The 287,432-nt window shown below is 45.6% G+C and overlaps 7 protein-coding genes and 3 pseudogenes across 14 annotated transcripts; 5 read left to right on the top strand and 5 right to left on the bottom strand.

Moving 5' to 3' along the window:
• Positions 1–32,303: 32,303 nt before the first annotated feature.
• On the bottom strand, positions 32,304–35,586 carry Kcna6 (potassium voltage-gated channel subfamily A member 6). The gene has a single exon (XM_021165529.3). The coding sequence runs from the start codon at positions 34,883–34,885 to the stop codon at positions 33,296–33,298; it is 1,590 nt and encodes a 529-aa protein (XP_021021188.1). The 5' UTR covers positions 34,886–35,586; the 3' UTR covers positions 32,304–33,295.
• A 57,381-nt stretch (positions 35,587–92,967) lies between these two features.
• Galnt8 (polypeptide N-acetylgalactosaminyltransferase 8) lies at positions 92,968–102,102 on the bottom strand. Its single transcript, XM_085840859.1, is given in 8 exon segments — positions 92,968–93,087; positions 93,850–94,025; positions 96,157–96,162; positions 96,216–96,245; positions 96,248–96,277; positions 96,280–96,390; positions 100,766–100,969; positions 102,063–102,102. Coding segments are annotated over 8 exon segments (717 nt in total).
• An 8,624-nt stretch (positions 102,103–110,726) lies between these two features.
• Positions 110,727–139,708, bottom strand: Ndufa9 (NADH:ubiquinone oxidoreductase subunit A9). The gene is made up of 11 exons (XM_021164891.3): positions 139,606–139,708; positions 135,407–135,577; positions 134,924–135,021; positions 132,628–132,719; positions 131,071–131,212; positions 126,415–126,517; positions 124,640–124,707; positions 122,693–122,769; positions 118,083–118,178; positions 113,743–113,809; positions 110,727–110,961 (listed from the first exon to the last, which is right to left on the bottom strand). The coding sequence occupies exons 1-11, from the start codon at positions 139,652–139,654 to the stop codon at positions 110,791–110,793; spliced, it is 1,134 nt and encodes a 377-aa protein (XP_021020550.1). The 5' UTR covers positions 139,655–139,708; the 3' UTR covers positions 110,727–110,790.
• Positions 139,709–143,546: 3,838 nt separating this feature from the next.
• On the top strand, positions 143,547–164,744 carry Akap3 (A-kinase anchoring protein 3). 2 transcript variants are annotated; one of them, XM_021165822.2, is made up of 6 exons: positions 143,547–143,685; positions 146,358–146,458; positions 147,622–147,732; positions 150,617–150,712; positions 154,892–157,231; positions 164,401–164,744. In XM_021165822.2, the coding sequence occupies exons 4-6, from the start codon at positions 150,617–150,619 to the stop codon at positions 164,554–164,556; spliced, it is 2,592 nt and encodes an 863-aa protein (XP_021021481.1). In that variant the 5' UTR covers positions 143,547–143,685; positions 146,358–146,458; positions 147,622–147,732; the 3' UTR covers positions 164,557–164,744. The 2 variants fall into 2 exon arrangements, with proteins under 2 accessions (XP_021021481.1, XP_085696001.1); XM_085839875.1 differs by lacking the exon at positions 143,547–143,685 and adding an exon at positions 144,809–144,937.
• Positions 164,745–166,700: 1,956 nt separating this feature from the next.
• Dyrk4 (dual specificity tyrosine phosphorylation regulated kinase 4) lies at positions 166,701–208,998 on the bottom strand. Of its 4 annotated transcripts, none has more exons than XM_021164972.2 (15): positions 208,948–208,998; positions 203,499–203,592; positions 190,949–191,029; positions 190,085–190,201; positions 188,519–188,657; positions 185,760–185,923; positions 183,495–183,631; positions 183,044–183,184; positions 181,445–181,583; positions 178,079–178,160; positions 176,786–176,958; positions 175,594–175,654; positions 171,826–171,955; positions 167,965–168,143; positions 166,701–167,236 (listed from the first exon to the last, which is right to left on the bottom strand). In XM_021164972.2, exons 1-15 carry the CDS (start codon positions 208,983–208,985, stop codon positions 167,004–167,006), a joined length of 1,908 nt encoding a protein of 635 aa, XP_021020631.1. In that variant the 5' UTR covers positions 208,986–208,998; the 3' UTR covers positions 166,701–167,003. The 4 variants fall into 4 exon arrangements, with proteins under 4 accessions (XP_021020631.1, XP_021020632.1, XP_085695999.1 ...); XM_021164973.2 differs by having other exon boundaries at positions 166,701–167,233; XM_085839873.1 differs by lacking the exons at positions 203,499–203,592; positions 208,948–208,998 and adding an exon at positions 194,540–194,770.
• A 365-nt stretch (positions 208,999–209,363) lies between these two features.
• On the top strand, positions 209,364–209,783 carry LOC110296908 (large ribosomal subunit protein eL34 pseudogene; annotated as a pseudogene).
• A 1,342-nt stretch (positions 209,784–211,125) lies between these two features.
• On the bottom strand, positions 211,126–227,148 carry Rad51ap1 (RAD51 associated protein 1). Of its 2 annotated transcripts, none has more exons than XM_021164959.2 (9): positions 227,040–227,148; positions 223,498–223,553; positions 222,271–222,406; positions 217,603–217,712; positions 215,766–215,852; positions 215,177–215,332; positions 213,999–214,157; positions 212,561–212,710; positions 211,126–211,985 (listed from the first exon to the last, which is right to left on the bottom strand). In XM_021164959.2, exons 1-9 carry the CDS (start codon positions 227,054–227,056, stop codon positions 211,840–211,842), a joined length of 1,017 nt encoding a protein of 338 aa, XP_021020618.1. In that variant the 5' UTR covers positions 227,057–227,148; the 3' UTR covers positions 211,126–211,839. The 2 variants fall into 2 exon arrangements, with proteins under 2 accessions (XP_021020618.1, XP_021020619.1); XM_021164960.2 differs by having other exon boundaries at positions 215,177–215,329.
• LOC110296448 (metaxin-1 pseudogene) lies at positions 219,301–220,190 on the top strand (annotated as a pseudogene).
• A 356-nt stretch (positions 227,149–227,504) lies between the features above and the next one.
• Positions 227,505–265,926, top strand: Ferry3 (FERRY endosomal RAB5 effector complex subunit 3). 3 transcript variants are annotated; one of them, XM_021164956.3, is made up of 14 exons: positions 227,505–227,580; positions 229,813–230,007; positions 235,500–235,645; positions 237,196–237,377; positions 240,927–241,026; positions 241,153–241,274; positions 245,612–245,718; positions 246,059–246,256; positions 246,770–246,898; positions 251,138–251,212; positions 256,062–256,264; positions 262,804–262,861; positions 263,729–263,796; positions 264,406–265,923. In XM_021164956.3, the coding sequence occupies exons 2-14, from the start codon at positions 229,830–229,832 to the stop codon at positions 264,496–264,498; spliced, it is 1,659 nt and encodes a 552-aa protein (XP_021020615.1). In that variant the 5' UTR covers positions 227,505–227,580; positions 229,813–229,829; the 3' UTR covers positions 264,499–265,923. The 3 variants fall into 3 exon arrangements, 2 of the variants coding, with proteins under 2 accessions (XP_021020615.1, XP_029334741.2); XR_003836963.2 differs by lacking the exon at positions 262,804–262,861 and having other exon boundaries at positions 264,406–265,926; XM_029478881.2 differs by lacking the exon at positions 227,505–227,580 and having other exon boundaries at positions 229,813–229,889; positions 264,406–265,925.
• Positions 265,927–279,031: 13,105 nt separating this feature from the next.
• Positions 279,032–280,414, top strand: LOC110295808 (small nuclear ribonucleoprotein E pseudogene; annotated as a pseudogene).
• The last annotated feature ends 7,018 nt before the right edge of the window (positions 280,415–287,432 follow it).

The following is a 287,432-nucleotide window of genomic DNA, read 5'->3' as shown; positions in this document are numbered from 1 at the left end:
ACTCATTGTAGAGAGAGGACATGAGGAGGCTTGGTACATGTCACACAGAGTTGGTGCCACGTGTTCAGATGCTCATCCTACAGCTTTTTGCCTCTATCAGACGATAAAGCTACTAGGAACTTGATCGGATGACCAGAACTGAGATCTCACCTCATCCCAGGTGAGACTGTCTTGTTGCATCATTTACCTGCCAACTCACCCTGGAAACAGATAGAAATCACCCCTGCAATGGCGCATGACCCATGCTGTCCTGTGACCACAGACTTGGCATAAGCTCCCTGCACCCACAGTGCTTCTGGGGCTCTCCCGTTACTTCTCTTGGGTGTGTTCCGCCACTTGGCTGAAAAGCAGGCTCACCGGACTCTAAGTCTGATAGAAGAGAGAGAAACGTGAGGAGAGGCGTGAAGAGCTGAGAGGGAGGCTGTGTGGAGGAGGAGAGTGAGAGACAGTGAATGACTCATGAGAACTCAGATGTATCCCATCTCAGGTCTAGGGTCAGGATGACAGATGGGCATGATGACAACAACTGCCCCCCTCCCACTGGCTTTCTGGAGAAAAGGGGGCGGAGCTGTCAAATGCTCAGACTCTAATACACATGCTCTAAACACTGGGGAGGAAACGGGAGCCACTCCGCTGGTAGGAAGTCAATCAGAGCCCGCTCTGTGACTACGTGTGCATGCCTGTCCTTCAGCAGCAGTCCAGACAGTGGGACCCACATGCTGGCATGCTGGCTGGACTGCCTTCCTTCCCTACATCACCTCAAACTCACAGTCTTGGCATCATCCTTGCTGCCCATCCTCGCACATCCTACATCCGACCTCTCGAGTTGGCACTGCTTTCCCTAAGGATGCGATCTGCCCATGTCTCGCTGGCTCCGCTGCAACAGCCCAGATCAAACCATCCGCCCTCTAATGTGTTCAGGCTCATCACTGGTAAGCCTGATAAAAATTAAAATGTAGTCAATCACTTCTCAAAATCCTGCAGGGACAGCTTCCCACTGTCTCAGAGCACAAAAGAAGTCCTATACGTCCCTGACTGGCCTGCCCCATCTTCCTGCCCCACGGCTCTCACTTCCCTGCTGATGGCTTGCCGATCTCCAGGCACTCCTCTCTGTGCCTGCAACACAGCAACCAAGCTCCTACCTCTGCATGTGCACTGAGTGCATTATCTTCTCCTGTTATCGACACGGCTCACCCGATAACCTTTTGCACTTTAGTCCAGCACCACGTGCTCGATCAGCCTTTCCCTGCCTCTCTTTTCTCGATATTCCTATGTGTAGGAGATGAGCTCACCTCCTGTGCAAATATCTATTCGTTCATTTTCCTAAGTGCCTGTCTTCCCTGCCTGCACGGAGCCCAATCTTATTGCTCTTATTCACTAGTGAATCTCTGGCAACTAGAGAAAAGAAATGCCCAACATGTAGCAGGTGCATGGAAAACAGTGAATGGACAAACGGCCAAATGCTAGGTTCAGCTGGAGAGTTAGACCCTTAGAGGCAATGTCAGCCACTGGGATTTTATAGCAGGAAGAGAAGCCTGGTTGTTAAAGGGATGTGTCTGTCTCTGCGGGCATGTGTTGGAGGTGTTTGACAGCCATCTTCACTTGTAATCAACAGTTTATGAGCACTTGATTGTTTGAATGTACGTTCTTTGACTATATTTATCAGCGAGAGCCTACGCTTTTCCACTCAATCTCTCTGACACTGATCCATCTTCCACCTTGGGTGTCCTGCTGAGTACCAGGAAGGCTGTGGTTCAGAATATAGTCCATAGAGTAGGGTGACCATCCCCAATGTGAAAACAAACCTAGGAGGACTTTAACATTAAGGAAGACTACCAAGTGCACTCACCCTGTCCCCCTCCGCACCTGATCAGGAAGTAAATTAATACCAACAGGAATAAATACTTGGGTGTGTGGCTACTGATGAGGATGGCCCTCTCAAGAGACCCCAGAATTGTATAGGAGTGTTTGTTGGGGGACTTCTAGAAGTAACATTACCATTTCTCTCATGAGGAAAAGCAGTTCACTGTGGGCTTCAAGGACAGCAACAAGAGTTGCTAGAAGTTACAGTAGTTACACACACTGTAATTTCGGCATTGAAGGGCCCAATATGGGGAAATCATAAGTTCAAGATCAACTTTGTCTCTATAGAGAGTTCGAGGGCAGCCTGGGCTACATGAGAAAGCCTGTTCCAAATAAGGAAAACAGAGACCACTCTCACTACCCAGAGAACCCTGTGTTTAATCTCAGGAGATCCTGGGAAGCCACTTGAAAGACAATTCTGACCTTGGCATCTGCTCTTCCATGTAGACTCAAGAGGCAGATCATGCTAGGCAATGGGCTCTATCTCTGGTCTCCTTGGGAAACATCCCCTCACTGTGGCAATCTGCAAAAGCTGAAGGAGGCCTTCCCTGGTGTCCCACGGATGGCCAGCACCTGGGGTGATCAATGCTAGGAAACTGACCAAACATTTCAGCATTCCAGTATCTGCCTGCCTCTATCAAGGCCCGTGACTTGAGTGCTGGACTTAGCTGTTGGGGTTGTCACACAGCAGAAGGCAAGGCCTCTGAGACTGTCATTTATTTATTAGTTACTCTTCCTCAGCCAGCGAGTGCCTGGGTGACTCTGCAGAACACTCAGGAATTCTTCCGATCCCAGATCACCCTAACACCTTTTCTCCTTTGATCAGACCAGCAAATCTCCTTCTCCTCCTCTGGCCCCACCCCAACACTCAGAATCCCATCGTTCACTGGCAAGGAACACCCCCCCCATCTCAGCCTTTTCCTTTTCCTTCCGTCTCAGTCACTGCTTGTGGAAGGTCACCAGGGGCTGTCAGGCTGAGTTATTCAGTGGGAAGGCGGGGGCCACATCCTCCAGAGAAGTTCAAGGTCGGGTACTCTTTGGATGCATAGGTTTTCCAGAGTGGCCTCGTGCAGCACAACCCTGCAAAGGAGGAAGGAGAACGAGGGAAGTTCAGTTAGGGTCATGAGGGCAGAAACAGGGGAGATGTCATCATGCAAATTAGAAATTGGCTTCTTGAGGCTGCAGAGATGGCTCAGCTTTTATGAGCACTGCTGCTCTTGCAGAGGACCTGGGTTCAATTCCCAGCACCCACATGGTGGCTCACAATTGTCTGTAATTCCAGTTCCATGGGCTCTGACACACTCCCACAGGCATAAAAACACTGGTGCCCATTAAATAAATAAACTAAACAAGTAAATAAATAAACAAATGACTTCTGGTAGTTATATGGACCACTACCAGACCTCTACTCTCCAGTTTGTCTAAACCATCTCCCATCTTGTCCTTTGACTCCAGAACTGTGCAGTTATAGCTGAGCACAGGCAGCCTGAGGTCATTTCTTCATACCTGATTGAAACCTGAACAGCATAAAAACACTGGTGCCCATTAAATAAATAAACTAAACAAGTAAATAAATAAACAAATGACTTCTGGTAGTTATATGGACCACTACCAGACCTCTACTCTCCAGTTTGTCTAAACCATCTCCCATCTTGTCCTTTGACTCCAGAACTGTGCAGTTATAGCTGAGCACAGGCAGCCTGAGGTCATTTCTTCATACCTGATTGAAACCTGAACAGCAGCTAAACATTCCCTAACCAGGTAACCCAAGCGCCTGGGTACAGCTTCCTCGGGATGGAAACTGGGTTACACGTCATGAACTCAGTCCCTTGCTTCCCTTACAACCCCCACAGGTCAGCAGATCCAGCAAAATTACTATGTCAATCGCCCACCAAGGCACATTTAAAACCATCTGAAAAAGCTAATCATGGCTAGGTTAGCTAGAAAGCACTTTCCATGCAAGGCCGATAACTGGGGTTTGATCAGTGGGATCCATGGTGGAGAGAAAAGAACTGACTCGTGGAAGTGTCCGCTGACCTTAGCACATATCTGTGTGCTCTCTCTCTCTCTCTCTCTCTCTCTCTCTCTCTCTCTCTCTCTTTCTCTCTCTCTCTCTCTCTCTCTCTCTCTCTCTCTCTCTCTCACACACACACACACACACACACACAAACCAATTATTATTACTTTAAAAAGTCCTTCAATAAATAACAGATTGTTTTTGTCGATGAGAAAAGAACAAGTGGCTTCAAACCAAGAACCATTTTTTAAAAACTAGAAATAAGGGAGGCAATTTCCCACGTAAAATGCTACTACTCGTCCAAGGAGAGATGAACCTGGCCTCATAGAGGCGAGGGGAGTCTTTGAAGGGGCCTCAGAACAGGAGTTTTGCCAGAGGCAGAGACCACATTCAACAGGAGGGTAGGGGCCTAAGGAAGTCAAGATGAAGGTTAGGTTCAGCCCAGTGCAGCCACCCATACTAGGAAATTTACACAGCTGGCATGAAGCTTACTGAGCCCCACTCTCCTCTCAGTGACCAAATAATGGCAAATATATAGAAAATAAGTAGAATACAGAAAAGGAGATCCTTAGTAGCTCTAGAGGAAAGTAACTCACATGAATGAGGACTCTACTCAGCCTTCTAGTGGGGCCTCCTTGAGGAACACTATTAACACAGTCACAATACAGAAGAACTGCATGCAGAGATAATAAAACATGTGTCATCTATACTACAGTGGGCAGAGAAGGTATCCAAAGTGCTCCTTGTGTCATGGGCAGGCATGGTGGATGGTATCTTTCATGGTGAATTGTTCTAAGACTTAGAAGACAAAACTTGGAAAGCAATACAAGTGAATCCCAGGGAGAGCCACAGTAGTTCTGGACAGAACAGCTGAAGTGAAGGACGGAATGGGGGAAGGGGGCGTGAGGGCTGGACTGCTTAGTATTGGTTATAGGGCTTCATGGGGTAACTGGTCTCTTTAAACATGAACAATTATTTCATTTCCTCTTAGAGCAGTGGTTCTCAACCTGTGGGTCGCGACCCCTTTGAATGTTGTAGAACTCTTTCAATAGGGGTAGCATACCAGATATTCTGCATATCAGATTTCTACATTACAATTCATAACTGCAGCAGAGTTGCAAAATTATCAAGTAGCAATAAAATAATTTTATGGTAGGGGTCACTACAACATGAGGAACTGTATTAAAGGGCAGTAGCATTGAGAAGGTTGAGAACCGCTCGCTGTTTTAGAGGGACGGGAAAGATACATGACAATTTCACAAACCCCAAAGACACAGTGTCAAGTTCGTAAAAACACAACTTACAAGACTGCCAGATTTAATGAAAGCAAGAAAGAAGAAGAGAGGAGAAAAGAACACCCAGCAAAATGTGAGTTTCACAAGGACAGATCAATGTCTCTTAGCATGATTGTGTCCTAAATATTGCAGACATTACTCAGGGTTTATCTGAAGTTCAGATTTAATGAGCATCCTCCACTTTATCCAGCAACCCGCTGTCCAGAACATCCACACCAAGGCACAGATCCACGACTGCAAAGCCAGGACAAGGAGATCCTTACACATCCATAAAGCAGCAAGTTCACATGGAAGGAAATCAGAAAACGCCTCAGCTTTTCTCATAGCAAGATTGGGGTTTAGGAAATGGGAGTGTGGCGCCTTCAAGATTCTAAGGAAGGTTGATGTCCATGCTGGAGTTTCCTATCCACCTAGTCACAGAAGCTTGAGACTGGTATAAAGGCACCAGGCACAATAAGTTTAAAACTGGACATACAGCAACCCACTCACAAAACCTTCAACCAAAATGTTTCCTGCCAACAAGAACTGCAGGGACAGACAGACAGAGACGGGGGGGGGGGGGGAATGGCCAACCAAGGACTGGCCCAAACTGAGACCCATCTCATGGTCAAGAACCAATCCCTGACACTATTAATGATACTCTGTTATGTTTGCAGACAGGATCCTAGTATAACTGTCCTCAGAGAGGCTCCATCCAGCAGCTGATGGAAACAGATGCCGAGACCCACAGCCAAACATCAGATGGAGCTCAGGGAATCTTGTGGAAGAGTTGGTGAAAAGGAGGGACCAGAAAAGGACAGGGACTCCATAGGAAGTCCATAGGAAGACCAACAGAGTCTACTAACCTGGACCCTACGGGGCTCCCAGAGCCTGAACCACCAATCAAAGAGCTACAATGGACTGGACCTAGCCCCCTGATCACATGTAGATATGCAACACCATCTTCCTGCAGGTCCCCCAACAACTGGAGCCGCGGCTGTCCTTAAATGCGTTGCCTGTCTGTAGATCCTGTCTCCCTAACTGGGCTGCCTTGTCTGCCCTCAGTGGGGGCAGATGTGCCTGGTCCTACAGAGTCTGGAGGTGCCAAGGTTGGGTATTACCCTGGAGAGACCACCCCATTCTCAGAGGATAAGGGGAGAATGGGAGTAGGAGCTGTGGGAGGGGGGACTGGGAGGAGAGGGGGTAGATATTGGGATGTAAAATGAATAAATAAATTGATTAATGAAGAAAAACTGGACATTCAGTCATTTCTTAGATGAGTCTAAGATCCACCCCATCCAAACTAAAGCAAACCAAGACTGAAGCACAGATTCCAGGAAAACAGAAGTCCAACATAGAAAAAAGGAAAATAAACTCTCAGGGGAACAGCCGTGCTTAAGCAGAGAGAAAGCAGGTAAGTTGGACTGGGAGAGGGAAGGCTCCAGAATGGAAGACCCAGGTGGTGGGGGACCAATACAGAGCCCACACGGAAAGTAATAGAGAGGGGTTTTCCAACTGTGTCAGAAAGCTCCCAAAGAACTGTAAATGTGAATACAGAAAATTAATCAGGTGAAGAAAATGAGGCAATTATTAACAAAGTGTTTACAAGAGATTAAACAAACATTATCATAATGCACTGCTCGGCAATGCGGAAAATAATACTTGATCATGATAATGGCATAAACGCCAATGTAAACAAAACATTAAGCAAGAGCAAAAAACACGCTCCAGGCACATGGCTGCAGCCCCAAAGTCAAGAGCTGGCATTCTGTGACTCAGAGACTGGAGGCTAACCCATAAGAACTTCCACGTTCTCACCCCACTTCCGACCCTGGCTTCACTCTTTCCGGCCCCCCACCTCACCCACCTTACTCCACAAAGAAGGCTCCTCACCTCTCTCATCCTCAGTTACACCACATCCTCCTACCTAAGGGTTTCTGCACTGCTGGTGTGACCTTTGCTGATGTGAGTACCCTCTCAAAATATCCACAGAGCTCACTGGCCCAACCCACCACGTCTTTGCTGAGTCACCATCTTCTAGATCAGCCCTTACGTAACAGACTCCTTATGTAACGCTGTTTCTTCTCTGACTCTCCCTATGGTACTCTGGCCTGGCACTTACCTACTCATAGTCATTGGCACTTAGCATGGCATCACTGTATCACGAGATGGCAAAGCAATACATATCAGTTACCTTTCCTGTTACTGTGACCAAATACCTAGAAGAAGCAACTTAAGGGAGGCGCAGCTCCTTTTGGTGTACAGGTTAGCAAGATGCAGGCTGTTGTGACCTGGGAAGTCTGGAGGCAGGAGCTGGTCACATTTCATCCACAGCCAAGAGAACAGACAGGAAGTAAGGCAGGAATAACTTTGATGATATTGATCATGGACTTTGTTACAGTTGAATGTCCCAAAGACCCATGTACTGAAGGCTCAGATGACAAGGTGACACTCACTGGCTGTGGGACCCTTAGGGAGTGGGGTCTAGCAGGAGGCCCTTAGGTCCTTGGGGGCTTTCTCTTGAAAGGGACAGTGAGACTGCAGCCTCATTCACACTCTCCTTTTCATCCTCTCAATGAGGTGAGCAGTTTTGATACACCACACACACACACACACACACACACACACACACACCTTAAGCAGCATGGTTAAGAAATCAGACTAGAACTTCCAAAACTGAACCTTTTTTACTTTATAAGTTCATCATGGTCTCAGATGTTCCTTACAGTGACTGAACTCAGACTTCCAGCCTCCAGAATATTGTTAGAATATTAAACTCTGTTGCTGAAGTCACCAGGCTCTGGTAGTTGGCTATATAGGCCCAGCCTCGTGTGACTTGAGAAACAACTAGGCCATCCGTACATCTGGAAGAAGAAGAAGAAGAAGAAGAAGAAGAAGAAGAAGAAGAAGAAGAAGAAGAAGAAGAAGAAGAAGAAGAAGAAGAAGAAGAAGAAGAAGAAGAAGAAGAAGAAGAAGAAGAAGAGTGAGGGGGAGGGGGGAAGGATGGGGAGGAGGAGGAGGGGGGAGGGGGAGGGGGAAGGGGAGGGGAGGGGGAGGGGGAGGAGGGGGAGGGGGAGGAGGGGGAGGGGGAGGAGGAGGGGGAGGGGGAAGGACGGGGAGGGGGAGGAGGAGGGGGAGGGGGAAGGACGGGGAGGGGGAGGAGGAGGAAGATGAGGAGGAGGAGGTACAAAGGTCATCACCATCTCCAGATGTTCTCAGGAGTCAGAAGGCCTCCTGACGAATGGGAGCTCTTTGTAATGACCATGGTAGCTAAGCTGCACTGCTGAGGGCTACCTTTACCCACTGAGCCATCTTAGTCTTCTTGTGTGAGTCAGGTGGGGTGTCTACAGGAGAATCCAGCAGTGAATTATCTACAATCCTGAGCATGCCCCTCATCCTGTATAGGTATGGAGGTATCTAGGCTCTGACATTTCTCACACTAGAAGAGCCATGGAGGAGCCTGGCTGCAGCAGATACTGCTTGGTATATTTGTCTGTTTGGGGAAAGAGCATTACAACTTTGGCTAGGCAATGTCCCTTTGTCCTTTCTTTTTGTAACAGAGCAAGAACTTCCTCAAGAGAAGTCACCTCTGTGTTTCTTCATCTCAGCCTGAGTTCTTCGGGTCTCATGGGCTACACCTTCCCTCTGAGGTGTGAGTGTGTACTGGATATACCCAGCTGAGCATGCCATTGGTCTAATCATTTGTCCAGGTGAATGCAGACTATTGAAGATCATACTATGTATAGACTTTTTTATACTGGGTAAGCACATGGATGAACAGAACTGGACAGAACCATAGAAATAGTCCCATAAAGCTGGATGTGGTGGTTCAAACCTATACTCCCAGCTCTCAAGAGGCTGAGGCAGAAGAATTCCTGGGAATTGAAGATCAGCTTGTGCTACATAGTGAAGTCCAGGCAGGAGTACATAGTGGAAGTTGGGAGAAGAGGGATACAGAAAAAGAAAGAGAAAGAAAAAGTATGGACAACTCATTTTTCAAGAGTTTTTAAAAGAATGGTTGAATAGTGGAGAACGGTTCGGATGGTGGAGGCAGAGCAGGTGTGTAACCACTGCATTAAAAATGAATTCTCACATGTTTCTCACCTACATAAAAAAGAGTTCAAGTAGAGCATAGATTTCAATCACAACATTTAAAACCATGAAACTCTTAGACTGCAAGAGAAGACCCACTGCTGTATGAAGGGTTCCTGAACATCACATCAAAGATATGGGTCGACTGTACGGTGGTGGCAGAAACCTTCAGTTCCAGTTACTCGGGAGGCAGAAGGAGGTGGATCTCTGCATGTCCACCGCCAACCTGGTCTACACAGTGAGATCCAGTGCAATTGGGACTATATAGTGAGACCCTGCCTCAAAATAAATAAATAGGTAAGATTAAATAAGTAGATGAATCCTTTTAAAAATTATTTCAAAAAGAATCACAATTCCTCAAGAGTGTGTTGATGAATTTGACTTCATCAAAATTTAAAATTATCCAATTATCCAATCCTCTTAAAGAGTTGAAAACAAAAGCCACTGACTGTAAGAAAATATTTGCAAACCACATGGTTGATAAAATATTCATTTCCAGACTATCTGAAGAACTATAAAAACTCAGTAGTTTAAACAAAAACATTTAAGAATTGGAAAAAAGATCATTATCACTGGAGGGACTACACAGACAGCCAATCAACATGTGAGGATGTTCACTGAATCAAAGAAATGCAAATTAAAGACCAGAAGAGCCATCATTACATTCCTAGCAGAATAGCTACAATTGCTTACATATGTTAATTATATGTACAGTTTATATGCATATACATTTTACATACTGACACATGACACTATGTTTCATGTAGGCTGCACCTGAAGAGCAATCACAGATCAACATGGCTCTCCCAAGTCTCTGGTGACCTCTAGTGTAGGCTACTGTTTCCCAGATGTCAACTGCAGGATGCAAAGCCAAGAGGAATGCAGACAGGCAGGCCAACCTTTCCCTTTGTTTCCGAATAAACCTATTCGCTGAGCCTCTCCCTTTGAGGACTTCCTGGCCACAATGAATATTTTATGAAGGATGTTCCAGGAATGAGATACCGCTTTATACACACAGAAAGATACAAGCACACACACACACATATGCGCACAGACCCCTTCACTCTCTCTCTCACAACACACACGTACACACACACACACACACATACACACTGCTCCAAGTCATCTGAGAGAGAGCTTCTGGAACTGGCCAAGAGAATTTTAGCTTGACCCAAGGAAATGAGGCAAAGACTTCGTGTCCATGGATTCTGTCACATGATAAGCAGCTCCCCTCCTCTCCTCTCCCCTGCATGCCCCTTGCCTATCTTCCAGAGTATCATGGATGCTGTCCACTCTAGAGAACTCTTGGAGAAAGCGTCTTCAGCTCAGTAGAGTAAAACCCCAAATACAAAGGTTCGTTTCCATTCCAGACTACAGAGCCCACATATTGCCTTTCTATCCATGGTGCCCTGGTACCTGCTTGGCATGGAGCTGTAGCCCCTGAATTACTGCAACAGTCCCCTGTCTGCTGGGTGTCAGGGGAGTGTGCCAAGAAAGGGGACCCCAGCTTAGCCAATTCAGGGATGCATCATCCAAAGTAGATTCATGAACAATTCTAAAACCAACCCTAAGTCAGACTGCTATTTTCACCAGCATTGGTGGTAAAATGTATCCCCTGACCCATGGATCATGAAACCACCTCTCTACAAAGCTGGCCACACACAGCTACCACCTCCACAGGCAGCTAGCCTTTCTCATTGCTATCTTACTTCAGCCGGAGGCTTCACTCCCAGAGAGAAGCTCCCCTGAACCAGAAGCTAAAAATCCACAGCTGCTGTTTTAATGCCCTTAGCTTGGATGTGTGAGTTACTCAGCATAAGCTAACAGATGCATTGTCAGTCTGGGAGCTGCCTTTCCTGGAGAGTTATCATTGCATATGAGTTGTTTTTTTTTTGTTGCTGTTGTTTGTTTGTTTTGTTTTTTTTTTAATGTCCTCCTGTTGGTTGTTTTTAAAAGCCATTATCAAGGCTTCAAGGCTGAGGAGAGAGCTCAGTCAGTAAAGTGATTGCCTTGCAAGTACAAAGACCTAAATTCAATCCTCAGAACTCACGTTTAAAAAAGCAAAGCCACGTAAAATGGTGTGGGACTATAACCCCAGCCCTGGAAAGACAGAGACAAGAGACAGGAGATGGCTGGGTTCACTAGCCTAGCTGTCTAGACTACTTGGCAAGCTCCAGCCAGTGAGAAATCTTATCTCAAAACACAAAATGGACAACCTTCCTAAGGAATGGCATGGGGTTGTCTGCTGGCTTCCACATGTACTCACACACAGATACAGAGAGAGAGAGAGAGACAGAGACAGAAAAACAGAGAATCAGAGAGAGAGAGAGAGACAGAGAGAGACAGAGAAAGAGAGAGCTACACATATACATATGCAAAGCCATAGTCAGAAGCAGCCAACAGCTCCCCTAGGGATGAAGGACAGAGTGACCACAAGCAACTTCACACATGCCACTATGGGGGCATTATATGATTTTAAAGCCACACCCATTTCAGAATGGAGCAGTGGGACAGAGAGGACTATGTTGCCTTGAGTGAGAAGCCTTTCTACTGTGGAGCCCAGATTATGTGCTAACCCCACTGATCTGCATTACAACACCCCAGGAAGGCCTGTGGTGTGAGATACAGCAAAATAAGGGTCTCTTGTTTTATCGGGGGATGTCGTAAGGCTAGAAATGGAATCCAGAGGCTTACCTAGTTACAGTCTACCTCTGAGCCTTATAGTTCCCCATTTTTAAGTTCAAAATAGACTAAAAGGTGTAGGAAATTACCCAAGGTCCCAATGTCATCAAAGGAGGTTGAGGGACAGGCACAGAACTAGGCCAGCAGATACAAAGGACTTGCGCAGTCCCCACTCAGCCTCACACAGCACCTAGCTAGGGTCATTTCTTCCAAGTCTAAGCTGGTACATTGCCTCTTAGTCAAGAAAAAAAAAATGTGTAAATTAACCCTTTGGGCTCCAAGGCCCACCTCTGCTACCTAACAGGTGTCCCTAAGCAGCCATGGAGCCCTGGGGCAGTCAAGACATCTCTCAGTCCCTCAGGTCTTCTTCTCACTGGTACACAGAAATAAGGCAGAGTCAGATCAGATCCCTCCCAGCACCTGTGGCTTGGATGAAGTCTATCTCTCCCACAGACTGACCAGCCTGGACCTTCCACACCCACTAATGGTCTTAGACTGACTCAAGTTCAGTGGTAACAGAACCATTATGGGGGTGAGTCCAGGAATACCAACCTGCCTGCCCGGGGCTCACCCTTGTGGGTGACAGGTAGGGAGGGTCTTGCTGTGAAGTTCTCCAGGCCACTCTGACAGGTAAAGAGTTACCAAGCCAGCTTTTCTAGCTTGGTAAAGAGTTGCCAAACAGCTGCAGGAACCACTCTGCCTGTCTGTCTGCCCCTTCCTTCCTTCCTTCGCTCAAGAAAGGAGAGTTAGCCTTTTCCCTCCTCCTCTCCCCTCTCTCCAAATCTTCCTACCCAGCAGAAGTCGCAGCCACACAAGGGACTGTTGTGTAAGAGGAGAGAGACAGAGACAGGGCTGCATTGCTAGCTGAGAGTGAGCTTTTCCCGAAAGCTGGAACTGGGGAGCAGAAGTCACCGAGGACACAACTGTCCTCCGTGCCAACCCACAGTGCGCAAGCCCCGGTGCAGGAATCTGCTGACAGTGGCTTCTGCTTGGGGACAAAGCTGCATTTCACAGGTACAGGGGATGGTAGTCGCAGTCTTGGTCCTCTGCCCTGTGCAGCAGAGGTACTGCAAGGCCCACCTGCACTGCCAAGAAGCAAAGCTCCACCCCCTCTCTCCTCCTGAGCATCCCAGGATAGAGGCTGCAGGAGCCCCACGCAGAAGCCTGCAGCAGCTAGGAGCTTCTCCAGGACACTGCCTAGTCTGGGCAAGGGAAGAAAAGGTTTGGAGGAGAAAAGAGAGAGGAAGATAGCCCTTGGTTGTAGTTGGGGAGGGAGGCGGAACCCATAGTTGGCAGCCAGCTGGGGGTGGAGGGGTAGGGGGAAGTCATGGTTTCTGTGTATGCCTTGGTTCTCTGTTGGGATTCACATCAAACAGGGAACTCCCAGTTCCAGTGATGCTAACCCTGTGCAGTAGCCTCACATGAAGGACTTGGATGAACTATGGGGCTTTTGAAGAGGTGGGTAGTGGACACAGGGATGAGGGACACTCTCGAGGTGGATACAAGCTGGTGATGGGTGGCTGTGGGGGAGACAGGACACAATAGTGGGGCTGTTCCAGTTTAGATGGGACTCTCCCGGAACTCTCGAGGTGTTGGAGTTTCTACAGAGTATCATCAGAGGAAGGGGCTTAGCCTGAGAGCTGAGAGTCCAAGGACCATTGTCAGAACACTGGGGTTGACATGCTGTGGGCTGCCGGGCTGCCCATCAGAACACTGGGATTAACATGCTGTGGGCTGCCAGGCTGCACGTCAGTGCCATTCCCTAACTGTGCTGTGGGAGAGCAGGCAGGAGGTGGCACAGATGCTGGCTCACAGGGAGGCTCTCTGAGGACCAGGGGTGGTGGCAAAGGCAGGAGAGGCAGTGATGGAGGCTGTGACTGTCTCACCTTGGACGACTCTCAGGGGTAGGAGACCACCCCTTTCACAAGGGCTTGGGTTGTAGCTCAACAGCACATTATGGATCGCTGAGTTTGAGTTTCATCACTGCCAATAACTATATACCCGATCAGGCAAGTGAATGAATGAGTAATACCAGGCAGGGTGCTGCTAATGAACGGTAATGCTGTGTCATCTTGGGCAACTGGGTCTGCCTCTTCCAGCCAAGGACAATCATGATATTGCCTACTGCTCTGCTGGTTCTCACAGATTGTTATGGTAGTCCACAGTTAAAAAATTATATACAAGAAGTGTCATTCAATGTAAAGGTGTGACATTGTCACCACCAAAATTTCTCTGGCTGATGGTACTGGATTCTAGAGTCTCCTACCAGTCTCTTGAGAAGATTTTTAAATCCCGTACCTAGACACCAATTTGGGTCAATTATGTAAATTAAGCTTGATAGACCACAAAAGGGCAGGATGTGAGAGCCTGGTGCTCAACGAGGGTGGAGATCTATTTTATGGGGCCTTCCCAATCTTCTGATGCCTTGATGCTTCCACTGGCCTTGCCTGTGAGGCAGGCACATGCATCCAGCTGGCAATATTTCAGATCTCTCCCAGAGCTGCTGTGTCCCGTTTCTGCCATCTATAGATTCACCCAAATTCCCATCACAAATACTTAAAGGTATGTACAGTTATCATAGACTGTTTGTTTGTTTGTTTGTTTGTTTGTTTGTTTGTTTGTTTTTCGAGACAGGGTTTCTCTGTATACCTTGGCTGTCCTGGAACTCACGTTGTAGACCAGGCTGGCCTCAAACTCAGAAATCCGCCTGCCTCTGCCTCCTAAGTGCTGGGATAAAAGGTGTGCGCCACCACTGCCTGGTTTATCATAGACTTTTTCTTGTCATCATTCTCTAAACAATACCAAACACAGAGCTGTACATAAAATTACAAGGGATGATTTAAATTTGGGGAAAAAAATGGAGGAGTTGTCTGAGTATCCATGTTGGCATCTGTGAAGGTCTAAAAACAAATGCCTCTGCGATTCCAAGAGCTGAACACATTCAGCAAGTAATAGAAGCAGTAGAGCTGTATCTCAGGGAAGGTCGCCAGGTCAGAACCTTGTCTGCTGGGGGAAGAATCTCACCTCCAATGCCACCCACAGCTGTGTACTCTGGAGGTGGAGTTACTCCTGTTCCTCCTCCACCACCAGAGTGACAGACTGCCCAGGCAAAGAACGAGGGGAGATGAAGAGAGAAGGGAATCCAAATGAGCTGTGGTAGCCAAGAGCATCCCCATGCCTTCATTTGCTGTCTGTCTGCCTCAGTTTCCCAGGTAGTTCTAGCATTCTGTCAATAGCTTGTTTGGGGATGCTCACATCATGCTCTACCTGATGCTCTGCTCCATTCACTGGAATGCTCCATTCACACACACGCACACACGCACGCACACACACACACACCTCATCAAACACCGAAATGGGAAAATGGAGAAGATGGCAAGAGCCTATGAACTCCTATTGGCAACTGTGTTCCTGAGAAGTACAGATGATATGATCCTACCAGGCACCCCTGAAGCTGTTCAGTTCAGTTCTTTCATCTCACAGGGGTGACATTAGCTTAGTAATTGAATGAGGGAGTCCATTGGTTGACTATCTAGGTCAAAATGCTACCACCTTACCTCCTGTGTGAACGGTGAACAACTGGGCAGATAAGACAGGGTATGCAAGGCACACAGCATTTGTTTGTTTCAGGTGGGGAGACCAGGGTCCTAGAAAATGACTTCATCTGCCCAACTACTTGATCCTGGAGAGCCTAAGGAGAGAGTTCTCTGTGGGAGCAAATATCCATATTGAGTGTTCCAAGTCAGTGGTTTGTCTCCCTGTCACTGAGAGCTTTGATAAGATGAGTTGCTCTTATTTTATTTGCACTGTAGTTTTAAAAGATGTTTTAAAACAGTATTTAATTATGGGTGGATGCATAGGTCTGCATGTGGGTATATGCAGGTGCCTGCTGAGACTAAAGGTCTCAGATTCCCTGGAGCTGGAGTTACAGAGGCTTGTGAGTAGCCCAGTGAGGGTACTTAAAACCAAATGTGGGTCCTCTAGAAGAGAAACAAGTGCTTTTAACTGCTGAGCCATCTCTCCAGCCCCTCTAATTATTCCTTGATAAAATATCTTTTTTTTTATTTGCCCATTTGTTTACAATGTCTCTTGATTCACCTGGGCTAGTCCAGAGTTCACTATGTAGTCAAGGACAACTTTGGACTCCTGGTCCTCCTACCTCTACCTCCTAGGTGCTGAGATTGCAGGTTCTGTGCCCACCATATCTAGATTAAGATGCCTTTTAAATGATATGATGTATGACTTCTGCAGTGCAACAGATGCAGGGGCAGCTGGACTAGATGAAAATCTCCGCCTCGATGTCTTGGATGTGGGACTCTGGAGCTATTTACTGCTTGAATTGGATTGCTTTTCATAATGAGTAGAGCTGTGACTTTTAGAGTTAGAACTCAAAATGTTTGGTTTTGGCAACGTGTTCCAAGGAAATCAGCAATTTAGAAGCCTACTGTGCTGGTTACTCTTAATCGTCAACTCGATACACTCTGAAACCACCCTGGAAGAGAGTCTTAATCAGAAATTATCTGGATCAGATTGGCCTGAAGGCATGTGTATGGAGAATGTCTGAGGAATTATCTGGATGAGATTAGCCAGTAGACACTTCTGTGGGAGAATTTCTTAGAATGTCTTGGTTGTTAATGGATACAAAAAGACTCAGCCCATTATGGGCAGAATCATTCCCTAGACAAGGGATTCCTGAAGAGGAAAGGGCTAGCTGAGCACTAGGCATGCATCCATTCATTTCTCTCTGCTCTTGACTGGGCAAGTGATGTGACCAGCTGTCTTAAGCCATTGTTGCCTTGATTTCCCTGCAAGAATTGACTATAACATGGAATTGTGAGCTAAAATAACACTTTTCTCCACTACATTGTTTTTGTTGAGGCATTTTACTATAGTACCAGAAATGAAATTAGGACATCCATGCAAGTTTTCTACATATCAGGTCCTACCCCTGCATGCTGAAAGGGCAACAGGAGCCAAGGATGATGACTGATCTATCAAAGAGGGTTAGGATACAGTAGAATGAGGTCCAACCTGAAACTTCCTGAGCAAAGTTGTGTTCTACCCTAAAGCTACTGTGTGGCACACAATGCAACGCCTGCCTCACATGTGGGGTACTCTCCCAGGAATAGAGAACCAGTTCTGACTTTAAGGATACCAGAGTGTTGTACCGATCTTTCTCCCTGCTGCGGTGGGCTCCTTTCCAAAAGTCTGAGATGCTGCTTAGCATCTGGCTGGTTTGCATCCCCTGCTTCTCCTTAATATAGAAAAGCCTTTCCATGCCCAACATTTTTCCAATCACAATGCCAAGGTGTGTGGCACAGCCAAAAAGCAATGAATGTTTATTTTGCAGCATAGGAATAGAAAGAATGGTCTGGGAACTCTTAATAACTAAGATAGACCTCATCTAAGAAAAACAAAAAGAAAATAAAAAAGAGATACAGGAAAGATGAGAAGAAAGAGAGGGATGGAGGGACAGAGGGATGGAGGGGAGTGAGAGGAAAGGGAAGGAGAGGAAGAAGGTGGGAAATAGAAAAGCAGATTTGTCACACCTTATAGTGGATAAAGTTATTACGTCCTCCTCCATCTGCCGTATATAACCTGCTCAACATATTTTTCCAATAGTATATTCTGCTCTTTGTCTATAAAGTAGGAATCTGACACAGGGTATATAAGCTGTGAAATACAAATCATACTCTCTGAAGTTGTAATTGCAGCAAGCTCATCTCTCTTTCTCAAAGAGCACTCCAGTGACAAATGCTTAGCAACCAAGCCCGCTGGGTGTGCAGGGAGGCAGATGTGCCTTCAGGGAAGGTGCTAGAGCAGTCACAGAACGTTCAAACAGAAACTTAATCATCTGCTCCAACCATTTCACATCACAGGTCAAGACCACGGGCCAGGGAATAAGGCTCATGTCCATGGCTGGTACTTTCTAGATGAACAGCAAGTGACTTCCTGAAGGTAACACAGCAGGAAGATACAAGGTGACATTTGATTCCCATCTGCTCTGACTAATTCTGGATTGAAGGATCAGAGTAACAAAATACCAGAAACTCTTTCAAGGTTCAGGGGATTCAGAAAAGGAGCAATTACCACAGCACCAACAGGCGAGAGCAGCTAGTCCTCTCTCCTTTTGCCTTAGCATGGAAGGGGAAACTACACCAGACACCTTTAAGAGGATTGACCAGCAGCCACAAAATGAGCCATGTGGGAAACTAATGGCTAGTATCTCCATGGACTCAAATGCAATAGAGTGACGGGGCTTCCATTCTCCATAAGTTTCTTGATAGACTGCTTGGGGTACACTTTTGTATAAGTTGCAAACAAAATTTCCTCCAAAGACAAAAAGAGGGTGGAGACAGGGCAGTACAAACTAACTGGAAAAACACCAGATGAAAGAATCAAGAAGTGTTGAATTGCTACAGGGCTTCTCAGATCACTTCATGTGTGTTTATGTGCAGTGTGGGCATCCGTGAGGCACTGTCTCTGAAAGCAGCGCCTGGAGGTGCTATCCACACAGAATGTCATGGAAGATGACATGTTCTGCACAGCCAGGTAACTCGTAGAGGAATTGCTCTGGCTAAGTTGGTTGCTGAGCATTCATCCAAGGAAAGGACCAGACAGGAGGGAAGAAATTTAAGGTGCAACAGGTGGGGTGTGAGTGGGACATGAGGGAAAGAGCAAAGACCAGGAATCTCAGACAAAAGCTACATCAAGGAGTTAACACTTGAGTAATGTCTCCTGTGAGTCTTCAGAAAGTGCCTGGCACCATTAGGATATTTGTAATGCAGAGCAGAGCAGAGCACTTTTAGATTCACAGTCTCCTCTCCTCTTCTCTCTTCCCCTCTCTTCCCATCCCTTCCTTTCTCCCTCTTCCTCCTGTCCCTCCCCATTTTTGCCCTCTTACAGCACCTGTATTGAACCTAGAGCCTCTTTCATGAGATTCAAGTGGTTTAAAACTGAGCTACAACCCCAGCCCTCATAATACCTTTGACACAGGTCCTTTAAGGAGCCCAGGTTGGCCTTAAACACTCTCTGTAGCCCAGGTGGGCCTCAAATTTTTATTCTTTCTATCTCAGCCTCTTGAGTACCTGTGGTTGTTTGCATGTGCCTCATGTGTGGCTGGGAGTCTCTTCCTGCCTTCCTGTTCCATGTAGGCTAGCCTGACTCTGTGTGCCACTCAGGTCAGCCCACTTACTTGCAAATTAAAGACAGTCCTGGCCGCTGTATATAGAGCAGATGCTCTATCTGAAAACCAAGTCGTAGTTTCCACTGACTTGTAATCCCAGTGAAGAATGCTCACCTCACACACATGATTAAAGGCACATTCATAACTCTGCTACTGAGGCAGGAAGCACCTCACCTGTGCGCTCAAGCAACCCAGTCACTCTGCCCAGCAAGAGCAGCCCAGATGTCAGGCAAGGGGTGCGCTGACCACGTGACCTGTCCACACTCGGCTAGTTCCCAGTCCTGTAGGTGGTGTACTCTGACCTCAGCAGCTTATCATTCATAGTGATCGCTCAGGAACTTATCTTAGTCTGTGGCATTTTCAGCATGGAATCGGGTTTCTCTATAAAAAGGATGTTAAAGCCTCCTCACATAAGGCATCTTTGTTAGAACCAAGTGTTCAATGACTGCAAATGAAAGCATGAAAAATATATGATATGTGTGTGTATGCATATGTGTGTATATATATATATATATATATATATGTATATATACATATATGGAGAGAGAGAGAGAGAGAGAGAGAGAGAGAGAGAGAGAGAGAGAGAGAGAGAATAACTAACTACATGCTACTGAATGTTTATTGGATGCCAGGCTTCCTGTGTGCCAGACCAGAGTTAACGAGATCTCTCACACTTCTACCCGAGACTCCATTGGTCATGCTTGTTTCACAGAAGAGTTAAAACGCAGAGCCTCCTAACTCTCCCAATGTCACACACTCCACAGAATGGGGGTGGCAGTGTCCAGCACTGACTCGCTTCAAGGCATGTGCACTTCATCTTCTGCCTGCACTATTGTCAGGATGGCATCCTCATCCAGCATGGCCCTGTGGGGTGGGACATGTCATGCTGCACGCCTGCAAAAGTGTCACCTTGGGGTCTAAATACAGTTGGGACTCCTTCTCAGAGTCCCCACTCTGAAGCATATACTTCAATGCATGCCCCCTTGTTTCTCCACTGGGAGAAAAGACTCAGATCTATTTGGCTACAGCTGCCATTTCCTTTGGTTGCAGTGGAGGGAGGCATTAGAATTGTGAATATAGCAGCCAGGTCTACTTCCTAGGTCTATTGACTGAATGTTGTTCTGCAAGTTTGCCTACCCTCGCAAATTTTTAAATTTTTCTATGGCCCACTTTCAGTAAAACTTAGTTCCAATAAGAAAATAATTATCTTCTGCACCAACAACCTTTCACACACACACAGACACACACCACATGCACAGGCGTGCACACACCTTGTCCTAGTCCATTTTCTGTTGCCATGGTAAACACCACAACCAAAAGCAACTTGGGGAAGTGAGAATTTATTTTGGCTTACCGCTTACAGTCCATTATGAAGGGAATCAGGGCAGGAACTGAAGGCAGGAACTGGAGCACAAAGCATGAAGGGGTGTTGCTTACAGGCCCACACTCATTGCTCACTCAGCCTGCATTCTTACACAATCACTTGCCCAGGGATGGTACTGCCCCTGGTGAGCTGGGCCCTCCCACATCAACTGTCAATCAAGGCTTGCCTACAGGTCAATCTCATAGAAGCATTTTCTCAGTTGAAGTTCCATCTTCCCAGAGTCTGGCTTCTGTCGAGTTGACAAAAATTAGCCAACACATACCTACTGGGGAAACTGAGGCAGACACATGCTGAATGAAGGCTCATGGTGGATTTTCTTGTATACCAGCCTGGTCTAACTTCTTCTGCCCTACTGCAGGAGGTAGATATTTTTCTGGCTTTCAGGAACGAAAGATGTCCCTGAGGAAATATGACTAACATGTCGGTTCCTCTCAGAATTCTAAGGCTTTATCACCGACTGACTCTGGCCTCAACTGACCTTTTGAATTCCAGGCCTGAATCATTTTAATAAAATTATAGGTAAAGCAAGAAAATGGGGAGAGCCTTTACTCCCCCCACTTGAGGTCCTTATGCTGGGACAGTTACAACCCTGCAGCCATTTAACTTCTGAGCAACAAAGTTCAAGCCGGGAGGTTTCACCGGAAAGCTTGTATTTGTCACATTTGTAAGAATCATCCAAAGGAGGAAAGAGTCATTTTTGGCTCATGGTTTCAGAAGGCTCAGACGTTGGGTGCTGGGCCTCATGCACTTGAACAGAAAGAATTGTGTGGCCCAGACATTGTTTTACCTTGTGATAGATAGGAAGCAGACAGAGAGAACAGGATTGGGGCTGGGACATATCTTGCAACACAGAACATCAAACACCCTAACATCACAGCCAGACACCCTTTCAAACACATCCCCTGAGTGACTTACTTCCTACTGCCTTCCTGAGCCCTACCTCCTCAAGTTCACACCACTTATTGAGGACCAAACATGCACTATAGAAGCCTTTAGGGACGTATCATATTCAAAATATGACATAGTGAGAGCCAATTGCAAACATCCTAGGCAAAGAGGCAAGCGAGAAGCCAGGGATGAGCATGACGTCACACAGAACGTGACAGGTGGGTACCAAGTGCCAACCCTCATCTCGGAAATCCACTCACTCTCACTTCTGAGTCCATGTTCTAAATCCGTGTCTGTCCTGGGCAGCAGGAATGGAACAGTGGGTTCTTATTCCTTGACTTCATGCAAGTAGAAGGTAACTCTCAAAGATGAAATGACCAAGCACTGCCTTGTTTTGTCTTGGCCTGTGCTATAGTTTGCAGATTGAATCTTTGGTGTGTGTGTGTGTGTGTGTGTGTGTGTGTGTAGATCAGATGTCAGTGCCAAGTATCTTTCATGGACCTGGAGCTCATTAATTCACCCAAGATAGTGTGCCTGCTCGCCCAGGGATCACCTTGTCTCTGCCCCTAGCTCTGGGATTACGGCATCCACTCCTCCTGTATTGAATATCTTCTAATGTGGGTGCTGGGGACTAAATTCAGATTCTCGTACTTGAATAACAGACACTTCACCCACTGAATCATCTCCCCAGACAGCCCCTGGGGTTTTGTTTGTTCCTTTGTCCTCTTTTAGTTGGTTGGTTGGTTTGGTTTGGTTTTTGAGACAGGGTCTTACATAGTGAAGGCTGAACCTAAATTCATATGTGGCTGAGGACCGCTTTGTATCTCTGCTCCTCCTCTGCCTCTACTTCCCAAGGGCTGGGACTGCAGGTACACATGACATCCAGCTCTTACAGCTTGTATCTTTAATGTTCTCCAAAAGCCTCCCACTACTGGAAAGTAACAAAAACTTTTAAGATGACATTGGGAGTCTCGGCTCCTCCCGGGTAGTTAGCAAGCTGAACATAGGACCTATGAGGCCGGACATCTTGTCTTTCAAAAGAAAGACACCCAAACTCCAGACCTGTGTATAAAGTGCTGTTTCTTGAAGTTACATCTGGCCCATGAACCAAAAGTGACACTTTAGGACCACTCATAAGAAGTAGACACCCTGTAGTGGCAATGTAGGACAACTCCTAAGGGATAGACACCCCGCAGTGGCTCTTTGGAATGTTTGCAGTCCTGTTACATCAAGTACCAGAAGGATACCTGTGAAAAGTGAATGAATGAATGAATGAATGAATGAATGAATGAATGAATTCAACAGACACCCACATTCAGGGCAATGTGCTGGGCTCCTACTGGTTCACACAGGTGGGCTCATAGGTAAACACACTCTGCCATGAAGCACAGACAACAGGCTTCAGTAGACAGCACAAACTATCTTCTCTGTCTTTCCAGACTTTTCCTTTTCTTTTCAGCAAAGCTGGATTACCTGAAAGCAGCCCAGAGCCGTTCTGAGTTATGGTTCAGCCACCATGGCTCCTTTAAGCTTTATTTTCCTGACCCCCAGTCCTGTGATTTATGAAGGAGATCTTTAACTCAATGGAAACACCCCCCTCCTTCTTCCCGAGTTCAGAGCAAAGGGGCACAGGGAAGCAACAAGAAGCCGGTTTCGGCCTCCCAGGGCTTCAGGAGATAGTCGAGCTCCTGGATAAGATGCTAGTAGTATTTTTCATCCCTTCCCTCGTCTCCCAAACAGGCATCTCTAAAGAGCTCTCCTTTTCTGCATTTTCCATCTCTGACTATTTCCTCCACTTTAGACGCTAAATTTAACAGAAAACCCCAACCTTGAAAGTTGAAGAAACTCTTAACAGGGCAGAATAGAAGCCGGCGTGTGGCTGCCGGGGCCATCACTCTCATGCCTCCCTGCTCAGTGCTGAATAAGGCTGTTCCTCCCAAGGCAGCACTACCTAACCCTTCCATAGCATAGAAGGCAGCTGCCAGATGCTGGTTCTCCAGCCAGGCCTGCCAGGAAGGGAGAGGGGAAAGATCAAATTCAAAATCACGTCGCTATACTTCCCATGGGCCACTCTGCCAAACAGTGTGGCTGGGTGGGAAATGAACAAAGTTACTCACTTCTGTTTCAGTTCACACAGTCCTTTGGTTTCCCGTTGTCTTTAGGAAGGTGCTGGGATCAGATAATAATCAGGGGTCCTGGAATCCACTCTGCCCCAGTGTCTTGCGGTGTTGAATTTAGCCCTTTCGATTCTCTGCCTCTGTTTCCTCTTTCTTACGTGAGACATTTACCACCCACTTTCAGCTCTCACACCCCATCCATCTGCAACCCTTTGGAACTGTTCCTTGTGCAGCTTGGGAAGGGAAAGGAAGAGGCCCCCGTCTGGGTTTAGTTAGAAACAAGTTTGCTTTTTTAAAAGACTTCTATTTTACCCACCCCAGTCTTCCAAGATACATCCGCACATTTCTGTATATGAGATCACATCCTAGGGAAAATTATTTTAGGAAATTCTACTGTGACTCCTCTAGGCAAACAGCCTTCTGGTACAACCAAGAACTATCCAGATTATATGCATATATACGTATATGAGTATATGCATATCATAGTCTATTGAAATAATTGCAGTCAACAGGGACACTGTCTTCGTTTGAGGATGCAGGTGGCCTGCCTGGCTCCAATTCAGCCTCTCACTCAGTGTCACTGAGGGCCCCTCAACTAGTCAGAGCTGGCCACTCCCTTTAACTGGCAGGATCATCTGGGCCTCATCATGCTACCTTGAGAGGCTACTGGTATTAGCGCCCTTGTTTTGCAGATGTTAAAACTGAAGCTTGAGCCGAGTGGTGGTGGCGCACGCCCTTAATCCCAGCACTTGGGAGGCAGAGGCAGGCAGATTTCTGAGTTCGAGGCCACCCTGGTCTACAGAGTGAGTTCCAGGACAGCCAGGGCTACACAGAGAAACCCTGTCTCGAAAAACCAAACAAAAACAAAAACAAAAAACCTGAAGCTTGGTGAGGTTAAATGAGGTGCAGACTCAAGTTCAACTTTAAAGGCAAACAAGTTATGCATCTCTTAATCCAAAAACAATAGGGCAGGCATGCACCCTTGCTCCAGGCTGGTTCCCTCATGAAAAGCATCAAGGAGCTGGCAGTAGGCAGAACATCCTGGGTTGTGTGTAACCCCCAGGAGAGCTAAAGCTCCCAAATAGAGACAAACAAGTTGGGAAGCTAGCTTGTTCCAGCGGCGGAATCCCCTGTGCACCCATCTTAAAGGAGCGCAAAGAAGCTGGAGCAAATCTTAGAGATGGACGCTAAAAGCTGCTGCTCAGCAAAGCAGAGAAGGGTCAGGGCAGCCTGAGGGTGGCTGGGGAACAAATGAGTGGTACGGATGAGGCAATGGTGACCGCAGTAACAAGGGGCTCAAAGGGAAGAAGTTCCATATCTAAGGTGAATGGACAGGGAGATGTGGGCATATAAACAGGTGCAGATACTGATCTCACAGATGCAGGTGCAGCTGTGGGTGTAGATGCAGACACAGACACAGGTGAAGATGGATGCAGACAGAGATGCAGTATCTGATGCAGACAGACACAGAGGCATACAGATACAAACAGAGGTGAAGTGGCAGATGCACATGAAGATGCAGATATAGATGCAGATAGTTACAAACAGAGGTGCAGTCAGTGCAAACAGACATGGATGCAGACATAGATGCAGATCCAGGGGCAGATAGAAATGAAGATGCAGATGCAGGTGCAGACAGAGTGCAGTAGCAAATGCAGCCAGAGATGTGGATGCAGAGAGAGATTCAGATGCAGGTGCAGATATAGATGCAGATAGATGCAGAGGTGCAGCAATGCAGACAGAACCAGATGCAGACATAGATGCAGACAGATACAAATGGAGATGCAGGTGCAGAGTGCAGTCGCAAATGCAGACAGAGATGAAGATACAAGTGCAGATATGCATGACAGACAGATAGAGATGAACACACATGTGCAGATGCAGATGCGGATGGATACAGACAAAGATGCAGGGACAAATGCAGACATAGATGCACATACCGGTGCACCGACAGACAGGAACAGATGGAGACACAGGTGCAGATGCAGACAGACACACAGAGAGACGGAGATGCAGGTGCATAAGGATACAGATGTAGACTCAGGTGGAGACACAGAAGACGACGCAGATACATATACAGAGCTCACGTGCTTTCCAAGCCTGTAGAAAAACGCATTAATACCTGCAGCTTTCCTATCAGAGATACACTGATAGGCAAATAATAACCTACACATAGTCAGGAAACACAGCCATGGTTTTCTCACTCAGTACCAGAAACACCCAGACATGCATTCTGCCCATAACACTGGCAGTGGATCACACATATCTGCGAGCCCTTGAATATGTCATAACCCCTCTTACCTCAGTCTCTCTTGCCAACCAAAGAGGACAACTCAACTGCCTGCCTGCCTGCCTACCTACCTACCTATCTTGTTTCAGTATGCAAAAATATGATAATCAATATTATCCATATTTAATTTTTTATTACTTTATGGCTATGGGATGATTTACCTGCATGTGTGTGCATCATGTGCATTTTCGGTTCCTGCAGAGACCAGAAAAGGGGGTTGGATCCCCTGGAACTGGAGTTAGAGCTGTGTATTACTATACAGGTTCTGGGAATTGAACCTTGGTCTTGTGGAAGAACAACCAGTCCTCTTAAATGCTGAACCATCTCTCCAGACCCAAAATATTCAATCTTAAAATAGAGATTGCTCTTTTAAACACTTTGCATATATTAATTCATTCAGCCCTAAGAACAGCCCTATCAGATCAATGTTGATATTATCCCCCATGTAACAGAAAGGGAAACTGAGTTGCAGGACAGCTTCATACTTGCCTGGGGTCACACAGCAGGAAAGGATTTAAACCTGAACCCCTCCCTGGCTCATCACCACTTTATTCTAAAGCAGTGACCCTCAACCTGTGAGTCATGACCCCTTTCGGGGAAGTGGAGTGTCAAAAGGACCTTTACACAGAGGTCACCTAAGGCCAATCGAAAACACAGATGTTTACATTACAATTTATAACAGCAGCAACATTGCAGTAATGAAGTAGTAGCAGAAATGAATTTATGGTTGGAGGGTGGGGGGTCATCACAACCTGAGGAACTGTATTAAAGGGTCACAGCATTGGGAAGGTTGAGAACCACTGCTCTGAAACCTAATACCAAAGAGCCCCACCCAGGTTTCAGAAGATCGTAAAGGGCAAGAACCCTTGGGGTTCCTTACCCATGGGAGGCTGTAGAGTACCTTCAGCTTCCTCAGCAAGGGTATAAGAGCTCAGCCAGAGTGCTGCAGACGCTTACAGCTGCATGACAGTCACATCCCTGCTGCCGGGAGCAGGTTCGTCTCCAGGAGACAGCGGTTGTCAAGCCCCCCAGAGAACAGCAAGCTTGTCAAAAATAGCAGCTCGTAGACTGCATAGCTGCAACTTCCTTTCCAAATGTCGGCTTTGCTTTCACTGAAGGGCCCGGGTCTGAATGCACTCTGTGCATCCAGCAGCAGACTGCCCTAAGGTTCCAGGATAGTTTCTAACGGCAGACCTCTGCATGGAGGAGTCTAAAAGGATTTGGAAAGCAAATCTTACCGCTTAACCCATGGGTCTGTGGACTCGACTCAGGGAAATTTCCTCTTTAATCTCAGTGATGAGGTTAGAGTTAATTTTTTTAAAAAATTGTCATAAACCTGAGCTGGGTAGGCTCCGAAGAGGTGGAGGTTAGACCAGCATTAGCACTGAGTTTCTGACTAGTGGGTCTCTTTCCCTCTTTTATACTGGGAATGAGTCAATATCTTTTAGGAATAACCCTTCAAAACCTGTAAATGGCAGCTCCTCCCCCTCTGTAGGAGCTGTGTAAACAAGTGCATGAGGACAAAGAGAGAGCAGAGAGACCAGAGGAGCCACTCAGAGTAAAAAAAAAAACACCACAGTCTGCAGTCCCATGAGGCCCTAGAACCCAGAGCAGGAAGATAGCAGCAGGAGAAGCAGGCGCCCATCTGTCCCCATCCCAGTGGCCTGTGTCTGGCAATATGTGTCCTCCCTCCAAAGCCCTGGGCTCCAGGCCTCATTCTGCCATGAGGTGTCTGTGCAGAGGAGTCTAAAAGGGACATGGGCAGTGACTCCTACAGCTGAACTCATGAATTCCTCTTCCTCCCGTAAGTGACCATGACACATCAGAAGGAGAACACACTTCCCTTCCTCAGGCAATAACACACCGTCAAGACCAAGCAGAGCTAAGGCAGCAGTTCCAGCAGACGGCTCAGGGAGCCTGGCATCTCCTGGGAATGGGATCTTTCTTGGCATTTACATGGAGATGCAAGGTGAGAGAAATAGCACTGCCAGCCAAGCCTGCGTCACAGAAGCGAGGGATTGAGGGCAGAAGACAAGCTGTAGAATGAGAGGTGTCACGTGGAGGGAAAGACCCAGAGGAAGGACAAGGCTCTGCGGGCATCAGGAATCCAAAGGGACACCAGGCTGAGCTCTTGTAGGCAATATGAAATGCATGATTAACTCCGACCGCCTTAGTTTAAGCAAAGCCTGGAGGACTGCAGGCTCCTGTCTACAGAGCTAAAAAGAGTTAATGATGACCTTGGGGAAGAGTGGAAGAGGGTGAAGAAGAACTACATTTAGTTGTCGATGCTTACAGATGCAAGGATTTGGCGGTTTGGGGAGCATTAAGGGGTTGTTTTGTTCAGAAAGAAAAAACGAAGTCCTTGAGCAAGCCCTTGACCCTACTCCTGTGTACTATGACACACGCCATACCTACTCACCAAAGAGTGGCCTGATGGGTCTTCAGAGAAATACTAAGCATGTAAACCTCATGAAAGCTTGACGGTCAAAATCAAACACCACAACAGACTCACATACACCACCCCCACACATGCCACATACGTACCACAAACATACCTATACCACACACACCACACATACCCCACAGACACCCCACACACATATACCACACACAAAAAAACACACATACATATACCATACCCCATATTCATACCTCCCACAGACACACCCCACACCCCATAGAGACCCCACAGATACTACACACACACACACACACACACACACTAACACAGATACACATACACACATACCACCCCACCACACACACACATATCACAAACACACATATACACACATCACAGAGACCCCACACACACACCACAAACACCACCGACACACAGACACACACCCCAAGAGACCTCACAGACACAAACACACCTACCTCACACACCACACATACTACACACATACCTTACAGAGACAACACACACACTACACATGTCACATACTACAGACAACACATACACATACTACACACCACAGACATCCTCATAACCACTTCACACCACAGACATACACACATATACTTCACAGAGCCCTCACAGACACCATACACACACATACACTGGGACACATGGACACACACACACACCACTTCTTGGTATTTTGTGACAGCTGCAAGGAGCAGCTACAGGATAAATCTGAAGGTGCCCACATGTCAGAAGAAAAAGAACTGCCACTCTGATCCACATAGCATGCATATGGACCACCCTCTTTAATTTATAAAACCAGACCTTTGTCCCAGGTCAAAAGAAGACTTGGGTTATTAGACTCCTGTCTCCCTCACCCAAGCCATATGACTATCACTACATCTGTTTTCGAGCAGTTATGTCACCCTCAAAAGTTCTCTGGTACTCCTTTAACACCCTGTGTTGATCCTGGCATGTCCTGATGGCCACCAGAACATACTGAGGTAGAGAGGACTTCACCCTATGCTTCGGGGCAGGGACGGTCCACACTCTCCCTATGGACTAGCCAGTGAACCCTGGCTTTCCACATCAAGAAGTGCCCCCTGTACTTTACACCTCCAGGAATGCCTTTTCTTCCTGCCCTTCCTTGAGCACACAAGCGACCAGCCAGAGGCTAAGGAAGCCTTCATGTGCGTGCAGAGAAGTTATGGGGTCTGCCTCGAGTTAAGGCTTCCTCCTGGCTAGTCCAATTTTCTGTTTTACCCTTTTACAATTTCTTTTATTTCAACCTCTCTGCAAAACTCCTAAGGTGGAAGGACCCTGAGATGGACCTACTCCAGGACTAAATCACTGAGTATCTGAGATTCAAATTCACTGTCTGTATTTCTGTCTTTATGTATGCCTCTCTGTCTGTCTCTCACCACATTCTTTCCTCCTGTCATCTTTTTTCTTTTATCCTAGCATTTTCATGCTCAAGAAATCTCCAGAAGACATTTTACTAACAGAGTAGAATCTCCTAGGATTGTGTATGTGCTGCCCCCCCTCCCAGGAACAGAGAGTGGGCAAGGGAAATATGGGGCCCAGGGAAACAGGGAACCCTCTTGACATAATCCCAGGTCACAGCTATCCTGTAGTTCAAGATATGCCCTCCCCCAGCAATGCTGAAGAGGCTCCCCAAAGCCAAAAGATGTGGAGAGGAAGAGAAAGGAGATAGAAATATACATGCAGGGCAGATGCCATTTAAATGGGGGGGGGAGAGAAGAGAATCAGGGGAGGAAAAAAAGACAGAGTGGGAAGGAGAGGAAGACTGGGAGAAAAGATAGAGAAAAATCAAGGGGAGAGAGAATCAGAAAATAGGAGACAGAATCAGATGAAGGTAGACAGAGCCGCACAGCAGGAAAGATGGACAACAACACTGTGCTTTCCCCAGACACTGAGCCCAACCCCCCTCCCCATTCTGTCAAGGATGAAATACCTCTACTGGGGGACCTACCTCAGAGGCAAGAAAGGCCAGCTGTCCCTTGCTCCTCTGGGATGCTAGGCAGGAGGGGTGTCCTCATCCCAAGCAGAAATTGGCAGTCCCAGAGAATCCTCTGGGAGCCCCCACTGGCTTACGTCAGTCATTGAGATGGCTTGAACCCCACCTTCTCGAGCAGCTGTGATCCTATTCCAGCTGCTGAGGCAGCACACGGTGGTGCAGGGTCTCTTGATGACACAGTTACATCGTCCACATGGAGGCTCAGAAGCAGGGAGAGCTCACTGGACAAAATTCTCCACAAAAACTTGATAGAGTCACAGCCTCTCAGTTTCTGTCTGACATCTTAAGAATCACTTCTGTAATTTTGCCAGGAGCAGTGCTGCTCCCTGGGAGGGAGGAGTTTCATCTTTCTTGATCTCTCTTAGGGCTGGGAAGAACCTGCGCCTGAGATGACAATACCATGACATCCCAGATTGGTGTCATCTGTGTCCTCAAGGCCCAGTCTGGCTGCGATGAAGGGGACATTTCATATCCCTCTCTGAGGTCTTCTTTTGAAAACCTTAACCTTGCTTTTGGCTGAATTGGGCAGGTTTTAAGCATTCAAGTTTCTGAAGACTCAGAGTAAGATGTGGCAGCTTCCATGACCATACAGGGAACCAGGAAGAAAGGTCTAGGCAGGAAGTGTTGGGAATCTACTCCCTCCACATTGTCAAAGGTCCTGAGTCCTTATTTTAGTTCTGCCAATGCCTAAGCCAATAGATTGGAGGTGTTCCCGTGTGAGAAGCTGGGATATGTAGTCAGTTCTCCCTTGATACCCAAATCAGTAGAGAGAACAGTCTGGAAGGTTGCTACAGCAACCAGAGTCCCTGGAGAGCCTGGCTCTCCACAAACCTTTTACTTTCAGGCATGCTCTGACTTGAAAAGGCAATGTTTGCATAAGGACAGGAACAGTGATGAGGGTGACAATCTATACATACACAGAGGTCCATGCACACATGTCCCCCCATCCACCCTCAGCTGGGGGCATCCCTTTGGCCACTGGGGTGGGCATGGAGTAACTAAAATCATTGGAAACAGAAATTACTTTCTTACTGGCCTTAGAGTAGATCTCTGAGTCTCAGCCATCTCAGTCTTTTACTATGTTGCAGGCTTGGAGAAGTTAAGCTCCCAGAAAAGGTGACTTCTGGCCACCAAGTCTAATGCAAGAATACACTCTTTTTCTGAAGGGTGAGAGAAAGGATGGAGAGACCCAGGCCAAGATGCCAGGGAGCGACTTAGAGAGCTGATGTCCTACAATGGCCTAGTCTTAGGCTTTGGATCCATGGTAGAAAGTTCTGGGGAAAGGCCTTGCCTTTGAGAGATAGGCAGGCAGTATAGTGAACTAAAACTCAAGGCCATTACTATAACTCACACATTTGCATAGCATCCTCCCCACCCTCCTGGGTGAGTTTATTGATAATTCCCCATGAGGTAAGGAGGCGAAGACATTAATGTTCTCATTTAATGGGTGGGGGAAACTGAGGCACAAAGAGGGACCATGACACCAGGGTTACCCTGTAAAGCTGTGGCAAAACTGTGGAGCCACAGTGGTCTCTCAAGCCAACCATCAAGGTCACTCCTTCCTAAGTTGTTCTTCAGGAAAAAAAAAATCTTTTGAAAAACCATTCCCTTCAAAGAGTCTTAAAGCATCAATAGAAAATTAAAAACACATTAACAGTCCTTTGAGTTTCAGAGCTGTACCCATGAGAACTGAGGACAGTGTATCACAGTTTATCAAAGGCAAAACTGAATGGCAATGTTACTGGGGAGGGGGCAGTGGGCAGCTGGGAGGGTGGCAGTGATTTCACAATGGGAGAAGATGGCTTGGTCCAAGTAGGAATGACCGAGTTACCTTAGCAGGCCCAATGCAGCTCCAAAGGAAGAGCTGAGCAGACAAACGTTTGCTTGACTCAGCAAAATCCTCTAAGAAAGCGGCTGCCAACAAAATGACCGTGCCCTTTCCTGGCTCCCAACCAAAGACTGTTGCCTGTGGCATAAGAGGAAAGCTATGCTGGCATTCAATGTGTGAACTCACCTGTCTGTAGGTTACAGCTGAGATTTCTTTATAAAAACAAATCCATCTGCAATCCTAGGTCAGATTCCCAGGAAGGAGGGTGGAGGATATCTTAAAGAGGTCTGAGCTAATCTGGAGGAATTGGCTGCTGTCTGCAGCAGAGTCCCTCTGTTCTAAGTGACAGTCTCTGCTAAGTGGCACCTTGCTTCAGATATGTGGTCCAACCAGTCCTTTGGCTCTGGTCAGCCTTTTCTCCTGTCTCTGTGGTTCTATTTTCCAGTTCCTCTGCACACGAAGGTGCTTGCACAGAAAAAGAACTTGGCTCTGAGAAAGTGCCAAGTTTCTTCCTGGAAGCGCAAAGAAGGCATGGAATCAGAGTGGTGAGGATTAATGTAGACCCCTGCCAGCATCTCCTGTGACAGATCACAACTAGCGAAATCCACTGGCCCCCCATTGGTCTAAAACTGACCTTCATGTCCTTCAAATAATCCAGTTGGGTAGTATTTTCTCTAATTCCATCCAAATTTAGCCATATCTTTCAAAGCCGTGCAGCTAGTAGCTCTACCAGTCAGAGGATGGCTTGGGCACTAAAATGCCAAGCTGAAATCTTTTCCATTCTCCAGATTCTGCCAGTGACCAAATGACCAGAAGCTGAGTAAGGAAGGTGCATGACCCAAAGCAAAGGACACTAAAGAAGGGACCTGAGTGTAGCTGCTTCCTATTCTATTGGTGTCACCATTCCTAGAGATATTACAAGACCCAGGCATGAAAACTCAGTCTTGAGGGAAGATCAGTCAGAAATGTGCATCTCATCCACGTGACTGATGGGCATGATTGGGTGGCACCGTTGAAATTTCCAAAATGTCACTAAGATGGAGGAACCTCGAATGCTGCGAGGATCGAGCAACAGTCTAGAGTCCAGATATTTGGTCCAGGATGCCATGTAAGGGGGGAGGGGGGATCGAGGTCCTCTGGAGCTAAGGCGGAAGTAGTGAGCATGAGAAGGAAGCCTGAGAGATGACTTGCTCAGAGCTCCTGTTTTCCTGCAGGCCTGCCCGCATCCATCAAACCTCGGTGAGCATCCTTTTCTCCGCATAAGCTCGATGTGGAGTTGGAAGGTAGCTGGGCCGGCGTTCCCGTGAAGCCTCGGCAAAGTCAGGTTTGCCAAGCCCATTGTCCGTTGCCTTCAAGTCCGGAGTGGGCTGCCCACAAGTGACGTGGGTATACTGGCCTTGCTCCTCCTGCTCCGTCTCTCGGTGGTAGAAGTAGTTGAAATTGGAGACAATGACCGGTACCGGTAATGCAATGGTGAGGACCCCAGCAATGGCGCACAGTGAGCCCACAATCTTGCCCCCTACCGTCATGGGGTACATGTCCCCATAACCTACCGTGGTCATTGTAACCACAGCCCACCAGAAGGCATCTGGGATGCTAGGGAAGAGCGAGTCAACATCATCAGCCTCTGCGAAGTAGACAGCGCTGGAGAAGAGGATGACTCCGATGAAGAGGAAGAAGATGAGCAGCCCGAGCTCCCGCATGGACGCCTGTAAGGTCTTACCCAGGATCTGCAGCCCCTTGGAATGGCGGGAGAGCTTGAAGATTCGGAACACCCGGACCAGGCGGATCACCCTGAGGATGGCTAGGGACATGGCCTGCTGCCCATTCTGACCACTGCCACCACTCACAGACTGCTGCTCGTGACGTTGCACTAGCTCGGTGCCCAAGGTGATAAAGTAAGGGAAAATGGCCACCAAGTCAATGATGTTCATGATATTGCGAAAGAAGGCCGCCTTGCTGGGACAGGCAGAGAAGCGCACCAGGAGCTCAAATGTGAACCAGACGATACACAGAGTTTCCACCAAGAAGAAGGGGTCTGTGAAGAAAGAACCCCCGAGAGTACTAAGTGAAGATGTTCCTCCAGTCCCCAACCCCCCAGAGGGAATGCTACCAGGAAATGCATAGGAATCTTCATCCTCATCTTCTTCCTCGTGGCTCCTGGAGGCCGGAGACAAGCGGGTCCCACTACCCTCGTTGCTTCCACCGCGCCCATCTGCACGGAACTGAGGCAAGGTCTCCAGGCAAAAGATGACGATGGAGATGAGGATGACCAATACTGAGACGATGGCGATGCCTCGGGCGGGCCCGGAACTCTCCGGGTACTCAAAGAGAAGCCAGACCTGTCGCTGGAAAGGCTGGGAGGGGAGTGGTTTCTCATCCTCGCCACCTTCGGGCAGGCAACCCTCATCCTCCCGGAAGGCCGCCAGGGCTTCCTCTCCCAACTGATAGAAGCGGATCTCTTCCATAAAAATGTCCAGGGGCACATTAACCGGCCTGCGCAGGCGACCCCCAGATTGATAGTAATAAAGGATAGCGTCGAAGCTGGGTCGGTTGCGGTCAAAGAAGTACTCGTTCCTCAAAGGGTCAAAGAAACGGACTCTGCGGCCAGGGTCTCCTAGCAGCGTGTCAGGGAACAGCGACAGGGTGCGCAGCTGCGTCTCGAAGCGCAGCCCAGAGATGTTGATCACCAACCTCTCACTACTACAGCAGCCACCGCCGCCCTCGGCCTCCTGGAACTCACCCGCATCCTGTTGCTCCCCCTCCGGCCCACGGACCTCCCCCGGCGCCGCCAGCGTCAGGGATTTCTCCGATCTCATGTCACCTCGGCGGTGCGCTCCCCGCCACTAGGACGGCGCCCACGACACGAGCTCCGGAGAGCGGCACCCGCTTCCCAGCTTTGGCTGTGCCCTCCTTTAGGGTGGGGCCCGTGCTCTGACCTGGCGGTTAGGTCGGTGAGCCCTGCAGCTGGTCCCTCTGCCAGGCTAGGTCTGGGAAGTGGTTCAGGCTCTCAATAGCCGCGCCTCCGTGCTCAGGATTTCTGAGATGCCTGGAACCCGCAAACTGTCGCGCGCGTGAAACTGGCTGCCCGAAAAGACGCGTGGCTTAGCTCTCGATGGTGCCTAAAACTGGGCTCAGGACCCACAGGTCCGCCCTCCAGACCTGCTGGCTCTCACCAGGTCCTGCTGCGCTTCTCCAGCTGCACAAGACTCTGGGTTGCCGCTGGTACCGAAGCGCCAGATGCGCCTCCCTCTGGCACACCAAAGACTCCTGCCCGGGCTCGGCCTCCGCCTCCGCCCTACGTCCACCACCGAACTAGGTCTGGCCAAGGTCGCGATTGCAGCCGCCACTTTCTTCCCCAGGAGCTAGCTGTTCTAGAGGCCTTGGAATCGCCCTGGGCCTGCCCGGGCGCCGAAGCGCGGAGACCCACCTCCCCACCGCTTCAAGCCTTGCCTGCACCCGCAGCAGCCCCAGCAGCAGCAGCAACAGCAGCAACAGCAGCAACAGCAGCAACAGCAGCAGCAGCAGACTCAGCTCTCAGCTCTGCCCTTCCTCCTTAACACACTCTCCAAGTGACGTGGCAGGCCCCGCCTGCTGCCCCCTCCCACCCCACTCTCACATCACACCCCTTACCCAGCCAGGGGCTGCAGCAAGCCTGGATGCTGGGGAGAGATGTATATACTTGCCTCCCCAGTAATCTTTCCCGCGCTCTCCTGGCATGCCTCTTGCTTTCTCACATTCACACACACGCCCCCACCCCCACCCCAACCAAGCCGCAGTATCCTAATAACACACCCACTCCATCCCTCCACAGTCATCTCTTCACGTTTCTGTTCACCGAGCTGACCTGCTCAGTGTATTTCAGCAAAAAGAAATCACATACGCTGGCCCACAACACACCCCTGCCCAATAAGCTATACACAGCACCTGACCCCTCCACAGCTATTTACTGGGGGTGGGGGGGAGAGGGAAAATCCATGTTTTTTATATCCATGAAGACATTTTCAACCTCTCCTGGGGGGGGGGGAATGAAGTATTTTTAAATGTCTTGAGAGCTGTCCATTTAGGCTGTGTCCCAATGTTAATTCCCCATCAGACTCTCACTTTTGCAACCTGGAAAGGCAAGGCTGCAGCTCTCCTTCAAGGCGTAGTGATAGTAAGAGGGGAGGAAAAGCCTGCCCGTGCCCAGTGCTCTCATCGAGTCCTGAGGACGTCCACCATCATCTCCATGAAAAAGCACCAGAAGACTATGGTATTGAAGAAACACTATATACAAGGAATTGCAGCCAAGAATCTTTGCTCCACGCCTCCTTTGGAGAAAAAAAGAAGAAAAGAAAAAAGTAAATAAAAAGATTCTGCAATTTATACTTATCTGTGTCAGGAAAAGGGAGGAAAGGAAAAACAAAAAGGAGGTAGTCAAAGTGTCAGTAAACAATGTAGCTATGTGTGATGAGCATCTAATAAACTCATTTTAGTTGCTTTAGCAGAAAGATGGCCTCCCTTTCTAGGCCATAGAGTCTCATTTGGTAGGATTTGGATGGGACAAACTACTCTACCTCTCTTAGAAGGCCAAAAAGGTTTCCCATCCATTCTCCCAAAGGCTTCCTCCCTAGATCGTGTGGATGAAGTCGCTGGACGGTGCACCTGGTTTCAGACTACCAGATAGCTTGCTCTTGACTTGCTGTGGCCACAGTTGATTGGCTGGCAACGGCCAGTGTTTCTTCATAAGAAAGAGCGTCCGTAGGATAAGGACAGGAATGGCACATAAGATTCTCTCAAGCCATGGGATGCATGTGTGGGTTTTTAGCCATACGATATAGACAGACTGTTTTTAAACCACAGCAGTTTTCACAACAGGTGCTTCCAGAGGGATGAGGCAGGAGAGGAAACCAGAGTTCCTGGACCTGTAGGGAAGAAATCGAGTGGAGATGATGCTGACTTCATCACACATGGAAGCTTGGGCTCCCGCCTGTCCCTCCCCAGGTCTCCTAGCCTCAACCTCTGCCTCTCTTATGTTTGACTTGGTTTCCACTCCTTCCCCTCGCTTGCACAGTTCAGTGAAGGGTGAGAGAGCAAGTCTGCTGCATTTACCCAGTCGATAGTTTTCCCATTTGCAGGCTATGTAATTAAGCAATTTAGACATCACACAAAAGTTACTCCACTCAAAGGAAAAAATAAAATAAAGCAGCAACAAGCACAGTATAGAAAACACACTCTCATCCTGTCCTGTGCTCCACAAGGATTTCCTGGGTTGCAAATTGACTTGCTCCTGATTCTTTGAGGTTTGTTTTTTGAGGTTTATCGTGACTTATTCATTTGCATGTCTGTTGTCTTCATAGCCCCTTTTCCAGAAATGGGATGTTGATGAGATCAGTAACAATGAAGCAAAATATGAGAAGAAATTGCATTCTTCTAGAAGATGGACCAGGCTTTAGCATGACTGCAGATACCCATTTGAATACTCCTGTTAAACTGGCTGTCACTGTCTGCCATCCCACAGGCAGATTTGTGGTTACCTTCAAGTCAGACGGAAGGCTGAGCCCCTAGAAAGGTTTCATTTTACGCTGGGAGGTTCCCTTGGGAGGTAGAAGCCATTAGCGAATTCATGAATCAGACTTCTGTTTTTAGTTCTTTTGTGAGACAGACTCATTCCCTGTGCCTAGATAGTTCCTCCTAAGTATATATTAAGGATGAATTTTAAAAGAATCACACCTTCAGAAGTGCCAGCTCCCTGAAGAGGAAAGGCACAAGCCTTACCTCCTTCTGCAGACACTTTGTTACTCCTCCCAGTGACAGGTGACTCCTGGGCTCTAATTTCATTTCAGCACAGACCATTTGTTTATTGTCTCTAAAATTAGACATTTGCAATGACCACCAAGGTCGGTCATTTCTTTAATTAGTCATTAACTGAGCAGCTACTTGGTGGCCACCATAGTGTCGGGGCTAAACAGGTAATAGGGAATACATTCCATTCTAGGTAGGAATTCTTACCAGCAGACAAAGAAGATATTTACACACACACACAATGTATAATAAAGAGAATAAAGATGCTATTTCCAGGACAAACATAAAAAATAAAACTTTAAGAAGTGTGCTTGATGGGGAAAGATCCTGTAATGGTTCATTTTAATTGATAATTTAACTGGACTCAGAGTTAATGATGAGACAGGATTCTGGCCATGCGTGTGAGAGGCATTTGCAGAATTTAACAGAGGAAAAAAGACCTTCCTGTAGTGTGGGTGGCACTATTCTATTGGTTGGGATCTTGGACAGCAAGACAAGCTAAGCAATAGCATTCCTTCCCCCCACCCCCCTCTTGCCTGAGTGCAAACACAGTGTGACCAGCCTATATTCCTGCCTACCCTGCCATCATGTGAGACAAACAGGTAAGACAAAAACACACACCCTTCCTCTCTTTTGTCCGGTGTTTTGTCCCAGTGATAACAAGGTTCAGTGATCCAGTTGCCCTGGCTGAAGGAATGTTTCAAGTAAGAATTCAAAGTAGGGAATGGGTCCCTAGTGTGCCACGTTAATCATCAGGGAGAGAACTTCCTGGGCAGACAACTGCCAAAGACTAGCCAATTTGCAGGCATTGAAGACTCATGAAGACCGTGCAAGAACAACAGTAAGGGTTGTTAAACGAGAGACAAGGGGGAAGATCTTGCAGAATGAGATATTTAGGTTCTGTGACGCTGGTGACGGTTCCCATATGGAAGAGATCGAGTTTACACAGAGGATTAAATGAGAAAGAATCCAAGGGACTGTCTTAGTTACTGTTCTACTAAACAGCAATGAAATGCCATGACCAAGACAACTTATAAACAAAGGCATTTAATTAGGGGCTTGCTTACAGTTTCACAGAATGAGTCCATGATCATCGTCTTGGGGGGCATGGAGACAGATATGCAGGCATGGCAATGGAGCAATAGCTGAGAACTCACATCTAAACCTCGGGAAGGAGAGAGGGCTTGACATGGGCTTTGGGCACCTCAAAGCCCATCGATCCCCTGTGATACCTTCTCCAACAAGGTCACACCTCCTAATCCTTCCCAAACAGTTTCATCAGCTGGGGACCAAACACTCAAACATATGAGCCTATGGGGTCATTGCCACTCAAACCATCACAGGGACAAAGGAAGAAATGAAAAGACTAGGAAATAAGTGAGTGGTATTCTGAAGAAAAGATGGTGGCAAATTGTACTAAGGTAAGTAATTTGTATAAGTGCAGTGGGCAGATATTCTGGGAGGGATGACTTTAGGAAATGGCCCATCAGAAACTGGTCATCTGTGAAAAGCAAGCAAGGAACATGCCAGGCTTGGTTGGAGGATCAAGGCAGGCCATCATTGCAGCCAGTTGAGACATGGAAGGTGATGGATTAAGCCAGTTGAGCCAAGACCTTGTATTTAGACATATTAAATTGGAGAGGCCAGGTAAGCAAACAAAGACACCATGGAGCTAGGAGCAGCAGCACCAGCAGCACCAGCAGCAGCTGGGGCCTGTTAGTACTGACCATCTTGGGTCAGAACAACTTCCATACAGTTCATGGTGCATAGCTGAAATGCAGGCATGAATCTTGCCTAGAGATGAGACAGAGGGATGGGGATACAGTGCCTGACGTTGACTCATCACCCCTGTTTCTAGCCAGCTGTGATCTGTCTGCACTCTACGATAGGAAGCCCAGGCGTGGAATATACATTCGAGGGTGGGCATGTCTTCACACACACAGGTGAGGCTCAGAAGGAACAGGACAGGGCAGAGAGAAGCAGCATCCAAGAGATCACTCAGAACAGCCTCCTCCTTCCCTATGAAGAACTGCAGGGACCTTATGGCTGGGATGAAGTCAAAGCTTCTGGAGAAGTTGCCAGAGAGAATTCAACAGCTCATACACATACAGAGAGAGAGAGAGAGAGAGAGAGAGAGAGAGAGACAGAGACAGATACAGAGACAGAGACAGAGACAGAGACAGAGAGACAGAGAGAAACAGAGACAGAGAGACAGAGGGAGACAGAGACAGAGAGACAGAGAGAGACAGAGACAAGAGAGACAGAGTGATAGAGGCAGAGACAGACAGAGACAGAGAGGTAAAAAGCTCAGGCCATTTCTACTTTCTCTCACCTTTTCCATAGTTTCTCTGTTGCCATGGTGAGGGAGAAAGCTATAGATCCTAGAAAACCTGGGGGGAAGAATGGACAGTAGGATGATTCTACACTTTACAGACTTTTGCTGTTTCATTTTTACCTTCCCTCTACACACACACACACACACACACACACACACACACACACACTCCAGAGCAGGGGGAATGGCACTAAAGATAAACCAGATATTCTAAACCTAAAGGGTGAATTTCCTGTTAGTAGTATTCACTGGTCCTACAAGTTTGAAGACAACTGGGCAATGTGAATCTGAGCCCCAATGTCCCTTCCTCATTCAGTAAGGGGCTGGAATTGATATGACTATATCCTTTCTCCTAAGTTTTCCCCCTGAGCAATGCACCAAGGAAAAACAAATGCAAAGACCTATCCTGTGGGTGAGTACTATTTATAATAAACTGTAAGGTTGAGGTTTTTAATGAGGAGGAGGAGGAGGGTGTCAATAGCCAGACGGCGGTGTTGATCTTAGGGCTGGAGAAGCTGCCAGAGAGAATTCAACAGCTCTCACTTGAGTGAAGATATATATTGGGAAAGGAATGCATTAGACATCTGTGCCCTGCAAATCAACAGCCTTCAGAAAGGGCTCTCTGTGCCAAGAAACTCATCCATAAGAAACCCTTATCTTTCAGAGAAGGTCCCAAAGGAACTTGCTAGCATCATAAGTTGGCAATCAGCTTCTTCCTCCCATTTTCTTGTTGGGACTGGCCAGGGATGCTACTTTCTGCATCCCTCCAGTTTTTAGGAACATGGGATCTTGTACTTTCTGGCTTGCTTGGGACTATACCAGACAAATGGATCTAGCCTGTAGGATGGTTGTGGCTTCTGAACCAAAACATTTAATAATAATTAAATCGATGGAAGCACCCCACCACCACCACCAGAGCTTTCTTTCCTCCATCCACAATGACAAGCATTGCAAGAAACAGTGGGGGCGGGGGGGGGGTGCTGCTCTGACGGATGCATTCCATATAGAGGGACACCAAGCTAGAACTCCTCAAGCCTCTAGACAAACCAAGTGTAGCCTGAGGGAGAAAGAACCCCTCCCAAGTTCAGGGCCACTTGGTTACCATTGCATAATGAGTCTATCCAAGTTGATTCAAAGTTAGTACCCAGCAGTGGAAAGCTGCTATAGCCAAACATTAACAATTAGCCACTATGTATCACAGGCCGGCCAGTGGATGGTGAGAAAAAAAAAAATAAACATTACATGATGTTTCTGGAAATACATGTCACAAGAGACAAAATATTTGAAAAAAAAACTGTAGCAGTGTAGAAGGCAGATAAAATGTGCATATCTAGGAAGAGGTTCAAAAACAAACTGTTAATAGCATATGGTGGCTACTGTTGGCTCGGAGTAAGAATGTAGCGAGCCAAAAGGATGAGCTAAGTAAAGAGCTGGCCAGTAGAGCTGGCCAGTTAGAAAGACGAGTGAGATGAAGTGGACAAGAGAGAGTCCAGAAGCGTGTGTGAGACACTGCGAGAGACACTGGTTACATTGTATTCACAGACAGGAAGCTGTGAGAGATAAGGAGTGGGGCAGCTCAAGGCTGGCAGAAGTATCTACTTCTTGTTACATTCTCAAAGAAGTGAGCAAATACTTAAAGGCCTTTGTATGGGAAAGGCGAGTTAGGCTCAGACTAGCTTCTCAAATGCTCTGGATAAAACAAGCTAGGTTAAAGCAAACAGTTATAAAGTTTAGGCTTACAAGTGACTTGATTGAATTGGATACAATGACATAGTGGGGGGTGTCAGAAGGAAGGGAAGAAAATGAGAAAGACAGAGACAGATGGGAGAGACAGAGAGAGTCAGAGAGAGGTAGAGACAGAGACCAAGAGACAGAAAGAGAGACAGAGAGCCTCCTACAGCAAACTTACAGTATCACAGTATGCACTGTGAGGTTTACATTGAGAAGAACCAAACCTGGACCATACATGCAGTTATTGTCACTGGGATGTCTGTAAGATAAGGGAGGACAGCCTAAGAAGGCATTCAGATGGTCCGTGTTGGTCAGTTTTCCGCCATTTGGACAAGAGAGTGAGATAATGGACATATAAGGAAGACATGCTCATTGGGGTTACATTCTCCGAGTCACGTAGTCCCAGTTCTTGGGGCCTGGAATGGTACAGTACATCATGGTGGGAGCATGTGGACAAGTCTTTCATCCCAACACCAAGAAGGCAAGAAAGACAAAGGCCATTAAAGACCCAGCATTCTTTTCAGTTACTTTTTGCTATTTCACTATTGTCTGTGACATAATTCCCCACAAAGGCCACTTAGAGAAGGAAGAGTTTCCATGGCTTGCTGTTAAATGTACAGCCCATCAAGGTGAGGACAGCATGGGGCAGGAGTGTGAGGCATTGTATTCACAGGCAGAAGGCTACAAAAGAGGAATTCTGCTAGTCTTCTTGCTGACTCCTTTCTATTCAGCCTGGAACTCCCCCACCCCCACCCATGAACTGGTGCAGCTCTTATTCAGGGTGGCTCGCCCCCATAGACACACCCAGAGGTTTGTTCCCCCAGTGATTCTAAATCCCACCAAACTAAAAATCAAGACTATCCACCACATCCCCAATGACCTAACTTCCTCCCAGGCTCTGCCTCTTAAAGGTTCTGCCTCCTCCTGATGGCAACCAAATGTTGGGAGTCTTTTATGATTCAAACTATAACACAGTCATTCTACCAGAGGAACCATCACCTGAGACTTTTCAGGACTGTTCAGAACCTGCAGAACCCTAAATGTAAATGGGCAATAAAGAACCTGAAGGTGCTGTTCAGTCCCCAAGGAAGATGTCACTTGCCTTGCCTATCAGCCATGGTCAGGAGGTTAGCAGAAAGGAGAGTCTTTGGAGAGAGTAGTCAAGGGCCGGAGAACAATAGTTTGGGAGGGTGGGGGGAGCATTAGACATTGTCTTAGGGTTTACTGCTGTGAAGAGATACCATGACCAAGGCAAGTCTTATAAGGGACAGCATTTAATTAGGGCTGGCTTACAGGTTCAGAGGTTTAGTCAAAGTGGGGAACATGGCAGCATCTAGGCAGGCATAGTGCAGGCAGATCTTAGAGTTCTACATCTTCATCAGAAGGTTGCTAGTGGAAGTCTGACTTCCAGGCAGCTAGGGTAAGGGTCTTAAATCCATGCCCACAGTGACACACCTACTCCAACAAGGCCACCCCTCCTAATAGAGCCACTTCCTGGGCTGGGCATATTCAAACCATCACAGGCATCTACATGAAGCCTCATGATAAGCTAGCTCATCCTCTCCTTTTCTCCCCTCCAAGTAAGAATATGAACTGCAGTTTCTTGTTGTGTGTGAACAAATAGCAGGCATTTGGGGGTCCTAAAGATGAATCCAGAGGCCATAACAGAGCTTAGGATGTGTTACTCTTTAAGGAAGAAACTACTGTTAACCCATAAGTTGATGCTGGAGCTGCATAGGTCCTTAGGAGTTACAATATTTCCTGTGTGTGACCCAAGTACTTCATGACCTTAGTGGTCATTTCTGCTGGTTTTGAAAGATTTCTAGCTCTCTGTCTCATGGGCATACAATACGATATGCTCTCCCTTTATCTTGGAAAGACCAAGTTATACCATGAATCAGATCTGATTCACATCCCTCTAATGGTCAGAGCCCTCCCCATTCACAACCCAATAACCTAGCACTTGAAGAGCTAACAACTTTGTGATCCTATGACTTAGACCAAAAGACTACAAGAATACCCAGGATGGACATATTCCTTTATAGTGTAACCCACCAACACGTCCAAGCTGTGTGTTACTGAAGCACAGCCTAGTCTTTGCTGACCAATCTGCTGCTTTCTTCTCTGTAAGATGCAGCCACAGAGATGATTAACGTTCTCTATTCTATCAATAGAGATGAACTGCAATTCTTTTCATGAGATCGTGAACTCCATTTCAAAAGCTTAACAATGCGAGCATGCGTGTTCATTCGAGTTGTTGCTTCCTTCCTCTCCTATCACACTGTTCTGTAAAGAACCCCGTGTGTATTTATGTGGGGCTGGCCTGCAATTCTTTCTTCTCCTTGTCAGTTCTCTGACCTAACTATATTACTGAGGTAGCAGCAGCTGGGCATCTCATTCTGATGTCCCATCTGATATCTCCAATGGGGTCACGGGTCTAGCTAAATCTCTATGATGGCATGGAATAAGTTCCTTTGCTCCATTAACATTTCCATAAAAATGTAATGGCGGTGATCATCACTACTTGCAGGCGTTTCAAAATCTTGCTGTGTTCTGAACACTTTGCTAAAAACTTGGAGGTAGGAATCTTTCCTGGCCTCCTTTTTAAATGAGAAAACAGAAGAACAAAGAAGATAATTTCTCAGGGCACGGGGCATCACCAAATATGATCAGCAATGTAAAGCCCATGTCAGAAGTGCTGTTCATCATCTCTCAAACCCTATTGTATACAATTCTTGTATACATTGTGTTGGTACATATTCTTACACACACACACACACACACACACAACCAGCAACAACAGCTAAATGAGTTTGAAACTCCCGTTTACCAAAGAAAGGCCACAATAGACATTAAAATTGTAAAAGAAATTCCTACTATACCCCAACATTTTGTTTTGTTGTTCTGTTTTTTAAATAGTAGCCCAGGCTTGCCTCAAACTCACTATGTAGCCTAGGCTGGCCTCAGAGTCACAGTAATCCTCCTGTTTCAGTCTCCTAAATGCTAAGATTTCAGCCTGAGCCACCATTTCCTTCTGTACCTGAACATTACTTAAACCAATAGTTTTCAAATGGATTCAATCATGGAAACCTGTTTTCCATTACCTTACATTTTAAGAAAGGCTCTAGAAAACATAATCTAAGAATGAGATCGCAGAGCCCAATCTCTAGAGGAGGTCATGGCCATTGCCTTATACAAATGTTCTGTTTTGATGATGCCAAGGAAGGGATTTGAAATGAGAACACAGATTCACAGAGTTTGGAGGTACATATTCCTTTATTCTCTCTACTTCAAAATGATGACACCTATCAGGTTAAAAATAGCAAGTGCTTCCGGGGCAAGACGGCAGATCAGAGAGAAGCACCCCTCACCTAGCAGGTACTCAATGAACTGTAGCTGATTCATAGCAGCAAGGCATAGAAAATGGATGCAGCATCCAAGAGACAGAGGAGCCAGGCAGCTTCAGCAGGGAGGGCAAGGATGCTAAGCACTGATACAAAGCCTGCCACGGGCATAGAAGAACAAATTCTGCTAGGATGTGAGTGTGTGCTTGCATGTGTGTGCTCCTGTGTGTGTGTCTGTCTGTCTGTCTGTCTGTGTGTATCTGTATGTGCCTGTCTGTCTCTGTCTGTCTGTCTGTCTGTCTGTGTCTGTCTGTATGTATGTGTGTGTCTGTCTGGTCTGTCTGTGTCTGTCTGTGTGTGTCTGTATGTGCCTGGGGGGGGGGTGTCTGTGTATGTGTGTGTGTGTATTTGTGTGTCTGTCTGTCTGTGTATCTGTCTGTCTGTGTCTGTCTGTCTGTGTGTCTGTCTGTCTGTCTGTGTGTCTGTCTGTCTGTGTCTGTCTGTCTGTGCCTGTGTGTCTGTGTGGGTGTCTGTGTGTGTGTGTGTGTGTGTATGTGTCTGTGTGTGTCTGTGTGTGTATGGGTCTGTGTATGTGTGTCTGTGTGTGTCTATATATATGTCTGTATATGTGTATCTGTGTCTATGTGTGTCTCTCTGTGTATGTGTATGTATGTTTATGTGTGTGTCTATGTTTGTGTGTCCATGTCTGTCTGTGTGTGTCTGTATATGTGTTCCTGTATGCGTTTGTATGTGTGTGTGTGTGTGTGTGTGTGTGTGTGTGTGTGTGCATATGTAGGGAAGGGTATATGGTAAAGAGAAAACAAACTGGACAAGACATAAACATGCAATCATAAATATTGTCCTAACTATCAGACATGGGTGGGAGGAGTATCAGGGGCCTGTCCAGTCACTGATTTCTGGAAGAGTCAAGATCACATTTTCCTGCCTTTTTTCCTTTACCCTGTTGTCATGAAGTGTAAGTTCTTTTTAACATGATCAGGAAGAGATGCTGCTGAACCTTTGACACAGTTAAATTATGCTTCCTATCTATTGTGGCTCCTGTTTAGTTTGCTAGATGGAATAGACAGTTCTTTTAGTTCTGACAACAAGCTAAGGGGCTTTATGATTCGGGGTAGAGAAGCCTGAGGTGTGCTGTGATGGACAGCCAAAGGCAGAAGTCATATTGCTTTGCACCAAAACAAAGAAAACTGATTTTCTCCCTGTCAGGAACTCAGGGAAGCCTATTCTTTGTACGAGAGAAGAAATCTGAGGACAAGTCTGCTGATAAAGACAGATGGTCCCCAAAATAGAGTGGGAAGGGCAGGGTCTCAGATACATTACCTGTAGGACAGGATCTCAGCAGGGATGTGGGATTAGACAGTGATGACTGAGGGCCACTTTCAGACTGTTCTATTCTCGGCTTGATTCCTTGCTGAGTCTCGGGGATTGGAAGAGCTGCTTCCACAGAGGAGAAAGTGTGAGTTTTGACAGCATCCAACAGAAAAGACCCCACCAGGATCTCTCTACCATTCCAGACCTGCACTGTTTGCGTCTGACTCCCCCCGTGTCTGGTCATGTCTTATACAAAACATGTCTATGCCGCTTTGGGAAGAGAGGTCCGAATCCCGCACCCAGTGAGTCATGGTGTGTGTTGAGGGGGCTCTGTGCTGCTGTTTTCCTACCTCGGAGGCACGGGGTGTGATTTTAGTGTTCCGAACCTCCTGCATTAGGGTTATAATGAAATAGCTGGGGTTAAATAATGCAAAGCTCCTGGCCGATGGATGGTAACTTCTCTCTTTTTTTAACTACAGTTTCTAATTCACTCAGAGGAACAAATTATGTTTTATGGCCATTTATAAAATATTCATGCCCTCCTCCCCCAGCACTCTCGGTGGTTCAGGAAGCCAGCAAATGGCCTGCTAGAAGGGGAATCGCATTTCCTCCCAGACACAATTTACAGAGGCAGCCAGGCTCCGGACAAAGGAAAAGGAGGGGCCCTGATGCTAGAACAGGCTGAAGGAAAGACCCCTGTGCCCTCTGCCTCTCCTGCAACCACATCTCAGGACACCAGGGGCTTTGAACTAGGATAGTAACGAGGTCAGAGTGCAGAGGTGCTGGTTGACACTTCTCTGCGGTGCTTACCTTTTACCCACTTCTCCTGGCAGGTTCAAGTCTCTGCCAATCACCCATACTGCACAAGCCCACTGGGTTTTCTGCATCCTCTTTATGTTGTGTCGTTTCCAGGGCAACGGCAAACCGGTCAGTACATGGGGAGATGGAAGACAGGTTTGTGAATTGGATGTAGCGAGACTGACAGCTCTGTCTTGTCCATTCCCTTTCCATTTGCCACAATCTGTGCTGCAGGAGGAGACCGGTGGAGTCTGACCTTCCTCCAGAAACTCTTTACAGTTCATGGGAATATTTCACCCTGAGACAGCAGTGCTAATGGTGGAGCGGGAGCCTAAGGTATCACCACCTCCCCCTGGGCCTGGTTTTTCTGCATAGGAAGGATCTTGGGTTAGAGAAGGAAAACCGGCACAAGATAAACCCTAGTTCTATGGCCCAATGAGTAGCCTGGCTTTCTGCCCCTGACTTGAGGCTGGCACTGTCTCAGAGGGTCCCTGGGCATCTGCGCAGTGACTGACAGAACGAGATACATTTCTCCCACAAACACAAGCAGAAGCAACTCCACCGCCCCACAAACCAACCAGAATAAAGAAGGAGTCTCATGCCCTGCTGCCCACAGAGCCCAACTGTGATTCTCAGAGGGGGTTCCCAGAAAGACACTGGCTGCAGCTGTGCTGTGACCAGCATACAAGCAGGGAGGGGATGCAAACACTGGTCACCCCAGGGCTTCTCTCCTCTTCCCCTTCCATTCCAGAGTATTCCTGTATTGCCCCATACTGTCTTTGAAGGTCCAAGGAAGGGAAAGGGGGGAGGGGGAGGTCTTACAATAGGAATTATCTAATTCACTCATCATTAAAACTCTCAAAGTATGTTGAGTTTCCTGTCTATTTCCAGAGTAAGTTCATCAGAAGGAAGAAAAAAAAAACAGTCCCATTAATGAATGTGGGATTGTATTGTGCTAGTGAAGGCAAGAATCTGAGTCCTCAGCTTCAGGCATTGCAAAGCATACAGAATTCTTTGCCAGTTCCCAGGACAACTTGAGCTGCCTTTAGGGTGTGAAAAGAATAAAGGGCTCACGAGAAGAAGTCTGTCTGTCCCCTCCACAACCATATGAATCAAATTAAGCCAGTCTCAGAAAGATCAATATAAGTTTTCGTTTGTTACCCCTAGATTTTATATATAGATGCATAGTCATGTGTGTATACATGAGATGAAAGTGGAAATGAAACTATATATGGGAAAGGAAGGTGGGAACAATATATTAGGAAAGGGGAGGTGGGGGCACAGGAAAATATGTTCAACTGGTGGGGGTAGGCCCAGTGCTCCTTTGTATTCAAATACTAAATACTGGCCCCCAAGATCTGGTTGCCCCCACCCCAGAAAAGCAGATCCTCACATATACCAAGTGATGTTATGTAATTTTGCTCCCCAATTTAAAACCGTTGGTTAGATAAAAATGGCTACAGCCAATTACTGGGAAGAATAGAAAGAGGCAGAATTTCAGTTACCAGGCTGGGGGTTGCAGGTAGAGACCATGAGGAGAAGGAGAGGAAAGGAGGAAGGAAGAAGAAGACAAAGAGAAGAGGTCTCCATTAGATGTGATGGACCAGAGCATGTGCCCAAAGTGAAATGCCCCCAGGACAGGCTGCTTGGGGAGAAGTAACCAGGGCAAGATTCAAACAGCAAGTGCTTGGGCAACACAACTAGGAACTAGACAGTGTAGTGAATGGGAATAGAGATTAGGAGTGATCCCCCAGTAATTGTGCAAAATCTGATTAAACAGTCCATAGGATTCTGCCTCCTATTGGATGGGGAGCCTGGCCGGGTCATATTAATAACTAATAGAATTTATTAAAATCCATTTATGCTCAACATATACTCAACATACTTATACAGAAATTTTAAAAAGAAATTGATTAGAATAAAATTTTTAAATTTTTAAATAAATTTTTAATAAATTTTTAAATGGAGAACAAGAGAGCCGTTGCTTGTGTCACTCAGACTTCTTGTTGCTATTACAAACACCTGAGAGAGTATGTCCATAGTCTCCCGGATTCACCACTTTTAGAACTGTGGTGGGAGACACATCTTGAAGGGATCATGTGGCAGAAGAAAGCTGCTTGCCTAGTGGTAGCCAGGAAGCACAGAGGAAGGGGAGGACCAGCAACATGATATCCTTCAAAAGCATACGCCATTACTGCTTCCTCCAACCAGGCCTCACTTCCTACCACCTCCCCCAAACTTGTCAGGTTATGAGTCCACCAAAGGGCGAGCCTACTACTGAAAGTAGTCCATTGCCTGCATGATCCAGCACCCTCTCAGGGCTTGCATTCACCAGCTGAGGACCAATAGTCAGTGCTTGAGCCTTGGCAAGTGAACTTGGCATAAGATCATAACATGGACTCTGCCTCCCAAGATGGCCTAAATTATGAGTATATATAATATATATTCTCGTGTGTGTGTGTGTGTGTGTGTATATATACACACTATACCATCCCATCACAAGCAGGGAGTTCTTGCACAGAAAGGATGTATCTCCAGTCCCTCTTTCGGGGAAAAAATAAAGCCAAGCTGAGGGAGAGTCAGCAAGGCTCCACATACAGAGCTGGCTACTGACGACCATGCTCTAGCCTTCCTCTGTAGATCAGAGAAACTAGACATATGGATCCAATTTGAATTCCACTTCCTTGGGAAAACAAAAAAACAAAAAAACCTTCCAACCTAATCCCCTGACCTTTCCCAAAGCCAGGAGAGGGTCTTGCTCTTGGGAAGTCCTACAGATTCTCACTCCTTTGTCAAAAATAGGAAGAGCATAAATAAAGAAGTGTGGGTGTAAGTGGAGAGCCAACTCAATGCTGTCCAGGAATGAGGCCCTCCTCACACTGTTGTTCCTGGGAACCAGCAAGGGAAGGGGCAGGGCCTTATTAGGGGCACAGAAAAGGGAAGTATGAACCTGATCCTCTCTATGTATCCAGATTCTGTTTCCCCCTCGCTACTTAGGGAATCATCAAGCCGTGGCTGCATCATGGTTTTCCTGAGAGACTGGGTCTCAGCTAGAAAGACAGGGGAAGGAGTGCTGAATGAGTCATAAATCCACATCACCAGAATCCTGCTGCCTCGCTGGGGTGTCTAATGAACAGGAGCACTCGGTGTTTGTTGAATGAATGGATGAGAAAATTGTCTCCATATGACTGGCTAGATGCCATTTCTTCAAGTACTTCAGGAAGTGGCCTAGCTTCCTCTAATCCAGAATCTCACGACCATGATCTCTAGGAGAGTGGGCTCATTAACCAGATGGATTGGACCATTGGCGGAGCTGACACTGCAGAGGGAATTCAGATCCTAGAATCCACATAATGCCAAAGGCTGTAGCACACATCTACGATCCCCGAAGCTCAAAGGTCAGCTAGCCAGCAAAAAAGAGACTGTCTCAGGCATGGTGGAAAAAGAAGGATGACCACCATGTGTGACATGGACAATTATGCATTTCAATGGCGCAATCCATGGAGTACATGTAACCAAACTCACATATACAGACATGTGTACACACACAACAGAGAGAGAGAGAGAGAGAGAGAGAGAGAGAGAGAGAGAGAGAGAGAGAGAGAGAGAGAGAGATTTTTAAAAAGAAACTGGAAAATAATTCCCCCAGTCTGATGCTGTTTTCTCTCCTCTACAACAGTCCTAGTCGCACAGACCTCACCTTCCACTGCAGCCCCCTTGGCAGTGACTCACAGTGGATCCCCAGAGCTCACTGCTTCCACTTCCAGAAGTTTTTTAGAGCTGGTTGTCAAACTGTTGGTAGTTTGAAATTGGCCAGGGTGGGACCATCTAGGCTCCAAACATTACAGCCCAGAGCCTCCCCAAGCCAGAGCTGTTAAAACAGCACAGCACTCACACCAAGCCCCCGTGGACAGTTCTCCACCTGCAACCAGAGAGATGCTTTCAACCCCTAAGTGCACATGTGTTGTCTGCTTCCTTCAGACTCCCGGAGCTGCTCATCCCCCAGGCAAGACATCTAAACTCACCCACCCATGTCTCCTGGTGCCTACCTGAGAGCCCACAGCCCCCACTCCTCCCCTGCTCACTCTCCTCAGTTGGCCACATCCACCTTCAGGAAAGCTTTGTGCCACCCCAGGACCTTCACATCTGGTTTTCCAGGCTAGATCATTCTTTGCTCCACCCTTGTATGCAAATCACACAGTGCTCTAAGGTAAACCACTCAGGGCTTAAGATGGACATTTAAAGATGCATTCTGATATGTGTCGTTATGTGACATTGCTGTGTGAGCAGACTCACACCAAGAGTCTTCCTACTTCACACGTCAGCAATGCAGTGTGTGTCCAGATTGCACATGTGATGAAGTCTTTTGTTCCTAGGGCCCTGAGAACAAAGCACCGGGAGATGGGATGAGACACTAGAGCAAACGAAGCCATCATGAGACATGGTAAACACAAGCTGTCTGGGATGCTGCCTGCAAAACCACATGTTGTTTATTGTTTAGTGTTGCATGTGATCTATGTGTGTATGTTGGTATTTATTTTTGGTTGCAGGTACACATGTATGTGGAGGCCAGAGAACAACCTTGGGTGTAGTTCCTCACAAGTCATTTGCTGGTGTTGTTGTTGTTGATATTGTTGAAAAGTGGGAGTGGGTGGATAGGGGAGTGGGGGGAGAGTATGGGGGACTTTTGGGATAGCATTGGAAATGTAAATGAGGAAAATACCTAATAAAAAATATTTAAAAAGAAAAAAAAAGTTTGTTTTGTTCTGATTTGTGTGTGTACAATATATATGTGCATATGTGCATATGTGTGTGCATATATACATTTATCTGTGTGAATGTAAGCATGCACATATATGGCTGTCACAGGACACCCTTGGCTGTTGGTCCTCATCTTCTATCTGATTTAGGGTCTGTGTGGTTTTTCTGCTGTGTGTGCCAGGCTAGCTGGTCACAGAACTTCCTGGGCTTTTCCTGTCTTAACCTCAAGTCTTTCTACAGGAGCACCTGTTTACAGGTGTTCACACTACATGTCGGGCTTCTATATTAGTTCTGCTGATTAGAACATAGGGCCCCCAAACTGCACAAAAAGAATTTTACCCGGTGAACTATGTCCCTAAGCCCCCACCCTGGGTTTTTGTTTTTTGGATATGTTTGGTTGGTTGGTTGGTTGGTTGGTTGGTTGGTTGGTTGGTTGGTTGGCTGGTTAGTTAGTTGGTTGGTTGGTTGGTTGGTTGGTTGGTTGGTGGGTGGGTGGGTTGTTTGGTTGGTTGGCTGGCTGGCTGGTTAATTGGTTGGTTGGCTGGCTGGCTGGCTGGCTGGCTGGCTGGCTGGCTGGCTGGCTGGCTGGCTGGCTAGCTGGCTGGCTGGTTGGTTGGTGTTGGTTTTGCTTTTGCTTTTACTTTGAGACTGGATCTTTTGATGGGACCTGGAGCTAGACTATTAGGACAGGCTGATTGGCCATCCAGCCCCAGGGACCTGCCTGTCTCCACCTCCCCAGTGCTGGAACCACATGGGTTCTGGGCATCCAACTGAGGTCCTCACAGTTGTGTGGCAAGCACTTTACCTACTACACCATCTCCCCACCCTAGCAAACTATTTTTTTTTAACCAGTAGAATGATCCTATTCTTCAGTAAATGTCAAAGTGTAGTACGTGAAAACGGGTGCCAGAGAGCTGGCTTGTGTGACTCAAGGCAACAGCATCATATCTGAAAGGAGTTTCAGTGGGGGTCCAATACTGATGGTGTGGCAGAAGCCAGAGACTCAGAGCAGACCAATGACTCACTGCAAGTAAGAATGTGTGGACAAAAGGGTATACTGTGAGACACAACAAAGCTTCCATAGTGAGATTTGGGGGGGGGGGAGGAAGGGGGTGACTACAAGGGTAGAGGTTGGACATGGAAGGACTGGGAAATGAGTCGGATTGGGGTGCATGATATGAAGTTCACAAAGACTCAATAACAAATTACGTCTAAAAAAGACCCAGTCACGTGACCCCATTTAACATCATCATGTATTATGCCCTAGGCACAACAGGCCGTACTTTGCTCTCGCACTGTTAAGAGCTCCGGAGGTTTCACACCAGTATCCCTATGGACACATGAGTAATGTATCATGGTCTCGCCTGGCAGCAAGCATCTAGCAACAGGGCAGTCTCAGCTCCGCATAGTCTTATGGGACTTGTGCTCTGTACAGTGTGTTGTTACCCGAGGTGTCACTGCCCGGCGTGTAACCATTCTGATCACTCACACCCTCCCTTCTTCCTGGTCTCCACCTAAGTGCCATCTCTGTGGAGAGACACTCTAAATAGCCCTGTCTATTAATTCTTCATCTCACCACCGCCTGGCATAAACGTATCTACAATTCATGACACTCCTCCTGTCTCAGCCTCCCAGATGTCGGTATTACATGCACAAGCGACCATGCCTGTCTAATTTTTAATAGCTTTGTTGATATGTAAGTCACATGCTGCACAATCTTCCCACTTCAAGTGTGTTGTGGATTCAGTGGGTTTTGGTATATGCCTGGGGATATTCAACCAGTACTGTCAAGCCAAGATTATCTTCATCACCACCAAAACACACACCTTCCGCTGTCACTCCTAAGGCTCCCAAAAGCACTTGCCACTCCCCACCAGTCCCAAGCAACTCCTTCTCCACCTTTGTGTAGTTGCTCTTTCTAGATATTTTATACAAATGGAGACATGTGATATGTGATATGATTTATGTGGTATAGGAGAGACTGGGAGTAACAAGCTGACATCATGAAGGATATACTAAAGTTACTTACAAAATGTTAAGTCACACCAAGTAGAATTTAGCTAAAGAGGCACCACTGGGATCTCTTATCAGGAAGAGCACAATTCTGCCTCATAGGTAGGATGGCCCTAGTTAACCACAGCCTGTAAAAAAAAAAAAAGCAGCTTGGACCATCCATGAAGCATTGTACCTGGAGAACTGTGATGTAGGTTTGAGTCTGCACCCGAGTCTACCTTGCCACTGAGCACCGCCTCCTAGGGAGGCAGAACAAGGGGAGCTTGGCTGAGCTTATTGCTGGGCTGTAAGGAAGCAACAAGACACCACTTCAAGAGTGGGAAAGCACAGTCTGAGATGTGGGGAAGCCAGAGCTGGTTGGGGGTCCCAGGGCCAATAACAAGTCTGGGGCCAAGTGGGTTCTTTGATTCTTGGATATCCAGGTGCCACTTGGAGTTGTGGAAGAGCCAAGAACAGCGTTAGGGGTGCTGAGGGCTGGAGACAGCATCTAGCCTGGGGCCTGGGAGAAGGGGAGTTCCCTGTCTTGTACCAGCAGTGATTGTCCTTAGCTTGTGTGGCTGGGAGTACAGAGAGGCCTCCTACAGGAGAATTAAGCTGTGGCTCTATAGTCGAATGCTTTTTCTGTGGCTCTCCATGACAAATCCTGATGAAAGAGACAGTCCGTAGTTCTAAAATGTTTATTGTCTGTTCATGGTGGAAAATGGATGCATACTGTACCGTACTCAATTCTCAGGGTGGACCTGAGATTAAATACCTTTTGCAGGGAGCGATGTCTGAGAAGGGAAGCTTATTAGCTAAGCCCTCTGGTCCTCTAGGTACTTCACTAGCATGGTGAACTCTGTTCTGGGCCTGCATGATCACAGGTCATGTTTCCTTATGTGAGGAGTGTTGGCACGTGTTCCATGCCAGGAATCTGGCTGGGAATGGGGAGTCACCTAAGCCTCAGGTGTGTGCCCAAGTCTCCCAGTCTCAACCTGCTTGCTCTACCTTACCAAGCTTCCTGGCATGGTTTTACTGCCCAACACTGTGACAAAGTTTTTACACAGTCAAAAGGGAAAGCTGGTTCAATTTTGTGCATTAACCAGAACCAAATGTGTGCTGTGGTGCTTTGAAAGAAATCGTCCCCTTAAGCCCATAGGGAATGGCACTGTTAGGAGGTGTGGCTTTGTTGGAGGAGGTGTATCACTAGGGGGTAGGCTTTGAGGTCTCAGACTCTCCAGGCTTGCCACTGTGTCACTGTCTCCTCCTGCTGCATACATATCCAGATGTAGAACTCTCAGCTTCCTCTCTGTGCCACCATACTTCCACCATGACGATAATGGACTAAACCTCTAAAACTGTAAGCCAGCCCCAGTTAAATGTTTTCCTTTATAAGAGTTGCCATGGTTATGGTGTCTTTTCACAGCAATGAAACCCTAATTTAAAAGTGCGCTGTTTATCCTTTGTTAATCTCTAAATTCTTGGAGTTATTTCTCACTGGGAAGACACATTAATACTATAACATTATAACTGGTTTCCCTCAAGATCCACTGATTCTGTAATGTGTATCAGAACTTCATTCCTCTTAATGAACAAAAAAAAATTCCATCTCTTTTTGTGTATCCACTCACCCCTTGATGGGAAATGAAGTTGTTTGCACAGCTTGCCATTGTGAATAACTCTGTTTGCATTCTATCATGCAGTGTTCACATGCACACTCCTCTGATGACATGTTTTCATTTCTCACTGGCGTCACACCTAAGACTAGAATTGCTGGGTTAGGTGGTAAGCCCCGACATGACTTTTTAGGAACTTGCCGGGAGCCTCCCAGCCTGGAATGGGTTGAACTGAGACACAGAGTAGGCCTCTGGTGTGGCTTTAAAGACTGATGGTCTCCGGATGTTCTAGCTCTCTACCTGTACTGAATGCTGATGATAACTTCTAAAAAAGCCCTACAAAGTTTCTTGCTAATTCGGAGGGTTAGCACCTGTAGCTTAGCAGCAGGGGAGGATTAAGAAGTGTGGCCTTTGTTCTATCTCAGCAGGAACTGCATGACTCTCACCTTCAGCCTGCTAGTGGAAGTTCCTGGAAGAAAAGGGGACACTTTGAAAAGTGAATTTAGCATTCATTTCTAAGTTATAAAAAGTTTCCTATGAAAGCTCTCTAAGAAAAAAAGGGGAAAAGCGGAAAGATCACCATCTCTTCAAGCCTGAATCAGATATGTAATTTGCAGAATTTTTTATATGTTGTAGAAGGTCTTTTTAATTAATATACTTTTATAGCAATTCTAGATATACAGGAAAAAGTGGTGTGGCTTTCCACTTTCTTGGTAACACGTAAGAAGCATGAATGCTTTCGCCTTGATGTAGACAAATGGCTCTCTCCAGTTTTTCATCTTCTATTGGGGCTTCTAGTGTCATAGCTGTGAGTCCATTGCCAAGCCTGATGGACAAAGCCTGTGTGTTCTTCTAAGGGTTTTGCTTTCTTTGTTGTCAGTTGCCTTTTTGAGCTAGAACCTCACTGTGCAGCCCAGGCTAGCTTTGAACCTGTGATCCTTCTGCCTCTCCCCACTGAGCCAAGCAATTATCAGTGTGAACCATCAGGCTCAATGTTCCTAAGACTTCCATAATGGCTCTTACACTTAGATTCTGGTTCGCGTAGAATCAACGTTTGAATACAGTCTAAGGTGTGACCCAGCTGTAGGTATCTACCTCTTCATAAATACATTCATTATAGCAACTCTTTCTCTGTGCTGGGGAATGGCTCTGTGGGCAATACACTCACTGTCCTAACAAAAGGACCTGAGTTAGAATCCTCACAACTCATCTTAAAAAACAAAAAAGTAGGTTCAGTAGCAGGCATCTATAATCCCAGCACTCCAGCTGTGAGGTGGAAGGTTAGCAAGGAAAATCCCTGGAAGCTCAAGGGCCAGCCCTCCCCATAGACACAGCAACACAACAGAGAGGCACCATCTCAAGTAAGGTAGGAGGCGGGGACGGATGCCCCAGGTTACCCTCTGACCCCCACATGCTTGGAGTGGCATGTGTGCATCTGGGCTCACAAATACGAACCTACACACACAGAATTATTTTTTAAAATCTCTTTTCTGCTTAGCTGTAAGCTCCACTGGGGAGGGGAATTCTTCTCTGCTTTGTTCACTGGCGCATCCGTCTGATAAATGCCTGCCTGGCATTTATCAGGCCCACAGAATTTACTGAATAGATGAATGATAATTAGCTCCACAAATGTTATTTACCCTCGTCATTACTTTACACCTTCAACTCATATGCTCGTCAGACTTCGTAGCTTGACTTTCCTAGGACTGAGCAGTCTCTCAGAGGCTTCCTCGCCTTCACTCTCCCTGGCACCATCATCCTCAGTGCTCCTGGGGGTTGCTCAGCCATTGGTCTCCTACTCATTGCCTCTTCTCCACCTCCCCTTCTCTTTCTGGAAGTTTCCTGGCTCCTGGGTTACTCTAGGGATCTCCCACCCTTGAGAGGAAACAGCCACCCCCACCTAGGGGTCTGAAATGTCTCCTAGATGCTGCCCTTTCTTGGGGAATTCCCCTCAAGTTTGCTTCCAGGCCTCCCTGGAGAACTCCATACAGCAGATCAGCCTGGTGGGATGATAAGGCTTTTAAAATGGAACCTGAGCAGGCAGAGGTGCTAGTTCAGCTGGTAAGGCACTGGCCTTGCAAGCTTGAAGACCTGAGTTCCATTCCCAGAATCCACATCAATAACAAATAATTATAATAATAATAATAATAATAATAACCAAGTTGGATGTGGAGGTTATCTAATGGTAATCTCAGCCCTGGGGAGGTGAAGCCAAGACATCCCTGGGATTTGTTGGCTAGACAATCTAGCCTACTGATCTAGCTTCACACCAATGAGAGAAATTGCCTCCAAAAACAAGGGGGTTCGCACACAAAGAGCAAAAATTGAAGCTGTCCTTTCATCATCACATGCACAAATACTCATGTGGACATGTATCTACATGTACATGTGCACCCTTATACACATGTGTAAGCAAGTACACATACAGGCATGCACGCACACATGTGCACGCACACACACACAGCAGGACTGGGGAGGTTACCTAGCAGGGAAGAGCGTTTGCCATGCAAGCTTTGAGGACTTGAGTTCAAATCTCCAGAAATAATGTAAAAGGTCAGGTATGGTTTCGAGTGTACCTTTCATTCTCTGGTGCTGGTGGGAAGTAGGAGACAGGAGGATCACATTGGAGTTTGCTGGCTGCCAGCCTTGCTCCAGGTTCAGTGAGAGACTCTCTAAGGAGATTAAGGTAGAGGGCAATGGAGCTGGACACTGGGTATGCTCCTCTGGCATCTGCCCATGCAAACCAGTACCCACCACCACACACACACACACACTGTTGATATACATGCACACACGTGTAGAAGTCAGAAAACAACTTTGTAATCTCAGTTCACTCCTTCCATCTTTACATGGGTTCAAGGGACTGAATTTAGTCTACCTGGCTTATGTGGCAAGAATTTTACCTACAGAGTTATCTCCATCCACACTCTCCAAAAATTCTCTAACTGGTATTTGAGTCCCAAAAGTCATATTCAAACTACCCAAGGGACTGAAACTTGTGACTGCACAATGACCAGAGCCCAGCTCTTTACAATGCTAGGTTGCCAGTTAAATCTTAGCAGGCTTGAGGGACCCAGCCTGGACCCCACCCTCATAATCAACAGCCTGTAAATCCTGGAGTCATGTGACTTGAATTACTGGTCAAAGGAATGGGCCAAGGGCCAGATCCCTGGTCCTGGATGGAGACATGACAACCTGAAGAGCCGAGGTCATTATTATCTAGAACTCCTAACTAAATCTTACAAGATTACTGGCTAATGGGGAGAGGTGGAAGGGGGGATGTGGGAGGGGGCATGGACAGACAGAAGGACTTTACATCTTTACATACCATCACTTCACATGTCCAGATAGGCCTGTCAGTCACCTGAACACAAAGCCCTTCAGCTAAAGCTGCTTGTTCTAGAGACTACAGAAACAGTGTGGGGGTGGGGGCTCAAATGTAGAGTGGTTCCCTGATCCCTTTGCCTCTGCCTACCCTCACCCATGACAGTGTGCTCAGCTCTGTTCTAGAATAAGCTCCACCCACCTTCAATGACTGACAATCTCTGGAATAAGTTCCACCCACCTTCAGTGACACTGCTCTCTTTGTGTCCAGTCTGATTTTTTTCAGTGGTGAGGCTAAAGTGAAACCCAGTGACAAATGTTTTGTTTGCACAAGGACTCTACTGTCCCCTTTGGGAAGCCTTCCCACCTCTCCAGTCTACTCCCTACCAAACCAGGCATAACTTTCACATCAGTTATGTATGATGATGTGCCAGGCCCATGCAGTTTCCCCTAATCTTCACTAGTTTCCAGGCTTGGGGGCAGGGGCACAGTGAAGTTCCTCCAGGTTCCCCCAACAGTCAGAATTCAAGCCTCAGGTTTCTAACAGTGATGCCTTGCAACTCCTTCGTGTGAGATTTCTGTTGGGAATTTTCCGTATGGGAAAGCACAGTTAGTCAAAGCCAAGATTCCCCCTCATCCCAACAGTGACAGTTTTTACACAGGGACCTCTGCACCTCTTTCTGATGAAACTCAGACCTGAGTGAATCTAGTACTGGGATACCAACTTCTGAGTTTCTGTCCTCACTAGCCTCACCTTTTCTTCCACTTCTCCCAAGCAATTGCACCCCACCCCACCACCCCCACCCACCCCCACTCTGCATTTCTTCTATCACCCAAGCCAAGCCCCAGCCTCAGTCCTTCCTTCCTTCCTATCCACCTCTTCATGTCCAAGTTAGCACTCACATCAAAGGACTCTCGCGACTTCCCTCCCTGGGCAGAGCAGAAATAACTCCTGGCAACTTTAAAGCTCAGAACCCGAAGCCACAGTTCATTATTTCAAACTAGCATGTCCTGAATGTCCTTTCAAATGGCTCTCATTTCTCACTTCTGCATCTTTCCTTGAGCCCGTGTGTGTGTGTGTGTGTGTGTGTGTGTGTGTGTGTGTGTGTGTGTGTGTGTTTGTGTGTTGGGGGCTCTCTCCTGATAACCCCATTCATGAATATCCTCAGAGCGGAATGTACTTCTGAGGCACCTTGAGAGCCCTCCCCGCCAGCCCCTCCCCACAATCTCAGAGCTCCTCAGAAAGCCTGCTGTGACTCTCAGCAGCTGGCCAAGTAACAGAGACGGATGTGTCCCTCAGGACACACTAAAAGCAGCTCACATCAGTTAATTGTTCCTTCCCACTGCCTTTTCCAAGGTAAAGACTGAGCCGGTGAAAGGGAGAAGACATGATATACTTATTATGTCTTTTTAAAAAGAAAAAGAAATCGGAATTTAAATACAATCAGCAGCAGCAGCCTGAATCAGGCAGGAAGGGAGAGGGAGTGTCCTCCATTGGTTCCTGCTTATGATTCCATCATTGGGGGAAGGGAGGGAGGGACTGTGCAAGGGGATGGCACAGAAGGATCCTCACCCTTGAGGCAGGCAAAGTGTCCATTTTTCTGTTCAGCTTATTTGCATACTCATTTGAATCAGTGTAGATTTTTCTCTTGGTCAGATTGTATTTAGTTCTCCTTCAGCTGGCCTACGGTGCCCTATTTATTCCTCTGAATTATCTTGTCTGGTCTAATCCACCCCATACCCTTTATCACTGTTGATTTGGCTCCCGTTATAATCCTCAATGAGAGGAATTAGCATGTGCGGGAGTCGGTGCTGGGGGGTAGGGAAGCAATTAGTAGCCAAGACTGCAGTGCAAACAGATAAAAAGGAACATGGGCTCTACAGGGCCAGCTCAGGATCCCCGTGACAGACAGAAAGCTCTCTCTGAGGAGTGCCCAGGGCTACTGGATTATGTTTTCTTGTGGAGTGTTTGTTATGGATCATAATGGTCTATTTTTTGCTATTTTTTTCCTCAACACACATGCTCTAAAGGAAAACATGGAGGAAGCCTACACCCACAGCCTTCAATTTACATTTCCTTCCTCAGGGTGTACTATTCTCTTGACAGTGTCAGACAAACACACACACACACATACATACTACACACCACAGACACACACAAACACAAATACACCACACACACAGACACATCACAAACATACACACACCACACTAACACACACACCCCACACCACAGACACACACACACATACACACACCCCACACCACAGACACACACAAACACAAATACACCACACATACCACAGACACACATCACACACACATACACACCACACTGACACACACACCACACACACACATACCCCACACCACAGACACACACAAACACAAATATACCACACATACCACACACACACAAACACACAGGAACACATCACACACACATCACACAGACACACACACCACACTGACACACACCACACACACACACCACACACACACACCACACACACACCACACACTGACACACCACACACACACACCACACACACACACCACACACACACACACCACACACACACACACCACACACACACACACCACACACCACACACACACACACCACACACACACACACACCACACACACACACACACAACCACTGATGTGTTGTTCCAGGCCTGTCTGAGCACTGGTACCTACTTATCTCTCCTAATTCCAGAAACAGGTTTATCCTCACAACTTCACAGTTCCACAGACCATTTCCTTTCCCTCTTAGACACACAGCTGGACTACATCTCCCAAATACCCTTGCTCCATGAAGCATGTTCCTAAGTTCTGCCAAGTGAATTGCAGGCCACATTCTGGCCTGGGTCATAAGACTAGAAAAATCTCAATCTTTTCTCTCGTTTTTAGCTAAGTGAGAGGGATTCTGGGGAACCGAGAAGGAGGGATCCTGAGTCTCAGACTGTTATATGGGCAAGATCAAAGCCTAAAACTTGGTTATAGCTCATAATGATGGCTACAGCGCCCCCTTGCATAATTACAATTAAGACTCAGAGAATTGTACTAACTTCCCCCAAGGTCGGTTTAAGTGGCAGAGGTTGGAGTCACAGAGGATCTTTGTATTCAAACCCTTCCTTCTGTCACTACACCACAGCTGCTCCATAACCACTTCTGCCGCTGCCTTCAAAGCAGCCAAGAATCTGCTGAGACAAGTGATTGCTTTACAGAAGTGCCTTTCCAGCTCGTTGGTGCTGTCCTAATTAGGACTTTAATGAAGATAGCTCTGGGGAAAAGAAGCCTAAAGCAGGGAGGTAATCAAGGCCAGACCCTGGTGTGATTTGGGAGTTGATGCTGCAAAGTCACCTTTGAGGACCTCAAATCAGCCTTAGTCAGTGGGAGGCGGCAGTGAGCATAGAGAACAAGCACCATCCATTAGGAAAAAGCCCAACCAACACTTAGAGGCCCTAGAAGGGAGGAAGCCACGCGTGTTGGCTTTCTGACATTATAACAAATACCTCGGGTAATTTGGGTTATAGACAGAAAAGGTATAACTGGGCTCAGTGTTTTAGAATTTCTAGTCTGTGATCAACTGTATCATGCAGGAGTTCATGGCGGAGCCAGACCACTCAGCTCTTCAGAATCCAGGAAGTAGCAAGGAAGCAGAAAAGAAGGGGAGGGGAGCTAAGGGTCCTACACTGTCCTTGGAGGCATGTCTCCAGAGACCCAAAGACTTCCTGATAGGCCAGCTCTTAAAGGGACCACCTTGCCGTGACATCACCTTTGAGGGTTTCCAAGACACTCTCAAAGCTTTTGGGAAGCCGCCATACTGGAGTCAGGTGTCACGTTTCTACGGTCTCAGTTTGACCTGTCTTGTCTGTGCCTCACAACCCCCTCTGTCCCCTATATTACCTTGCTGTCTCATGGCACTGCTGTTGCTCTTGCTTGCTTGCCACCGTGTGTCTTTTACTTCTTTCCAGTGAGCATGTGACAGACACAGCAGGAGCTCCATAGATACTTGAACACGATACTTGAATAAGCAGAATCCTAAAGGGAAATCGCTAGATGCTACAGTGAGCTGAATACCAAAGATGTCCTCATCTTAATCTAGGTTGTAGGGGAAATAAAATTAGAACTGCGACTACGCTGAAGACAGGAGATGATAACGAATAGCCCAGATGGTCCCTGTGGGATCACATGGAGGTTTAGAAGACGGAAGGAGGAGGCCGAATGGTGTCAGAGCGGAGGAACTGGAGAGGCACCTGGCAAGCTATAGGGACAGGAGGCAGACTCTGGGAGCTGTGCTTGTTCTTAAACCTCTCTGCCCCTTCTCCAGCTCCTTGGAAAGCCAGAGTTCAAGATTTGTTCTGACTCAGCTCTGTCTCCCCCAAGACCTGATACAGCTCTCACACATTGATGTGCAGAGAGGGAGCAGCAGATGCTGGCTTTGAAGCCTAGTTGAGGCAAGAGGATCGCCATGAGTTCAAGGCCAGCCTACACTATATAGCAAGGCCAACCTCAGCTATAGCAAAACCTCTATCTCCAGAAACAACACAACCACCCTGGATTGCTTTTCTATTGCTGGTGTTACAAATTCCCTCAGTTAGTGGCCTGAGACAAGTATCTTACTTTACAACTAAATTTACTGATATCATCTTGAAGTTGGGAGGCTCAAAAGCCTAAAATTGGGTCCCTCTATGCTAAATCCAAAGACTTCCTTTCAGAAAACTCTAAGGAAGAATTCACTTTGTCGTTCCTAGCCTTTTCCAGCTTCTAGAGAAGGCACAGTGGGAACACTGAGGCTTCAACAGTCCTGTGCCTCTAGACCGGGAAGTGTCTGTCTATCTGTCCTTATTCAGTTCCACCCAACTCCTGCTGTGTTTGGAAGTCTTCTCACACACTTCCAGCTCCATCCCTGATTCCTGAGGATTAACACCATCATTCAACTCTGCTCTGGCAAGAGTGAGATAAGAGAGGGGGGGAGAGGGGCTGGTGAGATGGCTCAGTGGGTAAGAGCACCCGACTGCTCTTCCGAAGGTCAGGAGTTCAAATCCCAGCAACCACATGGTGGCTCACAACCATCCTTAACGAGATCTGGCTCCCTCTTCTGGAGTGTCTGAGGACAGCTACAGTGTACTTACATATAATAAATAAATAAATAAAATTTAAAAAAAAGAAGTGTTTAAAAAAAAAGAGAGGGGGGAGAGAGGCAGGAGGAAGAGAGAGAAAGGGGAGAGGAAGAGAGGGGAGGGAGGGGAAGAGAGGAGGGGAGGGGAAGAAAAGGAAGGGAAGGGAGGAGAAGGGAAGGGGGAAAGGAAGAAAGGAAGGGGAGGAAGGGAAGGGAAAGGAAGAGAAGTGGGAGGGGAAGGAAAGGTGGAAAGACAGGAAGGAAGGGAGGAAGGGAGGAAGGGAGGAAGGGAGGAAGGGAGGAAGGGAGGAAGGGAGGAAGGGAGGAAGGGAGGAAGGGAGGAAGGGAGGAAGGGAGGAAGGGAGGAAGGGAGGAAGGGAGGAAGGGAGGAAGGGAGGAAGGGAGGAAGGAGTTAGCACCTGAGGTGAGAAAGGAAGACATAAACTTCAGAAGGAATCAGGGCTGCCTTTGCGTAGCCTTGGTGTATCTAGGCCATGTCTCCAGCAACTGTGAAGTCTCAGGTGACAGTAAGTGGTCCTTTTCCTTTTCTCTCTGGCCCCTGCTGTAGGAGGAGAGACAGCGTCTGCTGGCTGGGGATGTGACTCAAGGGAGCAACCCTTGCCTAGCATGTCTGAGGAGGCCATGCCATCCACCCACCTCTCACAAGGAGTCAGAGGACCTCCAAAGAAAGACTGTATTTACAAGGTCCAGACAGGAAGGACAACACCCAGCCTCCCTGACTCCCCCTCCCTGTCCCCAGAGCCACACCTGTGGGCAGTGTATTTGTCTTGGTCCTTAGTTTTCTCTGACTCATGAGTCTAACTGAGCTTTCTCTGTCTTTTAACACATCTTTTCCACAGCTATAGCTTTAGAGGTGACCTGCAAATCCAGCTAGGTCCTGTCCGTAATCCCAACCCGGGAGTGTGTGAACAGACTAAAATCCCTGATGAGGTAACACTGGACGTGAACTCCTCATTCTCCAAAGGTTCCTTTCTAAAATCTGGAAAATTCTCTCTCCGTCCCTTCTCCTTCTCTCAGTCTCTCTCTCTCTGTCTGTCTCTGTCTCTCTGTGTGCCTCTGTCCTTACTTCTCTCTCTCCCCACCCTCGCCTGCTCAGCTGTTTGAGGGAAAGAAACCACACAATGGAGGCTTTCCACACTCTACTCAAAAGAGGCCAGAGGTAGAAGCAGATTCTTGCTGCAGCTCTGGTGCCAACAGCTGGCTTGGCAGAAATGTTCACAGCCAGGTTTTCAGGTTCCAGTAACCACTATGAAAAGGCTCTTGCAAACATCTCTTTCTGAGGCCTCCAGCCAAGAAGAGTGGGGACCTTTGATCCTGTCCGGAGCCAAAAGGACAGGAGGATGGAAAGGAGACAGGCCAGGGTGCTGGCCAGGACTTCAGCCGGCTGTGTTTGTCCAGAGTCTCTGCACTGAGCAACTTGCCAGGCCATCCTGGGCCAGTGCCATGGTGAGCTGGGTTTCAGGGTAGTTGCCTGCACATTGGACCACACTGTTGTCAGGGAAGGGTTGGGCTGCTCGAAGAAGCCCAGCGAGAGGCTGGCACCCTCTTCAGGAGCCCCTGCTCTTCTCATAAGAACGTCTTACCTTGACTTTTGGATGGAAGCTTCCCCAGGTGGATGGGAGTTTGTTTTCCTCTCTCCAAACTCCTCATGCATCAACACGATGTTTGAGGGAAATCAAGACACCAAGAGGTCTGCTGTGGTGGCCACAGAGTCTCACTCAGAGAGCAGTGGATGATGGGTAGCTTTGTCCAAACTGCTTCCCTCACAGGCTCTGGATAGAACCCAGTCGCATTTCTCCCTTTCCCATCCCCCAACTCTCTCCTCTCCTTCCTTGGCCTCAGAGTTCACACTGGTGCAGGTAAGTGGACAAGAGGCCTTCGCTATTTAGGGATGTTTCTCATACAGGGCATTCAGGACCCCTCCCTGTTCACAGAGGGCTGAAGGGAGGCCTGTTTTCTTCACTAAATTGTCTCAAGATGAGGGCCCACACCTGTGGCTCGCTGGAGACGATGCACTGGATGCAAACCCACCCTCCCCCGCCCCCCCCCCCACACACACACATTGCTCCATCCTGACAGATGCAGATGTGGAGTCCGTCTGATCTGATTATCCCACTGACCTGTGTTCAGCAACACCTGCTTCTCAGGAGTGGAGCTAATCCTGTGTACACAGGCCCTGACATCTGGGGATGGACAGAAGCCAGGAAAACCACAGACACACTGATAGAGCCATCGAAGCTCTCCGTCAGGGGAAGCGTGGTGACCACCAAGGACAACAGCCTCTTCCCTGGCTCTTTCACAGCTGACCCTGTCCCAACAGCCAAGCTTGGCTGCAGACATTTGTACCATGAACAGGTCCTGGCCGCTGCCAGAGCTTCCTCAGGGTGTCTCAGGACTGAAGAATCCTACTGCAATGCTAAGTGGTACAGGCAGTCTGCTGTTTCCAGACACACAGACTCTCTCTGGCACCGTTGGGTCCCACATGGCTCCACCTATAGTCACCCACACTTCTGTTCTCAAGCCCACGCCTGCTTGATACTGGTCAGCGTGGTCTTGAAGCCAATGTTTCTTTGTCCCTCTCTGCTAACTTCTTCTGTTGCCTATGTCATACCAGACAGCTCAAGAGCAAAGTGACCTTTTTCAGGCTAGACCTGCCAGTCCCCCATCCTCAGAGCAATAGCCTAGCGAATGGCCAGAATATCACCCTCTTCTCTGGCCCTGAGGGAGTCTCTGCCCCTGACTGTGCAAGAGAGATGAGATTAGGAAGGCAGAGCTAAGAAGAGAGGCGGGCATGAATCAACAGCTTCTGTATCCCCAACTCAGGACCAGCTGCCTGGGACAAGCAGCAGGCAGGGACATGTGACTAGTGTTTACACAAGCGAGGGACACGGGATCAGTGCCTGTACCGCCCTGCACCAGCCTGCTGCATCTGCCCTGTGCTGCACAGCCTGACACCTTCCCTGTGTTTGCACCAGCCAGGGACACCTGTTCTATACCTATGCCAGTCTGAGACATTTGTCCTGTGCCTGCATCAGCTTGTGACACTTGCTCTATTTCTGTGCCAGCCTATGACACTAACCTGCACCCACTCAAGCCTGTGACACCTGCTATGTGCCTATACCAGCTTGTGCCCTGAACCTTGCCAGCCTGTAATACCTGACCTATAACGGCAATAGCCTGTGACAGCTGCTCCATACCTCTTTTAGACTGAGATACCTGCTCTGTCCCCCTGCCACAGCCTGCGGCACTATCCTGCACCAGCCCCAACCTGACATCTGCTCTGTACCTGTGGCAGTCTGTGATACCAGCCCTGTGTCTGCAACACCACGGAACAGTTACCAACAGCGGCAACATCTGCTCTGCACCTGCACAAACCTGTGGAACTTCTGCTGTATGAATGCCAGCAATGACACTTCCTGGGCTCCTGTCCCAGGCTATGATGCCTGCCGTGTGCCTATCATAGCCCGTGACACCTTCAGTTCACCTGCACTCTCCAGGAATTCCTGCCCTGTGCTTTGTCCATACCATAGCACCTGTCCTGTGTGTGTCCCAGCCTGTGACACTGACAGTGTACCTTTGTCTGGATGTGACATCTGCAGCAGCCAGTGTTACCAATGGTGAGATAAACCTGCACCTACCTGGTACTCTGGCCCTCTGGAGGATGCATTCTGGAAGGGAGGGGAGGAATACTATCAAGAAGGCAGGCATGGGGTGTAGGTAGAATCGGATCCCAAAGACTCACTCTGACACTGGAGTGTTTGGGGGCTATATTTTGTTGCCAGTGTCAAAGTAGATTCCTAGACCCACTCCTATACGTGGGTAGCTGGTGTGTCTGTGGTACTCCACTCCACTCCATCTTTAGCAAAGGCTCCCTGCTTGGTGTAAAGGTTTTAAAGATTAAGAAATTTCTAGGCTTTGCTCTAGAGACAGTCTCCGTGTTTAGAACTGCTTAAATCAGCAAGAGCCACCAAACCCTGTTACAGGGTGTGAGACACCCAGACCCACCAGCCACAGCCTATTTACCCTGACAAGAAGAGTGTTAAACATTTTCCAAAAGCACTAAAAAAGCTTGTTTTTAAAAGGAAGGGGGCTGGAGAGATGGTTCATTGAGTAGAGTGATTGACAGACAAGTCTGAAGACCAGAGTTCGCATCCCCAACACCAAGGAAATGCTGGTAATCCCAGCACTTAGGAGGAACTGCAGGGGATTCCTGGAACGAGCCTGACGAGCTACACTAGTCATATCTGTGCATTCCGGCTTCAAGTGAGAGATGCTGCCTCAGTATATAAGGTGAAAAGCAATGAAGGAAGACACCCAGTGCCAGCCTGAGCCCTCTCTCTCTCTCTCTCTCTCTCTCTCTCTCTCTCTCTCACACACACACACACACACACACACACACACACACACATGTGCACATATGCCTACAGACACCGATATGAACATAAACACACACATCACACTTATACAAATACACACCCAATAAAGTATAAAAAGCTACAATATTTTTTTATGCTTGCTCTAAATTAACTTCAGGTTAGCATACAAAGACTGGGTTTCATTGTGGCTTTTTCAGACATGTGTGTCACTATACTTCATTCTTGTTGTGTCTCCTCTTCTGTCTCTGTCCTCTGAGGGTCCCCACCCCCCTTTTGCAGCTGGCTCCTTTCTCACCTAGTTAGTTCTCCCTTCTCTTCCATTCCCTGTCATCCCATTTTCTACCTCCTTGAATCTCTCCTCCTCTCTTCCTCCTCCTCCTCCTCCTCCTCCTTCCTCCTCCTCCTCCTCCTCCTCCTCCTCTCTCCTGATCTATTTTGATTTGTTAAGTGAATGAAGAACCCAGAATAATAAATCAGGGAGTTGGGCTGTAGGTTTACTCGAGGTCAAGGGTGGCTTTCCTACTAGATTCTGAATGATGCTGGAGTGAACTGTCAGGGCTCTGAAAGCTCCTGACATCATCAGTTACTCCTTCAGCATTTCTAATGGTAATTATGACAGTCACTTATGCAGAACTGAATACGCTGTTTATTACATCACAGATATTGAATTTATGCTGGACACGGTAACTCATACCTGTGATTTCAACACTCAGGCAGATGAGACAGGAGGGCTGAGAGTTCAAGGCCAGCCTTGGATACACAGCAAGACCTTATCTCAAAAAATACAATGTTAAAATTAGTAACTTCACAAAACTGTAGTTTATAGCATTTAAAAATCTGGGAAATGTTCACAAACATTGCTGTGTGTGTTCAAATAATGTAGTATTCAGATTTGTTTGAGAAGTCAATAGCTCTAAGCAGAATGAATGACAGGTGGAAAATTCCAATTTGAGCATGTAGTTTGCTTTCAAAAATCTGTTACTTTTGGGAACATCATTCATAAGAATTTGTGTGGTTTTCTATGAAACACTGTAAACTCAAATGTGGAAATTTTCTCTGCCTAAGCCCTACTGAGAAGAATTTTCTTTGCAACAGTCACTATGGTGGGGGGAGGGGGGGAACAGATGACCGACCGCACACATTTACATCATGGGAATGATGCATACACATAAGGAGATCAGCTGACGGCAGCCATCCTGGTTGCTCCTGTCCTGGATTCTGAAAATATCGTCCTTAATTTTGGATTGTGTCTGTTTCCTGCTCCCAGGTGCCATTCTATGCTCGGACTTCCTTCAAAACTTCAATGTATCTTTACACAAGTGAACTATTTTTTTTAAAGAATTATTTATTGTTATATTTAAGTACACTGTTGCTATCTTCAGATGCACCAGAAGAGGGTGTCAGATCTCATGCTGGGTGGTTGTGAGCCACCATGTGGTTGCTGGGATTTGAACTCAGAACCTCTGGGAGAGCAGTCAGTGCTCTTACCCACTGAGCCATCCCGCCAGCCCACAAGTGAACTTTTAACTCTTGAAGAAACAGAACAAATCTTTTTTCCTGTTTTCTCAACTCTTCTCAACGGATTTTTTTCTCTTGGACTTTGAGACTGAGAAAAACAGGAATTTCCTGTGCATTCTGGGAAGGAATTTTCCAATGGGAAGACTACCGAAGACAAGACTAATCAAGCCCAGAGAGGTATACTGGGTAGGCTCTGGAAGGGGAGAAGCAGCCGTGATACCAGCAGAACAGCAGGATTGGGCCCCAGGTCCCAGCTCCTGTGGAAATGAGAAAACTTGAGCCCGACTCCTTCAATCGAACCTTGGACAGAAATGTACCAAAAGCAGGACCAATAACTCATTTAAGAGGTTAATAAAGAACTTTTAAAAGTGGAAGAAAAGCCTGGCATACTGTAATCTTAGCGTTCTGGAAGCAGAGGCAAGAGGATTCATACGAATTTGAAGCCAGCCTCATCTACATACCACGTTCCTGAGGGTCAGGGTTACATAGCATAAAAAAGAAGAAGAAGAAGAAGAAGAAGAAGAAGAAGAAGAAGAAGAAGAAGAAGAAGAAGAAGAAGAAGAAGAAGAAGAAGAAGAAGAAGAAGAAGAGTTGACATGGTGCACCTGTGATCCCACCCCGGCAGCTTAAAAGCCCAAGACAGAATAATCACAAGGTCAAGGTCTGATGGGCTACAAAGCGAATAAGTTTGGACTGTAAAGAGAGGAGCCTGCTACCTGTATCCTGTATCGTTTAAAATTGTTGTTCCTTGGAGATGTTGGGCCGGGCTTCACCGGGGGAACCCAGGAAGGATTCAATCAGGGACAACATCTGAAGACCCAGAGGTGAAACAGGATGAGAAGAAAATGGGCTCAATTAAAATAATTTCAAAATAAAGAAAAAAGAAAAAGAAAATGGGCATTTCAAGACAATTCCGGAATGTCACTGATGCGTTGTCTTGAAGGGCATGACATCGCTACAGTTGCAGAAGCCCAAGGGGAAACCCCAGGATTCTTTCTCTGTTAGGGTTTTGAGACCCTTTTACTTCCAGGTCAGCAAATGGTTAGCCTGTCATGTTTGCTGTTGGTGACAAGGTAGAGCTCCAACATCCCCACAACTCGGGAAGAGAAGAATCTGTAAATGATTGATTCAGGCGGACTGAAGTCAGCCGCTGAGAAGACCTTCTCATCTCCTGACAAATGAGGTTGGAAGTAGACCGCAGCTGCAGAAGTGGGGCCCTCTGAAGAAACTCTGGAGTGCCAAGGGAGAGAAGCAAGTCACCGCCCTGCCCTACAGATCAGAGCTGCAGAGGGAAGCCAGAGCCTATGAAGCCCATTGTCACACTAGCTATGCCCATGGAAGAACTGCACATTTCCTCTTACCAGTAACGGACACCAACAGGTTCAGATGCTGTTTCCATAACACAGCCCATCGGGAAGAAACGTTCGTAGACAGATTCCTAAAAGCTGTGGGTTGTACTGAGCCCTATATGCTGTAGTGGGAGGTGCTGGTTCCCTAACTGGGTCTTGGTTTGGTCAGTAAAGAAGCAGGAAGCCGATTGCTGGGCAAAGGCTAAAGATGGGACTTCTGGGTCCCAAGAAGAGAGGAAATGCAGGAAAAGAGAAAGCTTTTTACAGCCATGCATCAGGAGGAGAAGAAAGCAGTCATGTAAGACCTTGGGGCACCTAGAACCTGTAGCCTCCGCAGCAGAACGCGTGTGCGCATGCGCGGGTGAGGGTTGGGGGGCAGAGAAGAAGTTGGCAGGAGCTATCAGTGAGTGCATGCCCATGAGGGGGCAGGTAGGCTCCAGAGATTATGACATTTTTCTCTATTGCTTTCCACCTTATTTATTGAGACAGATTCTCTCACTGAATCTGGAGCTGTCCATTTTGACTAGGATGGCTTCTCTCTTCCCCGAAGCCCTGGGGTTATAAGCATGCATGCCATTCCGGACTTTTTTACATGAGCTCTGGCGGTCCAAACACAGTTCTTAGGAACCATCTCCTCAGTCCCAACTTATTAATGTTTCTGTTAGTCTTTGTCTTTTGTACTATAGATTTTGATCATGTTTCTGCTTGCCCGGCTCCTACCAGATCCTACCCTATGGCCCTAACCATTCAACTTTGTGTTCTTTCTCTCTCTTAAAAAAACAAACATACAAACAAAATACCTACCAAAAAAAAAAAAAAAACCAACCAAAAAATGACATCTGATTGTGTTGGCCAAATACAATGGAGCCTGCCCTAGAATATACCTACCTCCCCATTGTCAGTCCACGGAAGAGAACTGATGTCCCCATCCCAAAGCTACCAGTTGTGAATAGACGAAGCGGAACTCTGTGCCCACTTCCCCTACTCTGTGCTGGGATGTCATCTGGCTCGAGTTGGTGCAGGTCTTGAACATCTCTGTGGGCTCATGTGTGCGTCTGCTCTGTTATGTCTAGGAAATTCTGTTTCCTTGAAGTCTTCCACCACTGCTCTCTCTTGCAGTCTTTCACCCTCCTCTCTCTGAGCCTTAAAGAGGGATGTGATCCCACTTGGGGCAGAGCACTCCGATGTCTCCTTGTCTCTGCTTGCTCTCTACTTGTGGGTCTCTGTGTTAATTGCCATCTTCTTCGAGAAGAAAGGCATCCTGAGCACATATTGCAGGCAGATCATTATTATGGCTTTCAGGCCAATTTACTTAAAATTGTGAATTATTTCTAAAATTTTCCATCTAATGCTTTTGAACCATTTGACTTGAAGAAACCAAATAGGTTGAACAAAACCACAGAGAAGGAATGGCTACCTACATAGATGGGGTAATTTGTGTTTGAATTTGTTAAAATCTTTTTATTTTGAAACAATTTCGGGCATAGGGAAAAGTCACAAAGAGAGCAAAAAGAATTCTTGTACAGCCTTTACCATCCATCCACGCTGTCTTATTACCTTTGTCTTCCTCACCATCCTTGGCTCTATCTACCTACCAGTCTAGCTATGGTCTGTCCCCACAGATAAAAACCTCAGAGATAATGTACCATCCCCCAGTACAGTCAGGGAATACTTCATAAAATCAAGGATTCTGTCTTTTATAGGCAAGGGCCTCATTCAGACCAGGAAGTATATAGACACCGCACTACCATCTAAACAACAAGCCCCATTCAAAGGCCACCAGTCACCCACTGCTGTTCTAGGCAAAGGGGGAACACCCTTAGTCTAGGGTCTTACCTAGGGCCACGGGGTGCATTATGGTGTCTTTAGTCTATTTTAAGACGGACAGTTCCCCAGTCTTTGTGGGGTTTGGGAGTTCTTGCTTTGTCATGTCTTATCTTGTTTTGTTTTATTTTGTTTTGTTTTGTTTTGTTTTGTTTGTTTTGAGACATGGTCTTATCTTGTCACAACGACATATAGCACCAACTGGCCTCCAACTCAATCCCTCTTCAGCCTCTTGAGTGTGGGATTCAGACCAGACTACCTTAGACAACACCCTCAATTGTGGCTTAATTAATATTTTCTCAAGATTCCAGGATGAGGCTCTGTTTTCTGGGTCCCTGCTGCTGAGAAGGTATAGCATATCCACCTGTCCAACAGCTGGTTGTATGAGCACCAGTTACTTAGTTAAGGTCTACCAGGTTTCTCTGTATTTCTCATCTGATGTTAATGTGTATCTTCTGGGAAGTTACTTTTTCAGCATATGATATCCTGTTTCTTAGCACTCACTAGTTTTTGCCCATTGATAATGATTCTTGCCTGAGACAATTTCAACCTCTGTGAAAGGCGCACTCCCTTCACACCCGTGCATCAATCCAAAACGACTTGTGGGTTTTCACTTTATTCTGTGGTGCCGTCTATTGTGAAATGGACTTTAATGTTTGATTGACTCTAGTGCTCAAATTGTCCCTGACATTGCCAGTGGGGACTCCTTCAGTCTGGCCACTGTGATTTGTGACCTCTCATTCTTCCTCGAGCAACTTGTTACCTGAATCACAGGAATGTGTCCCAGCACCAGCCAGAAGTTAGCAATATCCCCCAAGGAGCACTAACTCCACAGTTAGAAACTATATCTAACCACAGTCCACACCTGTAATTGTAGTACTCGGGAGGCTCAAGCAAGAAGATCAGTAGTTTAAGGCCAACCTTGGCTATATAACAAGTTTAAGGCCAGCCTAGACTACTACATGAGCCTTAGGTTCCATCCCAGAAAGCCACTTAGGGGTGAAGGAGAGAACCATCACCTCAGGGTTGTCTTCTGGCCACCATACACGTCTTGTGGCGTGCATGTGTGCATACATGGCATAAACACACACACACACACACATGCACACAGACACACACAGACACATAAACACTAGTAAAGTTAAACAAACAATACATTAGAAAATTGAGATTCACTTTTTGTTATCCATTTAAGGGTTTTGTCTCTGATTTTATGTAATTTAATTTTGGAAATTTAATTTTGAAGCATTGCTCTAAATGTCAAAGCTACATGACAACGTATAGTTAGAAGAGTGTCGCCTCTGGGCACATATTCCTTCCATCCTCTTTCTCGCCCGAGTCCTTTACACTGTATTTCCGGCCACCATCCATTACCACCATATTGTTGGGGATTAGTTCTAATGATTGGTCTTAATTTGGCTCCCAAAAGCTGTGCTTCCAGATGCTAAGGGTCCCTGCCCCCAGCTGGCTCTGATTGGTAATAAAGAATTGCCATACAGTCAATGGCTAGGCAAGGAGACAGATGGGACTTTTAGATTGCAAGGACAAGGGACCAAGGAGGAAGAACAGACATAATCACCATAATGGAGAGCAAGAACAGACTTAAAGGCCTGCTGACATGTAAGATTCAGAGAAAGTGGCCCTAAGGGCCATCCCCCTGGTTGGGTCTGGGGTAGCAGAGATGAAATATAGAATTTAAAAGATGTTAACTCAGGAATACCAGAGGGGAGTATGTGCCAGCCCAAGGGAGGTTTAGAAGTGCCCAGCCATTGAGAAGGTCAGGACGAAACAGAATTAGCTGGTGTGTCTTTCATTCGTGAATCCAGAGCTCTTGGGTGGGTGCAGCACACACATGACCCACTGGGAACCAAAGCATTTTAACTAATTCACTACTACACTATATTTCATTACTTTCTCCTTTAGCTTTACTTAGTTCAGTTTTTCCCCTCCCTGTTCTTTTATATAAGATCTTGTTGGATAGCTCAAACTGGCTTCAAACTCACAATTCTTCTGCTTCACCCTTTCAGGTGCTGGGATTACAGTTAGGAGAGCCTCCACATCCAGCCTTGGCTTTTGTTTTATTTTGTTTTTCTCGTGTATAAATGAACATTACATGTATACATTCCCTTTATTTATCAAAAGAGAGCTGCAAGACACAACTTCCTCCTCCTCCTCCTCCTCCCCCCTCCTCCTCCCCCTCCCCCTCCTCCTCTTTCTCCTTCTCCTTCTCCTTTTCTCTTCTTCTCCTTCTTCTTCTCTAAACAAAACATACTGCTTCTCCCTTTCTATCAGACACAGATGTCCCTTGCTGGCTTTTACGGCTGTACAGGCCGCCCTGTGTGGATGTCTCTGACTGACTGACCTAATGCTAAGGCACCAAGTTCACCTCCATATTTTTCACTTAGAATCAATACTCAAAGGATTGCTTTGTGCATGGGTGTTTTTACTTTTTTTTTCTTTTCCATTTGTTTGTTTTTATATCTCATGTGTGTCTGCTGTATCTAGTGCAGTGTGCGTGGTGTGCGGGTGTGTGGGAGGGGTGGTATGGTGTGTGTGTGTGTGTGGTGTGTGTGGTGTGTGTGGGTGTGGGGGGTGTGGTGTGTGTGGTGTGTGTGTGTGTGTATGTGGTGTGGTGTGGGGGGGTGTGGTGTGTGTGTATGGTGTGTGTGTGTGTGTGTGTATGTGTGTGTGTGGTGTGTGTGGTGTGTGTGTGTGTGTGTGTGTGTGTGGTGTGTGTGTGTAGTGTGTGTGGTGTGTGTGGGGGGGGTGGTGTGTGTGCTGTGTGTGTGGTGTGGTGTGTGTGTGTGGTGTGTGTGTGTGGTGTGTGTGTGTGTGGTGTGGTGTGTGTGTGTGTGTGTGTGTGTGGTGTGTGTGTGTTTGTGTGTGTGGTGTGTGTGTCTGTGTGTGTGTGGTGTGGTGTGTGTGTCTGTGTGTGTGTGTGTGTGCACGCGCACATGCATATATGGATGGAATCAGTTCTCTCCTTCCAATGTACAGCTTCCTGGGATCACACTCAGGTTGCCAGGCATAACAGTAAATAGCTTTACCCTCTGAACCATCCTGGCAGCCCATTTTCTTAATTTTGGAGGTAAATTCCTAGAGGTGGAATTCCTGGCACATTGAGAAAACACACATAATACTATTTTTAGATAGTGCCAATTAGCCCACCAGGGAGCTGGCATGAGCTTTCGTCCCTGACAGGGATGTGTGAAATGACCTGTTTCCCACCTCCCTGCCCAAGAATGTGCTGAGTACTATTTGTCATTCACCAGGTTGACTGGAAAGTTACCTTTGGGCACCTCCAGTTGGTTCCCCACTGGGAATGAAGTCAAATGTTTTTTCCATGCATCTGAGGATACTATATCAATGGCCATTCTGCAGCAGACCCCAGGAACCTACAGCCCACACACAGGATCCTCCCCACTCTCCCACCCATGTGACCACTCCACCATAGGAGAGGGTGGTCATCCAAAGGCACCTGCAGGAAGAATGAGGTGTTGGGATTTGAGAACGTCACTTGTATGTCTGCTGCCTCTTTCGAGACCGTCCAGACAGGGAGGGAATTGAGGCCACCTGGGTAGCTGTGGAGCTTCTGGGATGAAGAGGATCCAGCCTCTCTCGTGGCCCAGCCCCAGACAGTCTGGAGGAGGTGTGGGGCAGTGGTGATAGTAGCTGTCAGGAATGAAGGCTAAACAACGTCTCCACAGCACAGCCAGATGATGCTGGTTATTTCGAGAAGTTTCCCAGAATGGAGCTTGATGCATATCACGATCTTCCAAGGCAAGCTGGGGACTTTTGAGTTTCCACTGTTCTTCCCAGCAGACACCCTGACACGTGCCCGAGCCTCCCCTCTGTGAGGCATGCTGACGTCACAAACACTCACCTGTCACTCACCCTCTCCCTGTCTGGGCAGCCGCGTGTCTAGTTGCTGTTTCAGCTGTAGGAACTACCTCCTGCACACCCCAAATCCAAGTTCTGTGGGGCTCCCTGGCTATTGGTGGCCCCGTTTTCCCTATGGGCTGTATGGTCCATATTTGTTGGGTACCATTCTCTAACACAACCCTGTAGGGAGCTGAGCAGTCCATCCTCATCTCCAGACACCATTCTGTAGTGCGGATTTTCTCTGGATGGGAGAGACAAAGGCAGGGTGTTGACAAGTCCTCCCTCTAGCACCACAGGAAGGTCAGACTTAAATTGCAGGGTTCCTCAGTGCACACCCAGAGAAGAAAGGGAATCAAAGAGTAGAGTTAGCCCTCCCTGTTGTATGTACAAACTCGTCCTCTGTAGCTACAATGCCTCACAGGGATCAAAGGCCAGCTCTGCACTCAGCTGGAAATCATGGCTGCATACTGCCCCACTTCCCTCTGCCACATGCCTGCCTTTGAACTTCTCCACCCTTGAGTCCACAAACCCTTCAGGGCCATTCTTCCTTGTTGTCCCCTTCAAAAGGTGGAGGTGGGGGATAGATGAGAACCACACAGAAACCTCAGCCCATTTACCTCACCCTTCTGAGCGGTACCCTTCCCCATCACTGTCTGTTGGGCTTTACTGCGGAACTGAGGAGTCCTCTCTTCCCATATACAGACCACGGGACCTTGAGCAACTTTCATAACCTCTCCAAGTCCGTCCTTGAAATGGGTTTAGAAGTAATGTGGCTGGAATTGAGGGCTCTGTTCCTTGAGTGTTCTATGCTAGATACAAGGAAGTTATATGATGGGTCTCAGTCAGCTTGGTGTACCCACTCCGTGTTTTAACTAGGAGAGAGAGGGGAGGGAGGGAGGGAGGGAGGGAGGGAGGGAGGGAGGGAGGGAGGGAGGGAGGGAGGAAAACTGATCCTTCTTTCTCCTGCAGCCTCTCCACCCTGCTCAGTTCCTCCTTCCTTCTTTTGGCCACAGCGAGCAACTAGAAACCTCACAGTCTGGACCATCTGCTCTCTGGACCTGGACACCTTGCAGTCTGTCTGTCCTATCTGTCCTCTGGGCCCTACCTTTGCTGCTGGCCTTCTTTCCTCTCCTCTTTCACACCTAGTACCAAGCCTCTCCCAGCACTAAGCCTGCCTGGGCCAGGTGATTTTTCTCTTTCCCTTCTGCCCATCCCTGATACCAGCGCTCACTCACAACACAACTGTGTGGCCTAGCCAGCAATCCTGGCCACACACTACACACACACACACACACACACACACACACACACACACACGCTGCTGCTACCCTCTTAAGGAATCCATCCAGTGTAGGTCATGGGGAACTACCTCTGGGTTCTAGGATGCCATCCTGCTGCCCCAAGCTCCCTTCTCCCACAGACCATAGTAAGATGCACCTACCGCAGTCAGGCTCAAAGAGCACCTGCAGCAGCCTGGCTTCCAAGAAGCCCGTCCGTCTCTCAGGGTTACCCACTGCACCTGCAGAGCAGAGCACGCTGTCCCAACTTCATCTCCATTCCTAGGCACTTAACTGACTGTCCAGGTCACCCTTCTGTTTCACCTGTATCTTCACAGAATAGCTACCCACCTTCCTCTAGATGCTGCCCCAAGGATACTCTCAAGGGAGCTGCCCTGTCTCTCTTTCACCCATCAGCAGTCCCTCTGTGCTCTGTCCAGCCATAACTGGTACTAAAAATATTCTGTCTAACACTTTGTGTCCCTTTGTATTCTCTGTCTCTCTATCTGTGTCTCTCTGTCTGTCTTTTTCTGTGTCTCTGTCTGTTTCTTTCTGTTTGTCTCTGTCTCTCTGTCTGTTTTTCTCTGTGTCTCTCTTTCTCTCCCATTTCTACTACTTTTAAATATAGCTGTTGAGGAGTTGTATTGCTCTGAAGAGACACTGTCCGTGGCTACTCTTTTATAAAGGAAAACATTTAATTGATCTGGCTTACAGTTTCAGCTGTTTAGGCCATTATCATTGAGGCAGGAAGCATGGCAGTGTGCAAGCAGACATGGTGCTGGAGGAGCTGAGAGTTCTACATCCAATCAGCAGGCAGCGGGAAGAAACTAAGACACACTTCCTCACCAAGGCCACGCCTCCTGATCGTGCCACTCCCTGTGGGCCTATGGGAGATATTTTTATTCAAGCTGCCACAATATCCAAACAAATATCACAATATTTGAAGGTAAAAATATCCCTAACCCAAAGCTTAACTGCAGCATCCCTTTCATCCATCGGTCAGTGGCTCCCCTCCTTCAGAATCCAGCCCCTAACATACATACATGCGGATCTAATTCTCAGAGAACAGGGTGATGCCACACAGTAGTTGGGATCCTGTGCCCTGGTTCCAGACAGTTACTCTGCTGTGAATCTGGGGGAAACTATTTGATTTCCTTGTGCTTCAGTTCCTTCATAAGTGGAGTAGTTGACAGTAAAATCTTCTAGGTCATGCGCAGTCTGATTTCAGTCATGTGGCAGATGCTCAAAAACTCTTGGCTACTATAACTTAGAGAAACTCAATGACTTATTTTCAATATTCCCTCAGCTTCTATATGACATATTGGGCCAGTAAGCCTTACCTCAGCTGGATTCCTTGACATATTTATCTGGAACTTCTCTCTCTCTCTCTCAGTATATGTGTGTGTGTGTGTGTGTGTGTGTGTGTGTGTGTGTGTGTGTGTGTGTTTATTTGGGGGTACTGCCTACTAGTTTTTAAATGTTCTTTGTGTTTCTTTCACCTTTAAGACTGGAATGTATGCTAATTTTTTGACCTAGGGAAACATTTTTTAACTGGAAGGACTCATGATAGGGTAGCACAATTTGTAAGTTGTACCTAAAAAATAGAGTAGTAGGATTGAGCATCTAATCAAATACCATTTCCATATCTGAATGTTTCTGCTTCTAGGGCATAATGTAGATAGGCAAGGGCTAGAGAGAAAGAATCGACTCAGATTAATCTAGCATTAGGCAGTATGCCAGGAGCCACCTAATCGCCTCCTCGTTAATGTGTAGGTTCTTGTCCTAGAGGTAGAAAAACAGACCTGGCTTCAGCCTCAAGGTGGCAGATAGATCGTCATGTTGTCCTGTAGGTCAGTTCACCCACTCAGATAAAAAGCATCTCTTCTTTCATCAACTGAGTAGGTGGCAGGGATGGCTTATCTCTCCATCCACCAGACAGTGATTGGAATCACCTAGAAGACACATCCTTGGGTGTTTTCAGGGAAGTTAACTGAGGCATGGAGACCCATCCTAAATTTAGGTGCCAATATCCTATGAGGTGGGATCTGAGACTGAATAAATAGGAAAAGGGGAAGAAAGCAGAAGTCAGCAGCTCCCCGCCATCACTGTGTCTACCTCAACATTGTGGGTGATATCCCCTCAAATCCTGAGCCCTTCCTCTCTTATGTCTCATCTGTCAAGAATTTTATCACAACACAAAAGTTACTAACATAGCTATTTCCCCAAATTCCCTTGGGAAAACTGATCCCCAGATGTTTGGATAATCATCTCGTTAGGTAAATGGCATCTTTCACTCTAGGAGCTTTGCTCTAAAACACAGCAGTAAGGGGAACAAACACATCTCCCCAAAGATTCCATCTCTACTTGCTACCAGGAGGAATGTGTCCTGCTTAAGAAAAGTCAGTGTCTTACTAAGCAACCTTGGAATGCCAAGCTTAAGCTGTGTCCTTGAACAATTAAATTTGTGACTTCATGTTGAGATTGTACTTTGTAAACACTTAGGAGATTAGAGATCATTAAATTTCAAGTTAAATAGTGGGAGTGATTTATGAGTGTAGTCTTCAGGGGGTAAGGAAATTCAATTTATTAAGCCATAAAAAGACCTGATGGAATTAATGGTTCAGCATTGTTTTGCTTATGCATGAAGTAACAAGTCCACTAAGGATTTTAAAAAACCCATTGGTGCCCCAGTCCTGCCAGATGCTGGCCCTGGTGCCTACCATTAACTAGAGAAGTCAAGGCAGCCTGGTCTTACAGGGCAGCTAAAACCACTGGGCTGTGAGGAAGTCTCTCCCGGCTCCCATGCTTCACCCCCGATCTTAGAACCACTTCTCCAGAAACTCCTTGATATCAGTAAGGTCTGGAATATCCCTAAGGGGCTTATGTGTTAAAGCCTTGTTCTTCAGTATGGCACTCTGGGGAGATGGTGGAACTAGTTAGAGGTCTTCCAGTTACTGGGATGTGACCTCAAAGGGCAATATGATAGCCTAAGCCCCTTCTCTCTCTCTCTCTACTTCACCTTGATTTACAATATGAGTGTTTTCCGGTTTGCCACGTGTTCCCATCATGATAACAGTTGATCAGGAACTAGACTGAACCGAAATACATGTTCTTTTAGGAATCATGTCAGTACTTGGCGTAGTGATGCAGGGTTGCTAAGACTCTTCAGTGCAGGCAAAACAGCATAGTCCTTTTACCTAGTTCACCTCTCCAAGATGATACTCCAAGTGGGCCAATCGTTCATTCACTTGTCAGACCATGACAACAGACAAAACCCAGCCAGGCACTGGTCTTACCGGCTGTGGCTCCATGGTAGAAAGAGGCAGGTAAAGAGGTTAGCTATGGTAGTACATGGCAGTAATCCCAGAATTCTGAAGGCAAAGGATTATAAATTCCAAGTCCACAGAGTAAGATCCTGTCTTTAAAAAGCAAAGTTCGAGTAAACATTGCTCTAAGATAGTGTAAGACAAGGACTAAAGGAACCCTGAGAGTGTTCAGAAGCACCGCCCACTCCCGTGAGTAGCACCGCCCACTCCCGTGAATAGCACCGCCCACTCCCGTGGCTCCTTCCTGGAGCCAAAGGAACACTGTCTGGTCCTGGGGAGGAGGAAGCAGGAAGGACAATGCCTGCATGGGGCATAAGAGAACTTTGTAATTAGAGGTGAGTGTGTTCCTCTGCCACACCCATTCTTTTTCTTTCCAAGTCCCCTCCTTCCCTTCCTTCTCTTCATAATCAATATTCCTATGCTAATCCTATCATATTCCTACCATAATCCTAGTTCAGGGAGACCGTAAAACCTCTGAACCTGTTTTGCATGTATTTTCCCTGAAGGGTTCTCCGTAGCCATCAGAAAATTCTTTAAAATAAAACGAAGCAACGAAAAACAAACAAACAAGAAACCCTTTGGCTTTAGTCTGTCATTGAGAAGCTGGAGGGATGGCTCAGCGTTTAAGAGCACTCGCTGACTTTTGCAGAGATCAAGTTTGGGCAGTTCACAGCCACTTATAACCTCCGTTCCAGACGACCTGACATTTATTCATAAATTAAAATAGAATAAATTTAAATAAACAGTTTTAAAAAGTCATTTGCTGGCTGGGCACGGAGGTTGGTGCACATCGCTCCAGCTCTCAGGACGCTGAGGCAGAAGGATCTTTAGTTCCAAGCTATCCTGAACTACAGAATAAGAATATCTAAGCTAAAAAAAAAAAAAAAAAAGTCAATTGTCTATGTTTCTTGAAATATAACCCCCGAACCTAATGCAGTAGGTAGGTGTTCTGAGACAGGATCACAGGCAGCTTGGCATTTCCACCACAGGGCAATGTGGTCCCACCCAAGTGGCCTAAGACACAAGCCTTTGAAGCAGCCGGGACTAGAGAGAACTCACACAGAAACCCTGGTCAGGGAAGGTCCTCACATTATGGAATTGTCACAGGACTTCCATCAAGTCCTCTCCTCCCTGTTCTGGTCAAAGGGGAAGCTTTCTTTGTTCTTTGAGATGGGGTCTCATTGTGCGGCCCTTGACTGGCATAGAAATCACCCTTCTCTGTTCGAGAGACCCAGCCTTCACTGCCAGTTCCAAGGTGGTAGTTTTCTCCTGATTCACTGCCATAGAAACTCAGGGATTTGAAAGACATGAGGGTGGTGGCCCAGACATCAGAAGAGCATAAACATCTTGGACACAGGTCTCACCCCCTTTCTCACCAGCACTATCACATTCTAACAAGAAGTCCAGGTACAAGAAGGGACACGGCCCCACCCTCCTACTACAAGTGCTCTAAGGTGGCTTGGAAATAGCATGTCTCCCCAAAGGCTCGTAGGTTGGATGGTTGGTAGCCATTGGTGAATTCAGTCACTGAGTTGGTTGGGTCCTGAGTGTACAAACACAGTAGACTCATCTCCACGGTGGATTCATAATTTGATAATATTTTTGGTGGGGGGACTGGGTGGAGGAGGCCACCAGGAACATCTTCTTAGGGGTTGCATCTTGTCCCTGGTCTCTTCTCCATCCCTCCTGTGGCTTGCACCCCAGCTAGCAACTTGGCTATGATCCTCTGCCCCACCGTAAATCCACAACAATGGAAACATGCATCCATGGATTGAAACCTTGAGCTGAAATAAAGCTTTTGGTCCTAAGCTGTTGGTCACAGATGTTCTGCTGCAGCAGTGAATAGCTGATTAAACGCCATCTAGAAGAATCCCCACTTGCACAGATGACAGCTGGAGCTTATCCTTGAAGAATTCTCTCAACAGAAGCTAAGAGACCATCAACAGAAGCCCAAGTGATGCTGATGACAGGGAAGCAGCCTTCCTTCAAATTCCCAACCTGATAGAGACTTAGTCAGGGTTCTCTAGAGTTATGAAATGTCTCTCTATATTGAGGGAATTGGTTATGATGACTTACAGTCTGTAGTCCAGCTCTCCAGCAGTGGTCAGCTGTGAATGGGAAGTCCAAGAATCTAGCAGTTGCTCAGTCCCACGAGGCTAGTTGTTTCAGCTGGTCTTCTGTAGAAGTAAATTTCAACAGATGTGCTGGCAAGTAAATGCAAGCGGCAAAGAAGAATAAATCTTCCTTCTTCCAACGCCCTTATGTAGGTCTTCAGCAGAAGGTATGGCACAGATTAAAGGTATGTACCACCACACCTAGATCTGGGACTTGCTTTGTCCCAGGTTGATCTTAAACTCAGAGATCTCCCTGCCTCACTCTCCTGGGATTGAAGGAGTGTACTGCCTTGCCTGGGCCTAAGCTTTTCATGGACTCTATGCCTCAAGATCTCCATGCCAAGATCCAGGTCAGAAACTCGTGTCTTCCAGCCTCAAGATCTGGATCACAGATGAGCCCTTCAATTCTGGATTGTAGTTCACTCCAGATAGAGTCAAGTTGACAACCAGGAATGGCCATTGCATAGCCCTTCAGTGAATTTGGATGAGTCTTTGTGGCTCAGGTTCCCAATTGTTCTGTGGCTATTACCTCCAGCAGGTACCCCCTAAAACTTCTCTGCAAGAGCAATATATAAAGTAAAAAGATAGCTAGTGGTGTTACTCATGGAGGAAGTGCTTGCCTGGCATGCAGGAAGTTGGAAAAGAAGTGATGGGGGGGATGCGGGGGGGCAGTGACAGCCAATAAAATTGTCACCAGGAGAATGGATGTTGTAAAGCAGAGCCTTCCTGACTGTTCTCCCTCCCCTGTGGGCCTGTCTGTCACTCTTGTAATTTTTAAATGAATGATACGTGCTTACACATCACCCAGAATGCTTGCTTCCTGCCTTCCCCATCCACTAACAGTAAGAAAACTCTAACCTATGGCCCCGGTTCTCAGGGCTTGGAGAAGGATGCTGGTGGAAAGGAGATACCTGTGCACCGAACTCATGGAAAGGAGAATTACCTGGCACAGGTCCTCAGTCCAGGCAAACACTTTCATTTAATGAATTTTTCTACGAAAGGAGAAAACACAACACACTGTTGGAAAGAAGTGTAGAAAGAAGATACCCCGGGGGCCTGTATTTTGGGGGTTTAGTTCTGATTATACCAAGAGAAAACAGAAAACAGAACCAGCAGAGGGCGATCTGATCCTGCCCAGTTCAGAGGCGTGAAGCCAAACCTGGACGCAGGAGCTAAGGGCCTCCAGCAAGGGCAGCAGTTTGCAAAGGGAGCAGAGGTGGAAAGGAAAAAGAACAAGAGGTTGGGAAGCAAGAGAAGAAAGGAACCTCAGGACCAGAGCCGAAGTAAGAGTAGGAGAGAAGCGCGCGGGGGCGGCGGAGGGGGAGAGCTTGGGCAGGAACGGGGCTTGGGCAAGGGCGGGGCTTGGGCAGGATGACTTAGGACAGCCCCTCGGCCGCCTTGGGTCTCTTAGCCCTATCTTTTCACAATGAAGCATCTCAAATTTGAACTGAGGTTTGCCAACGCTTACATAGAGGACAACGTTGAGGACGGTTTCAGGAGTGGATGTATTTTTTAGGTACCAGTCCAAAGTTTTGCATTTCAGTTTCTCCCATCGTTCCTTTCTGGAGGAAATGTCTCCATAGTGAGATCATATTTCAAGGCCAAAAGTAAAATGAGGTCTGAAACTGTAACTCAGTGTAATGACTCCCTAGTACTTAACAAAAGGAAAGAACGAGTGCCTATCACTCTAAGATACGTGGTTGGGCTATTGTCGCCACACAACGATAGACAACTAACTTAGACGGTTCTTTCCCGTTTATCCGTGACGTGTGATCCGTGAATATTCTTCCAACCAACCTGATGGAGCACTAACTCACTCTCTAATATATGTATGTAGTCATATGCATGCATTTTTAAAGATTTTATTTTTTGTTTAAAGCGCGTGTGTGTGTGTGTGTGTGTGTGTGTGTGTGTGTGTATGTGTGTGTGTGTGTGCATGCGCATACATCTTGGAAGGGAGGTGTGCATGCCAGTACAGATGCCCACTGGAGCTAGCAAAAACAATCAGTTCCCCTAGAGATGGACTGAAGGTTGTTGTGAGCCGCCTGTAATGGGTGCTGGGATTCAAACTCTGGCTGTCTATAAATAAGTGCACTACATGCTCTTAACCAGTGAGTGAGTCATTTCTCCAGCACCACAGAAATATGGCTTTGGTGACAAAGAAAATTAAATTAAAAATTCTCACCCTACTGGGCTGGTGTCATATTTCCTGTGTCTCCTCTTCATGGTGACCTCTAGGGATGGCAATTTCTGGGAGTGAGTTGCTCCCATCTAAGTTGGCAACCTCCTATACCCTTCCCAGCAGGAGCCGCTGGCCCACACCCTACTGGTTCAGTTAGCACAGCACAAGTGTATCTACCTAAGGAAGTCGTCTTACTGAGTGACAATTCAACACTGGTGAGAGTCCTCCCCTACTCCTAACTCCTGACCCACTGAGTTTTCTACCCCGCAGACAGGCTTGGAGTCAGAATGGCCTGTGTTCACATCCTGACTCCACTTTTGCCCATCTGGCTGGTTAGACAAAACACTACCTTCCCTGAGTCTCAGCTTACTCATCCACAGAGAGGGCCAGCTACCATCTGGGCGATTGGGAAGACCCAAAAACATAGCAAGTGTGCGGCAGCTGGTGGATGCTGCGTGGTAACAAAACACATCTTTCCTTCCAAGTCCTCGGTCTCCTTTCATGTATCTGTAGATCTTACAGACATTATCTCCTATCTGATTTGTTTCTGGTTTTGCTTCTACCATTCAAGCATTAAAAACTTCAAATTAAAATTCTGTGGCACCTAGAAAGATGGCTCAGAATTCTAGCAAACTGGTCTTATCCCAGATAACCCTGGGTTAGATTCTAGGTATCACAAGAGTTCTTACAACTATCTGTAACTCCAGTTCCGGCGGGAATCTGATGCCCCCTTCTGGCTTCCAGTGGTACTACATATATGTGGTACACACACACACACACACACACACACACACACACACACAGGGAAAACACCCAGATGCACAAAATAATTTTTTAAAAAATTCAAGCACAAGCTAGAGTGTGTTATCTTATGATTATAACCCCAGTGCAAGGGACGCTGAGGTGGATCAGTACGACTTCAAGGCCAGCTTAGACAGAAAAGCAAGACCCTGTTCAAAATCAAATCAAAACAGAAAATTTAGCTTTTATTTCAGTTTTCCCAGTTGGTGGCGTTTTCCAATTCATGTAAGATTAGGGAAGGAAAAAAATATAACATTTGGCATAAGAGCCTTTGCTTTCAAATTAAAAATAAAAATGGCCTATGAAAATAATAAATTTTATCAATTGTTCTTGCTGAACAATTTCCAACTTTGCTATTTCAATTTACTCATTATTTACTTATTTTTTAATTAAAATGTATTTATAAGTGTTGTGTTTGCACAAGTGTTTATATGGATGTATATACACATAGAGATCCAAGGTTGATACTTGGTGTCTTTCCAGGGTCTCTCCGTGAGCCTGACGCTCATGCACTGAGCTAATCTGGCTGACCTTTGAGCCTCAGGAACCCCCTTGGCTCCATCTCACCTGCCTTCCCAAGAGCAGGGTTTCAGGCATGCGCCAACGTGCCAGGATTCTTCCGTGAATTTTAGAGATCCTAACTCAGAGATTCATGCTTGATTATTTGGTTCTGTTATATTATTTCTTATATTAGTTCTATAGCCCAGGCTGGCTGTGAACTTACAGCAATCCTGCCTGAGCATCCTATGTGCTGGAATTACAGGCACGAACCACATCTGGCTTTGACATTCTAATTTGTTCTTGTGTTCCAATCTCTGTCTCGATTTCCTCCCTCCCCCGCCCCTTGAATTTTCTGCTCACAACACCTATCCTAATACTTCTGGTGAATTTAACTTTCACTAAGCAGAACGCACACTTAATAACATGTTCATGCTTGTCGGGGCACATGACAGAGTCAGATTCTGAACCCAGCAGTCCCTGTGCTAATCCTTGACACAGGTTGCCTGTAATGCAGATGCTATGTGAATCCTGGCTTCTTTCCTACCCATCATTCCTACCCACACGCATCCACGAGCACCACTAAAAGACTACCTGTCAGAACAAAACCACCCATACAGTTCTGGTAGGCTTCTGGTTCTCTTATTTAAGAAAAGGCAGATCGGATGGTGGTGGTGTATGCCATTAATCTCAGCATTCATGGCAGAGACAGATGGATCTCTGCAAGTCTGAGGCCAGCCTGGTCTACAGAGCTAGTTCCAGGACAATCAGGGCAACACAAAGAAACCCTGTCTCAATAAATTAAAAACAAACAAACAAATTAAAGTAGCCAGGCCCAGGACTCTAGAGGCAGAGGCAGATGGATCTCTGTGAGTTTGAGGCCAGCCTGGTCTGCAGAGAAAGTTCCAGGACAGCCAAGACTACATTTTAAAAAAAAAAAAAAAACTGTCTCAAAAAAAAAAAAATTAAATTAGCTGAGCAGTGGTGGCACACACCCAGCAATTGGCAGGAAGATCTCTGAGCTCAAGACTAGCCTGGTCTACAGAGTAAGTTCTACCCAGCTAAGGCTACACAGAGAAACCCTGTCTCAAAAACCCAAGGAAGGCAGGCAGGTGGGGTGGGTGGGTGGGCAGGAGGAAGGAAAGGACGAGGGAAAAGAAACAAACAAGCAAGCAAGGATCCTTACAAATGGCTAGAAGGCATGCTGGGCACTGCGCCCATCAGGAAAATGAAAACTCAAAACCACGATGGCATCTCCTCTTCCTGTCAGAATACCTGCTGCTATCAAAAGGACAAAACCGGCAAACAGTGGTGGAGACCTGAGGAAAATTGAATTCTTAGACACCGGGATAGGAAAGTAAGATGATAGAAAACAATATGCAAGCTCCTTGAGAATGAAACCCAGGATGACTACAGGAGCCAGCATCCTCACCCCTTGGTGCAAATCCGAAAGGAAATGAAAGCCCGCCATCAGTGTTCCACCCTCCCACCGCAGCACAGTTCACAACAGCCAGACTTGGGAGCAGTCACGGTGTCCATCAGTAGATGAGAATGTAAAGGAAGTTTATGTATGCACATGCACACACGTGCACACACGTGTACACACACGCACATGGGCATGCACATACAAATGCACACACACACACACAGGAAAACCATTCAGACATTAAAAGGCATGACAGGGATGGGTCTCACATACGAAGGCAAATGCCACGTGATCTCATTCATATGTGAAACCTAACAAGGCTGGTCTCGTAGAGGCTGAGTAGAGCAGTGCTTACAAGAGGCTGAGAGGATTCAGCGGGTGGGCTTAGGAGCTGGTCATGGGTAGATGGTAGAGTTTGGAGGGGGACTAAGTTCCAGCCCAGCAGGATGAACATAATTATCAATATCCACTGTAAATCCCAAAATAGCTAGAAGAAAGGATTTTGGACATTCTCACTATGCAGAGATAGTGAAGTGTGTTGGATTACTAATCATGCTGATTGCCTCAATACACGGTGAATCCACAGAGCACAAGAGCACATTTGCCCGGCACAGATGTAGACAGTCATTATGTATTAACTGAAAGGTAAAAGTAATAGAAAAAATATGACATAAAAAGGAAACAATAGGGGGCTGGAGAGATGGCTCAGCGGGTAAGAGTACTGATTGCTCTTACGAAGGTCCTGAGTTCAAATCCCAGCAACCACATGGTGGCTTACAACCATCTATAATGAGATCTGATGCCCTCTTCTGGTGCGTCTGCAGACAGCTACAGTGTACTTACATATAATAAATAAATCTTTAAAGAAAAAAAGAGGAAACAACAAAACAATAACAACAGCAACAACAGCAAAACCTAAGCAAAGAGCTGTGCCTGCAAACCAGGCCGCGGGCCCATCAGGGAGTGCCATCATCAAAGCAAAGGAAGAGTGAAAAGCTTCCCCAGTGGCTGCTCTACAATCCCACACTCAGGACAGGTGTAGCTCTGGGTGCAGTAGATAGATGCTCAGTGTCAGGCCCAGAACTGCTAAAAACCAACCATCACCCAGCATGCTGACTCACACCTGTAACCCCAGCAGCACTCAAGAGGCAGAGGAAGGAGGAATGCCATGAATTCAAGCCCAGCCTGATCTACATAGTCAGCCTAGAGCATCTAGAAATATACAGTGAGATCCTGACTTTAAAAAAAAAATAGGGGGCTAGAGAGATGGCTCAGTGGTTAAGAGCACTGACTGCTCTTCCAAAGGTCCTGAGTTCAAATCCCAGCATCTACATGGTGGCTCACAATCATCTGTACTGAGATCTGATGCCCTCTTCTGGAGTGTCTGAAGACAGCTACAGTGTACTTACATACAATAAATAAATAAATAAATAAATAAATAAATAAATAAATAAATCTTTAAAAAAAAATAGGGGTTCATACCTGTAATCCTGGCATCTTGGGAGGGAGAGGCAGGAGGATTACCATGAACTTAGGGCTAATGTTATCTGCATAGTGAGTTCTAAGACCCCATTTCCAAAAAAAAAAAAAAAAAGAAAGAAAGAAAAAAGAAATTTTTAATTAAAATACAGGTCCACATGATTAAGTAAATCAGATTTCTTATAGAAACTGAAAGGGCAGAGCTATAGACACAGCATGGGAAAATGGAAACAAAACCAACAAATAGAAAGGTGAGCATGCCACAACAAACTAAGAAACAATGGGGATTTGGGTCCAAAGTTGGGGAATTTGGTTGAGCTGGGCACATGATCATGGCTGAAGTTCACAGTTCTTGGACACCTTTGCTTATAGGTGTGGCCATGTTTGTGACTAGGTAGTGGTAGGAGAACGTAAAAGAAACAGTATCCATGACTTCCAGGCATGGCTCTAAGAGGAAAAGAGCACTTTCTCTTCAGCCTTGCTCTACCTAAGGAAGACACAGATGTGATATTGAATGTGGCAAAGCTACACTACAGAAAGCCATGGTCCCCATCATCCAACTGCTGGCCAGAAATCCTTGTGATATTAACCTCTGCTGTTTCAACCATGGTCACCTGAGGTAAGTGAGCATTCTGAACCATCATCCTTATAGGATGTAGTGGACAAAAATGTTTGGTTTCCTTCCAGAAATAGGAAAAATGACCAAGACCGAGATGCAAAAAGGACTTAGCTTTCTCTCCTCAAGAATGATTGTGGGCTGAGGTACAAACCAGACAAGGCTAATAGAAATGTGGGTGCCTGATTGGAACCTAATTGGGCACGATAGCTGTAGCGTCATTGTTGCAGAATATTTGATCACAATGTGAATCCCAAGATTGTGTTATTTACTGGGGGGAATAAAAACCTGTTTTAAGTTGTGTGGCTCAGCCTAAGTACACACCTGTAATCCAAGAGTTTCCGCTTATTGTAAACAGTATTAACTGAAGTTAACCATAGGTCAAGAGGCAGAGGGAGCAACCAGTTGACAGGAAGTGAACGTAGGATTATTAAGAAAAAAACATAGAGAGTAAGAAGGAGTCAGGAGGATGAACAGAGAGGCACACAGGAAGTAGGGAGGGACACTGAGTCTGAAGGAGGTTTTTTGAGATGGCGTGAGAGAGGAGCATTGTTTGGTGGGATGTCAGCTGAGGAGGAAGGTCAGCTGCCTCTCTGAGGTAGCAGGCTTCCACCTCAGTGTCTGGCTCCCAAGTCTTCACTGTTAAATAGAACAATTGAGATTTTGAAAAAAAAAAAGAGCCGGGTATGGTGGTGCACGCCTTTAATCCCAGCACTAGGGAGGCAGAGCCAGGCGGATTTCTGAGTTCGAGGCCAGCCTGGTCTACAAAGTGAGTTCCAGGACAGCCAGGACTATACAGAGAAACCCTGTCTCGAAAAACCAAAAATAAAAATAAAAAACTGAAGGAACTTGGGCTGTCCCCTAGTAGTAGGGTGCTTGTCCATCAAGTCTCAGGACTTGCCTTCCGCAGAGATGGTGTACTCCAGAAAATGCATTTAAAATGTCCTCTGGAGAGAAAGAAATATTTCACAGACTCAGCTCTGCCGCTGACCACCATAGCTCTCAGATCACACGATTCAGACCTGTGTCAGAGTTCAGCTCCACAGTCTGCCTAAAACTTGGTTCTCACCCTAGGGACTGGAAATGTGACTATCTGTCCATCTCTTGGACAAAACGCTCAGCTGAGTTCTAGGATTCCAGAATTCTTTTTTTTTTTTAATATTCTTTTTTTTTAAAGATTTATTTATTTATTATATGTAAGTACACTGTAGCTGTCTTCAGACACTCCAGAAGAGGGAGCCAGATCTCGTTACGGATGGTTGTGAACCACCATGTGGTTGCTGGGATTTGAACTCTGGACCTTTGGAAGAGCAGTCGGGTGCTCTTACCCATTGAGCCATCTCACCAGCCCGGATTCCAGAATTCTTATGACTTCCCATTACATCCCCCTTGGCTTTGATCCATGGAGAGTGATGGAATGTACCCACCCACAGGCTAAGTTCCACAGCCTGTCCTCCATAGAGCAGCCTCCCACCATCCAGAACCCCCATCTTTTCCAAGATCCTGTTGGTGCCCACAATGTCCATGAAGGAAGGACTCCTGCAGAGTACATGGCAAGAGAGTACTAATTTCTCTCCAAGTCACAAGTCAGTGTGGAGGAGAGGGCAGGGAAGCCCCGCAATGGTCTTGAGAATTCTACCTAAGCCTCCTCTTATCCAGAAGGCTTTGCCCAAATGTTCACTGTGCTGTTACCACCCTTCACAATGATGGTGGAATGTCATCTTTCTTCATAGTGTGATAATGCTAGAAGATCTCAAGCATTTTCTAAAATGCTAAATACCTTTGTTTGTTTGTTTGTTGTCTAAAAACACAGGTAATGCCAAATGTCTATGATTTTTAATCTGGGATAAAGCCTTTAGATTTTTTTACTGCTGTTATCATTGTTATATGTTTTTCTTATCCCATCTCTGCTTCTCCACTCCATTACAGTCATCAAAGACAGGCAAGCCCTACACAATTCATCCTGATTGAGTTCCCTCGGCGTGCCCATATGTACTTCATGGGAACAGTGACATTGCTCAGATCAATCCAGGCTTGTGGCATGGACCACACCGTCCCACAGCTTCAGCCAAACCCGTCTGCTGCCAGTTCATACTTTTCTAGCTCAAATGTATCGAAATTAATCTCGTCAAACACAGGAGACACGACCATGGTGTGGTCTTCCTGAATCTGAGCCAAATGAGCCTAAAAGAAGAGAATACAGTAAGGCCAGCAGTGTGGCACAGCAGTGGGCTGGAGCAGAAACACTCTATGAACCTTGCTGTGATGTGGTTCTTAAGTCAGGCAGGAACTAAAAAGGACTCTCTAGAGTCTGGAGAATTCCTTAGGTTCTAGATATCTGGGACTCCTAGCAGTTGAGTCAGGTCGAGAGCAGATCTGAAATTAGTGTCCAACTGACACACCCAGGCCATTGTGACTGAGGATGGGCAGTTCTCGACCTTGAGCTTACATTATCCATATTTCCAAATGGTGTCTCTCTCTTGTATGACTCTCTACACCGTGCATATATAATCTTTATTCTGTGTCATTTAAGAGCTAAGGAAACTGGAGGAATTACCAGAGGTCACATTTTGCATTTTAAAGAGAAATGTGCAAACGTCTAGCTAAGTAGCTATTCAAAGTCACACAATTAGCAAAGTCAGGGTCTGGCTGCCAATATTCCAAGACCCCACCCACCTCTTTCAAATATGTATGCATTGCAGCCCAGGTTAGCTTTGACTTTATGACTCTTCTGCCTGCCTCTACGTCCTGAGTCATAACATTATGGGCTTATATACCACGTCTGGCTTGTATGATCTCACTTATCCAAGGCCCCTAGAAAGCAAGCTTTACAGTTTCTCTTAGTTCAGGGCCTGGTGTCAGTATTCCCTGTCTTGATGGCATCCTGGCTTGCTATATACAATAGCTTAGTTCTTTCTTTCACTGAAAACACCAGCCTTCCAGAACCTACCATTCAATGCTCACTTCAATGTAAGCATCCAAGATGGTGACCACATCAGCTGCAGAGGCTTCCAGGCTGGTGTTTCGGGCTTGTGCAAGACCTCTTCTCTTTGTGTGCTTTGTAAATTGCAGTAGGACTGGATAGTTCTGGTTGTAAAGCTTAAACTTCTCATCCAGTTCTCCTACCTTCACTCCTACCAACCAGACAGCCACACAACCATAGCAGCACAGAGCACAAAAAATGGATGTGATGCAGAGATTTTACACCATTCTGCAATAGCCTATGGCCAATGCCACTGTATGGTAAGCAACTCCAGAACGTTGTCTAATGCCTTCCCCAAAAAAACATTCAATATCAACCCTTGTTTCTTTTCCCCATCCTTGAATACCTCTGCTTGGGTGAATCACTGGCTATGAGTACATCACCATCACCATCAATTTATTTACACCATCACCATCACCATCAATCTATTTACTTTACATCGTGATCACAGCTTCCCCTCCCTTCTCTCCTCCCAGTCCCTTCCTCTCACCTCCCCTCCCTCATCCACTCCACTCCTCCTCCCCTTCTTCTCAGAGAAGGGGAGGCTTCCCATAAATATCAACCAGCCTCCGCATATTAGGTGCAGTAAGACTAGGCGCATCTTCTTCTATTGAGGCTAGACGCGGTAGCTCAGTTGGAGGAGAGGGATCCAAATGCAAGGCAACTTAGGCAGAGATAGCCCCTGCTCCTGCTTTAGGAGTCCCACATGAAGACCAAGCTACATACATGTTACATCTGTACAGAGGGCCTAGGTCTGTCCCATGTATGCTCGCTGGTTGACAGTTCCGTCTCTATGAGCCTCTCTAGGTCCAGGATAGTTGATTCTGTAGGTTTTCTTGTGGTGTCCTTGGCTCCTCTGACACCTTCAGTTCTTCCTCCACCTCTTCTACAGGATTCCCCAAGCTCCATCTAATGTCTGACTGTGGGTCTCTGCATCAGTTTCCATCAGTTGCTGGGTGAAGCCTCTCAGATGACAGTTATGCTAGGCTCCTGTCTGCAAGTGTAGCAGAGTATCATTGACAGTGTCAGGGGTGGGTTCCCTCTCATGGCCTGGGTCTCAGGCTGGGCCAGATACGAATTGGTCCTTCCCTCAAATTCTGCTCCATCTTTTACCTCTGCACATCTTGCAGGCAGGAAAAATTGTGGATCTAAGGTTTTGTGGCTGGGTTGGTGTCCCCATCCCTCCATTGGAAGTCTTTCCCGGTTACAGGAGATGCTAGTTCGGGATCCCTAACCGCCATTGCTAGGGTCTGAGCTAGGTCACCCTCATAGATTTCTGAGAGCTTCTTATTTATGTACTGAAACTCTAGGTAAAGAAGCAGGGCAGGCCGGGCGTGGTTAGCTGAGGCTGAAGCCCTGATGGATGAGTTTGCAGAGTCAGTCTGGGGACTCTTCCTGGGCTTAACTGCAAGGCTTCCTAGGGAACCAGAATCAGCAGCTTTGCTTTGTTTTACACATCCCTGGCGGCTCCGCTGAAGTCACAATGGAAACAAGCGCTGAGACGGAGCTTCTCTGCCAGCATCTGGCTGAATCTAGCTGAAGAGTGTACGCAATGTTATGCAAGCACGACTCGCTCTTTCCCAGACTGTTGACAAGGGCTTTCCCACCTCCTCCCCTCCCTTTTTGTAAAGCCTGTCTCTGCCTTTGTTAACTCAGGCTACCAGTTGCCTTCTTTGCATATCTGAAGTCAGCTTCAGTTTTCATACAAATGGCTAAGTAGTATGCAAAATAGCTAACCAAATAACTGGTTTCCTTTTATTTGCTACCCAAAATTGGTAGCACTAAGAAATCACGTTGGCTGTCCTTCGTAGCACAGTTATAATAATCAACAGCCACAGTTTGCCTGTAAAAAAAAAAAAAAAAGGTAAATCTTGGAGATCTAACGATACTTAAGGATGGATCTTTTAAGGCAAGAAGCTGGGGTTGTGAATTTAGAAGGCAAACCCTCAGGCCCATCATGACTGTGCACCCCAGTGGCGAAGCTGACAAGCCTGCCTGGGTCTCAACCCTCTGGTCTCTTTCACGGTGCATTTTCAGAGCACAGGTGACTTTGGAGTCCCACGGTTCTGGGCCTGACCCCCAATCCACACTGACCTACCATGCAATTTGGACACACAGTGCTTTTCTGTGTCTTTGTTTCCTTCCTTGCACAACTGAGATGATGAGCTGTCCTCCTGGCTTCATGAAGTTTAAATACGCCCAGCACAGATAGACCCTTACTAAATTATCCTTTATTTTCCCCTCTCGAAAGCACTCCCCGTGTTCCAAACTCCTAAGTACTAACTCCATGACCAATGGAAATCATGCTTTTCCATCCTTCCCTCAGAATGCTCCCCATGGGAGCTGAAGTCCTCCACAGGATGATCTTCTTCAGCAGCTGGGGTGGGGTCGGTTGGTGATGGTGGCGACCGTCCTCTCGATGATGGATAGAGCATCCTTCATGACTATGAGGATGGCCCTGAGTGATGGCAGCCAGACAGCATTTGACTTCTGAAGGCACCTACCTGTAAGACACCATTCTTTGTAACCCATTATTATTCTTTATGATTTAAACACTGCTATCCAGTCTCCCTCTCCTCACTAAACCTCAAACTCTGTAGGTGAGGAAAAAAACCAAAAACTCAGAACTTTATCCAAGAAGCAAAATGGTTTATATCTATTTGTTCAAAAGGTTTCTGCTCAGACCGAGGCCATCCATCACTTTTTCATTCACCTAGAGACATCATGTTGAACAGCAGATGCCTAGGATTTAGTACCTGTGTAACTACGGCCTTAGATCTATTGACCAACCCTTGTTTTTAAAAAAAACACGATTTATTGAGAAATAAGTTACATGCAATAGCCTGTTTAAAAGCAGGTTTGTGAATCAGAGAGTTGAGTAACTATTAGCGTTAGTTTTAGAGGTCACAGGTCAAGTGCCTTCCTCAATTCCTTTCAACCTGGTTTTGTCGATACAGGAATTCTAAATAAACATGAAGCTTTTAAATTAGGCTAAGCTTATTGGCCAGTGGGAATCATTCTGTATCCACCTGCTGCAGACATGCTGGGGCTCCGAGCTCAGGTCCTCAAGCAAGCCCTTTACCCACCAACCATCTCCCCAGCCTCTAATTTTAGAAAATGTCATCACATATAAAGAAAGCCTAGAGCGTTACCAGTTATTTGATACTTTTTCCTGACCCATTCTGTCCATGCCCCACTAGGCCATAGACTAACAATTTTCTGTTTTTAAAGACTTACCTGCTTTTCTGTTTTTACAGACTTACCTGCTCTGGATCTTTCATGTAAACAGAAACAAGTTATATATTCTACAGGCATAAAATTATTATCAGGGTTGCATTAGGTACCAATAGCTTTCCTTGGGTGGTCAAATAACGTTGCATTGAAGAGATCTAACATACACTGTTTATCCACTTGCCAGCTAATGGGTTTCGAGTATATTTAGGGTACCTTTCCTTTGGGGTAATTGTAAACAACAATTAGAGAAACATACTTAAGCAGGCTTCTTTTTAAAAATTATTTATTTTCATTTTATATATATGAGTGTTTGCCTGCAAATATGTATGTGTACCGTATTCACGCAGTACCTGCAGAGGCCAGAAGAGGGTGTCAGATCCCCGGAAATGGAGTTAGAGATGGTTGTGAATGTCAGCATAGATGCTGACAACAAAATCTGGCTCTTAACTGCTGAGCCATCTCTCCACAGCCCTTGAGCAAACTTCTTTACTGGAATGTTCTCATTTCTCATATATAAAGTGTAAAAAGCCACATGAAAGCGCTTCAGTCTATGAGAGACCACATGTACAAACATGGCTCCCATAACATTAGGCCACCCAATGATGTCTCAGCTGTCTTAGTTTATGTAAACACACTTTGCTTTTGTACTATGACAAAAAATGTCTTAATATTACCTTCTCCAGAGCTCAGCCTATCATTAAGTGACATCTGACTTTAATTAGGGTCTCCAAAGCAAACTGGAAATGTGAAGGTTGGAAGGTTGAGTGAAAGATTTTTAAAAGTACAATCTGAAGAAATTATGGCACATGGCTTTGCTCTTTTAAGCCTAGCATTCTAGAAGTTGACCTGGGTCAGAGTGGCTTACTAGTCACACTACTCAGAAGTTAGGGTGATGGCCTGAATGCACGGAGGTTTCTGCTGCCCTTTGATGGGTCTGTGTATAGGCTAAGAAATGGCTCTCAGTCTTTCTCTTGGGGTCATCTGTTTGCTCCTGAGTGGGTCCAAGCCAGTTGCTTGCATACCAACATGGCAGGCATATGATACCATGGGATTCTTTGTGTCTGTGTCTTCCCAGCTTCTGTTAAATGTCTGAATGTTCCACATTGTGCAGGCTACTGTTATATCATGAGCTTTGAGTTTCCTCTGAAATTCTCCACCAAGAATGCATGGTTAGCTGAGAATGACAGCACACACCTTTAATCTTAGCCCTGGGGAGACAGAGACCAATGGATCTCTGTGAGTTCCGAGAAGTCCCAGCCTACACAGAGAATAGACAGCCAGAGAGCTACAGAAAGAGACCCTGATTTTAAAACCGTTCCAAATAAGTCTAGTTCCTTAGAAAGATCAGGGAAGATTTTTGCCTTGAATTACATTCTGGACGGAGCTTCTGCCTCAGTACTCAGGGGCCAGGGGTATAGGGAGCAGCTCATTTTCTTCCTGAGCTAGCATGACACGTGGTTCTATAAGCAGACACAAAGGACAGGAAGGTGGGAGGTAGGAAGTAGAGCCACTGGGCTTCCGGACATTAGCGTTCCAGGATAGAACTTCCTCTGTGTAAGCAATCTGGGCAAGAGACAGCTGCAACCCAGCATTCTGGGTCTGGTGCAGTTGGAGTTGAAACTCTACCCTCAGAGCAGGTGTGAGGTGGAGAGCATCAGGGGATGGAGGAGGAGGAGATGAGGAGAATGGGAATCACAGCTGCTTCTGCTGCCTCCTCAGGTGGAGGACTTGCATCTCAGTGATGGGTGTGGGTGGGGAAGGCGGCTGATTGCTGTTGGCTTGCCCTTCCCAGGGGTGAAACCACAGCCCTATGGGAAATGCAGTGGCAAGAGCCCCCTTGAACATCCTACCCAGAGTAGAGAACTTGGCATAGAATATTCTCTAGAACTAGAATGCGGGGGGGGGGGGGGCGGGGGGGGCAGGGCACACAGAGAAAACAGCCGCTCGATCGCTCTATGCCACAGACTCCCACTGAGCCTTGTTGAGATTGAGATTTAGAAAATGTTCTTGCCAGGCTGAGTCTCCATTTGCTGTGTATCCTTGAGACGACCGCTGAAAATGTTGCCTGGTGTATCATTTTCTCCAGTCCGATGGTTGTTTTGTTTTGGGAGAGAAAGATGCTTCAGCGTTCTGCCACTCTGGAAGGAAATCTCAATCCACGCTTAAAAATTAAAATGGTTGCCGATTTTGTTTTTTTTTTAATATCCACCTTTGTGGAGCCTCTGGTTGTATTACAAACCTTTCTCACTGATATGACAAGGTATCCAGCAGAGGCGACTTAGAGGAAGCAAGGTTCGTCTGTGCTCAGGGTCCAGGAGGGTCCGCTCCATCAGGGCAGGGCACAGCAGAGGTTGTGACAGCAGGGACGAGTGACTGGGACTCCCACATGCCACAGACCAGGAAGCAGAGCAGGGGCTGCTGAACCTACTGCCTTTCTTCTCCCCACCCCCAGGTTTTTACTCAGTTCTGAAAACCAGGTCAAGGAGGGAGGGAGAGGGGAGGGAGGAAGGAGGGAGAAAAGGAAGGAAGGAAGGAAGGAAGGAAGGAAGGAAGGAAGGAAGGAAGGAAGGAAGGAAGGAAGGAAGGAAGGACAGAAGTTGCAATTCAATAATAAAAAATAATATGCCCAAGTAGACACCCCTGGAAAAAGACATGCAAATGAGTAATGAGCACATAAAAAGATGTTCAACATCATTAGGCCTAAAATTTTAGATAATAAAATAAAAAACCACAATGAGATTCATCTCACAACCAATAAGTTAATAGCTCAACACACACACACACAATAACGTGTTGGCAAATATGTGGACAAATCCCAGGAGCCTGGGATTACCCATCATTGGTGGCATGCTTTTGTACATTCACAAGGCCCTGGGTTCAACGCCCAAACCAGACCTGGCTTCTGCCAGGCAGGGTGGTCCGTCCCAGTAATCACCAACTCTTGGAGGCAGAGATCTATGTAGCTCAGAACATAATGCCTTGATTTCCTGGTTCTCCTTCAAAAACAAAAGGCAAGCAACAAGAATCTGCTCAACCCTGCGGGACAGAATATAACTAATTATGTAGCCCCATTTAGGAAACAGGCGGGCAGGCCCTCAAAAGGCTAAAAACAGAGTTACCATGCAACACAGCAACTCTGTTACAAGGGTCTACAAAATGAAGACCTCCATTTGTTCTCATATGGCCTTGCACAGGAAACAACCCTCCTTGAGACCACACCCATGCTTTGGGGTGTGTCTCGTTTGCCTCTTTCCCCCTTAACTTCATGTTTGTGTATTAGTACATGTGTATCAAACCCTAACTCCAATTCATTAAAAAGGCAAAACATAAGGCCAGGCGTGGTGGCGCACACCTTTAATCCCAGCACTTGGGAGACAGAGGCAGGCAGATTTCTGAGTTCAAGGCCAGCCTGGTCTACAGCATGAGTTCCAGGATAGCCAGGGCTACACAGAGAAACCCTGTCTCGAAAAAACAATACATAAATAAATAAATAAATAAATAAATAAATAAATAAAATAAAATAAAGGCAAAACTTGACAGCATTATTCACAGTAGCCCAGACCTGAAAACAAGGAACTGGCCATCAGCTAATGACTAAAGGATAATTGCCACATATCAATATAAAAGGGTATTCCCTGGCATCACGGGTGTCAAGGATGCTGCGGTTACAGGGCAACTAGTTACTGAAGAACACGTTGCAACCCAACTGGAGGAACAAGTCCTGGGCCTCTCTCTGCTGAGCCTCTGAGAGCTCCTTGCCCCATTGCTGGAAGATCTTCGAGTGTGTGTTCTTCCCCCAGCCTTGAGCAGGCTGGCTCAAACCTAGCTTGCCACAGCCCCCTAGCCCATCTAGGGTAGAGTCTTCCGACCTAGGTAAAGTCTATTGTCCTGCCACATCTGTGGTTTCCTCCAAGATGCCACTACTGCTGAGAGACCGAACCTGTCTTCCTGATGTGATCCTAACAAAGCAATGAGATGCTGGCCTGGTGGGGGATGGGTACCCACCCCTTTAAGCTCACACTCATAAGTAAACATTGGCCTTGATCAGAGAATTTTATCTTGGCTCCTTATTTCTCTCAAAGCCTTTCCCATCCAAAAACCCCATCTTTGCTTTCAGGAACTCAGTAACCCGTGGTCGCTGGCAGCTACACGAGTGCACTGCGAATCCCAGAAATTTCTTGAAACCTCAAAGATCAACCCCTGAGACACAGCTCCTCCAACAGCCTCCAATCCCTCCCAAATAGTTCCACCAACTGGTAACAAGATACTCAAAATCCTATTTGAGCCATTATTATTCAAAACGCTATAATCACCACCACCAACATCCCTCTATGTCACAACCATAAGCAAATTAATTAAATAATTTGTAGTGATTGATAGGTTAATTATGGTAACTCTGGTCTATAGATTAGACCACCACAGGCACCCAGAGAGAGCGCTGGAAAGGGTATGGGTTGTTTAAGAAAGTAAGTTCATTACTCACTAGTTAGGGAGACTAAAGCAATTTAGTTTACCTCTCTGAACTTTATTTTTCTTATCTACAAAATGAGTGTTTATAACACCGACTAGAATTCGGGGTATAGCTCAGTGGTTTGTGTTTGCCTAGCATGGGCAAGGGCCTAGGTTGGACCCCTAATGCTACAATAAACAGGCAAACAAGCTAGGCACAGTGAGTTTTTCCCTGAATCCTGGCACTCGAGAGGCTGAAGCAGGATGACTGCCACAAGTTCAGGGTTATCTGGGACTATACAGTGAAACCTTGTTTTCAAAAAGTGAAACAAATCAACCATTTCCTCTGCAGTGTGGTTATGAGGTGCGAGACAACCTTGTAAAAGGCTCGGCACATTCAGGAAACATGAGATATTGTCATCACTGTGGGTTTTTTTTATTTTTTAAAAAAGAAAGACATTCTGAAAGACAAAGTGTTATACAAAGACGTTACTTATAGTGAAATTCTGGCTAGGGCTTGGTACCTCGGTCATGGCTGCTTACTTGTCCTGCACCAGGCCTTGGGTTCCATCCCCACCCCTAAAACAACTGAAAATTAAAAATAGACCAATAATAATGGGAGGTGGGGGAGTTTCAACATGACTTAGGTTCCTGTGCTCTCTACATAGGAGACCTAACTACCGTCACGAGCCACTTACAGCCCAGATAACATGGGCATTTTAAAATACTGTATTAAGGTATCTGTTACAGGAATCCATGCTGTGCAAGATCTCCTTAAGCGTTTCTAAAAGCCCCTAGAGGCATCTCAGAGTTAGCCCATATCCCCATATGAAAAGTCTGTCTACTAAGCACTCTGTCCTCGTAGTGCGGCCTCTTGGTCCTGTAGAAGATCTGGGCCTGATGCTTCTGGAACATCCTCAGTGGAATCTTTGGGAGTTTGCCTTTAGACACAGGGTAGCAGGCAGCCGGGGCTGGCCTTGATCTTGATCTGTAGTAGAAGTTGATCTTGAGACACATCTGCATCTACTCTTCTAGAGCTGGGATTATAGGTGTGAGCCACCACTCCCAGTTCTGAAGGTTTGTATTTTATATTCTGTTTGGGGTTTTCATTTCGTTTAGACTCACAGCTGGCTTGGAACTCACTTTGTAGCCCAAGCGGGCCTCAACCTTCTGACAATCCCCTTGCCTCAGCCTCCCAAGTCCTGAGATTGTTTAAGCATGCTTCTTTGTGCTGTGGTTTCTGGTTTAGTGCAGATAGCCTGCAGACAGTTTTCCTGTATCCCAGAAATAACGTTATTGTTTGTCTGGATTGGTTGCAGGTAAGTATCATAGTGTTGATTTCTGTGTATGGCGCAGACATGAGTGTTTGGATAGCTTCAGCCAGGAGAGGAGACACCAGACAGTACAACCCAAGAAGAAATCCTAAGGTATGTATGATTGCCAGTAAGAGGATTCCTCAGTTTAAGGATGCTCCCTCCCACAAAAGTCAAGGGGCTCATCCATATCCCTCCATCACAGCAACAAAAGAGAAAGAATCTTTGTACAGAACTGGATTGTATCCTAACCAGATGTATTTGTAGACACTGCAAATTAGGAAATGCAACAGAGCACTCAATATGGTTGATAGGCATTTAATCTCGGAAAGAGGCAAAGTCAGAGAACTCTGCAAGCTATGTTCCAGCACTGAGTGACTAGAAGGGAAGAAGCTGGCACAGAGGAAAGCCTTCTCCTGAACATCAGATCAGTATAGACTGCGGAATACGGTAACAGAGGAGAAGAAAACTAAACGGTGGGTTTTCATCCATTTGTCTTTTCTTCTCGTTGACTATGCTGGTTGGGAGTTTCATGGGGAAACTCCCACCATCTGGGCTGATGCAGCACGGGCGGCTGTGTATGATCATGTGATTCACTTGTGTGAGCCTTCTAACACAGTTCTCAGGCGGGGTGTGATTGGACGGGTGAGGGGTAACTTGAATGATTGCCTTGCCTCCTACCACCTGTCAGTGGACAGCTAAGCTGCCATCTCATTCCAGTAAGGCGTTAAATAATTTAAGGAGAAAGTACTCATCTGTACGAACATTGAATGGTGCACTTAGGACAAGACACTGTAGGCTTTCAGGCAGGTGAAGGCTAGACTGATGGGTTAGAGAGAAGGCTAGACTGATGGGTTAGAGAAAAAGCTATCCCTGTACTAGATCAAAGTGAATTGGTGAGCAATTAGGACGAATCAATGCTGTACTTTTTTTTTTCTTCTTCTTTTTTAATGATCTGGAGTCATCTCCTGCTTCAGGCTATAATGGAACACCTGAGATGAGATTGGTCTCCTCTCAAAAGCATCTGCAAAACTACACAAAATAGATAACTGTTTTCAGGGAAAAGGCATATGATCTCTGAGAGGTAGGGAACAGAATACTCTGTCATTGCCCCAGGGAACAATTCTACAGTCATGAAATAGGATGGCAAGCTGGGAGACAGACAGACAGACAGAGAGAGACAGAGAGAAACAGAGAGACAGAGATAGACAGAGAGAAACAGAGACAGAGAGACCCACTGAGCAGAGTCGTCAAGGGATAAAGTTCATGAGCTGTGGAAACATAGCTTGCAGCAGAGGGTACTAAAGTTAAAAGAACTGCATAAAAGGAAGGGGTCCAAGAGTCTGCCTGTATCCTTCCAGATTTCTAGACAACCAAAAGGCTGAGCATGTCCTGGGACAAACCACACAAGTGTAGCTTAGAGCAAGCACTACAGGGTTGAAAGAAAATGGTAACACTAGAGGTCTTAGAGCCCCTGATTGTGATCTCTGGTTAGTCCAGCTCCTCTTGCGGTGCCTTTGCCTCTTGTGTTTCAGTGCTGTGTTATTAGGTACATGCATGCTGAGTTTGCTGTGTCTTCCTGAAGTGGGGACTCTGAGGAATATGGTAATGTCATCTTACAGGACACAGATCTATGACCTCGGATTTCCTGTATTCTAGAAGAAATTAGGAAACAGAAACTAGGGAAAGAAATGGATTTGCAGTTTGATCAAACAAGGGGGAAAAGAATCTAATTTCTCTCTCCTGTGCTGTGTAAGTCTTACAACTACAGGAATCCATGAGCTAAAGGCCAGAAGGTAGGTAGGCTTGGCTGTGAGATGATTTCACTGTCCTTTGTGGGGAAGGTGACTGGCCTTACATTGTCTCCAGTGTCTCTGTTCTCAGCCTGGAGAGTCTGTTATATTTTATAAGTTATGCTATCATAGATAGAGATTTTTATTTAAATCCAGGCCTGATAAAAATGGGGTAGATATTACACCTTAGAGAGACCTCCCTACTCCATCCCTCCCATTTTCAAAGGAGAGAACCAGAGGGACCTTATGGGTCATGAGAGAGGATGGGCCATCTCTTTATCTGCATGCCTAGCAGACCTATCTACCAATCCATCCTTTGATACATGAGTGTAGGGCAGAAACCTTATGAAAAATTTCCTCCAGGCCAGCTTCAAGCTCCAGTTCCTGTCTACCTGTTCAACCTGCTAACTTTTTAAGTGAGCAAGGGCAATAGCCTAGTAGAAATAGGCAGGATGAACACATGTACCTCTTTAGCATCTACAGTAGCTGGCTTCCCTGCCCTGCCCAAGCACCAGCCTATTTTTCCCCAAGACATCAGCTTACAGTAGCAGTGTAAAGTACTGCAGGGCAAAAATCTCCACATGCTGCTGTGGTGGTAAATGTCTGTAATCCAGCTAATTGGGAGGTTGAGGCAGGAGAACAGCAAATTTGAGGTCTCACACACACACATTCAAGCCTAAAGCCTGATTTGTGGCTATTTTAACATTCTTTTCTGAAAATATGTCTCTATCAAAGAACTATCCATCTACTGGTAGCCTTCACAACAAATATACATTGTGCTAGAATTTTTGATTCTTACTTAGCTGGTAAAAGGCTCCCAACAGATTCTAGATGTCTCCTTAATCTGTCTCTCCTGCCTCAAAGTGATGGCAGCAGTAAGAACTTTGGGGCCACCAGGCAGACTCAGAGCCTCAGAGGATTATTGCAGGGTTACGGGGTCTCACATCTGCTCCGACACAGGGCTCAGCCTCAGGATCGGCCTCTGGGAGGCAGGATGCAAAAGTTGACCATGCTAACCCCAGGCTGTCGCTGGGCGGGTGTTGGGCTGTAGGGAAACCCGCAGGGCTCTGGGGACGGGGATGCACAGTCTGAGGTGAGGGAGAACCCGATCAGGCTTGGGGATTCCCGGGCCTGTGACTGCTGCTGTCTGGTTCTCAGGGTCTCCGAACCCAAATGACGCTGCTGGATGTGGGGCAATGGGCTATTCACAGACAGGCTGATCTCCAGTCAAGCTGAGGTGTGGAACCCCGGTACCCAGTGGTGATAACTCACCTACATGAGATGTAGGCGTTCCCTCCTGTCTCCTGGACTCATGGCTCCTGTCGAAGTTACCACTCCCACAGGAGAAGTGTGTGGCTAGTAGTCACACAGACCATGCCCCAAGCTTCTGACCTTCAGGCTACACTCCTCCCAGTTAATTAGTAACAGTAAGATAACAGCCCACCATAAGAGGGGCTGTTTGGCCCCACCTCACTCTTTCATCCTCTCCTCACTCTCTCCTCTTACTCTCTAGCCTCTCTAGTCTTTCTCTCCTTTCTCCCCTTCTCTCCTCTTGGCCATGGCTGGTCTCTCTCTTTCCACTTTCTCTCCTTTACCCCTGCCTTTCTACAATAAAGTTCTAAAACCATAGACTATCTCTGTTCATCAGGGCCTGTGCTTGGACGATGGGATAGGCTTTCTCCTAATGAGCCGTTTCTAATCTCCCGTCAGAAGGCCTTCCTGTGCTCTAGTCAAAGTCCCGGACTAAGGACTCTTGCCTGCGTGGGAACTTCTCTCCCTCTGCCCTCTCTCCTGTATCCCCAGGGCTGAGGGTGTCACCCTGGTATTGGGAGCTACCCCTTGTCCACCCCTCCACCCCCCACCGAGTGGGGTTAGTGGCTGGGGTGGGGTCGGGGGTTGTGGAGTAAAGAAAGGAATCTCTGGCTGGTCCCTCGAAGGGAAGTCTTTGGCTTGATGGTGGTGGCTTGGTCGTGGCTGGGAGCACAGAGGCCTTCTACGGGAGATTAAGGCTCTGTAGGGGAAGGCCTTCTCCACAGCTCCCCGCAATGGATCCTAGTGAAAAAAGGCAGTCGATGGTTTTAAGGCATTGTCCTGACAGAAAGTGGGTGAGTAAAACCGTACCCTCTTTGTCAGGGTTTGCAAGGAGGAGTGTCTGGGAAGGAAAGCTTATAGGCTAAGACCTCCGGGCCTTTAGGTACCTCATTAAAATGGAAATCTGTCTTGAGCCTACATGACCACACATCCTCTACGGGTGGAGAGGCTTTGGGGCATTGCATGAGTGACTGATGGGCACAAATCTATGGGGGGGGGGGGGGCTCTGCTAGTGACAGGAGCCTGGTGCCCAGGAACAAGCAAAAATGCCTACCATCCCTTCACGGTCTCCGGGGTTTCTGAGCCTTAGCTCAACTGGGAACAAGGCTACCTTTCACAGTCCCACAGATTATTATATCAAAAGTACTCCCCATGATACCAACTTTAAATAGCTGTTGCTTAAGGAGACAAGGCACGTGTCACAAAGACCCTTAGTCCTTACCTCTTCTAGCCTCTCCCACCCAGTCCCAGAGAGAGGATGTTTTAGGTTGGCAAGCCAGAATTGTGGGAATGTGTGACCTTAGAGAACATAAGATGACCTCTGAAAGACCTTGCTAGAATAGCATGCTGAGGACCTTCAGCGAGAAGGTCGTGAGGAGCACTCCCTTCCTAGAATGTCCCAGCAAAACAAGCTTTGCAAGAAAGCAAGGCCAGTGCAGGTAATGGCCAAGAATGTTTCAGGTCCCTCTTCTGTTGACTAAGACCTCACCTCGCAGTGGTGGCACACGCCTTTAATACCAGCACTTGGGGGGCAGAGGCAGGAGGATTTCTGAGTTCGAGGCCAGCCTGGTCTACAGAGCGAGTTCCAGGGCAGCCAGAGCTATATAGAGAAACCCTGTCTTGAAAACAAACAAACAAACAAAGACCTCACCTCACCCAGGGCCATCAATACAGCATAAGGAAGGTCAAGAAAAGACACTTGCCTCTCTGGAAGGGAAAGGCTAATTACTATTTCTAAAGCGGGGACGAAAAGGGACCAACAATGGGCTTAAATCCAGTCTTTATTTGGGGTCACCTCTACCCCTATTGCGGGATGTCGGATCAATAACCTCATGCTTACTGCATCGATCTCTGTCTCTGTGTTTCTGTGAATGAGACATCCCGGACATAAGGCTCATCGGGTCTTACAGAATGAAGTGAAAATGCAGGAAGTCAGCCAATCACTCGCTGGAATTCAGAGAGGAGATTCAAGGCTACCAAGCTAGGTGTGATTACAGGAGCCAGGCATCTTAATTATCAAACTGAACCCAATATAAATATGAAGTTTTATTATAGAATTTAAATAATCACACATAATCCTAGCTGAAGGTCTGAGAAGCAATTACAGTTTAAATTCTCAATATACAGAACCAGAAAAATTGGGGGTTAGATGGAGTTTTCATCTGTTAACAGAGAATAAAATTTAACTTGTTTAAGAGAAAATTACATTTATTTGGAGATAACCTAAGGAAGGAGATCTTTGAACACCAGGCCAGCTTATGCAATATACTGACACTATTCCAAACCAACCAACCAATCAAAAAGGCAATGAGCTCTCATGCAAGCAAGGTTTGGGTATAACCTGGGTCTCCTAGTTGGCAGAATATAATTTAACAGTCCAAAACCTCAGGAAACTTCCTTTGTCCTCGTTCGCAGGTCAGTGTGCCTGGGGGTGTGGCCATCTGCAGTCTAGGAAAAAGTGCAGCTGACCCAGGGACCTGTCAGCAATCCAATGCTTCTGTGATTTCTTGGCTCCTCTTGATGTGCCCCAAAGCATTGCTACTCCATTTTTATTTGCTTCCTTGAGCCATTTTGCTTGTTTGTTTGGTTGGTTGGTTTGGTTTGGTTTGGTTTGGTTTTTTGAGACAGGGTTTTTCTGTGTAGCCCTAGCTATCCTGGAACTCACTCTGTAGACAAGGCTGGCCTCAAACTCAGAAATCTGCCTGCCTCTGCCTCCCAAGTGCTGGGATTAAAGGTGTGCACCACCACACCTGGCCCTCCTAGAGCCATTTCAATACGCGGGAAGAATCTTGCCGGTTCTCATACATTTGTTCAACAGGTTCCAGGCATGGATTTTCAACCAAACCAACTGGCAGACCTTGCTCCAATGTACCTTACATTCTGTAAAGAGGTTTTAAAAGAAGGTGGAGTGATAAAAAAATAAAATCAACAGGGTGGGATGTATCTCAGTGGGTAGAGTGCTTGCCTGCCTGGCATGCACAAAGCCCAGGGATTGATAGCCAGAACCATAGTCCATGTGGTGGCACACACCTGTAATCCCAGCACTCAGGAGGCAGAAGCCTCAAGGATCCTAAAATCAAGGTCATTTTGAGTTAAGTACTCAGTGAGTCCAAGGCCAGCCTGGGATACACACGACCCTATCCATAAATGAATGAATGAAGTCATACTTTGTACCTCTGAGGGGTTTTGTCTGACTTGCTTTTCTTCCCTCTGCACACTAGATTCTGTCCCTCCTGCTCTTCCCAGGACCAGATGGCTGGCAGTCCCTTTTCTCTGCCACCACCGGTGCCGGTCACATTGATGGACTTAACGTTTCTCCTCCTCCAATCAAGATGGTCGCAAGCCTTGGAATTCCCCTCAGCCTAAGCCAACTCTAATCACCTCCCAGATCCCCTTTAGAAGATCAGCAATTACAAACTCCCTTTCTGCCCCTTTGAGAAGACGGAATTCTCTTCCCTGCCTCCTGCCAGTTTTACAAGGTAGCAGGACCTGGGAGCCATCTTATAAGTGTCATCCTCTAAGGGCACAGAAGCCCTCCCCCTGGCTTCTGATGGTAGGGAAGGTACTGCCAGATGCATAAACACTCCCCTGCCACACAGGAGCAGATCTATTTGTCCTTTGAATAAACATGGACAGCCCTGCACACAACCCAGGTGGCTTCACACACTTGAAAACTTCCTTGCAGCTCACCCCAACCTTCTACTTTAGTGGTGTCGAGTCCAGTCTTCTTCCCTCTGCCCTCTTTCCGTTCCCAAAGGGTCCCCTTTCCTTCCTTGCAGCATCTTTCTAGGTAAAAGCCTTGACTTACTATGGCTGGACTTGTTTCTCTTAAACACTCCCCACCTTCCTAACCCATAACTCTCATTCTCTCGGACCTCTTCCTTCGTGGGGAAGGATTCCTCAAATACACTTTGTGCTCCACTACACCTCCCATGCACTCCATAACCTTCTAGGATGTAAACCTGACATGGCAGGCTTTGTCCATTCATCCTTCACGATTTCCTGAAACAAACCACAGGTTTTACAGTGAGATTCAGATCAGCTACGTATGGATAAAGTCATTCGACTTCTTAGTCCGTTATTACTCAAAAACCTGGAGTCCCTCCTTCCCTCCCTCTCCCTCTCCCTCCCTTGCTCCCTCCCTCCCTTTCAGCAGCTGCCGGTTTGTTCCAAAGTTCCCATGGATGCTCACTGCCAGCGTGGTAGAAGCCCTGGCTTGGTTTAGGTGACCACATCTTCTGTCATCATGAGTGACCACTGTTGTCACAAAAGAGGTTGAGGGGAAGGGTGTGGCTCACTGGTAGAAGCTTGCCTTAAATATACAAGGCCCTGGGTTCCATGCCCAGCACTGCATAAAAGAAAAAACGAGGTTGCATTCCCCACTCCCTTCTCCCCTCTTCCTCTCTCTACCATGAGATGACACACCATGGGTTCCACCACATGACAACAGGCCACCCTTACAATCAAGTCTAAAGCACTTCAAGTGTGAGTGAATTCAGATCAGCTGTAGGTGTCTATGTGCTCATTTATACCAAATGCTTCTAGATAACCATGCAGCCTGAGATCATAGCAATATTTCCACTTTAAGGATAGGGCCTTGGTGTAAGAATTCCAAACCCTCTACCATTTCAGAGAACAGTTGTGTGTGTCGATATTATATATAGTTATTTAATAGAAAACAGGCCTCAGTTCTGAATGGCTGTGAGTTCTTCTCTGATCAGTCAAGAAAGACACTTGCAATAGACGAATCCTCAGATATTTAATAGAGCGACTCTTTTACTGCACACAGGTGACCTGGGTGACACTAATAGTTGACTGTCTTGGCAGGCTTGGTTTCCTCAATCTCAGAAGACAGCCATCGGTAGGTACGATGCCGCCGTAGCACCTCAATAGACTTGAGCTCCAGTGGTGTGGGCTGAACACCAAGATCTTCCAGGCCAGGCAGGTCGGTCGGCATCACGTCTGAGATATGTATCTGTGACAAAGGGACACAGAGAATGCTGAAACAGAGTGCCACCCCTCAGACCCCCAAGCTGGCCTGAGGCTCATCCCTGAGGCAAGGGTCGTCAGAGACCCCACAACAATCTTTGATTCTGGAACTCACAAAAGCAGAACAAATAGAGATCATTATCAAAGGCCTGAGGCAGGTCTCCCATACCCCAGAACCACAGGACAGAGACCCTGAAAGAGCAGCTCCACAGGCACATGTGCGCAGAGCTGAGCCCAGTGAACGGGGCAGGAGCTATCTCTCCACCTAGAGATTCAGATAAGAGCTAAGGTAGGAGACCTCTGCACCCCCATTTTCTTATGCTGGATCCCTGGGCTATAGCTCTCGATTTCAGTTCTAACTTTTTGGTCTGGTTTAGGGATTCTGACACAGTGTCTCACACTGGAACTCCTAGGAACCCACTATGTAGCCCAGGTTGACTCAAACTTGTAGTACTGCTTCTGTCTCAGCCTCCCAAGTGTTGGGACTGCAGTTATAACATCACGCCTAGACCCATTAGCCTTTTTTGCTCCAATTATACTCAACTATGCTCACTACAAAGCCTGAAGCCAAACCAATCTTGTTAAAGGAAGGATGGACAAGACAGCCCCGTGCATCACAAAGCACCAAAGCAGACTGCTCTGTGCATGGACCTGAAGCAGGTCCCATCCTGTGACCTCCACAAAGAGCAATGCAGAGAGGACCCCAGTGTGTTTACTGCCTGCTCTAGGGCATTCTGCAAACCAAACCCAGAGCCTGTCTGTGTATTATGTTCATACTTTCTCAGTTGTCAAGGTAAGAGCAAGTGTCCGACAACAAGGGCTCACGGCCACAGAAAGGACACCGTGGAGATGTGTCTGCTTTTAAGGCGGTCTGACAGAGGGAGGCTGTTCCCTGGTACTGGTAGCAATTCTTTGCTATGCTTTGGCTCTTAGGGAACAGTTTGGCTGCATCTCATCAACAGAAAGAAAATCTACAGTTCTCAGGCTGAGATGCTGTCATGTGCTTACTTGGCATCTTCCCAGTGAGATCTGAGTATTCAGGAAGCAGATAATCAATGAGACAAGACTTGAGAAGGAAGAGCCAGGGCTTTAGACTCAGCATACTGCAGGCAGACAAGATTGGCAGCAAGAGGCTCACTGAGAGAGGAAAGAGGACTGTTGCCTGGGTAACAGCAGGCAGAGGAGAGATAGTCATGCGCTCTGCCTTTAGTACGTAGCAAAGTTCCAATATTACTAGAAGCATGCTCCTAATGATGGGCAGGAAGGCGGGCATGAGGACTGACCCGACCTGGCATCTGCTGAGGGCTGCTGAGGGTCGGTCCCTTTATCATCTAACACAGAAGCCATTTAGTCAAGCACAATTCAAATCTCACTTTCAGTGAACCAAAATTACATATAGCTCAAATCTGATGTCTGCAGTCATGGTAGCCATATATCAAGTCCTTCCCATCACACACGGCTCCTGGCAATGTGCTGGGACAGACGCAGAGCACCCTGAGCACTGCAGGGTGGGGCAATGATGGCTTAGGAACCAAAACTGCAGGGGATCACTCCATGTCTTACACGCACAGCACAGAAAGGGCCATCACAGAGGCGAGAGTTCAAGGACAGAACGTAAGTTTGCAACAGCAAGAAACAGCACAGGTCTCTGGTCCCTGAACGGGAGAGGTGGAGTAAAGATCAGCACACGTTCCCAGTCAGCCTGGGCTGCACAGTGAACACAGCGAGACCCCATCTCAAAATAAAGCAGAAAGCGCCTGGTAAGATCTAAAGAAAAAAAAGCAGCTTGTAGTTCCATTTACAACATCCCTATGTCTGCGTAGTTCCACATAAAACAATTCACGACGGGAGTGATGGCAGCACGGCCTCCAGCAGCAGCAGCAGGCAACTGGGATGAATGTAATTTATAAACAGAAGTGAGAATGGCTGAGGCTGTGACCCCGGCAGGACAGACAGCAACCAGGAAGAGAGGTCTGCAGGAACAGGGCCTCCAGCACAACCCAGTGTGAGAAGGGAAAGGTAGAGAACAAAGCCTGGGCCAGGCACAGGTGCTAAGACACCATTTCAAAAGGAAGAAATGTGGCCCTTCAACAAACACTGCTCACAGCAGGAGCGAGGTAAGGTCAGAAAACTGAGGGGTGGCAGCGTGGGGTCATGGGTAGCCTTGGAAAGCAGTTTCAGGACAGAGGAGGATACAATTGAGATCGAAATGGATTAAACAAAGAATGACACAAGAATCTACTGGGATCAGGTACAGAGAGCTCTTTGGCAGTCAGCTTATGAAGGGAAAACCAGGCATGGTGGCATACACCTGTAGTCTCAGTACTTAGAAGCAGAGGCAGACAGGTTAGGAATCCAAGGCACCAAACCTATAGAGTGGGTTTGTAGCCAGCCTGGCCTAGAGACCCTGTCTTAAAATAACAACAGAACCCTGAATAGTTGTAAGGGAACGCAACAAATAGCAAAATGGCCAGAGGGACCTGGGAAGGAGAGTGTGGCCTCAGTAAGGAAAGGGCGTGGGGGCTATTATGCATGTTTGAATGCGGACAAGGATGACCTCACAGGGAGAATATACTAAGACGGTGAAACAGTATGAGAATGATGAGTATGTGTGAGCCAAAAGCAGAACAGAAGGGCTAGCCTCAGCCAGGAGGACTTCACCACACATAGAAGCCCTGCAACTGTCCAAGGCAGCCAACCAAACCGATCTGACTCCTCCTCCTCCACAGGGCTCTGCCTGGTGAGACGCTTGCTCTGCCTGACTTACCCGTTCCACCTTGTCCTTCGTCGTCCAGGGCTCAAATGGACTCATCCCAAAGAGTTTGCCAATCCAGCTGCAATGGAAGTACATGCGGCACGTGTGAGAGGCGTCTGGGCTGGGTTTCAGCCTACTGGACCCCCAGGAAAAGAGGGACTGCTGTACTCGAGAACTTGCTAAGCTTGTCACTGTTTTCTGAGAAAATAACAACTTCCTGGCTCTACTACCTGTTGTGGAGACAGAGCTAACTCACCCTCCCCGCCTCCTTTGCCTGGATTTTTAAATCAGAGACTCAAGTATGCCAAGCTGGCATCAAGTCACTAGGTGGCTGACAGTGACTTTGAACTCCTAATCCTTCTGCCTCTCAAAAGCTAGCATGTGCCCCCATGCCTATCAGCTACAGCTTTGGGGAGAGGGGAGGATGCTAGGAAAAACTACAGACCTCACAGAGCTAGGCAAGGACTCAACCACTGTGCAGCACTGTCACAGCCTTCTACCTAAAGCTTTGTAAAAAAGATTGATTTTTTTTTTTTTTTTTTTTTGAGACAGGGTTTCTCTGTGTAGCCCTGGCTGTCCTGGAACTCACTTTGTAGACCAGGCTGGCCTCGAACTCAGAAATCCGCCTGCCTCTGCCTCCCAAGTGCTGAGATTAAATAGGCGTGTGCCACCACGCCCGGCGCTGATTCATTTATTTTATGTAGATAAGTACAAGGTAGCTGTCTTCAGACACACCAGAAGAGGAATCAGATCCTGTTATAGTGATTGCTGGGAATTGAACTTAGGATCTCTGGAAGAGCAGTCAGTGCTCTTTAACTGCTGAGCCATCTCTCCAGCCCTAACCTCCAGTGGAAAGAACATTCTTGTTGCTAAAGTAAATCATGACAAAGGAAGCCTTAAGTGTGCTCCGAATTTCACAATATATAAACTCCTAATTACAGCCAAGCCCTCCTACAAGCCGCTCCACACTAACATCATCTGGACTATGCAACATCCTCATTGGGCCACACCACTGATGTCTGCCAACCCTGGCCTAACTCCCACCTCCATGTGCAGTATCACAGCGCGTCCCTGCCTCCTGGTTTCTAGCCCTCTACACTACTAAAGCTGGTGTCCCAAATGACTCCATGGTTTTTGCTCTTTACATCAGCTGATTTTTCATTAGTGTGCCAGCCCACAAATATTACTGGAGGGGCCTTCTGTGCACCAGGCATGGCAGCAGGCAGACAAGCATGGGAAATAGCTCAGTAACCTCAGACTCGGCTGGATTTGGTTGTGCACACCTGCCTCTCTCTTCTCATCCCGCACGGGGCAGCCTCGCTCCTTCACCTGGGTGTTCTTACTCCACATGCACAAACATCTCCAAACACTGGTCAGAGCACCTTGTACTCCCACCTCCATGTGGCTACCCACATACTCCCCTCTGAATGGAATTAAGTTTCCCCTCAACTTGGAGCAGTGTCTTTTGAAATATATTTCCAATGCACTTGGGTACAAAGATTGAAAACTCTGAGCCAGCCTGAACCGGTTTAGGTGCGCACAGAGTAAGGTCAAGTAAACTTTTAAGAAGAACCTATTTACCATCTTACATCTATGTAAAATTGGGCTTACATGTGACTAAAATCACTTGCATTATGAAAATAAACATATAGAAAAATGATTATATGAACTAATCTGCCAATAAATAAAGAACTTCCCTAGCTAACTCTCCTTAGCAACCAACTCCTCCTTCTCTTGAGCCTCATAAAAGGAATCCCGAAACAATGACTGGCATTCCCAAGGGCCTTCCCTGATGCGGCAGCTATCTATACTAAGTGCATACCCCCCAATCAGTGCTGCTTCGCTTAGAATAGTTTTGTTGCTACTTTTTCAAAGTGAGCCCTTATTTTCAACTCTTTGGATAAGAGGCCAAGAAACACCTAGCCTGGTTGCTCTGTAACAGTTCTAGATACTGGATACAGGGGTATGAACAAGAGAGTAGATTCCCCTCTTCAGAAATGCATGTTTACCTCTCCCCTTCCTAGGCGAGGACTACAGCTCAGCCATGGAATGCCTGTCTAACCTGTAAGAGGCTCGGGGTCTGATCTAGAGCCACAAACAAACAAAATCTGTAAAAAGGCCGGGCGTGGTGGTGCACGCCTATTTAATCTCAGCACTTGGGAGGCAGAGGTAGGCGGATCTCTGAGTTCGAGGCCAGCCTGGTCTACAGAGTGAGCTCCAGGACAGCTGGGCTACACAGAGAAACCCTGTCTCGAAAAACCAAAAAAAAAAAAAAAAAAAAAATCTGTAAAAAGGTCGGGTGCAGTGAGTGGTCCACACCTATGATTTCAGAATGGGCAGAGGCGGGGGCGAGGGTGGGGGTAGGAGCATTGTTTTAAATTCAAAGACAGCTGCGTCTACACAGCAAGTTCCAAGATAGTATACACAGCAAGTTCCAAGATAGCATGGTACATGCAGCCAGTTCCAGGCCAGTCGGGGCTACTCAGAGTAAAACATATATAAAATATATGTTAAACAAAACTACTTTTCCTTTCGACTTCTCTCGGTGTCTTGAAAGCCCTGCACTCAGTAGTCCTAACCTCCGGCACACCCTTGAGTGGGGACAGTCTTCCAGGGCCTTCTCCGCTGTTCCTCTGTCCACACTCCATCCATCCCTGTCTATTACATAAGTCACAGGGAGTGTTAAACGAGTGGAAGAAAGGCCACTGAAGGAGAACGCTATCAATAAACAACCTCCATCACGTCACCATGTTGTGCTGTGGGTTGTGTTAAGGGTTTTTGTTTGTGGTGCTGGGGATTGAAGCTAGGGCTTTGAGTGTACTAAGCACACACAACTGAGCTACATACCGACTGCCTAAAAACCACAAGCTGCAGGAACGTTTGCTCTGGTGTCTTAGGTGCCTAGAGCACTGCTGAAAAATGGGGACTGACTGAGTTCAGGACTTCACACTTCCCAGGCAAGGGTTTTGCCACTGAGCTACTATGCCCAGTAGGTACAAAATTTTAATCCCCAAAGGGAAGAAGTGACAGGAAGGAAGGAAGGAAGGAAGGAAGGAAGGAAGGAAGGAAGGAAGGAGGGAGGGAGGGAGGAAGGAAGGGGGCTGGAGAGATGGCTCAGTGGTTAAGAGTACTTGACTGCTCTTCCAGAGATCCTGAGTTCAAATCCCAGCAACCACATGGTGGCTCACAACCATCTGTAATGGGATCTGACGCCCTCTTCTGGTGCGTCTGAAGACAGCTACAGTGTACTTAGATACAGGGGCCAACCAGTGGGAGCAACCTTCATTCCCAGCAATCACATATTGCCTCACAACCATCAGTACAGCTACAGTGTACTCATATACATAAAATAAATAAAGTAAATCTTAAAAAAAAGAAGGAAGGGGGCTGGTGAGATGGCTCAGTGGGTAAGAGCACCCGACTGCTCTTCCGAAGGTCCGAGGTTCAAATCCCAGCAACCACATGGTGGTTCACAACCATCCGTAACGAGATCTGGCGCCCTCTTCTGGAGTGTCTGAAGACAGCTACAGTGTACTTACATATAATAAAGAAATAAATCTTTAAAAAAAAAAAAAAGAAGGAAGGAAGGAAGGAAGGGAGGAAGGAAGAAAAAGACACAGGGCCAGGTAGAGGTCAGCTTTCTCTTCCCCAGTTACACTGAAGACTGCCTTAACCAAAGAAGGGAACCTTGCCCCATGGTGAGCAGCTGGAAAGAAACAAAAGGAGAGCTGGCTGTTCCTCATACCAGCTTCCAAGCAAGACACTTCTCCAAATCAAAGCCCACGGTATTTACTGTTGCTTATTTCTACAAGATGGTAAAGACCCAACCCAGAGCTTCAGACTGCACAAATGCCCTGCCTCTACACAGACCCCAATCTGAGTCTAGGGTTTTAAATTCAATCTCAGAGTCACCTACCTAAGAGCCGGGCGTGGTGGCACACGTCTATTTAATCCCAGCACTTGGGAGGCAGAAGCAGGCGGATTTCTGAGTTAGAGGCCAGTCTGGTCTACAGAGTGAGCTCCAGGACAGCCAGGGCCATACAGAGAAACCCTGTCTCGAAAAACCAAAAAAACCAAAAAAAAAAACCAAAAACAAAATAAAACAACAACAACAAAAAGAATGACCTAAGGAAGACCTAAGAAGAAGGTTTGTTTAAGGTCATCCTTGCTCGTTAAGGCCACATACAGTTCCTTTCTTGGCCAGCATTATAGCATCAGGAGTAGCGTCAATACAAGTGTGAAGCCTGGCCTTCTCTAAAGGAAGCAGGATCCTGCTAACTGGGAAGGAATTAGAATAGTATCTCCAACCAGCCCTCCCGTGGGTGGGTACGCACGAACAGCACCGTACTTACCTATACACAAAGAGTGGCAAAGGGTAAGGGATGAAGGTCCGATGGGTCATGCCAAAGATGTACTTCACCAAGTGGAAGAGCAGGTACCGATTTGGCCTGGAAGCCCAAACAGAGTTCTTCACATTATTTGCACCCTACATTTTTTTTTAAAAATAATTAACACTTTCCTTATGAAAAAGGAAACCCACTGTAACAAACCCAGATAAACAAAGAAAAGGCACCTGTTAACAAGTGCCACAGAGAACCTGTTTTCCATACCCTCCCCTCCTTCTTCCATGTGCTGATAATGCACCCTGTTCATCGATCTTGTTCCTTTTGGGAAGGGCTCTCACTGTAGTCCCAGCTGGCCTTAACACAGGATCTTCTTGTCTCAGCCTGAGTCACCAGCATTTCTTAAATGGGGTTAGCTTTTCTTCAAGTGTTTTTGGTCATTTACAACTTTCTTTCCTCTGACAGTTTCTGTCCCTTACAATGACAAACACCAACCCCATCTTCTGAACTGTGACCCTTTCTACTTAGACAGCCTCCGTTTATCTGCAACCAGGCTTTAATAATTAATCATCACTTACATGTCAACATCTATCATAACTGAGAGCATAATGAAGATAATTCACTACAAACCTCATCTCACAAACAAAAAACCACAACAAAAGGCTCACCGTTCAAATAGAAATGTTGGTATCAGCTGGGGAAATATCACACAAACCCCTCAAGCCTTTAACTCTCCAAAGGGTTTTAAGGATGTCTGGTTTGTCCTACAGGAACAACACTAGCCTAAGCTCCCCGTGTACAGGCGCCTCCTCAGAAGGCTCCACAGCAACACATCCCAGGAAGAGTGGCCAGACTAAGCGGAGCCCTGGCTCACAGAGAAAGGGCCACTGGAGACTTCATCTTCCCAGCCTGCATCTCATGTGAGAATCATGGTCAACAGATATCCTCAGCGAGCCTGCCTCTGAGACTTTCTCCACTACACTTGTCAGCCAGACCCCTACAGAGGTTAAAGTGAATACCTGCCTTCTCTAGAGAATAAACAAACAAACAAACAAACAAACAACAAAACACACACACCAGCAAGAGAGAAACCCCCTAGTTAAGTGACCTTACCTCCCTTCTCTGGTCAGTGATTTCAAACGATACTCTCAGGTCTGCTTGCCCGTTCTTTTATGCTCTTTGAATTCTCCTCAGGAACTGACTCATCAGTCTTCTCTGACTGCTGTTCTGTGGCAAGCCATCCTTGCTGATGGCTGATACGCTGCTCATGCTCCAGTGAAGAGATACCTTGGTGTCTCATAACTGACTACATCTGGACATACCGTCAACTCGTCCGTTAAGATAGAAGAAACGCTTGTTTGTACGGTGGCTAAGCCCTCTGCTTGCACTTCCTCACAACTCTCCTCCATTCTCAATGACCACTCCTCTGACTACGCTGTCCCTAGAAACATTAACAGTCACCCCTTCACTCATTGCTCAGAACAACACACTGTTATCGTCTAAACCCTGGTGGGACCTCTCCTGCTGTGGAGTCCTCTCCCAGAACCAACCCCCCTAATATGTATCTTATCACAATTCATGTCACAGTGAGCATGGGGGGGGGCAGTTAGGACAAACTACAGGAGTGAAGTTGACTCCTTCCACCACACAGTTTCAGGCCAAACTCCGGCAGTCAGGCTTAGTGCCAAATGCCCTTACCCAGTAAGCCATCCTGCCAGGTCTCCCACCATCTCCTAATCGCCTTTCACTGCTTCTCCTTAGAGCTGGCTGCCCACTGCCTCCATGTCCTATGCTTCCAGTGAGATTCTACCATAAGCCAACACTGGCCCTTGTCTCAGAGGTTACTAAGGTCCAGAGAGAGCAGAGGTCACCACGCTGTCACTCTCCTTTACAGCATCCAGTGTCACTGTCCCTCCCTCTCCTCCAGGCTCTGCTTCACTGGGCCATGCTTTTGGGGAATTTATGCTAAATGGCTTTATTATACACAGGTGTCAAAACTAATCTACCAGCTCCACAAAAACAGAAACCTTGTCTGGATCATTCAGTATCATGGAAGATTTTACACCCTATAAAATCCACCCATTTCAAGTTATAAGTCAGTGTTTTAATTTATAAGGTTGTATACCCATCAGCATAATCTAGCCTTAGGATGTCTTTCTTAACCTCCACCTTCATGCCCATTATGTTAACCTGGTTTTGTAAAGACTGCCCTTGAACTTCTGATTCTCTAGAGTGCTAGCATTTTAAGTACATCACTATGCCTACCTTACATTCGCACCAGCACCAATATGCAAGATTTCCTATTTTTTCCACATTGCCATGATCATTTATTATCTCTCTGTGATATGCTCCCTCTTTGTGACTACAAAAGACTTCAACCATCTTAGTATGTATTTTAACATTCATATTGCTTTCCTCACTGACATTTCTGTTTTTAGTATAATGTGTCCTTGCCGGCATGTATCTCTTCACACCACGTGCATTTCTGCTGCGAAGAGGCCAGAAGAGGATATGGATCCCTAGGACTGGAGGTACAGGTGGCTGGGAGCCATCATGTAAGTGCTAGAAATCAAACTCAGCTCTCCAGGAGGAATGTGCTCTTCACCACTGAGCCATCTAGCCAGGTCTGCTCCTTTCATTTTTAAATGGTATTATTTGAAATGCATAAGTTTCAAATTCAGGTGAGTCAAGCTTAATTTTTTTCCTTTTATGGATTATGCATCTGATGACATAGCTAAAAACATCTTGTTAAACCCTGACCTAGAATTGTTCCACTCCAAGTATTTATAACTCCAAGCTTGCATTTATTTCTTTTCTTCACATAGAACAGGAGGCAGAAATCCAAGTGTAGTTTCCAGAGAGTCATTTGTTGAAAAGATTGCCCTGTCCCCACTCAGGTGCCTCGTTTGTCAACAGTCAATGGTCCAGAATTATGGTTTGGATCTGGGCATAGTGGAGAGTTAGAATCCCAGCAAGAGCACAGGAGCTGGAGTATACTAGCCTTGACTGCACAGTGGGGCCTAGAGCAGCCAGGCTACCTAGGTGGCAAGACCCTGTCACAAGCAAGCAAACAAAGGTTTGTTTCCGGACTGCTGGTTCTGGTTAACTGATCTGCCTATAAGTTCAGCATAAATTGTCTTGTTCCTCAGAGCTTCTGAGCAGGCTTTATAATTGGGAGAGTCAGGAGTTTAGGCTATTACCACTTTATATTGTCTTTGTAATACCATTTAAATTTACAGTTTATCAATTCCTACAAAAGGCTTCTGGGATTTTGACAAGATTCAGTCTACAGACCAATTTAAGGACAACTGCCATTTTAACAATATTGGTATTTCCAATTCATGAATTTGGAAGGTCTTATATGTATTCTTTATTTTCCTTTCACAGTGCTTTTAGGGTGCACGTCTTACTAACTTTCCCTAAGTATTCTATTTTTTATGCTACTGTGAAATGCTTTCCTTTGGTGTGTGTACAGTGTGGGTGGATACACTTGCCTGTGGGTGTACCTGCAGTACATGTGTGGAGGCCAGACCTCCTCTATAACTCGACACCTAATTTTTTGAAGCAGAGTCTGTCACTGAACCTGGAGCTCATAGACTGAGCTGGCTGGCTGGCTAATGAGCCCCGGGATCCTCCTGACTCCCCAGAGCAGGGGTCACAGGCCTGCTTGGCTTTTTGTTTTTCTTTTTACTTGTGTGTCTGGAGATCAACTCAGGTGTTGCTTCTTGCTAGCAAACTCTTAACAGGCTGAGCTATTTCCCCGGCCTGTAACATCTGCTTAATTCTATCTGCATATTGCTTACTTGATAGTACATAAAAATTGATTTTTATATTGATCTACTTTGTGTCTTTACTGAACTTGTTTATTAACTTTCAATCATGTATACTTGAGTGAGTGTGCATGTGTGTGTGTGTTTTATAGGTCCTTAACTGATGGATGACAGAATAAAGCAAGGTGATTAATACTACCCGATATTTGGGAGGAGTGGGGGAGCTGGCTCAGTTGGTAAAGTGTTTGCCACACAAGCATGACCTGAAATCAGATCCCTAGCACCCATGTCAAATAAGAAGCTGGCACAGCACAACACACCTGTGATGCCGGGAGGTAGACGAGCAGATCCTGGGCTTTTCGTGCAGACAGTCTAGCTCAATCAGTGAGCTTAGGAATTAAAAAAGGCACATCTCCAGTGCAGACACCTTCCCCTACCGTGAGCTTTGTTTTATTGTTTTTAAGGCTGGGTCTCACTGCATGCTCAGGGTGCCCTCAAGCTCATTATGTACCTCAGGTTGGTCTTCAACATGTGCTGATCCTTCTGTCTCAGCTTCCCAAGTGCTAGCATTACAGGTGAGAGTCACCATGCCTGGATTCCTTGAACGGTTCATCAAAAAGTGGAATCCCCAGACAGGAGCCCACAGACCAAGTGCTGACTGCTTAGAGTAGTGTAGGGCAGTGGTTCTCAGACTGCTAACAGATTCATGTATACTCAGGCAGGTCCTGGGTTCCCTCAACTGCTGAATGTGAGTGCCAGAAGCTCCACTTCTCTGAATGACCTCCTCAGGAAGAACTGGTGTTATAAGCTACCATCTTCTTTCCACAAAAATCAACTCTAGGCACTTACCCAGTGAAGGCAAAGGTTTTTCCTACGGCATCTGGATCCTTAGTCGCATTAACAATCCCCTTGGAAACATCTGCAACCTATACAAATAATAAGACATGTTTAGGCAGTTCCTGAACTGGGACATCAGACCTGGAGAACATGGCCTGTAACATCAGTTACCTAGGAAGATGAGGTGACAAAATTTAAGAAAAGGCCAGCTGGTTTACACTCTGAGTTCAAGGCTAGCTTGAGTAACTTGGTACAACCTGTCTTGATTTCTTTAAATCGGGGTGGTGTTACTGAGGTGAGAATGTAGCCTAGACATAGAGTGTTTCCCTGACATTCATGTTGTGCTGCGTTCAACCCCAGGACCAAACACAAATAGGCAAACAAACGTATACAGAGAGATGGAAAGGGAGGAAGAGAAAGAGAGGAAGGAAAGCAGGTGCCTGTCGCAGGGGATGCAACAGAAAAACAATGACATCCTCTCTTCTCAGATTCTCTGCTATGCAGGCGTTCGCACAATCAGGTTCAAGGCTCAACCAGGTACTGTCCTAGTCAGAAGTCTCATCTAGTCATCCCAAGGCCTTGACCTGGCCAGGCCATCAGCTTCCCATGCCATCTCTTAGGCTTGTGTCCACTCTGTCCTAAGCCACCAGATCTAGTGACTGAACCATACAGAGCTGCTCATGTTCTGCCATTCTGGCTTTCACAGTAGGAACTGTGCACGGGTTTAGAACAAGAGACACAGAATCCACAACCAGTGTTATTTACAGTTCTAGGGAACATCTAACAACTGTACAGAATTTTAGTTGTCATGGAGGAGCAGGTGTGGCTGTCTCTGGTACCCACTGACTAAAGGACAGAGTGGCTGCTCTATATCCCACAATGAGGAACTGAAGAATTATCTGGTCCCAAACATCAGTGTCACTTCTAGCAAACAGTTAGTTTTTATGTCAGCTTGGCACAGGGTAGCCTCGTCTGCAAAGAAGGAATCGTAATTGAGAAGTGTCTCCATAAACTGGTCTGTAGACAAATCTGTAAGGCATTTTCTTGACTGAAGATGATGTGAGATGACCCAGCCTACTCTGGGTGGTGCCACCAGTGGCCAGGTGCTGAGGTATGTGTAAAAGCAGGCTAAGGCAAGCCATAGAGAGCAAGCCAGTAAGCAGCACACCTCCATGAACTCTGCATCAGCTCCTGACTACAGACTCCTGCCCTCGCTTCCCTGAGCGATGAGCTTACACACTATAAAGTGAAATAAACCCTTTCTTCCCCAACTTTCTTTTGGTCATGGTGTTCTGTCACAGCAATAGAAATCCTAACTAAGCCAGAAACACTGGTCTAACCCAGCCCACCCAGTAGAGAACCAAACTTTCTCCTTCACCTCTGGGCCCCAGTATGTACATCACCTCTATGTGAAACAGAGCCCCATGCCTATCAACTGTGAACCGCCCAAAGCTGGATTTCCTGGCCTCCGATATGATCACTTAAAATTCTCTCCCTCTCCTAGAATTTATCACGTTGAATAATAACTGTCATTTACCTGAAAAGAGCTCGAGGACAAAAATGTATGTCTGGCTGGTTATCCTCTATGTATGCCCAGTAACACAGTGTCAGAACACTGTACACACCCCGAGACGTGCTTAAGCATTTACTGACTTAAGGCATCAGAGCAGTGGAACAGGCCCGCAACCTTGGTTACCTCAGAAGATGAGGCCTGAGGTATCAAGTTGAAGCTCTGGTTGGGACACACATTGAGTTCAAGGCTTGCTTGGGCAACTCAGTAAACCTGCCTCAATTAAGCTTCCATAAGTGGAAGGACAACTGAAGACACTGAGAAAACATCCACCTCTTAGGTAAACTGAGGCAACCAGTTAAAGCAGGTTGACAAAGGAAAGAACGAAGTCTGTGGGTGAGAACGAATCCAGTCACACCCCTTCCTAAGCCTGCATGCAAGGTACTTACATACACCGGCTGCTTCACTGTCTTAAAGCCCAAAGAAACGAGAGGCACAGCAAGAAACCAACGATAATCTGGAAGAAGAAATGAGAACCTGTTCTGAGAATGTCTACAGAATGCTTACAATGAAAATAATGGAACAAATACAGCAGACTCTCGGGGGTCTGGACTCAAGAAATAAGTAAGTAAAAAGGGAGCTGGGTTGAAATGGCTCATAATTCAACAGAAGACAGACAGACAGGCAAAAGGGTTGTGATGCTCTAAATAAACAGATAAATAGGGGGTGGGTTATAATGGTGCACACTTTGATCCCAGCACTTGGGAAGCAGAGACAGAATCTCTGCATTCCAGGCCAGCCTAGTCCACGCAGTGTTACCTCCCTGTTTCAGCAAAGGGTTTGGGGGGGCTTCCTGAGTACGATGCAAAGTGACAACTGCCTCACCTTCCCACCATACCTTCCCCACCACAGTGGACTGTAGTCCCACAAAATGTCAGCCAAACTAACCCCTCCTCACCAAGGTGCTTCCTGCCAGGTACTCAGTCCCAGCAAGGAGAGCAGCGGCAGGTCCAGCTTCTTCCTGTCCACATCTCTCCAGTGCCCTCCAAGCTCCTTTCCCCTGCCCACTGCACAGCCCAGTGCTGCCTCTACCTCCTCCAGTATTGGGTCAGCATTTTACTTCTCCAGACACAGGTCTGCCTTAGTCTGTTCAGTTTGTCACAATAGAATACCAGACTCAATGGCTTAAAATCCCAAATTGTATTTTTCTCGCAGTCCTGGTGGCTGGAAAATCCAAAGCCACGTGTCAGCAGGCCGTGGTGAGCCTCTCTTTATGGCTTGTAATGGCCATCTTCTTCCTGTGTCCACAGGTGCTTACTTCAGTGTGTGCACACAAAGACTCTCTCTCCTTGTAAGGCCACCAACCCAGGTCATCAACTAGTTCCTAGCCCTTACAAGGTCAGGGAGCCTCAATGACCTCCACATCCCCTTGTCCACACATCAGGAGTTAAATTGTCAACATAAAAAGAACTAGCAGGTGAAAAACTCTATATTATATATTGTATATCATAATTTTAAAAACAAAGTGGACAGATTTCTAGATGGCACAATCAAGAGGGAGATACAGGGAAATACCAAAACTGCATGAACACATGGGTACAGCCAAACAAAGGAATACTATTCAGCTACACAAGGAAACAAGTCCCTAAGAGTCGGACAAATCCTGAATGCATACAAGGGAAAGAAGTCAATTTGGAAAATGATACAATTCCCAAGTCAGTAAAGAGACCAGTGGTTTGCAGGTGTCCAGGATGGCGTAGGGAAGGGCGTGTACAACTCAAGGACTTGCTACTACCTTGCCAAGGTCACTGGGTCACTGCGGTTTAAACTTGGAAGTCCATGCTCTGGGACAAGCATGACCATTGCCTGCAGCAGCTGCAGGGAAGTCGAACTGCACAGTCTCCCCCAGCCCCCAAATCCCTGACACACATTTAACTGGACCATCATCGCCCAGAAGCAGAAAGGACTCTTGCTGGTGATGAAAATAAACCCTGAAGTAGAGGCAACCGAACAGGAATTAGACTCTGTCTGGGAGCTCCAGGGCACTGCCCACTGATGCTCAGCTCACACTGGGTTAGGCCGCCAGCAGGCCTCTCTCTCTTCCCAGAAGAAAGATACAGCAGGCCTCTCTCTCTTCCCGGAAGAAAGGTACAGCAGGCCTCCCTCTCTTCCCGGAAGAAAGATACAGCAGGCCTCCCTCTCTTCCCGGAAGAAAGGTACATACTTGCAAAGTGATTGAGGAATCTGTCCTCCCTTCCGAAAATGTCAGATGGCCGTATGATGATGGCTTCAGGAAACACACTTCTCACTTCCTTCTCTCCCACTGCCTAAACCAAAAATAAAGCATTCTCAGTGCACAGGACTCCCTGTCCCCCCTCCCCCATCACACACCGCTCACATCACCCAGGCCCGATGTTCATTAGGTAACCACAATTTCAGAAGATAATCATATTAGTCACAAAACACACACACAAACACACACACAAGAACAAACACACACCCCACCCCAGAACTTCTGCTGAGGTTCTTTGTTGCAGGATATTTGATCACACTATGAACCCGAGATCATATACTGGAAAAACCTGTCTCTAGTTGTGGTGTAGCTCAGCCTTAGCACACACCTTTAATCTCAGAGTGTTGCTGGATATTTGATTACATTATGAGATTCTGTGCTGGAAAAACCTGTTCATTGTAAACAGGATTAAGTAAAGTCAACTATACAAGAGGAGGAGCAAGCGACCAGGTGACAGGAAGTGAAACAAAGCACAGAGACTGACAGGAAGTCAGGACGGCTAGAGAGACACACAGGAAGTATACTTCTGGAGAGACATTCAGTTTGACGGGTTACTAAGACAGTGTGGAGAAGGGGCTTGTTCCTTCTGAGATGACGGCTGAGAAGGATGGTCACTTGGGGGCTTTCTCTGCCTCTCTAAGCTAGCAGGCTTTCACCCCGGCATCTGACTCTCCCGTCTTCAGTTAGTAAAATCACACGCTTGAGATTTTGTTTTAAAAACAATAGTTCTTCCTATTCTTATGCTAGGGAACCCACAATGACGGGGAAACTGGAGTATGGTGTTTCCAGCCTCCACGTTCTTCCTCCTATTTGCAGATTCTCTGCTTTGTGTCAGTAACCTAGCAGCCTACCACAGAAGTCAGTGAGGTGGCAGTGACAGCGGCCTCCTTCACTGCCTACGAAATCTGCCTCCTCCTCTCCACCAATTCCTTCTCTCAATGTAAACAAGGGAGAGCCTCCACCCTATAAAATATAAATTCAGCTTCACTACAAACTCTTTCTGCTCCTACCTCCTCCTGCCCTCCTTTTTTCCCTAGAAAGCTAAAGAAAACTAGGTCCACCTTGCTGCACTACCACCAAGCGCCAGCTCACATTCACTCACTTTGACTCTGGATTCTGTCTCAATAACTACAGTACCTGATCTGAAACTCTTTTTGATAAGATCACTGATATCAACAGATCTGACACTGCGGTTCTCTTGGCTGTTCAAAAACAATACCTTGTCCCGCCCCTGATACTGGTTTCTCTAACACTGATCTCTTCCAGCTTCCTGACAGATACACCACTGCTCAGTCCTGGCCAACTTTGGAATCTGCAAGTATCCCTCCTCTACCACACTGGAAGCATTTGCATGCCTCTGTCCCATTCAGAGCTCTCTTCTCAGTCAACCTGTTTGCTCCCTAGGCCGTCCATACCTTCCTGTTCTTCTGATTAACAGATTCTGTTGACTCTCAACTTCTAGTTCCAGCATAGATCTCTCTTCTGAACTCCAGGGTCATCAACCCTGGACAACTGGGACAATACTGAAACCCAAGTTCAAAACTGGGCCACCTTGCATTCTCTCAAGTAAAACAGTGCCTCTTACTCTGTGCTGAGTTTGGAAAAGCCTAAAGAGAGCAGAGTGAACATAACATTGGCAAATTATCATGTGCGCTTAAGCCTGCTAAGAAGCTGGCTCTAAAGCAGGGCTGACCTCCGCCCATTGAGATACGAGAAGGTTGATGTCAAGTTTTTTTCAAAAACCCCATCCAGTGTCAGGCTGGACCCTTGGTTCTCTAATGGGAGATGCTAAAGGTGTAAAAGCACTGAGTCCCTAAGAACAGCTGGAGGATAAAGCATTTCCCACCTAGATACTTCTGTTCTTCTCATGGTATACAAATGGCCTGCAGTGTGATGAGCAACCGGAAGCTCATCCACAGAGTACTCTCTGCTCTGGTTGGAACTCCAGTGAGAGTTGGCAAGGCCCCCCAGTCATTTCTGCTGGAGACCACGAGAGCTCAACAATGATGCTATCTGCAGCTGTTTGTCCTTGTACTTAAAAGCCTCCATTGAGGGATATGCCACTCCATCCAGGGCTCAGGGGTGATCAGGAATCCCAGCTGTCTCGGCAGGGTGCCCTGGCTTGATGTTCCTCTTGCTTCCCTCTCCTTTGGGCTGTCCCACTCTCCCAGCTGGATTCTGTGTGCACTGATCGGATGACATTGGCCTCTCTCTACCTGCTGCTTCCCTCTGTCCACTAACTGCTATTTACTCTTGTACTTTTGCTTCTGTATGCTTAATAAACTCACTCATTTAAACAAAAAGCACAGCTTCACACATCATTCGCTAAATCATACAAAAAATAATTTGAAAAATACTGACACCCAAATCCCACCTTCAAAGATTCTACTTGATTTGGTCTACGGTACAGACTGGGCTTTGGAGTTCTGAAAGTCTCAGTGATTCTAATGTGCAAGAAAGGCTAAGAATCACTGGCCTAAGGCCTAGCCCCACTCAAGTTTTCCTATCTTACCCAACAGTATCAACACACACACACACTCTCACGACAGCTGGCCAGCATTGCTCTCTCTCCTCCTCAACACAATATGCCTGCTCCCTTACAGCAACCGTGACATCCAGGTGACTCAGTGCATTCTAAAGAAGCCATGCTGGGTTCACTCTGTCTTCTTCTCCAATATAATATCTGGATGTATGGCCGGCTATGCTGGAAGCCAGTCCTGCGACTCTGGGAGGAAGGCAGGCCTGAAAACGGTCCCTGAAACAAGCTATATGCTTGACAAATGATGACATCAATCATAGCGAAGATTCCCTAGTGCTGGTTTTAGATATGTGAGCCTATACATTTCCTATACACTGCCCAGGGAGGTCAGAAGCCGGTATCAAACCCCTTTGGAACTGGAGTTACAGGCAGTGGTGAGCCATCTAATGGGAACTCAGATCCTCTGCAAGTACAGTCCACACTTTTAACTGCCTGGCAATCTCTACAACCCCTTACATTCAGTTCCCTGATGCTGGCAATTAACTGTTACTAGCTACAAGTACTGCTCACCTGCACCACCCCACTATCCCTGCTCCTTTGGGACATTTTGCTCCTCTGCAATGCTTCATGGAGCTGGGATCCTTTTCCTTGGTAGACTAGAAACTTAACGTAGACTAGGGTCAGGTCTGTTTGATAAACAATTGTATGCTCAGTGTCCAATATAATTTGTAACATACAACTGTCGCTTAATAGTTTTCTCAATAAACACATGCAAGGGGTCAGAGACCCAAAGCCATCATCAGGAACTCTGCTGTCCTTATCAGGATGACTCAAGACAACTTCACTGTGGCCGAAGAAATGCTGATGAGTAGACTCTGACACTAATGAGCCTGGACAAGGATACTTTAGGTCCTAGATGTACTCGGAGCCACAGTGGTCAATCCCAGACTCCAGTGGAGTTTACAGGAGGAAAAGATGAACTACGCAAAGAGCATTGTCACTAGCTCTTTCTATCATTCCCAGCCTTCGCATGGCCTAGGTGGGTCTGGCAGAAACCTGTGACTACAGAAGGCTTGGGAAGGAAAGAGGGTCCTGTAATCATGGTGGGTGACACAGACATGTCTCCTCTGGCAGGAATCAAGCTCTGTATTTCCTGGTGTTTCCTGTGCACCTCTTATCACATCTCCCCACAACCTTAAACATCTGGAGGCAGGGGATATGATCTATCCCTATTTGAAACCCTTCAACAGACCACTTAAACACAATGTCCCAACATGTGTGCAGAGGCTGGAGCCTTGGTTCAGGGATAAAGCACTTGTCTATGAAGGCCAAAACCCTATGTTCAGTGCCCAACATCAAAAACAAAACAAATCAAAACCACAATACTAGTACACCTATTCTGGAAGGACAAAGAAAAACTATTTGACTTCTCAACACAAGGTGGAGAAAAAGTCCCCCCCACCCTCCCAACCCCCGGTCAAGTTCTAAAGAGCTTCCCCAGCCCTGTGGAGCACCCATGAGTCTTCACACTAACCTTGCTTCCCGCCCTGTGGAGCACCTGTGAGTCCTCACACTAACCTTGCTTCCCGCCCTGTGGAGCACCTGTGAGTCCTCACACTAACCTTGCTTCCCGTCCTGTGGAGCACCTGTGAGTCCTCACACTAACCTTGCTTCCCGCCCTGTGGAGCACCTGTGAGTCCTCACACTAACCTTGCTTCCCGTCCTGTGGAGCACCTGTGAGTCCTCACACTAACCTTGCTTCCCGTCCTGTGGAGCACCTGTGAGTCCTCACACTAACCTTGCTTCCCGCCCTGTGGAGCACCTGTGAGTCCTCACACTAACCTTGCTTCCCGCCCTGTGGAGCACCTGTGAGTCCTCACACTAACCTTGCTTCCCGCCCTGTGGAGCACCTGTGAGTCCTCACACTAACCTTGCTTCCCGCCCTGTGGAGCACCTGTGAGTCCTCACACTAACCTTGCTTCCCGCCCTGTGGAGCACCTGTGAGTCCTCACACTAACCTTGCTTCCCGCCCTGTGGAGCACCTGTGAGTCCTCACACTAACCTTGCTTCCCGTCCTGTGGAGAACCTGCTGAGTCCCTGGTACTAACCTTGCTCCTCAAGGACTTAGAAGAACTCTTCATACTGGCATTCAGGTGTGAAACATGAATGAATCTCTCAACCCCAGCTTCCTTGGATGCCTGAGCTATTGCTCGAGGAATATTCACAAAAACATCCTCAAAATCAAAGTTTCTGGAAGAAAAAGGGGGTGGGGGAAAAGCAGTAAAGAATTCAGGAAGATTCATGATTTCAGAGTGTTTTGTACTACTTTGGTTTTCATGACAGTACTAGAATTTATAACAGTTAACTTTTTAAATAGTAATGCCTTAACTCTAAGGCAAAAGTAATTTTTCCTAAGGCTTCCGGGCCTACTCATTGTCAATACAGCTAGTTTAAAGCTTACTCCAAGTTATAAAGCCAGCATAAAAAGTCCTTTATGTTCTCAAGGAATCTTGTGACCAAGACACTTCAAGAAAACCTGACTACTCTGCCTAGAGGAAGCAGGGAAGTATTGGGGCAGGAAAGGGTCTCGTGGAACTCTGTTCCCTGAAAGTGGGAAAAAAAAAAATCAGTTACGGCAGGGCCTGGTGGCACAGACCTATAATGCTGCTTACTTGGGAAGCTGAGACAGGGGGCTCACAAGTTCAAAGCCAGGTCTTCAAAGCCAGCCTGGGCTACAGAGTGAGCCTAAGACCAACTGTGCAAACGGGCAACTTAGTGAGACCTTAGCTCAAAATTAAGAAATGTGGGACTAGGGTTATAGCTCAGTGGTAGAACAACACACCTGACATGAATAAGGCCCTAAGTTCAGTCTTCAAAATGGGAAAGAAGAAAGGAAGGAGGAAGGGAGGCAGAGAGGGAGGCAGGGTGCAAGCGAGCTTAACCGCACTTCAAGCCTGACATTAGGTAAATGATTAAGCCATTGTGTTAGTCCCTACAGGGGACAGAAAGCTGAAAAGGACCCTGTAAGTCATCAAAGATTTTAATGAACTAGGGGTACTAAGATAAATCTAAGTCAGACATTTAATAAATGCTAAAGGAGAAAAAGGTGTAAACAAAGGGCTGTGGAAATATAAGCTAAACATTACTTATGTAGGTCAGTGTGGCAGCCATGTCTGTGATTACAGCACTTGCAAGGTGGAGGCAGGAGAACTGTAAGTCTAATAGAACCACCATGGGATACATAAGACCCAATCTCAAAAGATAATAATAAAAACCTTGAAAATAACAACACATCATTATTAATAATCCCCATAAAAACTAAACCACACTCAAATCAGTACTTACACCATCTTCGATGAACTATGTGGAGCGGCAATCCAAAACGCTAGTGAGCAGTGGGGCAAGCAAATCCTACATCCTAGCTCCACCCCACATGACAGGTTCAAGCAGAGCCAACACTGGTCACTGCCAAATCCACAGCCCCAACCACACTGGCATGATGTATCATACCGCTAACATCCTCTACGCTGTGCCAATGAACCTACTTACCCACTCCTGGGGGCTGACCAAAATGACGTTGAAACTTAACCCTGAGCACCAGAAGATCCCTGTAAATGTCGCAGAACGCTAGGGCTCAGCAGCAAAGGCAGGAGCCTGGGACTTACCTGGTCTCCCACTCCCGCCCAATAAGATTGATGACCACGTTGCTGTGCTGCACTGCTTTCCTGATAGAATCTTTGTCTCGTGCATCCCATTCCTACAACAGCAGAGACCAGTCAGAGTCAATCAGACAGCACAGCTCAGCACTTAGGGCACCTTTCACAACAGTCATCTGCTCACACTCCCTGCTCACTCTCCCCTGCTCGCCCGAGACAAGGAAGTCAAAGTGCATGTCACTCATGACACCAAATGCTAGGAAAGAGGCAGGTCATGTTTAACGGCATACATTAAGTGGGTCATCCTTGGTCTTCTGGGGCCCAAGCTCACATCCAGCTCACTAAGTAGCCACTGATGGAGGTGCAGTAATTCTGTCCCCAGGGTATAAAGAAGCAAGTGTGACGTGGGAGGTGGGCAAAGCTTACAGGCAATCAATCACCGGTGGAGACAACCAAAAGGAACAGATCCCACTAGGGAACTCGGGGCTAGCTCCTGAGTTCTCTTCAATTCTTTCCCTTATTTATTTATTTATTTATTTATTTATTTATTATCATTAATTGTAGCGCTAAGAATCGAACCCAGGTCTTCAAGCATGTACGACAAGCATTTTACTAACTGCACTACATCTCCCTAATAATCTACAATGTCAGCTCTGTTTTAAAGACACAAAACCAAGAATTGAAGAAACGCAGAGATGAAAACTTCCAGGTCTTGTTGTTACTGCTGCTTTCCATAGGCTCTCACGTAGCCAGGCTAACCCTGAATGCTTCCACCTGTCCGTGTGTCACCAAGCCTGGCTCCTGTTTGTTAAGGCAGACCCTCACTCCATCCTGAATAGCCTAGTATGCACAGTGTACTCCAAGTTGACCTCAAAAATCACAAGAATCCTCCTGTCTCAGATTCCCAAGTGCTGGGACTGCAGGAATGAGCTATTGCATCTGGGACAATTTTCATTTTAGTACAGAAAATTCTGTTCTTCTCTAGCTGAGATTACTTAATTTATAGTCACACTGCAAAAGTTTATGAGTTGAGCTGAAGTCCTACATGATTTATAATCAGCTCACCATTCACTGGTCAACCAAAGGGCCCATACAATTTAACCACGCCCTTGCAGGCTCTCTTTAGTTCTCTGGGAACCCTTGGCCTGAGAAGCCTAGAGAAGGAAGAAAAACAAGGGGGGTGGGGGGCTGGTGAGATGGCTCAGTGGTTAAGAGCACTGACTGCTCTTCCAAAGGTCCCGAGTTCAAATCCCAGCAACCACATGGTGGCTCGCAATCATCCATAATGAAATCTGATGCTCTCTTCTGGAGTGTCTGAAGATACACTACAGTGTACTTACATATAATAAATAAATAAATAAGAAAAGAAAAGAAAAGAAAAGAAAAGAAAAGAAAAGAAAAGAAAAACAAGAGAGAATGCTGAGAGAGGGCTGTGCACAGCTAAGTTCATACCAACTAAGCCAAGTTCTTAGACTTCTTCCTTGTGATTCTGTCTGTAAAATCACCTTAGAATCCTACCACAAGGCACACATATAATCCTAAATGTACTTTTGGTATCTTCCACTATCCACAATTAAAAGAGTAAACACAAAATCAAGACAAGTTTATGTTCATATTTTATTTCTCCCAGTATATCAAAAATATTTCAATATGTAATAACTATAAACAAAAATATTAGCATACTAATATGATTTTTTTGTTTGTTTGTTTGTTTTGAGACAGGGTTTCTCTGTGTAGCCCTGGCTGTCCTGAAACTCAGAAATCCACCTGCCTCTGCCTCCCAAGTGCTGGGATTAAAGGCGTGTGCCATCACGCCCGGCCTATGATTTTTAATGCAGTCTTTGGAATCTGTATTTTTTTTCTTCTAGTACATCTCAATTCAGACTAGCCACAATTCAAGTGCTCTACAGCTACACATGGCTAATGTCTACCATGCAGATGCACATGTCTAGAGGAGGGGTTAGTAGACTAGAGCAGAGCCTATGGATGGCCATATCTGGCCTATAATCTACAAAGTAATATTGGAGCACTGCCACATCCAGTCCCTCACATACTGTCTACAACTGCTTTAGGGCCATAGGACAGAGCTCGGCAGCTCTGACAAAGATCCTATGATCTGAAAATTGTAAATAATCATTATCTACTGCTTTACAAAAAAGGCTTGCCGACGAGCAGAGTAGGACCTGCAAGGTAAAACAGAGGACACACTTGGCCCACTCTGGAGTTAGACTGCTGCTTCATTACACCTCCTCTCACCCCAACAATGACCTCAGAAATTAAATATAATAACATCAGAAAGTCTTACCAGAAAGGTAAGCTGGCCCAGGTCACCCATTAGACGAAGGTGCATGATGTCATATACATCACACCGATATGGTATGATCACTTGTGACCCCATTCGTCCTAAAAGATGAAGTGAACCAAGATCAACATCAATATGGCTATGTCACACAACAGTGACTTAGACAACATTAAATTCCAATATGATAGATGGATTAACTTAATGCTTAAAACAAAGTATATTCTGACACACTAACGATGCCATGACCTCACATATTATTTCCCATATACTTATTTATTCCCAAAATAAACTTATTCATTCCCATAATAATATTATATAGAGGAAGCATGAATGTCCTCACAATGCCAAGGCGGATAAAATTTATATAAATCTAAGATAGAAGTAACTTGTAATATGCTTAAAACAAAAGCGCATGGCTTGCAGTCTCGAGTCAGACAATCCTAGTCCAAGGCATGAAGCACACTGAACTAAAAGCACTTGACTTACCAAGGTGGTTGACAACATATCGACCCAGGAATCCTGTAGCCCCAAACACAGTGGCCACAACTCCACTGACAGATGAGCGGCCACCTTTCCCGTGAGGTATGACAGCATGGTGAAGCTGGCGATGGGATGAGCCACAGAACACAGATGTGGCTGCTGCAGTAATGGCAGGACCTTCAGGGAAACACCAGAGGCAGCAAACATGGCACATGTTAGCATAAAAGGTTCCTAGGAACTTGTACCTTAGGGATTTAAGTCCCGACAATAGTAAACAAATTACTATAGCATAAAATCCAGAGGAATTATATAAAGTTAGAAAGCAAATACCATGCCCTATCAAGCCACATTATCACAAGAAAGAATTTCTGGGTCAAGTTTCTGGGTAAAGTGTTTTGAGAAAGGTTTTAAAGAGGAATAACCAAGACTAGAATCCCACAAGACACACAGAACATGCACAACTAAATAGAAGTAAGAATGAGTAAGACTGGAGTGGAGTAACAGCAAGACTATCTGGACATGACTGAAGTTTGATGGCAAGTGAGTTGAGGTAATGATGTGGTTGGGGCAGAAGACTATTGGCATCTCAAAAGGAAAACAGGAAGAAAAAATGCTGGAAGCTGGCTCGGCTGGTAGGGGGCCTGCCATGAAAGCAGGAAGATTGAGTGTGAATTCCTGACACTTGCATAAAAAGAGAAAAAAAAAGGGGGGGGAGGAAAAAAAGAAAAAAGAGGAAAGAGAACAAAAAGAAAAGAAAAGGAAAGGGGAGGAAGGAAAAAGAAAAGGAAAAGCCACCCAAGCACAATGGCTGCCATGCCTTTATAACCCCAGTAACTCTCTATCTCCTATAGAGAAGTTGAGAGAAGTGGATTCCTAAAGCTTGCTGTCAAGACAACCTAGCCAACTCAGAGACTTCCAAGTTCAGTGAGAGATTCTGTCTCAAATAGATAAGTAATAGATAGATACAAAGACAGACAGATAGGGTGAAGAGTGATTAAGGAAGAAAGCAGATATTGACCCCTGACCTTCACATGCACACATATTCACATGTGCCCAAACACAAATATGTACACATGCCAGGGACCTTCCCCAGCATAGGGGGTCATTGCTGGCAGGGCTGCCTGCAGAAGAGAGAAGGATGGGCAAGGTGTGTGTGTGTGTGTGTGTGTGTGTGTGTGTGTGTGCGCACTCGGGTGTGGGCTCAAAGCTAGCTGACTGACTGACTGACTGACTGACTGACTGACTAGCAATCAGGCCGTTCCTGCTGCTCTGACTGACTACCAACCGGGTGCTTCTTTATTTATACAAGTCTCACAGAACAAAGACGGACAGTGATTATCTAAGTGGTACAGATTATGTTTGACTTTTCATTACATGTCCAGAGTTACAGTTTAGTTACAATTAGAAAATACTGGGATGGGATAGGAGGGTTCCGAAGGGGAAATGGGGAAAGGGGATAACATTTGAAATGTAAATACACAAAACATCTAATTTTAAAAAAAGAAAAGAAAAGAGAAAGAAAATACAAACAGAAGAGCTTTTATTGTTATCAGCCCTATAACTCTGACTTAACAAATCTAAAGGCTGCTCTTCCAGAGGTCCTGAGTTCAGTTCCCAGCACCCACATGGTGGCTCACAGCCACCGATAAAGGAATCCAATGCCCTCTTCTGGTGTGTCTGAAGGCAGCTACAATGTACTCATATGGAAGGAAGAAAGGAAGGAAGGAAGGAAGGAAGGAAGGAAGGAAGGAAGGAAGGGAGGGAGGGAGAGAGAGAGGGAGAGAGGGAGAGAGGGAGAGAGGGAGAGAGGGAGAGAGGGAGAGAGGGAGAGAGGGAGAGAGAGAGAAGCAAACATGTTTATTATGTGACAACCTGCTTTTAGGCTAGCAATGTTTGTAGTTTTAAAATATGCCAGACAAACAGAAAATACCTGAAACGATCTTTTCGTGAATAGAAAATACTAATACCTAACATCTGTTAGTATATGTTTCATCATCTATGCTATAAAGTAGGAAAAATTTATTTTAGTCTATCTTATTTACTTAGTTTTACTCCTCCGGGGGTGTACCGTGTACAAGCCCCTATCTTTAAACTACATTTTCAGAGAGCTGTAAGAATATAATAAGAAGAGAGCTTGAATCTGTAACCTATTCATCTGGCCAGTCGGAGTTTGTCAACTGTCTCTGTTTGCCCTTCATCAATTACAGTTTGAGTTATCTCAGGGGCAGACACCCCCAAGCAGGTTCCTGGAGTAACTGCCTCATCTAGCTATGTGCTTATCTGTGCTTAATGATCCCCAGGGCATAAAGAAGACTTCCAAATGGTGGCTAGTCTTTTTAGGACTTTCCTAAAAAGACTCAGGAAATGACATAAAACGAATCTCAGGAAAATGAAACATGATGGAGAAAGTCCCCAAGGATACACTATGCAGAGAGCAAAACCCAAAAAGCTAGAGATCGAAGGACAGTGATTGTAGCAATCCGCTCAGCTTTGCTGGAACTGTGTCAAGCAACAATGCTGGCATCACGAGTCTCGCCATTTCCAGTGGATATGGTTGTGCCCTACACATATATACTCTTACCCTAAAGAAATATCCATACAGAAAACAAGAAGATAAACAGAAGGAGTACAGTTTTGATGTCAAAAAACAACAAACAAAAAACACCGAAAATCGATCTTTAGGGAGGGGCTGGTGAGAATGCAAATGATGCACTAAGAAGCAGGGCATCCACACCCTGGGGCAGCCCTGGCCTCATCTAAAACTGTTAGAGTATCTTTATGTAATCGGGTTACTCTAGAACTCCCTATGTAGCCCTAACTGCCTTTGAACCCACAATGATCCTCCTGCCTCTGTGTCTTAAGCACTGAGGTTACAGGTGTGAGCGACCATGTCTTTCTGTCTTATAAAATCCTACTCTAAAGCTCCTTTGATGTTCATTTACAGTAAATAAAAAGACTGGGGCATAGGAACAGCTGACTCCCTAATTAGCAGCTGTTGGACTATCTCTTGCTATTCTGATTATCTGAGCAGAAGACTATCAGTCAGCCCTAATGGCAGCACCAGAAACCCTGAATATCAATCACATGGATGCCTTGGGGAAACTACATGAACCAAGCAGCCTTGACTCCTAAAAGCCCCCTCCTCGGCCAGGTTACCTCAAACAGTTTGTTTCAGATTTTTATGCTGTCACAACCCAATTCTAGATGACCCTGTACCCATTTCCGAGGTTAGAGAACATGCACAGAGGACAACTGTGACTGGTACTGAAGAGGATAGGCTGTGATTGCTCCAAATATCCCTTCTCTGCCTATCTAGCGAGTCTCCCGGGAGACCCTCTTCTGTGCTGTTTTCCCTGTAGTGTGGCAGAAGGCCTAATAAAAAACTTCTTGGGAATGGCCATGTTTTGTCTACTTTCAGTAGTGTGGGCTCAGTTGGGGACATGAAGAAAGAAGCAATGGACATGGCAAAGAAGTGGTGATGGCTTTAGCAATGGCATAAGGACATCTGACCCCAGCTTAGCGGCTGTTGGAATTTCCTGCTCCCACTACCCTAAGAACAAAAGCTCTTCTACGTGGTCTGACATGAAGCGATTTTGAGAATGACTTGACATTCTGTAACGAGTTTTTAAAAACACACTATGGAAAACTGTAAGTGAAGCGGGCATGTTTGTGGAGTGGAGAGTGGAAGGGCCGTGAAGTGTAACGACTGAATGCTTTGCCTCCCTTGATCTGCAGGAGCAAATGCATGGTTTCGATTTGAGGACTATGAACACATTCAATCACGACAGAAGAGTAAATAAACAACGCTGACAAATTCTAAGCGGTCCTTCGCTTTTCTTTCCACCCAGCTCCCGACTCTCCACAACCATCTCTCGCTGCTGCAGACCCTACCGCCTCAACCGTCATGACATCTGTGGCGCGGATTCTGATTTCCAATGCGATCACCGCCATGAAGTCAATCGATGTCCTGCCGTCCAAGCCCCCTTTCCCCTGGATAAGTATTCTCTTGGACCGCAACCTTCCCCACAATCCACGTACTATCTCGAACCTGTCAGTGTCCGGGTTCTCCTCGTCCCTCCAAGCTCCTCCAGCTCTCCGTCCCCTTCCCGAGTGCAGTTTCACACATGAGCCAAGAGTATGAGGAAGAAAAGTCATGTTCCCGTCGCGGAATGCAACCCCAAGACCCGGTCCCCGGTGACACTTACGTGACATTGGAAGCGCTCTAACAACCCGAAAGCGGATGGCGGCCGCCATCTTCTCCCACAATGCCTCACGGCCGGTGCTTCCGCCAACTACGGCAACAACGCGGGGTCAAATGGTATCTCAAGGACCTCTCTGCGCAGACGCCAACTGGGAACGGAAGTGGCAGGTTGATGGTTGATAAGAGAGACTGGGAGTAAAAGCAGAGGCGAGAAAAAGAAAAAGAGGAGGAGAAGGCAGGGGAAAATACAGTCCCGGTTTTGGAATGGGTTGTGAAGACCACCTGATATTTCCGGGGAATCTGCATTTCAGAGTTAACCAGGGACTGACTCAAGGGCATGCAAAATAGCCAGCTTTCAAAGACCCTCTTTCTATGGGCTATTACCAGAAAGAGTCAGACAGCTCTGCAGGGGTAAGAAGGAAGGGTGCCCCTGCACTCAAGGAGTTGCAGGGAGGAAAAAGGTGTAATAGGGTCTGCGTACAGTGTACAAGTGGGGGAGTTAAATAGAAATGCAGAGGCGCCCCCACCCCAAGCCCCTCGCACGCCAACGCCGCCAGGAACATCCTTTTGCAGGGCGTTAGTGTTCACTGTCCCCTTTCATAGAATGCATACTTAGATGTCTGCACCAATTCAATTCCGCTCATAGATGACCTCACCAGGGACTTCTGACCACCTTTTCCAACGCGGTGATCCGTCTCTGTGTCGTGAATTTGATTGGCTGGTGTATATGTGTTTGTTCGGTCTTGAATTTTGTTTATTGAAGCACACTCATCACTAACTGAATTATGAAACGGGAAGTTCTATTTTTGGAATTTTTGAGACAAGGTCTCCCTTTGAAGTCCTAGTTGGCTTCGAACTTGTGGTACAGCTCTGCTTCAGGTAGGAGTCACCGCCCTGGGCTGATCCGGAGATTTAGAAATGGTTTTGAAACGTGAATCTCCTGAAATGTGATATAAAATCGCATGCTATGCTTGACATTCAACATATTTTTCTTATGGAAAAATTGCTGGTGGCTTTACCCAGAGCAGCTATTTTTTAAACTGGGCCTCTTTGAGAATCTGTGTTGTTCTGGAAAGATTCACCTGGAGCCTTGGAATGTTCTGAGAAAATAGAACGATTTGCATTTTAAAATCTTTTTTCAGGCTCTGGTGGTCCATGCCTGTAACCCCAGCTCTTGGGAGACAGAGACAGGAAGATAGGGAGATTCATCAGGCCAGCCTAGGTGACCTTGTCTCATTTTAATAAAATTAAAAAACTTGATTCCAGTCATCCTCTAGATACACCTGAGTAAAAGACATGGACTTGCAAACTGAAGTTCCCAGAAAGAAGCTGCAAGTTCTGAACATTCTAGAAAGGCTGATTAATTGATTAGAAGTGTAATAATAACAATAAAAGAGAAAGGAGTGTTGCAGATCCAAGATTACCCTGGGCTATCCTTAGCCCTCTAAATAGCCATTTATTATCCATACCTTTGTGTGTGCCCTAACGTCTTTGTGACCATCACCTGAAAACGTTTTAATATTCACTTTACATCCCAATGTCTGTCCCCTCCCCTTTCTCCTCCCAGTTCCCCCTCACGAAGATCCTACCCCCATTCTCCCCTTCTCCTTTGAGAAGGGGGAGTTCCCCTCTGAGTATCACCCCCTGCCCCCACACATCTAGTCACTGCAGGCACATCCTTTCTCACCTCACCGAGGCCAGACAAGGCCAAGACAGCCCAGTTAGGGGCATGGGATCTACAGGCAGGCAGCAGATTCAAGGACAGGTCTCTAGTTGGGGAAACCATATGAAGACCAAGCTGCACATCTGCTACATATGTAGGGTTCAGGGTAGTTGACTTTGTTGGTCTTCCTGTGGTACCCCTGTCCTCTTTGGGCTGAAACCCTTTGGGATTTTTAAGGGGATCGATAGCTGCTACTAACCCAGAAGCTGAGACTATCATCAGATAGCCTTTAAGGTCCACACATCTCAGGTGTTTCCTGATTTATTAGAACTTGCCCACCTGATGCTTCTACACATGGATTTGACAAGTGTTTACTTGTAATTCTCTTTGTTCTGTTACTACAAGAACTTTTCACTGTTGGACAATGGAATTTGGGGTAACCTTGAGTTGGCTATCCATATTTGACTCCATTATAAACTACCTCTTGTCCCCTTTGAGGGGAGTAACCCTATGAAACATACCTTAGATTTATCAATAAACTGCCTAGTTTGGCGGAGTCATTCTCAACTTGGTCATTTTCCCATGCTTAGTGGTAGAAGTGTTCATTGTTCATCTCCAGGAGGAAAGTGCATTGCTGAGAAAGGCAGCTATCTAGTAATGAGTAGGAACTGCTTGTGACTAGGATAAGAAGGCCTGTATACCCCCTGCTGTAGTTCCCTTTTTTTTGTTTTTGTTTTTTTGTTTTTGTTTTTGTTTTTTTCGAGATAGGGTTTCTCTGTGTAGCCCTGGCTGTCCTGGAACTCTGTAGACCAGGCTGGCCTTGAACTCAGAAATCCACCTGCCTCTGCCTCCCAAGTGCTGGGATTAAAGGCACCACCACTGCCCGGCCCCTTTTTATTTTGAGACAGTGTTTCCCTAAACTGCTGAGGCTGACCTTGAACTTCAGTTCTCCTGAATAGTTGAGACACTGTGATTGCAGGTCTTCACCTCTGGACCCAGCTGACCCAGTATTGATGCGAATTGCCATTTATCCACTTGAACTAGAAAAGAAGCCCTTTTACTCTGAAGCTCAGTAATGCCCAATTGCCATGCATTTCTTGGCCTTCTTCTTTCTTGACTAGAGCTCAGAATTTGCTAGCCCCTGGTTCTGAGATAGATATAAATATTATGGTACTCTCCAAGTTCTGATAAATTGACAGATCCCATTCCCATTTTGCACATGCCTCCTAACCTATGGAGTAAGTATATCACTTACCGACTCTGAGTCAAGCACTTTTGGTCTCAAGGTGTCATAGTTGAAAGAGCACTAATTTTAATACCTGGAGTATTTTATCCAGTTCAACACCTAACTGGGAAACAGATGCCTGCTGCTTGCCTCAAATGATTATTAATAGGCTCAGGTGACTAAATGATATAAAGGACCTTGGTCACCTGCAAAGGGCTGTCAGCCAGCCAGTGTGCCTGCCTCTTCAAACATCAGGGAAGTACACAGATGCAGAGTGTCTGAGCTGCAAAGGCGCTGCAGAAGCCAACAAGCCTACTTTTTTTCTAAGATGAGAACGATCAACAATAAAAGTTGATAGTTGACAAATGGCTTTATTGAAGGATACCAATATCCAGTTGCTTTTGAATCTGTTCGAGTTTTTGTTGGTTTTGATTTTGTGTTTGGTTTGGTTTGGGTTTTTTGGTTTGGAGTGGGTGTGGTGTGTTGTTTTTCACCTTTGTTGGAACTTTGTTCCTTGGTTAGACTGTTTTTGTGCCAGGCATGGTGGTTTGTGCCAGTGACAAAGCCAGCAGCAACAACGAGAGAGATGCAGCCCCACAGTTAGTTCAGGTCATCAATTTCAGGACGAGCCAGTGTGAATCAGGATCCTCTCCTGTGCTGCCATCTGAATTTGTTGGCAATCCTCTGCTGTTTTAATGGAATCCATTGGCTTGATTTTCTCTCCCATATTCACCCACCTCAAATACTCAAGGAAGTGAATCAATAGGAGAAAGCCAGGTCAGATAAGTGGATATGTTGATAATACTCTGCTGTTTTAAATGAAATCCATTGGGAAAGGCTTCCCCTCCCATACTCCCCCACCTCAGTCTAACACTCAGAAGTAATAGGAGAAAACAAGGCCAGTCCTTCTAACTGGATGTCAGAGCCATAGAGTATATTTATTTCCACCCTTCCTCTTACCCCGCCCCCTTTCTTTGAGCACTCCATCTTAGGCAGCCTCACATGGTTGCTATAGAGACAGTGATGTCACTAGCTGCAATTCTGATGTCACTCCCTAGTGCCAACAAGGAGGAGGTGCATGGAAGGCTGGGGAGGGAAACAAGATCTTCAGCTGAGTAAGAACATCCCAGCATCTTCATTGACTTTAAAAGTATATTCTGGAGTCTTCTGTGGTTCACTATAACAGAGCTTCAGAGGTAGGAAAGCCCATTGGGCTGGGAAAACAGCCCATTTTCTGGTCCCCTGTGGTTAGAAAGGAGAAGTGATGGACAGATTTTTTATTTCAAACTCAGCCTCCTGCTTCTGCCCAGCCAGTTTTAGTTTCTGCTTTGAATCCTGTGGGACTACATGGATTCCCTCAGCAGCATTCCATCCACTGTCCTTTCACATCAAGTTCAAAGTTACTTACAGGTCTGACCTGCTATCCCAGACCAGTCTATTGTGGGCCTGAGGGATTCACTCCTTCCAAGTGTGATGTTGAGAGTAGAATACAGCCCGCCTGTTGGATTTTCCAGCTGTATTGTCTGGCTAATTCCACATGCTCTTTTCTCTCCAGAACTCTGAGTAAATTCATGCTGGTAGATGAGTCTGATTCTCACCCACTTGAAGCCTCAGAGCTCTTTAAACAGAAGCAGTGGTTAGGCAGCAGAGCACTGGGAACAGGTAAGCTAACTGTAGCTGTGCGAAATTCAACTATCAAGTAGCAACAAGACTTGTTGGGTTTCTACAGGGCTTCAGACACAGAGAGAAGAGACGGAGTGGTAGGAGGGGCTAGAGACAACTAGTAATTCATCCATATTAAAATGAATACTAAAATTTGGTTGAATAAACTTCAAAATGTATGAAGGATATGCAGGAACCCCCTCTGAGCCTGGTTTACACTGCCTAAAATTTAGCTTTTTCATGAGTTAAGGCATCTTAAGAAATTAGGAAATGGGGTGGGGGTGGGGCGATTTCTTCAGGTGGTCTTGTGGCCTGGAGTAGAACAGGCCTAACCATCCCTGCCTCGCTCAGCTCTCCACCAGTATTCATGGCTTGCACTTCTCTCTGGTTTGAGGTAATAATCACTTTGACATCCTCCTCCCACCTTTTCACACTGGCATCTTGTGATCTTGTTTGTCCCTCCTAACTGTATCCCAGGCTTTTTTAGAACTCACGGTGCAGTTCAAGCTGATCTCAAACTTGCTGCTGTCTTTCTGCCTCGGCCTCCCAAGTGGTGAGATTATAAACATGACCCATGACACCCAGCTGTCTCATAGGCATCTGTATGATGTATGTTTGTGTGTACACACATGTGCATGAGAGAACATGCATGGAGAGGTCAGAGGCTGATAACAGGTATTTGCATCAGTTGCTCTCCACTCGAGTCAGAGTCTCTACTGACCAGTTTGCCTAGGTAAACCCCAGCAGTGGAGATACAGATGTGAGCCACCATACCCAACTTGTTAGGTGAGTGCTGGGGATGGAATTTGGGTTGTTAAAGGTTGAATAGCAAGCACCATTGGGATTGAGCCACCTCCCCAGCTGCCCTCACATTGGTGTGTGTGTGTGTGTGTGTGTGTGTGTGTGTGTGTGTGTGATATGTGTAGGCACATGAACCCAAGCCTCCATGTTCAGAGGCCAGAGGAATATGCGTTGCTTAATCACTTGCTGCCTTATTCAGAACAGGCAGGGTCTCTCAGCAAACCTACACCTAGGCTGGTAGTTAGCAAGCCAGCAAGCCCTAGGATCCTGTCTCTGCCCACCCCTTAGGGTTGGTGTTACAGGCACAAGTGAACAGCCACATTTAGCTTTTGAATTGGGTGCTGGAGATTCAACCTCAGGCCTCTATGCTTATTCAGCAAGTATTATTGTTCACTGAGCCATCTCCCCAGGCTCACATTAGAATTTTTGAGGAACATATTTCAGTCAGTCCTTTGTGACCACAGAACGTGCCAAATCTCCCAGGCTGAATACCTAAAGAAGCCCATTAGGTTCTAGTCTTCTTCTTCTTCTTTTTCTGGGCTTCAGTTTCCCAGTTTGTAAGATGAGTGTGTGAATTAATTGAAAGGTAAATAGTTACATTTATAATTTGACTTTTTCCCTCTATCAATTTAATAGATAACACTATGACTCCAGGAGGTTATAACTTTCTGATTTTCTTTGTGACAGCATCACACTGTATCATTCAGGGTAGGCTGGGCTAGCTATGTATCTCTGGATGACCTTGAAATCAGGACGGTCTTTCTGCTTCAGCCTCCTAAATACTTGGATCAAATGCATGGGCTATCACACCCAGTTCCATTTATAAAAACATTTATAACTTGATTCCCTTAATCCTTTTGGATCATCCTTTCTTTATTGTAGGAAACGTGTACATTAATTTAAAAATCTGAAAAGCTTCATAGATCATGTCTGTTATAGCAGTGCTTGTGTGGGAAGTGGCAGAATCAGGAATTCAAAACCGTTCTCAGTTATGTTGTGAGTTAAGGTCAACACGAACTCTAATGAGTCCCTCTCTCAATAACAAAAAAAGCAAGAAACTTTGTATATGCTTATGCTATGATCCAGACAACTTGGGGAGTTTTAACAGACTAAAACAAGCTTTGTGTTTGTACACACACACACACACAAAATAGACTAAAAAGCACTAGACTATATGTCAGCTAAGAATTTGCCAGATATACTAAACTAGGGAGAGCAATTTCTATAAAAAGAATACTAAACATTTTGGGATGTTCATTTCTTACCATTACTGGAATAGGAAGATCTAATGATAAAGTAACTTGCTGTGGTAAATTTGTCAAAAAAACATTGGCTATTAAAAGATTAAAATATCATGCCTTATGGTCATGACTCATTTGAGCAAGCCATTTCCTTTTTGTTCCAGGTTCTCCAATTTTAAGAAAGATGAGCTGCCTGGAATTACAAATGGGCAGGACTTTTCTATTCACTCTTTCAACAGAAAATTACTAAGCACCAACGTTAAAGGTACTATCTATTGTGAGGAATACCAAGATGAGTTAGAAAATTGCTTTGTCTTCATAAGACCATGTAATAAAGTAGAGAGAACATGTGCACAGTTGACGTGTTAGGTAGGGTGAGAAGGTGAAATGAATTATGTTGGAGACTTTGAAGGAGGAGTGGGGACATTCAATTAAGAACTTAAGAAATTTGTCATGGCCGAGCAGTGGTGGCCCACTCCTTTAATCCCAGCACTTGGGGGGCAGAGGCAGGCGGGTTTCTGAGTTTGAGGCCAGCCTGGTCTACAGAGTGAGTTCCAGGACAGCCAGGGCTATACAGAGAAACCCTGTCTGGAAAAACCAAAAAAAAAAAAAAAAAAGAAAAAGAAAAAAAAAAGAAAAAAGAAAGAAATTTGTCAGGATAACTGTGGCTCGGGTTCAAGTAAGGATGGGGTTTAGAGGAACATGCTGGGAGCACATGAGCAGTTAATGCTGGGTAGATAACCCAAGAAGAGATTAAAATGCACTAATGTCCTCTATTAATGTTTTGGGAGGGCTGGGCTAAGGAAGTTAGCTGAATTGGATTCATGGCTTATAACTCTTTTTTTGAGGACACATATCTCTCAAGACCCCCCAAAAGGCTTCTAATATGTCCCCAGATCCAACAATCTAAGGCTCTCCCCATTCCACCTGCTTACCTTTCAGCTTTCTAGTGAAGTATGTTTGTGAATAGCCAGTTTTCATCATTCATTAAGCCACTCAAAAGCCGGGCGTGGTGGCGCACACCTTTAATCCCAGCACTCGGGAGGCAGAGGCAGTCGGATTTCTGAGTTCGAGGCCAACCTGGTCTACAAAGTGAGTTCCAGGACAGCCAGAGCTATACAGAGAAACCCTGTCTCAAAAAAAAAAAAAAAAAAAAAAGAGCAGAGAATAACAATTGTCACTTAAGAAATCATTGGCCCTCGAAAAACCAAAAACAAAAAAAAAAACAAAACCAAAAACAAACAAACAAAAAAAACCATTGGCCAAAAGTAGAATGATTTGTTATCTGAGAACTCTCCAGAAGTCTCCATGTCACTTTGTGCCCCTCGCTTGAATGTATACTGAAAATAAGAACTCAAAATCATCATTCAGTGATCAGAGCGAAGTCCATGTGCAAATTCAGTCATTTCTCTCTGTCTTTCTTTGCAGAGTCCTTATATATTACATGGCAGGAGGGGTGGGTAGACTTAGGGATAGTGAAGACACCAATAAGGCTCATTCGGAGTCTTCCTTGTATCTCAAAACCCATCCTCAATAAGGGTAAGTAAGCTCGCCATTCCCTTACTCTCTTATGCTTACTGTGTATCTGTCTTAATTGTAGTATGATGGTAGCCTGAATACAGCAACAGATTCTGTTGATGTAGTTGTTCTCTACCAGAAGCAACTCACTTGGGTGAAATAAATAGATGGAAAGGCCATCACTCACAGATCTTATTCTGGGAACATTCTAGGTCAAGCTGCTACTAAATCTTGCCTTTCGTGGGCCAAATAGCAGTACTACTGTTAATTCTTTTCTTCATCCGCATGACACAAGCATATTCTGTATAGAGGTGTGATTCATGAATATAGAACATGCCTTACAGGTTGGAATCCATCCAAGACGCCTGGAGGAGTGCTGCTTGCAGACTTGCTCACTTTCCTTGCTTATACACCATAGGCCTGGCACCCACACACAGTGAGCTGGGCCATCCAGTGTCAGTTACCAAGCTAGAAAATGTTCTACCAACTTGCCCACAGGCCAATCTGGTGGAAATCACTCCTCAGTTAAGTTCCCCCTTCCTGGTGTGTCATGCAGACAGTCAGCATGGCCATCATACCCTCGCTTCTGGCCCAGGAGTTCTCAATCCATATTGCTCATTAGAATCGCCCAGAACGTAATAAGATACCTTTATAAGGTTTATTGGGGGAGGGGTACCACATGCCATGATGTACATGCATGTGGAACTCAGAAGACAGCTTGGAGGGGTCAATCTCTTTTTACCACATGGGGTCTGGAAATCTAACTCAATGTAAAAACCACATGAAAAAACTTGTTTTAGAAGTGCTATTCAACTTTTTTTTTTTTTTTTTTTGAGACAGGGTCTTGCCATGTGGCCCAGGCTTGCCTTGAGCATGTGGTCTCTCTTAGCACCGGAATCACAGATGTACAGTACTTGCAGCAGGTCCAGCCATATTTCGTCTCCACACCCCCTCATCTCTCTCTTCTGTACTAAGACTCAAACCCAGGGCCTTCCTCAGTCCCAGATTCAGTTTTTCTCCACTCTTAAGTGTATGTCTTTGTGAGAACAGAAAACAGCTCTTGAATGATTTTATATTCTGACTTTCCTTTTAACAATTATCCATAATCTCCAAAGCAATAGTAACATGCCCATATATGTGTAAGCAAATATTAATTATTTCTTGTTACATTTTTATTTATTGTGTGTGTGTGGTGGTGAGGCAGGTGCACACATGCCATGGTATTTGTGTGACAGTCAGAAGACAGCTTGTGGGACTCAGGTTTCCCTACAGCATGTGAGTTCAGGGTCTGAATCCAGGTCATCACTTGGCAGCAGACACCTTTACCCAAATGAACCATCTCAGCAGCCCTTTCTTTTCAACTTTTATTAAGCATGTGTTTGGTGCTCCTTTGACTTATGTTGGTTTTAATTTTGCCATGCCCCCACCTCTGCCAATGTCCTTTAACATAGCCTTTTCAGTTAATCAGATGGCCACCCCAAGAACCTCCATGGCTTTTAATTCGAAGTTTTTCAGCTCTAAGCGAGATGTTGAACTTTACTGTAATGGAATTTTAAACCAGTATTCTGCTGGAACCCAAATGTAAAGATATGGATCTGTTTTGTGAGAATGTCAGGACATTGTATGTGCGGCGGGGGGTAGGAGGTGTGCCTTCATAATTTTTCCCCATTGAGAGGTATAAATGGGAGTAGAGTTTGTAATAAGTCCAGAGACTTTGAGGGTGAAGTCTAGGGGAGGGGGAGATTGGCCATGGGAAAAGAAAGTGAGGGCAAAGAGAGCCTTCCTGCCACTCCAGGTAGACAGTTGCTGTGCTGCTTGGCCAAGCTTTTCAAAGACTACAATGTAGAATGAAGGTTTTGAAAAGTGGATGAGACTCAAGACAAAGGAGGATTTGGATTAAGGATTCTGAGCTGGGGACAATGAAAATGCAAGTATAAACAAGTGTGAGGCTGGTGACTGGCGGCTGAAGGAATAGTTAGAGGTGGTCAGGGCAGGTGCCTTCTGAAGAGGATGCCATCCAGAGGACTGCTACAAAAAGAGAACAGAGCAAAGTTACGAGGGCCGTGAAAGAACACATTAGCCAAGTCATCCCTACATCCTGAACCCTGACCTGTGGAGACTAAAGTCCCCCTAGCATTGGCTTATTGCAGAGAGACTGAGCTTAAGCAAGATCTACCAGTAATGTAAACGAGTGCTCTAGAGATATATGAAAACAAAGGTTTCCCCTATTAAAAATAGCTCATGTAGACAGAACATGCGAGTGCCTACTGGAAATCCGAGATATGGGGGAGGTTGGTAGGGAACAGAGCAGGACACCGCTGAGTGGTTCATGTATTTAAGAAATAATTGAGCATGAACACATATTGGGCATGAGCATCATTGTCTTAGTTAAGGTTTCCATTGCTGTAAACAAACACCATGACCAAGGCAACTCTCATAAAGAACAACATTTCATTGGGGCTGGCTTGTTTAGTCCATTGTCATCATAACAGGAAGGCAGTGTCCAGGCAGGCATGAAGCTAGAGAAGGAACTGAGAGTTCTATATCTTCATCCAAAGAAAGCCAGGAGCAGACTGGCTCCCATGTGTTTAGGAGGAGGAGGAGGAGGGTCTCATTGCCCACCCCTACAGTGACATCAACAAGGCCACACCTCCTAATGGTGCCACTCCTTGGGCCAAGCATATTCAAAACCACAGTAAACTCTAGTGATAAAACCTTGTGAGGATCATGCTGTCGGTGAGAGCTGAGGCTGGAGAGCTGCAGTTGAGTGGGGTTTAAGTCATACTTTGGACAGGTCTCCGGAAAGCATGGCTCTTGCTACCTGTATCTCTTTCTTTCTCGTTATTTCTCCTTCTATTCATGTAACCTTTTGATGACTTTTCTTATTTCTTTTTAATACTACCAGATGGCGGATAGGGTTGACTGGTTACAAAGTCAAAGTGGCGTTTGCAAAGTTGGTGTCTATTCACCTGGAGACAACCAACACCAAGACTGGAAAATGGTAAGGTGACCTTCCTCAGCAGCACTAGTTAGGGACATTTGGACTGTCATCAAATTATTTATTCTTTTATTTGTTTTGAAGATGACTAAAATGAGCTCATGTAGAACAAAAACTTCCCAGTTTACCCTAACAAATTCTGCTGTTCATGATGTCTGATATTTTACTCTTTTTTTCTTTTTTTTTTTTTTTTTTTTGGTTTTTTTGAGACAGGGTTTCTCTGCGTAGCCCTGGCTGTCCTGGAACTCATGTGTAGACCAGGCTGGCCTTGAATTCAGAAATTCGCCTGCCTCTGCCTCCCAAGTGCTAGGATTAAAGGCATGTGCCACCACACCCGGCAATGTTTTACTCTTTGATTATGTGTTCCTGGGGCATGGCTTGTGCATGTGTGTTCAGGTATCCCAGAGACCAGAAAAGGGTATGCAATTCCCTGGAACCTAAGGCTGCAGCCAGTTGTGAGAGACCCTGTGAATGCTGGGAACAGGCTCTGCTCCTTTGTAAGAGTAGTGTGTGCTTCTGACTGTGAGCCTGCATTTGCTAGTTAGTGTGAGAAATATGCTATGATTAATAAAATGTATATGTTACAATGACAGAATTTTAAGCTTTAAACAACTGCAGCTTAGAAATAACTGTCTCTGGGCTGTTGAGATGGCTCAGTGTGTGAAGGGCTCACCATCAAGCCTGATGATTTGAGTTCAATCCATGGAACACACATGGTGGAAGAAGAAAACCAACCAAGGAAACTTGCCCTTTGACCTCCACACAAATGTTGTCAAATAAACTGTGCTTCCAACTAGTCAGTCATTGTAAAAAATATACATAAATGTCTCCAAAGTACATCAGAAAGAATTCCTGAAATTCAGGATAGCTTAAGATGCCAAGAAGTCTAAACACTCAGTGATAGTGCCTCTGCACCTTGGGCATCCAGTAAGCATCTATTAAATGCTTCATATTTAATACCTGGGGTTGGGGAACAATAAGAAATTAAAAGCCACCCTATGGTTTGACACTTTAAAATTGTTTCCTGAGGAAAGGCTGTATACCGTTGAAAGACACAAGGGAAAGGCTGCAGGATTCTAGAAGGGTAGAAAGTAGACATCAAGCTGAACCTCCCAAGAGCCCTCATTCAGGCTGTTTGGGCACAGATGGTCCATGGCATAGCCCTTTTTACCCCCTCACAGTCATGTACTGTTCCCTACTGATGAAGGCCACTGCCCAGAGAGATGCTTAAAGGACCCAGTCCCAGAATCACAAAGGATGAAGAGTTTGCAGTGAATGACCATAACTGACTAGCACAGACAGTAGCATCTAACTCCAGAAACATACACATACATTGGGCAGAATTCTTTATGGAGGTCTTGGGCCAGTGAGATGGCTCAAAGGGAACAGATGCTTGCCACCAGGCCTGATGACCTGTGCCCATGTCCCAGACCCACATGCCGAAAGGGTGAAAGGCGAGAAGTGACTCCCACAGGTTGTCGTCCTCTGCACATCCATGCAGGTGCATACCCATACACACAAGCACACATGCACACTGTAACTCAAAACGAAAAGGCTCCGTAGCGCAGTGCATTCATTACTATATCCTTACTCAGAAGACTAACATGTAATGTTACGTGCCTATCTGAGTTTATACCAACTCTATTTTCTTACCAATAGGAGCCAAAACCCTGAGAAATCTTCCCAAGAAGTACAGACACTCATATCAAATTGCTAAAGAGCCCCAAACTGCCTGCCTCAGATGCTTTATACACCCTTGACCTTTCATGTAGAGAAGCAAAATGCAAACTGAACAAAGAAAACCCCATCACCTTTCACTAAGCAAGAAGTACCCTAGGACATCCAAAAAGATGAGTTCTGCTGTGGTGGACCTTTCCACTTCTTAGAAAACAGTGTAAACCTTAAATATAATTTAAGATGTAAGTATAATTGGTATCAGGCTGGCATTTGAGGTTAAGTAAGTAGCCATTGGACATTAATAAGAAACTGTTTGGGGTCATTTGGCAAATGGATTTTCTGAAGAATAATTGTTATATGTGTTTCATGTCAAGCATTTCGTGCAGGGTCATTTCACACAGGGTCATTTTACCACAGGGTCATTTCCAGCAGGGCATAGTGATATACCTTGTGACTCCTGCACTCTGGAAGTGGAAATGGAAAAGGCTGGATTAAATATGCTTAATGAGCTAGCTATGGAAGAGGGAACCAGGACTGAGTTCACAGTTCCCTAAAGTAAGCTGTGGGACCATAATCTCTGAGCAGAGAAAACTAAACCTATTCATCTCCTAGTGTTCTTCTCCATGGGCGTGAAGCATTGTTTAGTTTTGAAAGGCGAAAAGATGATTTGACGATTGACAGTCTTCCACACAGATCAGGATGCTATTGTGTAAAAAGAGGGAGGCTGTAGGAGCAGTGGACTCTGACAGAAGAGAAATGGGAGTCCTTAGTCTCTGAGGCACTCAGATGATTTTGTGTTTCCATCAATACCCGTAGCCTACAGAGTTGCAACATAGCATCCCAAGAATCAGAATCACATAGTGTGGAAGGCTATAGAGAATACTTTGCGTTTAGACATAGATTATAGACAGTCTATAGTTTTATAGTGACGTACAGGATTTTTTTTTTCAACAAGTCTCTTCCATTCCACTTGGATAAGAATTCTGCTGACTGAGCCATGAGACTTGTCACATCCATGTTAGCCTGGCCGCTTCATTACATCAGCTGGACTGGGAGTCCTTATGAGGAAGCTGACTGCACCCTGAGATAAAGAAATCAAGTGTGAGACACTGTCTGCAGCAGGCCTAAGGACATTTAGATCTAACACCTTTTCTGGCCTCTGCAGGCACCTGTATGCATGTACACACACACACACACACACACACACACACATACACATGCACACAAAGAAAAAATTTTAAATTACTGCTATGGAACAAACAGTAGCCAGAGACATCTTAAGTATTTTTATTTTACATATATGGGTTTTTTTTTTCTGTGCACCTGGCACGTGCCTGATGCCTACAGAGGCATCAGGGTTATAGACAGTTGTGACCATCTTGAGTCTTTAGCACTAGGAATCAAACCCAGGACCTTTGAAAGGACAGGTACTCTTAACTACTGAGTCATCTCTCGTGCCCTATAGCTAGTAACTTTCACTTTCATAAGAAACTAGTAGTTTCCTGACATACTAGCGATTTTATACTAAAACACTATTCTCTTTTAAATGGGCCATATTTGTGGTCATTCCTAGATTTCAGAGTTCTTTACATTTGATAGCAAAGGAAGCATACAGATGTACATGGTGCCATACTTAGGTTTAAAGTTTTTGCCACATATAGATTACAGTAAGTAGACATATAAATATGTATGTGCTTATCAGAGCTCGTGTCCATCAGAGAGTTTGTACCTGCACAAAACTAGTCACTCAAAGTTATTAATCCCCAATTATAAATCAATTCATTAATGTTGGTTAGTCATGGGGAACCACTTAGCATGTCAAGATTTTGCTGTATCAAATAATTAGGTACAATTTTCCCATTTTTCCTGAAAATATAATAATAGACATAAATTTAAAAACAACAGATACCCGCATAAGGGTGACAGGGCCTTTAACCGCAGCTATCAGGAGACAGATACAGGCAGATTACTGTGAGTTTGCAGATAGCTATGGCTACACAGAGAAAACCTACCTTGAAAAAAAGGGAAAAAAACAAAACAAAACAAGGACAACACACACTCCCACACAAACCCCAGCAGACAGAGCTCAGAAACAGTGAGGCACCCCAGTACCAGCGCATTACCGATGTGAACACCCTGTGAGCTTCAGGATGTTGAGGTCAGGAACCATGGGAGTGGCCTAATATAGCATCTGAGAACATGGGCTTCAGAGTAGATGGCTTGGTTGGGATTCTAGCTTCATCCCTAAGTAATCTTAAAATTTCAAACAACTAACTTAACTTAATCTTGTTCTTTGATTCTGGCCTTAGTAAAATGAAGAAAGCAAGAGAAGCAAGCAACACTTAGGATGGTAGCCTTAAAGTGGTGTGTCTGGTCTATAGTAAATGTTCAGTAAATATGAATGGCTTTTATTAAGATGCTGGAGTCAGCTGGCCTCTGCGGTTGTCCTGTGTGTCTTGTATCTTTGCTGTGTTACAACTGGGTGAAACCATGTCTGCTTTTCAGGACACATCAACAGATCCTGTCCGAGTGCTCAGCTGGCTCCGCAAAGACCTGGAGAAAAGTACAGCAGGCTTCCAGGACTCGAGGTTCAAGCCTGGAGAGTCATCATTTGTGGAGGAAGTGGCTTACCCAGTGGACCAACGAAAAGGTTTCTGTGTTGATTATTACAATACCACCAACAAGGGCAGTCCAGGAAGATTGCATTTTGAGATGTCTCACAAGGAGAACCCTTCCCAGGGCCTCATTGCCCATGTTGGTAATGGGGGTTCCATAGACGAAGTTTCCTTCTATGCCAACCGCCTCACAAACCTAGTGATCGCCATGGCCCGAAAGGAGATCAATGAGAAGATCCACGGCACTGAAAACAAATGTGTCCATCAGTCATTGTATATGGGGGATGAGCCCACACCCCACAAAAGCTTGAGTACAGTAGCCTCTGAGCTCGTGAACGAGACAGTCACCGCATGTTCCAAGAACATTGCCGGTGACAAAGCTCCCGGCTCTGGAGACAGGGCCTTGGGGTCATCACAGGCCCCTGGTCTAAGATACACGAGCACTCTGAAGATCAAGGAGAGCACAAAGGAAGGCAAGTGTCCAGACGACAAGCCCGGCACTAAGAAGTCTTTCTTCTATAAGGAAGTGTTTGAGTCTCGGAATGCAGGAGATGCCAAGGAGGGTGGGAGGTCCTTACCCGGAGATCGAAAACTGTTCAGGACCAGCCCCGACAACAGGCCTGATGACTTTTCAAACTCTATCAGTCAAGGGATCATGACCTATGCCAACAGCGTGGTGTCTGACATGATGGTCTCCATCATGAAGACGCTGAAGATCCAGGTGAAGGACACAACCATCGCCACGATTCTGCTGAAGAAGGTGCTGATGAAGCATGCAAAGGAGGTTGTCTCCGACCTCATCGACTCCTTCATGAAGAACCTCCACGGCGTCACGGGAAGCCTCATGACTGACACAGACTTTGTCTCGGCCGTGAAACGAAGTTTTTTTTCTCATGGAAGCCAAAAGGCCACAGATATCATGGATGCCATGCTGGGCAAGCTATACAATGTGATGTTTGCCAAGAAATTCCCTGAGAACATCCGGAGAGCCAGGGACAAGTCGGAGAGTTACTCCCTTATCTCCACGAAATCACGGTCTGGTGACCCAAAGCTCTCAAATTTGAACTTTGCGATGAAGTCAGAATCAAAGCTGAAAGAAAATTTGTTTTCTACATGCAAACTAGAGAAAGAGAAGACATGTGCCGAAACTCTGGGTGAGCATATTATTAAGGAGGGACTGCACATGTGGCACAAGAGTCAGCAAAAATCTCCTGGCTTGGAGCGTGCCGCAAAACAGGGTAATGCTCCACAGGAGGTCTCCTTTGAGTGCCCAGATCCTTGTGAGGCAAACCTTCCTCACCAACCTCAGCCACCAGAGAATTTTGCAAATTTTATGTGTGACTCAGACTCCTGGGCCAAGGACCTGATTGTATCCGCCCTGCTTCTGATTCAGTATCACCTGGCACAGGGAGGAAAGATGGATGCTCAGAGCTTCCTGGAAGCTGCTGCCAGCACCAATTTTCCCACCAACAAGCCACCACCTCCTCCTGTAGTTCACGATGAGTGCAAACTTAAGTCTCCTCCCCACAAGATATGTGACCAAGAACAAACAGAAAAGAAAGATCTGATGAGTGTCATCTTCAATTTTATCCGGAACTTACTCAGCGAGACCATATTCAAGAGTAGCCGTAACTGTGAATCCAATGTGCATGAGCAGAACACTCAGGAAGAAGAGATCAATCCGTGTGAAAGGCCTATGACTCCATGTGAAAGGCCTATTACCCCGCCTGCCCCAAAATTCTGTGAGGATGAGGAGGCCACTGGTGGTGCCTTATCTGGGCTAACCAAGATGGTTGCCAACCAGCTAGACAACTGTATGAATGGGCAGATGGTGGAGCACCTGATGGACTCGGTGATGAAGTTATGCCTCATTATTGCCAAGTCCTGTGACTCTCCCCTGTCAGAGCTGGGAGAGGAAAAGTGTGGGGACGCCAGCCGGCCAAATTCTGCCTTCCCAGATAACTTATATGAGTGCCTACCAGTCAAGGGTACTGGGACAGCTGAAGCCCTCCTGCAGAACGCCTACCTCGCCATCCATAATGAACTGAGAGGTTTGTCAGGACAGCCCCCCGAGGGCTGTGAAATCCCCAAGGTGATCGTCAGCAACCACAATCTGGCTGACACCGTTCAGAACAAGCAGCTGCAAGCTGTCCTTCAGTGGGTGGCTGCCTCAGAGCTCAATGTCCCTATTTTGTACTTTGCTGGTGACGATGAAGGAATCCAGGAGAAGGTGAGAAACTCCAGAAGGCTTTCCCGTGGGTTGGCGTGGTGCTTAGGAACCCCCACCAGAAAGCTTTCCTATGGGTTGGTGTGGGGCTTAGGGTCTGTGTGTTTTTCTGAATGAGAACCCAGCTATAGGGAAGGGAGAACCAGACAGAACTTGAAGACTAGGCCTTTCAGCAGAGGTAAGAGTAAGCTGAGATTAGATCACAAACAACCAGAAACACACCAAGAGAGGGAAGGAGAGATGGTGTCTTCTGCATTTCTGCATTTATTTGTTGTGCCAGAAGCACCAATTAAAATTCTCCAGGAGACTCTATAGGAATCAGACAAAAGGCTGCGCCTGGGGCTGACTTTTTTGTTTGCTTGCTTTTTATCATGATTCTGTGCCTGTGGCTCTCTGCTAACTAGTTGTAGTCACTGAGCTCTTGATCTGGATCAACCTATGTACCGGGCTGTTGGACTTACTGACGTTAACAAATCTGCCACTTTTTAGCTTTCTCCCAGCGCCCCTGTTTTTCCCCAGGGGCACAACAGGGAGTCAAAATTCAGGACTAAAGTTAAGGTCTGAAACTTACTGCTAAATCTGTGTTCCTTCCCAAGCCCCACCTTGCATTTTGGAAGTCTGTGATTGAAAACAGGGTGTAAATGTGGATTATCTCCACAGGGCCAGGCACTTGTCTTGAGGGAGTGGTGTATGTATGAGAGAGGTATGAGATAGGATGTCAGTGGAAGGCCTCACTCTTCCTGCGCTCCTCAGGGCTGGCTTCCTTCTTTCTGGTGACTTGGGGAAAATGTAGGCATAGAGTGGAACTCCGAGGAGGAGTTGGAGGAGGTACATCTTCTGATCCCTTTGTTCTGTTGTTTCTCATTTGAAGAGTAGAGTTTGAATGGAGATGGAGATTATCTAAGACTATGGGTTTTCTTTGGGGCCTTCTCTTTGCCATAACTCTTACCTGATGAAGCCGTGTAGGCTTGCACATAAGGCATTTCGCACCACTTTCCCGTTTGCCTCCAGAACAGACCCCACTGTAGTATGCATTTAACTTAAGCTTCCAGCTTTGGCCAAATTTTCCTATCATCCGTCTTATATTGAGGCCAGACAATATTTCCTTTGGTTCTTAGGATCAGTTTATCCTAATTGATCTACAGTGTTTCAGGGCATCCAAGAAAATCAAGGGCAAACTTCCTGTGACAATCCCCAGAGAGAAAGACCAGTACTAGAATCTCTAGAGTGGAGAATCAGTGACACGGGAAGAAACGTGGGGCCCAGAAGACATGGAGGGCAAGGGCTTTCTCTTTTAATAAATTGGGTTAATAACCCTCAGAACTGGGAAGATAAGGATCACGTGTGCAGACTAGGTTCCATCAGTCCTAAACCAGACTGAGCTTAACTTCCGGCAGGACATCACTCCTGGTCTGGGCAAGGCGACAGTTGTTACTCAAAAGGCATCATAGAGCGTCTTCACTGGCAGCCTCCTTCCTGACCTACTAGGACACAGCCTTCATCTTTAGCAATATACCCAGCTGATATGTCTGCAGATAGTCTTGGTAATGGGTTTACCATGTTTGTCTGACAGTCAGGAAAATGTCAAGTAAGTCAGTTATCTATCATCTTCTAGATCTGACACTGGGACCCTAGCAAACTCCGTGTCTTTCAGTGTTTCCACTTCATATACCACAATTATTTTGGTCCACAGTGGTCAGCAGGAGGAAGGGAGAGTATATTTTAGCAAATATTTTAGATGAATAAATAAGCTAAAAGCAAGCGCAGCCTCCATGTGCAGTGTATGAAAAGCTTCTATTTGTACCCATCTTTCCAACCCACCAAACATAGCATACACAACTCATTCTGCTGATGGATTCTGAACTAAAGTTCTGTAATGTATTTGCAGACAAATAGGACAATAGACTTATAGACCCTTTACACAGCTTCGTTAATTCTGGAGAAAAATATACCCTCCCCTTATTCCACTGAAGGGCCAGGAGGAGGGATGGTCAGCAGCATTTGACTTCTCCATGTTAGAACAGTTAAATAATGCGTACAACAAAGAAACTAGCTGAAACCAACTGTTGTTCTTTTGGAAAGGCACTGATGCATGCGAATAGCATCATGTTAATGCAGCTCACTGAAGCTAAGGCTGAGGTACTTAGGAACCCATCTGCTTTCAACACCATAGAATTTATTTTTAATAGGTCATGTAGATGCAAGATCAAAACCCAAAATTTAAAAAGATTGAACACTGAAAACAGTTGTCTCCTCATCAGATTATTTCTCTATTGCCCTCCCCGCAGAAAAGCCAGACACATCTATTCCTGGGGTGTTCTTCCAGAAATATATATGTATGTACATGTAGAGCTAATGTATACCTATGTCTTTTTTAGTACAAGTGGTTATATGCATTTATAAGTGGCAGAATATACATGCAACAATTTAACATAATTTATATATACAATACATGTGATATAGTTCAAATGTACACACGAGAGAAACACATGCATACATATACATACATGCACACATGTATGTGATATACACATGTCCTCATAGAATATACATGCACACATACTTAAGATAGAATACCCATGCATACATATAACTTACATAGATGCATACACTGTAAATGTACCTATTCTGCAACATAGAGTTTTTATAATGTTGTTCTGTTTTTGCTTTTTAATTTGTTCTTTGAAACAGGGTCTTGCTATGTAGCTTAGGCTAGCCTTAGGTTCTCTGTGTAGTCCAGGCTGGTCTCTAACTGGAGAGACCCTCCTGCTGCAGCCTCTGAGTCTCTGGGGTTTTCTTTTGATTTCACTGTATACAATTTAATCTAATTTAAGACAGTTTTTCCTATTTTCTGGTTTTGCTTTGGGTTTTCTTTTAGTACTTTGAGGTATTTTAGAAGGTAGAGATATGGGTTTTTGTTGACATTCCCCCACCCCTCACTGGCTTCTACCTGATTCTTTCTGATCTTTCTATTCTGTGCCATTGAATTGTCTATCTGTTTATAGGTCAATGGCTGACTCTGTTGTAGTCTTGCGAATTTTAAAACATCCCCTAAGACTGAGCACTCCCTGTCTGTCTGCACCAGTGTTGCAGGTAGTTAGTTGAATTAGTCTTTTTCACAGCTGTGACTAAATACCTGGCAAAAAGCAATGGAAGGAAGGAGTGGGTCACTGTACCTTACAGTGTCCGAGGGGCACAGCCTCTCGCTGCAGAGAAGGCATAGAGGCAGGAGTGAGGAAGCTACTCACATGTGTCTGCAGGCAGGCAGGAAGTGGAGGCAGCCTAGGAAACTGAAGTGCCTTCCCTGTGACTCAGTTCTCTCAGCAATGCTCATCTTCTAAAGGTTCCACAGCCTTCCACAACAACACTACCATCCGATGACCAAGGATCCCACCATGGGCTCCTACGAACACATTCACATTCAAACCACAGCACTGGTCTTCCCTGGTTATATCTATATTACCCCCTCCTACTGAGGGACGATGAGCTACATAGTGAGCTGGAGACTATCCTGGGCCATATTGTGAGACCTTGAATTAAGATGAGGAAGAGGAGGAGGAGGAGGAGGAGATGACTTCCCAAAGTAGCCATTTAGGTGGGTCTCCACTCCCCCCCCCCATTCTCCTCAACATGTTTTTCATTTACTGTAGGAGTCATAGTGATAGATCATTGTGAATTGATTTAATAAGCATAAATTCAAATGACTAAAGATGTTGACAGATCTCTTGCCCACATCCTGATGACAGTGTTTCCTTCCCTTGTTCAGAGATGAGATTGGCTTGCCTGATTTTTAAGACAGAGTCTCATGGAGCCCAGGCTGCCCATTCTCTCTATTGCTGAGGCTAGCCTTGAACCTCTGATCCTCCTGCTGAGTATGTGTTAGGCTCCAGTAGTGCTGGTTTACAGGTGTGTGGCACCATGCCCAGTTATGTGGTGCATGAACTGAATGCAGGGCTTTGTGCATGGTCGACAAACGCTCTACCAGTTGAGCCAAACATCTCCACTCAAGGGTTCTAGGTTCTAGAAACAAGTCCTTTGTCAGACACAACTCTCAAGTGTTTGCTCTGTGTGAATCATCTTTTAAAAGAGCAAACATTATTTATGATGAATTATCTGATTAGCTTTTTTTCCTGTGTGATCCTTGTCTTCATGTTATAGTCTCATTGCATATGTAGCTAAGGTTGACTCTGACTTCTGATCCTCCTGCCTCTACCTCAGGGTACTAAAGTTGTATGCTTTTTATGTCTTATCTAATGATATGAACACTTTCTGTCCAACTAGTGTTGCTTTTCTGTGTCTTTGTTGTGCTCGAATTGAGCCTCATATGCTAGGCAAGGCATTCTACCCCAGTCCTTTCCAGTGATTCTTGACTGCATGCAGTTTTGTCACCAGAGGACACTCGCCAAAGTCTGGAGACCTTTGACTGTCACAGTGGGGAAGACAGTTGCTAGTGTGGCAGAAGGCCAAGGATATAATTCAACACCCTAGAAAGCATAGGGCAACCTTACAGTGAAGAACAGTGACCCTGTGAAGGAAACAGTACTGACAGAGCTGGCCCATGCTAAGGTCACACAAACCTTCCTCCTTGTCTTGTGTCTGTGTGTGCCTTGTGTGTTGATGTTGGTCCTTTGTGTTTGTGTGGTTTTGTTTTCTCAGTGCTGGGAATTAAATCCACAGCTCCACACACACTGGGCAGGTACTCTCCCACTGAGTTACTGCTCCACCTATGGGTGGGTTTTGCATACCTGTTAGGAAGGGAACTAAATATAACCCTTCACCCAAGGATGTGTGGGTGTTTCTGACTTACTCTCGAAAGGCCCGTGGGTACCTGGCCCCTATGAATTTTCCGGCCACTTCACTAAGAGGTCAGCTGGTCATAGTGCTAGAGCCGCTTGCTCTAGCTGTGGTTGTCCTTCTGCTTCTCCCTTTCTGCCTCCTTATGGTTTATCTGAACGTTTTCCAATGTTCCATTTGCATTTCTCTATTGTGATAATTCAGGGGCTGTCTTAATTGGTTTGTTTTCTTTAAGATGTGTTACTCTGTGGTCCAGGCATCTGCGTTAACTCCTGTTTTTAGGAGTAAAAGGACAGTCACCCATTTGTACTGACAGTCACAGCTTCTCTTACTCGGCCTCCAATTGCCTTGGGCTAATGTGGTCCTCTAGTGATTCTTCTAGAACACACATGCTGGAAAGGAGTTCTCTTCTGTTTGTGCTAGAGATCAAACCCAGGGTGCAGCACCCACTTAGGCAAACCCATCTGAAAATGTTTTTTATTTAGCCTTCATTCCTGGGGTGTATTTCTGCTGCATGAGGAATTCTGATTTGGCCTTTCTCTTCTGGTCAGCCGTGGTCTTTCTCCTTTTTTCCCCATGTGTGTACATGAGTTAGGACCTTGAGGATAGGAAGGTTAAACCTTTGAGTCATGTTCATAAGCCCTGACTTCTGCTTATCATGTCTTCTCCATCTGATGCCCTCTTAGTTTATGTATTTAATGGAATTTTTTAGCCCTCAAATTTCTACTTGGCTTTCCTTTATACCTCTTTCTTCTTTACAAAACATTGTCCTGCACCTGAACTGGGGGTGGAACACAGGGCCATGTACCTGTACCACCACCGCAATACTTCACTTGGGTCTGAAGCTCCCTGAGTCACTCAGTTGGCTCTGCACTCCCTGTGTAGCCCAGGTGGCTTTGAACTTGTAGTAGTCCTCCTCGGCCTTCCTGATAACTGAGATGACAAGCCTGCACACGAGGCTGGCTTGTTTCGTTCTTTGTTTTCTGAAAACTGGTTAACTAAGCTGGCCCTCACCTCGTAGAACATGCTGCCACAATCTCAAAGAAATGCTCCTCCCTCTACCTCCTGGAATTCCAAGCAAGCATCGCCACATCCAGCAAAACTTTGTCTTGCTCATTTCAAGAACACTTACTTCAATTTCTGTTGTGGGAATTTTGATTTCTGGAAAAGCTCATGGTTGGGGCCATGACCTATACTTTCTATGCATTTCTTCAGTGAAGACAGGATGTACAAATTATGCCTGGAGGAGGTTTGGTCCCCTCAGGGTATCAGGGGAATGGCAGTGCTCTGTGCACATGGCTGGATGTCTGCTTCAGCCATTCTCATTGTATGCTTGGGAAGAGAACTAAACCTGAGCTTCTGAGTCCAGGATGTGAGTTTGCTCTGTGACTTCCCATGAGCCTCACTCAGGCAGACCCCTTTGCTTTTCCAGGCACCATCTCCTGAGGTGAGATGGAGCCCTGTTGTACCTCCAGCTCTAACACTCTAGGGCTCTGAGGTGTATGGGAACAATCCCCTAAGACCCAGGTTGGTCTTAGGGCAACAGAGGTGTGCTACTGACCTGTCCTCTTGCTGTGAGTGACACAGTAGCTGACAAGTGAGCTTAGGGAGAGAGGGCTTATTTTGGCCCACAGTTCTGGAGTGCGGTCAGTCCTGCATGGTGAGGAACTGATGGCAGCAGCATCCTGTGGTCAGTCACGTGACCTCCATTTGTGCCCAGCTAGCTTCCTTCTTTACTTTCTGTGTGAGACTCTAGCCTCGGGAACACTGCTGCCCACAGTCAGGGGTCTGCACACCTCAGTGACCCTAAGCTTTGATTTCAAAGTGGTTCTAGATCTTGGCTAGTTCCCAATCAATACAAGTCATCACAAATGGAGACTGTTGTATATTGGGGTGAGCACAGAATCTTAGAACTGTTGGGGGACAAGAGCAGTGTTGATAAATGCTCACTTGGAAGCACCATCTTCAAGGGGAAAGTAGGTGGATTGGACTCAGTGAGCGTCACACTCTGCATCACCAACACGGCAATGCTAACATGTTTGTACTGTGGATGATGAGAGCAACTTCCTTAGCTTGAACTCTTCTTGGGCTGGGGCTAAGTGCTAAGCATGCACAAGGTGCTAGCTATAATCTGTGTACCCTAAAAATTAAAATCCATTTGTTTGGAGTGAGAGGTAGCCCTTGGGAGGTAGAGGCAAGAAGATCAACCCTTTGAGACCAGCCTTAGCGACGTGGATCCCTGAAGGTTTGTCTTCACCGAGTCCCGCCTCCTTCAGCTTCCCCGGGTGGGGTGGCTCCTTGGTCCCAGGTCTGCAGGCCTCTCCTGGTCTGGATTGGGCTTCTCTGCTCCTCCATCACCTTCTCTCTGCTCTCCACAGCTACTTCAGCTCTCAGCCACTGCCGTGGAGAAAGGCCGCAGCGTCGGGGAGGTTCTGCAGTCGGTGCTGAGGTATGAGAAGGAGCGACAGCTGGATGAAGCAGTGGGAAATGTCACGCGGCTGCAGCTGCTGGACTGGCTGATGGCAAACCTGTGATTGGGGCCTACCCTGAGTTCCCTCAGCGGGCCGAGTCCCCGCCCCCTCAGCCCCCATCCATGCCCCACAGAGCCCTAAAGTCCCCTCCATACCACCCACACTAGACACGCCATCTAACGCTACTCACTGGATTTTGCAGATTTTCTTGTCCATGCGAGCAAGGACATAAATTAAAAGATTACAGTTAAAGGGCAGCGTAAGTGTGGCTTGTGTTTGTTGGAAAGGTAAGACCGCCGCAATCTCCCTGAGAAAGCGGTCAGACGGAGGAGGGCGAGGACAGAGGCAGAGAAGAGCGGCCAGTCATCCACTGGGTTCCATGTTGTCCCTAACAGTGAGATGACTTAACTGTTCCCTTAAAATAAGCCACAACTGGGCTTATTTTACTTCATTTCCATCCTTTAGAGCCACAACAACCGTGAAACAGTTTTTTTTTTGTTTGTTTGTTTTTGTTTTTTGTTTTTTTTTTTTGGTTTTTCGAGACAGGGTTTCTCTGTATAGCCCTGGCTGTCCTGGAACTCACTCTGTAGACCAGGCTGGCCTCGAACTCAGAAATCCGCCTGCCTCTGCCTCCCGAGTGCTGGGATTAAAGGCGTGCGCCACCACACCCGGCTTGAAACAGTTTTTCACAGCCAGTCAGCATCATTTACTCGTGTTGTGGTGTGACCCAGTGTCCCATCTGCCCAAGCTGCACAACCCCTGCCACAGCCAACTGTACCACAGTTCAAGGTTTAGTTGAAGCAGCCTCGGGGTGGTTGGTGTGGCAGATGGAGCCAGTGAGATCCTAGTTTCATCCCAGTGGCAAAAAAAAAAAAAAAAAGAAAAAAGAAAAAATTGGTTCTACAGTTGAGTTCTCAGCGCTGTGTGTGGGTGCAGGCTCACAATTTTCACACTTGGGCAGTGGAGGCAGGAGGATTACATCTAGTTCAATCTAAACTACATTTAATTATGTATTGATTGGTGGGCAAGGCATGTCTACGACAGCCCAGGTGTGGAGCTCAGAGACCAACCTGTGGGAGTCAGTTCTCTCCTTCCCTGGCAAGGAAGAATGCCAGAACCATTCGTCAGGTTGGCAGCAACCACCTTGCTAGTGCAGATTTTTTTTTTTTTTTACATTTATTTATTGATTCATTTTAGAGGAGGCAGGTGATGTTTCTTCTTGCTAAGTGGTGTCTAAAATAGCCGACCTCACCCAAAGCTGAGTCCTGGCCAGTTGAAACACTGTTGCACCCAGCCTTTCACTTCGGTGCTAGGGGCCTCACTCAAGCCCTCCTGCTTATACAGCAAGCATCTTAGCAACTGAGAGGTATCCCCGCACCATGACTGGTTGTGAGTAATCCCCTCACCTTCCAGGCTGAGCCTGTCATCAGCACAAGCTGGCTGGGGAAGGGGGACAGGCCCGAGATGAACAGAGAAAATCTGAGCTGCCCCCCAACCCCCATGGTACAAACCAATCAAGTGGAATGACGTCAACTGCCATTTTCAAACAAGAATCCCAGGCCAAGAGCACAGATCAGCTGGTGAAATGTTTGCCACATAGTATGAGGACCTGAGTTCTCCAGGACCAAGGGAGGAGACCAGACATGGAGCTACAGAGATGGCTCAGCTGTGGAGAGTATTTGATAGCGTTCAGGAGGACCAGTTCAGTTCCCAGCACCCACAGCAAGCAGTTCACAACCCCTGTGACTCCAGCTAAGGGGATCTGATGCTCTCCCTTCTCCTGGCCTCCTTAGGTACCTGTGCAACATGGCAGGTTTACACACGTGTGTGCATGCACATGCACACATCCACACCCACACTCATACTCTGATTAAAAAAAAAAAGCCTGGCATGATGGGGCACACTTGTAATCCCAGCACCAGGGCAGCAGAAATAGAGCCCTGCCCAGTGGCCATCCAGTCCAACCTACTCGAGTGGCAAGTGTCAGGCCAGTGAGAGATTGTCCCAGGAAACCAGGAGGACAACAAGAATGACACCTGTGGTTATCTTCTAGCCTCTGCGTGCACCTTCGCACATACCTTTCCTAAAACCCACAGAAGGTCTGAAGCCGTATTCCCAGTATATGTGTATAAGCTGATATACACAGAGGTAAACTGTACACAATCAAAGCAAAATAGAATCCTGATTGACGTAGATTGACCGCCACGAACAAGAAAAGATCTGGTTTTATTTAGAATTCCATTAATGAGGCTGTAGCATTCAGCACAACACACACCCCTACATACACACAAACACACCCTAAAAAGGTGAGCTTGGGTAAAGACCACTCCCCCAGCCCCGCCAACCTCCTCTGGAGAAATCATGCTAACTCACCATGGGGGCAGAGTCTGATTTTTCTTACAAACCTTTATGCATTAAAAAAGCAATGTGAAGTATTGTACAATCAAAGTGCCTTCTCTAATACAAATTGGTGGCTGAAGGGAGCGGGACATGCCCGCCCGCCACTAGGGTCACACGATGGGTGGTAAGATGTTTGTGCTCTTGGGGGAGGAGGTGCTCTGCTGGTCTGCGGACATCTCTGACCCAGTAACAGTCTCTGGCTTTCCAGAAGCTTCAGTTAGCTGAGGCAGCTGGATGGTGTCTGCTGTGTGCTCCACAGAGCTCTGCTGTTTGCCCGAATTCTCAAGGTGCTTCTCGGCTTCGTCTTTCAATTTGTCTGTAGTTTCTTTGGTAGCCTCATCTGCTGAAGGAAGGAAGGGACAAGGAGTAACCCTTCAAATGCTAGCCACTGTGTTCTCACCCTGCCATTAGGCTCCACATTGCCTGGGGGAGATTGAACAGTCGGTGACCAGCATTGTTTTAAGCACTTTGTAATCACTAACCCATTTGATGCATTCCTAAACCCCACAGAATAAGCACTGCTCCCAATGTCGTTGGGTGTTTCAGATGATCAAATTGCCTAAAAGCCACACCCGGGGATGTAGAAGCAGAGTTTAATCCCACTTCACTTGAGCCTATTGAACTGTATTTACTAGACCAGAGTGCAATGGAAAGTTGCCTCCTGCCATTCTGTGTCATTACAATCGTGTAAAGGAGGCTGGAGGGGCGGCTCAGAGAGTAAGAGGTCACCCTGTTAAGAGGACAGGAGCTCCACTCCCACACCCACACACAAGTTTACAACCGCTCTAACTCCAGTTCCGGAGCATCAGAAGACGCCCTCTCCTGGGCTCTGCAGGCACACCCATGCACAAATAGTAAAATCTTTTTGTTTTTTAGGAACATAAAAGGTACAAATGGAAAATCCTAATGGCAAGAGGCCAAGAGGAGGAATCTAGCTAAAACCAAGTCTCCTGAAAGAGGAAACAAAAAAAAAAAAACAATGGTGAGCTCAAGGTGGTGTCGTCAGGGCTGAGTTACCCCGTCCTGCACACACACCGGAGCTCATTCATCCAAGCTGGCTCCATAGACTACCTTTTTTGCCTTTGCTGGCCTGTTGCTCTTCAGCCTTTTCTGTGCTTATCTCAGAGGAAATACTGGCCCCAGGCTTCCTTAATATCTGTGGCTTGGGCCGTGGTTTGAATTTCCTTGGCTCGTGAATCCAGGCATGCTTGAGGGCCTGCTCAGGGGTCATGCGCAGAGAAGGCTCCCACCTGGACACCAAGACAACCCAACACACTGGTTACTGTTGACTTTCCCTTTTCTTAGAAAAACACCTTTTAAACCAAATCAAGATGCTTTTCATTTTGGGTGTATTGTATCTCAAAGACAGCAAAGAACAGAGATGAAGACATAACTGTAAAGTGACTGCAAACAACTGTTAATGTTTTTCTTTTAAAAAAAAAAGTTGCATAGTGAACCAGGCACTATATCAATACCAAACTGTCTAGGATCCCTAGAAATTCTCTTACAAGAAATCTTGTTTAGGGCCGGGAATGTAACTCACACACAAGCAAAGACATGGTACTTTCAAGAGTCTTAGCTAATGACATTTAGGATTTAGAAAGTTTAGAAGATAGACAGAGCAAGCTGCAGGGCTGGAGAGATGACTCAGCGGTTAAGAGCACCGGCTGCCCTTCCAGAGATCCCGAGTTCAATTCCCAGCAACCACATGGTGGCTCACGACTATTTGTAATAGGATCTAATGCCTTCTTGTGGTGTGTCTGAAGACAGTGACAGTGTACTTACATACATAAAATACATAAATCATTCTTAAAAAAAAAAAAAACCCATGCATGCTTTTAGTTCTCAAACTGTGGGATCTGGGCCTCTAAAGGTAAGGGGAAGAAAATGATAGAAAATGCAGTTCATAAGGGAGCATGGTGTGATGGCAATGCCTAATTCAGCTCTTGCGCGCTCTGGAGGCAAGGGAATCAGGAGTTTAAGGCCTCAAGAATGTAGTGAATTTGAGGCTAGCCTGTGCTATGTGAAATCCTGTATCCAACAAAAACAAAGCAAAACCAAACAAAAAACCCTAAGGGTTGTAAGTCAAGGAAATTTCTAATACAGTAACAAAACACATCTTATAGAACGTCCAACATAAGTCATTCTATATCCTAAAGTAAGTTCAGGAACTAGGCACTAGCACAGGTTACAAGTGTGACATTTTCTGTCTGTTGATTGTCCTTCCTGATACTGGATGTCAAACCCAGGGCCTCAAGGACTGTCAGGAAGCTACCACTGAGTTATACCTTAAGACCTTTTCAATTTCACTTTGCCCGGGCTGAACTCAATGTTGAAATTGTCCTGCTTCTTTCTCCCAGAGCTGAGTTTATAGACATATTATGCCATCTCTCTGCTGAAAACCTCTGATCGTCAAAGGGTTCTTATGTCCCATGTCAGTAATCCAAGGATGGCTCATTTCCCAGTAACTCTCACCCAGGCCTAAATTCTACCCATTAGCATTATATGGGATAAAACTGACCCTTCTTTTAGGTCCTACTCATTTCAACTATCCGAAAACCCGAAAGTATCTTTCTCCAAATGAACGAGAAAGGCATGCTCTTTGGAAACCACCAAACCTTGGTGATCTCCACTGTTTGCTGGCATCTATAGTTCTGTCATCTGGTCACCTTTCATGGTGGGCACTCCCATTTCTTGTCCATCATGCTAGGAAGAGCTTCCAACTACAGGAAGGCAGTAAGAATCGTCTAGACTCATCAAAGTCATCAACTACCACACACACACACACACTCACACTCACACACACACACTCACACACACACTCACACTCACACACACTCTCACACACACACACACACACACACACTCACACACTCACACTCACACTCAGTTATCACACCGACTGCTGTGGAACTATGTCTTTCCTCTCCCGAACTTCTGCAGTTAGCCTTTAAGACAGATGCAGGGCTTGATGTGTTGTATCTAACCCTGTGGGCTCTGGCTCCGAAGCCACCTCTAGTCTGTCATTCCAAAGCTGTGCTGCTTAGAGATTTCAGGTTGGGTAACAGGCCCTGTCAACATAACTGCATTGTATGAGTTGAAGGCAGTTGATCCTTTGCAATGCATCCATGAATGAAAACCTGAGTTGCTACTGAACTGTGTTCTGAATGAATGGGGTTCCAGGTAGCCCCTACCCCAAACCCAGTGTCAGTGTTGGCTTCTATCATTTTTTTTAAAGATTTATTTATTTTTATATCTAAGTACACTGTAGCTGTCTTCAGACACACTAGAAGAGGGCATCAGATCTTATTAAAGATGGTTGTGAGCCACCATGTGGTTGCTGGGATTTGAACTGGGCAGTCAGTGCTCCTACCCGCTGAGCCATCTCTCCAGCCCGGTTTCTGTCATTTTTAAGAGACATTCATTCTGTAGTCTCAGCAAGAGTCTGGGGTGACTCCACCTGAAGTCAGCTGAGCAGATTCTTCTGATCACCCTCTGGGCTGCGGCTGAGTTGGAGAATGTGTGAATTCAACAGTGCTTTGCTGACATCATTCTGTGCCCCCCTCCAGGAGAGTGAGAGATTAGAACGGCACACTCTTCTGAAAACACTAAACAGTTGTAGGACCAGTGGAACTGAAGGCGCCTTAGTAACACCTCACTTTAGAGCAAAGGAAACAGGCCCAAAGAGAAACAATGGCTCTTTAAAGAGCACATGGCCAATCTGCTTAGACTCAGCAGACACAGGCTGGCAAAGTCCCTGGAAACAGCAGCCACAGCCATGCTTTCCCAAACACGATAGAACAAAAACAGGGGTACAGGCATCATGGCCACTCCATGTTCATGAGGATGTGACTGAAATACAGAACTTTACTCCTCAGATTCTAAGCATTCATGCCAATTGTAAACAGCTGTGCACAATAGTCTATGGCTCCCTTACCCCTAACTGCCCAGTATGTGAAGGTCTGAACACTAAATTGAGGGACTAAACAAAAGTGTCCTGGTGCCCATGTGTATTGCATAGCTTTGCACACAGTACATTAAGCCCACTGAAGAGCTGGCTGTATAGTTCATGAAGTATTAGACATTAGGACCTTAAGTTGGACAACTTGAGATTAAGAAGGTAACAATCTTTACACACACACACGCACACGCACACGTACACGTACACGAAATGACTTGAATACTTGAAAGCTCTTCATGACAGTGAAGACAGTGTCCTGATGGGCTCTTACACCCACCTCCCAGCCTTGACTCTTACCAGCAAACACACAGGAAAGCATGGTACTTAAAAGTTAAGAAACCCACAAACAGGGCTGGAGAGATGGCTCAGTGGTTAAGAGCACCGACTGCTCTTCCGAAGGTCCTGAGTTCAAATCCCAGCAACCACATGGTGGCTCACAACCACCTGTAATGAGATCTGACACCCTCTTCTGGTGCATCTGAAGACAGTGTACTCACATATAATAAAATAAAATAAATAAATCTTAAAAAAAAAAAGAAACCCACTGTCTTAGTCAGGGTTTCTATTCCTGCACAAACATCATGACCAAGAAGCAAGTTGGGGAGGAAAGGGTTTATTCGGCTTACACTTCCATGCTGCTCTTCATCACCAAAGGAAGTCAGGACTGGAACTCAGACAGGTCAGGGAGCAGGAGCTGATACAGAGGCCATGGAGGGATGTTCTTTACTGGCTTGCCTCGCCTGGCTTGCTCAGCCTGCTCTCTTATAAAACCCAAGACTACCAGCCCAGAGATGGTCCCATCCACAAGGGGCCTTTCCCCTTGATCACTAATTGAGAAAATGCCTTACAGTTGGATCTCATGGAGGCATTTCCTCAATTGAAGCTCCTTTCTCTGTGATAACTCCAGCTGTGGCAAGTTGACACAAAACTAGCCAGTACACCCACAAACAAAGACACCCCAACAAACTCACATCAAACACCTTCTGAGAAAGTCCAGGAAGCTGGAATCGTAGGTTTTCACCACCATCGTGAGATCCTTGGAATCTGGGTATCTTTTTCCCCCTCTGTTGTTGTTTATATTTTTGGGAAGACCTTTGGAATCTTCAGAGAAACAGCATTCTGTATTTAGTTCCAGGTATAAATATTGCCCAATCACTTCTAGCTGTCCACTCAAACCTGCTGCTTCCTGAAGGCCTCTCTGCAGCTCTTTTGTCCCCTTCTGATGTGCCTTCCCCATCCCACCCTTCTCCACCCACCCACCTACCCAAACACATCATAGCCTCAACAGGCTGAAATAGTTCACAGTGATCACAATGATGCCAAATACAACTTGTCCTACAAACCTGACTGTTCTGTGTCTCCTCCCCACCACACGCTGTTCAATAGTTTAAATCACTTGCTGCCTCTGACCATTGTTAGGTGATATTAGAGATGCTAATGATAAAAATAAACTTCAAATGTCCAAAGTATCCACCTCTAGGTAGAAGGATGTTGTATCTTCGTGGGTTGTCTTTGCCTTTGCTCAATTCTCACTAGCCCAATAAAGTAAAAATGAGGCCATTCATGGAGCAGAACAAAGCAAGACATTTAAGGAAATGAGCTTTCATTTACCAACCACAGAAGCTCACTTAATTGTTCAAAATTTTGTCAACAATTGGAGTGTTCTGGCTCTAGAAGACCTGGCTAGGAATGGCCTTTCTTTGGCTCTTTCTGCTGAGTAAGACCTTTACCAAATGTGTGAGGTCCAGATGGTTCTAAAGATGGCCTAAGGATGTTTTGTGAAATCCTTTGAAGGAGAAACCATTCAACTGCACACTGAGATGCTTGCATGATGCTCAGAAGAGCTGGCCACGTTGACTTAACACCTTGTAAAGCGATATGAGCTGATGAGTGTGAGCAATAGGGGTATTTACTGTCTGTGTGCTTCACTGTGTTCTCAGAACTCAGTGTTTGTGTGATGGACATTGTGGAGGCCAAATCATGTTCTTCTGTTATTTCCCCCCTGCCCCTGGTCTCACTGTGTGGCCTTGGCATGTCTGGAACTCAAAGATCACACTGTCCTTGAACTCACTGAGATCCACCTGCCTCTGCCTCCTGAGTGCTGGGATTGAAGGTGTAGATCCCCATGCCCAACTCTGTTCCATTCAGTTTGTAACCAGTGTCATTTTCAGAGCCTCCAAAATATCTACTCTGACTAAATTCCTAGAAGAGAGACTTTCAGAAATGTGTGTATGGGAATTTGTGGACATGGGTTATCCTTGTCTTTATAAGGTTATGAATGGACCAGAATTGTATGGGGGCCTGTAAACCCACACTACTCCTGTTTCCTGCTAGAGGTAGCACCTGCACTGGCCTTCTTTCCATGTTACTTTAAGCAAAGTAAAACAAACAAACAAAACAGGAGGATTTAAGCACACATCCCTTTAAGTAACTTAGCGTCATTATGCAATTGTTCTTGTCCAGATTTTTTCTCTTCTCTGGTCCCAGTTCCTATCTAACCCTTCTCCTCCATCTCCTTTGTGCTACCTGGTATACTTCTCACACTACCCTGAGGCAGTATCTCTTTCTTGGTGAGTAGGAGTGTAACCCAAATTAGCTGGGGCTTGAGAAACCACAGAAGTGAAAAAGTGTTTCCCACAGTCACCCTGTTCAAAAGAGTCACAAAAAGCTGCTATTAGAAACACAAGACCCATGGGTCATAGAGGAGACTCATAGGAACCAGCATTTTGGTTAATACCCAAATGACCCTAAAGTTGGGCAACAATGGAATAGATACTACTCACGGTAACATCAAGGAGACCAAGATGTGGGTGTTGCTATGAAAGTCTACTGCAAGACCTAAGCATGACAACGATGGTAGAACATCTACCTTCTCTAGTGTCTAGGATGCTGTGTTCTCCTGTCCTTATTCCCCCATTGGACGTGTCTCATGACATGTCTTGAGGTTTAGGACATGACTCTTCCCTGGTGTGATAGTCTAGCAAAAGGAAGTACCTTCTGTTCCCCACTATTCTTCTATCAAATTCAAAGCCCAGAGGCTCAGTCCTCCACGCAGCTAGCGGGAAGAGCAGGTGTCATCAAAAGTCCAGCTCATCGGTTCACCCGGGAACATGTCAGCCAGACCCTGTACTTGTCCTCAAGGTGAGTGCTGTGCTCAGGAAACAAGGACACTGCCCTGCCCAAAGGTTAAGTCTTCACTTCTCTAGCCAGGAATATGAGGTGACCCTTGAGAGGCTGAAAACCTGGAATGTCATGCATGGGACAGGCCAACCATAATGGAGTACTTCTGCTTTCTGGGCCTTCCACTTTCAGTTTCTAGATCCTGGCGAATCCAAGGAAACTGAGGGAGGGGCCAGGAGGTCAGAAGCTTGTTAGTGACTGGTGCAGAGGAAACCAGTGCATGCTGGACTGAAACAGTTTCGTCCTAGTGGCTCTCTTTGGGAATCATCTTTACTCCCCTGTTGATGGAGAAGGCTGAGAGTAATGTGTGATGACTTATTTGCCTCTGATTTTTGAGGCCATTCCCAAGTCAAGAATCAGAAAGGACTAAGATAATCCAGATTGCATAGCTGGTGCATGTCTGTCAGCTAGCCTGACCACGGTGGCTGCTTAGCAATGCCCTTGTCTCTGCTCCTTCTTGTCTGCTTTCCTTCCCTCTACTTGGGCAACCCTCAGAGGCTGAGTTTGGAATGAAGTGTGGCGAGCTACAGCCAAGCTCATTAGTCCCAGAAGGCCACTCAGAAGCTTCAGGAAGTCCCTGAAGCAGATTACTTCTCTCCCCAAACATAGGAGCTGTAAGAACTGCCTAGAGATAACTTTCTTGCCAGGAAGAAGCAGAGATCAGCTGCGCTACCTAGAAGAGGACCTGCCCGCTTGGGCTGCCTAAAAGAGACACTCTCCAACATCTTGAGCTGCCTGCATCTTCTGCAGTGAGCTTCAGAGTTACAGTTTTCACATGCTATCACCTGTGCTTGGCCTGGAGTGATGTGGCTATGTTCAGGTCCTGCCTGCTCTAAAACCAGTGCATACCCCTGTAGGTAACCCAAGTAAAACACATTGGATCACCAATTGGACTTGGTTGCTATTTATACTTTAGTCTGTCATAAGTTACCTAGCTGGGGTGAATAGACATTTGCTCACACCACCCCAGGAATAATGTCACAACAATAGTACCTGATGATACTGAACTCTGGCATCCCTGTGTATGCGTGAACCCACACACACATAGACCCCACCCCTGCACATGTAAACATGCTATTACTACTACTACTACTAATAATAATTATAATAACAATAACAATAACAATGTATTCTCCATTAATGGCGGAGTATAACAGTAGAAATATCCACTATGCCAGAAGTTTCTGCCCTGATTTCCCCACACAGTACAAAGCAAGAGAGGCCAAGTTGTTTGGGAAGCACCTCTAGAAGAGGCTATGGTTTTACTCTTTCATGGTTACAGTACTAGCTGGCAGATCTGAGGAACTGGGTCTTCCATGCTCGTGGGTATTATATGGTCGAGACCCCTTCCCACTGTGAGACACCATCTGTCACACCAAGGGCACCATTTATCATCTCTTCAACTCCTCACTACACTTTATTATAGGACCAGAAGAAAGAAAAATCTGTCTGCCAGTCTGCTTGCCTGTTTGCCTGCCTAGGGTATGGTAGGTGTCTTCAAGGCCAGTGACACATCACTGAACCCAACTGGACAAAGAGAATAAGACCGTGGGACTTACCAAAGAATACCTGTCTCCTGGAGGCTGTCTGGGTGAAGTGGGCAGGTGGCAGGCCCAGCACCTTCAACAAGTACAGTGTGGCTGTGTCACTATTGCGGAGTCACAAGTTCAAAACCTGTCAAGATCTAGGTGCGACTTTAGCCAGATTTTTGTCTTTCACTTATAAGGACCAAGAGATTTAATTAACAGCATTAAGTGGCAGGTTAAGCCCAGAGACTAGGTTTTATAAATCCTATTCCAGGCTACCTCGGTATCCTAAGAATGAACACTGGCCATGCTAAACAGGTAAGACACTGTGGAAGTGTCCAGACCCCTGTCTGCCCATGGGGACCACAGAGAATGAGGAGTGACTTCTCCCAGCATGGAGCCACTGGGTTGGGGTGGGGGATTGCGGGAGGAGGAGGAGATCAGATCCTTAGAAGACAAAAGAACTTTCTGGAGAGAAGAATTAGTCCTGACTAGTCACTGTTTTCTCTGAAACAGAACAGCTCTCCCTCAGCCCTGGTTGGCAGACATGGGCTTGGCATAGCCCTGCCTTCCAGTTCTGCCACCCTTCAGAGTTTCTAGTAGGGGCACAGCGCACACCCACACCCCCCGTCTCCCAGGTGCTAGAATTGGGCATGGTTCAGGGGCACTTCAGACTCAGCAACATCTCCAGCAGTCCACTGCAAACAATGTGGTACGCCATAAAGATATACCCAAGGCTGGACCCCTGGTTTGCAAACACCAAGACTTGTGTTAACTCCATCATAACTTCCGTTTCCAGCTATTTTGCCTATTTGGCTTTTCAAGGAGAAAGAAGAACAAAGCAAAGGGTGCAGTTGTTTAAAAAGAGCACAGCCCCCTGAGTTTCGGGTAGATTTGGAGAGTAACAGATCACACCAGCTTCAGTATCGTCATCATCATCATCATCATCATGTCTGTGCATTTGAAAGACTATCATTACAATTTTATTTTAAAATGCCAATATTTACAGTGAGAGGAAGAACATCATGGGTAACTATTTTAATCATGATGAAAAAGTTAGCTCTCATCTCAGCAAAATCCAAGAGGTACAACATTTCAAAACTACTTTCAGAAGTGGAGGCATGTGCATGGCACTGCCCTTGCTGGGTCTGATGAACCCCAGAGCCTGAGGATGGATGTTATCCCAGGAAGTCAGCCATGCTGGTGGCCGGCTCTCCCCCCTCACCTCCATGATGCAAGCCAGCTGCTCCACCTCGTTCTCCCCAGGGAACAGTGGATATCCGGTGTACAGCTCCGCCATGATGCAGCCCAGGCTCCACATGTCAATGGCCATGTTATAGGGGTGGCCCAGAATCACCTCTGGGGATCGGTAGAACCGGCTCTGGATGTATGTATACACTGTGGGAGAAGGGGAGGGAAAGCTGATGCCTCTGTGGTAACCAATGCAGAGCTCCACCCTCATAAAGGCCCCTCCCTCTCTGTGGGCTTCTCAGGAAGAAGTGTGGGTCCCATTGCGTCATCTACCCATAGACTAATCCTTCCAGCTGCTGATAGTTATCACCATTCTATGGATAAGGAACTCCAGAGGAGTAAATTCCAAGGAAATACATTTAATTCGACTTTTTAAAGAATAAAACAAAATAATCAAAAGAAAGAAGAAAACAACCCTACCCCCCCCCCAGGGAGGGTGTATTTAATTTTAAATACCTGTTTTAAAATTATAACAGGAATTTAACTGGGTGGTGGTACACACCTGTGAGTCCAGCATCTGAGAGGTAGAGGCAGGAGGAGCAGGGGGATCGCTGGTTCCAGGCCAGCCTGAGATACATGGCCAGATGCGGTCTCACTTTTGTGAGACAATACTGGGGGTTTGGGTTCTTTTTATTTCCCCCAGACTAATGAATGACATATAACCGGGACATATTCTCTAAGTCAGACTTATAAAAGGCAAAGGGGCAGATAACCAAGCAAATTAAGTTCAGTGAAAGTTGATATGAATAGGCTCTAGGGTTTCTTTCTAGGTTCTAGCTGGAAAAAACAAAGTGCAAGGTCCAGAGAATGAATCAAAGGCGGTGAAACCTAAACTGTAGAGTGGTTATTTTCTAAATTGCAAGCTCCTGAGCTGCATGTAAAGGTGAACACCTGAGAACTATAATGTTCCAGAGCCCTGGAGTGATTGATTCTAAACAATCTAGTCTAAGCCTAGTCAGCTTGGGGACCCAGTGTTCAGGGGTCATTCCATAGCTTCGGCCTATGAGAAGTTCAGAGCGTTTACATGCTCTTTGGATATAACCCTTTCCTTTTTCAGATGACTGTCTCAGAGACGTGAAGCACCTAGCTCAAAAGCCATCAGTTGTGATACCTAGGTCCAGATGACTATCTCAGAGACGTGAAACACCCCTAGCTCAAAAGCCATCAGTTGCGATGGCTGAATCGAGGCTAACGACCCAGGTAGCCTGGTGTGCAAAGAGACAGAACTTAAAATAGCAGAACTCAGACAGGGAGGCAGGGGTCCTACCTTTCTGGTGTTCATAACAGCTTGACCCAAAGTCAATAACTTTAACAGTGACTTGGCCCCTCTGGTATAGCACAATATTTTCCTGGAAAGAAGAAGTATGTTGATTTAAGGTTTTATTAAAGTTTATTTAAGTTACCGTTGCCTGGGCTTTCTCCCCAGAGAAACATTTTTTTACCTCTTTGTCACTCCTGGATACAGATGGCCCCGTTCACATACAACCACCTCAAAACTCGTCTTCCCATAGTTTCTCCACAACTCATTGTCCTTCCTCTCTTCCCAATGGGGGGGGGGGCTTCCCATTGACTTGTGGTCTTTATCTGATTTTGACCCAGTATTTACTGGTTTGCATTCCTTCATTTGCATATATTGTGTCTCTTCCCCCATTGGTTGTGTAAAAAAAAAAAAAAAAACCTCCTGATGATTATGGGTTTATTTACATGCTCCTTGGTAACCTGGTCCTATGCTTGGCTTGCACGAGGTCTTACAAGTGCTGTTGGCTGAATATATGTAATGTTTATAAGAAACGCTATTGCACTGGGCGGTGGTGGTGCACGCCTTTAATCCCAGCACTTGGGAGGCAGAGGCAGGCGGATTACTGAGTTCGAGGCCAGCCTGGTCTACAAAGTAAGTTCCAGGACAGCCAGGGCTACACAGAGAAACCCTGTCTCGAAAAACAAAAACAAAAAAAAAAACAAAAAAAGAGAGGAAGAAAGAAAGAAAGAAATGCTATTGCTGGGGTGGGGGTGGGGGGGGAAACACCCTCATAGAAGCAGGGGGAGGAAGGATAGCATAGGGGGTTTCGAGGGGGGTGGGGAGGGACAGACTGGGAGAGGGGATAATATTTGAAATGTAAATAAAGAAAATATCCAATAAAAAAAGAAATGCTACTGCTAATACTCTCTTATGATAGTATAGAACCCGTGAATGAACCAGTAAATAGATAACAGAAATAAAGCTAGGTAGTTAGGTAGATAGACAGACAGACAGACAGACAGAGTTTGAGGGTGCCAGATGTTACATAGTCAAGGCAGAGCTCTGGGCTCTTGTCTCAGTGTGACACTGTGCTGGCAAAGGCTAAAAGAACAATGTCCTAACTGTGTCTCAAGGATCTCCTTTCAGAAGGTTGCTTATGGTGCTCTTAACAAAGGCACAGCAAAGACAAATGCACAGCAAAGCCAATCCGAAGCCTCTAGCACCTCAAACGAAGTACTTTTCAGAACTGCTGTTAACCCAGGGAAGATAGGTAACAGAAACCTTAAAAGAACAAGAATTTCTTGTGTCTCCAGCCCAATGGAGAGACTCCATCACTGGATGGGGCTGGCCATAGGCTATGCCTTGGATCTCACATATCCCCACTAACTGGTGTGCTGCAAGCTTAGTTGCTGGCCTGCATCTAGGGGAGGCAGAGGGAACTTTAGGAGGTGGGGTCTAATTGGAGGAGGTTTGCTCATGGTGGGCAGGGCAGGGGCTGGCAGTGAAGGGGAATTTTGTGAACTAGCACTTTCCTCAATTCTCATCCTTCCTGGCCACCACGAAATGAATAGGTTCACTCTCCAGGGGTCCTCTGTTGTGGTATTCTGCTTTGCCAGAGTTCCAAAAGCGATGGTGCCAACCAACCTTGGGTTGAAGCCATCAGCCCAAACAGACCTTTCCTCCTCCTCCTTAGACGCTGATTTGCATAAGTATTTTGTCACAGCAATGGAAGACTGACAGACACAGCCACCCCCTCTCCACTCTTACTGGGAAATTGTTCTCTTAGAAAGGAGCAAAGCTATGGGAACTCAAGACTTGTGTACCATAAACGTTAAAGGCACAACCCTGCCTTTTAATACATAGTCACGAAACGCCTCTCTGGTCTGTTTAACACTTGACTCATGTCTCAAAGAAATCTGTTATCTGATAATTTGGCTGGGGGAAACCTTGTGAATTCAGTCCCCTAAATCTAAAGACCATAGTTAGTATGGGATCTTTTGGAGCTGGGAAACTGAGGACTTGGACCTCAGTGTGGTAAATAAATCAATCTATTTCCTTTTTTTTTTTTTAAACGAGTCTCCAGTCATGACAGCATCTATCTTGAAAATCTTTGATCACAAAAACGTAATCCCAGAACTTAAGAATTTTCAAGAAGAAATTAGCCACATTTGGGGATGAAGAGGGGAGAGTGAGACCAAAGAGGAATGGTCACCCATCGGTGCGTTAGGCTGGGTTTTGAAGCAGCTCTTTATACTTTGTTCCAAGCCGCTGCTTGAATTGACAGCCATCACCCATTCCACAATCACCTGCTGCTTTCTATTTCTGGTATCAGGTTCTGTGTTATGTCCTGGGGACATAATGGGGAGAAGTGGTACCTGTTCTGGGGAAGAAATTGTAGTCTAGTGAACAATTTATAGCCAGAGGTCTATAGGAACAATTTATAGCCAGGCCCAGTGGTGCATGCGGGTAGTTCCAGCAATTGAGCAAGTAGAAACAAGAGGATCAGGAGTCCAAGGCCAGCCTCAGCTAAGTGTGGTGCTTGAGGACAGCATGAGTTATATGAAACCTTGGCTCAAAAACAAAACAAAACAACACAACAAACCAAAAACCCCAAAGAAGCAATTACTAAATAAAACAACCAGTGCATCTGTAGAGCTATGTGTATAATGCCAGCCAGGCTGAGAATTGAATGGAGACCATCTGGTTGTTTGTGTGCCACGTCCAGGAGTCCATCATATTTTGAATATGCAAATCTGCATATTTTGAACATGCAAATTTGCATATCTCGAATATGCAAATTTGCATAAGGCGATTATGCAAGTTTGCATATTTGAATATGCAAAGTGTGAATTCCTTTGGGATGAGCTTACCTTTACGCATCATGATGGGTCTTTCCAGCATGACTGTGCAGGATTTACTCCAATAAGATTTTACTGGCGTTGTGGAGGCACAGTTAGGAGAGCGAGCTCCAGTTCTTTCATTAGTTACACAGCAATAAATATTGGGGGAAAGGGAATCTAAGGCAGGGTGCCCCGTATCCCAGGCTGGTCTTGAACTCTCTTGTGTAGCTGAGGCTGATTTTTGAACTCCTCATCTACCACCACCCCTAACTAACAAGAACACTGTTAAGGGCTGCCGTGACTGATGATTGGAAGTAACAACTGAGTGAATCTAGACTCCCAGGGTATCTTGTAAGTGTGCCTGGATGCTCAAGACACCAGACATACCACCACTTCTGAAGGAAAGCTCTCAAGCCTTCCTATTCCTAGATACCTCAATATGTCACCTCGGTCCTCACTGCATCTCCACCTATAAATGAACAGTGCCAGGCATCCACCCCTGGAAAACAATGGTGGCAGCCAGCCGCGCCAGGTGGGCAGAGTTTGTACTCACCGGCTTGAGGTCACAGTGGATGATTTTCTCTACATAAAGCATGTGTAAGCATTTCAAAATGGAAAAGGTAAAGCGCCGAACTATGGACAGATTGAAGCCTTGAAAGCTGTTATTCTTCATCAGCTCATACAGGTTGATTCTGGAACACAGAGGGAGAGAAAGAGTAATGTAGATGGCTGTCGAAACATCAGACTCAGCTTGGACACATGGATAACCTGGTCGATTGGTTTCCCTCTAATAGCAAACCAATTGCAAGCCAGGAGGCAAAGCTGCACACACTGCCATAGTTTCTCAAGCTCTTGGATATGACCCAGGGAACCCTCAACAAAGTAGCCACTCTTATAGGCTTTGACAAGTACTTCAGAGTCATGAATGAGGACAGTCCAACAGAAGCTCAGGCAAGCCAGGGAGCCTGCACTCTACCAAAGGTAAATGTGGCTACTTGGTCCCTTCACTGTGCTCTTAAAAGGGTGAAAGCTGCCACTCCCCATACCATCCTCTTGGTTCTCTATAGGAGCAGAAGTCTGCAACGTTCCATAAAGCCATGCTGCATTGTATGAAGTCTGCTGACATAATTACAAGTCTCAAAAATGGATGCTAAGCATTTTAAAAAGAAACACACGTTTGTGAACTGATGGCTTTTATTTTCTGTGCAGCCTTCAAGATGGGGACAGGAAGGAAAGAACATGCGACAATACCGGGCCACTTCCTTCCCCTCTTTCATTTCAGAGGGTATCTGTCTGTGACAACATTTTGGAAACCATTCATTCTTGGCAGTACAGTACAGAGAGGAAAGCTGAGTCTAGAAACCATGGCCTTTGGCCCTCAGCCACTTCCCCAACTTAGCTGGGCTTCTCATAACTCTTTTGAGTACAGTGACATCCTTCCCGGGTACTGTAATAATTGGGTAAGAGAGGCAGTCTGTCCTATCTATCTTACCCCAGAAAAGATAATTCATGTGTGCACAATGGAGAGTAAACTACATTCTATACATTGAAACAGTGGACAGCATGTTCACTTGCCTGGTGAATGGAGCAGGTTTCCTAACAGTGTAAAGAAAACGTCAAGCTACTAATTCAATAACCCAGGAACACATGACCACAGAGAGATCTATTGATTATACTCAGACATTTGCTGCCAATCTACATAAATCAGGTTCCTGTTTTCTTACATTAAAAAAAAAAAATCTGTTCTTGCCTTTACTCAAAATCCAAGTCCTTAGAACATCCTAGGCAGCCTGTGGTTCTGTGTTCAAGCCTCTGCTCTGCAAGACTGGAAAACCAGGACATGGGGACACAAAGCAAAGCAATGTCCTTTTCAGTATGTCTCCATTTCGATCATGAGGGCAAGTGGCTACGCTATGTCACCTACTCCAACACTCAACATCTGGAAAGCCCGACAGATGCATTTAAGCAACCAGGCTTTACTGAGGCATGGGGTAAGATGTCCCCTTTCAGTCTCATACTCCTTTCTATCGGAGTGGCTCCTATGCCCACTTCAGTCATTAACTACCACAGCCAGAAAAGCCTTGCATTTGGACCTCAGTTTCTCTTCTGCCACTTATGCAACCACTTATAATATAACAAAGAAGAGTCTGACCCCAGGAGCTCAAAGGTGATACAGAGGTGATTCCGGAAGTAGAAGAAATCCTTCATGTGGACCACATTGTGGTTGTTGTCTTTGTCCTTCCTTCTGAGGGCTTCCAGGATCTTCAGCTCCACCAGAGCCTGATGGTGAAATCTGAGGTGATTGGGGAGTGACCAAGGTGGTGGGCAATGAGGACAGAAATCACACAAAATGCACATCATGTCACAATGTGGTAGACAGTCCTGAATCCCACCCCAGGGTCCCAAGAATATCTAGGATGTCAGGAGTGCATCCTAAACGCCATTATTGCTTCTCCTTACCCCGTGTGATATCAGACAGGCAGAGAGAGAAACAAGCAGAGCCAAAGAGATTTGAGAAGAGCAGTGGCAGAGAGCTGGCTTCTGGAGAGAGCTGGAGCCACACAGTCCAATTCCCAGGCCCTATGTTGCCTATCAAGTCACACCTCTTTTTGTTCCTGATGATTTTCAGGGCCACCAACTCATTGTTTTTGTGATCCAAGCACTTGGCCACCTGTCCAAAGGACCCTTTCCCGATCATCTCCAGAACCTCATATCGGTAGGCAATGTGGTCATGCAGGACCTGCAGAAGTCAGGCCAGCAGTGAGGGACAGAATGGTGAGCTCTTGGATTCACCCTATCCGAGGGCCCCTAGATCCCACTACCCAGATCCTGGCCCACTCTTGGAAGGACAGTGGTTCTGAACTCCTGCTCTCAACTTACCACCTCATAAATAGTTAGGCTGTTTGGATCCCAGACCACACATATGGTACCAGGAAGTGTCCCACAAGGCTGAATCCCTGTCTCATAGTGTAAGGAGCATGGAGTGTTCTTTGAGGGACACTTGTGTTTCTGTATGATTAGGACCTACAGCAGAAATAGGATTAGCTCCACTCTGACCCTTGCTATATATACCATTAAGTATAGATGAGGAAGTTTGCTGTCTGCTTTGCCATTTCTTGACTAGAAATCTCCTCCTCCATTTATATAGATTTAATTCTGTCCTGAGAAAGTAAAATTTGGGCCTTTTTTGGCTAAGAAGAAAAAGTATCTTCGCAAAGACAGAATCATCCTCCAAGTCTCTATAGGAAAGCAGAAAGCAGGCATTCAGTCAAAGCCAGATGAAGTTGTCGGTTGAAGACTTGAGCTCAAGGGCTTCAGACAAGCCACTTGCTCACTCTGAGATAAAGTACCCTAATCTTTAAAGGCACCGGATGCAGAATAGCTGGTGTCTGAGGTCCTCCAGCTGTGTGAATTTCTCGTTTCTAGTGTGGAACTTACGAGTCTGGGAGGACAGAGGATGAGTGTTGCCATGGATTTCATGACGTGCTTTGTGAATGCGTACACGGTGGTGGTTCTATTCATACAGGAGGAATCAGCACCATGAATTTAAGTATGTACAATTTCATCAACATGGGAGTGTGTGTGTGTGTGTAAATGAAATAAAGATACAGGTTGGAGCCTATAGAGAGCACCCATTAATAACCCCGTCCCTACTACCACATCCAAAAAGAGACTCTAAGACTTGACTGAGATCCAGTGCATTCTCTAAGCTCATGGCTAATTCCTTCACAGGGAGCTTGAAAGATTAGGGAAGAAGTGGGTGATGGTGTCTGGGGAAAGTTGTATCCATGATTTGTAAGCAAGGACCCATTAATCCCTGGACCTTTGTGTATATGCACATTACTTTAGGGCTGGGGGTGAGGAATGAGGACCCATGCTTTTATCAAACTTCCAACAGAAGTCATAAAATGGTTGAGAACCTGGTCTCTCATGGAGTCTGTACCGGAAACTCCATGACTGTTCCTCTAAGTGTGCTCTGGCTGATGGCTCAAGTATGGCGTATAATTGTAAAATCCCTTATCCATCATACCTTGCTGGGTAACAACCTTACTTTAACAAGATCCCCAGTTGGTTTGTGTACACAGTAGCTTGAGAAGCAGGGCTTACATGCCACTAAGAAAATTTACTACTTCTAAGAAGCCATCAAAGACTTATCTTCTAAAACCAAGTTACAATGAGAAGTTAGATAGCCAGAGCATGGCAGATGAAACATCACTTTAACACATTATCAAAAGTAGGGACCACTGCTCTGATTCTATGTTCAGGCTGGGAGAAGCCTTCACCCCTTGGACTGCAGAGGAGCCATAGAGAGATAGAAGAGGTGCTGTTGGGTTCAGTATTTGGAAAACAAAATGAAGTTACATATTTTGTACCTGAGACCACAACGTTTTGTTTTGTTTCTGATGTAAAAATGACTGATACTATAAAATAGGAAGAGAGTCCACAGATGGGGTTTGTATGAGAGAGAATAAGAAAGAAAACACTAGAGTGACATCTTACTCCTTTCTTAATGGGGTCCCCACTACCACATCAAATGGTGGGGTTATTGTGAGGAGCCTCTAGTAGTTCACACCACATACAAATATAAACCTGTTACCCCAGCATTTAAATAATAGAAGGTGTGTACAATGAACCACATATTTTCCTCTGTGTGTGTGTGTGTGTTTTAAATATGGCATCTCTTTTAGGACCCATTAGAATCCTTTTGGGAACCTATCCCACAGTGCATCCGTACAAAGTACTGCAAAATATCCCCTTTCTGCTTTCCTCCTGGTACAATCTTTCCCACCCCCAACTGCCTCCCCCCCGCCCCCATTCCCGAGGCATTCCCATAACCCCATCCCCACGGCGTTCCCATAACCCAGCACCTTCATATAGGAACCGTGCTCATCATCAAAGCTTGTCTTGCTGAACTTCTCTGGAATCACGTTGAGCTTCTTGGCTTCAAGGCCCAGGAACCACAGCTCTGAGTAGCCCAGGATTTCGCTTTGCTCATAAGGGGACAGCTGATTCTTAAAGAACTTTAGGGCCTCTGTAGTGAGAATCATCACCAGCTCAGTTCAGTCTCAGGGGTGTTTGCCCCCCCCCTGCCCGCAAAGATTCCGTCCAGTTCATGGAACATCTTCCCAGCAAGGACCACGCACCGGATGGCTCACCCAAAGAAGCATTAAAAAGGATAAATGCCAAGAAATGTTTAGCAACCAAAGACTATGAGCTGCCACAGCTTGGGTCACACTGAAACAGCAGACAGGTGAAGGTGTTATTTGTTCATGCTACACACAGAGAGGACTTGAAAATGATGTTTCCTGGAGCCAGACTAGTAGTGCAAACACGCCTGATATAGCACTGTCCTGGCAGGTCTTCCCACTCAAATCTGTGCTATCTGTGCTGAGTCAGCCTGCCAGCAGCTCAAGGCACAGGGAAGAACCTGTCTATGCTAGATGGTCAGGTCACAGCAGGGGTGTGTGTGTGTGTGTGTGTGTGTGTGTGTGTGTGTGTGTGTGTTAGGGAAGGGATATTGTTGTCTTAGTTAGGGTTTCTATTCCTGCACAAACATCATGACTAAGAAGCAGTTGGGGAGGAAAGGGTTTATTCGGCTTACACTTCCATACTGCTGTTCATCACCAAGGAAGTCAGAACTGGAACTCAAGCAGGTCAGGAAGCAGGAGCTGATGCAGAGGCCATGGAGGGATGTTCTTTACTGGCTTGCCTCCCCTGGCTTGCTCAACCTGCTCTCTTATAGAACCAAGACTACCAGCCCAGAGATGGTCCCACCCACAAGGGGCCTTTCCCCCTTGATCACTAATTGAGAAAATGCTTTACAGATGGATATCATGAAGGCACTTCCCCAACTGAAGCTCCTTTCTCTGTGATAACTCCAGCTTGTGTCAAGTAGACACAAAACCAACCAGTACAATTGTGGATGATAGTCAACTTTAATAATTTGTAGAAAAAAATGTTATATGGTTATATGTATTTTGCTTGCATATATGTCTGTGTACCACATGTGTGCCTGGGGCCTGAAGAGGTCAGAAGAGGGCATCAGATCCCCTGGAACTGGAGTAAAGGATGGTTGTAAACTGCTATGTCAGCGGGTGCTGGGAATCAAACCTGGGTCCTCTGGGAGATTAGCCAGGCATATAATCTCAGAGCAGTCTGTCCAGCACCAGTGATGTCACCTTTATTATATGGGGGTTTCTCAGGAGAGAAGGTTGGGGAGGGGCACCCAGTTGTTCTGCAAACTGTTTGCTGAAGACTTACAGAAGGAAGTACTGGGAGGGGAAAATGTGGCACGTGAGAACCTCTGCCTTCCTACACGTAACACAAGGCAGTCAGTCACCTAGAGGCTCAGTCAGGATGTTCTCCACCCAGAGGCAGAATCAGGGCTTGGCGTGTTCTCTTGCTTTGAGTCTTAAGAGGGAAGGAAGCCACAAGTCTCTGCACCTTGGGAGGAGTCTGGCTTCTGCTCTTTCTGGCTCCACAAGGCATAACTGCAGAAGCTATAGCTGGCAGGCATCATGGGACAGCATCCCCTCCTTAATCAGAGCACTTCCTGGAAGCAGTCTACTAGCAGTCTTCATATGACAATACAGAACTCTCAGCTCTGCCTGCACCATGCCTGCCTGGATGCTGCCATTTTCCTGCCTTGATGATACTGGACTAAACCTCTGAACCAGTATGCCATCCCCACTTAAATGTAGTCCTTATAGTCGGGCGTGGTAGCACATGCCTTTAATCCCAGCACTCGGGAGGCAGAGGCAGGCGTATTTCTGAGTTTGAGGCCAGCCTGATTTACAGAGTGAGTTCCAGGACAGCCAGGGCTACACAGAGAAACCCTGTCTCGAAAAACCAAATAAATAAATAAATAAATAAATAAATAAATAAATAAAAATAATGTTGTCCTTATAAGAGTTGCCTTGGTCTGGCTGGGCAGTGGTGACACACGCCTTTAATCCCAACATTTGGGAGGCAGAGGTAGGTGGATTTCTGAGTTGGAGGCCAGCCTGGTCTACAGAGTGAGTTCCAGGACAGCCAGGGCTACACAGAGAAACCCTGTCTTGAAAAACAGAAAAGAAAAGAAAAGAAAAGAAAAGAGAAGGGAAGGGAAGGGAAGGGAAGGGAAGGGAAGGGAAGGGAAGGGAAGGGAAGGGAAGGGAAGGGAAGGGAAGGGTCATGGTGTCTGTTCACAGCAATAAAGCCCTAACTAAGACAGCCTCCTTCCCTAAAGCCATCTAGAGTCCTCTACCTGGCCCTGACTGAGGAAGAGGAAGCTTCAAAACCCCTGACTGTGACCGTTCAGTGATTCCACCCTTAATTCTAACTCTCCCTCCCCAACCCCCACTCCAGTCCATACAACATAGTGAGACAGTGCCCTCTGTCTACACTGACACAGCTGACCTTGACCCTGTGCAGTTCTATGGGGGAACAGTGAACCACAGTAGAGCTAGTACTCACTCACTCTTAGCTTAGTGCTTAGCCAGACCAGTGAGAGGCCACAGGATTACCTTCATTCATTTCGTTTCTTTGTCGTAATTGATGACTCCAGCTCAGCTCTCAACGGTTTGGGCATCTATAACCTACCTCCCCACCACCATCACTCTACTTTGCTACTGCTCCCAAATCTTACCTGCCACTGTAAGAGGGACTTTGTGCCTCTTTTGTAGTTCTGGGTGTGGCTTGGTGTCTTGGGCTTTGGCGTTAATGTTGAAAGGTAGTTCTGAAGTCTTGAGTTCAGAGGATAGCACTTGATTATGAATTTGAATTTCCTGTCCAGGGAAATAAGTTATAATAAAGGATTAATTCTCTTGGGGGTCATAGGTCATCGAGTTGACCCAGTAGACCCACCTCTAGGCAGGATCTTATCCTACCACTCCTGGGAGAAAATAGCTATGAGTTAAGAGATAGTAAGATGCTCACCCTTTCACTCAGAGAGAGTATCCAGCTCTCATCTGATGCTCTGGAAGACAGGCCTACTGCATTGCGTGCAGTTGACAACCCAGTGGCATGCCTCCACAAAGAGAGATGCGACAGTTTTTTACTGCTACTCTTGAGGAGGCCATAAGGTGTTTCCTTTTCATTGTCAGCTTGACTGGGTTCACAGTAACCACGGAAACACGTCTCTTGATTTGTCTATGAGAGGTTCCCAGAACTGAAGAATGAAAAGCCACCTCGAATGTGGGAAACACCATTAATGGTGGATTCGGGGTTGTCCCGGACTGAACAGAAAGACTGAGCTGACAAGCAGTGTTTGTCTCTCTTCTTCTTGCCCAAAGACACACTGCGAGCAGCTGCCCCATGCTCCTTCCACCATGGCCTTACCGACCATGAAGACCTTCACTGTGTGAAACTGTGAGTCCAACATAAGCCCCCCTCCTTCCTTTCACACATGTTGCCACAACGATGAGACAACAACAAATGCAGGCCAATTCCAAATAAGCTAAAGAACTTACTAGCTCCCGGAAGCTTCAGCTGTGAGCCTAGCATCCGTTCAGTTTGGTACTAGCCCAGTATCTCATTTGGGCTTTCCACAGGAAAGGTAGTACAGGAGCTGGAGAAGAAGCGTGGAGTACAGACCGCTCTTGCTCTCACAGAGGACCTGTCATTGCCAGCACCCACACCAGGTGACTCACATCTGCCTGGGACCCCAGCTACAGGGGCTCTGACATGCCAGTCTATATTCCGAGAACACCTATGGCTCATCGACACATACCCACACACATTGTCCATAATTGCAGTATTTTTTTTTTTTTAGGAGAGAATATTGGAAGAAAATCTTTTGACTGGCTCTACCATTTATACAGTGTGGACTTCATTTTTTTCCCCTTTCTTTGATGAATGCTCATGATGCCACAAAGAACACATTTTATAGGGAAAAGAAAGCCAAGGCATAGCCGGGTGTCGTGGCGCACGCCTTTAATCCCAGCACTCGGGAGGCAGAGGCAGGCAGATTTCTGAGTTCGAGGCCAGCCTGGTCTACAAAGTGAGTTCCAGGACAGCCAGGGCTATACAGAGAAACCCTGTCTCGAAAAACAAAACCACAACAAAAAAAGAAAGCCAAGGCACATTCATTCAAGTGCTCACTCTTTGTAAGGCATGAGAAGAGAGCTAGAACTCAACCTCCAGAGAGCTGGTACTACAGTGAGCTCAGGCCTTGAGACTGCTTGCCCAAGGGCATGCCCACGGTCTTACTCACCTGGTACTGCATGGGCCCCTTTGATGGGACTTTGTTGCCAATCTGGGGGAAGTTAAATGTGTTCCTCTTCCCCTTTGTGTCCACAAAAGGGAACGCCGTGTTACTGGTACTTGGAATCTACAGAAGGGGAAAGTGAACAGCTTACAGACATCCCAGGAAGGAAGCATATTCTCGGTTATCTCCTCTCTCCTTAACTCCACAGCAACGTGGCACCTAACCTAGGTTCATAAGGACAAGCAGATTCCAGAGATCCAAGTCTTCAGTCTACCAGGTAGGCTGTGGGTTGGAATCCTACTACTATTAGTGGTAATACTAATGAACTGTAAACCTCCGGTAGGTCCCATTGACTTTCTAAGCTTCATTTATTTCACTGCTACCACAGTAACAAAATGAGGCAGGAGCTACCTCTTAAAGCGTTTTATGAGAAAATATATGTAAAATGTTCCAAAAGTGCTAGTCAGTATTAGCACCATTGCAATACTGGAGACCCAAAAACCCCATCTCCTGCCAGAATGTTCCCCTCCAACCCCCCAGTTAAGAAATAGTATGCTTCAATGTGTCTCCCAAATTAAGCGTTTGTCTGACTTTCATACAATGCACTGAAAATGTGGAGAACTTCCTCCACATTCCTGCATGTATGTATGCAACACAAACCCCAATCTTCTCTATGGATACACTATAATTTAATCCCTATTATCTTGCATTGATTGGTTTATGTGTTGATTGGTAGAGAGTTCATCTGTCAATACATAGCCATAATTATAGTGTGGTTGTTGTTAAACAAAATGGCCTGCTAAACTATCCCAACCATCCGATAACCTTCACCCTTTCTTAGAGAAAGGGTACTAGCCATCACCCCCCTACCTTTTGTGGACATCGGTTCACTCTCAGCTTCTTGTTCTTGGAGGATGGCTTCTGGAGGTGACCCAAAGGCTTACTCTCAACCTGGGGTAAGGTGGAAGAGAACTGAAATAAAACTTGGCTGCTTTCATCCCAAGCCATGTGAACTTTTTTTTTTTCCATTATGATAAAGTAGCCTTGAAACTAATTCTCCTAACTTGAAAGTTACAACAAATCCAGAGAAGCTAAGAGAAGTACTCAGTGAATGTATGAATGAAGTACTCAATGAATGTATGAATGAAGTACTCAGTGAATGTATGAGTGAAGTACTCAATGAATGTATGAAGTACTCAGTGAATGTATGATTGAAGTACTCAATGAATGAATGAACTAATTGCAATCCAAACAAACGTTCTTTCCAGAAGGGTGGATCACAGACTGATTTAGCCTATGATTAAAAAAGAAAAAAGAAAAGAAAGAAACTTGTGTAAGACCAAGTGGGGAGATATTTGCTTGTAGTTCCAACATGTGGATAACTGAGACAGGAGTGTTGTGAATTCCGGGACAGCCTAACTATAAAGCAAGATCTTATCTCAAAAACAAAGCCATCAGTATAGCTTTTTCATCAACAAAATATTGTCTAGAATCCCTGGACATGGAAGGAGTAAAATCCAAGCTGTTCTTGCTCATTAGACAATAAAACACTTATAATCTCGCCCAGAACTTTACCATCAATGTGCTGAAAGATACCTTAGTGGAACCTGCTAGGATCTAAGTGACCAGCCTTAATGCCCATGATCTGATAAGAAGAGAGTTCACACTTATAAAGGGATGGGAGAAAAATATCAAATCCTGGCTTAGCATGCATCGAGGGTGGAACATGCCCACCGTGGAAGTACTTGGGACTCACTGCGTGCTACTGTGTAGATAAAGAGTCTGAGCATCCATTCCATGATCCCATTATAAGCAGAACAGTGAACCTGAATTCTGTGGTTGTTATTATTAGAGATAGGATTAAAATTTAAGTAGAAAATAATATAGAGACAGAACCACCTCTCTAAAATTTGGCAATTGGGTACAATACTTGAATTTATTATCCTCTGGCTAGGCCCTCCTCAGAGCTGTACTGATGGGGACTGTTTCAATAGTCAACTGTGATCTCCTAGACTTCAGCAGAGGACTGAAGGAAAGGAGGTATGTGGGGAATGGTGTGGTCTTAGACAACATTGGCTAATTTGCTAATGTGAGAGAAATTCAGGATTTGCCTGTCTGTTGAGTGGGCCATGGTGTCTGGAGAAATATCACAAATTAATTTTAAATCTCAAAGGATCCTCATTAAGTGTGTTTGGGGGAATTAAAACACATAAATGGTCACCAATATCAACAAGCTGGCCTTGATAACGTGACAGAGAGACTGGCAAATTAACAATAATTATATTAACAATATGCATCTTAGACTATTAAAGGGCATGACAATGAGTGTCATCACAAAGGGAGCTGTCAGGGTAAGAACTACAATCCTGGGAGCAGAGAGAGTTGCAAGCCATGGTGGTTGAGAGGGAGGAAAGCGTGCTATCGAATGAAGCCATCATTTCTGGCATGTACCAGGGATCTCTACTGCCATACTGTGTTGTCTGCAGCTTGGGGCTGATTGTGCGAGGCATTGAAAGTTAAGCTAAGAAACCTGGTCGCTATCCTATGGGCAACAATGGCCCACTGCCAGTTTATATTGTATGTGCAGAGTTTCTTTAGTAGTGATATGGAATAAAACAACGCTCATGGACACGAAGACTTGGAAATTACCTCCCTCCCCCACCCTCCCTCGTTTGTATTTTTACACTAGGATTACAGGCAGACACAAGCAGGTCTGGTGACAGTTCTTAATTTGACAACTCCACTTATCACCAAACTTGGACAGTTATCAGTCGTTCCTCACGGAGTATGGAAGGAAACAGTATCAGTAAAATTCTCACAGTGCTGTCGTGAGGACTAAAGAGATGTGTGCAACAGTGTGTAACATGCAGAGACTGGTACCTTGCACACACTGACACTGCCAGCTGGGACTTCTTTCCCTTGGCTGGGAAGAGCCCAGAGTGATCTTGCTCATTTTCCATGAAACTGAAAAAGCTATGAACACAGACCGGATAAAGAAGAGGAGGAGGAAGAGGAGGAGGAGGAGGAGGAAGAGGAAGAGGAAGAGGAAGGAGAAGGAGAAGAAGAAGAAACAGCAGCAGCAGCAGCTGCCAAGGACTTAAAGGATCATAATGTTTAACTCAAGAAAAGAATAAAATAAATCTTCAGAGAAATAAGGTCAGATTCTGCCAAACATATGCACTGTTACTGGAAAGATGGCAGGTTCCTTCCCATTGGGATGGAGACTTACAGACCAGTGAGGCTTCATCAGCACCACCATCACATTATAGTTGACTAGGATTGGATACAGAAGAACTCATGTTTAACTTAACATATGTACAGATGGCTACACAGAAATACTTCAGTACAGGTATTCAGTACAGGTATAGATACATAGATACATAGATTCTCTCTCTCTCTCCCCCTCCCCCCCCCCCACACTTCCTCTGTCCCTGAGAAAACTTAAGAGAAATTAACAGCCCAGTAGAAAGAAGCATGCTTAGAAACCACATACTCATAACACATAAGAGGACAAATGGCAGATTCTATGATGGACCAGGGCAAGAACTAATTTCTAGACAGAGAAAGTAAAGAGTAGTGAATAACACTGCAAGGGAAAAAGCAAGCATTCCTGAGGCCAGACTGATCTAAATACAGCAACGCTTCCAAGCCTCTCTCATGGACAGTGTGCCTTTGTGAAGCAGTCTAGGATAGAGGGAAAAGGCAGCTCATAGCCAAGGTTCGAGCCACCTCAGGTTTGATGAAGCTACTCCTCCAAATGGTTGCTTCTGTGTCTCTGCACACACACACACACACACACACACTCAGAGAAGGGGGGCCTCAGAAAGTGCTGTGTTGGACCAGATTATAGACTTGCAGACCATTTTTTCCAGCGACTTCCTCAAGAGGCTCAATGTCTCCTCACACCTCATTCTGCCTTGCATTCCCAAGGGACAAGAGGAAGCGGTTGTGTTTTCCCACAGCCATGATGGAAAACAAAATTCTCCTCGCAGGCAGTGCACTTTCTAGGGCCCTCATTGCTTTGTTCTCAGTTAGCGAATCTCCACTGAATGTAGTTGAAGGGGCTGAGGGACTAGAAAACAGTGGTCCATGTTAGGAAACCAACTCCAGAAAAGCCCAAACAGGGAAGTGTCCATTCCTCAGAGACCTATTTGCCGGAATGAAGAAGGAGTATAGAAGAATAGAATCCCCAGGACCACACAAAGCACACAGATGGGTGAAATCCTCAGTATGACCCCAGTGTCCTCCATCAACGACTTTCTGTCACAATTTATCACTCTAAGTCCCAAGTGAACATGCACACCCTCTCCCACCTCAGATGAAATGGTCTGTGCAGTTTACAAGGGTCACAGGGGAACCTATGTCCCATGCCTCCCTCGGGGAGCTAAAGGACAATGGCTGTCTTCTGCATTTAGAGCTAGTCCTAACAGGATCCCAAGATGCATCTCCTAGTCTTATTACCTCCGACTGAGCCTTGGACGTCCTCATCTGTGAAGTCTGGAGAAGAAAGCACATAGGCTCTAGGCAGGCGTCAGGTTCCCTGGTCCCCTGCCCCTGGGCTACCTAGCTTGTTCAGAAGGGCACCATCAAACAGCCCTGCCTTCGTCATTCCTCACAGGTTGTTTCTCTTTTTCCTCAAATGGCTCCTCCTCCTCCTCCTTGTCCTAGTCCTCCTCCTCCTTCTCTTCACCCTCCTCCTCCTTCTTCTTCCTCATCTACCTTCTCCTCCTCCTCTTCCTCCTCTTTCTCCTCCCCTTCCTCCTCCTCCAACCCTCCCCCTCCCCCTACCCCCCCCCCCCCGTCAGAAAAAAAAAATCCCCAGAGCTTGGGTGAGTCTGGCAGGCAGATGAGTCCTAGGTTGTCTCCCATCAGCTCACAGATTCCTCCCTGCAGGTCCCACAATCCTCTCCCAAAGGCCAGAAAACCCAGAGTTCAAAACAAATACTTAACATAAGGAGGGGGTGTGATGATGATCGAGAAGAGAAATCCTTAGGGAATTGATACAGAACACAATTTAAATGGATGACGAGGCTCAACCAAGCCAGACTAAGAGCTGGGAAAGGGGAAGGCACCTTGATCCTGCAGCCCAGCTGAGGGACTAGCTGCAGACCTCAGCGAATCAAGGTTTCTGTCTGCCTGTCACTTCCAGCTAAGAGTCCATGCTGAAAGCTCCTTGCTGTGCCTGGGAAGCTCAGAATGCCTAGGCAGGAAGGAACTGTCTTCTGCCCGCCCCCCTGGCAAGGAGGGACTCTGGAGACCCATTAAGGGAATGAGCATGACCTTCCACAGGGGAACAGCAGCTCCTCACGTCATGGAGGCAGTGTCCTCCCAAGGGACCTGCACACTAGCCCCGGGGCCACACATGAGAGAAGAGCAGGAAGCCAAGTCTGGAAGCCCAGAGACCTGGAGTCATTTCCTACTTCTCTTAGTGACTGGAATTGGGGAAGGCACATCTCCTTATGACTTCATTTCTGGAGCTTGGATCATCGTGGTGCAAGGGTCAATCTGAGGAATCTGTTGCAGAATAGCCTTGTTTTACAAGTGGATAAAGAGAAGCCAAGATTATCCAAATAAGTTGTCCAAGGTAATCCCCAACGGGGCACCCTGCCAAACACACACACACACTGGGGCAAACTTGAGCCTGGAACTTAAGCCCTCAGATACCTTTTTACAGAGTCCCTGCTACCTCTTCTGACTTCATCCTAGTCTGCTACAAAACCGAGCAATAAGAATACAAACTCCTTCTCCTTTGAAGTTATCAAATTAAAATTAAGTTCAGGAGGCTGAAGCAGGTAAAAGCACTTTCAGAAAACGCAGGTTTGATTCCCAGCATCCTCAGTGCTGTGAGACAAAAATGATGCCCTTCTGGCACAGATGGCTAACGCCACTCTGGCAGACAGTCTGGCTGCATTTGAAAACAGTGCACTGTAGCCTTAACCTACAATTGGCCAATCACACTCTTGCTATTCACTCAAATGAATTGGTCTATGTACATTAAAAGGTGCGCATGCGTGCTCCACAGCAGCACGATTCATAACTGGTAAGCAATAAAAACAAGCAAGAGTCCTTTGGTTGGTGAATAAGCAAGCTGTTACATCCATGAAATGCCATGTTAATTATCAACAAAGGGAAATGTCACCAAGTCACAAACCGAGAAGCACTTTTACTGACAACCGAAGAATCCATTTAGAGAGGCTGCATGCTAGCTAGGATCCTAACTATGTGATATTCTGGAAAAGGGGAAACAATTGGCATAGAAAAATCGGTGACTTAGAGATGTCCTAGGAGAGGAGATACAGACAAATAGGGGGAGAATGGGGAGCTTCCAGGCCGATGAATCTATCCTGTGTGATACTATGATCATAAATATACATGACATTATGCGCTGTCAAAATTTCTGCACAAGACAAAGGGCAAAGTCACGCATAAACTATGGCCTTTGGTTGATAATTACTTACCAGGATTGCTTCATCAATTGCTTCTACAACTACACACTACCATAGATCCATAGATGCCAACAATAGGAAGACCTTGACATATAATGGGGGAGTTTTGACCTTCTTCATTTCCCATAGATCCAAAACTGATGTATTCAGTATGTGAAAACATCCAAGTAAAAAACCTTGTAAAGGCCACTTGGCAAAGGGCTAGAGGACAGCATATGTTTTAAAACATCCTATACTTGATAAGGAAAAGGTGACACCACAGAAAAACTCTTTACAGAATAAGTCACAAGATGACCCCTTGCAGAAAAGGACACAAAAGGCCAATGAACAGATGACAGGAAGTTCAGCCTCATTAATACAACCATCTAAGTGCAAGTTGGAAACAGTCGAAATGCCACTTAGAGCTACAAAGTGGGCGGATGAAACACCCTCAGGATGAACTGACCCAAATGGCAAGAAGGTGAAACTTGTGTACATTGCTGGGCAATGCACATTGATACCAGAGTTGGGAGACAATTTGCAATATCTGTTTAAGTTCAGAATCCTCAAATATCATCATCTAGTATGCTCAATCCTGGATAGTCTAGAAACATGACCACAGTTTTGACAGGGGACATCCATGAGCATGCTCAGAGCAGCACACACAGGAGAGCAATGCAAGACTTAAGAGAATGATGATGGCAGAGGGGGCAATGAACATGACATGGGAAGTGACACTCAGGGGACTTCTTGCTGTGCTGTGTGCACTGGAGGGTCATTGTTTATTGTTCTTTATCATCTACAAACATTTTAGAATAGACTTTAATAGGCATTATAACGGCAATCAGTTTTGAAAAGCATCCACGAATTACAGAATAAATCTCCAGTCCTGATTTCAGCTTTTATTAGCAGGCCAGCTTTAGATACCTTGTTTAGTCTCTTGGGGGGGGGGGGCTCAGTTTCCTCCTCTGTGAAATGGGGAAGATTACCTCAACACAGATGTAAAGAGAAAACAAGAGAAGCCGAAGCCACATTGCCTTTCTAACGTCTCATTATCCTCCCTGTCACACATGATGTTTCCCATCCTAGATGTGACGTCCTCTTGCTCTGCTGAGTCCCAGCACTGAGGTGCTCTCTGAGGCCAGCTTGTATTAACAGCCCTTTCGCAGCAACTGATGGTTATCTCAAACCTTTGTTCTCCTCTCTGCAAAGTGGGGCGGCGGTGGGAGTGAAGGCAGAGGAAGAAGGAATGGGTACTCACCATGTAGATCTCAGGAGGAAGAGTGGGGCCCTGGGGAGAGGGGGGGGGGACAACGTAAGTGTTCTCCTCCAGGATGCTAAGTCTCCACAGAGGTACCACCGGAGAGCAGACTAGACCTCGCATTCACCGCCATGCCACTCTAGTGGATGCCTTTATTTTAAATGTTCTGTGACCACGGCAAGTTCTTCCCCTGAACCTTTCGTTTGCATTTGAACTCTGCATGGATGACCTAGATATCACTGTGCCACACAACCAAGTTAGACCCAACTGACAGGCACAACCTTGGCTCTGTGCTCCACTCAGTTTTGATTGGGATTTCCAACTCTTTGCAGCAGAAGGTGGTTGGTTCGGTGTTTTGTTTTGTTTTTGTTTTTATTTCTCTTGGGCTCTTTGGATGTAGAATGGTGATGAGACACAGACAGACAGAAATGGAAAGTCTGGGGTACTTCCTTCTACTGCGTGAGATTCAGTTCCTGTCTCTCACAAGAAACTGCTTTCTATTGAACAGAGAGGGAGGGCGTATATGTTCAGGATCTGCCAGCCAGAGACTTCATGCTCTCATCAATACCTCATTAACTAATCCATACCACTCTTTAATACTGTCTGCCATGTCACAAGAAACAGCTAACACCCTCATCTCACAGGTAATATACATTTATATATACTTATGTATGTATATGAGTACAGTGTCACTGTCTTCAGACACACCATAAGAGGGCATCATATCCCATTACAGATGGTTGTGGGCCACCATGTGATTACTGGGAATTGAACTCAGGGCCTCTCCAAGAGCAGTCAGTGCTCTTAACTGCTGAGCCATCTCCCCAGCCCCATTTGTTTTGGAGACAGGGTTTCATGCAGTCCAGGCTGGCTTTGAACTCCTGCTGTAGCTGAGGATGACCTTGAATTTCTGACCCTTCTGTTTTCAACTACCAAGTGTTAGAATTACAGGTGTGAGCCACCACACCTGGCATGTAAGTGGGTATTTGTGCCTACCTAATAGAAGTGAACTTTAAAATTTTTAAATTTATTTTATTTTTAAAATACTCTATTTTTATTTTATGTATATTGCTATTTTGCCTGAATGTATGTCTGTGTGATGGTGTAGGAGCCCTCAAAACTGTAGTTACAAGTAGGAATGGGCTGCCCCGTGGGTGCTGGAAATTGAACCAGGTCCTTTGGAAGATCGGCCAGTACTCTTAACCACTGAGCCATCTCTCCGGCCCCAGAGCATTTTATTTTTATTTACATTTTTATTTTAGTTTTTGATGATGGTGGTGGTGGTGATGGTGATGGTGTGTGTGTGTGTGTCTGTGTGTGTCTGTGTGTGCACGTGTGCTGCACGAATGCACTGGTAGAGGACAGAGGTGCCGGATGCCCTGGAGCTTGAGAGTTACAGGCAGAATAAACTTGGGTCCTCTGCATAGCATTCAATGCTCTTAGTTGGCAAACCATCTCCCAGCACAAGAAGAACTTTTCCTTAAACAAAGCATCAGTAACTCTGAGAGACTTCAGTGGTCTAGAAAATTTCCCCAGGCAGGTCTAGATGTGCAGCCAAAGTTGATGGTATGGCTCATTCCATCTCTTCAGCCAAAAAGGCTGAAGGAAAACACCAATCCAAACCTTGACTGCTGCAATGGTTGGAAATGCCAGTCAAAGTCATAGAGTACAAAGCCAAGGTGTCGTTTGTCAGACAGGTCTAGCTTTGCTGTATGATGCTCAAGTCTATCCACTGCCCCAGGTCATCTCTACCACACTCAGCATTTAACTTTGACCAGACCCCTGGCCTTTATCTGAGGGGTCTTGGGATTAAAAATCATAAGAGCTTGCTGGTCTGTTTTACTTTTCAGCCTGTGGCTTTTGTTGTTTCTTTGTTCTTAAGGGTGTTTTATTCTGTAGCCTATGCTGACCTAGAACCCACCACATAGTCCAGGCTGGCCTCAGAATGGAGGCTGTACTCCTAACCCAGCTTCCAGAGTGCTGGGATTGTAGGCATGAGTCACAGTACCTTTTAAAAATATGCCCATCCTTAGAACGATGTCAAATATGAAGAGTCAGTAAATAACTGTAGGGGACATGGGTGAGCGAATATACTCCAAGTGCCAGTCTGTGCTAGGGAGTATCCTGACACAGGAAACCTCTGCTGCCTGTCAAGTGTCCCTCGTGAAGCAGGTGGAACAAATAAGTGCAGTACTTTCTAAATAGCCACATTGGCAGAAGTAAAGAGAAACACCATTATTTTAAATGAATCAACATAAAACTATCGCACGACTTTTCTTGATGCATTCATTAACCTGCTATAAAATCCACCTATTTTTAAAAAAAGATATTCTATGTTCCTTTTTGAGGGGAGACCAGGTCTTTGAAACAGACCATGGACTTCACATCTCCATATGGGTTATCCAGAGTTCCACAGCTTCAGATGGTCAGTAGTGACATATTGGGCGGTCCCACTTTAGAGCATAGGATAGACAATACACAAGCAAACAAAGATGGGGAGGGAAGGCCCAAGGAAGTGACAGTCATGTACTGGGTTAAGGGACTTAAGAAAAGCAGCAGCCTGACAAGGCCCTGTGCTTCTGATGTTAACAGCAGAAATTGTTTATCTAGCACAATTCTAGACAAACTTCATCACATCTATCTATGAGCTTTCGGGAAAATTCTAAAATCATGTTGTAAATGAACAGAACATCCTTGCTTGGACTGCTCTCCCTCATGACCATGACTTGACTCATTGGGGTCCTAGTGCTCCTCAAGTCTCATAAGCCAACTATACTAAAGACTCAGAAACGCCAGGCAAGCTCCAGCTACAGGCTGGCAGGAGTGACATCCAGTGTCCATACCTGCATTCCAGAGAAGCTAATGCAGAACTTTCCCCTGTTTTAGAGAAGAATGGCAACACCGTGGAATCCCCTCTTGCTAAAGGACCAACCTCTATTGTCCAATGCTGTCTCAATACAGGTGAGATAGGATCCCATGGCCTTAACCTCACTGTAGCTGAGGATGTCCTTGTAGGCAGGTCCCTCTGCCTTCACCCCAAGTGCTGAGATTACAGGCATGGGTCAACAAGCCCAGTCAATTTTTAAAAATACTCTCTCAATCTAATCAAAGCATTCCTAACTTGTTTTTAATATTTCATTTTAATGTATATGGGTGCTTTGCCTGCATGTATGTCTGTGCACCACATGTGTGCAGTGCTCATGGAAGCCAGGAAAAGGGTTGGAGTCCCTGGAACTCAAATTGCAGAGTTATGAGCTGGTACGTAGGTGCTAGGAATTGAACCCAGGTCTTCTGGAAGAGCAGTCAGTGCTCTTAATTGCTGAGCCATCTCTAACCACCATGTCTGACGATTTTTTAAAATATCACATTTTAAATAGTTTTTTTATTTTAACTATATGGATTGTGTATGTACACATGTGTACAGGTGTGTGTGGAGAAGTGTCAGATCCTCTTGGAGCCATAATTATCGGCAGTTGTGAACCACTTAACGTGGATCCTAGGAGCTGAACTCCTGCCCCCTCTGAAGGCCAGGAGGTGTGCTTGACTCATTTCTCCAGCTCTTTGTTTTGGTTTTTGTGTGTGTGTGTGTGTGTGTGTGTGTGTGTGTGTGTGTGCATGTGCTCATGAACACACGTGTGGAAGCCAAATTTCAATGTCAGGCGTCTTCCTCAGTCTCCTTCCACCTGACAGAAGTGACTGTAGAGGGCAGTGTGAAGAAATTTCTGCTTTTCTTTTAGTTGTTCAAAAGTTTCTTGGAATAACTGTCATGTAATTTGCTTCCCTTGAAATTTCATTATCTTTCTTTTTCTTCCTTCCTTCCTTCCTTCCTTCCTTCCTTCCTTCCTTCCTTCCTTTCTTTTCTTTCTTTCTTTCTTTCTTTCTTTCTTTCTTTCTTTCTTTCTTTCTTTCTTTCTTTCTTTCTTTCTTTCTTTCTGTTTGAGACAAGATTTCATAATAGTGCAGGTCGGCTTAGAACTCACTGCTTCGCTGAGAACGCCCCAGAACTCCTGACTCTCCTGCTTCCACCTCTAAGCAAGCACCACTACGCCCAGCTCATCACATTGTTTTGCTTACATAAAGGACGTTATAAAGCAACATTTAACAGATGCCTCTTAACTCAGAGGCAAAGAACAGTGCAATCAAGACTGCAGATTTGACTTCTTCCTTGCACTCTCCGTCTCCCCCCTCCCCCAAGCTGGGTATCCTCATTTGTCATCAGCTTTGCCATCTGTGAAATGAGGAGCACACTTGCCTCTTGTTCTCATCAACCAAGGCAAGTTCAAGAAACTTAAAACACTCCAGGGTGCAAAGCACCTTGTGTTCACTGTTTCTCTGTCACTGGCATAACTTAAAGGGGGAAAGGTCTGTTTAGCTCATGAATTCAGAGGTTTTAGTACATGTGGCCCAAGGGACACAGCAGAGCAAGCCACATGATGGCTGCTGAGAGTGGGCTCAGAGAGAAATGAAGGCTTTCTCCATCCCTTCAATTGCAGGCTGGCACCTAGCCTGTGGGATGGGGCTGCCCACATTCAGGAAGGGGTTTTCCATTTTAGTTCATTCTCTCTGGACTCTCTCACAGATGTGCCCAACGTGTGCTTCTGAAACTTACCATGGGCTTCGTAAGCCAGTGAGGTGGCAGTGAGTGTTATTTAGGGCACGCCTAGCTCTCATTGATTTGATACTCATGTGTCCCCTCAAACTGTCCCTGTCCCTCAGTTGCTCATTCCCATCTAGTAATGCAAAAATGCATCCAGTCCATTGCCCAGAGCTCCCTAAGACTTAATAGTCTCAGCATTATTAAAAAATACAAGCCCAAAGTCTCTTCCAGTCACTGGTAATATAGGCTTGTGCCAACAAACCTGGCTGGATCCATTTTGTGAATTATAATCTTGGGGTGCTGGGAAACTCAACCAAAAACACTACTCAGAGAAGGTGACATGGAATCCTAGATCTAGGGAGGTGGCAAGTAACCTCTGGAGCCGTCACAGAGGCTGCTAACTCTGGAGCCTCTGACCACAGATGCAGGGTTTCATAGCTGAATGATTTGTGCCCAAGCTTTCTGCAAAACATTCTTTGAAAAGATCCTAAACAGTGGAATATTTTGAACAGCCTAAGTGGTACTAGATTGAAAAAAAATCTCCCCTTTATTTGGTTCACAGATGGTAAACATGGTTACTACATCCTGGCCTAATTTCTATGCTGTGCCTTTCATTAGGTTTTGAGGCTGAAAGGACCAAAAAAAAAAAAAAAAAAAAAAAAGAGCAATTATGTTTTTGTCAGGAAAAAGAACATATTTTCTGGAAATGATCTTGAACATTTATTGTGAACGACAACAGGATAGTCTGAGGTAGTCTCAGGTAGACAGAAAGGAGACGCAGGAACTGTGGAGAAGTCATTCGTCCAGCAGCTTCTCCAATGCTAGTCACCTGTTTAATGCAGGCCTCACAAGGTTGGCTGCTTTCTCCTTTGAGTCCACCATGATGGGTAATCCTGACTGTCAACTTGATGGGATTCAGAACCACCCAGGAGACAAATCTCTGCCTAGGTCTGGGTGAGCGCTTCCAGGGAGCTTTCACTGGTAAAACCAGCCCTGGAAGGGGTCAGCAGCATCTGGATGCCCCATACTTTCCCCCTCAGTACGTGCTCAGGTGGGAGAGTCGCCCTGGGTCCAGGGCTCTCCACATCTTCCTGGAGACCTCTCAGCTCCTCCCGTGTGCCCCGATGATGCGCTTACCTTCACAGAGGTAAAACTCTGCTTCTTCCTTGCTTTCAAAACTGGGAAGGTTGTCAAACTGCGTTTCCTTGCCTTGTTTGTATCCATTGAAGTCCTGAGAGAGAGAGAGAGAGAGAGAGAGAGAGAGAGAGAGAGAGAGAGAATAAAGTTGGCTCTAGGCATGGAGGTATATGCCTATAATACCAGCACTGATGATCTCAAGTTCAAGGCTACCCTGAGCTACATAATTAGATCCTGTCTCAAAGGTGGTGGTGGTGGTGGAGGAGTTGGTGTTGGTGCTGATGTTGGTAGTGATGCTGGTGATGATGATGATGGTGGTGGTGATAATACAATAGCAAAGTGGCAACATGGGTAAAATACAAATAAAGTCCAACATACTTGGGGATGAATGAAAGCAAAGGAGTTTAGAGGAAAGCAGGGGCAGCCTACAGCAAGGGCAAGCTCAGCTTCTCTTGCATCCCTTCTTGGGTTCAGGAAAGACAGGACTACAGAGGGAGAGGCAGGAGCCAAGGAGCCAAGGGGCCAAGGGGCCAAGGGGCCAAGGGGCCAAGGGGCCAAGGGGCCAAGGGGCCAAGGGGCCAAGGGGCCAAGGGGCCAAGGAGCAGGAGGGTAAAGTTAGGTGGCTGCAGCTACAACAGCCAGCCTGGAGTCCATTTCCCCAGCTGCCTGCAAAACCAACCTCATTGTCATACACACAGTATGGCTACATCATGCATACAGTAGGCTGCTACTGATTTCATGCCTACAGAAAGAGAGAGCTATACCTGATGCCTGTCACTATTTTTTGTGCCTGCCTCATTCAGAGCACAATTTCATAACTAATTAACTTGTTGCAAGATGAGGAAAAAGACTTGTATATGGTTATAGAATCTAAACAGATTTGTGGAAAGCGAGTCAAAGAGGACTCTCGGGACATTTCTAGCTCTTGTTGGCTGTGGAGCACTGCTGAAATTCTTCTTTGTCTCATGAAGTCTCCCTGCTGCTCTTGCAAGAAAAAATGGAATTTGAAAAATACAAGAAACGAGGCCAGTATGGTGTTCAGTGTAAAGTCGTTATTGTAGTTTTTAGCTTTTGCAGACATTATAACCAACCAATAATGGCAACACTATGACTTTCCAGTTATTCACAAAAGTGAAGAGAAGTCAGATAATAAGTGTGATGACACCTTTACTGAGGAATTAGATATTTAAAAAAAAAGATGTTACTTTCACTCTATCTAGTGGGATTTTAAAATATGACACATATACCTTCTGAAACATGATAGTTTAAAACAAGGTTGGCTTTACTATGTCCATGGCAAGCAGAATGGACTGAGTTAATGAAACAAACCAACCAACCCAAAGCAAAAACCTCTCTCCAAGGAATAGAGATGGAGGGGTGACAAGAATTTCCAGCTTTGCTGGGCATGCCTGCTACCCCAGCACTTGAGAGGCTAGGGTAGGAAGATGGCAAGTTGGAGGCCAGCCTTGACTACACAGTGGTACCCTCTTTCAGAAAAAAAAGATGTTAGGGATCCCATCACGTAGTTCATACTCAAATCATTTTCTTCAGTCTCTCAAGCAGCTGGGACAACAGGATCATGCCATTGTTTCTAACTACAGGATACACACACACACACACACACACACACACAGAGAGAGAGAGAGAGAGAGAGAGAGAGAGAGAGAGAGAGAGCGAGCTAGAGCGAGCGAGCGAGCGAGAGAGAGACAGACAGACAGACAGACAGACAGGGAAACAGTGCGCACATGATAATAATAAATATGAAAGTCATTTGAAATAAATTACTTCTCTGATTAATTTCTCTGAATAATTTACTTCCTTCTATATTTTGTAGAATCATTTGCTGAATGAGTTCTGATAACCTAGCCATAATCTCTGCCCCTAAGGCAAATTCATGGTGCAAGAGAAGAGACAGAGTATAAATGTCAGGAGTGTGTGCAGAATGCATTGTCCACTGTCTTGGTGGTGTGAGGTCCAGCTGGGAGCAGAGGCATCCTTCCAGAAGAACACAGTAGAGCATCATTGAAGAACAAGCATAGAGGTCAGAGTCAAGGGCAGATGGGCAAGGCACACAAAGAAGAAAGTATGAAGGAGCATTTGCTGGCTTGTCCAGGAATTGCAAGTAGCCCTGAGATGTTCAGGAAGGGCCACATAGCCCAGGCTAGTCTGTGGCCAGTGTGGTCTTTCTACAGCTGGACTGACATGGTACCTCTGTGTTTTAGGACCACCTCATGGCAATGCCATGGCGCACAGCTTGGAGGGACTTGGTTCGGAAGCTGTTTTATGAACTTATTGGTAGATAGAGAGGGACTCAGTTAAAGCAGGGACAGAGGGGCATTTGGACTAGGAAATAAACTGAGAGATGACCTTCAACTGGATAAAGAGCATTGGTCCAGCTCCCAACACAGGGGAGAAACGAAGAAAGTTTCTCCTGTCAGGGCTCTGTGCCACATCTTCCTTTGTGGACTTCACCGAGAAAGTGGGTGTTGTACAGTACAGTCTTCACACAGTTGGGGGTCTCTCCTCTGCTCCCCCTCTCTGGCAGCTGAAGGTAAAGAAAGCCTGCAGATGATGCTGAAGGACTTTGCAGCCTCACGTGTGTGCTTCCAGGACTCCCATGAGCCATTTGGTCTTCTCTGTACTCCAGTCCCTCATGTGTAAAATGATGAGCCTGGACCAGATGAACTCTCAGGACCCTTCTAGTAATAATTCTAATCTTACAAGGTCAGGCAGAACACACACACACACACACACACACACACACACACGCACACACGCACACACGCACGCACACACGTCACACACTGTGCTGTGAGTTATTCCTAGCTTGTCTTCCTCATGATTATCACAGATTCTGAGTTTCCATATATGCATTATCTGGCTTTTAATTCAAATGCTTTTTTAGTTTTTAGACTATGTTAGGAGGGTTACGGGTGTGTAGCTCAGTGGTGGAGCACATTCCAAGCTCCAGGGGTCCACTGAAGCACAGTGCACAAAAGCTGCAGTGAGTTTCATAGGAAACGAATCGAAATGACCTAATAAATTACTTAATTTTAGTTAGTTGAGATTAATTACATTTTAAAAATAAAATTACTTTTAAAATTACATTTTATTACAGGAATGATTGAAAACAATACACTTAGCTTATTGCTGCACGGATGAGCATTTGCAAAATGAATCTAAAATGTAGATTCGCACACATTCCCGTACAGGGCAGAAGCTCCTGCCCTCCCAAGCCGCTCTCTCCTCCTGGATTTAGCAGCACTTTCCAAGGGGAACTCACTTTGTCATGGCTTTAGTGTCACTTAGTTGTCTCAGAAAGCTGCTTAAGTTTTTGTCTCATCTTGATCCTGAGTCTCGTGGAGCTAGGGGTGATGAGCTGCCTTTTATTATTTTCAATTCCTTGCAAGGCTGAGCGTGGTGATGGGTCTCTAGTGAAAACTCTGTGTACATTTGCTGGAAGGGGAGAGAGCTAAGAGAGCTTAGATGAATTCACCAAAGAAGTCAGGGCATCAACCGAGCCCTGACGACTGTGCTCAGGGTGAAGGATGACAGATAAGGAAATGGACTCCTTGTTCTCAAGAAGTCTGGAATCGGGGAGCCACAGAGGTGTCAGCCTTACTGTTACTAAAATTGTGTTGTGTGGCATCTTAAACATGTGCATTTGTACCTAAAGGACACACACGTCCAAAAGGAAAATATGTCTCTTGAGGTTACCTCTTGCAACTTCATGATTTTTACTTGCAGTTGGCAGTGGCTTGATCTTTATGTCCTCAGGATTGTCCTTGGGATAGATGTGGTGGTAGCATTTCGAGTTAACCTGTTTAATGTACTTGAGACAAGGCAAATTCAACTCCTCAGCCCTTCTACATGAGTCCCTGAATCCTTCATGATCCAGTGACTTAATCATAAGGGCTGGGGGCTTGGGAAACCTTACTCCTATGCCCTCACCTAGCACAGGGGCTTTGGGTCTGATGCTTACCTATCAGTGCTGGAGTGGTCCTGAGACAGAGACAATTTTCCCCGATAGCCCACTTTATACTCAGATCTTAACTTACACTTGGTGGGTGCTTGTCGGAGGGTAATATTCCACAAGAGATTTCCTCCCACGGCTCCTTGCTATCCTCAGAAAAGCACAGAGAGCAGATCTATTCTCCTTTCTGTTCAAGAATTCTTGAAATTATACAACATAGAAAATCTTGGTTTTCTCTCCTACACCTGCTTCACCCCAGGCACCCTGTGGGGCTTTGCCCACGTTTCCTTCCATGATAGAGCATCCATCCCACATTGTCCTTATTTTATGGAATCTCTCCTAAAGTGGCTACTGTTTCCAGGAGTATAGTGTTCTTGCCATCCCTAGGTCAGGTAGTGTATTTATTACATCCCTGCTGGTCCTGGTGGCTTGATGAATATAGCCTACACTAGCCTTTTCTTCTTTTTAGATGAGTGCTAGGGTCCGCTAAAACCATAATTCACTGCCTCAGGATCCCCCACATTTGAGAAGTAGGCATTTTAGCTCAGGTGTAGACAATTTGGAGTTGGTGAGGGCAAAGTCAGAGAAGTGGTTGGCATACTGCCAGACGTGACTTCAGGTTCCCATCTTCTCCTGGGTATTGAAAGTTTAAATCCCAGAATCAGTAAGGCATGGCCCCGAATCTCACTCTGTAGCCCAAGCTGGCCTGACATTTGCTGTGTTGCAATGTTGACCAGGCTGGCCTCAAACTTAAAGGTCTCTTGACTCAGAGATTACAGGAGTAGGCCATGTTCAAAGATTCCTTAGAATTCGACCATCCCCATCTCACCCCTCAGGCAAAACCAAAGGACATTCTCATGAGATGTTTCCCAGTTTTCAATCTTTATCCAAAGTGAGTTAAGACTGGGGAAGCTGGTGTTTTTAAAAATCATGTCTGAAAGAACAATGTTTCCTAAGTCCCACCTGGCCTGGATATTTCAGACAGTGAATGCTCAGAGGGTGTGGCGCCACCACCTTAAGTAAACTATGTTCCAAAGTACTGGAGTTTTTCCTGCAGTGCAAACAAGTGAGGGAAGTTGATCTGGGCTTGTGATCCATACCGTCCTTGGTACACTTGGTGTCAAAGGACTGAGCTGTGTGTGTGTGTGTCTGTGCTGTGTGTGAGAGAGAGACAATGATACCACGTGCAGTGACCGTGTGAAAAAGAATCAGCTTCATGCCCCAAGCTGCTAGAGTCAGGACCATCCCCCACCCCCATTCTGGCACTCAGCGGGAGTCCCTAACACAGTTTTCCTTTAGTAGGAGTCAGGATGCTCATGAGCCACAGCTGGCAGGAGCTAAACCTCTTCTCCTTCGCGCACCCGGCCCAGCCCTCACTCTTACTTCCCTTCTCCCTTTCCACTTGCCCCTTGAGGACCCAGCCCTAGTTGGCTCAGGGTTTGCACCCATCACAAGCCTCTTCTCTTAGGCGCTTACTCTGTCCGGGTGAGGGCAGGAAGTGGGAGGAGCTGCATCCGGCTGTCACAGACAGGGATCTCCACAGGGGTTTAGGAGGCACCCTCAGCCCCGCGCAGAGGGGCCACACCCTCCTAGCGTTGCTGTAGAAACCGCTCAGGCCCTTTTTGTGACTCTGAGCTGAATAGGCTTACCCCACTTAAGGCCCAAACCATCTTTCGCATAGACCAAAAGAATACATCTCTCCCCAACCTCGTTTTCTCTCTCCAATTCATGGATCACCCAAGGTATGAGTGAAATCCCGGGACCCTGAGATTAAAGTTGGCTGACAGGCCAGACTGTAAACATTTTAAGATCTTCCAAAAACAGTATATGGAAGTAGTTAAAAGCCCTGGATAGAATTTTCTTATAAGATGTACGCTCCAGGGGGACGGTGCTCAGAGGCACTCAGGATGGTCCAGCCTTTGACATACCGCCATAGGCTTTCCTACAACACAGCCTCTAACAAAACTAGGCTGTCTCGAACCCCTGGCAACAGGATTGTTTACCTCTACACCAAGAAGGTTGGGAAAGCTCCTAAATCCACATGTGGCGTGTGCCCAGGCAGACTTCGAGGGGTTCGTGCTGTGAGACCCAAAGTCCTTATGAGATTGTCTAAGATGAAGAAGCACCGGTCAGCAGGATCTATGGTGGGTCCATGTGTGCTAAGTGTGTCCGTGACAGGATCAAGCGGGCTTTCCTTATTGAGGAGCAGAAAATCGTTGTGAAAGTGTTGAAGGCACAAGCACAGAGTCAGAAAGCAAAATAGATATGCAAATTTTTTAAGTAATAAAAATCAAGACTTGGTCTTAAAAAAAAAAAAAAAAAAAAAAAGATGTACGCTCCGTCTGTACTAAGTTTCAGAAAGAACCACATGGAGTTGTGACAGTGGCGTGTCCTGAAGGGCAGGGCTCTGATACAAGGAAGGGACTCACTGAAAAGAAGCAGAGTTTAGTGTTCAAGTTCTTAGACGTTTAGCCGAGTGAGTACCCGAAGCAGTTGTGAAAGGCAGACTGCAGTGTTTATGTGGTTACGCAGAAAGTTGTTCTGTTCATTCTGACTTAATGTTTGTTTGAGACAAGTTTCACTACATAGCCCTGGTTGGCTTGGAACTGTGTAGACCAAGCTGGCCTTGAGCTAGTAGGGAAGCATCGTCCTCTGCTAGGATTAAAGGTGTGTGCCACCATAGCCCGTTCATGCTTTTATTTTGGGAATGCAGTGTAGTAACGCCTTGGATGGATACACAAGGGGGTGAGGAGTAGCATCAAGGACCAGTCCATCAGAATACAGATAGACCAAAGCACAGGCATGATGCGGTGGCAAGTGTAACACGAGAGAGCTACAGTGAGTCAAGGAGTAATCTGCTCTCAGGGTATGACTGTTGGGGTAGGTAAGACTGAGTGAGGAACAGGTAAGACTGCGGCCGGTTTTAACACACTTTGAGGCAAATTTTTATTTAGTGTGTCTGAGTATGTATTACATACGTATATGCACCACTGGAATGCAGGTGCCCGTAGAGTCCAGAAGAGGGTGTTAGATCTGCTGAAGTGGAGATCCAGGCAGTTTTAAGCCATCTGATATGGGTGCTGGAAAACAAACCTGCATTCTCTGCAAGAGCAGCAAGCGCCTTTAAGCACTGAGCCATCTCTCGCCAGCTTCTGAGGGACCTTATAAATACAAAGAAATCATGTGAATCATAATAAAACCCAAGCCCCTCCAGTGAGTATTTAATATTTATAACAATGGTTATTGCTCAAAGCATACAAATTAACTCAAAACCAGTTAACTAGGTGGGTGTCACAGCACCCACCACCGCTAGGGAGGCCGTGGCAGAAGGAAGGATCATAAGTTCAAGGACAGCCTGGGCTACATAGGAAGCCCTGTCTCAAAAATCAGAACCAAATCACACAGAATGCTAACTGAAGATTGGGGCTTTAAGGACGGTGGAGCAGGAAAGGTGGAGAATACAGTGTAAGCAGTGTAATGAGTAAGAAGATGTACAAAAGCAATGGTCACTTAAATCAAAGCTGCTTGTCCTCGCGGCAACACAGATGCCTCATAGCTGAGAACTAGGCGAGGCATTGCACATTTTACAGTAAATATTAGACTTTATTAAAGTGATCAGAAACAAGTTGATTTCTTACCATAAAAATAGTTGCTTTTATTGACAGTAAACCAGAGCTTCCTGAGAAGCTGCATCAGCTGTGACAGGGGCGTGGAGGTGACAGCTTTCAACCTTGGGCTTCATCTCAAATGATGAAGACACTGCTTCCCCTGCTTATGTTGACCACAGAAGACTCATTTTAGCAAAACGTAGACATACAGGTAGATACATGGTATCAATGAGCATACTTGAAATCTTTTCATGTTTATTAAAGGTTTTGAAAAGTTCATACAGTGTTATGAGATTCTATCTGCTGTACACTAACCACCTGTCCCATGTAGGAACACATGCTGCAGTAGAGTCAACATTTTAATATGTACAAAAGCAGAATTCTTACTAAAAAGACCTGGACAAAGAGAGCAAGCTTGTAATAAACCTGAAGAAATGTAGTAAGGGAAAGATTTCAGCAATGCCTCCTGAAGGAACCCAGGATGCTCCCATGCCAGACAGAGCTGGGAGACATGTGATTACAGATGTGCCGCAGAGCCCGAGTGACAGTGGCTTATGAACATAAGAAAACACAACACACTCTTCAGGAGTGGCACAAGGAGAGGTCCCAGAACCCTCTGCTGAAGGACAGAAAGGCTTTGATGAGACCAGAATCACACACAGACATGGTCCTTCATGTGACCCATTAAAGGTTCTTTTATGTGGAAGCTGAATATGACAACCCTGCTTGCAGTCCCAAGGGTCCCAGTGGTCCTTTCCTGCTACCGCACTTGGCTGCTTGTGGCACTTGGATGCAAACGCTTAACTGGCGCTAATCGGGAGAGGCCCAGACGCAGGCTCTGACTGGGGGACCTGGCAGGTGTTCCTGCCAATGCATTGCTGCTAGAGTTCCTGCTCCCAGAGGCAGCTGCAGGAGAAACCAAAGGCAAACAAAGGGTTAGGTCCGGCTCTACAGAGCCCATCATGAGCTGTAACAGATCAGAAGAAAGACCCACACTGACAATCAGGAAAAGCACAGGCATCCTAATCTGAAACCCCCAACTTCGACACCTTCAAAGTCTTCAACTTTTCTGGCTGTGAAGCAAAACACACATATAAAGACAAAGACAAACTTGCCAAGGGATTTGCGTTACATGTTACATGTTTCATGGCTCAGGCCTCGGCGCTCTCTTAAACTGAGGAGGCCATTAGGTCTTAGGGCCAAACCTTGTTGCCAAAAAATCCAAGCAAACAAAATTGTTAATACTCTTGACTCTATGATAGTCATGGTTGTGTCCATAGATTTTTGAAGTAAGAATGTCTCCATTTACTGCAGTTTTATTTCTAGCAATGAGAACAAATGCCTGATAAGGAAATGGCAAGATAATAAACTGAAACACTAAAATACTAATTTGGAAGAATTTGAAATAATACGGGACCTGCTCACACATAACTCCTGTGATATCTTCCTAAGTTGGTGACCTTGATAGCACATTACCATACCTGGGGGGACCCACTTGGGCCTCTTGCTTTCAGCTGAAGGGCTGCACATTATTGCTGGTTTCCTAGTGGCCTCAGAAGCTAGACCAACTGCCTGGGGTAAAGATGGAGATCCTGACTTGATGGCAGCTGGAGCTGGGTCTACTGAAGTCACTTATTTGAAACACATAAAAACAATTGTCATGCAGGAAGATAATGTTCAAGTCTAAAATGATTAGAGAGCAGAGAGGTGAAGCAATTTGCCTGTGGTCTGACAGCTACTGTTGGAACCCAGATTAGAAACTACGTTTGACATCTAAGGTCATACTTGTAGCCACTTTACAAATAATGCCTCTTCTGTGTATGCCAGGGATACTCCTATAGAGGACCCTAGGGTTATAGAGAACACACGATGTGGGCATCCTGTTCTCCAGAAACTCCCTGCCCTGCACTTCTCTTCAGTGAGTAGAGCTGTGTCTACTGCACTGTGCTGAGACTCCAGGAATGCACAGTAGGAAGGGACCTTGGAATCTCCAGCATGTTTAGGAGGTGTAGAGGGAGATCACGGGCTGAGCCAAATCCTGGCTGAGGGGAAAGGTGAGTGGAGGTGTTCAGAGAGTGGCACAGAGAGTAGAGCATGCACAAGCTCCTGTCCTGTTTAATCTGGATGGAGCGGGGATGTGAAGGGTGGGAAAGGGGAGGATGATCAGGGCACTGCCATGTTCTCACAGGCCATGGAAACGAGCCTGGCTGTTCACAGATCTGTTTTCTCAGGAGTGACATGCACGTTAAAACCTTCTTTCTGGGTTATGGTGATAAGACATCTGCTAGAAGGCTGAGGCAGGAGGATTAACAAAGGCCCAAAATGGTTATGAATAAATAAAACAAATTTTGTTAATAAATTTGCATTTTTGGTAATCTATTATACAATACAGGTGCAAAAACAGTCTAACTTTTGAACACAAGAAACAGGTGTTCCATGTCCAAGTTGTCACAAATTCTCACTGTAAAACTGACACTAAGTATGCTACAACTGGGTCCTCAAAACAGAGATTAGGTCATGAAGGAAAGCAAGGACTTAAGCTCACTCAGGCCTCACCGTCTGAACATCCAGACAACATGGTCCAGCCTCTCAATGGGACAACCTGGGATTAAGCTCTGGGCCCTCGGTGATGGGTACAAATTCTAGCATATCCTGAGATGATGATGTGAAGGTAGGAGTTCTGATGATAAGACACAGGCGCAGTGTGTTTAAAAGGAGGGCTACATGCTAACGGAGGTGGAGGGTTCATACCCAGTCTTCTTATGGCTACCAGGGCTCAGTGTTCTAAGCTTTTCTCCCTAGCCACAATTCCTTTTAACTAGAGATGTGCATTCGCAAAATGTTAGAGGGCACAGGCAAAGATCTGGAAACCCAACCAACCCAGCCCCTACAGAACAATGGGTTTCGGAGCAGGCTCACCTGATGCCTCACATTTGGGTTTTGATTTCCTTTCCTCCTTTTCCCCTGCAGGTTTCTTCTGCACTGTTTTCTTCTTTGTTTCTTTACTTCTTCTCACACCAAAGTCTTCATCACTTTCTTCACTCTCATCAAAATCAGGATCACTTTCTGAACCTTCACCTAAAACAGAAAATTACACATTGTGTCTTGGTTCTAAAACGTGAAACTTCTGTTATGCCATCTGCCATGGCCCCCACTGTCACTCAGTGCACTAAGGATGCTCTTGCCTCCATGAAAGCACTGTTTCTGGCCTCAAATGTCAGCCTCTCCTGACCTAACACCTCCCCGTCATCCCCAGCAGCCTTTTATAACCGTCACACTTCCTCCTCCTCCATGGGTTTACTTTCTTGTCCGAGAGCTCAAACCCTGGAATCCACACTTTGTGGACAAGTTCTGCTGAGCTACCCGAGGCCCTTCAGTTTGTACACCCATCACTCTAAAAACATTACATATGTGTTTACTATCTGTGACCCACCCTCATTAGAATCTGAGCTGTTTTCTCATTACTATCTCCCTAGTGCCTAGACTATAATATACATCATAAACATCAAATATTTCAGTGAGTGAGCAGATCTGTTATTTGCTGACAGCATGATAAAATCTAAAACACTGTATCTGATTGGTATTAATGTACAGACTTATTCTTTTAAATTTTTAACACAATTTTGTCAAGGTTGCTGTATTTTCCCTTTGCCCTCATTTCTATTAAGTCTGAAAACAACTGATAATAAAATAGTTTCATATTACTTTCAACTCAAAATACTTCATATGTTTCTACTAGTTATATAAAAAGCTGAGGCCTGTTGGAACAGGTCAAGAGTTGTTGCATGGCTAGTGACAACCCAGCCTGGCTCTCCAGTCTTAACTTCCCTAAGTTCTTGCATGTGCTAGTCTGTTTCAGTGCTCACACCTTTCCCTCAGTCAGAAATGTGACTTCATTCTTTTTGTTTTCCTAATGCTGTTTGTCCAGCTATGGCTTAAAGGTTACCCCTAGACAGCTTCTCTCTATGTGGTCAAATTCAATTTAAGTGTTCTATGAGTTCTTCAAAGGCTCAGTACAGTGCCTTGTATGCATCCTGGTCTCCAAGAAGTTTTTACTGAATTCCCGTAGAATTAACTTGAAGCGGGATACAACTCACCAGTCGCGCTCTCCGACTCAGCGTCATTAGCACTGCTGCCACCGCTGCCTTGTGAAGGTACCGTCCTCCTCCTCGGAGCCTTGGCTTGAGATGGTGATTTTCTCTCCCCTTCAATACTCGCGGCGTCCCCCTCCTCTGTGATCTTGTCCAAATCTTCTGGAGACAGGAACACCGCTGAGAACTCCAGGCAGACTCTAGGACCTCTGCTGCCCTCCTTTGCGCCTAGTAACACACTGCCAGGCCATGCTGGGACAGAGTCCATTAGTCTCCCAGGAACAGACTCTGGTTTTAAGGGTAACTCTGAGACCCCAATGAGTCATTGCCAAAGAATTTTCCAGATGTTCCTGGGAAGATGCAACCCTCTCTTAAGTGGGCACCTACTGTGGAGTGAAGGGCTTGAGTAGTCATGACTGCCTAGTGTGGAAGAAAGCAGGCCCTCAGTCAGAGAACAAAACTGAAGCGTAAAGAAACAAAGGCCAGGAGACGAGAGAGAGCCTTATCCTAGGAAGACGGTTCTAGCTATGAGTATAAAAGCTTAAGTCAGAAAAGTAGCACTATGATGAAAACTGTTATTAATATCAACACTTACCTACATCATCACTGGCTACACTGCAGTTAGAGACACGAGGAGGTTTATCCGTTTTTTCTGTTTCCCTTTTGCCTTGTTTGTCAGTGCCTAACACAGGAAGGAAAGGACTTCAGATGCATCCTAACCAGCCATTGTCTAAAAGCAGGAAGGCGATCATTGAAACATACTAACATGTATTAACACACAGACTGGAACAAACCATCTCAAACTCATTCCAGCCCAGTGGTTTCACCTGGAGGAGCTAGCACGTATTCTGAGTGTGAGCTCTAAAATGACTCAGGTTCACAGACTCCAGACGTAAACTTGCTCATCTTCTCTAGATTTAATTCCCTGATCTATAATTTAAAGATAATAAGTAAATAATGTCACTCTGTGTGGACAAATCCAGTCATACTAACTTAAGCTCTGTAGTGGCTTGACTGTCCCTGTAAGCCCACATATTTGAGCACTATTGGGACGTGGAGCCCTGCTGAAGGCAGTAAGTCACTAGCCTAGTTTAGGCTCAGTCCCTTCTAGTCTGCTCTTTTTCCTCCCTGAATGGTCCCCTGCCTTTATAGGCTCACTGGAACTCTCTGGAACCACAAGACAAAATAAACTATCTTCTTTAATTACAGCAGCTGATACACATGCTTTCCAATCGTTACATCCTAAAAATGATAAACGGCTGGAATATTTGTATGGTAGGTGTGCGGCCTTGGATTTCACTCACTGTAAAACAAGACGCAACCAATGTCGAGCACTGAGGAAACTTTTAAATAATGCTACTGACAACGTTAAGTCCCTGTGTTATGAAGAGCGTTACCCAGCGAGAAGCACCATTTCCAAGAGAAACTCCTGCTATAGGATTCAGTATCTTCTGTGATGAATTGTTTTTATTTTAGATACAATGTATGACAGCACTCATGAAATTTCTGATTTTCTGGTTAATAGCCTTCCTAATCAAAATGGTTTATTTTTAAAGAGGTTAAACTAACTTAAAAAGTAAAAGCCTCATTCATACCATCACATGTACAAGGTTACAGTAAAAAAAAAAAAAAGAAAGAAAGAAGAAAAGAAAAAAAAAAATCACAGAGAAACCTAGAAGTCAGAGTCACACCCTGAAGTCTGAGCTTCTATGAAGGCTAGTCCCTCTAATCCTTTTTGTTGTTTGCGTTACAAGACTGAGTCTTACTGTGTAGCCCTGGCTGTCCTGGAACTCAAATCTGTAGACCAGGCTGGCCTCCAATTCAGAGATCCATCTGTGTCTGCCTCCCAAGTGCTGGGGATTAAAGGCGTGAGCCACCAGGCCCGGCTAGTACCTCCAGTCTTAATAGATCTCACATATTATTGCTGTTAGGACATGTTCAAGAACCAGGATTTAATGGGCAAGGAAGTGAACTGTCAGGATTGTACAGATCATTTTAGGAAGACTGGACTCTTCGCCTTTAATCCCAGCACTTGGGAGGCAGAGGCAGGCAGATTTCTGAGTTCAAGGCCAGCCTGGTCTACAGAGTGAGTTCTAGGACAGCCAGGGCTATACAGAGAAACCCTGTCTTGAAAAAAAACAAAAACAAAAACAAAAACAAAAAAAAAACTGGACTCTTACCACAGAGCGACATTATATTGTCCAGCAGTCCGCTGCTCAGGGTAAATCCTAGGCTCCTTTATGTATGAAGCACAGAGGTGCTATGTGTGGACACTGATACAGCTGCATAAAGAACTGAATCCAGGGATGCCCACTGCCAAGTGCTCTTCTTATATATTAAGTTGTATTCTTTCCTCTGTGAGGGCCTATCTTAAACATTATTACAAAACAGTAAGACACTTTTAAAGATAAATACACAGGAAATAGACTTACTTTTCTCTTTGGACTTCTTCACTTGGTTGGTGAGTGTTGGAAGTTCCTTCACAGATAAAGCCAGGGCAACTTCTAGACCTCTTTGGAAGACCTTGTCATCTAAAGCCACCCTGAAATAAATGTGTGAATAACAATGGGGTGTTAATTACAATTAGTGCAGCAATACCATTAACACTAAAGAGCAAACTTTCAGATTTTTTTCTGCATTAGTATTTAAGAGCAGCTTCCTTCCAAAAATGTTCCTAAAGCATGCATCCTTAAGTGGCTGAGATTCGTAAAGTGCAGGGAGGTGGTGTCCTCTACGTGTAACATGTGGCAGGTGTAAAGCCTGCCCCGCTGCTAGCTGCTACCCTAGTAACTGTCCTTTTCCTTTAGACTCAGCTCAAACATCACTCCCACCTAGAGATCTCAGTCGTATCCACTGCTGGGGCAGATATAACTCTTACAAGAAATGTATTTTTAGCTCTGTACCTCTGAATTTAGATTTTCACAAAGATTTTACTACATACTGTGTAAAGACACCATCCCGGTTGGAATATTAGTATATTCCAAGTATCCTCGAGCCAGGCGTGGTAGTGCACGCCTTTAATCCCTGCACTCGGGAGGCAGAGGCAGGTGGATTTCTGAGTTCGAGGCCAGCCTGGTCTACAGAGTGAGTTCCAGGACAGAAACCCTGTCTCGAAAAGCCAAAAAAAAAAAAAAAAAAAAAAAAAAAAAAAAAAAAGTAATCTCAAGGATTCTTCAAGGTGAACCGGGTAAGGAGGGAGGTGGGGAAAGCCATACCAGCAATGAGCCCATAACAAGCAGACGGTAATGCTTGCCTGCTCAAGTGGACCAATAGCTGTAATTATTATAACAGGAAAACCGCAAAGATAGATGAGGAAAAATGACACAAGGGGAGAAACTGAAATGTACCTTTAAGAACTTATTTTTAAAGTAAGTTTTACTGGTGGGGATAAATATGGTCTCAATAACTCTATACATGTATAAAACCTTATTGAGATAGAATTCATGTATTATAAAATAATTCCCAACTTCCTCTTCTCCTTGAGATAGGGCATCAAGTACCTAAGATGTCCTCAAAACTCACTATGTATGCAGCAAAGCATAACTGCCAACTTCTGGTGTTCCAGAATTCTTGAACACAAGGCAAACCCTCCACCATTAAAGCTATGTCCACAGCCCCACAAATTCCATCCTTTTAGATTTCAGCAGCTTTCAGTATCTCCAGACTATCTTAATACTTGATATCACCACTATCTAGTTGTTTTTTTTTTTTTTTTTTTTTTGGTTTCTTGAGACAGGGTTTCTCTATGTAGCCCTGGCTGTCCTGGAACTCACTCTGTAGCCCTGACTTTCCTCGAACTCAGAAAATCCGCCTGCCTCTGCCTCCCGAGTGCTGGGATTAAAGGCGTGCGCCACCACTATCTAGTTTTAGAGCACTTCCTTAGCCATATCCATCAGCAGCCACTCCTGATTACCCTGTGCTTGCTGGGTTTTTATCAATTTGACACATGCTAGAGTCACTGTTGGGAGAGGGAGCCTCCATTGAGAAAATGCTCCCAACAGATTGACTTGTGAATAAGCCTCCGACGCATCTTTGTGATTGAAGTGGGAGGGCCAGCTCACTGTGTGTGGGTCATTCATGGGGTGGTGACTCTGGGTACTATAAGAAAGCAGGCTGAGAGAGTGTGCAAGATGGCAGCACCTGTGGAGCTATTCTGCTGGTCAGGGGGCTGGGGACTGCAGTCGGTGGACCAGGATAGTCTGGCCATGCCGAACTATACCAGATTTACAGGTGCTCCACTGAAGGTACACAAGATCAGCAATCCTTGGCAGAGCCCTTCAGGAACTCTGCCCACTCTTCGAGCCAGTAATGGAGAAGTCATCACAGAGCAATACAAGATCATCACCCATCTTTGTGAAGAGAGGTCTAATGCTGGCTATGACCTGTCAGCTGACAGGGAACAGATACCCGAGCCTTCATGTCTCTGCTGGAGGAGAAGCTACTTCCTGTGCTAATCCAAGAACTATGTGGAAGTGACCCGAAAGTGGTATGCAGAGGCTATACGCCCTTTCCCCTCAACTTCTTCCTGCCTGGCCACATGCAACGCCAGTACATGGAGTACCTGCAGCTGCTGTGTGGTGAGCACAAATCAGAGAGCGAGGAGGAACTAGAAAAAGAGCTGTATCAAGAGGCTCCGGAGTGCCTAACCCTTCTCTCTCAGCGTCTGGGCTCTCAGAAGTTCTTCTTTAGAGATGCCCCTGCCTCCCTTGATGCCTTTGTTTTTAGCCATTTGGTTCTGCTGCTCAGTGGGAAGCTGCAGGTCCACCTTTGGGGCTGCAGAACCTGTGTCCACTGTATCCACATCCTCAACTCTACTTTCCCTGGGATAGAGCTGAGGTGCCACCTCCACGCCTGACACCAGCAGGCCCTGAGACCGAGGAGGAGCCACACTGGTGCCGGACTCAGATTCTCTCTGTACTGGCAGCCATGGTGGGTTTTGCTCAGTGGCATTGTTTCTATCCAGCAGACAAGCCCTGCTCAGGCCCCAGTCCCCCAGGCCTCAGAGGATGAAAAGGACTGATGTATTCGTGTCTACTCATGCGTTCCAGATGTCCCTTCATTTCCCCACTGTTGGAGCAGCCAAAAATGGGGTGCTGTCCCCAGAATAGAATTGTTTACATTTAAGAAAGAAACAAAGAGAAAGAAAGGAAGGAAGGAAGGAAGGAAGGAAAAGCAAGCAGGCAAGCAGGCTGAGCAGCTCCTGAAGAGCCAGCCACTAAGCAGCATCCTCTAGAACTCTGCATCAGCTCCTGCCTTCAGGCTCTGTCCTGACTTCTTTCAGTGACGGACCATGCTGTGTAACTGTAAGCTGAAATTCTTTCCTCCCCATGATGCTTATGGCCATGGTGTTTTGCCACGGCAAGAGAAACCCTACCAAGGACATCATCACCCTTCTCTCAGTCCCAAACAACCAGCAATCCACTTTCTGTTGGCATGGACCAGTTTACTCTGGACACTTCATACAAATGGAATGTATAGTATGCGGCTTTGTGTCTGAAAACAGAATGACTTTCCCTGGCTCACTCACATTACAGCATGCATCTGGAGTTCACTTTTTGTGGGTTAACAGTCCATGACAGAGAACACATTTTATTTATCCAACTGTTGGCTGACAGACATCCAGTTGCTTTCCTGTTTTTAATACTACCACAGTGCTATAAACACTGACATGAAGCGGCGGTGTCTTCCGTTTCCTTGGGTACTATCTTCGTCCCAGACAGGACAGTCCTGTTTAACACTGTGAAGACTGCTAATCTGTTCTCTATTTCCCAACCCCACCAGCAACGTCTGACGGTTCCAGTTTTGCCACATTTTCATTAACATGTATTAAAATCACATAGTTGAGAAGTGATTAGCAGGTAACAAGAGTTATCACACCGTGGCTTCCACTTGGGTTTCCCTGACAGTGAACCATGCTGGGCATCTTTTTTATGTGTTTGATGATTACTTTTGTACTGTAATATCCAAAATAAATTCAAGACTACCCAGTATCTTTCCCCTTCAAAAGAACTTTCGAAACTGTACTAGCAGACCAAGTACAGAGCCAGAAAAAAAAAAAAAAAAGCTGGCTGACTAAACAAATATAGAAACATAGTTTTAACGGTCAAAATTACTAAGCTTCCAAAACAAGATTAACCATTCCCCTCCCCCACCTCACACTAAAAACCTCAAGGACAGACAAACTGAGAGTCACACTATACAAACCAACTAATGTCTAAAAAGGTTATTGGCTACACCAATTAAAATAAGCCAAACTACCCTGGTGCCTATATATGGGCCTTACAAAGGTATCCAAAGTGTGTTCTTTCTTTGTTCTGGGTCTCTCCTCTGGCCCGGGTGCTGAGAGGGGTTCCCCAACGTGTTGGATAAGTAAAATCCTCAGGCATTTTGCAATGATGGCGGTCTCTGTGGTCTTTGTGAGTGATGGTCTTTTTTTTTGACAAGCTACAACAGTACTTTTGGAAAAACACTTATTGTGATATTCTGTACACTGAAATTAGACGTCAGTCTCTTACTGTAGAGCGTACGTGCTCTTTACATACTTTGATGCACGTTACTTAAGCTGTATCTGCAAACAATGTTCCCCACTCACGCGCTGGAGCTGCGCTTGTCTTATATATATAATCCCATCCATGACACTCAGAACCAGAACCCAGTACACAGCTTGACATGCTATGTCTCTCAGTGCTGACACACTTTTCAGAGGACCCACCCCACCAACATCCTTTCTGGACTACAGTTTTCGGGTCTCTTGGGGATTGCCTTCTCCCTCTTGGTACCAAATGACTGTTTACAAATATTTTAAAATGCCCTTAGACTTGCCCAGCCTTTTAACAAAGTGGCTTTGTGAGATCAGAAGCAGCAGGAAGAGGTGCAGAGTCAGGAGCATGACTATTTAAACAGATTTTTTGTTTGTTTGTTTTTATGTATGTGAATTTATTTCCCAAGGCAGAAAGTCAGAAAGCACTTGATGGCACCTCCCCGTGCTCCAGACAGCACTCACCGTCAGCTCAAACCCTCACTGAACTGAGATTCTGAAGCGGTGGAGTTTTTAAATGAACAAATCTGACGCCACATGTTTTTGGGGTCTTACCTCTCACCTTTTTTTAGGGGGTTCTGTTGGTAAGACCTCTTCTTTTTGGAGATTCTTCAAGTTAGGTTTTGGTTTGTCTTGCTTTAATACCTTTGGCACAGTTTTTGACTTGTTTACAGGTGTGGATGTAGAAATGAAATCATCTATTTTTGTATAAATGAAAAAGCAGAATTATTTTTCTTGGCAGCTTAATCACAGTATATGCACATTCTCTATATAATCAAGTTTAATTCCTATACCCAAAGACAATTTGTCTTGCTGATGATGAACACGGGTCTACTTAAGAACATCAACCTACCAAAACCCAACTAACTGAAAACTACAAAGGTACGTTATGACAGTAGATAAAAGTCAGACCTAACAATTAGTTAAAAAAACCATAGAACCATCAGGAAATTTGTAAAATTTTACCCTACTAAGTGGAAGGAATGATCTTTAACTAAATTTCACAGTGTGGCCCAGCATGTTTGCAAAGGCACATCACCAGTGAACAACCAAGTCTAGGAAAACAGGAAGCACCACCATGGCACTGCTGCTTTTCTTGGGTTTTTCTGTCTTATAATCCTCAGAAGTCCTGTGGCTCTTCTAGGGATATTCAAAGACCACACGCACTACCACTTTTAGGACACATGTACTACTACTGATCATGGACTTTTAAAAGAATGTGTGACTGTTTCCTTCACGCATCCCAAATCAGAAATATAACATAATTTTCTGCACATTCCACCCTACCCAGGACCATGAACACAACTGGCAGTCTAGAAGTACCTGTCACATACCCTTGACAGCAATAAAGCAACAACCTATCTGCCAAACTAGTTTTTTCTCAAGTTGTAGACACAGGGTAAAAGAGGCTTCTCTGAACTGAGGAACTGCTAAAGCATTTGACGTAAAGGAAACTTTGGAGGTCTGGGAAGGAAATGTTAAGACATCTAGAATGAGCCTGTAGCTCAGTGGTGGAGTATTTATACAGCATGTGTGAGGTCTGCGTCCCAGCGAACACCCTCCCCCCAACACACACACACATGCAGAGGAAAGAGCTCCTACTTCACCGCGTGCGGTGTAACCTAATGCAATGCTTCTCAAACATGGATCAAAGGTCTACCAACAAAGCAAACATATAACCCGTACAACAACGCTTAAGCTAAGCTTCCAGGGTTTCATTTTTTCCATATCTAACTCTGAGGAAATACATTTCTCAGTTTATTAAAGAAAAGTAAAAAGCTCTACTTACCATCAGAGTCATTGCCAGAATCTTCAAACTGTGAATAATTGATTGGTTTTCTATTTCTATGAACAAGACAGAAATTTTTCATTACTGAAAATATTAATTTTTTTACCTTCACCTTAAAGTTATTAATAATCTTGAAAAAAAGGAAAATGTGTTTGGAGTCTCTCTAAAGAACTTCAATCCAAAGCCAAGAACTTGGCATTAACTGAAAAGCCAAACCCATACCTGATACACATAATGGGAAGAGAAACCCCCAAAGCAAGAAGAAAACAAATATTAGCAATTAAACTTTGTATTCTGTTCAGTGGTGACTGGGTATTTATAAACTGTGTGCTGTTCTTTGCTTACATTAGAAAGTGCCTGTTCAGGTTTTTTTTTTTTTTTTTTTTTTTTTTCCAAGACAGGGTTTCTCAGTATAGCCCTGGCTGTCCTTGAACTCACTTTGTAGACCAGGCTGGCCTCGAACTCAGAAATCTGCCTGCCTCTGCCTCCCAAGTGCTGGGATTAAAGGTGTGTGCCACCATGCCTGGCTCAAGTTTTAACCATATTTTAAAAATTCTATCAGAGCAGAGCTATGGCTCACTGGTTAAGAGTACGCACTGTTCTTTCAGAGGACCTGAATCCAGTTCCCAGCACCCATGCTAGGCAGCCCACAACCCCCTGTAACTCCAGCTCCAGGAGGATTAAAAATCTTCAAGCTTCCTCAGACATTGCACTCACATGCATATACCCACACAGACTCTGACACCTAAGACCAAAACCAAACAAAAAAAACTTTAAAAATCCCTCTACAATACCAAATAATGCTTTCTTAATGGAATGTACACTTTACAATAATAGTCTGTCCCTACATCTTTGTAGGAACTAAGTGGGCAGAAGAAAAGGATGCTCAGTGTACAAAGGTTACTCTCCTTCCTCTGGGAGAGCAACGTAAGGTTGCCCCGCCTTCCCTTCTGTCATCTATTACGTGCCCCCAAGCTTACAAGCCCGTTCTTTCAAGCAAAAATGGGAGTTCTGTGAAAGCGGCTTGTCCACTGTCCAGATCATGGTCCAGACCTGTGTTTCCCTGAGAGAGCATTTTAAATGGGAAGCTGTTCTTGTTACTCTCCAACTCGCCAGAGTTTAAGAATTTGACAGCTACATAAAATATGAAAGCATCTTAAGAAGTTGTGGGATTAAAAAATTAGTAAACAAAGCCAAAAGCCTACTAAAAAGACCAGTATATCTCAGGTTGAGTTGTAACAGACATGGATTCTTATCGATTCATTAAACACAAACTACATATATCGTATTTTAGAGGCTCACTAGGGTGAGATATGCAGGAAACCATTACTTTTAAAAAGGTCTTTAAAAACTTGGGTATGTGCACACAAGTACAGACAGTATCTGCAAAGGCTAGGGGAGGACACTGGGGCCCCCGGAGCTGGAAGGAGCTGCAAGAGCTAGAAACTGTCTGATGTGGTTGGGAACGGAACTTGGATCTTATGGAAGAACACCAGGCACTCTTTTAACTATTGAGCCAGCCCACAAGTGCTTCTGTTTTTAACATATATGAGTATGTGGCAATAGAAACTGCAAGGACTACAACCACCACAGCCTCAGTTTGTGCCAACAGTCCCATCCCCATTCAGTGTAAATGACAGAAGAGTGAAGACAACAACTGGTTTGGCTTTACTGTAACACAAGTAATGAGCTAGTGAGATGCAGTGGCCAAAGTCACCTGCTGTGCAACCCTGACAACCTCCTGTGACTCCTAGGATCCATGAAAGGTGGAAAGAAGAGAAAGGACCCCACAGTTATCTGCTGAATCAAGACAATGTATGTCTACCACCATTCCCACCCCTTTTATTCACACAATAATTTACAAAACAACACCCCCCCACACACACACACACACAAAATAACAACAAAAACCAGACCACAGTCATCTCACGGGGCTTCTGAGGATTCAGGGGACTGTGGATAACACTGTGACTACTACTATCCCAAATAACAGCATTATGTCTTCAATATCTGCATGCCTGTCCCCTTCCAATTTCACCATGGAAGCAAGAGAAATCTAGTCCTGCCTTCTAAACCTCATTATCTCAAAGGGGCCCATCTCAGTCAATACAGAGAACACCTTGACGTAGCTCAGCCCATCGAGACAGTCAACCTTGATTCTTTGTTTTCTCTCCTCTATATCCACTTGTCAGAAGTACCTAAACTTGAGCTGGAGAGATGGCTCAATGGTTAAGAGCACTGACTACTCTTCCAAGGGTCCTGAGTTCAATTCCCAGCAACCACAGGGTGGCTCACAACCATCTGATGCCCCCTTCTGGTGTATTTGGAAACAGCTACAGTGTACTCATATAAATAAATCTTAAACAAAAACAAAAACCCTAAACTTACTTGCTCCATCTCCACACCACACACACACAGTGCCAAAGTCACACACAACTGATAGCATCTCAGTCCCCCCCCCCCCTTCACTCTGGCCATTCCATCCCCCTCAGAGTCAACCAACAGCCAGTGGCCTTTATAAAAGTGAAATGAGAATATCTCAGACCCTCCATACAGATTCCCCATCTGTCTCAAGAAAAATTCAAATTCCTAAGGCCTACAAAACCCTAACTGCTTTGTAATCTATCTGACTCAGTCCTCAATCCATCCATCAATCCATCCACATGCTTGTTCATCCCACACCTTCAATCTGCTTCTCAAACATGATGAATCTTGGGCCTTGGCTCCTATTTCATGTGAATGCCCCTTACATTTTGCCTAGGTAACTTGTTCATATGATTTAAAGTAAGGCGTTTCTCCTTCCTCCTATGTTACATTGTGGGGTTTATTTTGTTACCCCCCTTATCTCTCCCCACCCCTCTTCCAATAGAGTGTAGCCTCCAGCTCTTAGTACAATACAGACCTAAGTGAATTCACTAAGTTTATTGTTGTTTGGTTTTGCAGGGCTGGGGATTGAAGCTGGGGCCGCTCGTCTGCTAGGCAATCACTGGACCACTGGGCCATAGTCTCAGCTATATTCAGTCATTCTACTAAATGGATGGCCTGCCTGGCATCCCGGTTGTGATCACGGAGAGATTCCAACAGTCTAAAGGAAAGCAGATAGGAACTGGGATCATGTGACAGGGCACCACGGCTTGAGCTGGAAGTTAAATGGGCCTCTCTGCCTAGGGATTTGAGGGGCACAGAATAGGCACACCTGCTTTTTCTGTATCGCTGGGCTGTAGTGCTCAACGTATGACAGCCACTTACAGGGTCGCTCGCTGTCGCGTTAAGCGCGACTCAAACGCTAGCCTACCAGGTCCCTCTGGAGTGGGGTGACTCAGCGGGCGACGGCTGCAGAAGGAGGCCGAGGGGCGGAAAGCGAGATGCCAGGCGGGCTCCTCTGAGCAGCGGGTGGCTCTCACCGGAGACTGGCGACGAGCACCCACCCAATCGCGCTGCCCTCTGTCGGATCTCGTCCTCCCCCGCAACCATGCATGACAGTGGCCCCCATCGTCCCTTGTCCTTCCTCCCTGCCCCGCGGGACGTCACCAACCACTCACCTGGTAGGACGCACCATGGTGCCCTGCCTAGAGCAGCAGTGCTCTGGAGCTGGGGAGCAGCTGTGGCGGTTTCAATTCCCGCCGAAAACCAGACGTCGCGCTCCACGCCCCACTGCGCCAGCCCGCCAATCACCGCTCGCCTGCCAGAGGCGGCGCCTGCGTGCTGAAGATAGGGCGCCTGCGCACACACACCGTGGCCCGGGCACGCCATCCCGGATCCTGTCTGCTCAGACTTAGCTTTTGTTTTGATATTGCTCTTTCGTCACAATTGCGATTTGGTACCGAGTCTAAAATACAATATAAAAATAGCGACACGCCTCCAATATTTAGAATGACTAACTTAAAGATAACTGGAACAAAGGGGGTCTTGGATAGGTATTTTCCTTGGCGCTTGAGGAAAGAGAAACATGAGTTCCGAATCTGCCGAAGTGGATCTATTGGCAGTTAAGAAAAAAAAAAAAAAAAAGCAAGAAGTCAGCTGACTTATTTGGGCAGTTCTGCGTTGACAGCTCCAAGTGTGCTTTGGTGTCTGATGAAAGAGGTGAGTTCGAGCCCACAGCGAAGAAGCCCCTTCAGTGTGGAGGACCCAATGACGGTATCTGGTACAGACTTAAAGAACAGAAGGAGTCTTCCAGGGGCCATCTAAAGTGCTGGAGTGCAGCTTGCCATTGCCAGTTCAGTGTTTGTGGACAACTAGGCTTGTCGTTTTGCATGTTGCTCTGACAGGGTGTAGGCACACCCAGAGAATTCGGAGACGTAAACTGGATTAAGATGAATTGTATCCTGAGAGCAACAGACCACAGGAGCAAAGAGTAACATGAAAACGTGTGTTTTTATTGGTTTTGTTCTGTTTCATGTTACAATGTATTCTAATTACTGTCTCACCTTATATCGCACCTGTCCCTACTAACTTGCCCATCCCTACTAATCTCTGCATTTCCACCAGTCCCCTTTTTAGATTCATGTCGTTGGGTTTTTTGTTTTGTTTGTTTGTTTTTGTGACCCTATATCTTAATTAGACCAGACTATTAATTGCAACTACTCATTGGAGCCTGGTGGGGGCACCCGTGGGCACACAACTGAAAAATAACTTCCCTTTTCCCGAATCTGCCCATAGAAAACAGTTCCTTAATGACACATTCTGAGTCGTCTTCTCTCCTCCCTCGGCTGCTGATGGGGCTAATCTTATGCAGACCTCTGACACTGCCTTGAGTTAACGACTGTAATGTCAGCGTCTTGTCAGAAGGTGGCATTTTGTCTTCCTCTCTATGTTCTGGTTCCTCTATTTTTCCACTTCCTATTCTGCAGTGTTCCTTGAACCTTCACAGAGGTGGTATAAATGTCTTGTTTAGGGCCGAGTCCCCATCCACCACGTGTTCTCAGAACCTTGTGGCACCCGGAGTCTCTACATTCACTATTGTTCACTGGAAAGAGACAATTCTCTGATTAAATCTGGGAGTAGCACTTGTCGTGGGTATAGACATGGTGGCTTGACAGAGTCCATTTAACTGAACAACAGTATGTATGCTCCCCCCCAGGGCCCATCATCTTCCTTGCTATGGGTTTCCAACAGGAATCATAGTGCCAGGCAGGGGTATGCTCCTATAGAGCTGACCTCAAATCCAGTCAGAGCAAATTGGATACCCTCATAACGGTACCCTAGTGCCCAGATGGGCACGTCTTGCCTGGCAGGTTAGCAGAGTTCATAGAGTCCCCAGCTGGGTTGGCCCAGTAATGAAATTTCTCTTATAGCAGCCTCCAAAGTATCTTCAAGGACCATAAAAGATAGCCAGCCAAGAGGAAGCTTCCAGCAGAGTTCCAGCTTGGCTTTTTTATATCATCAATTGAGCTGTGCAGTGTCTTTAACAACAGAGTTTATCATCTAGTTTTTATGGACAACCAAGAACAATGACAAGAATCTCTATTGTCCTGGGAGTTCATATATATATATATACATACATATGTACATATATGTGTGTATACATAGACCGATGGCTAGCTCTCTAAGGGGCCTCGATTCCTACTGTCTTTACTGCATTTTCTTTTCTCTGAGTAGTGTTCAGGGTGCCTTGGGCAGCATCCTGTGCAGTCTGTTCTTCTGTGCCCGTGCTTCCTACTTGGAGATCTTTCTTGTGTTCGCATATCCTTTTTCTGTTACATCTCCTGACCTTCAACGTCAAACATCTTCAAGCTACCACTGGGTCTCCGTTGTGTTTGGGCACTTGTATGAGTTCCATAAGCTAGCTGTACACTTACAGACCCCCAACCCGCCCCTCCTCCAACATTTCCTCTTGCCCCCCACTCTGTACCTTCCCTTGTATTAACTACTTGTTATTCTTGCCTAGGAGTAAAAGTACTTCTTGAGCATATTGCTTGTTCTGAAATTAACTTTAAAATAACTTTTCATTTTTAAAAAAGGAAGAAGCAACATTTGGTTTTTGTCACGAAGATTAATGTGCAGGAATAAGCAGGAAACACTATAATAGGCTGGTTGTGGTGGTGCACACCTTTAATATCAGCACTTAGGGGTGGGGTGTGCTGAGACAGGAAAATCAAATGTCTGAATTCATCCTGGGATACATAGTCCTAAGTCATCCCAAGATGCACAGTGAGACGTCCTCTCTAATAAAATGGACGGGAAATGAAGATTGGAGTAGTTGGTTCAGCATCGCATGGGGGCGGGGCGGGGTGGGGTACAGTCTCTGAGGGATGGGCTGTGTTTTAGAGGTGTCCTGTGGCCGTTTGACTCATGGTTCTTTGGCTCATCCTACAGAAACCCCGCTGAAGAATATGAAGAAAAACCGAGAAAGGTTCTGCAACAAGGAAAGGGAATTCGTGTACAAGTTCCAGGTAGGACGTGAGCGCTTAGAGCTGAGAGTGCCCCTCAGGTTTCCCGTGGAGGAGAATGCCAGTCATCTGCATGGACGTCTGATGCTGCTGCACAGCTTGCCCTGCTTCATAGAGAGTGGTGAGGACGGACCTCCTTTTGTTTCTCCATAGTCTCTATTGTTAGATGTTTCTTGGTAGAGCACAGATTTTTGAACTTGGGATGTGACCCATGAGTCTGCACAACTGAGTGAGTGTCGGGCTCATGATGAACATGGCAACCTGAAGAGGTTTTCGGCACAAGTGACCAAATGTTAATTCAAAGCCAGCTGTATGGTGGATTGAAGGTGCTCAAAGCTTGCTTTGCACCGCCCATGCCACGGAGCTGCCCACTGCCAGTGAGTGCTGCCCACTGCCAGTGAGTGCTGCCCACTGCCAGTGAGTGCTGCCCACTGCCAGTGAGTGCTGCCCACTGCCAGTGAGTGCTGCCCACTGCCAGTGAGTGCTGCCCACTGCCACTGAGTGCTACCTACTGCCAGTGAGTGCTGCCCACTGAGTGCTGCCCACTGCCAGTGAGTGCTGCCCACTGCCAGTGAGTGCTGCCCACTGCCAGTGAGTGCTGCCCACCTCCAGCGAGTGCTGCCCACTGCCAGTGAGTGCTGCCCACTGCCAGTGAGTGCTGCCCACTGCCACGGAGCTGCCCACTGCCAGTGAGTGCTGCCCACCTCCAGCGAGTGCTGCCCACTGCCACGGAGCTGCCCACTGCCAGTGAGTGCTGCTGAAGCCTCCTGGCACAGACTCAGACTGCTGTTTGCACTGCGTTTACTGTCTGCATGGCTTTCTGTTCTTGTAGAAATGATGGTTTCCACTCCTCCTTCCTCAACACTGAAGCTTCAAATTCCTGTATCTTCAGATTGTATTGTGTTGGAATGTTTTTGAGTTTAAATATTTTTTATTGCATTTATTTATTGTGGAGGCAGAGCCTATGTGTATATATAAAATTTTGCTTAATAAATTTTGACATGAAATTAAGATAGAATTGCTAGCAATTTCTAAAAAGGCCTTAAATACGTGTTTTGGCATCTTATACTATGTATTTATGAAAAATAGTATTCTTGACATTGGCAATTATAAAATCAAAATGAAAAAGTTAAGTGTACTTTCAGTATTAAGTATTCAGCCAAGATTTAATGATCAAGCATATTCAATTCATTAGTACTCATCTTTTATTTTGTGTGCATGGGGTGAGGGGGTGTGTGCATGTATGACTCTATGAGGCGTATCTATCTTTGGGGAGTGTATGTGTGTGGGGTATGTGAATGTGTGTGTGTGTCAGGGGAGGTTATATGTGGGCATGTGAGTGTGGAGGGTTCATGTGTGGGCTTGTGAGTGTGTGTGTGGGGTTATGTGTGGGCGTGTGTGTGTGGGGTTATGTGTGGGCGTGTGTGTGGGGTTATGTGTGGGCGTGTGTGTGGGGTTATGTGTGGGTGTGGGGGATTATGTGTGGGCGTGTGTGGGGGGTTATGTGTGGGCGTGTGTGTGTGGGGTTATGTGTGGGCGTGTGTGTGGGGTTATGTGTGAGCGTGTGTGTGGGGTTATGTGTGGGTGTGGGGGATTATGTGTGGGCGTGTGTGGGGGGTTATGTGTGGGCGTGTGTGGGGGGTTATGTGTGGGCGTGTGATGGGAGGGTTATGTGTGGGCGTGTGTTGGGGGTTATGTGTGGGTGTGTGTTGGGGGTTATGTGTGGGCGTGTGATGGGGGTTATGTGTGGGCGTGTGTTGGGGGGTTATGTGTGGGTGTGTGTGTGGGGTTATGTGTGGGCGTGTGTTGGGGGTTATGTGTGGGCGTGTGTTGGGGGTTATGTGTGGGTGTGTGTGTGGGGTTATGTGTGGGTGTGTGTTGGGGGTTATGTGTGGGCGTGTGTTGGGGGGTTATGTGAGGGTGTGTGATGGGGGTTATGTGTGGGCGTGTGTTGGGGGGTTATGTGTGGGTGTGTGGGGTTATGTGTGGGTGTGTGTTGGGGGTTATGTGTGGGCGTGTGTTGGGGGTTATGTGTGGGTGTGTGTGTGGGGTTATGTGTGGGTGTGTGATGGGGGTTATGTGTGGGCGTGTGTTGGGGGGTTATGTGTGGGTGTGTGTGTGGGGTTATGTGTGGGTGTGTGTTGGGGGTTATGTGTGGGCGTGTGATGGGGGTTATGTGTGGGCGTGTGATGGGGGTTATGTGTGGGTGTGTGTGTGGGGTTATGTGTGGGTGTGTGATGGGGGTTTTGTGTGGGCGTGTGTTGGGGGGTTATGTGTGGGTGTGTGTGTGGGGTTATGTGTGGGTGTGTGTTGGGGGTTATGTGTGGGCGTGTGTTGGGGGTTATGTGTGGGCGTGTGTTGGGGGTTATGTGTGGGTGTATGATGGGGGTTATGTGTGGGCGTGTGATGGGGGGTTATGTCTGGGTGTGTGTGTGGGGTTATGTGTGGGTGTGTGATGGGGGGTTATGTGTGGGTGTGTGTGTGGGGTTAAGTGTGGGCGTGTGTTGGGGGTTATGTGTGGGTGTGTGTTGGGGGTTATGTGTGGGCGTGTGATGGGGGTTATGTGTGGGTGTGTGTGTGTGGGGTTATGTGTGGGCGTGTGTTGGGGGTTATGTGTGGGCGTGTGTTGGGGGTTATGTGTGGGTGTGTGTGTGGGGTTATGTGTGGGTGTGTGTTGGGGGTTATGTGTGGGTGTGTGATGGGGGTTATGTGTGGGCGTGTGATGGGGGGTTATGTGTGGGTGTGTGTTGGGGGTTATGTGTGGGCGTGTGATGGGGGTTATGTGTGGGCGTGTGATGGGGGTTATGTGTGGGCGTGTGTTGGGGGGTTATGTGTGGGTGTGTGTGTGGGGTTATGTGTGGGTGTGTGTTGGGGGTTATGTGTGGGTGTGTGATGGGGGGTTATGTGTGGGTGTGTGTTGGGGGTTATGTGTGGGCGTGTGATGGGGGTTATGTGTGGGCGTGTGATGGGGGTTATGTATGGGCGTGTGATGGGGGTTATGTGTGGGTGTGTGATGGGGGTTATGTGTGGGCGTGTGATGGGGGTTATGTGTGGGCATGTGTTGGGGGTTATGTGTGGGTGTGTGTGTGGGGTTATGTGTGAGTGTGTGTTGGGGGGTTATGTGTGGGTGTGTGTGTGTGGGGTTATGTGTGGGTGTGTGTGTGTGGGGTTATGTGTGGGTGTGTGATGGGGGTTATGTGTGGGTGTGTGTTGGGGGGTTATGTGTGGGTGTGTGTTGGGGGTTATGTGTGTGTGTGGGGTTATGTGTGGGTGTGTGATGGGGGTTATGTGTGGGCGTGTGATGGGGGTTATGTGTGGGCCTGTGATGGGGGTTATGTGTGTGTGGGGGGTTATGTGTGGGTGTGTGATGGGGGGTTATGTGTGGGTGTGTGATGGGGGTTATGTGTGGGCGTGTGTTGGGGGTTATGTGTGGGTGTGTGATGGGGGTTATGTGTGGGCGTGTGTTGGGGGTTATGTGTGGGTGTGTGATGGGGGGTTATGTGTGGGCGTGTGATGGGGGTTATGTGTGGGTGTGTGTTGGGGGTTATGTGTGGGTGTGTGATGGGGGGTTATGTGTGGGCGTGTGTTGGGGGTTATGTGTGGGTGTGTGATGGGGGTTATGTGTGGGCATGTGTTGGGGGTTATGTGTGGGTGTGTGATGGGGGGTTATGTGTGGGCGTGTGATGGGGGTTATGTGTGGGTGTGTGTTGGGGGTTATGTGTGGGTGTGTGATGGGGGTTATGTGTGGGCGTGTGATGGGGGTTATGTGTGGGCGTGTGTTGGGGGTTATGTGTGGGTGTGTGTGTGGGGTTATGTGTGGGTGTGTGTTGGGGGGTTATGTGTGGGTGTGTGTGTGTGGGGTTATGTGTGGGTGTGTGTGTGTGGGGTTATGTGTGGGTGTGTGTTGGGGGGTTATGTGTGGGTGTGTGTTGGGGATTATGTGTGTGTGTGGGGTTATGTGTGGGTGTGTGATGGGGGTTATGTGTGGGCGTGTGATGGGGGTTATGTGTGGGCGTGTGATGGGGGTTATGTGTGTGTGTGGGGTTATGTGTGGGTGTGTGATGGGGGGTTATGTGTGGGTGTGTGTTGGGGGTTATGTGTGGGCGTGTGATGGGGGGTTATGTGTGGGCGTGTGTGTGTGGGGTTACTGTGGGCGTGTGATGGGGGGTTATGTGTGGGTGTGTGATGGGGGTTATGTGTGGGCGTGTGTTGGGGGTTATGTGTGGGTGTGTGTGTGGGGTTATGTGTGGGTGTGTGATGGGGGGTTATGTGTGGGCGTGTGTTGGGGGGTTATGTGTGGGTATGTGATGGGGGGTTATGTGTGGGTGTGTGTGTGTGGTTATGTGTGGGCGTGTGTTGGGGCGTGGTAGGGACCAAAAGTTGATGTCAGGTCTTCCTTTGTTGTCCACCTTTCCGTTTTTTAGAGTAATGGCCTTTCACTGAAGCCAGAGCTCACCACTCCAGCAAGACTTGGTGGTTAGTGAGCTCCGGGGATCTCCTCAGCCCGGGCATGGTAGGCACACACAGCTAAACCCTGTAGTTTACATAGGTCCTCAGGATTGCAATCATACTTACACGGCAAGCCCTTTGCTCGCTGAGCCTCCCCCAGCCTTTTAGTCTTTAATAATTGGATTTATATACACCAAGGTATCATAAGTTTCTTCATGATTTTTAAACAGTGAGTATTTGATTCTGTATACATATTATCGGTTTTACATACCTTTTGTCTTAGTTGGTTTTGTATTGCTGTGATAAAGACCATGACCAAGAGCAAATTGGGGGAAAAGGGGTTGCAGTTGCAGTCAATCCTGGGGAAGTCAGGGCAGAACCTCAAGGCAGGAATCTGGAGGCTGGAACTAAAGCTGAGGTCATGGAGGAACACTACGTGCTGTGGTGTTCTCGGTGGCTTGCTGGGCCTGCTTTCTTCCTGTCCTCAGGTCCACCAGCCTAGGAGTGATACCAGCCACATCAGTCCTGCATCTGTCAAGATCACGGCAGTGGCCCACAGGCCTGTGCACGTGCTGCTCTTATGAATCATCTTCTCAGTTGAGGTTCTCTGTGAGATGCCTGACTTGGGCAAAGTTGACAAAACAACCAGGAACCTGTCCATCTGCGTTATGTAAGCCTGTATGGTGAGAAGGAGTCCACTTTATTTTTAGGCTTTGTTCTCTCAGGTTCACACCACCAACTAGAGCGGTAAACAGGTTGTAAGGGAAGCTAAAAGCATTCTAGCATGTCCTATCATGTAAACCAGGGATCAGGACACAAACAGGGCATGTCCTCACCCCAATGGTAGTTCTCAGAAGGCAGCCTCATTCCACACAAACACTATCATTGGGAACTGGTTAGAACTATGAGTTCTACATTTTAAATTTAAAAAAAATTATATATTCGTTCATTTTGTTTATATGCAAGTCTCTGTGTGCATGTGCATACCATGGCACATGTGTGGCAGTCAGAAAACAATTCTTAATTCTCTTCTTCCATCACGTGGGTCCCAGGAACCAAACTCAGGTCATTTGGATTGGAGGTAAAATGAGATTTCACAATGGAATGCTTTAGCCTACTGTGTGTGCATCTTGCTGAAGATAGCATTTGTCATCCGTCTTACAGACTTAAAAGATGCTCTGAGCCGGTTTATAGAAGAAGAATCCCTCAGAGACCATGACAGCGATGCAGAAGCATGCTTGGAGGCCGTTAGATCCGGTGAAGTAGATCTGCACCAGCTGGCAAGTACGTGGGCCAAAGCTTACGCTGAGGTAAGATGGAGGTCAGAGCCATGCCTCTGGACACTGCGGACTTTGTGAAGGTGCTTTAGTTGTTGACGTCATAGGAAACAAAGGAGAGAATGTACAACATATGTTCTTGCTCCTGTGTTTCTGTTCTGTGTCAACATGAATGAGCTCCTAAGACAAAGTATTTTTATTACATTTTTGGTGTGTGTGTGTGTGTGTGTGTACACATGTGTATGTGTTGCTTGTGCCACCAAGCACTTGTGGAAGATGATTTAAGGGAATCGTCTCATCTTTCACCAGGTAGATCCCAGTGAACTGTTTCTTCGGCCCAAGCCCAATCTTCATTATTTTTTTTTTATGAAATATTTTTGGAATAATACCTATAGAAACAAGAAGCTACTTTATCCTGCATAGTCCTTGGAGCATGTTTACATCAAAAAAAAAAATCAGTCTGAATTTCCAGCTGAGCCGATGTCTTGGCTGTCATCTGACAGCCCACAGCAGTGATCAGAATTTCTTCTCAGCTCTGGTTAACCTCTGTCCTCACTTGTCTTCATGAAGTTGTCAGTATTTCTCTGTAGGGTTGTGCAGCTAGTATGCCCTGTTTCATGCGATCCAAGATGCCACACACATATTTTATTTACTAACTTCTGATTCTTTTTAGAATACATTTTTAATAATCAGTTGTTCTTCTGGCTGTGAATTATTACATACAAATTACATTTATTGCGCTGGAGAGTTTTATGTTAACTTGACACAAGCTAGCTAACATCTGAGAGGAAGGAACTTCATTTAAGAAAATGCTATCCTAAGGTATCTCTGTGGGCAGGCCTGTAAAGCATGTTCTTAATTAGTGATTGATGGGGAGGACCCAGCCCGCTGTGGGGGTTGCCATCCCTGGGCTGCTGGTCCTGAGTTCTACACCAGAGCAGGCTGAGCGAGCCATGCGGAAAAAGCCAATAAGCAGCACTCTTCCATGGCCTCTGCTTCAGCTCCTGCTTCCGGGTTCCTGTCCTGCTTGAGTGCCTGTCCTCAGTTCTCGTGATAGTGAACTGGAACTGGGAGTGAAATGAACTCTTCCCTCTCCCGGTTTCTTTGGTCATCATGTTTCACCATGGCCGTAGTAACCCCACCTAAGACATTTGTCCTAAAACACATTCAAATGCAACTCAAGTTAGTGGTTGTGAGAAGTCCCACTATCCTGACATGGCGACGTGGAGGGCGTTAGCTTTGTTGTTCATCCCATTGTGCAGGCACACACATGCATCGTATATAGATAGGAGGTCATAGCACACTGACTTTCTCACTGTCCTGGGCACTTCTGTCCCTTGCTCTGTAGGAGTACCTCATTCCTTTCCCTAGGTAATCCATAATAACAAGTTAGGTTGTCTCTCTCCTCTCCATGTTTTTTTGTTATCTTTAGACAGTTCTAGAATAGCAGCTACATGTGTGTAAGTGCAGGGCCTCTGTGTCCCTGTGTGATGTGCAAAAGCACAGTCGTGGTATTCATACTTTTCCCTGTAGTGTGTTACAGCGGTGCCCTGCCCTGACTAAATGTGTGTGTCACCTCACAGACCACCTTGGAGCATGCGAGACCTGAGGAGCCTGACTGGGATGAAGACTTTGCAGATGTGTACCATGACCTCATCCACTCCCCGGCCTCTGAAACTCTCTTAAATCTGGAACACAACTACTTCGTTAGCATCTCAGAGCTGATTGGTGAAAGAGATGTGGAGCTGAAGAAGTTACGAGAGAGGTAATACTCATTGCTTGTGTTATTATAATTAAATGTCACAGTGTGAAATATGATAACCTGTAGGGCAGGCTGTTTGCACTTTGATAAAATTACAACACTATGCAAAACGCTTCAAATGAGCTGTCTTCTTTGATCTCTACCCCAGCCCCACACTTAGCATCTTCATTGTGCAGGTGAGAAAACCTTGGCTTACATGAATCCACTGATTTATCCAAGGGCAAGCTAGAATTTGAACCCAGTGGTTGAGAAAGACTTCAGAATTATTAGCCCTTCCTCCTTGCTCTGTACCTGCTTCGAACCTCTCGTGGGTGGGCTTCCTCTGAGCCACGGTATCTTTCAGTTCTCTTACAAGCATCTTGCATGAGGAAGAAAATAAAAAGAACCCTAGAATCCTCCTCCCAGGGACTTTTGATCAGCTTTGAATTCCTTCCATAGAATCTACCTAAGACAGCAGGCAAAGAGGGCTTTGTCAGAGTAAGGAGAAAGCTGCAGCTCCTTTGATGTGAAGTGTGACTTGTCAGGTCCCTCCCTCCGGTTCTGTTGGTGTGATGCAAAGGCCGTCCTGCTAGACAGACAGTTCATTTGACTTAGCAGGCCCTTCATTACTTTACAAGCATTTGTTGAAGAGTATGGGTGTACATACCATTGAGATGGATTTTAATATTCCTTGTATGATGTTTTTGTTGTGGAAGCTTGTTAAGAGCAAATAATCCTTGATTTTTTGTGGATGAATTAAGATTAATACCAAGGAAGTCAACCTAGATGAGATGCCATGTGCTCTTGTTTCTCATTAGCCTCACATAAGAAAACATTAAGACTAACAGTGTGTGAATAATTTGCTTTATTTTTAAGTTATTATGGTTAATAAAAATTAAAATATAAAAAAAATCATAGATGGATTTCATTTCTTTCATGATGCTGAACAATGAACCCAGACCTTGAGCCTTGTGTCTAAGGATTCAGCCAAGTGTCAGTCAACAGCACGAGGGGAAAGAGCTATACCTACTCTGAACAGTCTCAGCCTTTCTCTCCTGATTACCGCTAACAATGCAGTATAACAACTAGCTACATGGTTGCCCTAGGCATCAGAAGGGCTCAGAGATCAGTCATAACTTGCTGGAGGCTGCAGATAGGTTGTATGCAAATGCTCTGCCTGGAGGTCCCTGAGTCCCCAGGGCTACCTGTGTTGCTCAGTTCCTTTCTGCCTCCTATGTGTTCCTGGCTAGTGCTTCCACCAAGCCCAGGACTCCTTTAACCCCTGCCTGCTCCTCCTGCAGAGATCCTGTCTGGCCACCTATGGTTGGGCTGCCCTCTTTTCTGAATGGGAGGTGATTCCTATTCGGTTTATTTATTAATCTTTGAAACAGTTCCTACTCTACCACAGACAATGAAATAACTCACTAATTATTCACCCTCTCTGGAACCTGATGATTTTTTTCTACTGTGGTTTTCTGGTTTTGTTTGTTTTGGGAAAAGTTATATTGTTTTATCACTTGACATTCAGGTTGCAGAGTTGTTGTGCCTGGTATTCTGAGCCAGTGTATAGTCAACATGTTACATGAGATAGAATAGACTCTCTTGAACTTAAGCTAGGCAATAGCTTTAAAAGTAATTATATGATTAGCTGCATTTTAGATACATTCAGAATGATGTAAATGTTCATGAAATTTCATTTGTTGAATTCTTTTTTTTTTTTTTTTTTTTTTTTTTTTTTTTTGGTTTTTTCGAGACAGGGTTTCTCTGTAATAGCCCTGGCTGTCCTGGAACTCACTTCTGAAGACCAGCTGGCCTTGAACTCAGAAATCCGCCTGCCTCTGCCTCCTGAGTGCTGGGATTAAAGGCGTGTGCCACCACACCCAGCTTTGTTGAATTCTTTTTGTCTTTTTTTTTTTTTTAGTGAAAAATATCCTGCTTTTATGAAACCATATTTTAGATAGTTCTTTAAACATGAGAAGGAATGTAATAACATTTTTTTTATCCACTAGAGGGAGTACTTGTAAAATATTAATGCATATATGTAGACATTTTTGTTTCTAAATGACTCTTTCTTACAAGCATCCTATTCACTGGACACTTAGTACTTTCTGAAACATTCGTGACCAGCAGTGGCACGGTGCACAGCGCTGATCCCAGTTCTCAAGAAGCAGAAGTGCAAGGCCAGACGTGGCTGGGTGGTGAAACCCTGTCTCAGAAACCAAATCAAAAAAGCTTATGGGGCCATCTGCATTGTAAACAGTACAGTGGGAGCTACGTCACAGAGTGTTTACTTCAGAAGATGTCAAAGTGCTCATGTGCATCACTCATCACATCTGTCCTACTTAAGTGTTTGAATAAGTATAAACTCAGTTTTAAGAACAGTTTACTTAACTCAATAACAGCAAAACTGTTCCATTTTGTTTATTATATATATTTAAATTTATATGTTTACTTATTTGTGTATGTGTATGTGTGGAATATGTATATAGTTGAGTGGGTGTTTTCATGTGTGTAGGTGGGTGGTGTGTGTGTGTGTGTGTGTGTGTGTGTGTATGTATGTATGTATGTATGTAATGTATGTGAAGCCCAGGTCAGTACTGAGCATCTTCCTCAGTCTCTGTCCACCATCTTTTTTGAGACAGGTTTTTTCAGTGAACGTGGAGCTTGTGTGTTTGACTTGGGTGTCTGAACAGTGCACTCCAGGCTCTGCCTGTCTCTGCTTTTTGAGACTGGGGTCCAGATGTGATGCCACTGTTGGCTTTCCTGTAAGGTCCAACCAAACGATCTCTCAGTCCCTCAAAATATCATTTAGAATACATTTTGGATGCATTTGTATTAAAAGATGCTTTTTAATTTGAGATTTTAATGAACAAATGTATTAATGCACTCATAACAGACGATATATCGTAGAAGTACAGCTCAGTAAAATTTCACAGAGCAAGCCAACCCTTGTAGCCACCACCCAATCAGGAAATGGATGTTTTCCAGCAATACAGATGCCTCCCTAGTGCCCTCCTAGTCTCCCTAAATGACTTCTGCCTGGACCTCCACCATCACTGATTAGCCTCTCCTGTAGGGAAGCCCATTCTTTCCATGGCTTCTCTGGGCGAATAGAAGGAGTAGCCCCAGGCTACACCATCAGGTTGTAGTTTACATTGCTTCTTAAAGTAACTGTGTGACTTACTGTGCATCTTTTCAACCGCAATCAGTAGTTTCTGGGTGTAGTAGACTAGCTTCCAGCATTGAGCTCCTGTCAGTTCAGATCCACTCGCCTGGGAAATCTGCTTGGGCTGCTGACAGAGCTCTTTTTGAGGAACTAGATGAGAAGGGGTTGTTTCCAGTTATAGATTAAGCTCAGCATGATGATCTGGCTGCACGTGAGGCACGCTTGATACTTGAAGTCATAGCTGTCAGTGTTCACATACTCTTTTATGAGGACTGGGAGCATTTTCAAGATGGAGTTTTAAATCTCAGATATGTTATCCATCATAAAATTAAAAATTATGTTTTCACTCGTGGCTGTATGCCCTAAACGTGTGGTGAATATATCTGATTTGTTAATTTGTGTTTTAGACAAGGTATTGAAATGGAAAAGGTGATGCAGGAACTGGGGAAATCGCTCACAGATCAAGATGTGAATTCACTGGCTGCCCAGCACTTTGAATCCCAGCAAGTGAGTGAGACGAGGTGTGCGGCTTTACATTTGCTCTCATGCTTTCTCTTTCTCGTGAAAAATTGACTGCTTGGTACTCTCCCCCTCCCCCTCCCCCTCCCGCTCCCCCTCCCCCTCTCCCTTTAGGACTTAGAGAATAAATGGTCAAATGAACTGAAACAGTCGACAGCTATCCAGAAGCAAGAATATCAGGAATGGGTGATAAAGCTTCATCAGGACCTAAAGAACCCCAACAACAGCTCCCTCAGGTACTGACCGCGGGGGTGGGGGGTGGGGGGGCTCCTGTCACTACTGATGTTTACTCTAAAGCTGAGCCTTGTTGGCTAGATAGGTTTGTCCAAGATTTTATATTTTAATTTTTAAAGATTGATTTGTGTTTACTTGCTGTGTATCGGTGCTTTGCCTGCACTTCGTATGTGTAAGGTGTGCTGTTGGAGCTGCTGAAGCTGGAGTTCAGGCAGGGGTAAGTGACGGTGTGGGTGCTGGGAAACTGAACTCAGGTCCCCTGGAAGGAGCAGCCAGTGCTCTTAACCATTGAGCCATCTCTCCAGCCCTCTCTTATAGTTTTTTTGAGACAGAGTCTCATTATATAGCACTGCGGATCTCAGACTTGGCATTTAGCCTAGGTTGGCCTTGAATCTGGGGAAATCCCCCAGCCTCAGCATCCTAAGTGGTAGAATTACAGGCATTTTCTTCCATTTCATTACAGCGTATTACTCTTGGCATGACTGGATGAATGCCAGACACTCTCTAAGCAGAAAAAGTTCTTTAAGTACAGTAACCCTTTTCCAGAATCTGCTAGCGCATGTCGTAGGCATTGGTATACAGCCAGGCTGGCTTTTGGATGAGTATGGTCTCGTATGTCGTGTCAGTCTCCCGGTAGCCTCGCCTTGAGGATGAGAAATATAGCTCTGTGCGCTTGCTCTCTCATTCGTCTTTTGTTTCTTCTGGGGGGCTGGGGGCGCTGTTTGTTTTGTACAACCTAACAGCTGCTTGCCACGCACTCTTGACACTGCCCGCCTAGCATGTTCAGTAAGCACTGGGATGAATGGATAGACAGATGCATCTCTATGTAGTCAGGCTGCTTACTACCTCACGTGGTAAGGTGAAGATCCGAGTTTGTCCTCCGACTTCACGCATATGCACAAACACACACGCCTCCGTAGACAAGAAACGAGCTGGCAACATCTTCCCATGGCAGTTTTCTTACCTCTTCTCTGCATGTGATGGTCTTTCATTTGCTTCACCATTTTCCCAATTTGTCCGTCTTCTAGGGACAGCCCAGGTCCTTTACTTCCCAGCCAGAATTTTGAGAACAGTGGAGTTCAGGGATCCGAGCACACCATGCATTGGGCTTTCTATGCAGGAGTGTATGCACTGACCCAAGTGTAGAGCATACACTGTGAGTTGTAGGCAATGGCATTCAAAGCCATGGATTTAAGGAAGCTAAAATGTTCTTGCTATAGAACTTCGCTGTTGTGCTTTCTGGCTCAGTGTGTAGGCCACTGTATAAATTCTGGCCTCTAACTGCTGCTTCTTAAACCGTTATGCCCTCGGGAAAACTTGTACTATTATTATCTTTAGTAGATATTTCCTCAAGCAGCAGAAATTCTGTTTTTGACTCCTGGACAACCAGGCTTATTGAGATAAATGATATGAAGTAAAGTCCACCTGTTAGAGGGACCAATATCAGCTCAGGACCCCGAAGACCAAGTTCTCAGCATATAGATGTATTTGCCCCAGAGGGACAGGGGGCAGGGAATAAGAGACAACAGCAGGAGATAGAGGGTGAGGGAGAAGGGGAAGGGAATGAGGTGGGGAGAAAGAGTATCTGTCCCAAAGAGACAAAGGGCTGCCTCTGGAAAGAGAGGAGACACATGTGGCCCATAGGAAAATAGAGATTTATAAAGGTACAATGGGAAGTCTGTTAGGATGAAGTGTTGGATTTTGATTGGGCATGTTAATTGAGCTAAATGGGGGGATTTTGATAGCTGGACCTTGGTATTCAGCCTCAGGAGGAAGAAGTGGCCAAGTACGGGAATGACCCTGGGGACTAGCTTTGGGAATATTTTCTAATGGTTTTTAGCCAAGCAGAAGGAATGGAGGAGAAGGGCAAGGCCTGCCAGAGCTATGTTTGCCATGCTCAGACTGGCTAGAGTCCCTTCAGTCCCACCTTTCTCTTTTATGCTTGGGTCATTGGGTGCTGGGTAAGTGGGTGTTTCCTGCTGACATTGGGGCATCATTGGTAGGGGACCCTGGGTAGTTTCATCACCTGTCCTAATGGAGCACAGGTTAAGGAATCGTTACCATCATAAAACTTGTTCTTCTTATAGCACGCTGTCTGCTCTCGCCATCCCGTCAGCCTCCTGGAGTGGTAGCTGCGCTGCAGCCTTGGCCAGTGCTCTCTGCTCTGTGCTGCATCCTGACGGGCATGACTGGAACTTCCCATTCCCTGTTCACTGTCTGGGTCCCCGATGGCTAATGTGTCTCTCCTTGTGTTTTCTTCTCACCAAGACATGAGAGCTCTGCTTGTGTGCTTACATCGTCTGGATGTGTGTCTGTCCTCAGATGTTGCTTGTGTGCTTACACCATCTGGGTGTGTGTTTGTCCTCAGAGGTTTTGTCCATCCTTGCTCCTGCTCTGCAGCTTGCTTTTTTATTGTTTCACTTTTACCTTTTAAAAGCAGACATCTGTTCATGCAGACTGGCCTGGCTTTAGCTAGCAGTGACCTTCCTTCCTGCGCCTTGTTGGTGCTGAGATCCTGGGTGTGTGCTACCATAGCCAGCCCTTCCTCCTCCTGCTTTATAGTGTAGGGATTGGATTAAGAGATTTCAGCAGGGAGTGGCAGCCCATGTCTTTAATCCCAGCACTTGAGCAGTGACGGATTCATCTCTGAGTTTGAGGCCAGCCTGGTTTATATATCGAGGCACTACATAGTAAGACCTTGTCAAAAGAGGAATATATTTACCCAGAGAGCAATTATGTGCAGAAGTTAATGGGCCATCACTATTTAGAAGATTCACATTTTGTCAGCAGGGCAGCAGATCTGTTATCTATACAGTCAGTGCCCAAAAGGCTCCATTTTGTATAGTAGCTGGATGCTGCTCTGGGCTGGAACTCGGGTTTGAAAGTGTTCTTCTCTGCACGCAGCCCCATCCTCAGCATCCAGCAGTCTTTGCACACCTGTGCTGTGGAGTGAGAACTCTGTGCAGCTGTCCTCACACAGCAATGGCATCTTGTTTTCTGTCATTTGCTGTGGGTCAAGCCATCTACTATTGAGCTACACCACAGCCCTGGTCTACCTGTGTCCAGGTCGGTTGCCTGTCAGTCCAGCTCCGGTCTGGAGCAAGCCTTGTGTCTGGCTCGGATGTCAGTCATTCGAGAGGCATCTCTCATCTCCTGTCCCGTGTTTTTTGGACACAGTTTGTGAAGACCGATGAGAGAGTTCAGGTGCAGGAGTCTGTGGCTCCGACCTGGGCTAAAGTGACTTCTGCCCTGCACATGACCTTTTAGAACTCTGGTGAGATTTTTGGCTGATTTCTGTTGACGTCCTTGTATGACAACACCCTTTGAAAAGTGTGCACTGATGAAAGCAGACTGTCCTCATGCCCCGGCCCACCTTTGGGACCATCCACTTTCCATCATTGCCTAGTGCCATGGGTTTGAATTGAGCGTTATGTGGTCATAGCTGCTCTGGGATAACTTTACCCCAGAGCAAAGAAAACTGTCTAGTGAGAAGAGAGTGCATCCACACAGGGAAGTGTCAAAGGAACCTTTCAGTTCTTGATTTATCTGGCTTTTTAATTAAAAACACTTAAAACTGTCTTGTAAATTACTGTTATTATAATGATCATCATTGTCATCATCATCATTATAATCGTGTGTGTGAGTATGTGTATATGTGTGTGTGTGAGTATGTGTATATGTGTGTGTGAATATGTGTATATGTGTGTGTGAATATGTGTATATGTGTGTGAGTGTATGTGTATGTGTGTGTGTGAGTGTGTGTGTGTGTATGAGTGAGCAGTGGGGAATTAGAGGACACTTTCAGAAGTTTTTCTCCTCCTGCAATCCATCCCAGCATCAAACTAACGCTCTGCCAGCCTTGTGAAGCAAGGGCTTTTACCTGCTGAGCCATCACGGCAACCCAAGGTTTTAATTTTTAATCTTCATTACTGTCACCTCATCTATTTTATAATTTTGTTTAGAATTTGCCCTGTTTTGAGAATTTTTATGTATGTCTGATATGGCTTTTAATGATATTACATATTAGTTCCTCAGCTAATCCCTGAATCATTTTTAACCCACTAGGAAATACTAAGTGGAGATGTGTTAGTTGATATTGTAATGACTGAAGAGAATCATCCGCATTGCTTACTCTAAGGAGGAAGTAGAGGACGTGTGGGGCTTTCGGGAGCTGCTGCTGCTGTGCTCTTGCTTGTCACCGCGGATTAACATGACTTTAGGGAGAAATTAAGCTCTGTGTCAGCTGTTGAGCTCTCTTGTTTCGTGGTGAGCTTACTGTCCTCTGACAGAACTTCTGGTGACTGTGCAATGGGTCTAACAGTAATTGCATTAATTTCAGTGAAGAGATTAAAGTGCAGCCGAGTCAGTTCAGAGAGTCTGCGGACGCCGCTGGGAGGATCTACGAGGAGCAGAGGAAGCTGGAGGAGAGCTTCACCATTCACCTGGGTACGGGAGCTCCTCAGCAGCACAAGGAGCCTCGGGCGGGCGTCCTGGGTACGGGAGCTCCTCAGCAGCGCAAGGAGCCTCGGGCGGACATCCTGCCGTGAGCAGGACCTGCCCTCTGTATCTGATCCCAACTCACCACCCGCTCCACAAAGGCTACAATTTATGTTCTAGCTAACATATTTGCAGATCAATTATAATGGCTATTAACATGGGTGATGGGAGAGCCACTTTTAGTTATTATTTGGGACATGGATCTACCCACAGTCTTGCCACAGACGTTTGCATCCACTATAGGATTTCTGTAGCTGTCTCCGTGTCTCTCTGTGCTGTCCACCCCTAGGAGCCCAGTTGAAGACCATGCACAACCTGCGGCTGCTGAGGGCAGACATGCTGGACTTCTGTAAGCATAAGAGAACTCACGGGAGCGGCGTGAAGCTCCACCGTCTGCAGACAGCACTGTCTCTCTACTCCACGTCTCTCTGTGGCCTGGTTTTGCTAGTAGATAATCGAATTAATTCATATAGCGGCATCAAAAGAGGTGAGTAGGTACCATGCAGATTTATCTCACCACATTTCTCTCAGTAATTCCATTTTTGTAGAGGAGTCTCACACTGTAGCCCATCCTGATCTTGAACTCAAAGCAGCCCTCCTGCCTCTGCTTTCTAAATGGTGGGGTAACAGACAAGTAAAAATAATACTCCAACTATAAGTACATTTTTTATTTTAGAACAGGGCCTGCTCAGTGATCTTTCCCAGTGTCTCCCATGCCGTCCAAGTCAAACAAAACCAGCACTTCTTATTGTTTACAGACACTGGGGATAGATTATAACCATAGTGTGTGTTATTTAAAGACGACTTGGAGGTGTATTAGAATGTACTGAGAGTGGAGTGTTGGTAGAAATTGTTGTACCCACACATTTAAATGTGCGGTTATTACAAACAACAAAAAATCATATTTACAAGCTTCATTCTCCGCCTTAGATCTCATTTTCTATAAGTAATGATAAATATTTGATGGTTTACACTTAGAATGATACTTTGGGTCCCTTAGATTTTGCCACAGTTTGCCAAGAATGTACGGACTTCCACTTCCCGCGGATTGAGGAACAACTGGAAGTTGTCCAGCAGGTGGCGCTGTACGCAAGAACCCAGCGCAGGAGCAAGTGCAAGGAGGCCCGCGGTCAGTAATGCAGCATCCTTGAAGCCCCTAGACACCAACCACTAAAGCACGCAGAGTTCATAGCGGTGGGGCTTACAAAAAACCCAAAATTTAATATCTTCAGAAGCTACGGGTTTTCCCCCAATTTCCTCTTTCTTTCTTTCCCTTTCCTTTCTTTCTCTCTTTCTTTCTTCCTTTTTTTTTTTCTCAGTTGATTTTTCTTTCAAGATCTTTAGTAAAAACCATGATAAAATTTCATTGCCGAGCCGGGTGTGGTGGCGCACGCCTTTAATCCCAGCACTCGGGAGGCAGAGGCAGGCGGATTTCTGAGTTCGAGGCCAGCCTGGGCTACAGAGTGAGTTCCAGGACAGCCAGGGCTACACAGAGAAACCCTGTCTCAAAAAACAAAAAAAAAACAAAAAAAAAAAAAAAAAAAAAAAATTTCATTGCCATACTTAAGTAAGAGCTTTTAAAAAGTTTGCTTTCGAGCCACACTGTCTCTAATGGCTAGACCATTTCTATAAAGGGCGTTAAAGTCAAAGTTAAAATGGAACAAAACCGAGGTTTCCCGTATTCGTATTTTTGTCTGGTGCTAGGGATTGACTGCAGCCCCTTCTCATGCCATGCATGTGCTGGTCCACGGCGTGCACCCCAGCCCTGAGCCATCTCTGGCTTTGTGACTTTAGAATTGTTTTAGTTGTTCTAGAGAGAGAGACAGACAGACAGACAGACAGACAGAGAGACTGATGTGGTTGAAAGACCCTTTTTCCCTGTATTTATGTACAATACAACGTCCTTTCAAATTACTTAGAATTTTGTTGGAAAATTTTCAAACGTACTGAAGTATACTTTATAATTACTTCTACTTCATCTACCTCTGCCCCAACTTCTGAAATTCTAGAACCTTCCAAAACAGTGCCACCAATTGGGAAGCTGGCATTTAAATCATGAGCCAATGAAGGATGCCATGTCTTCAGATCATAGCCACACTAAGTACCCCAAACTAAGCAAAATGTCTGTCGCCCGAGAGGCTGCTCCTTGGTTCCCTGTGGTGAGAGCAGCAGGGCTGTGCCTTGATAGGGGTCACGTGTGTAGTGGGTTATAGTCATATTTTTATGCATCAGCTCTCTGAAACTGATTCAGCCTGTAGAACAAACTTCATATACCTTGACCAATATCTCTGTGTTTTCCCCTTCCTCATCCCATGTTAGCTGTTACTTTGTTCTGTTAGTTCGGCGGTTCCAGACTGTTCTCTGTAACAGTCTTCCTTCTGGATGGTGCTCCAGGAGCACCGGGAGATGCTGCAGTCACAGGCAGTACTGAACTTGCATCCATCCTAGTCTTTATTACATGTACATAACTTGTCAGTTTTCACCTTTCACTTAACGGGCTTCTCTTTGTCACATCTGAATCGTCAGCATCACTGGTCTCAAGCTGTGAGGCCCAGCAGGTAGCAATGCACACTGTGAATCCACTGGTCAGGGGGATGAATCACGTCCTGAATGGAACAGAATAGGGTGGTGTGACACTTCGTCTTGTTACTTGGATTGGCATGCAATTGAAGACTTTTGAGCTGTTATCTTTGGAGTTGTTTGATGTTTCTGAACCACAGCTGATGGTGGATAACTGAGACCACAGAAGGGAAAACTGGGATGGAAGGGGGCAGCTGCCCCTCCTTCCCATCCTGCCTGCCTGTGCCTTCCAAATATGTTTGTATGTACAGAAGCATGTGTGCCTTTTGCTGTTGTGTAGTAGTGCATTGCAGGTACCTGGGGCGGTTCAGTCCCCCATGAGTAGGTATTTATTCTTCAATATTTAATTGTAAGCAGTAGTACGTAAATAACAATAAATAATTGTGGCTCTGCTGGAGCGCCATTACATTTCAGGGCCAAGCCCTGGACCAGGACACCAGTATAGAGGTGATCCTAACAGAGGGCTGTGTAGAGTAGTTCACGGTGTCTTCTTACGCTGTTATCCTCTTCCTCTACCTCCCAAGCAAGTGATGATGTGGTCAGAAATATGTTCCCCTATATGTTTTAAAATGTTTAATGCATTTTAGTTAGATGATTTTCTCACTTTTCCCTTCTCTTTGCTCCCTTCAGCTCCGTCCAAGGATTTTTAATCTCAGTCGTAGCGACAGAGTGCGTGAAGGTGGAGGTCATGGGTGTGGGCAAAGGAGGAGGAATTTACGTCTGTGAGCGATAGCGTGCAGTACACGACAGGGAGTCTGAAAACCACCTACATTTAAGGTGGCACGTGTGTGGCATGGGATTTTGTTCTTGTGAAAGCAACTGTGTTGTGATTTGAATGAGGCAGTAGAATAAGGCACTTTGTAAAAGACCCAACTTTCTTTTTTTGTTTGTTTGTTTGTTTTAAGAAGGGGTCTCAGTATGTCCCCAACCTTCCCAGATCTCACTGTGTAGCCTAGGCTAGCCTTGAACTTGTGATCCTCCTCCTTCAGCCTCTTAAAGGCACTTGTATGTTATAGAAAGTCTTGGGAAAAAACTTCTGAGTCTTCTTCATCTGCACACAACTACATTTTTGTTCATCATGCTTGCATCCTGATATACAAGTACTTGTTTATCCTACGGTCTTTCATTCATTTTTTACTGTGGTTGTTATGTTCATTGTATTTTCACAGTTTATGATAAAACATATGAATATCATATTTTCCATAAATATCACCTCCTTTTACTGCTAAGGAACATGTGACTCATAAAAGCATGGACAGAAGAGTGGACTGTGAGCTCCTCTCTTGTTTCTTTTTCTTTTTTCTGTTTATTTTGAGATTGTATTTTAATTACGTTTCTTCCTTCTCTTTCCTCCCTCCACACCTTCCCATATACCCTGCCCTCTATCCTTAAAATTTGTGCTCTCTTTTCTTCATGAGTTGTTATTGCATGTAGATATTGTATTTGTATGTATATATTTATTCCCAAATGGAACCTGTTGAGTCCATGTAATACTATTGTGTGCCTGTTTGGGGAGCTGACTGTTTGGCACTCTACAGCCATTTGGTGTGCTATCCCCTCGGTCTGTTTCTGATAGGGAGTTTGTTCATTCTCTGTGTAATTAGAATTGGAGAGTTTGCTCCTTGTAGTCTGTGCTATAACCCACTGCTTATTTGCAGCATGTCAGTTGCCAGGTTCTTCTCTGTTGCATGAAATACTCATACAAACCACTCCGCGCTTTCTGTCCACCCATTGGGCTCATACTTTCTCTACCAGTTCATAAAACGTGTGTTTAGAAGACACACTGGTGTAAGTCACTAGGCAGGGTTATGCAGTGTGCAGTGTGCTCAGACAGTGTTTAGGGTTGTCTTTCAGTGTGTGCTGTTTAATAACTTGAAAGTCTGGCTGTTCTCTAATATGCAATGCCATTTCAAAATAGATTGCAAAGTAGTTTTGAACTTAACTGGTGTCAGTAGATTGCCTCTAAAAGATGGCTGCTTTGAGAAGTAGTACCCATTTTGTATTTGTGACAAGAGAATGCTTATGGCATCTAGGTGTATTTTCTATTAAAAATGTGCATATATGTAAATAATGTGTTCCGCTTTAATAATGTATGCTCACTCAGAATGTTTCTCATTAACCAACATTTATCCTCCCAAGAAAATATCATGCCTCAAAAACAAAAAAAGGAGTTATTGATTGTTGGAAAAAGGTCAGTTTGAAGCGGTGTCACACATCTGCTTGAAATTCATTGTAAATAGTGTCAGATGAGACAGTAAATTTCATGAATGTGCTGAATATAAAATGATTCTTGGTGTTGCTATCTAGTTCAGAGCAGGTTATAGCAACAACAGTGAGTCAGAGTCTAAAAATAAAGATAGCCGCACCACAGCTATCTAATGAAGTTATTTTATGTGCAGCTAACTCAGTGCCCTGACCTCTCAGAAGACAACTAGAGTGTTGGGAAGCGCAATGTAGCCAAACCATGTGGGGTCAAGGCTGGCCCCACCTCTTATCTCTGATCCCTTTCTTAGCTAGCAGCTGACTGAAACCTTTCTTCTCCAAATAAAATGAAGAGATGTAGCTAAATTATAGTGCACATGCTTAGTGTTTGCAGCAGAGGAGGGAGGGAGCAAGGGCGCTCGCAGCGCCTGGGAATGCATAAGCCCCGTGTGAAGCCTGGGGCAGAGTGGCAGGAGTGGAGAGGCGAGTAGTACACTTTGGCTATGTGGTTGTTTTGAAAGAGTAGGGGTAAGACGTTTTCATATTTCTGAAATATTTCTTTGTGTTCTATTTTCTTTATGAATAGATTCTGGAAACCAAAATGGAGGAAGTGATGATAAGTCTAAGAATGCTGAGAGAAACTATTTAAATATTTTACCTGGTAAGTATTATTTTGTTTTACATTCTTACTTTCCTATGGTCACACACACTAAAATAGTGGATTTGAAACACGAGTTCTTACGGTGCTCATTTATAAAGTGTTGAACCATATGTGCCTTTGAAAGAGCACTTGTATCCATATAGCCCATATAACTCACAGATGTTCTCCAATGCAAAGTCTCGCTTGTATACCAGGAGTGACTTCTGGATCCATATACAAAACCCATAGTCATATGCAGTTTCCATGATTTTATATTTTTAATTTTCTCCCATACATTGTTTCTTAGTTACTAAAGAATGAGCCAAGAGGTGTTTTTAACTCTAAAATATAAGCAGAGGAATGGAAATGCACGTGCTTAGACCGTGGCAGGGCCTTTTGATGCAGGCTCACATCTCCCTTTGCATCCGTCTGCCTGTGTCTTCCCCTGTTGCTACTGGACACATTTAACCCCAGGAGCTCAAGCTCTCTGAGCTCACTTACTGGTTCTTAGGCGCCAAGCAGAAGCCCTGGGTGCTCTGTAAACGTGAGCTCTTCAACAGTGGTTGGTTTCATAGTTTCAGAAATAGCCCTTCCTTGATAGTTTTCTGTTCTCTTCTATGTAGTTTCTCACTTCCTTCCTCAGACCTTGAACACGCAGGCCACGTCACTAACTTAAGGGAAAGTCATTCCCATTTCAGCCCTCATCTTAGAAGGCATAGCCCGTTGGGCTGTGGTCATCAGCCTCCAAGCTTCCTCCCACCTTCGCATCTCCTGCCTTGGTGGATAATGTTAGACTCACCACAAGCCGTTTCCTCCCTTTGTGGAACAGGAGACTGTCTGTTATTCTTTGTAGGCCCATGCCCTGAGTCATCACACTGGCTTTCTAGGATAGGAGTGTGGTGGCCGTTACTGCTGTGGAAGTGCCTGTATCTCCTGTTCAGTTCATTTCCTTCCTTCCTTTAAGAAAGCCTATCATTATTACCACTAAACAAGGAATGATATGCCTTTAGTCTGGGGTAGGCAGGAGTATTAAATTGCCTACCACATATACTGACAGGGTCTGAATTTCCATACCCAACATACTGACAGGAGATGAAAAAATATCTTCATCAAAACTTATTTCAAATCATGAGGAAAACCAGGTATATTACATACTTTTAAAACTTTTTAATTTTTCCTTTTAAGTTTTTTAATCAATATGTTTTTATCTTATGTCCTTCCCCTTAACCCAGGAATAGTTGTTTCTTTATGATGGTCTTGGTACCCAACAGCTTATTCCATGCAGTTCTCCAGCAGCCTCATCAAACAAGCAGTTAGCCTGAATCCCACATTTTCTGTGCAAAGTGCCGGGTGAGAAAGTAAAAGTGAGTCCGCCGTCTCACCTAGCCAAAGACTGCTGGAGAGCAGCAGGTCTCCTCCACGTCCAACCCGGACCCTTCTCTACGCTATCTCAGTAATTTGTTACTACAGCCAGCACCTGGACTGGCCCCCATTTTATTAATGGGTAAAATGAGACCAAGAGGCAAGTCATTTAAGGACGGACAAAGCAGTGCCAGATTGGGGATTAGGAGCACCTGACTGGCTCACGGAGTTGTCTTCCCTCACTGCTGGCCCACGCCCAAGGCCAGTGTTGGGAGGCCCATCCACTGAGATGAGGCAGGCACATCTGGGGCCCAGGAGGCCACTGCCTCGTGTGGTCTGCTCCATTGTGACAAGCCCAGCCCCGCCACATGATCTCCTTTCTACTTCTCTCTGGCTGGCTTATTTTATACCTCTATCTATGCCCTTTGTGTCCTTTTAGTAGTTTGTTTGCCCGTTTGTTTTTAAAGAAAACTTTTTGCTTGGGTCCCCTGAGAGGCATCTTTAACTACAGCTTACACACACTGGTAACTAAAGATGCTGAAGTGCGAAAGCACTTTATATTTTTATTACATTTGTTTAGATGCTCGCGCGCACGCGTGTGCACACACACGTGTGTGTGTGTGTGTGTGTGTGTGTGTGTGTGTGTGTGTTCTGTCTGTGTTCATGTGTGTGCACATGTTAAGACCAGAGGATAATTTGTGGGTATTAGTTCTCTCCTTCCCCCATGTTCTTGGGGATCAAACTCATACAATCAGTGTTGGCAGCAGTCACCTTTACCCACCCTCTTACCTAGCCAAAGTACTTCTATAAAATATTTTCCCCAGCTGGGCAGTGGTGGCGCATGCCTTTAATCCCAGCACTTCGGAGGCAGAGGCAGGTGGATCTCTGAGTTCAAGGCCAGCCTGGTCTACAGAGTGAGCTCCAGGACAGCCAGTGCTACACAGAGAAACCCTGTCTCGAAAAACCAAAAAAAAAAAAAAAATTTTTCCCCAAATACATTTACTATCTCCTATAAGTATTGAAAACAAGTGCATCTGTCTTCTCTTTCTGTATTCCTGAAATTATTTCATTTTAGTTTTTGTTTTGTTTTGTTTTTTTACAAAATATTTTTACTGATTATTTGGGAATTTCACACAATGCACTTTGATCACACTCATATCCCAGTTCTTCTAGGTTCACCCATTACCCTTATGACCTTCCCAAAAATAAAAGGAAAGGAGGGAAAAAGGGAAAAATACCAAATCCAGTTCGAGTTGCCCATACACTCACTGGAGCATGATCAAACTCCAAGTGGCCATCCCCTTAAAGGAAGCTGAGTCCTTCCCCGCTCGCATTCCCACCCCTACCAGAAGCAGTCAGCTGTGAAGAGCTGTACCTCAGCATCTTTAATGGCTTCCAGTCCAGACATGGGGGTGGGGGTGGGGGTGGGAAAGGGGAGGAGCATCATAGAAACCTTCTATATCTCCCTTTCTCAACTGTGAGTCTGCAGTCATCAAAGCCATGACAAAAGACGCTTCCTCGCCCTTCACAGCCAGTGGCAGCGTGGTTCATGGATTCCCACGTGGTATCTGGCTATAGCACAGGCCACAGGCATCAACATGGTCTTGGCTGGCAGTCCAGGTCACTGATTTTAATAAACAAAATTACCATGAGTTTTATTAAAGGAAAATGAATTTTAAAACATGAGGTTAGTAAGTAGCCAGATAGATGAACCTATCTTGTAATATGAAGCCACTGACTTGTAACTCTTATAAAGATAAATTTCATCTACACAAACAAGGCAGTTTACAACTTGTTCTCAACCGTTTTTGATAGTTCAATTTTTACGCCCCTGCAAAATTTGAATGAGAAGCAAATAAAATATGCAGATATAAGTTTATACTTAAAAAATTCTGCCAACCTCCCTAGTAAACAGTGAGTGCTCACCAGTTTAGTGTGTTAGCACTGTGCTCCAGCGTGTACTCACCTTACAGTACCTTACACCATGCTTCACATGGCCTGAGTAACTTCCAGCAGGAGTCTGTATGCAGCCTGTTCTCAGCAACGACAGCACAAGACCTATGCTGCCTGACGTCTGGATGTGACAAAGCCAGCAAGATAGTTCTCCTTTGTTTGAGTGTTAGGACAATTATAAAGCAATGGTGTTCACTGTTCAGTGGGTTATTTCCCAAGGTGAAGTTATGTACTGCAAGGGAGGCTATCTTCAAGTTGTGAGTTAAGATCCCTTTGTATTGGTGTCCATCTGCTCAAGTGACCCTGTGTTCTCACCATGACTGATGTTGCCTTTCCTTCTCTACTACTCCAGTGAAGGCCCCTTATGGGCTTGTCTGACCAGATGGGTTGCTGTAGCTTTTTGTTAGGCCTGGAAGGCTTGGCCCGTTGTTCCTGTGAGGAACTGTAATCTATCCCTTGCCCTGAGCTCCACGAGTGTTCCCTTCTTCAGTCCAGAGACTTATAGCTGTGCCATTGTTCTGCCCTGGGTCTTGGCAGGGCCCTACTAAGACATTCCAAATACAAATATATTAGGTTTATATATTAAAAAAAAAAACTTTAATTCTGCATAAGAAAAATAATGATTATAGAAGCCTGAATTTTACAGTTTAAGAAACAGTTATTCATGCATTCAACCAATCTTTATTAAGAACTTTCTATGCACATGAAATGGATTATTAAGATAGAAAAAGCTCTCATTGGCTATAATCCATAAGCAGTACTCTCTCTAACATAATTTATATAAACTTAGGATGCCACTGTTAAGAGGAAAATGAAACAGAATGGTAGTGAAGAACGTGTGAGAGGTGGAGGAGTCCTGTATCGGGATAGTCAAAGAAGGCCTTTCTGAGGATCTGAGGTGTGGCTGCTGGAGTTAGCCATGCAAGAATCTTCAGGAAAGCCTTGTAGGCATCAGTCTGAATTGGGGGAAAGCTGCACGGGTTTGAAGAACTGAGCAGAGGAGAGGGAGGCAAGCAAGTGCTGAAGAGAAGGCCTTGTCTGAGCTATGCGGGCCCTGTGGGTCATAGCTCGTGGATGTGTTTCAGTGAGGGAGCGACACCGAGTGTGGTTAACCTCTCCGGGCCAGTGCAGGAGTGGATGGCGTAGACTTGTAGAAGGTTCAGTGCGGTTTCCATTTCTGACTGGTGAAACTGATGAGCAGAGACTGACCAATCAGCTGAGATGTGAGAGAGCAACCAAGGCCCAGGAAGGCAGGCTGCCAGGTCACATCTCCATGTTAAACCGGATATTTTAAGTGCTTATGTTGAATAGCAATTATAAACTCACTTTCCTATAATCCAGGGGTTCCTTCACACCACTTTGTAATCCTCTTGACAAACTAGCTCTTATCTCTTATTTTAATTGCTTTTTTCTGAGAGTAAGGAAGAGTGTTTGCAGTGTAGTGGCTTCCTGATACGATGTCAACACACTCCTCCCTCCCCCGTGGTTATTTATAAACCTGTGGATGAGAGTGACTCATACACTTGAGAATCATGGCCGCATTTCTTGTTCACAGGAGAATTTTACATTACACGTCATTCTAATCTCTCGGAAATCCATGTTGCTTTCCATCTCTGTGTGGATGATAACGTGAAGTCAGGAAATATCACTGCTCGGGATCCCGCTATTATGGGACTCCGAAACATACTCAAAGTCTGCTGTACCCATGATATCACCACGATAAGCCTCCCTCTCTTGCTGGTGCATGATATGTCAGAGGTAAGCAGCAAACACTCGCCTTTACTGAACGTGTTACATAGCAATCCTGTTATCAGCCTACATCTTAACGTGGTCCTGTGCTTTTAACTGCTGGACCTTTGTATCTCCTGTTGGGTCAGTTAAATGGAGTGACATAAAACAACGAAAAGTGCTCAGAAAATTATAGTGCTGCTTGATATCAGTAAATGGGACTCCAGAGAATCTTTTACTTTGAGAAGAAATGAGTCTCCCTGCCTCTCTTCTACCCATTCCCCACCTCTGCTTTCCTTTCCTTCTCCAGTTTTACTTTAAGAGGCAGTAGATTCACCTTCACACTTACTTGTGGCTCTGGCCAATGCTAGGATTAGTTTTCACTTTCTGAATGTATGCTAGTAGTTCAGCTCAGTGTTTTCTCGAGGATGGTTTTTTTGGTTTTTGGTTTTTAAAGATTTATTTATTTATTATATTATATATTATATTTATTATAATATATATTATAATAATTATAATATATATAATATATATAATATATATAATATATATAATATAATATATATTATATATATTATATATATAATATATATAATATATTATATATATAATATATATAATATATAATATATATAATATATATAATATAATAATTATAATAAATATTATATTTATTTATTATTATTTATTATATAGCTGTCTTCAGACACACCAGAAGAGGGCGTCAGATCTCATTATGGATGGTTGTGAGACACCATGTGGTTGCTGGGAATTGAACTCAGGACCTTCAGAAGAGCAGTCAGTGCTCTCACCCGCTGAACCATCTCTCCAGCCCCTCAAGGATGTTTTTGATGGTACAGAGAGTGGTTTATGCAGTTAGATGCAGCACGTCCATTTGCCTATTTCCTTAGCTGCTGGGATTTACTTGACCTTTTTAGTTACATACAGTTTCTGTGCTTGCTTCCCTTCTGCTGCCTTCCCTCACTCATGAGAAAACTAAGTATAGGGAATAGGTTGTAGAAATTAAATGAAGTCTAAACTTCATCTTCAAATGAGCAAAGGAGCAAAGGAGCTGCAGCCCTGTGTCTGCAGACAAGTCCTTTCCGGAAGTCCCCTCATACAGAAATAAGCCCTTTCTCAGAAGAGGCAGAGGCAGAGTTGCCAGGAAGGCCTCTCGCTGGACGCTTGTTTTATTTGGGGGAGGGTAAAGGAAGAGTGTGTGTATTGATTTATATATTTTCGTTTATTTATTTGAGCAAGTTTAGCCTTGGCTGGCCTGGTACTCAGTATTGCCCAGGCTAGCCTCAAACTCATGATGAGGCCTCAAACTTGCCTCTGCCTCCAGAGTACCAAGATCACACATGCACACCACTACTCTAAGCAGCGGCCTTTATAAAAGTCGTCTGCTCTGCAGATTTAATACAGGAAGGCAGCTTGGTTATTGAAGACTGTTCTCGTCAGGGTTACTGGTGCTGTGATGAAACACCATTACCAATGCATCTTGGGGAGGAAGGTGTCTTTTTGGCTTATACTTCCCTAGTACTGTTCATCATCAAAGGAAGTCAGGAAAGGATCTCAAATAGGGCAGGAACTTGGAGGCAAGAGCTTATGCAGAGGCTGTGGAGGGATGCTACTTACTGGCTCACTCCCCCTGGCTTACTCGGCCTATATTTATAGAACCCAGACCCAGCATCCCAGGGATGGCACCACCCGCAGTGGGCTTGGTCCTTCCCCGTTAATCACTAAGTAAGAAAAGGCCCAACAGGTTTGACTACAGCCTGATCTTATGGAGGCGTTTTCTTAATTGAGGTTCCCTCCACTCAATGACATTAGCCTGTGTCAAGTTGACATAAAACTATCCAGCACAATGATCAAAGGTTACTACCAAAGTAAAAATGTGTGCAGTGCTGTATTATAGAAGGGAGTATAAAGAACTAAGGCCCCTACCCCAGACTGATGATATACAAAAGGCCTGATTTTAACCTTACAGCCTGTATAAACACTATACTATCAGTTCATTTACGTGAGGATGACCCTAGCTGATTTCCAGCCTGCACTGAAGGCTGGGGTCTTCGCTCAGTGAGCACGCCACTGCTGTTTTAGTCAAGAGGGTTGTTCCCATCCTGTGGTGGCGGCCCCACACTTTCCTGCATCTCAGTCCTCTCTCAGGAGAAATGGACCAAGCTTTGTAGACTCTCAGTTCTGTGGAGAATGTTTTAGTGATCCATACTAACTTACTAGTTACTTGCTTACTAACTAGTCATCTATAAAAGGGTCTTTAGGGAGTGACAACTGTGATGAACTTCTGCCACAAAGAAGCATCCAGACATTCCTGCAGCTGGACTCTTGGTTAACCAGCTTATAAAAATGGTTATACGTAGGTGGGAAACAACCTCAAAAACACTATTTCCAAAAGTCACTCAGTTCAGATTGACTTCTAGACATCTGATACTACAGCGTTCCCTCTCCCACGGTGTTACAAAAGCTGCCCTTCAAATTGGGACAGCCAGCTGCAGAACATTAAGTTTGTTTCGGAAGTGTCCAATTTAATTCACAAAAGTAGATTGAGCCACAGGCCTCCCATCTGCTGTATTTAAACCTCCTCAAGGTCGCAAAGTTTATTTAACACACACCCAGGCTGTAGAGGTGTGGGTTGTAGGTTTTGTGCAGGGACCCCAAAGTGTTTTCAGATTCTGCTTCTCCCCCTCAAACAAATAGGATCTCTGCATGTGGCTGCCCCACACTAAGGTATCAAAGTAGTAAGCGAAGTCTGAAATAGTCTCGGATACCACGACAGATAGGAAAGCTATGGAATTGTTTCCAACTTAAAAAGAAAGAGGAAATGAAAAAGAAAATGGGCCTTGGGTGGTAGGAGAGGGGTCTATGGCTTCTATCTGTCTGTCGCTTAAAGACATTGTCCTATTGGAGTCAGTCAGCTGGAGCCCCACTAGGCTTTGTGCCCTCTCTTAACTCCTAGACCCTTTGGGGCTGTGGCCTTTGTAATTGCGATTAGAAATAAAGAGGTACATATACCTAGTATACACAGACAGTCCAGTAAGATCCTCACAGACTGAACACCCTGTAATTCATACCCAAATCGCACAGAACAGAAGGTTTCCTGTACCCCAGAAGACGCCCATGTACTCTCAGCTCCTTAAACCTGCTTCTGCTGGAGAGTATCCCTGATTTTCACTTAAAAGTGTGGGCTATGCACTGGAGGGAGCTCACGGGATAGAAGTGCCTGCTGCCAAGCCTGACAACGTGAGCCTGACCTCCAAGACCCACAGAGTGGGCAGAAGAACTGATTCTTGTTATACAGATGAGACGGGTAGTGGGAGAGCAAGGTAAAAACAGGTTTGAAGTGTGGCTAGTTGAGTTGTTTCTGTAGTGCCTTGGCTCCTCCGCCTTTCACTCAGTGTGAGGTTTGTGAGTGCACCCTTGCCTTTGAGTTGTGCTTGTGGACTCTTCTCTCTCAGTTTCTATAGGTAACATGATACAGCTCAACTACAGTTAGTTAGCTATTTTACTATTTAGGGACATTTGGGTGGTTTCTAGATTTTCCTTTTGTTAAATTTAAACATCCATTCAAGGTCAAGAAGTTTATTCTACAAACTCAGATGGCGTAGCCCAGGATACAGAGGTGCGAGTTGTGCAGGGTCCTGAATCTCTGGTTATTACCAATAAAGCTTCTACCAACACTTTTGACATCTCTTTTGGCCGTTCTATTATAAATGAACTTAGAGATAAAGCTATTGGATATTGGGGTATGTTGTTGATTAGCTTTCACGGATATGGCCAAATCATTTTCCAAACTAGTTATAATAGCCTACTGTTATTTTAATGTTAAAAGTAAGAAACAAGCTAGATATGATGGCTCAAGACTTTTAATCCCAGCAATCAGGAGGCAAAAGCAGTTGGATCTTTGTGAGGTCAAGGCCTGCTGGGCCTACACAGTGAGATCTTGCTCCCCCCCCCATCCCCACCAAAACAAATAAATAAATGAAACAAAGCTATGTGCTCAACCTCTATAATTGCTATAAAATTTATTTGTAAAAATGTTTCAAATATCTCAGAGGCACATTCATGAGAAGTAAAGAATAATCTTGTAATCTTTCCTACTGGTGCATAAACGTGGAAGATACTGTATCTAACGTGGAAGATACTGTATCAATGTGGAAGATACTGTATCTAACGTGGAAGACATGGAGTGGAAGCCTAACATGGCATACTGAGGTTTAGGCTTGACTCCACACACCTGTAATCTTAACCTTAAGTAAGCTGAGACAGGAGGATTACCAAGAGGTTTGAGACTAGCCTGGACTATGTAGAAGATACTGTCTCAAGACATCAGAAAAGAAAATAAGCAAACAAAAACTCCAGGAGTTCACCCTTAACCCTGATCCAAAGATGTATGGGCGTTGCTCACAGATAGAAGACGTTTTTCTCATTAAAATCTAAATTGAGAGTTAATTTCAGTTTTAGGTTTTTAGAATCTATTCTGAGTGCAATGCCCATTTGTAATAATATCGTGTAATAGAAAACCCAGTTTTCTATCTTGGTTTCAAATTTCAAAGTGTGCCCTTTGAGCCACTTAAGTTCTGATACATCTCCTATACAGTACATTCATTCACTAAGGCATGTTGCCCAGACAACCACTTTGCTGGTCTATAGGACTTTCCCTGTCCCACTAGGTCCATATCCATCTGCAACAACAGATTCTGAAGCTTGTTTGTGGGAGTGAGCGTCTTGTGTAACTACTGGCCTCACGCCATGCTAACAAGCCATGATCATGTCTTCTCATGGCCTTCTGAACTTCTCAGGGCTACTCTTTTAGGTGAAGAGTTTGAGGGGGTGTTTAATTTAATTTAATTTTATGTGCGTGAGTGTTTTGCTTGAGTGTGTGTATCTACCATGTGCATGGTTAGTACCTGCAGAGGTCAGTGGCTGTCAGACCACCTTGAACTGCGGTTACAGAACGGTTGTGAGCCGTGTAGGTGCTGGAAGTTGAACCTGAGTCCTTTGTAAGAACAGCTAGTACTCCTAACTGCTGAGTCATCTCTCCAACCCCCTTAGGATTTTTTTCCTGGTTTAATCAGGAAAAATAAATAACAGAGAAAGAAAGCTGGCAACATGTAACTTATTTAGGAGATGAAATTGCTATGTAGATATAGAAAAGACTCAGGGAAAACCGAGAGCTGTCTAGCGTTTCTTTCCAGACTCGTACTGCTGAGCAATGCTGAGGTAAAGTTAAATTGCATATGACAGTGTGGCTCATCTGCACGTTAGACCGTTGCAGACTGTAGCTCACCCTTTATGTCTGTGCTGCGGTTAAATGCCGAGCTGGCGTTTAGTTTATCTTCTAAGTATCATCAATGACTGCCAATCCACAGCATTCTGAGCAGCGTGGATTTTTAATTTGTCTCAGATTTTTGTTTTAGGCCATATATTAGTTACACATAACAAAACAACAAGGGAACATGGCATTGGTGGATAAAACATGGTGCTCTTTGATTGAAAAGAGCAGTGAATCGATTTGCTTGCTTTTTGTGGAATCAGGGGACTATGGAACTGGAAGGAGCTGGTCCAGAGCAGGAGTGGGGTCCAGTCACGTCCATCCCTGGACGTCTCCTCGGGAGCAGGGGTAGGACAGCTCCCTCCTCTGCCTTGGCCTGCATCAGAGTAGGTCACTGTGGTCACTGGTTAACTTCCCCTCTTCTAAACTGTTTCAGTCATCTCCCACTAAAATATGTTCTGTTTGTATAGCAACATGGGCTTATCATTGCTTTTCAATGAGATTCATATTTTATACCTCAGTTTTAATTTTAATAAAATACATTTGAAAGATATAATCCGCATAAACAAAGGTCCATAGTCTCTGGTGATTTTTAAAGTATAAATATTCTGAACTCCAAAAGCTTAAGAAACACCGTAATAACAAACAAGTCTTATAGTTATAAAAAGACTTACAGAATAGAAAGATAATTCTGGTGACAGTGCAAAGAAGTAGAATCTAAAGTGGTATGCTCACCGACATGGAAAAATTATAAAATGTATGGGCATAGTTTGGTATATACATGACATGAGTGTATTGGCTAAAGATTAAAAACCAGAGTGAAGACAATGAGTATATCTGACTCATCAGGTGTCTGCTGCGGACGACTTGTTCATTGTCCTTACTTTTGTGATAATGTGTGATATGGTAAATAAAGCATTTTGTTTTACTTGCAGTTATTGTGCAGTTCAATAGAGTCATCTACGCTAATATTCAATGTTTGTTTGAAGTTCCTGTCACTAGACAACTTTAAAATTTCACATAAATGTTCATTTTTTTTAGTCTGGTTTGCTAGGCTCATTAAATCAACTTGTATTCCATAAATATAGTCTATTGACTAGAATGTATGCATGGTATCCTGGACTTACCTGAAGTGGGGACATTCAACATTCCAGATAAATGAAGATTTGATGGTATTATAACATTTGGTTTTAATGACATAGGTTTAGTTTTTGTTATTTATATGAAATTAGGCTGAAAACATATTTTTGTGTGTATGTGTGTTCTTTTTTTTTAGGAAATGACTATACCTTGGTGTTTAAGGAGAGCAGAACTGGTATTTAAGTGTGTCAAAGGTAAATCTTTCCCAGTTATTGAAAGGAGAGCCTCCCAAAGGAAAGGCAAAGTTGCCTCTGTTTCTGATGCTTTGGTCAAATATTTAACCAGTCAAATATTTCATAATAGATTTTATAATAATATCTTTTACCAGTTACAAAATAAACATATCTCTAGCCACCCTGAAACTAGGATATCTGGATAGTAAATTAACTACTCTACATGGTGCTGAAACAAAACGCCTGACAAAATCAAATTAAGGAAGAAAGGGTTTATTTTTGCTCAGACTTTGAGTCTGGAAGTAGGGAGGACTTGGCAGCAGGAAAGAGTGGTCACATTGCACCTGCAGTCAGGGAACCAAGAGGTGAACGTTGGTGCTTGGGTAGCTTCCTCCTGTTTCCATGGTCTAGGACCCCAGCAGTGGAACAGTGCCACCCACACTGAGGGCACTGAGGGTCAGTCATCCCACTTCAGCCCCACAGACATGCAAAATCTCCATGGTGACTCCAGATCTTGTCAAATCGATGGTTAGTACAAACCCCACCGATGCCCCGTACACTGTGCTGATTCTAGCTGCCCTTGAATGCCTTTTATTCCAGCCACATGCTGAATTTATCTTTCACAATCTGTTTTATCTAAAGCCTGTGAAGGTGATGTAGGCCTTTGGGTATGTTGACAAGACCATTACACCTCTCTGGCATAGAGAATTGGGAAGTGTGGGTCTTTATCTGTCCTAGGGGCTTAGCTTTCCTTCTAGGCAAGTAGCTACCTAAGAGGTCAAGGCTAGAGACAAGAATTTCACAATGAAATTCCCCTTCATTTTAATAAGGGAGTTTTGGTATGGAAGGCCAGAGCTCATAACATATCAGCCTGTTGTTCTGTTTTAGGCTTCATGATGGAGATGGCTTCATGGGACGGAGGAATTTCTCGGACAGTGCAGTTTCTGGTACCACAGGTATGTTATCTGAGCAGGTCCCACTCCAGACTAAGGTCTTCTAAGATTCCTTGAAGACACAGCCAAGTATGCCACCCTGAAGTCTCTACATAATGACTTGAAGGGGAGAAGGATGTTTGAGTGCCATGCAGGCACTTCGTGTACTGTCAGCAATTTGAGCACCTACCACTTGAAGATCTGGTCTGAACTCAAGAGATTTGCTTGCCCGTGCCTGGGGCTGGGGCTGGGGGTTGGGGGCTGGGGCCTGGGGGCTGGGGGCTGGGGCTGGGGGCTGGGGCTGGGGCTGTGCTGCTACCCTCAACAGCTCTGAATTCTGTTTAGAACTTAGCAGTACTAGTGGAGTTTGTTTCTACTCATGCTGCTGATGACTAAGGGTTTCTCTAGTAATCAAAACCTTTACTTGATAAAAATAATGTAAGTTTTCAGAGGGTTGGAACTAGAAAAGCAACTCCAATCCATACTTACAAAATTGAATCCCTCAGGAAAGACAGTTTTCACATATTACACTCTCTACCTAGAATGAGAGCCACGTTTTAAAATACTTTGAGAAACTGAAAATGCCAGGCAGGATCTAACAAGTGCTCACTTGCCCTGGTCTCCCTCTTACAGAGCATTTCTGAAGAAATGTTTTATCAGCTGAGTAACATGCTTCCCCAGATCTTCCGGGTCTCCTCAACACTCACTCTGACATCCAAGCACTAAACTCATAGATGGAAACACTGAGAGAAGAGGATTTCTGAACTCTCTGAGAGAACTGTCCTGGAATCCTGTTAAGCAAAAGGTGCCTAGTGGGATCGAGCCACCTGTTAAGTGATGAAGTATGTTATCAAACATTCCAAAAATGTGTACACGCCACAGACCAGAAGCCAGCTCCCAACTGAAGCATTTACTCGGTCCCTTTATGAAATAATAGCTCTTCTTTCTACTTATATGTCCTATCAAGGAATGACGGTGGTAACACTTGAGGTGTCTCTCAAATATGGACACTGTATTTCGTTGGACTTCCGTGGAGACCTCTGATTTTTCCATGGCATGAGTTCTGTAATTAGGCATAAAAGTACAATTTTCCTTTTACTTTATTTGTTAAATCAAGATTTAAATATACATTTCAAGTATAAATTTCTTGTGAAAATGTTTTTGTAACAATGCAAGTATACCAGACAAATGTGCTTGTTGTTTTAAATTCTCCTGTTTCAAACCCTGGCTCTTACTCTTCTTCTCTTTCTAAGGTTGTATAAGTTAGAGTCAGAGAAGGCTTGGAATTCTTTACCGCCATCTCACCTTCCCTCTGTGACCTTGCCCAGATCTATTAATAACATTTCACGGGCTGGGGAAATCGTGTTGTTTTCTGCCGGCCTGTTGTGAGTTAGTGTAGACCCACGCCTGGCAGCATTCTGGTGCTCTGCAATGCTGACAACCGGATCGCTGTCACTTCTCCATCCCCCGGGCTCCCTGTCTCACCGCTCTTCCACACCCGTCTCCAGGCAGAAACAGCATTCGGATCTCTGTCTCTGATCGCTGATGTTTATCCTCCTTTGTCCAAATTGGCTTTGGGGTGCTCTTTCCTCATAGGCTCTTAGTCTGCCAGAATGTCAGAACTGTGGCAGACACTAACTGGTACTTTCCCATGGAGGAATATCTCTTGGTTTCCTACTCCAGGAAGAGATGGAACACCTAGTCCACACTGACCATCAGACACTAAGTTTCCCAAGTTCTTTACCAAGGGCTTGGCACTGCATATGGAGAGTCCCCATTCCCTTGAAGAAATGGTCTTTCAAGCACCATTGCTCTCATCAGAATTAATTCCAATGCAGGGCAGATGGTTAGTAACCAGAGATGGACAGGTAAGGATCAGAGATTATTTCTATTAAAGTGACAGGTTTAGCTGGGATGTAGGTATAGTGAGCTCAACAAAAGGCATTCAGAGCCAGAGGTGTACCAGGAGTGGGAGCATTCAAAAGAGCCTTAGGACCTTTCTACAGATGCTGTGGGACTAACGACATTTAAGAGTGCATCAACAGATTTAACTGTGGGGTGTGGAAGGAATCTCTTATGTCTGTTTGGAAGCTTCACCCGTCAAATAAAGCTGATTGGCCTGTAGCTGAGGCAGGAAGTTGAAGTTGGGAGTTCTGGTAGGAAGTAAGGACTCCATGACAGAGGGTGGGTGGGATTCCCCTGGGACCATGAGGGACAGCAGAAGCATGGGAACCAAGCAGAGGTAATTAGCCACATGGCAGAACTTAGAATAGATGGCTTATTAAGTTAAAAATCTAATCAGGGAGCCAACCAAAGCTCATGGCCAAGGTGTTTGTACATATAATTAATTGAGTCTCAGAGACTTTATTTCTGGGAACAGGGTTGTGGGCGGGAAAACACATCTCAACAGAGCTGCAGCCAGCTGCCAGGTGCTGGAGCTCTCTGATCCAGAGAAGGAAGATAAAGTTTTCTTTATCACCTCAGGGCTGTTTTACCGAGTCACTTGTAAATTGGGGCCTTCACTTAATGACCACATAAAGTACAACTTGACCTGTAAAATCAAGGCAAATATATTGAGTATCCATTTTTCAGTTTGTGCTATATTATATAGTGTGCATCAATGATAAGATGAGAAAAAAAAAAAAACATTCCTACAATGTTATATGCCCTCGATGAAAAGACACCCAAAAATGCATCACGATTGCAATTAAAATGTAATTGTATATAGTTAAATGGTGAGGATTTTAATCAGGCTGTAATTATGGGAACCTAGAATTTTGTATTTGAGTCAAGAACCAAGTCTTCTAATCTTCTCCTTGGAGGGGAGCACTTCCTGAAAGATGTGTTACTGTGACAGAATATATGAGAAAGCCTTGTGAGCATCCAGCCCTTGGCTGCTTGGCCTTGTTGCTTTGGGTCTGTGGCAGCACAATTCATGATGGTGGGAGTGTGTGCTCCCAGAGGCCTGCTCACTTCATGGCAGATAAGGAGGAAAGGAAGCAAAAAACAAAAACAAAACAAAAAACAAAAAACAAAACCAAACCAAAAAAAAAAAAAAAAAAAAAAACCAGGGCAATATTCTCGAAGGTGCCCCGCCAGCAGCTAACTGCTTTGATTAGGCCCCACCTCTTAAAGGTTCTTCCACCGAGTTGGGCCTCATCACAGCTTCAAGTCATAGCCATTGAGTAGCGCCTCAGCAGTTCTGATCACAGGAAGGATAGCAAACCCTCTAGGTGGAACTGCAAACAGTGCAGGCAGGAACAGGCAGCATGCTGAGAGAGGTGCTGGCGTGCTTTACACTGCACGGGTAAAGAATGTCCTGGTGGACAGTGTTCTGTCTGTGTAAACAGTTGGCTGTCCCTAAGACAGATGGCTGTGAGGGCCTCAAGGCCTTCAACCTGGTTTGCCACTGAGGCCAGAATGCTGAGCCCGAGACCTCCATTCTTCACTGCTTCTCCCGTCCCGCCCCACCTGTTGCCAAGGGAAGCAGAGAGAGGCTATAACCTTCCCATTGATGTAGAAGTGTGGCGCCAGCTGGGCCTCAGCACGACACTGGGACCAAAATGGAAGAAACACATGGAAAAGGAATTTCAGCCCAAGGGTCTCGCTGGCCCAGGAGGTGGCAGCTCTGTTGATACAGCCCATGCCATCATTTATGTCACTTCAGTTCCATTCCATGTCTCTCACGAAGAAAACTCTTCAGCACAGAAACGTTCCTGAGTCCTGAGGGAGAAGCCTGGGACCTGGATAGACCAAAAGTACCCGCAGCAACGTGAAAATCATTATCATCAACACCTGCCTCCAAAAATATACCATTATCTTCAGAACCCTTTAAATAACCGAAAGCTTAGCACACAGTTGAAATGGCTTGAGCAGTCTGGGAGGTGACCTTCTGATTGCCAGCTGACATGGGCTCTAAAGTAGATTTGTCATTATAGAGTTCCAGGAAGTTTTTCCAAAATCAAAAACAGAACCTTGGCATTTGGTGTAAGGTATGGATTCTTGTCTATGTGAAATATGTGTTTTAAAGATTGTTTAAGTATCTCAGTGATACCCTAAAGCACATCAAATACACAGATCCCCAAATAGGGCACCACAGCTGGAGATGGCAGGATTGGGGAACAGATGTGTGTCTTCTCTTTTAAGGTTCCCTACAGACCCGGTTTGGGTTTATGGCATCATGTTCAAAGACACCGGCTCAGGTTAGTACCGAACACTTGCGATTTCTCCTGCTGTGCTTTCTGTTCCCCCATAGGAGAACATCAGTCTAAGAGTTGGCTGAACTTCATGCCACATCCAGTGCATTCTTCTTAATCACAGATCCCGCATGTGTGAACCCACCTACTCACTTGAGTGTAGTGTGCCTGCAAAGGTCACTAACGGTGACCTTTGGGGAGCACTGGCCATGCAGGCAGAAGTCCCTGAGTTTGAAGCTTGGTGTGGCTGTGCATGAACCTGTGACCCACTCGTGTGGGGCATAGAAACAAGAGGATTTCTGGGAATGGCGGGCTACAACTCTAAATCCAAGATCAGAGAGAGACCTTGTCTCAATAGAATAATGGCAAGCCTTGTACCCAGTGCACTGGCGTCCATGATGTGGACAGTTGTACGTACACACACACACACACACACACACACACACACACACACGCACGCACACACACACAGTGGGGAACAACAAAAGCAGTTTCATCAAATCCAGATCATATATTATGCTGGTTTGGTTTATTTTGGTTTTGGTTTTGGTCTGGTTTTGGGTGGGGGTGGTGGCTTTTGTTTTGTTTTGTTTTGGTCATACTGACACAGGCCAGAGTTATTTGAGAAGAGCGGGCTTTGATTGAGAAAGTGCCTCCATCGGATTGGGCCTTAGGGCATTTTGTAGATTTGTCACTGTGTGAGAGGGCTCAGCCTACTGTGGGTAGTGCGGCCCCTGAGTGTGTGGTCCTGGGCTGTATAACAAAGCAGGCTGAGCAAGCCACAGAAAACAAGTCAGGAAGCAGCACTCCTCCATGTTCCTTCCTCAGTTCCTGCCTCCAGGGTCCTGCCTTGACTTCCCTTCACAATGGACTGTGACCAGGCTGCTCTTGGTCATGATGTTTTATCCCAGCAATGGGAACATAGCTAACACATGCATGGTAAATCCCTGCTGGGGGATTTCAGTCCTTGGTGAGCGTTCATGGAGGAGCTAACCCATTGAGTTGCTCATATACACATCCCTAGTTCCCGTGGGCAGAGTGGCGCTTTACTGCCTTGTTTTAGTTCATAACAAGAAATGCTGCGTTTGGTATGTTTAGTGCTGTGGCCTTTTATTTCTCTGCTTTTAATTACTTTGCTATTTCAAATGGTCCAAAAGCAAACTGCTGAAGTGCTGTCCAGTGTTGATAAGCATAAGAAAGACGTTAAGATGTGCCTTATGGAGAAGGGGTCAGATATGGCATGGGTTAGAATGCTGTTGGCCAAGAGTTCAATGTTAATGAATCAACAGTACATATTAAATAAAGTGACTTTAAACAGAAACACCAATGAAGGTGTGTTGATCAGATCATGGAAATGTGGACAGAGACTTGCAGGAACATAATTTGATATTTCTCTGAAAAGTAGTAGCCGGTATTCACTAATGCAGAGTTTTCAGCTCCTGTGGAAGGTGAAGAGAATGACTATGAATAATGAGGATCTCAGAAGCAAGGGACACATAGAACCATCTGTGTATCTGTATTGTCTTAGCCAGTGTCCCCTGGGAACAGGCACCATGACCACAGCAACTCTTATGAAAAAAAAAAAAAACATGCTTTATTGGGGCTTGCTTATCATTTCAGAGGCTTATCCCATTATCCGCATGGTAGTAGACATGACGCTGGATAAGGAGCTGAGAGTTTTACATCTGGATCCACAGGCAGCAAGAAGAGAGAGCCAGTGAGACTGGCTTGGGCTTTTGAAGCCTCAAACCCAGTGACACACTTCCTCTAACAAAGCCGTATCTTCTAATCCTTTCAAATACAAATCCCTAAGCATTCAAATATATGAACCTATGAAGGTCATTATTATTCACATCTATCATACAGAAACAGAGAACTCGTCACAAAAAAAAAAAAAAAACAGCCACCAGCTCCTCTCTGGAGATGTATCCGTATCCAGCAGGAATTGTGGTGTCATAGACAGGTGTGACCCACGAGGAGAGCATATGGACAGGTCTTTTCCCCATCCTTTCTAGACTTCTCTCACTTTCCACTTTATATCGAAACCCATTTTCCTGTTAGCTCCCCCGTATTCAAAAGTTTCGAATCCAAGCAACAGCATAGCATCAGAAACCGGGAGCATTGCCTGAAGAGTTTACACAAATCTAGAGCAAAGGCCGGCTCCAATCTATGCACTGTGGCTTGTCACATTAGGCATATTACCTACCCTTCTTAAGCATGCTTTCTCATTGGTAAGCTGGTTGGAAATTAATAATAGTATCTACCTCATTGAGTAGTTGGAAGGGTCAAATATGAGCAGACTACGTGGCATATAGTCATTCTATAAATGTTTGCTATTATCCTTCCTTCCTGCCTGCCTGCCTCCTCTTCCTATTTTCCTTCCTGTCTGACCTTTCTCTCTTCCTTCCTTCCTCTCATTAGATAGTAGGGATACTAAGTCACTTAAAACACTATGTCCTCGAGGAGTTGGTAAAAGAACACAGTGTAACTCAAAGTGCCAGCCAACATATGACCAGGATACACAGCCAGTGCAGAACAAAACACAAGAGTGCTATGGAAGTCAAAATAGAAACATTAGCAATGCATGGTCCAAAAGAGATGTCAAATCCATTGAGAGCAGTGGGCTTAGCTCTGCCTTTCTCTGGCACTGAGTGGGTATCCTCTAAAAGCCCTTGTTATTCTCAGTGGGTCAAGCCCAAATCCTCTTGGCAGGCAGACAGCACCACCTGTGTCAGTAGTGGAAAGTTTCAGATACAAAGGGTCGGGCAGGTTAGAATGTCAGGAGGAAGTCACAGGGTAGGTGACTAACTTTGTATTTGAGTGGAGCAGAAAGAACTAGTGGATTTTTGTCAGGTGAACCTAAATTTTAGACATAACAAGAGGATGAAGTAGTTAGAGGATTCTGAGTCTACCCACAGAACTGTGATAGGAAGTAGCTGTCCTGCCACGCATCCCTGGCTATCTCCTGCAGCTCTCTTGCTGGTTAGCTGATGAGACGTTTCCTGCCTTCCAGATGAGCAGCTGAAACTAGAGGATTCAGTGCTAGGAAGGAAGGGAGGGGCGTAGTCCTGGGGTGGAGTGGGAGACCAGTCCTGGGCTGCATGCTGTGTGGTGAGCTAAGAGAGGAAGTGGATAAATACTTTTTGTTCTTTCTAAGAATTGTCTGAATTATTTTGACTGGTGCAACATTTTCTAATTGAATTTCCTTTGTTATAAAATGCATTAAAAAATGTAGAAAAGGTCAATGAAATTTTTCAGCTGACCTACCCACATTCTTGTACATGTAGTCCCTATGTTTGTTAAACCATATGCTGTGCTGTGTTTGTGTAAAGGGTCTCTTGTTTGCTATTTGCTTGTTTGTTTGTTTAGTAAGGGTCTCACTGTGTAGCCTATGCTTTCCCAGAACTCATAATCCTGCCAGAACCTCACAAATGCTAGAATTACAGATGTGCACCCCAGCACTTGGCTCTTCTTTTAGAGCACACCAAGCACCATAGATCCAGGCTGGCCCACTTCCCTTTTTCCTCTTGTATCAGATATTGATAGACATTTATGTTTTGTAGTACAGTGGGTCACATTAGCGGTTTTCTGGGCTCTCCTTGGCTTATTGATGAGTCTCTAGTTGGCCATAGATTAATTTGGTGGATGGCCTGGGCTTGGCACTTGGGCTTGGCTGGTGGGAATGCATGGCTTACTTTCTGATGTACCTGGCACTGCTTTCTTTCCTTCACTGGGTCTCATCCTCTGGGTTGATCAAGTAGTAGAAATTGGGGATGAAAGAGAGAGAACTGACCCATGCTTGCTTTGACCACACAATCGATTAAAGCAGATTTAAGAGGTAGACTGAGAGAATCCATATTTGGATAATCATGTGACAAGGACATGGACTACAGAGAGGAATCAGGGGTGATTTTATGTCATTGGGCCATAGCGCCTGTCTCCTCAGCATCCTGCACTATCTCAATTTTGTTATTCTTCATATTTATGGTTGGATCATAGCAACGGGGCACTATTGAGTGTCACTGTGAGGAGGACAATTGAGAGCTTTGTTTTCTACACATTACTCAGCTTGCTTTATTGAGGTCCAGTGTATAATTAGGTTTAGCAGCTTTATTAATCTTGCTTGCAGCTATTTTGGGCCAGGAGGGTACTGGTGACAAATCTGAGGGCCTCGCGCATGCTAGGCAAGCAAGCGCTCTGTCACTGAGGTGCATCCTCTGCCTGACACATTATCTTAGTCTTTGAGGTTGTGTCCACCTTTGTGTCACTTGCCCTGTGCTCCAACAGCTGTTTAGAGACACGTTAGAATCTCTCTGGGGCGTATAAGGAGCTTTTCGGGACTGTAGACTATCAGTATCTTCAAATTTAGTAGAAATGTTTTAAATTCAACTCCAAAGGGGTTACACCAAATGACTCTCCTAAAAGGATGGATGTGTATTCCCTTCTCACAAATCCTCGTGTGTACTCAGCAGAGGGTTTCACCCTTACTATTCTGACAATATGAAACAAAACAATATTCCCTGCCATTCTGCTTTGCATTTCCCTGGGTCCTGGGGACCCCAGTAGCACTGAATGTGCCTGTTGGTTGGCGCTTGGACGCCTTTGTTTCTGTGGATTGATGAATGAGTCTTCAGTACTCATTTGGATGATGCTGCTCAGATTGCCTTTATCGTCACTTGTCTGTCTGGAAGGCTAAGCTTTTGCAAGCCATCCTTGCAAATCCCTCTTCATAGGTTCTATGTTGTCTTCCCAGTTTATGCTAGGTTTTCTTTTTCACAGAGGACTTAAGTGTTCATCCCAGCATTCTAGCATTTCCTTACAGTTTAGATTTTATGTCTTAGTTGCGATATCCTTTATTATACCAAGGATCATATGTATGTTCTCATGGGCTTTCCTTTAGGACTCTTAACATCTTTATTATTATTATTATTATTATTATTATTATTATTATTGCATCGGCCTTTAATCTGTGTGATATTCCATATTCCATATTATGAGTTATGTATCCCATTATATTTGGGTCCAGGAAGAAGATTTAGACAATCCCTTGTGGCTAAATGGTTTCTAGAGCTGATGGACCTAAGTCTTTAGTTTAAAAAAGAAAAGGTAGAAACCTGAACAGAAAGCAAAAATGAAATCGGCAAGTAGATTCTTCGCAATAAAACTTAAATAACTGTCTCTAAAAGTTTTATTAAATTAAGTAAAGCACGGTGACTCCTCAGTAGTAGATTTCTGAACAGCAATTGCATTTTCTCAAATAGACACCAGAAAGCAACCAATTCTCAGACAACAGCTTGCGTATTACCCAGCAAGGCAGCCATTTCTGTCTCTCTCCACTAGCTCTGTTACTGGCTAGCTACGACCTTGGACAGTTTATGTTTTCTCTTTGAATCTCAGTTGCCAAGCCTACAAGGTATCACTAATATTTTTCCTGTTCTCTGTTTCATAGAACCACAAAAGGATAAAATAGATATGAGAATGCTTTACAAATACGAAGTTACAAACGATTGATTTAATTCTTCAGAGCAGAGCTATATTTTCTTTTTAACAGATTTAATTCATTTTCTTGTATAAAAACCCTTATGTGGTAGCCACAGCTAGAATCTGGGTCCTCTGAACAGAGACTCCGGTGTGTGTTTTCACAAGATGATCAGTGAGTTCCTGATGAGACTTGGTGAACACAGTTTCTTTCCAGAGGTCGGGGGTCAGGTAGCTATAGGTCTTGGGCATCAAAGGTGGCATTGGCAAAGTTGTCTAGGGTGACAGTGCAGCCTCTGGCTGAAGTGTAGCAGTCATCTGTATCGGCCATCATCAGTAGCTTTTTGAGAAGGAGCAGAGACAATGCCAGTGCCCCTTGGGGCAGGGATGAGATACACCAGCACAGAGCCACATCGGCCTGTCACCTTGCATGGAACAGTATGGGGCTTGCCAATCTTGTTCCCCCGACCCCGAGTATCTTCTCTGCACAGGAACGATGGAAAGCTTGGCCAAGATGATGGACCCTCAGATGGCAGTGGCTACCTCTTTGGAGCAACTAACACCAAGATCAACGTGACCATTGTAGTCCTCAGTATTGACAAAAGCCTTGAACCTGGTCCGCTGGCCAGCCCAAGTCTGCTTCTCTACCAACATGATCTTCAGAACCTCATCCTATAGGATACACCCAGGAAAAAGTCAATAATCTCAGAATCTTTAATGGGCCAGGAGAACAGGTAGATCTCCTCCAAAGACTTGATCTTCATGTCCTTAACCAGGCGACCGGGCTTGGTGACAGAGATCCACTCCTTGTCTTCAGCTTTATCTCTAGTAGAAGAGGCATATTAATAACCACTTATGATGGTCTGAATGCATGACTTGAAACAAACTCGGTTGATTAGGAGATAAGGCCACCATTCTCCAATGGACTTAATCAAAGACTACAGTTATAAAATGTTAATAAAACTCTGTACCAATCATCTGTAAGAAATGGTATTGGGGAAACTAGATATCTGCATATGAACGAGTGAAATTCAGCTATTCTCTCTCATCTTGTATATAAATCAATTCCAAAAGATCAAAGACATGAAGTGTTAGGGATGAAATTCTGAATCTTCTAATAAAGAGCAGAGAGTACACTTTAGGATATAGGCTTATGTATAGGACTTCCTGAATAGGGCTCTGGTTGCCCAGGAAATAGGGCCAACAGTCAACAAGTGGAACTTTGTGACATTAAAAAGCATCTGTCCTGCAAAGGCAATTGTTCTACAGGGTGGGAACAAAATCTTTGCCAGATGTACCTCTGACAGAGGAATAATGTCTTCAATATACAAGCAACTCAAAGAACTGAACAGCCCAATGAAACAGTGTGTTATAGAATTGAACAGGAAGTCCTCCAAAGAAATACAATGGCTAAGAAAAACTGCACACCATCCTCCGCCACCAGAGAAATGTAAATTAAAATTACTTTGAGATCTCATTTTATCTCCATCAGAATGGTTAAGTTATAACAAGTGCCAGCAAGGTTGAGGGTGGACTAGGGAACACTTCTGTGCACTGTTGTTGGGGGTGCAGATTGGTGCATCACTGTGAAAATCAATGTAGTGGCCCTCAGCAAACTGGAAATGAATCTGCCATGTAACCTTGGTATAATGCTCCTGGGAATATATCCAGAGAACTCTTTTTCATATTACAGGAAAATGCTCAGCTGTGTTGAGAGCTGCTTAGTTCACAATAGTTATTGTGAGGGCTGGTGAGATGGCTCAGTGGTTAAGAGCACCGACTGTTCTTCCGAAGGTCCTGAGTTCAAAGCCCAGCAACCACATGGTGGCTCACAAACATCTGTAACAAGATCTGACGCCCTCTTCTGCAATGTCTGAAGACAGCTACAGTGTACTCACATAAAATAAAATAAAATAAAATAAAATAAAATAAATCTTTAAAAAAATAGTTATTGTGAGAATTTTGGTTTCTTTAAAAAGCACAGAAACATTATAGGAATATGTTTTCATTTCAATCCCAGGTATGGGGATGTGGGGTTGCTTCAGATTGTCCACAGCAGATGACTATGATTTGCCTCATGCTCTAGCAGGGGTGTGATTTCACCAGCAGCAGATAGTGTCAGCGACCGTGTAACCTTTGGAATCCTGGGGACTCCTCAGAGGATATGTAAATGCTAGGGCCCAGTGAGTCAGGCATGCTGTTGGTGGGCTGTTGGTTGGTTTCTGTTTGTTAAGTAATTGTGCACAAAGAAGAAAGAGGAAGAAGAAGAAATTAGATATCCTGATGGTGAAGATTAAACTTGTCCTCAAGGAACTAGATGTTCCTAATCAGCAGGAAGTAGTCTGTCAATAAGGTTGCCTCCTTTCCCCTCTACCCCCACCCTTTTTTTTCTCTCTCCTATCTATTGTTAGGGGACTGGAAGGGTGGAAGAAAAGGGGTGGAGAAGGGTGAAAGAAAGAACTTACAAAGTGGCCAAAGTCCAGCCACAGCTATGACATGGAGACGGCCCTAGATGTCCATCAACTGAAGAATGAATAATGAAAATGCAGAATCTACACACAACTGAATGTTATTCAGCTGTAACAAAAACACTGGAAATTTCAGGGAAATAGATGGGTCTGGAAAACATACTGAGGTAACCCAGACTCAGAAATACCAATGTTATGTGTTCTCACCCATAGGTGGGTCTTACTGTCAAATCTTTACATTTGTATATTTAATTTGGAGTGTCTGTAAAATCCAGAAAACTAGAAAAGGACCATTGGTGGAGAGGGAACACAGATCTTAAGGGAAGAGAGAGAGTAGAACACAGGTGATATGAAGGGGGAAATGGAAAGAATGGAGTGGAAGATTTAAGTTGGGTGAGGGCTGAGAGAGTAAGGCAGAGGAGGAGACATGAGGAGGGATAAATGATACTAAGGATGTTTGAAAAGGCCACGTGAAAATCTGCTATTTTATAATCTTCATATGTTGTTTTAATATAAAGGGTTTTCTAGAGTTACCATACACGGGATAATTGGACAACCAGACAACGGAAGAGATATGTTATCAATAGAAGATTGTGCTGTGCTCAGGGCAGGAAAGAAGGGGGTTGTATATAAATATGTAGGTCGTTCAGTCACCTCCAACAACAGCTACTATAATGGCCCAATGGCCAGAGCCAGCCAGTCAACTGTTTTATTTGAACACAGTCCAACTCACTCACTTAAACACTATCTATGGCTGCCTTTTTACTGCAGGAAACCATTGGTTACCCTAGAGCATTCATGTCACTATTGACAGAAGCCAACAGACTGTCAAGTAAAAATCCCAGTGCCAGGTGTGGAATACCTCCCCTCAAGTTGTTAGTCAAGGGTATCATAGAAACCCACGGAACAATAAAGGAAGGCTATTGCCATTCCTCCTGGCTGGCCTTACTGAAGACAACACAGTTCTACCACAGGAGATGGAAACATCACACTGGTACTAGCCAGGAAGCTTCCTCATGGATGACTGGTACTGGGCATGCTATGTAGGCTGCTGAGAGTCAAAAGTCATCAACAGTAATGACAGTTGTGGCAAGATATGACCACAGGAGCAATAGTGACATGAATGCTCTAGGGTAACCAATGGTTTCCTGCAGTAAAAAGGCAGCCATAGATAGTGTTTAAGTGAGTGAGTGGGACTGTGTTCAAATAAAACAGGTGACTGGCTGGCTCTGGCCATTGGGCCATTATAGTAGCTGTTGTTGGAGGTGACTGAATGACCTACGTCTTTATATACAACCCCCTTCTTTCCTGCCCTGAGCACAGCACAATCTTCTCTTGATAACATATCCCTCCTGTTGTCTGGTTGTCCAATCATCCCCACATTTCCTCTTAGATACCGCCTCTTGAGACCCCCTGGATTCCCTATGGCCTTACCTTATCATAGTTGTATTTTCCACAGTAGAATATTTACATGTTTGCCTGCCTTCTAACTGTTTCCTAGATGTTTTTTGAAGGGTCAAACCCCACATGCCCCTCATAGAAGCTCACTGAGACTGAACTGACAATCACAAAGTATGCATGGGTCTAACCTAGGCCCTCTGCATATATGTTGTAGTTGTATAGCTTGGTGTTTTTGAGGGACTCCTAACAGAGGAAGAGGTGTGTGTGTGTGGTGGTTCTGTTTCTGACAGTTTTGCCTGCTTTGTGGACCATTTCCTCAATACAAGGGAAGAAGCCTAATCTTATTGCAACTTGATATGCCATCTTTCATTGATATCCCTGGGAGGTCTGCCTTTTTCTGAAGGGACATGGAGGAGGATTGGATGGGGAAGGAGGAAGTATGGGGGATGGAGGAGGTGGGAGAGGGAGGGTGGAAACTGTGATCAGAGTGTAAGATATGAGAGAATAAACTAATAAAAACTTGTTTAAAAAAATCTCATGTTCCACTTTGATTCCCAGTGCCTGGCGGAGTTCTAGGCACATGTAAGCCCCTCAATAAAGCTTTGATGGTTTTCACTGAGGGAAGAAAGGTCACCAAGGGGCTCTCTGGCTACCTGTCTCTAATCTGAAGACTGGAGCTTAGGAAACCATGCCTGGCAGTTCCTTATCTCCATGGAAAGGCTTTCTTTGGTGGGGAGTCACCCCTTCCCCTTGGCCTGACATTGCTCAGGGAATCAGAGCTCCTAAATTAAGAACCAGACACTATTCTTTTCCTCAGCAGTTCCCATCCCATTCACCGGGCCACTGAATGTCCTCAAATCTGTTTGACCCCACTTCTGGCAAGCACTCTCTTATACTGGCTTTAAAAATAAGCTCTCAGGGGGAAATTGTTACGTCTCTTTCCAAATGCTCTTATGAATGCCAAAAGTGGTGAACAGTGAGCCATCTGTGGTTAAGGGTGGAACAACCGCCATTCAGCTAGGCATCCTGGGACTGGCTGCAGCCTGCTCAGGCTCTGCCCTTTCCAGATCTTCACTGATGATGTGTAAAAGGATCCACTTTTTCAGCCAAGCCACCGTGTCCTGCCTTGCATAGACAGAGATCTGGACTGAGGACTTTACTGCCTACTTGAAAAAAATCCCTCAAGAATCCTAGGAGACTGAGCCCAAGCCCCAGAACCCCAAACCTCAAAGACCAAAATTAATTAATTAATTAGTTAGTTAATGGCGACACTTATATACAAAGGCCAGCCCGGTCTACATAACAAGTTCTGGGACAGCCATGGCTACATAAGGAGACCCCGTTTCAAAAAAAAAAAAAAAAACCAGAAAACACAAACAAATGATAACAAACAAAAACCCCTCCTGCATCATCCAAGTGAGGCAGACAAGTTTGACTGTGGCCCCCACGATCCCAGGCCTTGGAGAGTGAGCACACCAATCTTGAGTGGAAGAGAGAGACCCCTAAGCATTCAGTTCTGCAGTAAACACCTAGGTTTTATTTTGCCCTGTTCTAGTGGGTGGGAAGCCCATAGCAATAGTAAGTGAACTGTCACCTGGGCAGGATGAGGTGCAAATGTGTGCTTTCTTGAGAGGTCACATACTGTGATTAGTGGCATGGTTTCTGAGGCAACAAACAAGCCCTGCAACCATGAATTGTCATTGTAGACCCTTAAGGATGTTAACCCTGTGGATCTGTGTGTTGTCGCTGAATGTGGAATACCCTCGGCAGTTTGGCATGAAGCAAGTGGCACTATTTGGGGAGGAAGGCTCAAGAAACGTTAGGAAGTGGGTCCTCGGTGGAAAGAGTAGGTCATGGTGTGTGGGGGTGCATTTAAATGGCATGTGCCTACGTCTCAGTCTCTTTCTCACTCTCTTTCTCATTCACCACATGTTCTGCCCAAATACATGAGCATCAACAATTGCTGTCTGAATTCTTCAAAATCGTGAGACAAATATACCATCCTCTGATCTGTTCTCTCCATTGTTTCAGTCATAGGTACAAATGGTAACCAACACACTTGGTTTCCTCCAAATGGAAATGAAAATCAACTATCTCATAGTGTTGTTCTAATGATTAAATAAATATGTGTGAAAGGCTTATAACTCTGCTTGGTATAAAGGTTTGATTTTAGTATATGTGCTGGATAGATCTATGTCAAGTTAACACAAGCTAAAGTTAACTGAGGGGAGGGAACTGAGGGGAAGAAAATGCTTCCATAAGACCAAGTTGTAGGCAAGCCTAGATATTTTAAATTAGTAGTTGATGGGGGAGGGCTCAGCCCATTGCAGGTGGTGCCATCCCTGGGATCATGCTCCTGGGTTCTCTGAGAAAGCAGGCTGAGCAAGCCATGGAGAGCAAGCCAGTAAGCAGCACCCCTCCATGGCTGCTGCATCAGCTCCAGCCTCCAGGTTCCTTCCCTGTATGAGTTCTTGCACTCACTGGTGATGAACTGTTACATGGAACTAGGAGCAAAGTAAACTTTTCCTTCCAAAGTTGCTTTGGTCATGGTGTTTCATTGTAGCCATAGAAACCTTAACAAGTATATACTCAGATAAAAGGGTATTGCTGTGACCTGACCGTGTTGTTTTGGTCATGGTTGTGGAAGGACTTTGGAACTTTGTGCAAGTAAAGTCATTGGGTGTTCAGTGGTTGGCGAGCTGTTCTGCAGGAGCTTGGATGATAAGAATGTTGAAGGTGAGTCGCTTTCTGAGGCACCCTTCCTACTGGTGTGGTCTTTGTGACTTCCACCATAGCGTACCGTGGCCAGGGCCAGAAAATACAGAACGTGATGGTGCAGCCCATCAAACTTATCTTCAGATACACACAAAATAGATCTCGAATTCAGGTGTGGCTGTATGAACAAGTGAATATGGTGATAGAGGGTTGTATTATTGGCTTTGATGAGTACATGAACCTCATATTAGATGATGCAGAAGAGATTCATTCTAAAACAAAGTCAAGAAAACAATTCGGTCGGATCATGCCAAAAGGAGATAATATTACTCTGCTCCAAAGTGTTTCCAACTAGCAGTGAATGGTAAAGCCTGAGGGAAGTTGAGAAGGCACTTGAGTGTGTTTAAAGATGTCTGCTGCAAGCTACATTTACTCAACTTGTTTTTCTTACACATTATCATTAGGTGACAATAAATGCTGTGAGAAGTTTTTGTTAAAAGAAGAAGAAGAAGAAGAAGAAGAAGAAGAAGAAGAAGAAGAAGAAGAAGAAGAAGAAGAAGAAGAAGAAGAAGAGGAGGAGGAGGAGGAGGAGGAGGAGGAGGAGGAGGAGGAGGAGGAGGAGGAGGAGGAGGAATGTTGAAGGCTTTTAATCTATACCATTTCTTCTAGTTTTCTAGTTTTTGTGTTTACCTTCTGAAACCTTTTCCTATCCTGTTTCCACCTGAGTTCTTTGCTACAGGATTACAATCTACCACCCGTTCTCAGTGATGGTTTTCCTTCTTGTTCATTCATTCAAGCAAGCAAGTGCTTTGCGGTGGTTGATCATGACTATCAGTTTGATGGTATTTAGAGTCATCTGGGAGACACACCTTGGGTATGTCTCATCTCAGGATACCTCAAACATGGGGACGGCAGGAGTTGGCTACTTTCCCGCTTCCCAATCTGGCACCATAAATCTGACTCCCCCACATAGCAGGAATTTATTATCCTGACAGTTATCAGGCCTCATTCCTCGTTCAACTTTATAAGGTTTCTCCTCTACCCCCAGAGTATGTAGATGCAGTATTTTGCAGTACCCTTCCCTGAACAATGGTGTATGGCCACACAAACCTTGCTCCAGAGACCCTGGCCACCTTGCCAGGGGAATAAGTACCCCTCCCCAATAAACTGGACTAGTTTTCCAAAACTGTGTTCATTGCACACAGGAAAACTCATAGCTCTAAGTGCCGACTAAAGAAACTGGAGAGAGCATTCACTAGCAGCTGGACAGCACAACCAAGTAGAAACAAAAGAACTTTACAAAGAATCAATAAAACCAGGAGCTGGCTCTTTGAGAAAATCAACAAGATAGACAAACCCTTAGCCAGACAAACCAGAGGGCACAAAGACAGTATCCAAATTAATAAAATCAGAACTGAAAAGGGAGACATAACAACAGAAACTGAGGAAATTCAAAAAATCATCAGATCCTACTACAAAAGCCTATAATCAACAAAACTGGAAAATTTGGGTGAAATGGACAATTTTCTAGACAGATACCAAATTCCAAAGTTAAATCAACATCAGATAAACCATCAAAACAGTCCTATAACCCCTAAAGAAATAGAAGCAGTCATTAAAAGTCTCCAAGCAAAAAAGGCCTCCAATACATGGGCACAGGGGGAAAGTTCCTGAACAGTTCACCAGTGGCTTATGCACTAAGATCAAGAATTGACAAATGGGACGTCATAAAATTGCAAAGCCTCTGTGAGGCAAAAGACACTGTCAACTGCACAAAATGGCAACCAACAGATTGGGAAAAGTCCTTTACCAATCCTATATCCAATAGAGGGCTAATATCCAATATATATAAAGAACTCAAGGAATTAGACTCCAGACAATCAAATAACCCTATTAAAATGGGATCCAGAGCTAAATAAATAATTCTCAACTGAGGAAACTGGAATGCCTGAGAAGCACCTAAAGAAATGTTCAACATCCTTAGTCATCAGGAAATGCAAATCAAAACAACCTGAGCTTCCACCTCATCAGTCAGAATGGCTAAGATCAAAAACTCAGGTGACAGCAGATACTGGCAAGGAAGTAGAGAAAGAGGAACACTCCTCCATTGTTGGTGGGGTTACAAGCTGGTACAACCACTCTGGAAATCAGTCTGGTGGTTCCTCAGAAATTTGGACATAGTATTACCTGAGGACCCAGCTATACCACTCCTGGGCATATACCCAAAAGATGCTCCAACATAGAACATGGACACATGCTCCACTATGTTCATAGCAGCCTTATTTATAACATCCAGGAGCTGGAAAGAACCCAGATGTCCTTCAACAAAGGAATGGATACAGAAAATGTGGTACATTTTCACAATGGAGTGCTACTCAACTATTAAAAACAATGAATTCATGAAATTCTTAGGAAAATGGATGGAGTTAGAAAATATCATCCTGAGTGAGGTAACACAATCACAAAAGAACATACATGGTATGCACTCACTGATAAGTGGATATTAGCCCAAAAGCTCGGAATACCCAAGATACAATTCACAAATCACATGAAGCTCAAGAAGAAGGAAGACCAAAGTGTGGGTGCTATGGTCCTTCTTAGAAGGGGGAACAAAATACTCATGGGAACAAGTACAGAGACAAAGTGTGGAGCAGAGATTGAAGAAAAGGCCATCCAGAGACTGTCCTACCTTGGGATCCAGCCCATATACAGTCACTAAACCCAGACACTATTGTGGATGCCAAGAAGTGCTTGCTGACAGGATCCTGATATAGGTGTCTCCTGAGAGGCTCTGCCAGAGCCTGACATATGCAGAGGCAGTTGCTCACAGCCAACCATTGAACTGATCTCGGGGTCCTCAATGGAGGAGTTAGAGAAAGGACTGAAGGAGCTGAAAGGGTTTTTAACCCCATAGGAAGAACAATAATATCAACCAACCAGAGCTCTCAGGGTCAAAACCACCAACTAAGGAGCACACATGGAGCAACCCATAGCTCCAGCCGTATATGTAGCAGAGGATGGCCTTGTTAAGCATCAGTGGGAGAAGAGTCCCTTGGTCCTGTGAAGGCTCGATGCCCCAGTGTAGGGGAATGAGAGTGTGGGGAGGTGGGAGTGGGTGGGTGGGGGCACACCCTCATAGAAATGGGAAGAGGGAAGATGAGGTAGGGGGCTTTAGGGGGGAAATTAGGAAAGGGGATAACATTTGAAATGTAAATAAATAAAATAGCCAATAAAAATTTTTAAAAATTAAAAATAATAATTTAATGATGAAATTGTATATATTTATAATTACAATGTGATGTTTTAATATATGTATACACTATAGAAAGGCAAAACCAAGTTGACTGCAATGCATTTTTATTTACCTTCTGGGGTGAAAATATTTAAAAGCTAGTCTTAGCAGTTTCTAGTCTTACCATGCCTGGCTTTATAGATAGCCCTGTTATGCCAGCTGGGAGCTCTGCCACTCAGCAGCAGTCCCAGCTTGTCAATGAATCTTTGCTAACTGCAGCTATCATGCTATCCAGAAGGTAGAAACTTGTTCCTCTTGTCTAGCTGAAAATTTACATCCATTCTTTAACATCTTCCTAATCCTCCACTCTCCTCCAGCCCATGGTAGCCACCATTCTTTACCATGTTTTAGATTCTAAATGTAAATGAGACCATGTGGTATTTGTCTTTCCTCCCTGTCTTATTTAACTTAGTATAATGTCCTCTAGATTCATTTGCAGCGTCACAAATCCTTCTGTAATGGTTTCAAAGAGAATGTCCACTGTAAGTTCATGTATTTGAATAGGGGTCCCTAGCTGTTGGCACTGTGTGTAGAGGATTAGGAGGAATGGCCTTGATAGAGGAAATGTGTCACTGGAGGTGGGCTTTGAACCTCCTCCAGTTGTTCCCTTTGCTTTGTGCATACAGCTCAAAAGATGTGACCTCAGCTTGATGCTCCAGCTGTGATGACTGTCGGCCTCCATGTCTCCCTGCAGGAATGGTGATAGATTCTTACTCTCTGGAAGCATAAACCCAAACACTTCCTTCTATGATTTGACCTGATCATGGTATTTTTTCACGGTAATAGAAAAGTAACTCAAGCACTTTCTTTTTCAGGTTATTATCGCACTACATGTATACCATACTATTTAATCCAGTCATCTCTTGATGAATCTTAGAGTGAATCCAGTCTATTGTCTATTGGGAACAGTGTTGCAATAAGTGTGGTCTCTCCTGGACACACTGTTTCATCTCCTTTGTATACCTAGAAGTAGGATTCCCAGATCTTGCAGTAGTTCTGGTTTAAAATCTTTGAGGACCCTCCACACTGCCTTCATTTGGTTGTACTCATTTACATTACTTGAGGCTACCAATAAACTGTTATTTTCTTGATTACCTTTTAAAATGGTCTTTATTTGTGTATAGAAATGTTATTAATATTATGAATGGATTTTATATCCTACAAATCTGCTGGATTTGCTAACTAATTGTAGCAGGTTTTGGTAGAGTCTTCAGGATTTTATGTATAAGGAGTCATGTAGGCAGAGACAATTGAAGAGAGATGGACATTGAAGAAGTCTTTAAAGGATATGAAATTGGAAATAAATACAGATATTTTATGATATATAGGGGTAGAAAAATAAATGATTGACAGAAAATAGGTAGGGAGATAGTGGAAAGAACTTGAGAAGTAAATAGATTACATAATGAGAATTTTATAGAGATAGAAAATGACCAGAAATAACTGTGGTGGTTTGAATATGCTTGGCCCAGGGAGTGACCTATTTGGAGGTATGGCCCTGTTGGAGTAGGTGTGGCCTTGTTGGAGTAGGTATGTCACTGTGGACATGGACTTTAAGACCCTCATCCTAGCTGCCTGGAAGCCAGTCTTCTCCTAGCAGCCTTCAGATGAAGGTATAGAACTCTCGGCTCCTCCTGTACCATTCCTGCCTGGATGTTGCTGTATTCCCACCTTGATGATAATGCACTAAACCTCTGAACCTGTAAGCCAGCCCCAATTAGATTTTTGTCCTTTTAAGAGTTGCCTTGGTCATGGTGTCTCTTCACAGCAGTAAAACCCTAACTAAGACAATAACCAATGAAATTATATAATTGATAGATCAAATAATACAGATCTATAATGAGCTCAGAACAAAATAAAAATAGATATTTATTAGGAAAAAAAGCATAAAGTATGTATTAAGTCATTTCCAGCCTTGGGTGGGAGGAGAGGATGTCACTCCAGTCCCGTCCTCCTTCCTGCCGACACCTTACCCACGCTCCTCAGTTCTTATCTCTAGCTGGTGTGCAGACTGTGGTTTCATCTTTCTCAGGTAGGAACTTCCTGCTCATTGTCCTTAACAGTTTGTCAATCTGTTTCATCCTGTCCGGCTTTCTAGCTGCTTCCTGTATGCAGTTCTCTTCTACATTCTGAAAGGCAGAGTCCACAGTGAAGGTGGGTTTCCCACTCTGCCCTTAGCTCCTATCTCTATTGCGCTAAGAGTTTTGCTGAAGACTTGTGCCATGTCAGTTGGATTAGCAAGAGCACTGTCACTATCCTGTAGGATATCACTAGTCACCCCTAGAAGGATCACTGCTAAACGTCTAACTTAGAGGGAACTTGACATCTTGCCTTGATACAAATTTAGGACCCAATCATACATCTCCCCCAGGCCCATGCTTCTTAAGGATTTAGAGCCTTACGACTACATTGTTCTATAAATGGACGTTCCTGCAAGGCAATGAACTCTCAGGGGCAGAGACTATGTGGACACAGTTGTAAACGTGTTATAGAATGAGCAGGTGTTGTTATTTGGTAAACATCACTTTCAACTATCTGAAAATCTCCATCATCCCATGGTTGATGTGCCAGTTTCCAAGGACCAAAATTGTGTGGGCAGGAGAAGAGTAGATTTGGGCATAAGAAAAGTGACACAGAATTTCCATTACACAGATCCTGATTATAGGACAAGGGCCCTGTGCAGATCCAGAGAAAGTTCTGGTCATCTCTGCCAGATGAAACTCCCCCAGAATGATCTAAACCAGTTCTTTCCCTCCTAGACAAGAGGAAGGAAAAGTCCCGTTCAGAACCACAGGGAAACAAGGCTTCCGTACTGATTATATACAATTTACAGCAGTGTTTCATTTGGTGTCCAGGAGCCTGTAATAGCTGGAATTACCCTTGTTCCTCTTCCCCTTTGCAGGGCCAGAGCTGAGGAGTGCTCTGTGGTTATGTGTCAGGGGATGACTTCCTCATGCCAGACTTGCTTGGCTCTGGCATTGTGCTGTAATCCTGTGTGTGTGTGTGTGTGTGTGTGTGTGTGTGTGTGTGTGTGTGTGTGTTCAGCATCAAAATGTTCTCTTTCCACTGCTCTTCAATTCATAAGGAGTAAATTTAATATTTTATCATATTACCTTTTCTTTGGTGAGAAGTGAAGGAGGAAGATGGGGGAGAAAGGGAAAATAGAAAGTTATGTCTTCCTATTGACATAATATCCTATGCAAATAGGAGGTGCATGTATGATGGAAACAGGAAAATGGAAGTGAGTCAGGCCATGATGGGCTGGTGGTTAAGAGAGGCCAGGAAATTCAAAGCCAGTGTGACTGCCTCTCCAGATGATGAAGGTGAATGTCGCTGTATGGGGACATTTCAGCCTGGCCACTCCTAGGAATTTTGTAGGTGTCCTGGGTGGGGTAGCACACAGTATAAACTACTATAAACCTTAATCTGGGGGTATAAACTATTTCTGTAGAGGATCAAGTAGAAAATCATTTATATTTTATAAGCCATCTGGTTTTTTATTATGGTGATTCAACTCTGCCATCATACACCAAAAGCAGAAAAAATAACTCCATAAACTAGAGATGGCTATGCCCATTAAAACGTCATTGATTAAAATGGGCAAACAGGAGGATTTGGTGGGCCATATTTTCTTTTTTTTTTTTTTGATTTTTAATATTTTTATTACATATTTTCCTCAATTACATTTCCAATGCTATCCCAAAAGTCCCCCATAGCGCCCCCCACTTCCCTACCCACCCATTCCCATTCTTTTGGCCCTGGCATTCCCCTATATTGGGGCATATAAAGTTTGCAAGTCCAATGGGCCTCTCTTTCCAGTGATGGCCGACTAGGCCATCTTTCGATACATATGCAGCTAGAGACAAGAGCTCCGGGGTTCTGGTTAGTACATCATGTTGTTCCAACAATAGGGTTGCAGATCCCTTTAGCTCCTTGGGTACTTTCTCTAGCTTCTCCATTGGGAGCCCTGTGATACATCCAATAGCTGACTGTGAACATCCACTCCTGTGTTTGCTAGGCCCCGGCATCGTCTCACAAGAGACAGCTATATTTGGGTCCTTTCAGCAAAATCTTGCTAGTGTATGCAATGGTGTCAGCGTTTAGAAGCTG

Source organism: Mus caroli, unplaced genomic scaffold (assembly GCF_978045245.1).
Source record: "Mus caroli unplaced genomic scaffold, Mus_caroli_1 scaffold_7, whole genome shotgun sequence".
Classification (NCBI taxonomy): Eukaryota; Metazoa; Chordata; class Mammalia; order Rodentia; family Muridae; genus Mus; species Mus caroli.
This window is presented reverse-complemented; position numbering and strand designations above follow the sequence as displayed.

What these genes read in the sequence shown, in the direction of transcription:
- Kcna6 (XM_021165529.3), bottom strand. Translation starts at nt 34,885, where the DNA reads ATGAGATCGGAGAAATCCCTGACGCTGGCGGCGCCGGGGGAGGTCCGT.
- Ndufa9 (XM_021164891.3), bottom strand. Translation starts at nt 139,654, where the DNA reads ATGGCGGCCGCCATCCGCTTTCGGGTTGTTAGAGCGCTTCCAATGTCA. An exon ending in GGGCGGGAGTGGGAGACCAG is followed by an intron (nt 131,213 to 132,627) that starts GTAAGTCCCAGG and finishes TTTTTCTTCCAG; the next exon opens with AAACTTTGATTTTGAGGATG. An exon ending in AAAACCTTTGCCTTCACTGG is followed by an intron (nt 118,179 to 122,692) that starts GTAAGTGCCTAG and finishes TTGGGCTTCCAG; the next exon opens with GCCAAATCGGTACCTGCTCT.
- Akap3 (XM_021165822.2), top strand. Translation starts at nt 150,617, where the DNA reads ATGGCGGATAGGGTTGACTGGTTACAAAGTCAAAGTGGCGTTTGCAAA. An exon ending in AACACCAAGACTGGAAAATG is followed by an intron (nt 150,713 to 154,891) that starts GTAAGGTGACCT and finishes TCTGCTTTTCAG; the next exon opens with GACACATCAACAGATCCTGT. An exon ending in ATGAAGGAATCCAGGAGAAG is followed by an intron (nt 157,232 to 164,400) that starts GTGAGAAACTCC and finishes TGCTCTCCACAG; the next exon opens with CTACTTCAGCTCTCAGCCAC.
- Dyrk4 (XM_021164972.2), bottom strand. Translation starts at nt 208,985, where the DNA reads ATGCAGCTCCTCCCACTTCCTGCCCTCACCCGGACAGA. An exon ending in CCTGCCCTCACCCGGACAGA is followed by an intron (nt 203,593 to 208,947) that starts GTAAGCGCCTAA and finishes TCTCTCTCTCAG; the next exon opens with GACTTCAATGGATACAAACA. An exon ending in TCCACTGTGACCTCAAGCCG is followed by an intron (nt 178,161 to 181,444) that starts GTGAGTACAAAC and finishes TCTTCTTTCCAG; the next exon opens with GAAAATATTGTGCTATACCA.
- Rad51ap1 (XM_021164959.2), bottom strand. An exon ending in TGTAGCCAGTGATGATGTAG is followed by an intron (nt 215,333 to 215,765) that starts GTAAGTGTTGAT and finishes TCCTGTCTCCAG; the next exon opens with AAGATTTGGACAAGATCACA. An exon ending in GCCCAAGTGGGTCCCCCCAG is followed by an intron (nt 211,986 to 212,560) that starts GTATGGTAATGT and finishes TTTCTCCTGCAG; the next exon opens with CTGCCTCTGGGAGCAGGAAC.
- Ferry3 (XM_021164956.3), top strand. Translation starts at nt 229,830, where the DNA reads ATGAAGAAAAACCGAGAAAGGTTCTGCAACAAGGAAAGGGAATTCGTG. An exon ending in CAAGTGCAAGGAGGCCCGCG is followed by an intron (nt 246,899 to 251,137) that starts GTCAGTAATGCA and finishes CTTTATGAATAG; the next exon opens with ATTCTGGAAACCAAAATGGA. An exon ending in CTATTTAAATATTTTACCTG is followed by an intron (nt 251,213 to 256,061) that starts GTAAGTATTATT and finishes TCTTGTTCACAG; the next exon opens with GAGAATTTTACATTACACGT.